General features: G+C 48.8%; 3 protein-coding genes across 3 annotated transcripts; 2 read left to right on the top strand and 1 right to left on the bottom strand.

The window, feature by feature from the left end:
- Positions 1-1,137: 1,137 nt before the first annotated feature.
- On the bottom strand, positions 1,138-20,808 carry LOC128942100 (1-phosphatidylinositol 4,5-bisphosphate phosphodiesterase gamma-1-like). Its single transcript, XM_054284384.1, has 32 exons — positions 20,008-20,808; positions 13,596-13,745; positions 13,393-13,486; positions 13,232-13,279; positions 12,415-12,499; positions 12,204-12,284; positions 12,078-12,112; positions 11,464-11,536; positions 11,268-11,369; positions 11,068-11,186; positions 10,905-10,990; positions 10,598-10,718; positions 10,339-10,507; positions 10,036-10,155; positions 9,750-9,857; positions 9,468-9,655; positions 9,077-9,277; positions 8,839-8,958; positions 8,390-8,573; positions 8,043-8,120; positions 6,791-6,894; positions 6,490-6,586; positions 5,476-5,542; positions 5,026-5,189; positions 4,814-4,910; positions 4,484-4,708; positions 3,661-3,809; positions 3,345-3,459; positions 3,066-3,227; positions 2,495-2,583; positions 2,210-2,394; positions 1,138-2,129 (listed from the first exon to the last, which is right to left on the bottom strand). Exons 1-32 carry the CDS (start codon positions 20,225-20,227, stop codon positions 2,078-2,080), a joined length of 3,888 nt encoding a protein of 1,295 aa, XP_054140359.1. The 5' UTR covers positions 20,228-20,808; the 3' UTR covers positions 1,138-2,077.
- Positions 20,809-30,212: 9,404 nt separating this feature from the next.
- Positions 30,213-158,796, top strand: ZC3H3 (zinc finger CCCH-type containing 3). The gene is made up of 13 exons (XM_054295595.1): positions 30,213-30,278; positions 32,201-33,512; positions 35,146-35,339; positions 81,026-81,176; positions 115,776-115,969; positions 126,660-126,741; positions 128,311-128,466; positions 130,153-130,222; positions 135,056-135,187; positions 147,085-147,263; positions 148,822-149,030; positions 158,283-158,357; positions 158,513-158,796. The coding sequence occupies exons 1-13, from the start codon at positions 30,233-30,235 to the stop codon at positions 158,542-158,544; spliced, it is 2,832 nt and encodes a 943-aa protein (XP_054151570.1). The 5' UTR covers positions 30,213-30,232; the 3' UTR covers positions 158,545-158,796.
- Positions 158,797-163,628: 4,832 nt separating this feature from the next.
- MAFA (MAF bZIP transcription factor A) lies at positions 163,629-164,495 on the top strand. Its single transcript, XM_054295607.1, has one exon. It carries the CDS (start codon positions 163,629-163,631, stop codon positions 164,493-164,495), a length of 867 nt encoding a protein of 288 aa, XP_054151582.1.
- Positions 164,496-285,730: the final 121,235 nt, after the last annotated feature.

Here is a 285,730-nt window from a genome sequence, read left to right on the forward strand (position 1 = left end):
AAATCCCTTGGAATTTGCATGTGTTTCCACAGTCCCATATCCCTATGGATCCTGGAGTGTGTGTCCCCATGGACCCAAATCCCTAAGGATTCCTTAATCTGTGTCCCTGAATCTGATCCCTGAATTGTAAATACACAAGTCCCTGTGTATCTGGGGTTTGTGTCCCCATAGACCCAAATCCCAATGATTTCACATGTGTTTCCATGGACCCAAATCCCAATGGATTTGCAAGCGTTTCCATGGTCCCAAAGCCCTGTGGATCCTGGAGTGTGTGCCCCCATGGACCCAAATCCCTATGGACTCACATGTATATCCATGGACCCAAATCCCTGTGGATCCCTGAATGTGTGTCCCCATGGACCCAAGGCCCTGTGTATCCAGGGTGTGTGTCCCCATGGACCCAAATCCTTGGGATTCGCATGTGTTTCCATGGTCCTAAAGTCCCATGGATCCTGTTGTGTCTGCCCCTGTGGACCCAAATTCCTATGGACTCGTGTATCATAATGGACCCAAATTCTAATGTGTCTTTCCATGGGCCCAAATCCCTGTGGATTTGTGTGTGTTTCTGTGGACCCAAAGCCCTATGGATCCCTGAATCTGCATCCCCATGGACCCCAGCCCCTCTGTATCTGGGGTGTGTGTCCCCATGGACCCAAATCCCCATGGACCCATGTGTGTTTCCATGGACCCCAAGCCCTATGGATTTGTGTGTGTCCCCATGGTGCCACGTCCCTATGGACTGATATGTGTGCTCCCATGGACCCAAATCCCTATGGATCCATGAATTCGTGTCCCCATGGACCCAAATCCCTATGGACCCATGTGTGTCCCCATGGCATGGCCCTGTGATCCTGCACAGCTGTGTGTCCTCAGAGCCCTCTCCCCATGGCCTCATGCCCCCATTGCCCTGTGTCCCTACAACCTTGTACCCATTGTCCCCGTGTCCCTCTGCCTTGTGTCCTTCCTGGGTGGCCCTGCCTGCCACAACACCCCCCAGGTGTCCCCACTGCTGCTGGGACAAGGGTGACACACTGGAGCTGGGACTACCAAGCCACCTCCCGGGGGACATCACCCACCCTGGGGACATCGAGGTGGCAGCAGAGCAGGGAGGGGACACCAAGTCACAGCAGCAGGGTATAAATATTGGCTAAATAGATTTATTTTCATACAAAGAATACACAGGGTTCCCCTGCCGGGACACCCCGACCCCAGGGGACACCCCAAGATGTCCCCAGCCACCGTCAGGCTGGCCACCACCTCAGCTGGCTTTACTGGCAGGATCTGTCCCCATTCCCAGAGTTTGGTGACAACTCTGGGTCACCTTGGGGACATCCCTGTCCCCTCTGGGGCCACATTGCTGCCTGTATTTACCAGGTGCCTGCTCAGGGCACCCTGTCACAGGCCACTCTGCCTTGTGGGACAGCCCCAGACTTGGTCCCCTGCTCCCCTGGTCCCATGCTGGGACACCTCTGGACATTTTGGGGTCCCCCTTGTGCCCTAATACTGTGGCTGGTACAGACACTCCCTCCCCCCACGCCATATGTACACGCTGGATAAAAGAAGAAAATACAGGTATTTATAGCAGGGGAGCAAAATACCCCCCTAAACCCCCCAGAAGTGTCCCCTGTGTCCCCATCCTGGTGCCTCACCACCAGCCAGTCCTGACACCTGTGCCCAGGATGGAGGTGGCTGGTCCTGCCCCATCCTGGGCCAGCTGGGCCCCTGTGCCTCAGTTTCCCCATTGGTCATGGGGCTGCCATGGGATGGTGGGACATTGAGAATGTTGGGTGAGGAAGAGCCACTGTGGCCACCTTGTGGGGACAAGGACGTGGCCATGAGCCCCAGGGAACGTGGGATGAAGCTGGAGGCACCTGGGATTGAAGCCAGAGCATCTCACCTCCCGCCTCACCCCCGTCACAGGCACAGCTACCCAAGGCCCCCTTCCATCCCCGAATTTGTCACACTGCTGTCACCCAGCCCTGGGCGTGGTGGGAGGTCCGGATGTGGCCACCCCACCTCTCTTTGTGGCAGGAGAGGAGGTGGCTGGGGGAGCTCCTCAGCTCTGAGTCCCTCCAGCTCAGCTGCGTTTGGTGACCATCTGCCGGTCCCTCTTCTTCTTCTCCATCAACCTGGTGGGGAGCAGGGTGGTGGCCTTAGGGACCTTCCCCAAGAGGGGCGTCCCAAAGCCACAGGGAGGGGACAAACTCACTTGCGGTTGCGGACTTCAGTGAGCTCCATGAGCCGCTCCTGGGCTGCCCGGAGCTCGTCCAGGCGCTGCTGGTAGCGGGAATCGCAGCCGTTGGTGCGCTCGTAGCTGGAGACCTGGCTGGAGAGCTCGCTGGCACGGTCCCGCAGCTGCTGGATGGACGAGTAGAGGTTCTCCTCATCTTCCTCCTGCTCCAAAACAAGTGTGTGAGGATGGTGTGGTGGGCAGGTCATCCCAAAAAGTTGGTTCTCCCTGTTCCAGGTTTCCCAAGCTGCCTGGGCCACCTGCCTTGGCGTTGATGATTTCGATGTGGATGAGGAGGGAGGCGAGCTCCAGGTCCTCGGTGTAGCTGTTCTTCAACGGCACCGACCGATAGCCTGGACACAACATCACAACACGAGCTCAGCACCACAGCAGGGTCCAAGCCCCTCACCATGGCCAGGACCCCAGGGAGATAAAGATGATGATTGCAGGGGTTTGAACTAGAAGAATTTTAGAGGTCCCTTTCCACCCAAACCCTGCTATGACTCCATGACTTAATGATGGAGGTCATGATGATGATGATGACAATGCAGGAGAGTTGGACTCAATGACTTTTAGTAGCCCCTTCCTACTCAAACCCTTCATGATTCCATGATCTATGGCAGAGATGATGAAGATGATGGTTGAAGGGAATTTGGACTGGACAACCTGTAAAAGCCCCTTCCAACCCAAACTTTTCTATGATTCCATGACTCAGTGATGGAGATCATGATGATGAGAATTTCAGGAAGGTCCCTTTCAACCCAAACCCTTCTGTGATTCCATGACTATGATGGAGATGATGACAATGATGATGATGATGATAGAAAGACCATACCTGTTTTGAGGCCCTTGACAGGGAAGGTGGCTTGTGCCAAGAAGTTGGGGTCACTGAACATGTCCTCCTCATACACCACAAAGCGAAGGAAGGCAAACTCCGGGTTGTTGATATCGAAGACAAACTGCTTGAAGAGCCAGACGGGGTTGAAGCCGTTATCAGCTGTGGGAGAGAGTGCAAAACCCGGCCCCATCACCCACACGTCCTCTCAAGAGGATGACAGAGGGCAGAGTCAGGGCTGTCCCTAAGAGTGGGGACATCACCTGTGTGGTCTCTCACCTACGACATCTGTCTTGTTCTTGCTGTTGTCATACTCGGAGCCGCAAACCTCCACCTCCACAAAGGGGCACACGATGCTCCTCCCGTTCTTGGGCAGGTGCCGGGCACCGAGGATCTGTGGGAGAAAGGGGAGGAAGAAGAGGGTGAGGTCTGGCCACACTGGATGAAGAAGAACTCCCAAGAGTAACAAGCTCCATGGAGCAAATACGTAGCTGGAACAAGTAAATACCACCCCTGGTTGACCCAAAAATAAGGAAGGAGTTCCCATCTTGATGGTGGCCACCTCAAGGTGGTCTTGCAGTCCTTGCACACTTGCCTGCAACTGGACTGTGATGGGCTCCACAATCTTCAGGCTGTTCTTGTCGAAGGGGTCGAAGGTCTCGTCCCTCATGATGTCCGGCTGCAGGACGTAGCCGCTGCGGCCACCGAGCATGAAGAGCGCCTGGTTCAGCTGCATCGGTTTGTCTGTGGCCGTGGGGACAGAGCAGATATGAGCATGGGGCTCAGGAACCTTCCCAAGGTCCTTGGTTAGAGGGTCCTACCCTGCAAACTCAACTAAGAGTCCCCAGCTGTGGTTGGAGGAGGGATGCAGCTGAGTTTTGCATGAATCACCCAAGGATTGCATGGATATATCATCATCAGGATGAGGACAAAGACTTGAGAGCATCCAAACCTCCCTTGTCCCCACCAGGATAAGGACAAAGGTTGGAGAGATCTTTTAAACCACCCCCTGCATCCCCATCAGGATGAGACATGGGATGGAGAGCATCCAAACCACCTCCTGTGTCTCCATCAGGATGAGGACAAAGCTTGGAAAGATCATCCAAACCACCTCCTGTGTTTCCATCAGGATGAGGACAAAGCTTGGAGAGATCATCCAAACCACCTCCTGTGCCTCCAGCAGGATGAGGACAAAGCTTGGAGAGATCATCCAAACCACCTCCTATGTTCCCATCAGGATGAGGAAAAGGCTGAAGAGCATCCAAACCACTCATGCCCCCATGAGGATGGAGACAAAGGTTGGAGAGATCACCCAAACCACCTCCAACACGACGACCCAGGGCAGAATCATTGGGAATGGGAATTTTGAGACAACCTTCGGGGGTGAGCCCAACAACAACCCCAGGAGCAGGATTTACCGGGAGTCTGGAAGTTGAGGGCCACGAGCTGGCTCCCACAGATCCACATGGGCAGTGGGTCATAGTTGGAGGAGTCCAGGCGCTGTCCCTTGGGGTAGATGCGGCTCAGCTGGCGGCGGTTGTACTGCAGGAACTTCTTGCCCTTGCTGCGGTTGGCGTATTTCTCCGCCTTGGTCTCGGGGAAGGAGGACATGTCCCGGTAACACGCCTTGTCCGTGCCAATTTCTGCAAGCACCAAGTGTCCATCAGGGAAGGATTGAGACCTGGATAGTTCTTCCCACCTGTCTCTTTCCATGCTTCATGCCTTTATCCCACCTCTCCAGGACTTACTGTCCTCATCGAACGGCACCGGCCGGCAATACACGACCAGCTCCGAGAGCTCCAGGGCGATCTTCTTCCTCCGCTCCATGATCTTCCCCTCTTGCATCTGCACCAGGAAAAACAGGAGCTGCAAGTCTCCCCCCAGACTCTTCCTTTGGAGATATGAGGAACAATCTCCAAGAGAAAGGGACCATCCAGCCCCGTCCTCTGCATCCCCTCACCCTGGCGTCGGCGTTCTGCGTGGCCTCCCGGATCTTGGCCACCCACTCGCTGAGTTCCTCCTGCGTGTCTGCGGCCACGTCCAGCGACTGGGCTGCGTGGGACATCTGCTGGGAATGGATGGTGAAGACAAATGGTTTGGAGCTCCTCCCGTCTTTGGAGATAACTATAAGGACATCAGAGGGGGGCTTTACTCGAAGACATTCCCAACGGATGGCTCTGTGGAGCAAACGAAACCTCAGCGGTCCCGCTCCCGGGCCCCCACCAGCCCCTCCTGGCACCCCACCATCCATCAGGATCTTCCTCCTGTGAGGATCCCATTTTTTTCAATGTGTGGCTTCAGCTTTCCATGCTGAAACACGCCCTTGGAATCAAGGGAAAATGTCCCCTGAATCATCTGGACATCCCAATTCCTCCAAATTCCCCCGAAATCCATAAGTAGGGACACTCACCGACGTGGCAGGATGGGACATCGATGAAGCCCTTCAGGAAGTTCCCCAGGGGGCTGTTTTCTGATGACTGCAAGAGAGGAAGGAAGAGGTAAAATGGGGTAGGCCTGTGGGTTACAGGCAGCCACCACCCAGCCCTCTGAGCCGGACAAATCTGAGGAAAAGAAGGGAAAAAACATCCAGGAGCATCACCCCAAGAGCTGGGTTGGAGTAGGACCAGGAGCATCCCCCAGATTCTGGATGCAAGTCTGGGCTGGTACAGGGCTGGGAGCATCCCCCAGATTCAGGATAAAGGTCTGGGTTGGAACAGGACCAAGAGCATGCCCCGACTCTGTGGGACCAGGAGCATCCCCCAGATTCTGGATAAGGGTCTGGGCTGATGAAAGGCTGGGAGCATCCTCCAGTTTCCAGGAAAGGATCCAAGCTGGAGTGTGGCCAACATTATTACCCAGCCTCCAGACAGAGATCAGGGCTGGAACAGGACTGGGAGCATCCTCCAGCTTCTAATAAACTGTCTACATGGGAGTGGGGCCAAGAACATCCCTCAGCCTCCAGATAAGAATCTGGACTGGAGCAGGAGCACAATCATCCCCCAGCCTCAGGGTAAGGGTCTGGGCTGGAGAGGACCAGGAACATTCCTCAGCCACTGGATAAGGATCTGGGCTTGTACAAGATTTAGAGTATCCTGCAGCTTCCAGAAATGGGTCCAAGCTGGAGTAGGGCTGGGGGCATCCCACAGCTTCTGGATAAAGATATGGGCTGGAAAAGGACATGGGGCATTTCCCAAGTCCCAGAAATAGGTCCAAGTTGGAATAGGGCCAGGAACATTCCCCAGACCCTGGATAAGGGTCTAGGCTGGAGCAAAACCATGAGCATCCCCCAGCCTGTGGATAAGGATCCAAGCTGGATCAGTATTGTGAGCATCTCCCAGACTCAGGATAAGGATCTGGATTTGGTCAAGGCTCTTGGGACCCTCCCGTGTCCTCACTCCCAGGATCCCAGAGAGGTGTCACTCACAGCCTCATCCTGCTCCTGTGCCTGGGTGCCGACGATCTCCTCCACGTAGTTGGCCGGGAACCAGAGCTGCTTCTTGCCCCCGTAGTCCCCCCGCCACCTGCAAGGGGTGAGAGGATCAAGGAGAGCGGACAGATTTTGGGGAGGGGGGGGCAGGGGTGTCCCTGCTGCATGCGGTGCCAGGGGGTGGTCGGAGAAAGGGTGGGGGGACAGAGAAGGAGGCTGAGTTAAAACCCGCTGTGGGAATACCCGGGCTGTCCCCTCCACCTCCCGCCCACGGTGACACCCAAGTGACAGCTCTCACCAGCCACCGTCCTGCTTGTCCACGTTGTGGATGATGGCCTGCTTGCAGAATGACAGCTCGTCCTCCCGTTGTGCTTTGTAGTCATACAGAGCCTTCACCGTGCACTGGGGACACCGGGAAGAGGGACACGTGTGTCACCACCCAGCGCCTGGTGACACACCCAGCCCAGCCCCTTGAGGCCCTATAGCGGAGTGTGGGGGATCCTGACCCCAAATCATGGCATCACAGAATGTTAAGGGGTTGGAATGGACCTTAAAGGTCATCACATTCCAACCCATTCCACCATGGGCAGAGACACCTTCCACCAGATGCTCCAAGCTCCATCCAGCCTGGCCTTGGGCACTTCCAGGGATGGGCCATTCACAACTTCTCTATTCCAGTATCTCACCACCCTCACAGTAAAACATCTAACCTGAATTTCCTCCATTTTGTATCCATTACTCCTTGACCTATCTGCAGTTCCTGGCAAAAAGTCCCTCTCCAGCTTCCACTGGGATGGGTTAGAGGGGACAGGAGAGCTGGAGGTGCCTGTGGTCCTGCAAGATCACCACATTCAGAGCAGATCAGGTTCCTTTTTTGGGATCCCCAGTGGTTTCTTCTGGTGCACTCAAGGGTTAATCCTCTGATATTACCACAATCTCTGGAAAAAACCCCTCTGGCTTCAGTTTTCCTCTGTGTGATATTACCTTGCTGCAAAGGGACCATTAAGGCAGCAGCAATGCTGGACCATGGGATTGTAGAATCACAGGAAAGGAACCTTAGGGCTCTAGTCCAGCCTCTTCCAGGGTCAACTCCAAAATCCGTCCAGTCACAAAAACCCCCAGGGATGGAGACTGAGTCAACTCCAAGAACAACCAAGTCTCAAAAACCTCTGAGGATGGAGACTGCACCACCTGGGAGCTGACCCTAGACCTGCTTTTTAAGGGTTTCCCGGGGAAAAGGGGTTTCCTTGCTGTTGGGGCAAACTTCTGCCAGGTCCCTGCTCCAGGCTAGGGTCTCTCCAGCCCTGTCCCCCACTACAATTTGACAATGCTGTCACTGGAGCTCAGACTGTCCCCAGGTGATGGTGATTTGGCTGGGTCCACTCCAGCATCACTTGAGGGTCAAAGAAACGGAGCACAACTCAACCATTTCTCTGGTCAGCCATGCTGGGAGGTGTGGATCTGAGGAGGGACCAACCAGGAACCCCAGCACTTGAATTGTCATATCCCACCACCCACCACCTCCCCAGGACACCAGCTGGGCCCCTTACCCTGGCCATTGGCATCTTGTTGGCCTCTACGTAGAAATGAGGAGTCCGCACCTCATACAGGGCTCCATAGTCCAGTTCCTGCAAGGAGAAATACCTGAGGGGGTCACCTGGCTGTGGGCAGGACTATGAGGGGATGAGATGAGGTGGAGTGGGATCGAATACCCCCTTGCAACTTATTGGAAAAGGGAATTATGGTGGAGTTTTAATGCTGGGTGATGACAGTGGAACGAGCTTGGCCAGTTCTGGTTGGGCTCCACCAAAATTCTGGAAGAAGGTGGAGCTGAGGATGGGGCTTGGTTTCCTATGGCACAGAACCCCCACCATCCATAATTGCTGGGAGAACTCACAGTGGTGCCCATCTTCTCTAGTGTCTCCTCGTTGATGGGGTAGCGCAGTTTCATCTTGCGGTACAGCGGGTGCTTCTCGTAGTAGCTGATGAGGTCCACGAGGCTCTCGAACTCGGCCGAGCTGCCCAGCATGAAGAGCCGCCCTTCCTGCTGGATGCGGCAGTGCTTGATCTTCCCCTCCGCCCTGGGGCCAGGAGAGACGGGAATGGGATGAGTGAGGGGTGGCCAAATCCTGGCTCCATGATGGGGATGGGCGGGAGGTGATGCTTGGGGATGCCACCAAGGTGACCACCCCGAGGATGTCACAGAGAGGGTCTCCCCTTCATGACACATGTCCCACTGTGTCACCCACAGCAAACCCTGCCACCTAGCTCGAGGTCACAACAGATAGGTTATCACAAATCCTCAGCTTGGCCAAGCCCAAGTGGCCTTGTGGTGGCCCTACTCACCGGAAGGAGATGGCGTAGGAGTTGGGCTCGCTGCGCTTCCGCACCAGGAACGCTCCATCCCGCGGGACCCGCATCAGCATGTGCTCGGCCTGGAGACGCGTCAAGCTGGCGTGGTACCACCTGCCCAGGGAGAACATGGACACTGGGGGCTGGCATCGGCATCTCCACACCCTGCTGGGGCTGGAGGAGGCTGGTGGACCCATGGGATCGAGGGGATGGGGATTGGAAGGATCCTCACTCTTTGCTCTCGTGCGCGTTGGGTTGGGGGACGGGGTCGGTGAGGCGCATCTCGAACTCGTTGCAGCGCAGCGGCACCTCCCGGTAGTGGCAGATGAGGCTGTAGAGGCTGTCGAAGACCAGGTTGTCTGTCAGGTAGAACTTGGTGGCCCCAGCCTCCTGCCTCGAGTGGATCCGGCAGTGCTGCACCCGGCTGGACCTCCTGCCATGGGGGTGAGAGAAAGCCAAGTCAATCTGGGTCTACATCTCCATCATCCCACACTTTGGGGTCTACGAGCTGCACAAAAAGGTGACATTTCCCCCAAAAAAGCCATTCCAGCCACCAAACCAGGCACTGACTGGAGGGTCACCCAGGGAAGGGTGGGATCCTGCCTCCCTGCTGGAGCTCCTACCAGAAGGAGAGGGTGTAGTCGCCCACGAAGGTCTCGCTCTCGCGCACCAGGAAGGTGCCGTCCTTGCCGCCCGTCTCGGTGCAGTACTCGTGCAGCAGCTTCTCTGCAATCTGTCGCCCGTCACGGCCACCTCCGAGCTTGCCGTGGAACCACTTCTCCGTGAAGTGCAGCTCGTTGTTGTTGAACTCCTGCAAGTTCATCCCAAAGTGGGTGTTGTCACCCTGTCACCCTCCCCACGGAGCTGTCGTCTTGCCCTGTGGGCGCGTCCTGCCCCTCACGCACCTCCTTCTGCTCCACCTCCTCTTCATCCTCGTTGAACTGGTAGCGGGATGTCTCCTCTGAGTAGTAAATCTTGTTGCTTGTCAGGACAAAATAATGAGGGCTCCAGGTCTGGGAAGGAGGAAGAGCATTGGTGGGGCAAGGAAGAGGATGACAGGGAGGGATGGAGCTTTGGGATGGGGTTTTTAATCCCCTTCTTCCCCCTCACAGTATCTCAGTGGTCTAAGAGAGCCCATCCCAAACCCCACTGTCTGACAGATCCCACTCATCCCCTGAGGGCCTCACTTACGTGGTCAATGGGGTCTTCAAGGTAGAGAATTCCATTCTTGATGGAGTTGCTGATGTCGTTCTCTGAGTAACTGGCGGTGGAGACCTCCTCGTACAGGTTCCCTTCGACCAGTTTCTTGTGCTGAGAGACACCCAGGGAGGGGAGCTCAGTGGTGGCCATGGGTCACACTGACCTCCCAAGCCTCAGGATCAACCTCCCACAGATGCCTTCTCACCATCCCTTGCTCCCCTTGACCATATCTTGGTGTAGAGCCCGACACAATCTGTGTCCCTCCTGCAAAGAGGGGTTTTGCCTGCTCCACACCTTGATTAGGATTTTCTTCTTGAGCTGGGTGGGCGAGGGCAACTCATCGGCATTGATGTCCACTGGCTTGGTGAGGAGCATGTCCCCAAAAACCTTCTTGAAGTGGCAGGCCATGTTCCTCTGCTGGACAATGCTGCAGTGGTCTTCAATGGAGAGGATGATAGGGAACCTGGAGCAAGCAGGTAGGAATGGTGGCCTCAGATGAAGTTGAGGGAGATTCTCCCAGAATTCAGAGATCATTGGGGGAGCTGGGGCTTACTCAGAGGTGACGAAGGCGTGCTCCTTGATCGTGTGCAGCACATCCAGGAATTTGATCTTGGAGGTGAGCGTGTGGCCGTGGTAGATGATGGGGAGATCATCTGGGCCGTCCCAGCAGTCCACTGAGAAGGAAAACACCTTGGTTAATTCATGTTTGCCACCAACTACATGCTAGAAACCATTTTTTGAGAATCAAAATGACAGGGAAAGATCCTCTGTCCTGGTGGCATGCGATGGGGCTGGGGAATGGTCTGTTTGATGGGACATGAGGGGTTCCAGCATCCCTGTGAAGGGCTGGAGGGACTCACACTCAATACAGCGGCAGCCCATCCGCAGGCACCGGGCGTACGCCTCCAGGGAGGACTCACTGGAGAACTGGTCTCCTGTCAGGTACCTGCAGAGGAGAGACAAGGATGATGGGATGCTCATGGATGTCCCTGAGGAACGCCCATGCGAGGGAAAATTCCTTACGTGTTGTGGGATGAGGAGATCCAGTACTGGGACAAGGGGTGGTTCATCTCCTCAGGCACCACACGCTCGTACTTAGCATCCATCACCATGTTTTCCTTGGAGAAGAGGTATGTGAGGAACTGGTGGGGGGAGAAGCAGAGAGGTCAGAGCCTGATGGTGCTGGGGAGGTCCCTGTGGGGACACTGTGTGGGGCCACCCACCTCATCCAGCTGGAAGGAGGGCTCCGACGCGTCGTTGGAGCTCTCCTTGAGGTAGGAGCACATGTAGTCCCGCACCACGCCCACGTCACTGGCCCAGGATTCCTGGGATGCAAACATGGCTGTTGTTAGGGGGGGAACTGGGCTGGAGCATCCCATGTGGGTTCCTTAGGCTGCAGAGTTCTCAGGGAAACCCCACCTTCTGGTCATGCAGCAGGAACTTCTGGAAGTCGTAGAGGGACACTTGGCACAGCTCAGGGCGGTCCACATTCCTGGGACAAGGAGCAGCCACCAGTGAGGAGCAGGAGAACGAGTTGGGATAGATCCCATGGCAGAGGCCATTAGTGCCCATCTGCAGCTTAGCCCCCCCATGACCCCCATTCCTACCAGTCCCCCATTCCAGACAACACTGGAATGTGCAGCATTGTCCAAGGATACTGGGAGAAGGGCAGGGTGAAATGTCCCTACATCCCTGGCAGCTGCCCCATCTCCCATCCCTTCCCACCCCTTCTCCCATTTCTGCTCCTATCCTTGCTTCCATCCCAGCTCCCATCATTGCTCCCATCCCTTCTGCACCCATGTTCCCATCCCTTCTGCACCCATATTCCCATCCCTTCTCCCATCCCAGCTCCCATCACTGCTCCCATCCCTTCTGCACCCATATTCCCATCCCCTCTCCCATCCCTACTCCCATCCCTTCTCCCATTCCCATCCCCATTCCCATTCTCTGCTGTGCCCCACAGCCTGGCTGTATTTCCCACTTTACAGATCCAACTCTTGGAATATTGACTGGGATGGGAGCTGGGATCTCACCGCAAGGGGAAGGAGAGCTCCAGCTGCTCAATGACCTGGAAGGCAGAGAAGGAGTCCAGGCTTAGCTGGAGGGGGACACATCCCACCACGATGGGGATATCTGGGAGGCCAAAACATGGATCTTACCGACTTCTGGGCATCAAACATCAGGTTTTTGTAGAACTGGATGAAGTGGGAGAAAGTCATCTCATTCCTGGCTTCCACTTCCTGTGGGAGACAGGGCTGGATGAGAGTGGGGCCACTCCATTGGAACCAGGGACCACCACGGTGGCCCAGCCCATGTGGGGCAGGTTGAAGAGCATTTCCCTCGTGGCTGGGATGTCCAGAGGGTCCTTACCACGAGTTTATCCCGCAGGAATCTCATGTTGGGAACACGGTAGTTGACCTGGGGCAGCATCGCCTTCAGGTCCTTCACCGTGATGCTGCCAGAGGGAAAACCAGAGTCAGGGTACTGCCAGATCCCTGGATGAGTCTCAGCTCCCAACACCAAATGTCCCACCCAAATCTTGGTGCCTGGCATAGAGATCCTACCCTCCTGGCCTGTGGATCCCTGCAGTGGCACAGGACCCAGGGAAACTGTGCATGTCTCATTCTGGAAGGTGTCCAAGGCCAGGCTGGATGGGGCTTGGAGCAACCTGGTCTAGTGGAAGGTGGAACTAGATGATTTTTAATGTCCTTTCCAACTCAAACCATTCCACGATTCCATGTTTCTGAGATTAATTACGTAATGTCTGGCACGAGTGTGAGTAGAGGGACAAGGAGAGGAAGTGCATCCAAGAACCAACTGGGCATTTTTAAGACATCATCCTGCTTGGAGGTGACGCCCATTCCCATACCCACAATAATTTAAGTCCATATGCCCTTGGTTTTGGAGTTTTACTGTCCTGGGAAGATAATTGTGGGCTGCATTAATGGCCTATCCCCTCTGGCACTGGTGAAAATGGGGCATTGGGGATGGATCCCAATGGTCCTCACAGTCACAAGGATGTGACCTGCATCCAATCTCTGATTTTTGGCGTCTTCAAGCATCCCAAAAACCCTGGTGCTCCCTTGTCCCACAAACTTCACCCCTAGCCTGGCTCAACCTCCAGATTTGGGATGCAACAGGGGGAATATGGTTCTGTCCAGCTGAACCCACTGTGCTGGTGGCTCACCTGCCTTCCCTGGCCCGGTCCATCCCATCAAACTGCTTCCGTAGCCACCTGGGAAGGAAAGGATGGACAGAGGGTGCTCAATCCCAAAGAGGCCCAAGCCCAGGGCACGTTTTCTTCCCAAAACAGGGACCAGGAAATGAGATCTGCTGGTCCTTCCTCACCTCTCGATCTGCAGTGGGGTCTGGGCTCTCTGGGTGTCAGCCACCAGCCAGTTGAGCCCCGTTATCCATAGGTTGATGTCCTCCTCGCAGAAAGCTGTTGGAGGAAGAGGAGGGTGATGAGGTTGGGATGGGGATGACGGGATGTTGGGAAGGGGGTGGGACCCCGAGGATGGACACAGGGAATGTGCAGGGACCCAACTCACCAGCCACACTGAGGGTCCGCAGCCTGAAGTCCATCCCGTAGAGGATGATGAAGCACATGGTGAAGTCCAGCTTGCGAGCGTCCTCGGGGTAGCGCTCGAAATCCCGGGAATTCTTCCCCAGGCGGATCTCCTTGATCTCCCGAATGTCGACTGCGGGGAGAGAGGAACACAAAACTGTCCCCTGCCACCACAGCCTCATGTGAGTGGTTCAGGGAAGTGGGAATTCCAGGGGGACATGAGTCCTCTGGAGAACCCTGTTGCCAGGATGGGATACCCTCAGGAGTGTGTGATGGAATTATGGAATTGTAGGTGCTGTGGCCATGTGGCTTTGAGGGTGACATGTCCCCAGTGTCCTCCAGTGATGTGCAATGGCATCATGGGTAAGGCAGGTCCATTCAGAGAACCATGATCCCAAGATGGGATGTCCCTGTGGCACTGCCCATTGGAGTGCGATGGCACCTGGGTGTAATGGCCTTGTGTTCTCTAGGGATCTGTATCCCAGGATGTCCCCAAGATGGGGTCCCTGCAGTGTTGCTACAGCTGTGTGTGAGGACCAGGATGACATAGCCACGTGTTGTCCAGGATTTGTGTCCCAGGATGTCCCCAGGACAGGGTGTCCCTACAGTGCTGCTACAGCTGAGTGCACCACCATGGATGCCATGGCCACGTGTCCTCCAGGGAATCGTGTCCCCAGGATGAGGTGACTCCATGGCACTGCCCATTGGAGTGGGATGGCACCAGGGTGCCACGGCCTTGTGTCCTCTAGGATGTCCCCAAGATGGGGTCCCAGCAGTGTTGCTACAGCTGTGTGAGAGGACCAGAATGACACAGCTGCCTGTTCTCCAGGGATCCGTGTCCCAGGATGTCCCCAAGATGGGGTCCCTGCAGTGTTGCTACAGCTGTGTGAGAGGACCAGGATGACATAGCCATGTGTCCTCCAGGGACCTGTGTCCCAGGATGTCCCCAAGATGGGGTGTCCGTGCAGTGCTGCTGCAGCTGAGCGCACCACCATGGCCATGTATCCTCCAGGGAATTGTGTCCCCAGGATGGGGTGTCTCCAGCTGCCCGCTAGAGTGGGATGGCACCAGGATGACATAGCCACGTGTTCTCCAGGGATCTGTGTCCCAGGATGTCCCCAGGATGCAGTGTCCCTGCAGTGCTGCTGCTGCTGATGCACCACCATGGATGCCATGGCCACGTGTCCTCCAGGGAATCGTGTCCCCAGGATGGGCTGTCTCCATGGCACTGCCCATCGGAGTGGGATGGCACCAGGGTGTCATGGCCTTGTGTCCTCCAGGGATCTGTGTCCCAGGATGTCCCCAGGATGGGGTGTCCCAGGATGTCCCCAGGATGGGGTCCCTGTAGCTGTGTGAGAGGACCAGGATGACATAGTCACGTGTCCTCCAGGGATCTGTGTCCCAGGATGTCCCCAGGATGAGGTCCCTGCAATGTTCCTGCAGCTGAGTGACAACACCACAGATGCCACGGAAAAGTCTCATCCAGGGATCTGTGTCCCAAGGACAGGGTGTCCCTGCAGCCCTGCCTCCATGTGCCTGGTGGCCCCCATCCCTGTGTGTCCTCCAGGAACTCGTGTCCCCAGGACGTGGCATCCCAGCAGCGCTGCCCACTCTTTTCCCAGCTTTGTGGCTGCCACGCGTCCTCCAGGCTCATCCCACCCATCCCAACCAGCAAATCTCCAGCCACCTTGTTCTCCCCAAGCCAGACCCTGCGCTGGGATAGGCTGAGCTCGTGTTTTCCTTGGAGAGCTCTTCCCAAAAGTGGCAATTTGGAGCCCTGGCAGCCGGGACCGCAGGGCGTTGCTTTCCTGCTGCTCTGCTCCCTCATTATCCCGCTAAATAAAGCTCCAACAGCGGCGGCAGGGCCGGGTTTCCGGACCACGCTCTTCCTCACTGCTACTCCACCAAGGGATATTTCCAATTTTCCCAGCGGACACATCCCACTGGGAGCAAGAATAATAACATAATATTAGGAACAACACACAAAATTGTTCTTGATCCCACAACTGTCACCCCCCAGGCAGATTTGTCCTCTGGGAACGAGCCACCGACACCGGAAAGGGCTTTGTGTGACCCAGGGCGGCCGGACCACCTCGCCAGGGGTATTGTCCTGCCGAGGAAATGGGTCATTTCCCGGAGAATTTCCAGCCCGGCTGCGTTTCCGATGTGGTGGTGGGGAAGGCTGCAGACGTGCCTTGGTGGAAACCCTCGGCCGAATCCGAAGCGGGGGGATCCAAAGGGGAGAGAAAAGCTGAATGCAGGGAGGAATAAGGGATGGGGGGAGGAATTGGGCTGATTAAGCAAGAAAAGAGGGGAAGAATAGTTTTTCTTGGCGGAAAAGCTCCAGGAAACAGTGGAGGCTTTATCCAGCCTTCTTTTGCTGGATGAGCGCAAGCCAAATTTCACGGATCAGGGTGGGATTTTAGCACAAGTGACACAGAGGAGCTCTGCACCTCAGCACGAGCTTTGTTTTGGGACAGGATCTCAAGGAAAGAAACTCAGTTGTCATTGCATGGCTCCCATGGCTCAGAGCAAACCTTCTTCCATAAGAACAGGCAGATTTTGAGGATAAAAATGGGTTTATAGGTTAAAAAGCAGCCACTCGACCCCAAACCTGCCCATCCACAGGGTGCCAAGAAGTGGTGAGGAGCCAGTGGCCACCAGGGCTTTGCTGACAAGTTGCAATGCGGCTACTCCTTGGATTTAACCCCTCCAGGACCTGGCCTTGCACCCGAACTCTGGGAGCCATTCCTAATTCCAGGAATGGTTTGTGTTGGAAGGAACATTAAAGATCATCTCATTTCAACCCCTGCCATGGGTAGGGACACCTTCCACTATCCCAGGTTGCTCCAAGCCCTGGCCTTGGACACTTCCAGGGATCCAGAAGCAGCCACAGCTCCTCTGAGCAATCTGTGCCAGGGTCTCACCACCCTCACAAGGAAGAATTTCTTCCCAATATCCCATGTATCCCTGTCCTCTGGCAGTGGGAAGCCATTCCCTGTGTCCTGTCCCTCCATCCCTTGTCCCAAGTCCCTCTCCAGCTCTCCTGGAGCCCCTTCAGGCCCTGGAAGGGGCTCTGAGGTCTCCCTGGATCTGTCTTTTCTCCAGGCTGGACATTCCCAGCTTTCCAGAGCAGAGGGGCTCCATCCCTTGCAGCATCTCCATGGCTCCCTCTGGACTCACTCCAGCATCTCCATCCTGCTCTTGGACCCCAGAGCTGGAGGCAGCTCTGCAGGTCTCAGGGGCAGAGGGCAGAATTCCCATTTTCCTGCTGCCTATGCTGTGGGATGAACATGGGGAATTTCTGGGCTGCCAGCAGCAGTTTTTCACCCACTAACACTCCTTCTCCCCCAGGGCAAACAGCCCATTCCCATGGAAAACCAGGGGAAAAGGGAGCGGCGAGGGGCTGCACAATGCACCCGAGCAGCAGCTTCCTGGAAACCACATCTGCAGCGGATTTGCCTCGATCCTGTCAGAACTCTGTCTCCAAACTCCTCCCCGCATTGTCTCCATTGTCCTGGGCGATTAAAACACTCTGGAAGTCGGTTCCAGCTGCGAAAATCCCTTTTCTTTTCTAATGCAAAGCGAGCGGCGTGGTGCAAAAAAAAAAAAAGATTTGGAATGGTGGGGAGATGATGGAGAAGCAGGTCCTGCCCGGTGCGATTTTAGGGATGCTGAGAGGCTGGGAGATTTTTTCGGGCATTAAGAGGGGAGCAAAGGGGTTGGAGGGAAAGGTTGTGCTGGGAATTCCTGCTGGCCTGGGCTGGGGTCATCCCTTCTTGCAGGATGTGGCAGCTCAGACCTCCTGGACAGGGGAAATTGGAAAACCGTGTCCTGCCGGGATCCTGCGGTGTGGTTTAAAACCTGGAATAAAATATTTTCTCCTTGTCCAACAGTGATAAATCCCAACTAGGTTTTCTCCTCCTAATTCCAATTATTTGCCATTAACAAGGCTGGAGGTGTCATCAAACCACCTCTCCAAAATCCTCTTGGATTTTTCACGCTGCCTTCACCCCCCTTTCCTTTCATTTCTTGTAAAAATCCTTTTTTTCGGGCTGTTTTCCACCAGATTCCTCGCACTGGGAAGTGGGGTCTGCTGAGGGCGACGACCTGGAAGCCCTCCAGGATGAGGTTAATCTTGGAGGCCATGCTCCAAGGCATTCCCAGGCATGGACAGGATCCCAGGCGTGGACACATGGACACGTGTCCAGAGGCTGCTTAACAAAGCGTGTAATTATCCTGGGGGTCCAGGGGAGAGGCAGGATCCGTGTCCTGGCCCTGACAGCCCCTAACAGAGACATCAGCACTTCCCACTAATCCCTCTGGCTCGAAGGGGGGGATTTAAAATGGTCTGGGCAGGCGGGAGGTCTGGGAGATCCCAATGATTCCATAAAATCAGAGAGAGTGGGAAGAGAGGGATGGAGCAGGGGGTGAGGATGCTCCAGCCCAGTACAGGATGGGGATTTCTCCCACTCCAGACTAGGAAAAGTGAATGGTGGGACGGGATGGCAGGATTGCACGTTTCCAGAAGGATTTGAATCCTTTTTTCATCCTTCTGGATGACCTTGGAGGATGCCTGCTCATTCCTATGGGGGAGATTGGGCTGTTGTTTGGGAAAAGACAGATCCTAAGGCTCCAGAGGGGAAACTGAGGCACAGCATCTGAGCAACCTGAGATCCTGACCTGGCAGTGCACAGAGCTTCCGGAAAAAACAAGGAGCTGGAAATGCATTATTTCCATGACTGGATAACAAGTTCCTCTCCATGAGGACCTAAAATACCTCTCCAAAACTGGGTGCCCTTCCTCCCATCACCTTCTGCTCCCACAGATCTGCTCCTGTATCCAGAAAATCCAGACAAGCATGGATCCTGCTCATGCCTGTGCCCAGCTCTGAGTGCCACCCTCCTTTTCCTGGCTCAAATCTGGAATTCCACCTTGGGATCAGCACCTCCAAGCAGGAGCTGAAGCTTCCTGAGGATTTTGTTGGATCTTGCAGAGAATCAGCAGTGGGTGGTGATTTTTACGGGGGGGGGGGGGTCATTGTTGATTTTGGAGGAGCCTCTCCAGGAAAAAGGTACCTCCCAAACCTCTGGAGTGGGTTTTGTCATCACCCAGGTGAGGTGATATTCCAAAACTGATTTCCTTCCCTGCACAGGGATGAGGTGATGGTGTAGCTTCATGGCACCCCAATCTTCCTTCAACTGAATTTTTTTTGCTCAATTAAAGCTTTGAGGTTATGAGCACCAAGACATGGAGCCCCAACAATTCCCACTGTTGGGAGAACATCCCAACAACCTCCTAACCACCACATGGAAGGGTGATTTTTATGGATTCTCCAGTGGGGTTTTGGCGTTAACAAAGCACCATGAGCAGGAACAGGGATGGCTATTCTTTTCCCTCCTTGCCAGGGAGGATATAAATCCATGGGGATGAAACAGAAGCAGCTTGATCCCACAGAAGAACTTCCAAGGTGGGATGGAGGAGGTGAGGGATGCTCAGCCCAGCAGCTCCTGCTTTTATGGGAATCACCCCGTGGCCAGACACCCTGACAAGGTAGGACATTCCATAGGGGTGAATATCCCACCGTGGTAGGACATTCCATAGGGGGGAACATCCCACCGTGGTAGGACATCCCCCTAGGATGGCCAGGAATTCCACAACCAGTCACCTCACCATGGCAGAACACACCATCACATCCAGGCACCCCACAAACTGTCACACCACCACTGTAGGACATCCCACCAAGAGCGAACACCCTATAACCAGTTACTACACCATGGAAGGACATCCCACCACAGCCAGGAGCCCCACAACCCGTTACCCCACCATGGAAGGACATCCCAACACAGCCAGGAATCCCACAACCAGTTACCACACCACTGCAGGACACCTCAACACAGTCAGGCACCCCACAAACAGTTGCCCCACCATGGAAGGACATCCCATCACAGCCAGGAACCCCACAGCCAGTTACCCCATCATGGCTGGGAAACACAGCATGCCCAGAAACTCCCCCAGGGCTGTAGCACACCCCAATAGACCCAGGCACCCCACAACCAATTACCCCACCACTGTAGGAGATCCCACAAAACCCAGGCACCCCAACACATCCAGGCACCCCACAATCAGTCCCCCCATCACAGTATGACATCCCAACACATCCAAGCACCCCACAACCACTCACCCCACTGTGGCAGGACACCCCAACACGCCCAGAACACCCCCAGCCAGTCACCCCAATACTGCTCAGCATCCCACCAGCACATCCCCAGCCCCCCAACACCGCTGCCACTGATACTCGCCTGTCCCCCCAATCCTCCCAGTTCCCCCCAATCCTCCCTGTCCTCCCAATCCTCCCTTGTCCTCCCAATCCTCCTTGTCCCCCCGATACTCACTGTCCCCCTCCACCTTCTCGGGCGTCCGGCTCCAGATGATCTGGCGCGTCTCCAGCTTCACCTGGAAGGTCCTTCTCTCCGGCCTCTGCGACTTCTTCTGGTAGAACAAGGTGAGGACGGTGCCCATCTCCAGGCAGCGCAGGATCCTGCCCATGTCCCCCGGCTCCATCCTGGTGTCCTCCAAGAAGCCATTGACGCTGTTGTGCCTGGCCATGGACATCTTCACTGCTCGGCCATCGCCCGGCGGAGCCGCACAGCCGGGATTGTCTCATGCAGGAGAGGACGAAACCAAAGGGCCGAAAGCTTCCCCTGGGGATTTTTCTGGGATCGCCCCGGGCGTGGGTTTTCCTCTACGGACGAGCGGAGCACGGGCAGGACGCGCAGCCGCCGGGATTGGCGACAGCGGGGAGGAAAAGGCCGGGCTGGAGGTACCGTGACCTTCGTGTCACCAAGGCTGGATCCGGCCCTGGCGCTGGCATCCAGCGGCGCTGGGAAAAGACAACGCCGGCCTTGCTCGCGGATGAGTTTTTGGATGTGGGGAGGAGGAAAAAAAATCCAGCCCCACAGAAAAAAAAAAAAAGGCAAAAAAAAAAAAAAAAAGCCAAGTCACCCCAAAAGTGATGGTGGTGAGGTGGCAAAAATCCTCCTCCTTCCTCCCTCTCTCCCCGGCCTCCGGGCCGAGCGGGGCCGGGGTTTGGGAATGGGGTGTCGGGAGGTGTTGGGGAAGGTTTGGGGAGCAGCGGGATGGCGGTGGGAAGGGATGTGGGATGCGGGGTTGGGGTGGTCGGAGGTGGGTGGGGAGGTGGGATGGGGGGGAAGGGGAGGGGGTTCCCACAGCCCGCCCGCCCGCCGCCCCTTTTTTTTTTCCCCTCTGCTGCTCCTTAATTTCGGGCTGATGAAATGGACGCCCGGAGGAAACTGCAATCACACATGGCCGGAAAGAGATCAGAAAGGAATTTAAAAAAAAAAAAAAAAAAAGATCTTGGAGAAAGGAAAATGCGAGCCGGGGGAGGAGGAGGAGGGGGGGGGTGTTTGTGTGGAAAAGATGGCTGAGGGTGACATCTAGAGGAATTCCAGATGGGAATCGCATTTGGGGGTGGGGGGGGTATCCCAGCACAGGGGGCACCCTGGGATGGGGCTGCATGGGTGGAAAAGTGGGGTTTTTTTGGGGGAAAAAAGGGGTTAAAGGAAAGCAGCTGCCGTGGGTTTAGTTCCTGGCTGTCCCTGAGCTGAGCTGGGAATGAAGCTCCAGGAGGGATCGGGATTGGAATCACTTCAGTCATGAGTTTTGTCCAGCCTCAGCTCGATGGGAAGTGCAGGGTGGTGATGGAACATATGGAGGGAGGGGGGGTGGAAGGCAGCAGGGCACAGGGATTGATGTCACAGCCCCTGTTTTGTCCCTTTGATGGATTCTGGGTGGGAAAAGAGCAGCTGGTGCTCTGGGAATTGTGCAGGGATTTGGGGGAGGCAGAGGGTGAGGGGGAACCAGGATGGGCAGGGGATTCTTTCCTGGCTCCACGCTTTGGGAATTTGGACCAGGAGGGGATTTTGCGGTGCTGGCTCTGCTGGGGAATATTTGGGATCCTAGTGATGGATGCTAAAGGAGATGCTGATCCAGTGATGGACACTCAAGAATTTGGGGATCACAGTGATGGAGGTTCAGGAATCCAGAGATCCATGTCCCAGGTTCATCCCACAGTGTGGGCAGGAGGAAAAGAGGTAATTCTGCCCCTCTGCCCTGCTCAGGTGAGATCCCACCTGTAGAACTTCCTCCAGCCCTGGGGTCCAACAGCAGAAGGATGTGGAGCTGCTGGAGCAGATCCATAGGAGGCCCTGGGGATACTCTGAGGGATGCAGCCCCTCTGCTCTGGAGCCAGGCTGGGAGAGCTGGGAATGTCCAGCCTGGAGAAAAAAAGGCTCCAGGGAGACCTCAGAGCCCCTTCCAGTGCCTGAAGAGGCTCCAGGAGAGCAGGACAGGGACTTGGGACAAGAGGTGGAGTGACAGGACACATGGAATGGCTTCCCACTGTCAGAGGTCAGGGATAGATGGGATATTGAGAAGGAATTATTCCCTTTGAGTGTGATCAGGTGCTGGAATGGAATTTCCAGAGTAGCTGTGGCTGCTCTTGGGTCCCTTGGAAGTGTCCAAGGCCAGGCTGGATTGGGCTTGGAGCAGCCTGGGATAGTGGAAGTTATCCCTGCCTGTGGCAGGAGGTTGGAACTGGATGCCCTTCAAAAATCCCTTCCAATCCAAATTTTTTTGTGATTCCATGACTCCCGTAGGGCCATGGAGCTGGTTTGCACCACCTGGAAGTGGCTCAGTGAGGACTGGGATATTTAGGATTTTACCCTCATGCAGAGAGAGTTGAGAGAGAAAGAGATCTCCATCTTTCCACTGGCTGCCTGCAAATCTCCACTTCCCCAAAGAACCTGGGGACATACAGGGTGGAAAGGAGATCGTGAAGGGATTTTATTTTCCTTCCTTTATCCATGAATTAACTTCTGTTTCCCCCCCTACTCCTCTGGAGCAGAATAAGCTTTTGTTCAGGGCAATAAGCCGCAGAGATAGTGGCTGCTTGTGTTTATGTTTTCCATTTCCAGGCAAATCCCATTTCAGATCCCCCCTGAACGCCGGGCTGGGAACTGAACATCCCAATTGGAGCGAGCTGCGGTGGATGGAGGATCAGAATAGAAGATTGTTTTTCCACATGGGGTTGAGCAGCCGGGGTTTGGCTTCTGATGTCCATCCAAAACACGTGGGTGGGGAAGGAATGCTCTGTTTTCAGTCAGCAATGGAATCACTGGTTTAATTTTAGCCTCTCCGGAGCAAAGCTTGCAGAAAGGAGTTCCCAGAGCAAAGAACCCTAAGGAGAAGAGGAGCTGGAGTCTCCATGTGGCCCCCAGGAATAGTGGTGTGCCCCCAAACCGGTGCTGCTGAGCACCCAAAATTCATGGTTCTTCTTAAAAACCTGGATGTGACTCATCTGTGCAGGTCAGGAGAAGTGTTGGGACATCGTGGAGCTGTTGGGAAGACAAGGAGAAGCCATGGATGTGCCAAGCTCCATCAAAAGGTGCCCCATCAATACACAGGGTGCTTCAGTGGGTGAAATGTCAGGAAAAAATGGTCCCACAAGGAATCAAGCAAGTTGAATTCCCTCTGTGACTTTCGGATGTGCATCAATCTGTTTTGCCGAGTGGTGCTGCCCACAGAACTCCAGAGATCCAGCTGGGAGAGGAACGAGGTAAAAAACAAAACAAAACAGAAAGGTCTCAAAAATTCACTTCCTTCTTTCTTGAACATCCTTCCCTCTCATCCAGGGCTTGCAGAGGATCATCTGATGCCACTTTCCCCTCAGCTTTTCCAGCCATGACTCAGATTGTCAGGAAGTTTGTTTCGCCTCTCTTTGGTGCTGTTGTGAAATTTCCCGAAACCAAAAGGATTTGCAAATGTTTTTTGACAGGTCCTGCAAGGTGGGAATTTTGCAATGGCAGCTGGTGGTGTAACTGCATTAATTTGGGATAAAACCAGATCCCTGGATGGCCACATGCTCCTGGAAGAGCTCTATTGGGCAATGCTGAACATCCAAACCATATTCCCAATCCAAATATTTACAATTGGCAGTGTATGGATTTTTTTTTCTCAGCCTTTCCAATCAGGGAAAAGTCCAAGGCCCAAGCACTTGGGGAGCAAAGTCCTCTCCCCTTCACAGCTGAAGTTGGATCAATACAGATGTTTTCACATGAACAAATATTTTTGGGAATCCTTCCATGGTTTCCTGGTGGATTGATTCAATCCCTTGGAATTGGCAAGGGAAAAGCCATGTTTCCATTGCCAGGATATGGTGGAGTCATATCAGAATCATGGAATGGTTTGGGTTGGAATGAGCCTTAAAATTCATCCAGTTCCACACTTTGCCATGGGCAGGGACACCTTCCACTATCCCAGGCTGCTCCAGCCTGGCCTTGGATACTTCCACGGAATGGGCAGCCACAGCTTCTCTGGAATTCCATTCCAGAACATCACCACCCTCACAGGGAGAAATTTCTTCCCAGTATCCCATCTAACCAGCAGGAAGCCATTCCCTGTGTCCTGTCCCTCCATCCCTTGCTCCAAGTACCTTTCCAGCTTTTCTGGAGCCCCTTCAGGCAATGGAAGGGGCTCTGAGATCTCCCTGGATCCTGCCCTTCTCCAGGCTGGACATTCCCAGCTGTCCCAGGCTGGTTCCGGAGCAGAGGGGCTCCATCCCTTGGAGCATCTCCGTGGCCTCCTCTGGATCTGCTCCAGCATCTCCATGTCCTTCTGCTGTTGGGGAACCCAGAGCTGGATCCTGTGAGTCCCTGTGGTTTCCTTTCCTCACTCAGTAAAGGAAACTCATTTTGCCATAGGATGTCACAGCCCTCACGATCCCATTCCCACAGAGCAGAGGATTTAGGACATTTTTGGGTTAATTGATTTGTGGCTGAGGTTTTTGATCCATGGTTGGTCCTTCTACCTCCAAAATGAGCCATCCTGGATTCAGTGGGTGAACAAAGAGGAGAAAGAAGAGGATTTGCTCTCTGTCCCCACTTGAACTACCTTGGAAAAGAATTGTCCTACTGGGAATGACAATGACAATTACTAGTGGGTATGACAATGACATAGAAGCACAGAGATCATCCCTCTGGTTTCTCCCTTTCCCAAACATGTGGATTCAGGTCTGTCTGCAGCTCCTGCCCTGACAGTGCCACTTCAGGCAAGAAACATCCCCAAAAAAACAGACAACACCACAAAAAACCAGCACCCACTCAATAAATGACAGCAGCTTTTCCTTTAGGATCCTACAGCCATTTCTTCTCCCATTCCTGACATTCTCCTCTCTGTTTTCCATCTAACCCAGGAGACATCTCCTTCCCTTGAGCTCTCCTCTGGAGTCTTGCTGTTATCAGCAAAAAAATGTGAGTTGAGAGTTTGTTTGCCCTTGGGAAGCACTTTTTTTTCCTCCATTGGAGTTAAAATAGGAAAAACATTTTGTAGAAGAGGCAAATTTCTTCAATGATAAATAATTGCTGATCTTCTCTTCGAGCTGGGGCTGTGTCCATGGATTTCTGTAGGAATGGGAGGAATGGTTTTTAGGAGTAGGGCCTGGAGTGACGGGATGAAGGGTGATGGATTTTTAAAAAATGGGAGAGGTTTAGATTGGAGATAAAGAAGAAATTGTTCACTCTGAGGATGGTGAGAGGCTGGATTGGGCCACTCAGGGAAATTGTGGATGCCCCATCTCTGGAAATGTTGAGAAGAAGAAAGGGGAGAAGAAGGAGAAGGAGAAGGAGAAGGAGAAGGAGAAGGAGAAGGAGAAGGAGAAGGAGAAGGAGAAGGAGAGGGAGAGGGAGAGGGAGAGGGAGATAAAGAAAAGGAGAAGGAGATAAAGAAAAGGAGAAAGAAGGTGGGGAGGAGGAGGAGGAGAGAAAGATGGGAAGGAGAAGTAAAAGGGAGAAGGACAGGAGGAAGAGAAGAAGGAGAGGGAGGAGGAAGAGGAAAAGGAAAAGGAAAAGGAAAAGGAAAAGGAAAAAGAAAGGGAAAAGTCCTGCAGCCAGATCACACCCCATGAGTCCATGCCATGGATGGTGCTGCCACAGCAGGGAATGGGTCACTCACCTCCAGACTCTTCCCAATCCTTCAGAAAAAGGATGCAGGGAACAACCACTGACCTTGGGACTACACAGGTTTTAAACCTCCACTCTTTTGATTTTCCACTTCCTCCTGGATTCTCTCCCATTTCTTTACACTTTAATTAAGGCATCTCCCTGAAATCTTGACACAACAATCCCAGAGACTCAAAAGTGCTGAAGACATTCCAGGAAAGCTGTGGGTGCCCCATCCCTGGAATTGTTCCAGACCAGGTTGGATGGGGCTTAGAGCAGCCTGGAATAGTGGAAGGTGTCCCTGCCCATGGAAAGGGGTGGAATTCAATGACTCTGAAAGTCCCTTCCAACCCAAACCATTCCATGACTCCATGATGTCCCACACAAGCTGTTCCTGCAAATGGATCCCTGGCAGTACTGGGTGTTTCAGCATCCAGGGATCCTCTGGCACACTTGTCCCTGGATCTGCACTGGGATGATGTTTTAGGACATTGAAAGGATTTATTTTTGGGCTGAACGAGATAATTTAATTCCTCTTCCCTGTGTTCCCTTCCCTGGGATGTTTACTCACTCAAAACCCTGCACTTGTTGGGTTTTTTTGGGTTTTTTTCCCCCTCTTTTAAAAAAAATTAAATTAGACTTCCAAAGTGTCATATAAACGTAGTGCTGTGAATTAAAAGTGCCATGAATTCTTTTTGGATATGTGCTTGTGACAGGAACGGGTTGGAAAGCCAGAAAAAAAAAAAAGAGGTTTATTTTAATATTTTAACATCCTCATCTGTCCTTTGCCCTCTGCACAAATCCTAGGGGAGATTTCTGCCAGCTGCTTGTCCCGAGGCAGGATGCTCTTCTGTATTCCCTGGAGAAGATCCAGTTCATGCTTAAAATGCTGCTTCTCCATCTCTGGATACCCCCATCCCAAAGCTCTGCCGATGGAAAACATCCAAGGATGACCCCAAGTGGTCCAAGATCCTCCAAACTTTGCATTTTCTCCTTACAAATTTTGGTGTAAATTGGTGAAACAGCTTTGAGTTTGCCTTTTTCCTGAGGTTGGATTTGTGGGAGTGGTGGATCCACGGCTTCCCTGGGTTAAAAATGAGCTTTTCCTCCACGTGTGCTGAATTAATTTCAATTCAGAGCAGCTCGTTCCGAGCTCTTTTATGCAAAGCACTCGACTCCCTGTGCCAGCACAAGGGAGGGAAGGAGCAGCTGGGAGTGGAGGAGGATTTTTTTTGGCACAAGTGCCAATTCCTGTCAGTTTAAAGCCATTATGAAACTCTGGGTGGGATTTGGGACCAATTGAAGCTGATCTGAGGCCGCCCAAAGGGAGGAGATCTGTCATTCCTGCCTGCCTGGCTCCCAGCCTGTTCCCATGTGTGCAAGGCTTGGAAAAAAGAGAGGATTTGAAGTCTTTTTTAGCAGTTTTAGGGTCAGACTCCCCCAAATTCTTTGTATTTTGAAACCTTTTCTCGCAAAATAATTTATCCCAACCAGCTGGTTCTTCCCATATTCCACTTTAAAACGCCACAAAACACCAAAAATTATTTACTAAATCTCCATTTCCAAGCAGGGAAATTGTAGGCTCATCCCAAAGATGTGATTTGATCAGAGCTGGGACAGGCAGAACTCCCTGGCTGCATTAGGAAGTGAGATATCCCAAGGGACAACATCTGTTTTAAAGGATTTGAGGCTGATAATGGGTTGCTTTTCCAAATGTTCCATCCTGGTGTCGTGTTGCTCCAGCTCCTTGGCTCAGCTTTTTGTCCCCTGGACAATATTAGGCTGGAGTTTTATCTCCTTTGCACACTTGAGGCTCTGCTGCTCTTTGTTTATGGGGTTTATTCCCTTGGGGAAGAATGAAATTATTTGGAAAACAAACTCCTTAAGAATTTTCTTCACTTCCACAGTAAATTTGAAGATTTGAGACCGGTTTTCCTGCAAAGCATTTTATAAATGACAGAAAAAGTGTGGGAAATAGGGAATCACGAGGCTGATGGGTGGAATTAACATTTCCTTGCTGGAGATTTTCCTTTGGATCACCAGCAATTCTCCCCCTCATGCCTGGGTGTGGGAGGACACTGGTGACAGGAGAGGGGTCAGGGGGTGGGGACAGGGACAGGGGCTGGGGACAACTGGACCAGGTTTACCTTGATACGGGACATCCCAGAATCCTGGAATGGTTTGTGTTGGAAGAAACCTTGAAGATCATCCCATTCCAATCCCCACCATAGGCAGGGACACCTTCCACTATCCCAGGTTGCTCCAAGCCCCATCCAGCCTGACCTTGGGCATCTCCAGGGATGGGGCAGCCACAGCTTCTCTGGGAATTCCATTCCAGCTCCTCAACACCCTCCCAGTGAATAATTTTTTCCAATATCCCATCTCACCCTGTCTTTTGTCAGTTTGAAGCCATTCCCTGTGTTCTGTCCCTCCATCCCTTGTCCCAATTTCCTCTCCAGCTCTCCTGGAGTCCCTTTAGGCACTGGAAGGAGCTCTGAGGTCTCCCTGGGGCCTTCCCTTCTCCAGGTTGAACATTCCCAGCTCTCTCAGGCTGGCTCCAAGATTTACGCATTCCAAGTAGATAATTTGTGTTTCACGCATTTTGGTAATTGCAGCCTTAGTGAAGCCTTGGGAGCTGAAAATGTGGAGAGAGAAGAAGAAACTTGGGATAAAATATCACCCAAACCCCAACCCAACTGAACATGGAACCAATGGACCAGGGAGAAGTGGGGAAATATCCAAGGCCAGGAGAAAGAAAAACTGGCTCCCCCTTTTCTGTGCAGAACTATAAATAATTCCAGTATTTTGGATCAGTTTGTGGATAATGGTCTTGCACACCGTGGAAGAATCTTTTTTTGGACAACAGTCACAGGAGAAATGCTGCAGCCATCTGATTGTGAAAAACGCCACTCACTTGTTTTTAAAATTTTAAAAGTTTAATAGTTATAAAATGGTTATAAAAATAGTAATATAATTAAAGTAATAAAAATTTGGACAATTTGGATTAGAACAATATGAGACAATAAAAACAAAGACTTACAGATGTCCAGGTATCTTTTTCTGGGCAGAAAAAGCCTGAAACAGGACACATGTTAACAGAGGATTAACCCTTAAAAGCAGTAACTTGCTGCATATTCATACACCTCATACATGACGCATAAATTCCATTCAAACAAAGGATTCTGTCTGGTCAGCGTCAACTTCTTCCTCTTAATCCTAACAGCATTTTCAAGGCTGAGCAAGGCTGGAAAAAGTTTGTTTATTCTGATAAGAGAGCAATAAATTCTTTTTCTCTGAAAGATTTCGGTACCTTGTGACTGCTATCTCACTGTGAGTCCTTTAAAAATGTATCTTACATAGCAGAGTTTCTACTTTAACATTATGTTACAACCTAAAACTATATTTAACACACTACTTAAGAAAATTAATACAGCATAAGTTTCTAACATAATGCATATAATATTCATTTTAATATTTGAGAAAAGCCAATCATAAAATATGCATTTTGCACATGATCATTGGAGATGGGGACGGTGGACCAACCAGGCAGGGATGGGGACAGGAGAAATGGGGATAACTGGGCCAGGCAGGGATGGGGACAGGAGATGGCTGGGTGAAGTTGTGGAAGGAACAGAGGCTGGGACCGAGGAGAGCCATGGTGGCCCAGGCTGAGGACAGCTGGTCCAGACTAAGACAGTGTGAAAAATGTATATTTTATTATTGGCTTTTCGTGAATATTACAATGAATATTATATGTGTTATGTTAGAAAGTTATGCTGTATTAATTTTTTTAGTAGTGTGTTAAATATAGTTTTAGGTTATAACATAATGTTAAAAAAGAAACTGTAAGATACTTTTTTTTAAGGACTCACAGCAAGATAGCAGCCACCTAAATCTTTCAGAAAAAGAGAATTTATTGCTGTCTTATCAGAAGAAATGAACTTCTTCCTGCCTTGCTCAGCCCTGAAGACACTGTTAGAATTAAGACAAAGAAGTTGATGCTGACCAGACAGAATCCTGTGTTTGAATTGAATTTATGCATAATGTATGAGGTGTATGAATATGCAACAGGCTATTGTTTTTAAAGGTTAATCCTCTGTTAATGTGTGTCCTTTTTTGGACTTATTTTGCCCAGAAAAACATACCTGGACGTCCGTAAGTCTTTGTTTTTATTGTCTCATATTGTCCTAATCCAAATTGTCCAAATTTTTATTACTCTAATTGTATTGCTATTTTTATAACCATTTTATTACTATTAAACTTTTAAAAAATAAATAAAAAAAGTAATTGGCGTTTTTCATAATAGGAACAGGGGACAGAGTCTGGTGACAGCTGGACCAGGCTGAGATGGGAAGAGGGGACAACCGAGCTTCTATCCCAGGCCGGGGACAGAGGCCGGGGTCAGCCAGGCCGGGCTGGGTTAGGCCCAATCCCAGGCCTAGGCCCGGGCCCAGTTTAGGCCGCGCTGTCCCTTCCTGGTTGCCCGGCAACGGTCGCGGGAGTCACGTGACCGCTCAGGAGCGCTCACGTGAGTCCGTTGGCGTCGGGCGGCGCCGGTTGATGACATCACAGCGCCGCGGGGCCGTCCGGGAGTGCTGCGGGAATGGAGGAACGGGAGCGGCTGTGCCGGGAGATCCGAGTGCTCCAAGGTTTGGGAATTGGGGTTATTGGGAATGGGAGAGGCTGTGCCGGGAGATCGGAGTGCTCCAAGGCTCGGGAATTGGGGAAATTGGGAGTGGGAGCGGCTGTGCCGGGAGATCGGAGTGCTCCAAGGCTCGGGAATTGGGGAAATTGGGAGTGGGAGCGGCTGTGCCGGGAGATCGGAGTGCTCCAAGGTTCGGGAATTGGGGGAATCGGGAATGGGAGAGGCTGTGCCGGGAGATCCGAGTGCTCCAGGGTGCGGGAATTGGGGAAATCGGGATATGGGAGAGGCTGTGCCGGGAGATCCGAGTGCTCCAGGGTGCGGGAATTGGGGGAATTGGGGAAATTGGGAATGGGAGAGGCTGTGCCGGGAGATCCGAGTGCTCCAGGGTGTGAAGGGATTGGGGAGACATTGGGAAATGAGAGGACATGGGGAAAAAAGGGAGGGAAGGACGAGGAAAAGAAGCCGGGGTCTGGAAACTGGGAGTGGCTGGAGCAATGTGAGAGGACCTGGAGGAGGGATAAGGGGAAATCTGGGCATCTTGGGAGGTGGTGCAGTGTTTTAAGGGAATTTTGGGAATCTGCTTTGGGACAGGGAAGGGTTGTGATGGGACCTGGGGGGTTTTTGGTGGGGGTGGGACGTTGGATTTTAGGGGAGTATGAGCGGGATGGGGATGGAGAAGATCCCAAAGTGCTGGAGAAGGAAGGAATGGGGAGAAGAGAGGACTCAGGAGTTCTGGGAGAAGAGGGAAGTGATCCAGGGAGTGCTGGGAAAAGGCGGAAAGGGAAAAGACCCAGGAAAGCTGAGTGGGCCAAGGCAGGGAGGGAGCAGAGCCCATGGAGTGCTGGGGGATTCTGGGGTCCCCACACCAGGGAATTCCCACAGTGCTGCTCTCAGCAGGATCTGGGACTCTCCTGGCTTTGGGAAGGGGCTTTTCCCTGTCCCACAGCCCTGAGCTGGGAGCACAGAGGTGGGATGTGGATCCATGTGCCCTTCCCAAGCTCTGGAAAGCACCAGAGCTTATTTTAGCACCAAATCTCTCTTTTTTTGTCCTTCAAAATGAATTTTCCTCGTTAGTGAGGCCACAACCTCCGCTCAGGATTTGGGATTTACTTCTCCAGGAGCTCCCAAGTGGGGGAATGATGAGAGGGAGGAAAACAATCCTTGCTTTTCCATGAGGAATGTGCTGACTCAGCTCTCCTGGCAGCACCGTGACCCCGGTGAAGGAAGAACTCTGCCTGAAATACCAGGCTCCAAATTCCTTTGGGAATCACTCATGGGAAAGGTTTTCTGAACACTGAGGCTGGACAAGGGCAGGAATTCCCAAATTAACAGGGATGTTGCCTTCCAGAGGGACACAGCAGCAAAGCCTTGGAGTGTCCTTGTTGCTGCTTTTGGAGGAAAGCAAGGAAGGGAACTTGGGAAGGGTCTGGAGCACCAGGAGCAGCTGAGGGAGATTGGGGGGCTCATCCTGGAGAAAAGGAGGCTCAGGAGGAACCTTCTGGCTCCCTAAAATTCCCTGACAGGAGGGTGAAGTCAGGTGGGATCAGGATCTGCCAGGATACAGGAAATGGCTTCCCATGGCCAGAGTGCAGGGATAGATGGGATTTTGGGAAGGAATTCTTCCCTGTGAGGGTGGTGAGGGGCTGGGATGCAATTCCCAGAGAAGCTATGGCTGCCCCTGGATCCCTGGAAATGTCCAAGGCCAGGTTGGATGGGGCTTGGAGCAACCTGAACCAGATGTTCTTGAAGGTCCCTTCCCACCCAAACCATTCCTGGGCGCTGTGATTCCATGACTTTTCCTTCCACCCTGGCTCATCATCCAAAACCCGAGTGGTGATGCAGTTCCAGCACAAGGAAGAGCAGCTCTGTGCTGCTCTCAGATTCCCGTGGGATCAGGGAATTAATGCTCTCTCTCCTCTGCCACAGGTCTCATAAACAGCCACAGGAACATTCACGGGAATGTCCCACGCCCGGCGCCATCGGCTCCTCCGAGGTGGAACAACCCCTGCCAGCCTGGATACACCAGGAGAGGAGCCTTTTCCACCAGGTACCCCCAGCAGGCTCCCAGGAATTTCCACCCACGCCAAGCTCACTCCTGGAGGAAAAAATACTGCCTGGACAACCGGCTGCCGGGATCGGGGTATGAGGCTGGAAGCGCTTCCAGCACTTCCCAGGGTTTTGGGAGCCTTGGGGACAGCCAGGCTCCTGAGGCACCGGAATCATCCCCGGAGAGGCACGTGGACTTCACCATGGATGGGAACATCGTTGTGGATATCCAGGTGCCACAGAGGGCTGGCCAGGAAAATGTGGGTCCTTACGGAGAGTTTTCCAGGCGGGAAGTGGCGGTGGCTCCTTCGGCGGATGGAAACATCCAGAAATCTCTTCTCCAGGAGGAAGAGAGAAGACCTTCCCTCTCCATTTCCTTCAGTTCCACCTCGAGGACTGTGTGCCTGCCTGGAAGCGGGGCTGGGAGCTCCTTTTCCACCTCTGGAAGCACCAGTGAAAGTGCCGTGGCGCTGAAGTCAGAGCCACAAAAACCTCTGGAATTTCCAGGTCAGGAGCCAGCCCAGCACTCGCTACGGATCAAGGCAGAACCACTCTCTCCAGGGCAGCCAAGTGGTGAGGAAGTCCAGGATGCTTCCCTACATCCCAAACTCTTTGGGAATGCTGAAACGCTCTCTCGACCTGCTCAGGCTGGGGTGACTCTGGTGAAGAGCAGATTTCCCGTAATTCCCAAAGCTCCTGCTCTCCAAAAAGCTGCCTCAGCACCCATCTCCAGCAAATCTCAGAAATTCAGGAAAAACAACTACACCTGGGTGGCAAACCCTGGGAAAAGCTCCCGGATTGTGAAGAGGTGGGCGAGCCCTCGAGCCGAAAATTCCAAGAAGGGCGTTGTGGGAGTGGACAAAGGTGCCAAAATCTCCCCCAAAGCGGATTTGGGAGCCAAGATAAAGAAATTGGGATTGCAGTCCAAGCTGGGGGTTTCTCCCAGTAAATATAAGTGGAAAGCCTCCAGCCTGCAGACTTTGCCTTCCACTTCCAAGTCAGCATTCCAGTGGAGATCCGAGGACCAGAAGGAAGCTCCAGCCCCAAATGTCCCTCGAACCGTCTCCGTCCCAGCGGCTCCGAGCGTGGCGTCCGTTGTTCCCGGTGGGATGAAATCCTTTGGAGAGGCTGCACTGTCCAGCTACAAAGTGAAGAGTCGGACAAAAATCATCAAGAGGAAGGGGAATGTGGGGTAAGTTGTTGCTTTGGGTTTTGTGTTTTGGATTTTGTGCGTTTCATGTCAGGTTGTGGCTGTGGGAGAAATTCCAGGGGGGGTTGTTGTGTGCTGGAGGATTTATGGAATCATGGAGTGGTTTGGGCTGGAAGATCTTAAAAATCATGGAATTCCATACCTCTGCTATGAACAGGGACACCTTCCACTAGACCAGACTGCTTCAAGCCCCCTTCAACGTGGCCTTGGACACTTCAGGGAAGGGGCAACCACAGCTTCTCTGGAAATTTCATTCCAGGGCCTCAGCACCCTCCCAGGGAAGAATCCCTTCCCAATATCCCATCTGTCCCTGCCCTCTGGCAGTGGGAAGCCATTCCCTGTGTCCTGTCCCTCCATCCCTTGTCCCAAGTCCCTCTCCAGCTCTCCTGGAGCCCCTTCAGGTCCCGGAAGGGGCTCTGAGGTCTCCCTGGATCCTTCCCTTCTCCAGGATGGACATTTCCAAGTCTCCCAGCCTGGCTCCAAAGCAGAGGAGCTCCATCCCTTGGAGCATCTCCATGGCCTCCTCTGGATTTGCTCCAGCAGTTCCATGTCCTCCTGATATTGGGTGATCCAGAGCTGGATCCTGTGAATCCCTGTGGTCACTGACCCTTCCTCACTCAGCAAAGGAAGCTGCATTTTCCTTGATTTAATTTCAAATTCTCATTGTTGTGTGTTGATTCCTGCTTCTGTTTCCCACATCCTTTCAGTGCTTCCCAGCAGGTTTCCATCCTTGTCTTGGCTGGAAAACTATCCGTGGGTGGATTGTGCTGGGAAAATCACTCTGGAGCAGCCTGGAGAAGCTGGGAATGTTTGGGATTTTTTTGCAGTTCAGGGAGACCTCCCACACCTTGGTAAATTCCAGCAGAACCAGGGAAGGGATCATCCCCCTGTTCTGGGCACTGCTGAGGCTCCTCAAATTCTGGGGGGAAAATATTGAGGATCTGGAGCATGTCCAGAGTTGGGAATGGAGCTGGGGAAGGGTCTGGAGCACCAGGAGCAGCTGAGGGAGCTGGGAGAACTCAGCTTGGAGAATAGGAGGCTCAGAGGGGACCTTCTGGCTCCCTAAATTCTCTGACAGGAGAGTAAAGTCAGGAAGGATCAGGATCTCCCAGGGAACAATGGACAGAGTGTGAGGAAACAGCCTCAAACTGCTCCAGGGGAGGTTTAGTTTGGATATTTGGAAAATTCTTTTTTGTATAGGGTGGTCAGGCATTGAGAATCCTCATCCCTGGAGAGATTTAAGATCTCTGTGGATGTGGAACTTGGGGACATGGTCAGTGGTGTCCATGGCACTGCTGGGAAATGCTTGAACTCGCTGATCTCAGAGATCTTTTCCAACCCAAACCATTCCATGATTCCATGATTCAATCCCTCACATCTGTTGAGCAGAAGGCAGTGGGTAAGTCTGGCTGTAAAACACCTCACTCTCCATCTGTTCCTTGCCAGGAACTCCTCACATTTGCCCATTTCCTTGGAATTCTCTCTTCAGAGCTTCTCCTCCCCAGAGGAGAATCCCGGTGGGATTTGACTCTTCTTGGAGCCCTGGAGAAGAGCACCAGGAGCGTTTTGGTCACTTCCCTGCTCCCTCCTAACCGTGTGACATTCCCTTTCCCAGTTCCTCCACGGATAAGAAGACCATCTCCCCCACCACAGCTCTCAAGAGCCGCTTCCACCTCCGGAGGAGGAATTCCACGAAGGGAAAACCCTCGGTGACGGCGAAGCGCTCCTCGCCCCGGGGCCTCGTGCAGATTTCCAAGCACCGCCTCTGCCGGATGCCGGCGACCAGGACACAGGCAGCCACCAAGGAAGGTAGGAGCAGGCATTCCAAGGGCTCACTGGACTCACTGGAGTGATTCCAAGGTGTTTGGATTTGGGGATGTGTTGCTGTGTCCTCCTGGAGGTGTTGTTGGTTGTGGAGCAAACACTGAGGAGAAGTTTCACTCCATATCTCTGTTGCCCTTTTGGTATTTTCACAAAAAATCTTGTTTCCTGCTTTTCCTGGGGTTTCCCTGGATTTTCAGAAAGGTTTTCCAAGATGGGAGAGGTTGGCAGAGGCAGGAATACACAAATCTCTCACCTGTATTCCAGTGTGGCGTCCAGTTTTGCATCTAATTTGCTTAAAACACCAGTAATTAGTGGAATAGTGAATCCATCACGTTTGGGAGCAGGGAATTTGCATCCATGTCCTGCTGCCTTGGAGCAGAACTCAGAGCTCAGAGCGGCACCACCACGTGTCTGGGATGTTGTTGGGCTGTTGGTGGCTCCAAGTCTGGTTCTTCTGTTCCCTAGGGATATTTTTGTGGATAAAAGGCTTCCCCCACCTGGGATTCAGTTGTTTCAGGTGAATATGAGGCACATTTTCCCTGTGGCCATGTGAAATTCCCCGTGGGAATTACTGGAGCTGGGAGAGGGGTTTGGATCAGATGTAGCTTGGATTTGTCTCCAGTTATATTTTGGGATTATTTGGTGTTCAAACAGCTCCATTGAGATGTTGAGTTTTCCTGCATGAGGGATTTTGGACAAGGGGCTGGAATGCTAGGACAAGTGGGAATATAGCTTCCCCCTGCAGAGTTAGATGGGAAATTGGAAAGGAATTCTTGGTAAGGCCCTGGAATGGAATTCCCAGAGAAGCTGTGGCTGTCCCTGGATCCCTGGAAGTGACCATGGCCAGCTGGGATGGGGCTTGGAGCAACCTGGGATAGTGGAAGGTGTTCCTGTTCATAGCAGGAGTGTGGAATTCCATGATCTTTTGAGTTCTTCCAACCCAAATCATTCCGTGATTCCATGAAAAGACCGAGACATGGAGCAGTTTGGGATTGCTACAGCATTTTAACCTCAGAGGGAGCTGAGGCAGTGATGATCCCAGGGATATCAGCTTGTTTGGAATCCCAGTTCCTTGATTGAAGGGAATGTTCCTGCACTGAAATCTTTATTTTAGCTGGATAGGAATGAGAAAATAAAGCAGGAATGTGGTTTTGCTCCAGGCTTTGGGAATTTGGCAAATAAAAAAGGTTGGAGTATGGAAGAAATAAAAAGGGAATAGGTCTGGAAGTGATCTTGGGAGAGCAGGGAGTTCATTTTCACCTCCAAAAGTGGATCCAGTTATCCAGCCTTTCCTGGCAGATGCTTCTCTGTGTGGCACCTTCTCCTTTGCAGAAAAATTCAGGAAGAGCCTGGATTTCCTTGAAATTCCCTCAGTGAATTCTGAATTTGCTCCCTTTGATTAAAATTGACGTTCTGGATTTGAATTCTTTTGTACTTCAAGATTTTTCTTGGAGAGCTTCAATCCCAGGCAGAGGATTTACAACTTCATGTGTTGGAATATTCTTAAACTCTGGGTTTGGAAAGCTGTGGAATTATTCCAGGGCTGTTCCTCTGTGTGCTCCAGGACTTCTGTGTTATTTTTTTCCCCCAAGTTTAGTAGATGAAGATTATTGGGTGGTGGATGGGGGAGGGATATTCCCAAGTTTGGAATGCTCACAGGGATTGGGACAACTCCCATGTTCCCTATAAATGTATAATTATGGATGTGGTGCCAGTGTTTTTGGTTCCACAGGAGCTGGGAATAAGTGAAGTTTTATGGATTCAATTCCTGGCTCCTAGGTTATAGAAGAGGTTTTGGGAAGGTTATTTTGGTTTCTTTTGGGGCAAAGTGTGGATATTAATCACCACAAAGGGGTGGATTTTCCAGTCTTCTCCATTTCTCCTTGGGCAGGTGTGAGGGAAGTAAATGGGGTTACTGGGATGCACTGGGAGCAGAGTGGGGTAGGAATGGAGCAGGGACATGGAGGGAAAGACAGAGGGGAGGAATGTTCCCAACTTCCTGCATGGCAGCGTGGCTGGAAAAGTTGGATCAGCCCCTTCCGTCCCCACGGATGTGGGGCCTGTGGTGACACAGCCTGGCTGGTTTCCTGTTTGTCCTGTTCCACAGGATTTGGGGATCTGTGGCACAGCTCTGTGGGTTGTACAAGGACATTGCTCCTGCTTTTCCCAAGTCCTGGTCTGTCTCCTGACTTTCCAGTTCCCTTCTTGGACCCCAATGGATCTGTTTGGTCTCATCAGTAGGGAAGCTGTTCCGGGTGTTGCTGAGTCTTAAAGTGGGATTAGTGTTTTCTAGTGCTCTGTCCCCTTCCCTCTGTTGGAATTGCTGTTATTTAGGGATCAGAGAGCCAGTGGGAAGTGGCAGATTGGTAGGAATTTTCTTGGGATTATTTGGGCTGTTCCTCAAGAGATCCACCTGCAGCTCTTATGGATTAATTCCAAAATAGTTGATTAAGTGGGATGTTTAATAACTGCTCAGATATTGGAGTGTGTCCCAAATGGAAGTTTTTCCAATGGGATGGTGGAGCAGGGAGAAAGTTCCAGGTCAGGCTGCCTCCCTCACTTCTGGGATCCTCAGGGATGTGATGGAAGAGGGATAAAAGGTGGTGATTGTTTCTCTCCTTATCCAGGAAAAAGCTGGAGGACCAACAAGGATCATCAAGGTCTCATGTGCCAGTGTTTTGGATAAAATCATGGAATGGTTTGGGTGGGAAGGGATATTGGAGATCATGGAATTCCAGTTCCCATCATGGGGCAGGGACACTTTTCACTATCCCAGGTTGTTCCAAGCTCCATCCAAGCTGGCCTTGGACACTTCCAGGGATGGGGCAGCTGCGGCTTCTCTGGGAATGTCATTCCAGCACCTTTGCAATTTCACAGGGAGAAATTCCTTCCCAAATCCCATCTATCCCTGCCCTCTGGCAGCAGGAAGCCATTCCCTCTGTCCTGGCACTTCAGGTCCTTATCCAAAGTTCCTCTCCAGCTCTCCTGGAGCCCCTTTAGGCACTGGAAGGGGCTCTGAGGTTTCCCTGGATCCTTCCCTGCTCCAGGCTGGACATTCCCAGCTCTCCCAGCCAGTCTAAATGCCAAAAGAGCTTTTTCTCCATGTCCTGTCCCATCACCTTGGGAATCCTTTATCCACTTTCTCCAGACTAAAGATGGGATATTCACAAAAGTTCAAGGATGGCATCTCTTTCTCACCAGTTTTGAGGGAAAACGCCAACTTTTAAGTGAGGTTTGACTGATCCAGGTGTGATGACAGCAGGATATTCCTGCTTTTCCCATCCTAAAAATCCCATGCCCAGGGATACAAGAATCCCACACTTTCCCAACAGCTTTTTCTTGTCTTTATCTGGGATTTCTTGCAGGATGAGGCCTATTCCCAACCTATTTTTGACGACAGACAAGTGAATCGTGGTAGTTGGGAACTTTTCCTCGACATTCCTTGGCTCATCCTGCTTGGGCTGTCATTTCTTATTCCCAGGATTTTTTCCTTGGTAAAAACTAGGAATAAGTGCTTCAAAGGAAGATTTCTTGATTTTTTTTCTAATTCATTTCAAGGTCAGACATGGGGCAAATATATGGACAAGGAGAATGGGAGTGACGACTGTGTGGTACCTGTGGGAAAATTTTGGATTTTTGCAGGAGAATCGGGGGCTTTTCCAGGAGAATTGGTGATTTTGGGAAGTGCACACAGCCCTGCAGAGGGCACTCGTGCCTCTCCCATCTCCTCAGTCCACCTTTTTCTGGTTATTGATGGCCTAATTTCGTCTTTATGTGAAAGAAAGCAGATCTGGAGTAATTTGCAGCAATAACCTGCTAATGCCGGGCCAGTATCAAAATTCCCATGTTCATTCCCGGTGGCAGATAAAACACTAATATATAATTATCCTTGCAAATTGGATTGTTTTAAATAACCAAAAGGCTACGGCCGGGGAGAAAACCATCCCATTTCCCTGGAGTTCCTATTGCGGGGTAATTGCTGCGTTCAATCAATTTCCTTGGCATTAGAAATTCCATCACAATCAACATTAAGCTTTATTCATTGTGATGGCAAAGAGCCGGATCATTTCTCCTCTTTTCCTTAACTGGCAAAATTAATCAGGGAAAAGATTTTAAACATTTACCCGTGCGAAAGAGGTCAGCTCTGCCACTATATTGCTCAGCAGATAAGGGGGCTAATAAAAAGAAAATTGAATTACTAATGATCGCCAGGAACAGAGTATATAAAACCTGGCAATCGCCCGGTGCAGGAAAAAAAGGGAATCAATTTTCTCCGGACAAGGTGCGCTCGTTTTTTATTTTGGCTCATATTATCAGCAATTTAATTGGAGAGAGCATAAACAGGAGGAAACAGTTAGGGAATAATGAGGCTGGAGGTGTAAAATCCTGCAGGATAGATGCTGGACACAATTTATTTGGCACAACAGATAATCACTTTAATTGAATCCAAAAGTGCAGCGTTCAGCAGCGCCGGCTCTGCGCCTCGCCCGGGGGGATCATGGAATATTACAAAGAGGCTCCTCCGTGTCTTTTCCACCTCTGTAATGTCCCCTTCCAGGCAGGACTGCTCCGGGATTGCTTCGGCACGGTCACAGCTGGCTGGAAGCAGGAGATGGAGAAAGCACGAGGGAGATTCTCCAGGGAATTTTCCTTATTTATGTTGTGTTTGTTCCTTAAATAATTCGGTGCTTGCCGGGTTGGGTGGCTCCGTGTGAGACCGGTCGTGTCCTGCTTGAGGTGAACTTGGAATGGTTTGGACTGGGAAGGATCTTAAAGATCAACTTATTTTGCTGTGTCCTGAGTTCAAAGCCTGGCTCCCTTTTCCTGCTGTGACTTCCAGGTCTGGCTATAAAAGGAACTTCTAAAGAGACTTTGGATTGTTTTCCTGGGAGAGGTGGGTGGTTCATTGTGGAATTTAGATCCCAAAACAATTTGGATTGGGAGGGACCTTGAAGATCATCCAATTCCACCCCCCTGCCATGGGCAGGGACACTTTCCACTATCCCAGACTGCTCCAAGCCCTGTCCAGCCTGGCCTTGGACATTTCCAGGGATCCAAGGACAGCCACAGCTTCTCTGGGAATTCTGTTCCAGTTCTTCACCATGCTCCCAGGGAAGAATTCCTTCCCAATATCCCACTAAACCTTCCCTCCTTCAGCTTAAGTAGATGTGGAATTGTTGCAATTCCCCGTCTGTGGCTGTGCAAGTCCAGGGCCAGAGCAGGAGTAATTTGGGAGCACATCCTTGTCAGATCTACTACATCCAACCTGGATTTGTGTTGCTTCCCTTGGAAATATTCCTTCCCTGCTTATCTTCCCCTTTCTCCTGCTCCAAACTGAGATAAGCCAGTGGTTGGTGTTATCAGCTTTCTGCTTTTCCTGTGTTGCCACCCCACTGCTGAAACTGCCAAACAGAAGGAATCCTGTTTGTTTTCCCATCTTCCTAAGGAGAAATTCCATAGGATTCAGAAAACCTGCTTCACTCTGCATCTGCAGAAGCTTCTCCAACTCTTTCCTGCCAGAATCACCCTCCAAAAAATTCCCAAAACCCTCATTTCTCTCCTTGTTCCAAATGATGTGACATGAGGGGGTTGGGATGGGCAAGGAGTGTTTGCTTGGAAAAACGCTGGAGGCAAAAGTGGCAGGAGCTGCTTTGCATTACTTGGGCGAGTAAAGGGGGTGTAAATGGTGAGGAGCAAGTTATGGGTGGCATCCAAATGCTCAGCTGCTGATAATTTTATTGACGCTGGGTGTTTGGATCCCTCTGGCAGCTCTGAAAATCTCAGCCCTGGATTATATACCCTCTCCTATTTTTTTCTTTTCTTGAAGGTTCCAGCAGGTTGATTCCCAGTGGGACAGCAATTGAGGGAATTTTGGAGGTTTTTTCCCTTGTTTGGTGTTTTATTGTATATTTATTTTATTTTATTTTTCTTATGAGTTGTGTGAGGCTGTGCCGCTCTTCGAGGCGACGCCTCCGATCGTGTTACAGCCGAGTTAAGCTCTTGATCCCTTCCCTCAGGGAAGCCCTTGGATCACACACAGAACTCCCCAGAGTTCATCACATCTTTTTCTTTGCTCCATCATCACTCCTGTTTTCCCGAGTTCCTTCCAGCTGATCCAAACCCTTCCAAGGTCGCCGCTCTCTGTCGTTCCTCTGTCCCACCTAGGTTTTGACCTTGCTTGGAAATCATTCCGTTGCCAGCTCTCTCTTCCCTCTGGCTTGTCCTTGGGAGCCAGGGGTGGAGCGTGGCTGGCGAGGTGGCTCCTCACTCCTTCAGGAATTGGGAAAAGTTCACATTCTTGGCTCTTTGCCGGGCCCGGTTACGTCAGTGGTCGTAAGTAGCGGTTTTGGGTTTCCGCCTTGACTTGGCATTTCCAGGTGACTCGTCCCGAGCTGCAAGAGGAGCTGCAGGCCCGGAGCCAGGATTGGGTATTCTCTTTGCAGAGCCCTCTTTTAAAAATAACAGCCTGCTGGGAGCGAGTGGATGGGCCTTGCTCAAGGAAGTGTTCCCATGTGGAAGTTGGATTTGGGATCAGGAAGATTGGCGACAGTGACAGAGGGAATATCTAGAGGGAAATGGGCATCCTGAAGGTGACAATTCCTGGGTGTCTCTTTCCCTGTGGAATTCGACCTCAGTTTGTACACTCAATTTGTTTTGGAAGCTGCATCCCTGGACGTATTCCAGGCCAGGTTGAATGGAACTTGGAGCAGTCTGGTCCAGTGGAATGTGTCCCATGGAAGGAGATGACCTTGAAGGTCCCTTCCCACGCAAACCATTCCATATTTTAATGAGAGTCACCTCTCAATCCCTATTTTAGGTAGTTTTACTTCCATATTTTTACCCCAGTCCCTATTTTAGAGCCTCTCCTGTGCACTCCAGCTCTGTTGGATTGGGAAATTCCATTGGTAGCCAGCAGCTCTTTGGGGAATAGTCTATTTATACACTAATAGGAAAAATATTTGGCTTTGGGGATGGATGAGATGCTTCCATTGGTCTGACCCTTGATATTTCCAGGTCTGTGGGGGGCTTTGTGTAAGAGTCCAAACCTTTCAGGGATGGCATGGTGTGGAAGTAAAATAGACAGGGAAAAAAAATACAGAGGGGAAAAAAAAGTAGGAAACACAGCAATAGGTCCTAAACTCCTCATTTCGCCTCCTAGAGCTTGCCTGGCCTTAAATATTTCCAGGAATGGAGCATCCACAAATTCTCTGGGCAACCAGGACCTCACCACCCTCACAGGGAAGAATTTCTACCCAATATCCCATCTGAACTTACTCCCAGTTTGAAGCAAATCCCCTTTATCCTGTCGCTCCATGCTCTTGGGAACAGATCTTTATCTTGGAAAGAGATATTTATTTGTCCATGGAATGCTTTGGCTTGGAAGTGACCTCTAGGAGTCTCCTAATCCAGCCAAAAAGGAAGCTTTTAAACCAGTTTTGGACCTGCTGCTTGGATTTGGGTGGAATTTCAGTGCTGATCCCTCTTATTCCACTGCTTATCTTTCCTTCCTAAATAAAAATAATGAAAATAAAAGTGGGTTAAGGCACTTATTAAAACCCATAACCTGAGAAGTGACAATGAGTCCCTTTTCCCTGTTTTTTTTTCCCTTTTTTTTGCTATTTTCTCCCACTTAATAAACTGTCTGACGGTATTCCCAGCACGGTCACAGTTGGAATTACTGATGCCAGCGTGGATGATCGGAGTATCCTCCACTGCTCTGTCAGGATTCCCAAAATCCCGCCCTGGCAGATGCTCAATTCCCCGTAAAACCTGCGTAGGTTTCTCTGTTCTGCTTTCTGCTTCCAGTTCTTTCCCAAATCCCAGTTTACACCCTAAGTTTTAAAATTTTCTCATGGAAATCTTCCCATTTGGTTTTCCTTGTAACGACTCGGAAGCGTCGGAGGGAAATTCCTCTCTCTGGCTGCTGAGCCGAGTTAAGCCGTTCATTCCAGGACTCGCTGGATTGCTCCGTGTGCTCTACAAAGTACTGGAAATGAGCAAAAAAAAAAAAAAACCCCTTGGAATACGGAACAGATGCCAGAGTGCACCTGGAATAAGGGGTTTGTGGACTCGGCAGCATCTCCCGAGTCCTACAAAACTCTGCTGTTCCAGCAGCTTTGCCGGAGTTTCTGCTTCAGCCTGAGGGGTGGGGAAATGCCTTGACTTCGCTTGTCAACGGGAATTTTGCTGCCATCCCTCAGGAAATCTGAGTTCAAGGAACGTTTCCTCCTCCCCCGTGCCTCTGGATAATCCCCACGCGTGCGGTTTTCGGGGGGCTGTTTCTATTTTGGATTGTTTGGAGCGGTGTCAAGTGGGGATTTCGTGTGGAGGTGTGGACGGGATCGGCTCCAAAGCTGGTCCCACGTGTTATCAGCCCTTAAGCTGCCCTCAGGGGCTCTCTGTTGGAAAAGGGCACGGGAATTCTTGGAGGTTTAGTGTGGGCTGTAAACTCCAGTGTTGGTTGCGATGGGAAACCCCATGTTGTTCCTCAGGGTGCCAGCAAATGTCCTGGGACATCTTGTCCTTGGATGGGGCAGAGAGAGCCCAGGGAAGGGTGAGTGGCTGGGATGTGGCATCAGACTTTTTCCCCATGGAATCACAGAATGGTTTGGGAAGGGTCTTGGATATCGTCCAGTTCCAATCCCCTGCCATGGGCAGGGACACCTTCCACAATCCCAGATTGCTCCAAGCCCCATTCAGCCTGGGCTTGGACACTTCCAAGGATAGGACAGCCACAGCTTCTCTGGGAATTCCATTCCAGGGCCTCAGCACTGTCCCAGTGAAGAATTCTCTCCCAATATCCCATCTCTCCCTGCCCTCTGGCGGTGGGAAGCCATTCCCTGTGTCCTGTCCCTCCATCCCTTGGCCCAAATCCCTCTCCAGCTCTCCTGGAGTCGCTTTAGGCACTGGAAGGGGCTCTGAGGTATCCCTGGATCCTTCCCTTCTCCAGGCTGGACATTTCCAGCTCTCCCAGCTGGCTGGCTGCAGCCCTTGGAGCATCTCCAGGGCCTCCTCTGGATTTGCTCCAGTATCTCCATATCCTCCTGATGTTGGATCCCGGAGCTGGATACAGAATTCCTGGTGGGATCTCACCTGTGCAGGGCAGAGGGGCTGAATTCCCCCTCTTCTGCTGCCCATGCTGTGGGATGAGCCCAGGATACAGGGGATTTCTGGGATGTAAGCACGCATGGATGGGGCACTTTCAGTTTTTCATCCACCAAAACCCCCAGTCCTTCTCCTTGGAACTGCTCCCCATCCATCATTTATCCAGCTTTGGGCAGGGAAAATGTGCTTGGATCCCGAGGCTCAGGTGGATCAGTATCAAGTGCTCCTTTTGGGGTTTAAAAAAGCAAGGAATTCTTTCCTTTTGACGAAGAGCCCAACCTGCCACCCAAATGATGTTGGTTCCTTGCTGGGTCGAGGTGTTTGCAGTGATTGGTGACCTTAATTTAGCAGTGATGACTTCCAAATGCTTTCCCTGTTATCAGGAATCAGGGAGTGGAGCCCTCCCTTATCGGGAAGCAAATCAAAAGGGAATTTGATGGGGTGAGGCGAGTCCATCAGAGATCCCTCTCTGTTTTTAAAACAAGATTTACTCTGCTCTCTCCACATTAACTGGGGCATTTTACGGTGCTCCCCTTTCCATGAGCTTCCGTGATCCATCATTTCCCGGCTCGCCTGCCGGAGTGGCTGTTAGATTTTACTACAGCAAACACTGTAAAAGGGCATTAGAGCAGTTAAATCTGGAGTCTTGCTTCCATAAGGAAAAAGAAAATGCTGAATTAGGCACCAGAAAAGGCAACCACAGCGATACTTTAATCTTGCATAAATTATCAGAAGAGTCAGAGGCGAGTGATTTTATGTATTGTTAGAGCTTTGCTAATTAATTATTCTGGAATAATTGATGTTTAGAAGCACCAAAGTTGGGTCCTTTCCTGGCTTAATGGACTTTCAATATGGCAGCTGGATTTTTATTTCTTTCTTAATTTTAACCCTCCCGTCCATGGGTTAATGAAGTTGCTTTCCTAAATATGAAGAGTCTAAATAATAATTAATCAAGGAAATGTCGCTCCACAAATTGTGGGTCTAAGTCAGTGGTGGTTTTGGGGACATTCCTGACATTAGGGGAAGCTGAATCCCCAGTGGGAATATTTGAAGGATTAAATGTCCTAAAGAAATGGATAAATGTCAATAAGCTGAAGAAGAGCAGGACTAGATGGGATATTGGGAAGGAATCCTTCGCTGGGAGGGTGGTGAGGAACTGGAATGGAATTCCCAGAGAAGCTTTGGCTGCCCCTGAATCCCTAGAATTGTCCAAGGCCACGTTAGATTTGGCTTGGAGCAACCTGGGATAGTGGAAGGTGTCCCTGCCCATAGCAGGAGGTGGAACTGGATGGACTTTAAGGTCCTTTCCAGCCCAAACCATTCCATGATTTCCTTTGACAGGAGAAGATGGCCTTCTTTGGATCTCTGGGATTGGAATTACCTTCTCATCAATTTCTTCCTCTCTTTCTGGAGAGTTTGGATTCATTGTTTCCAAAGGATTTGAGATCCCCGTAAACCCAGAGCCCCAAAATGTGGCTTAGGAATCACAGAATTCCAGCTGGCATTAACCCTCTTTGTGGCACTGGTGGGGCCATGCTGGTAACCAGTGGTTGCTTTGGGTGATCCCAGTTCAAGAAGAATACAAAGAGATGATCCCAGTGGATTTTGGGATTCCCTTGGGAATGTGACAAGGGATGGAGTGACAGGACACAGGGAATGGCTTCCCACTGCCAGAGGACAGGGAGAGATGGAATATTAAGAAGGAATTCTTGGCGGTGAGGGTGGTGAGGGGCTGGAATGGAATTCCCAGAGAAACTGTGGCTGGCCTATCCCTGGAATTGTCCAAGGCCAGGTTGGATGGGAATTTGAGCAACCTCGGATAGCGGAAGGTGTCCCTGCCCATGCCAGGGAGTTGGAATGTGATGATCTTGAAGGTCCTTTCCAACCCAAACCATTCCATGATTTCATGATCACCATCCTGCAGGAATCCTGCCCCTTCCTGCACCTCTGGACATGGAGGAATGAGTGATAAAATCCACCCAGGCAGATTGGACTTTGCAGTTTGTTTCCAGAGCTTGGGAATCATCTGCTTGGTTGGATTTTGTAGCACACCCTGTCAGGACCCAGGACATCCCTCTGTCTGTCCTCAGCAGCCAAGATCTCTGCCAGGTGTCTCAGAGACCCTGGCACAGAGCCCAAAATGCCCCTGTGGTTTTGATTATGACCCATGCAGCAAGTTACCAACCTTAGATGAAGATCTGCAAGCCACGACAAATTAAGCAGAATGATAGTGAATTTATCACAAAGTGAAAAAGTAGATTTTGGGTTTTTTAGAATGGGGTTCCAGGGGGGCAAGATGGAGGGATCTGTGCGTGTCCAGCCTTTTTCCTTCTTCTTCTTGGCCTCCATCTTCTGCTGTGATGTTGGCACTTTTAGATTTGTTTAGAGTAGAAGCTCACTGTCTAACATAGGTGATAGGTATTGGAAAGTAATTGTAAATATTGTGTACGTAGTTTTTAGTATGAAAAGATAACACCGCCCCGGGGGCAGGCAGAGTGCCTGGACAGTCTTGCTGAATGGACCTCAGCTGGACAGGAGAAAGAATTTTATATGTAAGATACAATAAACAACCTTGAGACTGAGAAATGAAGAGCCCTGACTCCTTCTTCAAGCACCAGGCTAGGAAAAGGGACTTTCCAACTTTTCTCGGGGTCACTCTGACCAGCTGGAGACCCCGACACATCCAGTTTTTTGGGATGGGGGAAGATGGGGCCTGCAAAGGACAGGTGAGGACAGGGCATGAAGTGAACAAACACTCGTTGAGCCAAAAGGGGTTTAGGAGAACAATGTTGTTTAGGACATACAATGCTGGTAAAGCGATCCCTGCTCCTGAGCAATTCCAGCCCCCGGAGCAGGGGGATGCCCAGCCCCAGCGACTCTCCCACTGTCACCACTCTCCTTGTGGGGCCGGGCAGGGCGTGGGTGACAGACATTCCATGGCCTGCACACAACGTGGGGAAAGCAGCTTTGTGGAAAAGCGTCCTAAACCTGATATCCTTGTTTATCTCTTCCCAGGCCCTGCCTGGCCCCTCGAGATAAACAGGTGCCAGTGCTTGCGATTCCCAACAGCCGGAATAATTCCAAAAGGAGGTTGTGTTTACGTGGGGAGTTATTCCTGCCTCCCTTCAGGGCTGGAGCATCCCTGTGGCAAATGGGCTGGGAGTGGACACAGCCCCAGGACCTGGAGTTGCTCCAGCCTGGCCTTGGAAGCTTCCAGGGATGGGGCAGCCACAGCTTCTCTGGGAATGCTGTGCCAAGGCCTCATTACCTCACAGGGAAGGATTTCTGCCCAGTATCCCATCTAACGCTGCCCTCTGGCAGTGGGAAGCCATTCCCTGTGTCCTGGCATTCTATCCTTTATCCAAAGTCCCTCTCCAGCTCTCTTGGAGCTCCTTTAGGCACTGGAAGGGGCTCTGAGGTCTCCACAGAGTTTTCCCTTTTCTCCCAGCCTGTCTCCATCCCCTGGATCAACTCCTTGGCTTTGTTTGCTTCCCTCACTTTTTGGACACATCCAAGACATTCCAGCCCCTTGGACTCATTAATAACTTAAACCTCAGGGTCCCATGCTTGGATTTTTTTCCCTTTATTTCCCTTTTCCGCTCTCTCCCTGCCTAGTGGGATCCCTGCTCCTTCTCCCTGCCCTGGCCCAGCTCTCGCGTGCCTTGGCTTAGCACAGGGAATCCTCAGCTCCTCTCCTGGGAGCTCCCATCATTGCTGTCATTCCCTGAGGGAACACTGTGCCCTGCTCCAGGGCTGTCTAGTGTCTCGAGTTAGAGACATTCCTGAATGGAACGTCCTTAATTCCCACACAGATGCTGCAGGAGCAGCATCAAGCCCAGCAGTAAAACGTAGTGAAGAATTCCAGAGTGAAATCGAGATGGGAAACCTCTGCTGCTGCCAGGCTGGAAATCCTCCAGCCTGGGGTTTCCCTGGGCTTTTTAATGGAAACAGGAGCTTGTTTTATGTTGTTTTATGTCATGGGCTCTGAAGTGAAGCTGGGATCAGTTCTGGAATTCTGGGATCAGTTCTGGCTCCTCTTAACAAGAAAGACAGTGAGGGTTTGGAGCATATCTAGAGAAAAGAATGGAGCTGGGGAAGGGTCTGGAGCAACCAGGAGCAGCTGGGGGGGAGGGCTCAGCCTGGAGAAAAGGAGGCTCAGGGAGGACCTTTTCACTCTCCACAGCTCCCTGAGGGTGGAATCAGGTGGAGATTGGGCTGTCCTTCCAGGGAATAAGGGACAGGACCACAGGAAGCGGCCTCAAGTTGTGCCAGGGAAGCTTTAGTTTGGATATCGGGAAAATGGTTTTCATGGGAAGGGTTGTAAAGCATTGGAAAGGGCTTCTTGAGGGAGTGGGGGAGTCACATCCCTGGAAGTGTCCAAAAAAATGTGTGGATGTGTGGATTTGGCACTTGAGGACAGGGATTGGTGGTGGACTTGGTGGTGATGCTGGGCTGAGGTTTGGGCTCGATGATCTTGGAGCTCTTTTCCAGCTTTCAGTTCCATGATTCCAGACTTTGCTCTGTGTTATTCCTCTTGCTCTCACTCTCTGCCTTGACCCTGTGCCTGACAGCAGTGATTGGGAATTTGGACATGGAATTTGATTTCTTTTTTGGAGTATCCCAGAATCACAGAATTGTGGGAACTGGGAGCGACCTTCAAGACCATCCAATCCCACCCCTTCCCATGGGCAGGGACACCTTCCACTATCCCAGATTGCTCCAAGCCAACTCTAACCTGGCCTTGGACACTTCCAGGGATCCAGGGGCAACCACAGCTTCTCTGGGAATTCCGTTCCAGCTCCTCACCACCCTCAAAGGGAAGAATTCCTTCCCAATATCCCATCTATCCCTGTCTTCTGGCAGTGGGAAGCCATTCCCTGTGTCCTGTCCCTCCATACCTCATCCAAAGTAAGTCCCTCTCCAGCTTTCTTGGAGCCCTTTGGGCACTGGAAGGAATAATTCAGATTTATTTCTGTTTGCTTTGTTGTTCGGTTTTTTTTTTTTAATTTAATTCCTTAACACGTTCCCAGATATTTCTGTTAATACATTGTAGGAAACATCAATTCCAATTTTTTTTTGTGTTTGTGGTTTTTTTTTGTTTTGTTTTGTTTTTGTTTTGTTGTGTTATTCCATCCCCACAATTCCCAGCCAGTTTTCCCTTTCAACTGAAAGGACATTTCCCTCTTTGTTGCATTTCCATTAATGGATTCTCACCATGGATCCACTTCCCATCGCGTGTCAGTCACTGCCTGTTCCGAAGGGCTCATTCCACACTAAGTGGTGTCGGAAAAGACTTTTCCCTTCCCCATTCCATCCTCTTAAAACCCAATCCTGGACGTCACAGCGGCCACTTGGGCTGTGCTGACACTTCCTTTGTCCTGTCCCCTCTTCCCAGGGATCTTAGTGCACATTCCAGGCTGCCTCATTCCCTAATGCTTTGCTTTTTCTCCTTGAAATATTCATGGGAGCAGAGTGGCCTGGGTTGCTTAATGGAGCAGCATTATCCTTGGAATTCAAAGCAGGAGTGTGCTTGTTGTCAGTATGTTTTAAAAACTTTTCCCAAATCTTGAATCCTGTCGGATTGAGGTATTTTCCCAATTTTTAAGTGGATTCTGGAGTTGGTGGTTGTGAATGTGCTGTGTTGGGAGGAGGAGAAATTCCATAAACTTCCAGTTTCTCACTAGACGAGGATGTATTATCCTGACATTCCTGAGGGGTTTTTAGTGGGTGGCTTTTCCTCCTCTAAAACCTGGATAAGAAGAGTACTCAGAAGGAATTTAGAATCACAGTGTAATGGAATAGTTTGGATTGGAAGGGACCTTAAAAATCATGGAATTCCAACCCCTGCCATGGGCAGGGACACCTTCCACTGTCCTAGGTTGCTCCAAGCCCCCATCCAGCCTGGAATTTTGGCTTGAGTCGGGATTTGCAGCTCCAGATGCTCCTGGATATCCTGTGGATTACTGAAGAGTGAAATAAAGGAATGCCAGAGATTTTTCAGGGAATTTTTTTTCCTTCCAGCTTTACTAACCAGTCAGCTCCCAGTTCATTCAGGTCACTGGTGGGATGCCTGGCTCTCCTGCTGCTTCAATATTCCATATATTTAGGAGATGGTTCCTGACACATTGCCTAGAGAGAATAATTGGATGTGGCAGCTGAGTGAAAAAGGCTGGATGGGATTTTTCCTTCCAGTGTGTGCAGATGGATGAAGTTTGGGGTGATTTGTTTTATTTTTATTTTGGAAAAAATAAAGGGAAACAAAACAAATTCCCAGAAAACCACCAACAAAACCTTTTATGTTCAAATCAACTGGGTTCCAATGGGGATTCAGCCAAGACAGTGGGAGACAGGAGGGATTTCTTTTCCCTGTTCTGGAATTTCTGGTGGCCTAGGAAGGGGTTTACCATTTGGAAATACTCACAAATTGGAATACCAGCAATCCCTGGAATCCCAGGGAATGTCCTTCAAATCCTTTTGGAGCTGATTAAAACCAAAGTTGCTGGACTTCTGTAACCTTGGGATAAATGATTTTACTGCTGTTCCTGTGGTTTTTTTGCTTGAAGTTGGGAGCAGATCTGAGAAAAAGAGATTTGGGGAAAAAACCTTTGGCAGATCCCAGTGCTGCGGGATCTGGGCAAAAATCCCACCTATTGGGCAGGAATTCTTCCCTGTGAGGATGAGGAGTCCCTGGCTCAGGTTTTGCAGAGAAGCTGTGGTTGTCCCATTTTTGGAAGCGTTCCAGGACAGGTTGGATGGGTCTTGGAGAAATCTGGGATAGTGGAAGGTGTCCCTGACCATGTCAGGGGGGTGGAACTGGATGAGCTTTAAGGTTCCTTCCAAAGCATTCCAAGATTCTGTTCCCCGTGCTCTCACTCCCTCCTGGGTGTGGCTGGTGATCCTCTAGGTCCCCATTCCTGTAGGATCAGAGTGGTATGGGGAGATCAAGCAAAAGAAAATGGAGAGAAAGTCAAAAGGGTTTGAAGATGGCAGGGGGAAGTGGGAAATGGATGAGGGACAAAGAAATCATGGAATCATCGAGGTTGGAAAAGGCCTCTAAGATCATCGAGTCCAGCCATTAACCCAGCAACAGCCCATGTTCCAAATTCGACATCCACACAGTTTTTGAACCCTTCCAGGGATTGTGATTCCACCACTGCCCTGGGGATGCCATGCCAAGGCTTGTCAACTCTTTCCACTGAGAAATTTTTCCCTGATATCCGAGCTGGACCTCCCCTCGTGTGACTTGAGGTCATTCCCTCCCATCCTTGTTCCCTGGGAGCAGATCCTAACTCCCACCTGGCTCCACCCTCCTGTCAGGGAATTGCAGAGTGAAAAGGTCGTTCCAGAGCCTCCTTTTCTCCAGGCTGAGCCCCTTTCCCAGCTCCCTCAGCTGCTCCTGGTGCTCCAGACCCTTCCCAGCTCCATTCCCTTCTCTTGGACTCACTGACCTTAGAGGGCTTTTCCAACCTTATCAGCTCCATGAGAAAGAGGGACTCAGAGTCAGTGCTGGGAAGAGCTGGATCCGTGAGAAGGATGCTGAGGATAATTTGTGACCAGGATTTTAAGAAATGAGAGGAAACCTGGAGTTGCCACCCTTTTCCCTCAGGAGCGATGGAGGGATCCAGGTGGAAAGGAAAAGCATCAAAGCCTCTTCCCCTCCAGTTTTCTCTGAGTTTGGAAAGTTTATTTCCGAAGGAGCAGCTTTTTTCCAGCCTGGAGTGGTATTAATTGGTTTTTGTTTGAAATATTTACGGGATGGGAACATCAGGGATGAGCTGCTCTCCCTCTAAGTGGCCTTGACAGGTGACATTCCCTGGCAGCTCCAAGTCCCCACGGCGCAATCGGGTGGATTTGAGAAGTGCTGACTCTCCAAATAAATCAGGTTTATGGATTGGCCTCAGTCTTGTCCTAAATCTTGTTTTCTTCTGGATTTCGTGGGAATGTTTTGTGCGGACTGGTTGTGGTTTGGGATCTTTCGAAGTTTTTATGTTCAAGTTGGTTCACCTAAAATACGGGGCTAAAATCATAGAATTTAGAGAAAGATTTTAATCTGGGAAGTTGGATCTGAGGGTTGGTGGGATCTCACTATCCCAGCACAAGGATAAGGTGTGGTTTTAGGGACTGGAATGTGTTTGGAATGTGGGGTGGCCCTGGGAACAGCTGGGAAGTACCAGAGGACCACAATGAGCCACAGCTGTGTCTGTGACAGCAAATCTGCACCTGGAAATGTGGGAATCTTCTGGAAAAGGGTGTTAAAGGAATGTGTGCTCTATCATTTATCTTTTTGGCCTTTTCCAGGCCAGGTTGGACAGGACTTGGAGCAACCTGGGATAGTGGAAGGTGTTGCTGCCCATGGCACAGGAGTTGGAATGTGATGATCTTGGGGCTGCCTTCCCACCCAAAACCATTCCATGATTCTGTGAATTTTTAATTTTTTTTCCCTGTGAAATGTTTTTGTCCCGGAATCTCCAGAGGAAGTGTCCCTTCTCCCAGAAATCTGAAAATTGAGAGGCTTAGCTGGAGGAATATCCTTGGAGCAAACTTCCCTGTGTGTCCACGGGGATATTTCTTTCCTGTGCTCTTGTGCTGCCCGTGTTGTTTCCAGCCCCTGGGAAGCTGCTGTGTGTATCCAGCACGTTCCTCTGGAATGTGGTAACCCCATTCCTTGGGAATACAATTTGAGCTATGACATAATCCCTGGAGCAAGTGAGGAGCCATTAGCAGCTTCTTCCTTACGGCAGTTGGTGGAGCGGAGCTGTGCCTTGGGATTCTGCTCATTCCTGGGTATTTTCTCAGGCTCCAAACTCCGACAGGTGGCACCCGGGAATGACTGGGCAGGGAATTCTGTTTTAAATCATTCAGCACCTCGGAATGGCTTCCCCTGTTTGTCTGAATTATAGCATTGACCCCCAGGATTCCTTAGGAATATGCCCTTAATCGGTTCCGTGCAATGGGAGAATCCCAATCCGGAGCATGGCTTTATGTGTATCCCATCTGCAATCCAAAGGATCCCATCTTGGGAAAGGGAAAATTGGGATAAATGAGAAGGAAAAGGAGCTGGAGGTGATCCCAGCTTGGATTACAGCTGGGTCACAAGTATTGGAAAACATTTATGGAGGAGATCTGGGACCATGTGGACGTGCTCCATGGATTCAGTGTGTTCCAGGGTCCATGTCCCAAGATGACACGTCCTACAATCCTTAAAATCTGTTGGCATGTGGATGTGATCTGTGGCTGAGCATCTCCTCTCTCTGCCCAGCTTTCCCTTTGAAAATGTGGGGTAAAAATTCAGTAATTAGAGATGTTAACAAGGGATCTTGGAGCACTTAATGGGAAGAGCTGCTGGTGTGGGAGTGGGAAAAAGGGACTGGAAGGAGCAACGCTGGTGTTTCCCTTTCTAACTGGGAATTCAGGAACTGTTGGATTGATGTGGCCAAAATGCTGCTTTTCCCAGCTGTTCCTGCTGCCAGCAGTCTCTTTCCTGGGATTTTCTCTGAATTTCCATGTCTGGAAGCAGATACACATTTGAATTCCATGGGAATCTGTGCTCAGTCCTTCATCATCCCATTCCTGCGGGATTTTTGGTGGCTTTTCCCACAGCTCCAGAGAAAGGGACAAGAGAGGTGGTGGTTTGGAAGTTTATCCCTGAAATTCTTGAATGTTGAGTCCTGAGAGAATGGGAATTGCATGTGGGAAGTAAAAAGCTTAAGGTGAAAGTCAGGGAAGAGAGAAAAATGAGATATCCAGCTGTGGGATGTTCCTGGTATCCTGGTCATGGAGCATCACCTGGAGCCAGCATGGAAAACAAGAGTTGGGAAGCAGCAGCATCTCCACAATTCTCCCTCCTTGCTGTCTCCAGGAGCTCCTTCCGCGGGTGAAACAAGAGGGAATGGATTAAAAACTCCATAATTAGCACAGCCAGGGCTCTGCTCCAGGCTGCAGCCGGCATTAATTAGTTATCCCAACAATTATGGCATTGTTAGGAAAAATCAACTCGTTCAGGCTCTTTGTTTTGGATTTGTTTGGCACCTCCTGGGATGGGATCCTGGACAATGACTGCGGGATGCTGAGCAGCTGCCAGTGGAGTGATCCCATTAAAATACGGAGATCTCATCTCCGATTCAATTCCGGCTCCAAAGAATATCCTGGGAAGTCGTTTTGTTGCTCCCAAGAGCATCTCCAGTTCCAGTGTCACGTTGTCACCCCTTGGAATAGGCTGAGTTATTGCTGTTGTTATTTAAGGAGAAATATTAATGGAGCATTTCCTTTTAATCCCATAACTCTTCCTTATTTTCCCTACCGTAAACCTGCCTTTCCTTCTGTTCTTCCTTGCAGCATTCCCTGCTGGATTTCAGTGCAGGAGCAGGAAATTCACCCCTCTAAAATGCACTTGATTACCTTTATTTGCTCTAAGATTCTGGGTCACTGCTCCCTTCCCTCCCTGATATTTCCTGGGGACAAATGAATCCTTATGTTGTTCAGCAGCTCTTGGGAATTGTTGGGAATGCTCCAAGTATTTTATACCTGTAATGGAAAAAAATAAGTGCTGCTTTCCTGGGTTTTTGTGGGATTTCAGGGAATTTTTATGCAGTGGAGGAGCAGAGGTTGAAGTAGTGATTCCTGTGATTCCTTGGAATGCTGCTGATTGCATTGCAGCCAAGCTTTGACATTGGGAATATTCAGCATTTGTGGGAATATGTGTGTCTGAATTTGGTCCTGTGAACAAACCTCCTGTAAATAATTGTCCTGATTTAGTAAAATTTAGGATTTATTTCCAAGTGGCGGTTTGGCAATCCAGGAAAATACAGCACTTCCTCATGCATGGGATGGGCAGAGGATGGTTTGGGAATTTTGAAGGTTATCCAGTTCCAACCTCTGCCATGGGCAGGGACACCTTCTACTACCCCAGGTTGCTCCAAGCCCCATCCAACCTGGCCTTGGACACTTCCAGGGATCCAGAGGCAGCCACAGCTTCACTGGGAATTCCATTCCAGCTCCTCACCACCCTCACAAGGAAGAATTCCTTCCCAATATCCCATCTATCCTTGTCCTCTGGCAGTGGGAAGCTGTTCCCTGTGTCCTGTCCCTCCATATCTTGTCCAAAATCTTTCTCCAGCTCTCCTGGATCCCCTTTAGGCACTGGAAGGGGCTCCAAGGTCTCCCTGGAGGCTTCCCTTTTCCAGGCTGGACATTCCCAGCTCTCCCAGCCTGGCTCCATCCCTTGGAGCATCTCCATGACCTCCTCTGGACTTGCTCCAGGATTGGGATGGAACTGGACTTGCTCCCATGGGTTGGGATGGAACTGGAATTAGAGCCAAGGTTATGGCCCCACATCCCATGGTCCTGGCAGGTCCTTGAGCTCAGTGGGCCCACAAAGGTCTGGAATGATCCACCTCCATGGCTGTGATGCTCCAGGATATTCTTGCATCCACTTTTCTATGTGACAGGAATATTTGGGTGTGAAGTGCCAGAGTGCAGGTACTGGAAAGTGTAGGAGAGGAAAGATCTTTCTCTTTCCTCTAGGATTGTTTACAGGAGTTGGAATTCCTGCTAATAAAGACTTATTTCACCCCTGTGCTATTCCATATATTATTATTTTCCAGCAGAGGAAAATTAATGTAATTTTTCTGTATTCACATAGAACAGAGCATTCCAAGAGCATCCCACAGATTTGTGAGGTGACACTTGTGGTTCTTATTCCTTTTAGTGACATTTGCACATCTCCAGAGATTGTCTCATCCCTCAGCTCCAGAATCAGCCCATGGAAAATGAACCAGGAATGTCCTGAGCTGCTCCTTTCCAGGGCCGTGCCTTGGGTTTGACTCCTGGAAGTTGGTTTCGGCAGGCTGCGGAAATATTCCCACTGAAATCCTTAATGAAAACACCTGTTCCGAGTCATCATCTTTTCCCTTTTCCATCTCTTGTGCCCATATATAACAGCGGGAGTGATGAAAATTCCCAATTAGCTGCCTGTGAGAAAACGAGGCAATGCCAGCTGTGAGCAAGCCACTTCTGCCTCCCTGGGGACAGAGTAACCTTATCCCATTCCCAACTTTCCTCCCAAATACTCCCAAGCCGGGGGGGATCACTTGTGAGGGCGAACAGGGAGATGGCACACGAGGAAAAAAGGGGGAAAATTGGGAACAAGAGGAACTCCAACCACGGGTTTGTCCCGGTGTGCCGGATCTATCCTTACCCTCCTTGGCTCGGGACAGCGCTTGGATTTGTCGAGTCCCTACGGAAACATCCAGCTTGGCATCCGAGTCCCGCCAGGAACGCCGGCCCTGGCTCGGCCCGCGCTCCGCGGCCTCGGGGAGCTCCTCGCTCCTCTCACAGGTGCCTTTCCAATTTTAAGATTTGGTTCGGATGCGTCGAATTGATGGGATTCGTCATGGAAAGCTCCGGGCAAGATGTGATTCCCGTGAATTAAAAAAGCATCCCGAGCTGGAGAGGGTGGGAGATCAGGGGCTCTTGAGGCCAACAGGGAGTAGTGTGGGATTTGATTCCTGACACCTCCCGGGGTAATTTTTAGGGATGATCTCATCCTGATTCTGTTGTTGATTTGCCACTTGGCTCCTCTAATTCCTTGTGGATTGACCCCCCTTCCCTCATCATCTGTCATTCCATGAGGGCTGGGAAGGGGTTGAGGAGGTGAATGAGAAAAAGGTGCTGTTGCTGTGCTCCCTTCTCCTTTTCCTGGGATAAAATCCCTGCTCACTGTCAGCCCTCATCTTCCAAAAATCCTGGATTGGAAAGCACCTTAAAGCTCATCCACTTTCACCCCCTGCCATGGGCAGGAACACATTCCACTATCCCAGGTGTTCCAAGCCCCATCCAACCTGGCCTGGAAAATTCCAGGAATGGGGACTCCACAACTTCTCCAGGTTCCTGTGTGTCTGCCTCAAAAAGAAGAGCTGGTGGTGGGAAAAATCCCTGGAAGTTGTGTCACCGTTTTATCCAATCCCAGAGCTCCTTTTTCCTTTCTTCACCTTGAATGCAGTGCCAGGACACAGGGAGTGGCTTCCCACTGCCAGAAGGCAGGGGTTAGATGGGAAATTGGGAAGGAATTCCTCCCTGGAGGCTGGTGAGGGGCTGGAATGGAATTCCCAGAGAAGCTGCCCCATCCCTGGAAGTATCCAAGGCCAAGTTGGATTTGGCTTGGAGCAGCCTGGGATAGTGGAAGGTGTCCCTGCCCATGGCAGGGATTGGAATGTGATGATCTTTAAGTTCCTTTCCAACCCAAACCGTTCCATAATCCTGTAATTTGGAGTCTTTTCCAAAATTCCAGTGTGACTCTGGTACCACCTTGCTCCCTGCAGTGCCAAGAATTTCCCAGGTGCCACTTCCCAAAGGTTTTATTCCAATACACACCCACAGCTGCAAATCCCCTTTCCCTTTTTTTTTCCCCTTGGACCTTTCCCAAATCTCCCAAACAAATGGGAAGCTCCCGGGTCAGAATCTGCAGCTGTCCCTGAGCTCAGGCTGGTGGTGAAACAAGTGGGGTGGGGTTTATTTCCCCTCCCCTTTTCCTGCTGGGAATGCCACAGGGCTGGATAATTCCAGGTGTCTGATTAGCCACGCTTAATTAAGAGCCAGGGATCTTGGAAGGAGCCTGGTGGAGTCAGCTGAAGGAAGCCTGGAGGGAAGGCTCAGCTTGTTCCCTGTGGGAATGTCAGCTCCAGGCTACCCAGTGCTTTGGGATTGCTATGTCCTCATCTTTCCAGTTCCACGGTTTTCTTGGAATAACCAGTTGGGAAAGGTGTCCTGAGAGCTTGGGGAAGTTGGAGGAGGACATTCCTGTGCCCCATGGGAAGCATGGTTCGGGATTTTGGGTAAATCAAGGCTGCTGCCTTGTGCAAAATCTGGGATTTTTGGCTCTTTAAATTCCACCAGGAAAACATTCCCCCTCCAACCCCCCCCTCCCTTCCAGACATTTAAAGAGGAGCAAACATCCCCCTCCTCATCTGTGGATGCTCCTCGAGCTCTGTCCCCTGTCAGGATATTCCCTTTCCATCCCTTTCCCGGCATGGATCCTTCACCTTGGCAGCTCCCTGAGGCAGGAGCAGCCTTTTCCTTGTATTTCTGTGCCTCATTGACTCCCATCTGTTCCCATTCTCCAGCATCAAGCTTATTCCTTTTGGCTTTTCCCTGTTTTTCCCCTTCCACTTTCCCATTTAATCGTAGCTGTGTTGTTGGACTCAGCATTTTCCCAGCGCTGAAATGCAGGAAGAGATTTGGGAATGGGAGATGGGTCAGTGAATAAACCCCCCCCTCCCGAGGCTTTGAGCGAGACCACATCCCAAAGGGATCCTTTTGGGATGATTTTTAGGGATAACTGGACTCAGCCCAGCTTCCCTAGAGACCTTAATTCCATGTGTGTCACTCCAGCAAAACAAGAAGGGATCTCTTCCCTGTATTCCTTGGTTTGGGATAGATCTTTTTCCCCTGGATTCCTTGATTTGGAGTTTAATTACACCGATTTCCCAGCTGGAAAAGAAAATTTGGGGGGGTAAAATTTGAAACCTGTACTGCAAAGTTTAAAATTCCTGGATGCATTTCTCCCTTTCTTTTCCAATTCTTTACAAAGCATATTCAGGCATATTCAGGTGTGGAAATCTGTGGGAAGAAATTGATTTTTCCTTCCATCTTTTTCCCGTTGGGATACGGAGAAGCAGGATCTGACACCAGGACCTGCCGTGGTACCCTCTAGGGGGCACGATGCCTCTGCTGTTTTTCTGGAGAAAGGATTTTTTTTCCCATAGGGAAAAACGAACTGAGAGTTACAAGAAGCAGCAAAATATCCGTGTGTTCAGCAGGAATTGTAGCCGGCCCGGAGCTGCTTGGAATTTCCCCAGCAGTGTTGTCCTGCCTTCATTTTTGTGGGACTTTTCAGGGTAAATTTGGGTTTAATCCCTAATTCTGCCCGTCAGTCCCAAATAAAGTGAGGCGTGTCCCAGCTCCTCTTTAGTTAAAACCTCTGGGGTCATCATGAATCCTGGATAATTTGGGATATCCTGGATAAGCTGTGAGGTGCAAGAATTGAATTTAAACACCGTGTTGGTTTTTTTAACTCCTTCATTCCCATTATTCCTGAACTATCGGGAGTGAGAGTGGAATAAGAGGCTGAGAAAATTATGCTCTGTAAAAAACCCCCTTTGGGAATAAATCCTGTTTTCCAGTGCTCCTGTAATTACCTTTTCCCACTCGGTGTGGGATTCCTGCCTTAGGGACAGAGCTGGGGTTGCTTTTTTGCTGCCTCTGGGATGTTTCTCACACGGAGCCAATTCCTGTCTCATTAATTGATTCCCAAGAATGGTGAGTTAACCGGGAATTTTTTTATTGGATCAGATTATTTTATTTCCCTGCCTTCCCAAAACTTTTGCCCTGTCCTTAGCCACAATTAATTAATTAATCACTGCTTTAATTGCTCCACAAGGGGAGGGAATGGGGTGGCATCACCTCTGGACCCTGTGGAGCAGAACAAGAGCGCAAAAGGCTCCGCCGGAAAATCAAATCCATCTTTTCCAATCGGTCCCTGCCGACCTGGATTATCTTGGATTTTCTGGCAAGGAGCTTCGTGCCAGAGTGAGCAAATTAAGGAGTGAGGGGGTCCCTGTAAAGGATAAAAATGGGATGTGCATCCCTGGCTTTTCATGGACAAAAATTCGGGATTTAAAAAAATCCGAAACCACCTTCAATTATAATTTGAGTAAATGGGAACATTCCCTTTTTATGACATAAAATTCCTGCAAAATAAAAAGCGACCTCCAAACCCTCATTTTTCAATGAAATATCCTCATGTTGGGAATTCTTTTTTCTCCTTTTTTCCTCTCTTTTATACATATCCAGGAGGATTTTGTTCGGGAGAGGGGAATGTTGAGACACAAGCTCCATGCTGGAACTCCGCTCCAGCCCGATCCTGCTGCATCTGCTTCCCTCTGCCTCATCCTTCTCCACTTTTCCTGCTGGGTCAGGATTTTTCCAGCTCGTAATCATTCCAGCAGATGGTGGGATAAAGGGATGCTGACCAGGAAATTACCTGGGAGCCGGGAGCAGCGGCACCTTTATGTCACAGAGTGCCAAAAATCCGTTTGCAGCATGGCTGGGCTTGTCCAGGGAAGGCACGGATTTATGGAAAAGAGTGGGAAAAGCTCTCCAGCTCTTTTCTGGGTATCAGGATAAAGGGTTTTTTTGGGAAAAGGTTGAATTGGTGATTTAAACCTGCTGTGGTGGTGATTTAAGGTGGGGTTTGGTGATGTCCTGCAAAGTTTCCACAGGGAGAATCAGCTACTCCTTCGACTTGAGGCTCCTGGAATTTCATGTGGGAGAATGGGATCTCCAGGAAATTCCTGGTGGAGCAGGGCAGAGCCTTTGAGATTTGTTGTCCAGTCAGGAAAACTGGGCTACCCTGTGGATTCAGGTGTTTGGTGTTTGGTGTAGGAGGGTGGGATCTCCAGGAGATTCCCATAAAAGCAGGGCAGACTCTTTGGGATGTATTGTCCTGGCAGGAAAACTGGGTTCTGCCATGTTTTCAGGCTCTTGGTGTTTGATTTAGGGAATTGTATTTCTAGGAGATTCCTGGAAAAGCAGGCAGAACCTTTGGGATGTGATATGCAGCCAGGAAAACTGAGCTGTCCCTGATTTCAGGCATTTGGTGTGGGAGAACGGGATCTGCAGGAGATTCCCAGAGGAGCAGGGCAGACCCTTTGGGATGTGTTGTCCTTCCAGGGAGCGCATTTCTCCCAGGATTTTGCCACCCAAAAAGAGGGAAGTGGGAAACCATGTAATTCCATAAGATGAATCCCTTTTTTCCTCCTGCCCTGTGCCCCTTTTTAAGGAATATCAGCGGGGCAGGTGCTGCTTTAGGAATACAAAGCTCCGCTCCCATTTTCCCAGGGAGTATCCGGTAAATCAGGCACTCCCGGCTCACTCCATCCAGTAATGAAGTGGGAATGAACTCTGGAAAAGGGAAGGGGGAGCAGGGGGGGATGAACTCCCCGGAGATTGATGGGATGTGCTGACGTAGGGGCCCAAACACGACCATCTCACTTTTCCAAGCAATCCATCTGGAGCTTCGGTGATCTGTCATCCCGGCGAGCCGGGAAATTCGTTAGGAGACTTGGAAAAGAGCTCCCACCTCTGCGGTTTTTCAGGAAAGAGTTGAGGGGGGGATGCAAAGGAGTCTTGGGAGCTTTTTCCCCGGGATTCTTGAGGGTGTTAATTTGGTGGGCACAGGAGTTTAAGTGGGCTTAAACACTTGGATAAATCAAGGAATTCCTTGATATTTGGTTTATGAAAAATTGGTTTATTCCCAATTTTTTTTTAAGCAGAGCCAGAATAGGAAGGAGATTCCTTAGGATTTAGGGCAGTCAAGGAAGTGTTAAAGCAGCTTGAGAAGGAAAAAAAGGTGATTTGGAGATTTATTTTTTGTTTGTTTTTATCCTTGTTTTTGCTGTTGATCCTTCTGTCTGCTCTAGGAAGAATCTGTTTGTCATTCTGCTTCCTGGTTTTCTTGCTTTTAAATGAGGAAAAGTGGGATGTTGAGGGCTGTGTTAAAAAATTCCTCCGAGGTATCCTAAGGGAAGACCAAAGTATTCCCCATTGTGCTCATTCCTTGCCTGGATTTGCATCAGAATTAATCCCAAATTCCATGTAATGATCCAGATTAACAACTTCTTAAATGGAGAGAGAACAATTCCTGGAATCTGAGACTTGGGATGTGACAGGGTCTAAAACCCCTTTAAAACTGAATTTGAGATTTTCCTACAGGGATTCGGAGGAGAATTAATCCCACATTTTGTGTAAAAATTTGATCCTAGGTGATCCACGTTTTAAAGGATGAATCTCTGGCAGAATGATCCCTGGAATCTGAGACCTGGGATGTGACAGAGGATAAAGCTCCTTTAAACCTCATCTTGAGGTTTTCCTGCAGGGATTTGCAGCAGAATTAACCCCAAATTCCATGTAAGAATCCAGATCAACCGCTTTTTAAATGGAGAGAGAACAATTCCTGGAATATGAGACCTGGGACGTGATAGGGTCTAAAATCCTTTTAAAACTGAATTTGAGATTTTCCTACAGGGATTTGCAGGAGAATTACACCCAGATTTTGGGTAAAAATTTGATCCAACATGATCCAAAATTTTAAGGATGAATCTCTGGCAGAATGATCCCTGGAATCTGAGACCTGGGATGTGACAGAGGATAAAGCTCCTTTGAACCTCATCTTGATGTTTTCCTGCAGGGATTTGCAGCAGAATTAACCCCAAATTCCATGTGAGGATCCAGATTAACCACTTATAAAGCATGAAATTTTGGGAAGTGGAGAGCAGTGCAGTCCCTGGATCCTGAGACCCATCCCTAGATTCTGACACTTGGAATCTGGCCAGGGCTAAAATTCTTTTAGACTTCAGCTTGAGGTTTTTCTGCGTGGATTTAGTGAAATTCCATGTAATGATCCAGATTATTAACCACTTTTTAAGGATGAATTTTGGGAACTGGAGGGCAGAGCTATCCCTGGATCAGTGGGATCAGTGCTGGGGCTGGGACTGGTTTTATGGAAAGGGCCACACAGTCCCTGGTCCAGACTTCCAGCACGCAGTTGTTCCCAATCCAGAGGCACAGCTGGCATGCCATGGCCCTGTCCCGGTATCCCAGGATGTATTAATAGCCCCACAATTTGGGAATTCACGGCTGGGCCGAAACCTGACTCCAGCCACTTTCCCACCCTGCACATGAGCACAATTATCTTGGAGACTCCAACCATTTCCAGCACCCTTTTTCCAGTGCTGGAAAAGTGCAGCTCTTTGGTTGGCATCCTGCTTTTATCCTCTCTCCTGAATTCCTGGAGAAGGGATCAGGTGTTAATTGAAGAGAGGGAAATCCTGGGAAGTCAGGACAGCACTGATGTCTCCTTTGCTTTTCCAGCAAAATGTCCTGGATGCTGCCTCAGTTTCCCCACATGATTCCCTCCTTCCTAATCTTCCCACTTGGTTGCTCCCAGGAAGCTGCATGGAGAAAGGAATTTCTCCTTCCTTCCATGAAAGGTGGTGGCTGAAGCCCTCAGGGACAAATCTCTGTGGAGATGGGTGCAAATATCAGGTGGCAAAATGCAAAATCCACGAGATAAAATCATGGAATCATTAAGGTTGGAAAAAAATTTGGAGCCCACCGAATCCAAGTGTTCCCTCAGCATTTCCAAGGCCACCAATGACCTTGTGGATGGATTTTAAAGTCTTCTAGGGATGGGGACTCCACCACTGCCCTGGGCAGCTGTGCCAGTGCCTCACCACCTTTTCCATGAAGAAATTTTCCCAATATCCAACTTAAACATCTCCTAGTGCTTCTTGAGGCTGTTTCCTCTGATCCCGTCTCTTCTTCCCTGGGAGCAGATCCTGATCCTGCCTGGCTCCACCCTCCTGTCAGGGAGCTGCAGAGTGAGAAGGTCCCTCCTGAGCCTCCTTTTCTCCAGGCTGAGCCCCCCTTTCCCAGCTCCTATTTGTATTTCAGAGATTTCCATAGAAATTATTCCTGCAAATCCACCCTCATTCTCCTTTTTTTCCCCTGCATATCCTGTAAATACCTTGAATCCCAGAATGGTTTTGGAAGGGACCCTTAAGACCACCTCATTCCAACCTTTTCCATGGACAGTGACGGCTTCCACTAGACCAGGTTTCTGGGATTCCTTTTTGTGGGAGTAGGGAATAGAATATTTATGGAATAAGCATACCCACGGTGTATTTTGGCAGTGGTGCTGTCATTCCTTTGCATTCAGTTTGCTGCAAATTCCTGATCCCTGTATCAATAATCACTTCCCAGCTTGTTATAAATTTCCATCAGATAAATATTGATATTCCACTCCAACTTTATGGATAAAGAACCTCCCTGGCTTCCATATTGTCCCAGGTTTTATGGATTGGAAAGAAATCAAAGGTGGTTTATGATTTGAAACAACCTCGAGTTGATTTGGGTTGTTTTATGTCCACTTGTGTTAATCAAGGGGGAGGTTTGGGATTTATTCCAAGAGAGATTTTGGTGACATTTCAGGTATCAGATGCTGTTATCCATGAGGGAATCCAGAGGGATTCTGGGAAGAGGCAAATTAATGGAGAAGTTTGGAGTTTTGAGCAGGACATGGATATTTTTTCCCACCCGAGAGCCAGTTTGGGAACTTTTTGGGAGCCCGCGGCGCCGCTCGGTGTTTGTGTCACCCTCGGAGCTCCTGGAGGGGCTGGAAAATCTCCGGCTGCAAATGAAGCTCTGATGGAAGGTGCTGCTCCCGGGGTGCCTCTTCCCGTGTTCCTCGGGGCGGGAAGCAGATCCCACAGGCACCTCCCATGTGATGTCTGCGCCCAGCAGGAAGGGAAGAAACTGGAGACAAAGGAGAAGAGGAGCTGTGCCATGTGCTGCTCCTCTGGCTCTCCCCAGCCTCAAATTGCTCAGGGACACGGCTCTGGCTCCGTGGATTCCTGGGAGCCACCACCCTCAAGGAAGCACTTTTCTTCCCCTAGAGCTGAGGGATGTCTGGGGACTTTTCCTGCCTCTTCTGGGACGTGCACAGGTACATCAAGAGGGGAAAAGCAGCCTGGAGAAGCCTCTTCCTGAGGTTTGTGCTGAGTTTGGAGGAAGATTTTGCTTAGCTGATTGGCTTTTGTTATCCTCGAGGATATTTAACCCCCTCTGGAAGACTCATTCCTTGGGCTGGAGCTGGTGGGAGGAGGAGTTGGGGGGACACTGGGGACAGCACGTGTTGAGCTACTGGTGAAAAACAGCTGGAATGTGCAATCCCAGAAATAAGAATCTAAAGCTGTCCCAAAGGCATGCGATGAAGGGCCTGGAGGGGAAAAACCTGGAGGAGAAGAGGGAAGAATCATTGGGATCTTGAGTTTCCTCAGGAGGGGCAGCTCCAATCTCTGCTGTCTATGACCACGACCAGGACCTGAGGGAATGGCTGGAAATGTGTCAGGGAAGGTTTATGTTGGGTGTCAGGAAAAGGTTCTTTCTCCAGAGGGTGATTGGGTGCTAGGACAGGATCCCCAGGGAATAATCATGGCCCCAAGGCCGCCAAAGCCATTGGAAAGGACTCTCTGGCACAGAGGGGGATTTTTTGGGATGTTCTGTGTGGGGCCAGGAGTTGGACTCGTTAATCCTCATGGTTCCTTTCCAACTCAGGATATCCTATGAATCCAGAGGGAGTTTTGGCTTGTGGGCAAATCCCTTTGACCCTTTAGTCTGTTCCCTGTCAGGCACAACTATCCCAGGAATATTTTAATGTGAGATTCAGTAATTTTCTGCCTTGAACATCTTAAAACCCGTGGTAAAATCACCACCTGCTCAGCTATTTTCTCCTCAAGCCCATCTTTTCTACAAGCATCTGATTCCCAACTTCTCAGCTTTTTTTCCCCTCCTGTTAATTATTATAATTACTTTTAAAACCTGGCCCCTGATTAGGCACTAGGTGGACACGGTGGCTGGGTTTTATTGCAGAACCTGCTCCTGCTCAAGGAGTTATTTTTGCTGAAGGCTTGCCTGGAATTGCTGAGTCAAGACAACACTTTGATGGGATAAACATCTTCCCTCTCCCTTCTGTTCAGACCCTGGAGCCCCATTTGCCTGAGTAAAGACATTGAGTTTCTTGGAATGCAGCTCCTGTTAAAGGAGCCCTGGAGCAAACACAGTGAGCTCTTGCTATAATTTAAGAGTTTATCCCAAATCCATGAACCATGGACCCAAATTTGGGGGCTGAAAGTTGCTTCCTTGTCTTGACCATGTCCCTCCCAAGACCTGCCGATGGATTTGAATTGCCACCGATGTTGGAGCTGGTCAGTGATTTCCTGATGGAAACACCACCTCAGAGCCACTGGTGGTCACCTGCTCCTAATGTGACTTTTCCAGAAGGGTTTGGCCAAAAGGTCAGCGCTCAACTGCTCAATGGAACCATTCCTGATGGATGCACGGAGAAGCTTCCGGGGGGGAGCACGCGGGGTTTACACAGAAACAGTCGCTCATCCGACTGAATCGTTAATGCCCGTTGCCCGCGGAGACTAATTAAGGAGAGCTGCAGCTGTTTTGGGAAGCACTTTGTGGGGATTACAGCACGGGCTGGAGGAGCTCTCGGAGTGTGAAACATTAGGAAAGGCGTTTTGTGCCGCTGCGCTCCGAGGAGTTAAGGGAAAGGGGGGGTTGTGGGGACAGAGTTTTCCAAACTGTTTTCTTGGAGATGGTTTGAGTTTGGCCAAACAACGGGATGTGAGTGGTGACAGCCTGGCTTTGGTGGGGACAGGTCAGGAACCCTGGGGGAGAAAGGTTAATGGGGTGTCCCTGCTGCCTTTCCCTAAAATCCTGCTGCCTTTTCCTGTGGGAATTGGGGCAGCTGGGGGGGTTGGTGCTTTCCTCTGTCACTTTGGTGGCTCTGAAGAGTTTATGGGAAAGACCTCGGGTTTGTGGTTGGGAGCTGGGAAAGGGTCTGGAGCACCAGGAGCAGCTGAGAGAGCTGGGGGGGCTCAGCCTGGAGAAAAGGAGGCTCAGGGAGGACGTTCTGGCTCTCTACAACGTCCTGCTCCAAGCCCCATGTCCAACCTGGACTTCAACAGCTTCTTGGGAATTCCATCCCAGCCCTTCCCCAACCTCCCAGGGAAGAATTCTTTCCCAATATCCCATCTAACCCTGCCCTCTGGCACTGGAAACCCTCTACCCCATTGTGCTAAATTTGTGTGATACAAGACTTCCTTTATTCCTCCTTTTGAATTTTCCAGTGGTTTTATTTGGTCATTTAATTTATGTATCTTCATTTATATAAGATCAAGTTTTCCTGCACATGGGACATAAATCCTCCAAGACCATGGGTTGCTTTGGGTTAATGTAAAAGAAAATACTAGGACACTTTGTAAAACCTCGGTTTTGTGGAACTCCTGAGCCATCCTGGAAATCTTTGATTCCTTGGTCATAAACCCTCCTGAAGGATTTGCTGTACTTGATTAAATCCTGAGGCCCTGAGAAACAGCCAGTGCATGGATCTTCTGGGAGCCAAGGGGAAAACTTTGGGAGGCATTGCTGCAGTTGAGGTTCAGGCTGGGAGTGTGGCTGTTCACATTCCCAGTGGCATGTGCAGAATCCCTGGAGCTCCAGGGATTACGGCTTTATAGTTCGCACGTGGGATTTGCTGTGAGCTCCTGGTTCTTTTTATAGGGAGTCTATTCTGGGGGAATTTCGGAGAGGGAATTTCTGACCTTTGGACAAGAAGCCATCAAGCTGTGAACCAGCAGGAAATCCAAAGTGATTTAGCCCGTGGTCCTTTTAAAAATCCAGCTGTTTCCTGGTTTGAGGTGTTGTTTGTTGGGTGATTGTTGTTGTCAGGGGCTGGAGCTGTGCTGAGGCAGGGTCTTGGTTCCCTTCCCTTGTGTCTTCATGGAATCTGGGAATGGTTTGGGTGGGAAGGGATCTTTCAAGACCCTCTCATTCCATCCCCTACCATGGGCATGGAGACCTTGCACTATCCCAGGGTGCTCCAAGCCCCATCCAGCCTGGCTTTGAATTTTTCCAGGAATGAGGCAGCCACAGCTGCTCTGGAAAACCTGTGCCTCACCATCCTCACAGAGAATTCCTTCCCAATATCCCATCTATCCCTGCCCTCTGCCAGTGGAAAGCCATTCCCCCTTTTCCTGGCACTCCATCCCTTGTCCCAAATCCCTTTCCAGGTCTCCTGGAGCCCCTTCAGGCACTGGAAGAGCTCCAAGGTCTCCCTGGATCCTTCCCTTCTCCAGGCTGGACTTTCCCAGCTCTCCCAGCCTGACTCCAGAGCAGAGGGGGTCGAGTCCTTGGATCATAGTGATGGAATCACTGTCCCTGGAAGTGTTGAAGAAATGTGTGGATGTGGCATCTGGGGACGTGGTTTAGTGGTGAATGTTGCAGTGCTGAGTTAACAGTTGGACTTCATGATCTTGGATGTATTTTCCAACTTCAACAATTCCATGATTCTGGGTTTATCTTCCCTCCATCATCCCTCCTGGGTTAGCGGGCATGAACCAGGCTCCCATATGGCTTGTGAGATTTATGGAATTCTGCAGGACTCATACCTGGAGGGTTTTTTTGGAGGAGGGGGTGGATTGTAGCCTTTTCTCCATCCAAAATATGTATTTGGTTTAATAACAAGCAAGAGCACCTGCCCTTTTCCCTGACACTATGGGAAAAACCCTGGAGTGCTGTCAATAAAAAGATTCCCTGATAGCTTTGGAAAGGAAATTAAAATTTATCAAATATTTCCCCCTCCCTGTCTGGAGCAGCTCATCAGATGTGGAGGCTGGAAAAGGGAGATTTGCTGATCTTTCCCTCTCCCACATTGACATCCCTAGGTGATCCCAAGGGTGTGACAAAGGGAATGCTCTGCTCACCTATCACTCAGGCTTTGGAAAATTAATTTTTTGTTGGAATAGCATCCAGGTGCCTCCAGAGGTTTGGAGTCACAGGAAAGGATTGAAGGAAAGTGATTTGGATTGAAGGAGGCCTCAAAGATCATCTCATTCCAGCCCTCTTCCATGGGCAGGGACACCTTCCATGAATCCAGGTTGCTCCAAGCCCAATGCAACGAGGCCTTGGCCAGATGCCATTTCCTTCAAGCTATGGTGTTGGAGAGGCACATACTCCAACATGAGATGGCACATGCTCCAGGATGATGCTCAGGGATGCAGGAGTAGCAACCTGAATGTAAAGCACTGGATCAGAGGGTAGAGATGGGATTATGGACCTTTTGGGTAAAAGAGCTTTTGTTTTCCACCAAAATTAGAATTTTTTTATTTGTTTTGCACCCTTCTTGGTTAGCACCCTTGGATGTAGCGAAGTTGATTGGAATCAGGTGACTTGGAGGTCTGAGCTTTCCTTATTATGATGTTGTTGACCTCGAGAGCTGAGGAGCCACCAATGCCAAAGCTTTCTTCTTTTCTCTTTCCTAAAAATGTGATGCAGGCTTATCTTTGTTCCTTTATGCTTCAAAACCACGGCTGAAAGGAATAATGGAATATCCTGAGTTGGAAGGGGACCCACACAAGTCAGCCAGTCCAGCTCCTGGCCCTGCACAGGACAGCTCATGAATTCCACCATGTGCTGAAGGACCTTGAATCAAAATTATTCCAAAGTTCTCTGGTGTGGTGCTTACTTGGGATTCTCTAAGGAGGATTTGCTCTCCAGGTAGCCAATGGGAATTTCCTTTTTGTAATCCTGTCTTCCACATCATAAATTTCAGTGGCCTAGTCCCCATGTGGATTTGATCCAAGAGAAAGTCTTGGCATTGTGTTTCCATGATTTAAGATCCCTCTCACTGCACCCCACCCTGAAGAGGATGATTTTTGAGAATCAGATCTATGAGAAAATTCCATCTCTGGTGCAGGAATGGTGGTTTGGGTCATCTGGTCTTATTTAAGCCCTAGTCGTCAATCCCTTAAGTTCTGCCCATGGAATGGGATGGTGGGTAGGGTTTGGGTGCTTCTTGGTGCCATCCAACCCCACGCTGAGCATGGAATGCTGTTGGAATCTTTCTCCTCCAGCACAGCTGAAGCCGTGGCCTTTGGGGAGGTGGGAGAGGTGGATGAGTGCCAAGCCCATCCAGCTGGATCACCCAAATGGGCAATCCAAGGAAATCAACCACATGCCCTGATGCTCATGCACAGCTTAGGCTGTGAAATTCCTTATTTATAGGAACTTAACGGATGCTGTAACGGCTTCAAGCAGATGAACGCATTTCTTTAAAGCAACAGCAGCATTCTTCCTCCTCGAGGGGGAAAGTTTTAACTGAAAGAGGGAAGATTTAGAGCGGAAATAAGGAAGGAATTCTTCCTTGGGAGGGCGGGGAGGAGCTAGAATAGAATTCCCAGAGAAGCTGTGGCTGCCCCATCCCTGGAAGTGTTCAAGGCCAGGTTGGACAGGGCTTGGAACAACCTGGAATAGTGGAAGGTGTCCCTGCCTGTGGTAAGGCTTTGGAACTGGATGATCTTCAAGGTTTCTTCCCACCCAAACCATTCCAGGATTCTCTGAAGTTCCTTTGAAGGGAAAGAGCTGGGATAGAAACAGCACTGCAAAGACCGCACACGTTTTCCTCTTCTTCCTTCCCATCCATCCCGAGCTTTGTCGAGCGACGGATAAAAAAAGGGGGGAAAAAAAACAACCAACCCACCCACAATAATCTATAGCAACTGTCAGCCAGCAAACTACTCCCATTTCATAGGGATAGGTTGGATGTCAGCGCGGGATCGATGGCTCTCGCGCCGTAATTATAAAAACTGGTGGGTTGTGTTGCTTGAGTGAGTTTGGGAAGAGTAGGGTCTCAATCTTCCCTCTAATGGGGCTTTGGCAGTCGGTGGCGCAGCGGCTTCGTCTTAGTCTGACAGTGTTGTCATTAAACACCAGGTAGCGTGGAACAACAGGGAACACGGCTCCGGAGCGGCCGGGAACACGCGGCTTTGACAGGAGTGATTTGTCATCAAGGAGCTGCCCAAACTCCTGAGCCTGGAGTACGGGCGGCTGCTTAAAGTGACTTATTGCCCCTGTCGGCGGCTGCAGTTGTGATTTGATAATCGGTAAATGTTTGTCAAAGACGAATTCCCTCCCTGATGCAGTGCAGTGCTGGAAAAGCAAATGAAAAGCAGGGGGGAAAGAACATATTGGATGGATTAAAGACTAGGGTAGGATAAGGGTGATGGAAACGACAGGTTTCCCTGTTAAACTTGGCTTCCTTCCTTCGGGGAGGTGGAGTGTTGAGGTTTGGGATACTGAGATGGGGACTCACTATCAACAAACTGGTGTTGGGGGACTGGGAGTGGTGCAACATTAACTCAATTTCAGGAAAAAATTCTTCATGGAAAGGGTTGTTAAGCATTGGAAGGGGCTGCCCAGGGAGTTGGTGAAGTCCCCATCCTTAGAGGTGTTTGAGGAATAACTGGATGTGGCACTCAGGGCTCTGGTCTGGGTGACAAGGTGAGGATCAATCACAAATTGGACTCTATGATCTTGAAGGGCTTTCCCAACCTTAATGATTATGTGATTATAAGGAGTGGTTTTTCTTCAGGTTTCAAAGGTGCTGGAGCTGTGCTTGGTCTTGAGGGACTATAGACTGATGTGGAGCAATGGTTCTCCTTTTCTTAAGCACAGGGAATCATGGAATAGTTTGAGTTGGAAGAGACCTTAAAGATCATCTCATTCCATTGTCGGGGAGCCATTGTGGTGTATCTGACTTCAGCTCCATTCTCCTCTGTCCGGGAGGTTTCAGGAGTGTTTTTTTGATAAGGAAAAGAACATCTTGGTTCTTTCTTTCCGTGGATGTGGTGCTTTTCTGGCTTTTTGGCAAATAGTTCCCTTGGCAAACCCATGTGCACCTACTCAGTGGTTACAACTTGTAGTAGAATCCCTTTGTTTCTTGTAGGGATGGATTTTGAGCCTGTCCATTGCCTGCTTTATATCAAAGTTTAGAAAGGAGAATTAAAAGGAGCTTAATGAACCTTCTGCCTGCAAAGTTTTCCTCCCATCTCCCTGAGTTTATCCAAGTTCCTCTGCTGAATGCCAGAGTCAGGTCAGGTTCTTTTTAAGTGGATGCTTAGAAATCTAAAAGCTGGCCTTCTGTTGGATAAGTGGCTTTGAGGGTGGGGAATACCTAAGAGATTCAAATTTTTCCTTGTTAAATTTAAATAAAATAAAAAAAATAATAAAGGAAGTCAATCCTAAAGCACAAATGCAAATGGAATTCCAGCCCGCCGAGCGCTCCCGTCGTTTCCCGAGGCAGAGCCACCTCTCCCCGTGCCACGGTGAGGCGTGAACATGAGATCCCTGAACCCATTTGATTATAGCCGGGGTTTTTCTGGTGTCTGAAGTGCTGGAAACGATCAAGAGCAGGAAAAGTGGAGTGATTTATTAGACTCATAAAAATTCATACTTTGTTATTCCAGTTGTCTTCCATCTGCAGCTTGTTAGAACGAGCACCCCTGGCAGCTCCCGCCGCGAGGCCGGGGGGAGGAGGGCATTTATCAGCTTTCCTCCTGCCATCCCACTCTCTCATTTAGAGGAATGGATCCAGCTCCTGGAAACACATTAATAATCATTCACCGAGGGAAGGGGGGAAGGAAAACCCACCACCCTCTTTTGTTATAATAATAAGGGTTGTGTTTGAACAAGGGCCGACGCTCCAGAGACCCATTCAGGCTCTTTAACACAGGCTGGAGCTGGGAAAACGGTGTTCAGAGCCTTCAGTGTGACCTCCTCTTGCCAATCCTGGTGGATAATGTGGGCTCTCCTTATCCTTGGAAGGCTCTTCCACTCTGGTGATGTTTGGAAGGGCCATCCTGGGGCTTTTTGGCAGTGGGGATGGGGATGTGACAGAGCTTGTGGAGTTACTGGGGTTACTGGGAGGTTGGTGGTGTGTCCTCCTGTCCCCACCAAGACCTTGTTGTTGGACCCTTCTGTCTCTGCCTCTCTCTGTATTTTGGCATTGGAGGGAATAAACCAAGATATTTGCTGGTGTTTCTTCTGTTGTGGTTGGAATATTGGTGTTGGAATTGTGGGACTGAGTGAAAGGCACGGTTCTTCCCATTATTTGCTAAGGCTTCCCAAATCACCTGGCTCTGCGGGCTGGTGGGGTTGAAGTGACCCAGACCCCTTTGGAAAATTACACGGATTTGGATAAATATAGGAAAGCTTTGGTTGGGAAATACCTCTGAGATCATCGAGTTCCAACGTTCCCCCAGCACTGCCAGGGCTACCACTGATCCACATCCCCAAATGCCACATCCACACATCCTTGAACACTTCAGCATGGTATTCCACAAGGAATGGGAAGAGTCTGGAGCACCAGGGGCAGCTGAGGGTGCTGGAGGGTTCAGCCTGGAGAAAAGGAGGCTCAGGGGGGACCTTCTGGCTCTGCACAACTCCCTGACAGGAGGGTGCAGCCAGATAGGGGTTGGGCTCAAGGGAAAGGACAAGAGGAAATGACCTCAAGTTGTGCCAGGAGACATTTAGATTGGATATTGGAGAAAAAAATTCTTCATGGAAATGTGGTCAGGTGTTGGAATAGCCTCCCTTGGCAGTAGTGGAGTTACCATCCCTAGAAGAGTTCAGAAAATATGTGGATGTGGCACCTGGGGACATGGTTTAGCAGTGGCATTGGCAGTGCTGAACAGTTTGACTCAATGGTCTTAGTGCTCTTTTCCAACCTAAATCCTTCCATAATTCCATGCTGGATGTTGTGCTATCCTGGGAACACCCAAACCCCAAAGACACCACATCCACCGAACCAGATCCACTAAGATCCATCCTGTGCAGCATCCCAGCTGCAGATTGAAGTTGGGATTGCACCAGTGGGCTGGAAAGGGAGAACAGGTCCTCAGCCTTTAGGGAGGCTGATCCTGAGTGTCTCCTGCAGCAGCATTTTTCCAGGGAGTTTCTTGTAGCTCCGTGACTTTCACGTCTGCTGCTTTTCTTTTCCCTGTCACGCTTGCTGCCAGTGTTTCCGGGCTGTTGGATTTCTCCTGGCTGTGCCATCCCCAGCTTTTCCAGATGCTCTTCTCACTCCCCTTCTTTCGTCTCAACAGCTCAGGCATCACTTTGTTCCCCCATGACATCTCCACACATTGTGGGGCTTTCCTAAACATTTGGATTTTTGAAAGGCTCTAATAAGGTCTGCCTGGAACCTTCCCTTCTCCAGGCTGGACATTCCCAGCTCTCCCAGGTGTTTCCAGAGCAGAGGCTCCAGCCCTTGGAACATCTCCATGGACTCCTCTGGACTCACTCCAGCAGCTCCACATCCACATCCATCCACTCCAGAGCTGGATGTAGAATTCCAGGTAGGGTCTCACCCAAGCGGAGCAGAGGAGCAGAATCCCTCCCTTTCCTGCTGCTGGAATTTTTCTCTTCAAGTTGGATGATGTTTTCCCACTCTGTATTTCCTAGAAACAAAAATTCTGTATTTTTCACCTAAACACAGGAATTTTGACCCAGGGAAATTTATTTGAACAGGATATGTGGATTTGCCCAGAGAGGTTGTGAGTCCTCATCCCTGGATATGTCTAAGGCCAGGTTGGACAAGGCTTGGAGCAACCTGGGATAGTGGCCGGTGTCCCTGCCCATGGCAAAGGTTTTGGAATAAGGTGGTCTTAAAGGTCCCTTCCAAACCAAACAATTCCATGAATTTAATACTTTGCCTGATAAAATGGGTGTTTCCTTACAGTTCATCTCCAAGTCCCAGTGCCTAACGCAGCCTCACTCTTAGTGGATTCTGTGAACTTCTCTTTTCCTGTGGCCCGATTGACCTAACAGAATTAGCCAAGCAGATTTGGTATTAATTTCCCAAATAGTCCCAGCTGAAAGCAGCTGCCATGCTAAGCAAATTTTCCAATGGGTTTGGGGCTCTCTAAAATGTTCCAGCTCCAAATCCCGCCCTTCTCCCGTCCTCTCAAAATGTGACAACCCGGAGCAGCTGTCGTGCTCCGGGTCCCAGGTAAAGCAGTTTGGATCAATTGGATTTATTTCCTATTAAGCAGCAGTTCGTGATCATAAAGCATCGTTTACACGCTGGCATAAAGAGCCGTTGCTCTTGAAAGAGCTCGGAACTGAATGAGTGTGAAAATTAAATTCCCCTCTTAAACCCAAGGATGGTCCTTTTGGAAGCTGATTCCAGTCGCAACATAATTAACCTCTTGCTGTGCCATTCTGTGGGAACATATTGAACCTGCTCCGGGATAATCATCCCTAATACTGGTGTCTGCTTTCACACTGAATTCCTAACAGCATTACAGTAATCCCAAAGCTTTTGTTGACTCCAGGGACTTGGCCAAGTTGGCAGCCAGGACAAAAGGTGTCAGAGCCACGTGGCTCAGGGGTGATGCCATCGAGGTGTGATGGGATGGGAAACACCAGAACCATTTGCTTTTGGCTGGAGGAGTTGTAGTGGAACTTTATTCATGTTTCTTGTGGATTTATGCCTGTTGAAGGTCATTTCCATATGCTTGGAGCAACTTGGTCTAGTGGAAGGTATCCCTGCCCATGGCAGAGGGTTGGAACTTGATGGTGTTAAAGGCCCCTTCCAACCCAAACCATTCCATGATTCTTGTTTTAGCCCAAATTCTCCCAGTCTTTTTCAGTTTTTCCCTCCACTGCTCTTCCCTTCCCATCCACAGTTTTTCTCATCCAGGGAAGCAAGTGGTGTTGGGGATAATCCCCAGGAGGTTTGGGTGTATTCCCACCTCTGCACCCAATGATGAGCTGAAGTCTGAGACTGGAGAAGAGAAGGATTCAGGGAGACCTTAGAGCCCCCTCCAGTGCCTGAAGGGCTCCAAGAGAGCCAGAGAGTGACTTTGGACAAGTGAATGGAGTGACAGGACAAGAGGGAATGGCTTCCCACAGCCAGAGGGCAGGGACAGATGTGATATTGGGAAATAATTCTTCCCTGTGAGGGTGGTGAGGGGCTGGAATGGAATTCCCAGAGAAGCTATGACTATTCCATCCCTGGAAGTATCCAAGGCCAGGTTGGATGGGGCTTGGAGCATCCTGGCTCTTGGTTGATGTGAAGGGCAGTGATTGGGATTCCCAATCCCTGTATGTGCTGTAGCAGCGGGAGTGAGGCTGATCCATCCTGGCCATCAGAGCTCCCCATGGTGCTTCTGCTGCCAAGGTTGCTCCTGGCTGCGAACTCCTCTGCTGCCCCCAAATTTGCCCTTGGACCTTCTTACTAAAATCCTGATAAGCTCCTCCACCACCTTCCCTTCATCCGTGAGGTGGGAGACGGTGTGGAAGGATCAGATCCATTAGGAAATGGTCTTGCAGGGATTTTACAAGGAATTCCTTGCCTTGACATTGGTCATCCCAAAATCCACATGATGGAAGCCAGCAGCAAATTGTTTTTAGTCAGGGATGCCTTTTCCCATGGAAAAGAGGGAAGTTTGATCCCATACCATCCCAAAGCATCAGTGGATGTGTACGATGGTCCTGCTGCAACCTGGGATGTCTGGCTGAGTATCCTCTTCCTTCTGGGATTTGAGGATAACAGTGGGTTTTGCTGAATCTTCCCTTCCTGGCCTGGAGCAAATCACATGGCAGCGGAGTCATCTTCATGTTGGGAAGGGTTTGCTTCCAGAAATTCCTTTGGCAGAGATTTTCAGTTCTTTTCGGAGCTGCTTTGGGTTCCAAGTGGGAGTTTTTTACCTCCTATCAGGAGCTGGGACATGCTGGTGGCTCCTTCACTCATGTCCTGATAGTCCTTAACCATTTTAATTTTTTCCCTCATGCCTGTTTGGAAAGAACAATTTGTTTTAGCAGAGGTTTTTTAGTCTCTGCTTTGCTTTTTTTCTGTGGGGTAGTTCTGCTTCATCCCTTTACTCTCTGCGGTTTTCCCCGGTGCTGGGGACAATCCTGGCACTGAATCCAAGGTTCAGCTTCTGCTCCCCAATTTGCATTCGTCCCTGCTCCCGTCTTGCTTCCAAGTGCTGGAAGATCAATGTACCTGTCACTCACTGCTTTCCGTCTCGCCTCCGATCAGGATTAATGGCACAGCTCGGCACTGAGCCCCGATGGAGACACACGGGAGGGGTCGTGGTGGCCAAGGATTGACAATGGGAGACCTTGTGGTGCCCAGGTCATTACTTAATTTAGTTCTTTTCTCCATTCCTGTGCCCCTACACGAAGGTTTTCTATCCCATATCCTGCTCCTAAAGCAGCAGTAATCCCTTGGATTTGGGAATCTGCCCTCCTGAAGTTCCCCTTGCTTATTTAACTTCCTTTTTCCCATCAGTATCTGAACAGGATTTACTCCACCATTATTGTGGTTTTCCTAATCCATCCTGAGCAGTATCATCTTCCTCTTGCCTCATGGATTCAGAATCACATAATCATGGAATAATCATTAAGGAAAAGAGCTCTGAGATCATCAAGTTCAAATGTTGACTCAGCACTTCCAAGGCCACCACTAAACTCTGTCCCCAAGTGCCACATCAACACGACTTTTTGGGACATCTTTCACTAGACCAGGTTGCTCCAAGCCCCATCTAATCCATGGGCAAGCACAACTTCTCTGGGCAACCTGTGCCAGGGCCTCCCCACCCTCACATGGAAGAATTCCTTCCCAATATTCCATCTAACCCTGCCCTCTGGCAGGAGGAAGCCATTCCCCCTTGTCCTGTCGCTCCAGGACCTTGTCCAAAGTAATTTTCCACCTTTCTTTTAAGCCTCTTTTAAAAGAAGGTTTCTCCAGGTGAAATATTCCAGGAGCAAACTCTTTTTGTGCCCTCCCTGCTTCAGCTTCCCCAGGGGGCCAATTCCTGGTACTTCTCTCAGGAAAATAAGAGAAGAACTAAGGACCCTTGCATCTCCAACCCCTTTCCTAAGGGATGCGTGTGTGGTGGCTCCTGGATCCTACCTGCTTGAAGCACCCTGGCAAGATAATTTGGCAACAAATTCCCCATCTCAAGGTCAGCATTGGACAAGAGGAAACAGCTTTAAGTTGTACCAGGGGAAGTTTTGTTTGGATATTTAGGAAAAATTTCTTGACTGAAGGGATGCTTGGGCTGCCCAGGGAAGTGATGGAATCATCATTCCTTGAGGGGTTTAAAAGCCCGTGTGGATGTGGCACTTGGGGACATGGTTTAGTGGTGGCCTTGGCAGCACTGGCTTGGTGACCTTAGAGGTCTTTTCCAGCCTTAACAATTCTACACTTAGAGTTTACACCAGGAATTTTTTTTTCCTTGGGAACAGGAGGCGCGAGCGGCGCCCGCGGGATTCGCGGCTCCACAGAAAGCCCCGAGCTCAGCAGCGCGCGGCCCTGGCTGATAAATGATGCTCATATCCCATTCGAATATGATGCAAGCAGTTTTTTTGTAGTTTGTCTTCCATGGCGGTAGTAAAGTTTTTAATTAGGAAAGCTAATGAGATCGATTAGTCATTAGAAGTGACCTCTGGATCGCGGCGAGGAGTGGGGATGTGTGCGCCGGGCTGATAACGGGGGACGCTGGGGTATTGTTTGTAATAAAAGCGTGAAGTGTTTGATTTGAGTGAAATGTGCCACGGGGAATACATCACGCGGAGAGGAAAAAATTACAACCCTGGGAGCCTGTAATGAAGGGAATTAAACCAACATCCTGTCTAAATAACATGATTATCTACACAAAACCCCTCAGCTAGCAAGTAATAATAGAAAACGGAGCTCTTCGGAGAGGCTCTTTGAGGAGGTGGTTAATGCTGGAGTCGCGCATCAGGCACTTTCCAAGGAGCAGCTTCGGAATGAATACACCATCCAATTACCTCTGGGAATAGAGTTTACCAGGTGCCAGCCTGTTTTGGGGAAGGAGGAGGAGGAGGGGGATGCCTGCAATAATTTGGGATCTCTCTTTCTTGTCAGGCAGGAGTTTGATGCAATTCTGGGTTGATTGGAGGCAGCTCAAGCTTGTGTGGGGGGCAAAAAGATGTTAATTATGTATTCAGCAAATTCCCAGCTTAGTTATTCTGTGAGGTTGGAGTGGAGGAGGGAAAGGGGCAACTTGTGCTGTTGCTGGTTGGGGAGGATGTAGGATTGAGGCTCTCATCCCTTCCCCAGTGGGATGGAAGTGCTTTGGGTACATGGCTGGTACTGTATCCGTGTGAGGTTGGGTGCGTCCACATGTTCTGGGTGACAGAAGTGACAAAAGGCAGATTTAGGTGGGATACAGGGGAGAAATTCTTCCCTGCAAGTGTGGTGAGGCCCTGGCAGATGTTACCCAGAGAAGCTGTGGCTGTTCCATCTCTGGATGTGTCCAAGATCAGGTTGGACAGGGGTTGGAGCAGTCTGGGATGGTGGAAGATGTCCTTGCCCATGGCAGGGGGTTGGACTGGATGGTCTTCAAGGTCCCTTCCAACCCAAACCATTCCATGAGTTTTCATTCCATGAGATTTCAGGTCAGTCCCACCATCACCATAGCTGGGATTTCATCATGTGTGTGGTGTTGGTCCCTGCAAGGGGTTAGCACCTCTGTTCTTTTGTTGTTCCTATTTTCTTGTCCTAAATGCAGTTCCCTGAAGGAAAAAACTCCGAGTTTGCTGGTACTTGGGAGCAATTTTAAATGTAATTAGAGCTACTACTTTGCAAAAGCTTTAAAAGCCCACGCAGAGGTTTGGTCACTGCGCTGAACAATTTGATCTGCTACAAAAAAATGCTGGGATAGGGAAAGAGCAGTGAGATCCCATTTGCTTTCCATGTTCTTTCCTCTCTCCTTTCTTTCCTCACCTCTAAAGTGACCTCTGAAGTGCCTCACCTCTAAAGTGGCTGCAGTTCCTCTAAGTCATTGAATCATCAGATGGTTTCTACTGGAAGAGAACTTGGAAGATCCTTTAGTTCCATGATTTATCTCGTGGGTTCAGATTGCGGAACGTTGCGAGCGTCATCTTTACCACAAAAAATTCCAGTGATTTTTCTGTCATGGCAGAGCCTGGTTTTTGCCTTTTTCCATCACCAGGGTTGTAACTTTTTTTCTGAATTTCTGAATGGAAATTTGTGTTGCCTGATCCTCCCCAAAGCCAGCACAAGTCATCAGCTTGTTGGGAATGCTCAAGAAGGAAAATATTCCCTGTATGAAACTGTAAAGATGTGAATTGGTGTTGCCACTGTTGCAGGGCAATGGGGGAGCTGTTCCCACCTTTCTAAGGAATGGTGTCAGTTCTAAAATGCATTTCCTTATTTTTCCTAGTTTACCTGGCAATCCAACTTATTCTCCCTCCTCTCACAGAGACAAACATGGGGATGGGTCGAATGTTTTCAGTGGAAATAATGCTCCCACTTTTCCCCTCCCAACCTCTCCATGATTTTAATGAGAGGATCTCCAAGAAAAACAGCCAGCTCTTTAAATCAGTTATAAAACCCAGAGACCGAGGCTCAGCATGGAGTGTCAGCTTTAATTATCTGGGCAGTTACAGCTGTATGTTATAAAAGTCGGGCAATTAGGTGCATTCCTGAAAGCTTGGGGAAAAAAAAGGCTCACGGAGGAAAACCACAGTCAAACACAGAACTGTTAATTGCATGAAACATTCTGCAGAATAACCCGGGATGTAGATCATCCTGCAACACAGAGAATCCAGGAATGGGTAGGGTTGAAAGGGAGCTTAAAGCTCATCCAGTTCCCTATCCATGGAAGGGACCTTCCATTATCCCAGGTTGCTCCAAGCCTTGTCCAACCTGGACTTCAACACTTCTGGGGATTAAAAGTATTATGAAAACGCCAAGGATTAAAGTCAAAAGTTTATTTCCAGTGTGGATGTATGTTGGGACCAAGGTGTTGTTGGTGAATCCATAATTCCTGTGGTAGTGTTTTGCTGATGGGCTGGTGAAGCCAGTCCCAAGCACATCAAGGCCTTTCTGTTACCATCAGCTGTACTGACCCATTCCTGAAACTTCACCCCTTTTTTCAGGTGCTAAAATGTTGGATATAGGACTTGAGTTGGATGTGGGACCAATGGCCATTGAACTTGATGATCTTAAAAATTCTGTGATTCTGTGAGAATGTCAGTGAGATCCCTCCTGTGCCCATCCACACCTGAATTTCAAGCCTGTTTTTCCATGTTTTGTCTCCTAGGATCCAACTTCCACTTTGTAAGGAGCCCCCCAGCCAACAAGGTGATAAAGACGCGCTACAGGATCGTGAAGAAGAACGTGGTGCCTCCAGCCTTATCATCCTTCACCAGCCCTATTCCCACCTGGAAAACCAGGCGTCCCATTACATCCAGGTAATTCTGCCATCCCTGGAATGCAGCTGGTTGGGATGTAGGAGCCACGGGAACTCCCACGTTGGCTCCGTGTTTTTCTGTCGCATCTTCACCGTTTAATTTCTCTCTTTGTGTGGCCTACTCTGAGTTTATTGACTTAAAGTGTAAAATCATATTAGGAATTGTGTTATCCTGAGCTGGTGCCAGCAGCTTATGCCTTTGGCTTCCTATGTATTCCCTCTTGGAATTAATTGTTTCCATGGAGCAGTTAAATAAGCTGAAAAGAGGATGAATAAACGTGTGGATGTTGATGATGAAGGGGAGCACGTTGAATGCTCCAGACTTCCACGAGGATGTAGGTGCTCTCCCAAATTCATTTATTCCCAATTATCTGGATGGGTGAAACATCCAGAAATATTTTGTCACTGCCTAGAGAAGGTGCCATAACCTTGAGTTGGAATATTCCTAAATCCATAGAGGTGGAGATGTTTCCATGGAGTGTCTCAGAGGCCAAGACAAGACCTGGAGCTTGTGTAAAGCAGAAAGGTTGTTAAAATAATTGATTCTTTAGAACAAGGTGTGATTAGAAGCTATGGGTTTGGTGAAAGTACAGATTTTGGCTATTTTTAGGTCAGGAATAGCTTGTCTTCCCACTGAAATGCCAGTAGTCATGGACAGTATTTTGGGCAAAGAGAGTCTGTTCTGCTCTTCTCTGGCTTTGTTCTCCCTGCTCCAGGTGGATTCCTCCAAAAGTCATTCCCTAGCAATGCCCTGAGGATTGGTGGCTTTTGTGGTCGAGCTGTGGAGGGACAAAAATAATGGTGGTTCTTTTTAAAGCCTGACTTTGCCTGATGTTTCCCTTTAAAAGTGAAGTTTGGGATTCTCAAATTGGTATCTGAAGGGAGAGTTGGTTTTGGAAGAGTTCAGGGTGATTAGGCAAAGTATGGGATAAACAGAGAGATTGGTAAGAAAGTTTGGGTGAATTATTTTGTGTATTTTCCAAGCTCTTGGTTGAGAAACTCCACATCTCTTGTACTCTCCTGGTCTCAAAGTATGAAACCATTCCATTCTTCCAGTATGGAAACTGGGATCCTTTTGGGCTCATGGTCAGCCTTACCTGCACCAATGCCTCCTTTGTCTTCACATTCTGCTTTTTCCTGTGGTATTTTCTCATCTGGGCATCATCCCTGAGATCCACAGGTTTTGTTCTGGGTTGCCACCTCCATTTGCACATCCTTGGGACCAAATTCCTGCATTTCCCTGTCCAGAAACAAACCATGGAATTTTTTGCCTGCTCCACCATCCTGCAATTTCATGGAATCAGAAGATGTTTGGGTGGGAAAGGACCATTAAGATCTTTGAGTTCCAACCCCCTGTCATGGGCAGGGACACCTTCCACTGCCCCAGGTTGCTCCAGCCTGGCCTTGGATGCTTCTAGGGATGATACAGCCACAGTTTCTCTGGTAAAACTGTGCCAGGGCCTTATCACCCTGGAATTGTCCAGAGCCAGGTTGGGTGGGGCTTGGTGCAACCGGGGATAGTGGAAAGTGTCCCTGCCCATGGCAGAAGGTTGAAACAAGATGATCTTGAAGGTCCCTCCCAGCTCAAATGATTCTGTGACTTTGACCTTTAATTAGTAGAAAACATCTCATCCTCCAGCTGTTGGACTCAGCTTCTTCTCTCACACCTTGTTACTCCAGATCTGGATGGCTGATCCATGCTGTGAATCAAGGCAGGGATGAGCTCTGGGCATGGAATTCAGAGCAGGAACATTGGGATCTGTGTGGTGGCTCTTGCTCAACCCAGTGGTGATTTTCCAAGGAACAACCTCGTGCTGCCGCGATTGGCTGAGAGCTCCCACTTGTAGGATCATTTTCTCTGTATTAATCTCCGACTTCATTAAATTGGTGTAGTTTAGATCTTACAGCTGCTTCAGACAAATCTTGATAAAATGCCATCAGCAAATTAAAACAATTATGTTTTAAAGAAGCCATAAATCTCCATCTCCCAATTACCTTCGTTGGGGGTGATTAATCATCTGGCCTGTCTGGAGGAAGCACATGGCAAATGCTTCTCCTGGAGTTTTTATGGGATTTTTTGCTTCATCGTTCCTATCTTGGATCTGTCACAAGCAAGACACCAGGATCTGCTTTTTTCCTGATTTTCTTTGCTCTTCACAAAACAAGGAGAAGCTCTGATGACTGTGGGACACCCCTTTAGTCACCTCATTTTTATTTTTCATACTGAGTAGTCAATTATTTTTAATATTTCTGTTTTTCATTGTAATAATTACAATGTTTTTACAATAATTTGATATTTTTAATACCCTTATCCCCTTAAGCCAGCAGGGGGATGTCACCTGGTGTTGCTGCCCTCCAGTGCTACTCCCAAGCTGGTTCCCAACTGGTACCAAGGAGAAATTTCTTCCATGAAGTCCAGGTTTTTGGGTATCTGGAAGTAATGTGCCAGGGTTTTATTTTGCTGGGACATCCAGGATGTCACCCCTTTTGCCAGTAAATCCTCAAATCACGAGACTAAGATGAAGAGGGATGTGGCTTTGGGAAGTGAGTGACAGGGAGAGTTGCTGGAGGTACCTGATGTCAGTCCCTTGGGAATGAATTCCATCCTCCCCTTCTTGCTGGGTTGCATAAAACTGGGCCCTGCTGCTGACTTTTCTTCGAGGCGATAGGTGGGAGTATATTTTAAATTAATTTTACTCCACTTTTTGTAATATTTTTGTTTTAAATAGATTTATAAGCAACTCGGGGCCTATTTCTCCAAATTTATGAAGATAATTTTCACTCTCTTGATAAGGTGAAATTTACACCTGCTATTTCCATATTAATTCACATTGCTAAGTGGATCTAATTTTCTTCCGTTCTTCTATCTGGTGAGTGTGGCCTTTCCTAATGCAATTTCCCCCTCACTAAATCACTGTGATCGGGAGTCATGATCGAGTTAAATTAACTTAAATTAATTTACTTAATAAGAGCTCCAGATCATTGTGAATGAGGTTAAGATTTATTGATTCTCCTTTTCACTCCTCCCCCTTATCTCCCGCGGCTTTGCTGGGAGCGCCGCTCACAAGGGCTGTGATTTGCTGGCTTTAAATTTCGGTCGCTCCTGGTGACGTTGAGGTTGATCATCTCTTAAAAATCCTGGAGGGAGATGTCCTCTCTCCTCACAGCCTCCCTCTGCTGGGAAAGGGATGAGGGATTTGCCATGGAGGAGTTGGGATGGATGAAGTGTTGCACTGAGATTTGAGAGTGATGCTTCTCCTGCTTCCAACATCTTTCCATGGTCCATGTGGACGTGGCTACCAAAAAAATGGGATGCCCATATGTTATAGAGGCAGCAGAAGAATTCTGGGGTTGATGATCAGAGAGATGGAGCACCTTTCCTACAAGGAAAGGCTGAGAGGATTGGGATTGTTCAGCCTGGAGAAGAAAAGCTTCAGGGTGACCTCAGTGCAGCCTTCCAGTGCCTGAAGGGGCTGACAGGAAAGATGGAGAGGGAATTTTTGCAAGGAATGACAGGGCAAGGGGAAATGGCTTCTCACTGAAAATAAGTAGTGTTAGATTGGATATCAGGAAGAAGTTCTTCCCTGTGAGGGTGGTGAGCCACTTGCACAGGTTTCCCTGAGAAGCTGGATCCCCAGGGTAGAGATTGCAAAGCTTTTAGAGCTCAAGGAGCATTTGGACAACACCCTCAGGCACAGGGTGGCATTTTTTCCTGCATTTGTGCAGGACCAGGAGTTGGACTAGATGATCCTTTTGTGTCCCTTCCAACACAATGGAATCCCTTCTAGGATTCTATAAACACCTTCAGAAAACTTGTCCCTCTGGAGAGCCAGAACCACTTTTAAGACATTTTTGGGAGCAGAGCCCCCTTTGAGTTGAGCTTATAGACCCCCAGTGGGGGAATGAAACACTGACCCACTTTGAAGAGTTTTGTTCTCAAATCCTGCTGCAAGTGTGGAAAACAAAAGTCACCTGTCTGCAAATAATGAGTTGTGTCTGGCACTGCTGGGGAAACTCTGATATTTCTTGCTGAAAACTTTGCGGCGCCTCTTGAGGGAGAATCCTACCCCTCCAGCACTATAAATAAGTAAAGAACAAGATAATCCAACATTTGTCAGAGAAATGCCAGCTCAGGAGAAAGGAGCTTGTCAGTGGAGGATTCACTCGTGTAGTTTAGTTTAGTTTTATTTTTTCCTTTTATTTCCTTCTCTTTTGTTCTGTTCCGTGGCCTGGAGCACGTTGAACAGATTAAGATGGAAACAGTTGTCACCATCCCTGGGGGTGTTCAAGAAATGACTGGATGTGGCACTCAGCGCTCTGGTCTGGTTGACAGGGTGGTGATTGGTCAAAGTTTGGACTTGATAGTCTTTTCCAGCCTAAATCATTCTGTTATATGGTAATTACGAGGATTTCTCCCCCAGGTTTCAAAGATCTGAAGCCTTTAGGGATTCACACTGAAAGATAAGGAGGATGATGCAGGTTTTGGAATGGGGCTCAGCCACATTGGTGGGTGCAAGGTCCACTTCTCTGGGAAAGGGGAGATACAGTTGAGCATCCAAGAGGAGGAGGAACCACCATCCCTTCCAGTCATCCTCTGCAGGAGGTTGGGATATTGTGTTCCAGGTCACTTGGACACATCAGCCTCCTTGTCCCATTCTTTCCTTTCCTTCACAGTGGGTAGTTTTGGGTTTCCAATTTCCTTTTACTCCCTTAACATCTTTTAGACACCAATTGCCAACTGATGGACCCAACTCATGATCCAGTTCAGAGAATCATGGAATGGTTTGGCTTAGAAGGGACCTTGGAAGAGCATCTGGTCCAACCCCCCTGCCATGGGCAGAGTTGCCTTCCACTAGACCAGGTTCTTCCAGTCCCTATCCAGTGTGGCCTTGAACACTTGCATGGGATAGGACCATTTCATCCATTCCCAGGGAAGCCTTCCCGATTTTCCTTTCCATTTTTCTGGCATTTCTTGAGTGCTGTAACAAGTTTCCCTATGGTAGTAATTTCACTGTCGTGAGATAATCGGATGGTACCAGGTGCCAGTCCTGGTGTGCTGTTAATGTGTAATTAACCCTTTCTCCCTAAATCCATGGGAATCTGGTGAGAATGGGAATCTTGGTTATGGAATAGAGTCCTGTGTTTCCCATCGGATGCATTCCAGTTCCTGTGCCTCATTCCCACAGAATGGTGTGGTTGACTTGCCATGGATGAAATGAATGCTAAAACTTAATATATCCCCTCTCTTTTGGGGAGGAGAATGTATCCTTGGGAATTCCAGGGAAGCTTTCTCATCCTTTCCATCTTCCTCTTGTTGTGTTGGAGACTGGAGAAATCAGGGTCTGCAACAACTCATCCACCATAATCCCACTGATGGACAGTAATGGGTTAAACCAGACTAAATCCATCACTTCTGAGCTTTTTGGTTGCACTCTGAGGGTTCCTAGGAAGTCCATCCATTCAGGAAACGGGATGGGGTCATCCAACATCTGTGACTCCTCTGGGAGCTGTTGGGAAGTGCTTGGGATACGTTGGTTGCTCGTTGTGCAACCCAGTGTTGGATTGGGGTGGTGGTGAGACCCTGGCACAAGCTGCCCAGGAAAGTTGTAACTACCCCATCCCTGGAAGTGTTCCAGGTCAGATTGGACGGGGCTTGGAGCAACCTGGGACAGTGGAAGGTGTCCCTGTCCTTGGCTGGAACTCGATGGTTTTTAATGCTTGTTCCAACCCAAACTGTTCCAGGATTCTTTGTTCACAATCCTGGATGGTCAGCAGCTGGAGCTGAGAACAGAGAATCGAGTGTGGGGCTGTAATTCACAGTGGATGGAGCAAATCTACATTTTCTGGGGTGTCATCTCAAAAGTTGCGGAGAAAACAGGGAAAACTGTTAACGTCGGCTTCCACGGCGGAAAATTGCCGAGCACTCCGACGGGAGAGGCTTTAATCGACGTTCCCATATATTGTGAGCAGACAGGGATGGGCATTTTAAAGATCTCAGCAAATGCTGTCTTTTATCCTTGATCCATTTATTTTTTCCACCAGTCTATACCTTCTAGGGCCCAAGAGGTGGGATCCCAACCTCCCAAAACCAGTTTGGAGCACATACTGTATGGATGTTCTGAGCCAGATGCTGTTTTAAGTAGTGCAAGTACTTCAGTCTCCCAGTTTTGGGGGGTTTCAAGCACAGCTTTTTATGTTGTTTATTTAATTGGGATGGTGCTCCAGTGGGATTTTACCTCCTGGTGCCGATTGCTCCGGGATCTTCCCGCATGGAGGTGAGGGAATCGTGAGCAAAGGGCAGAGGTTTTGGGGGGTTTCAAGCACAGCTTTTTATGTTGTTTATTTAATTGGGATGGTGCTCCAGTGGGATTTTACCTCTGGGTGCCGATTGCTCTGGGATATTCCCGAACAGAGGTGAGGGAATTGTGAGCAGAGGGCAGAGGTTGGGACACCGGGAGTTAATTTCCTTTTATCAAGATGATAAAATCCCCCCTCCGCCTTCCCGGCTTTTGCCGCGTTAATCTGCGAACGGAGTCGGAATGTGACGAATGGCCTTAAAGTTGCTGTCAATTTTTTTCTTCCCAAATTCATTTGACATGAAAGTGAGAAGTAAACAGAAAGCCTGTGGTTAAGCAGATAACTTGGAAAGCCTTTTCCATCACATTTAAAAACGGCCGTGTCATGGATTCTGCGAATTGGCGGCTTCTATTTTGTTTGATTTTATTTTGTCTGTGTGGTAAATTTTCTTTTAATAATCCCGACGTGGTTTGACGAGGTTTTAGGCCTCGGATTTTTTTTGAAGGGATGTTAAACCATTCTCCAAAATGACATCTCATTAAAGTGAAATTCATCTGCTGGGATTGGAGCCGTTACAGGCAGGAGGGAACAGTAACTCCCATTTGGAAATCCATATTTTTTGTTTCTATAGGAAATACTTTTAATCCCTTTAATGAGGCTGGGATGAGATGCACAACCCGGATTGTTTCGGAGCAGCCCTGACATCTGGCCCAGCATAATCCAGTTTCTGTTCCGGACTGGTTTAGAGGCTTTAAAAAACAATGGCACCTCTTCGGGGCAAAGCTGGGGATTAATCCTCCCCGTTACTGGTGCTCCCCTCCTTCCCAAGAGACAGACACTGGGGAAAAGTCACTCCTCTCTTCTGTCTTCCTTTGCTTTTTATTTATTTCTTCTTTTTTTTTTTTTTTCTACTTCTTCTTCCCCATTTTTATTTTCTTTTCTCTTTTTCCTCTCTCATTTTCTTGGTTTTTTTCTTTCTTCCTTTCTCCCTTTTCCTTTCCTTGTTTTCCTTTTCACTTTATTTGCTTTTGCTATCTTATTTCTTTTCCCTTTTTCTAGATTTTCTCCCCTTTTACTTTTCAACTTTTTTCTTTTTTCTTTTTTCATCTCCTTCCTTTTTCACCTTCTTGCCTTTTTTCTCTTTTCCTTTTCCCCCTTTCCTTTTCTCCTTTTTCCTTTTTCCCTTTTCCCTTTTTTCTTTACTACTTTTATCTCCTGCCCTCCTTTCCTTTTTTCCCTTTTCCTGTGTTTCTTTTCCTTTGCTTTATTTCTTTTTCCTTTTCCCTGTTTCCTCTTTCCTTTTTTCTTTTTTCCAATTCCATCCTTTTTTACCTTGTTCCTTTTTTTCCTTTTCCTCTTTCTTATTTTTTCTTTTTCATTATTCTTTTACCTTCTCCCTGTTTTTTAATTTCCTTTTTTCCTTTATTTCCCTCTTTTGACTTTTTCCTTTTCCTTTTTTCTCTTTTCCCATTTTATCTCCTTATTTCCTTTTATTTTTCCCTTTTCTTCTTGTTTTTCTTTTTTTTTTCTTTTTTCCCTTCTTTTTCCTCTTTCTTTTTTCCTTTTTTCCTCCCCCCTTTTTCCCTTTTCTCCTTTCTTCCTTTTTTTTTCTTTTCTCTTTCTCCTTTTCTCATTTTCCCTTTTTCTCATTTTTCCCTTTTCCTCTTTCCTTTTTTCCCATTTTCCTCTTTTCTAATTTTCATTTTTTTCTCTATTTTCCTTCTTCCCCTTTAAATATTTTTTCATATTTTCCATTGATTTATTTTTTTCCACTTTTCCTTCTTCCTCCACTTTTCATTTTTTTCCTTCTTTTTTCCCCCTTGTCCTTCTCCCAAACATTTCTCCCAGCTGGTTGCTTTCCTACCTGGATAACTCAGCAGCAAATCCAAGTTCTGCAGCTTCCAGCAGGATTCAAGGACTCCACCACTCCTATCCCTGCCCTGACCACCCCCATTCTCCCAGTCTCCCCAGTCCTGCCCAGTTCCTGAGCAACCTTATGCTGGGAGGTTGGATTTTTCCTGCTTTTCCATGAATTCCAGGCTGCCGGCGCTGGGGGGAAGCGCTCCCGTTCCCTCCTCCTGGGTCAGCCGCAGTAATCGAGCTCCACTTCGGAGGAAGTAATGAAACCAAAATAAAAGCGGGACTCAGGGGTTAATGACCAGCTCTAAATGCACATGAACATCCTTAGGAATAATGGGATTTTCCTTTTTTAATTTTGGTTAATGGAGTCGTCACGTTTCGAATGGATTCCATTAAAAAGAAAACTGCCACATCCGATCGCGGGGACAGTGAGGGGTTATTTACTCGGCAGGGTGTTGTGTGGATCTTGGATCAGCTCTTCCCTGGAGCCTGGAGTATCCTCGTTGGGAAGCCCAGCATTCTGTAAACTGAATTTTTCTTCCTGGGAAATCTTGCAGCTTCATCCTGTGCTGGAGCTGTGTTGGATTTGATGATCTGGAAAAGCTTTTCCAACTCAATCCATTGAGAGCCCCCATCATGGCACTGGTTTCCTGCTGCATAAGATGTTGGATTTGCTGCACCCATTGGCATGAGATCACAAAATCCCAGCATCATTTGGGTTGGAAAAGACCTCCAAGATCATTAAGTCCAACCTGAGACTGATCTCCACCTTGTCACCCAGACAGAGCACTGAGTGCCACATCCAGCTGTTCCTTGGACACCTTCAGGGATGGTGATTCCACCACTTCCCTGGCAGCCCATTCCAATTTTACTCTTTTTTTGTGAAAAAATTCCTTCTAAGATTCCCAAGTTGGATGGAAGTCATCTGGAAGTCATCCAGTCCATAACTTGGATAGCATAATTGGAGTGTCTTCCTTCTGCCTCATTTCCCCCCATCCCAAACCAACTTTGATGGTGCAAAATCACTGTTGGAGAGCACGGTGCCACCATTCCCAACTGGAATCAGTGGCATCCTCAGTGGGATTTTCACCTGGGTCAGGACAGAGTTTCAAAATCGGTCTCCTGAGTGAGACTTTTTCAGTTGTTGGGCTTCACAGATCAGTCTTGGAGGTTCAAATAAACCCCTGGTAGATAAAGCCATTCCCGAGGATTTTCAGCAGCTCCTTTGGTGGACTTTGGATTGTCAAGGCCAGGCGGGAGCAAAGCAAGGGATGTGGTTTGGTTGCAATGTGTTTGATTTGCAGTGTGAATTTCGGATCCTCAGCACCAGGTGTGCTCTCTAGATCTACTCTGAAGGGTCCCCACTACTTTTGGGATGCTGTGGGTCAGGGACAAGGAGATTCTGGAGTTAGCAACCAAAGGGTCCTAGGAAAAAGATGAACTGAGATGATAAATGAGATAAAAAAGGAGACTCTGCATTCAGGAAATGCTTGTTTGCAGAGGTGCAGGGGACTCATGAGTGGTTTGGGGTGAGGAACCGTGTCCCAGTTCCATCAGGGTGCTCCACAAGCATTCCCAGCCCCCAGGGCTGGACAAACCAAATGGAAGGGGATCCCATAGGGACTAAAACCAGGCTGGAGGTCATCACCTCTGTTGTGCCACAGAGCAGAGGTGGTCATAGTGGTGCCACTCCTCAATGAGCTTCTGGGCAACATCTTCCTGCCTGGCTGCTCCCACCATTGCATCCCATGGAATTTTGGGTTAATATGTTTTCCTTAGTAGTGTTTCTAATAGGCTGATGGCACCTGCAGGGGTGGCTCGAGGAGGATTTGCTCAGGAGCAGTTTTCATTAGCCAGGATTTCTTTTCCTCTGCTTTTGTGAGGCCTTTCTGTGTTTTCCGAGTCCAGCAGCTGTCAGAGAAGAGCAGAACATATTTAGCAAGGAGCTTTAGAGGGATTAAAAGTTGGGAGTTTGCAGCTGTGGATCAGCAGTTGTAGGTCAGGGAGGGATCATCTGGGGCAGGAACTCAGGTGGGAGAGGTGAAAATGTTGGCTCAGGTAACTCAAGAGGTCTTCTTCAATGCTGGGTGCCATCTCCAGGTGCTGGGACACCACATTGGAGATGCTCCTGCTCATCCTGTGGTGGAAAAAGTCAAAAATTCTCTGAGTGCTCTGGAGCTGGGCTGGGAGAGCTGAGGGTATCCAGCCTGGGGAAGAGAAGGCACCAGGGAGACTTTAGAACCCCCTCCAGTGCCTAAAAGGGCTGCAAGAGAGCTGGAGAGGGATTTTGGACAAGGGATGGAGGGACAGGACACAGGGAATGGCTTCCCACTGCCATGGGGAAGGGATAGATGGGATATTGGGAAGGAATTCTTCCCTGGGAGTGTGGTGAGGGGATGTGTTGGAATTCCCAGAGAAGCTGTGGCTGTTCCTGGATCCCTGGAAGTATCCAAGGCCAGGTTGGATGAAGTTTGGAGCAACCTGAGATAGTGGAAGGTGTCCCTGCCCATGGCACGGGGTGGAACTGGATGGTCTTGAAAGTCCCTTCCCTCCTGAACCATTCCACAATTCCATAAAAAATGTTAATTATGGCTGTAATGATATTTTTTTGTGAATTAGTGCTCAGGGTCTGGGATGGGCTCTGGACAGTTGGGGCAGATGCCCCGGGAAGGAAGCAGAGGATTGATCCTTCCTCTTCCAGTCTTGGGATTCATCTTGTTCAAAGTCCCCCAGGGACTGAGCGTGGTTCTGTTGGGATTTGGAGCCTGTCTCTAAAATCCTTTAACCCTCTTGGTGCTGTTCCCTCTGTCCCAGGGCATCCATTTATTCCTACCCAGGTACTCCAGCATAAAATCTCTCATGGGTCCATGAAGTTCCAAGTTCAGCTCTTTCTTTTCTCCATCCAAATTCCCCAAACACCAGCTGTAATTTTAAATAAGATAAATGTTGTGGGATATTATTCACCTTTTCTAACCCTGGCTTCAACAGCAATGGAGTAGCTTGGCCAGATGAAATTTCCCTGTGGATAAAGTTTTCCAAATTGGCCACATGCTGTATTTAAAACTTTGATTTAATTTTGAAATGGTTTGGACCCATTGGAAGTGTTTTTTTTAAGGCTAATTATGCCTGCTAACAGCATCCCATTCAGAATATATTTTCCGGTGCTGGATATTTACACACTCCCTGTTTTTTCACCTGACAGTGACAGCTGTGGGAGTGAGGAATGTATTTAATTCCTAAATATCTACTCTAATAAGAGATTAGTAATGGCAGAGCTGCTTTTTTTCTACCCTTTTCCCAGATGGTTTTCCCTACAAAGGGTCATAACTTCTCCAAGCTTTCAGCCTATTGAACCCCGAAGTTTTCCTGTGCCAATTCCAGTGTGAAAGTGGGGATTTAAAAGAAAAAGCGCCCAAAAAAGGAGGAAGAGGGAAGCAGAGCATGGATGAATGGCAGCTCCACAAGGCACAAATTCCCTGAATTACTTCTTATCCCGATAAAATTGGGATAAATTCCTTTAAACTTTTCTGTGAGCTGCTGCCCTGAGCCGGGTCCAACTGGTGCCAGCATCTGGGCTGAGCTCCGAGCTGTGCCCGGGCAGGTCTCAGAGCTCAGGAATGAGCAATCCGGTTTTTGGGGGCAAAAAAGGTCACTTGGCAAGTGCTGGAGCATCGTTCTCCACTGATTAATTCTGTCCAGGCTAAGTAAACATTTAGGCTTCTTTCAGGCCGAAGGATGGATCCATCTGTTTCATCCTGGTGGGAGAAATCAGGGAGTATCCTGAGCTGGAAGGACCATCAAATCCAACTCCTGGCCCTGCATGGGAACATCTCAAAAAAAAAAGTATGAAATACTCTTAAAAATCTGGAGAAAACTCCTGGACTGACAAATGAAGAGGGATCGTAAATAAGATCTCCGAGAGCTTCATTGGGCAGCAAGATCTGTTTTCCAGGAGCTGGAAAGGACTTTATGCAATGGAAGGAAGGAAAGGAAGGAAGAGATTTGTACCTCTCTCCCATGGGTCAAATTTCACCCTTGGGCTGAGTTAATGAAATTTCCTGTTGCGTTTGTGTCTGTTGTAATAAACATGGAAAAAAATCCTAAATAATTATATATTCATATCTAAAACCTACATAATGTTTGGAAGATCTACTGGAAGGTTCCCTGCCCATGACAGGGGGTTGGAATGAGATGATCTTTAAGGTCCCTTCCAGCTCAAATTATTCTGGGGTTATGTAATCAGCTCTCTCAGTCCCTGGGTGTTTATTTCCTTCTGCTGCCTTGGAAATAATTTGAATTAGCTTGTTAATACAGACTAATATCCCTCCTACCAGGTCTGGTCTCTCCCCAGCAGAGCACTGAGATTTCCTCTTTCTACACCCAAATTCTCTGTCTGACGGAGCTTCCTTTGGGATGAAACCATTGTGTTCCCTTCCAAACCTTGGTTTTATTCACATTCCCATTAGGGAATTGTGTGGATGATGCAGGACCATCCAGCCTCTCCCTGACTCTTCCAGGGCTGGATCCTGGCACCTCTGTGTGGATTTCAGCATGAGGTCGGATCCGCCACCGCCCTTGGCACCGGCAAAGCCGACCATCTGCATCCGGCAGCTTCCCTGCTCCCGGTCTGTCCGTCCATCCATCCCCAGGTGCCCGTCGGGCTCCGCAGCATCTGCAGCTCCTGCTGCCCTCTGGGCTGGCCTGGAAGGAGGATTTGCAGGAGGATACGGGGAGGTCTGAGAGGTCACAGCTGTTAAAGCTGGGAAAGTGGGAAAAAAAGAGCAGAGGGATTCCCAAAGTTGGCACGGATCCCGCGGCCACCTGTCCGTGAGCAGGAATGGTTTTCCGAGCTGAAATTATGTTTTGATTGCAGATAATTTCCTTTAATGCCCTCCCCCCAAATTAGTGGACATTTAATGATTGCTTCTGGAGTTGTTGGTAGTGAATCCAGGTCTGTGTTCCTGCCTTCCTCTGGTGTGGAGAGGAGGATGTAAACGTAGGCAATGAGGAGTGAATCTCCAGGGAAACCCCAAAGCTATTCCAGTTCAGGGTATTTTATATGGGAAAAGGTTTTATGGCTCAATAAGGAGGAGCAGGGAGTGTCGAAGGTGATGTCTCTGCTGCTTTAAATTCCTTTTTAAACCCGAAGATAAAAGGGGAAACATTATTTGTGTCACGGGAAGGAACTTTGTGGGAGTTGTGGGAGACAGAGGGAATGTTTTTCTGTCCCCTCCCTCTAACAAATTCCTGGTCTCTTCTGCATCTAAAATAATGCTATTTCAACTCAAATCAGGGTGTGGAATCATGGAATCATTGAGGCTGGGTAAGCCCTTATTGAGTTGAACCATTCCTCCAGCACTGCCAACGTCATCACTAAACCATGTCCACAAGTGCCGCATCCACACAGCTTTTAAATCCTTCCAGGAATGGTGATTCCACCCCTGTTAGGGGCAGCTGTGCCAGAGCTTGATAACTCTTTCCATGAAAAAATTCATCCTGATGTCCATCCTGAACCTCTCCTGGCACAGCTTTGAGGCCATTTCCACTTGTCGTGTCCCTTGTTCCCTGGGAACAGATCCCAAACCCCACCTGGCTGTCAGGGAGTTGTGGAGAGCCAGAAGGTTCCCCCTAAGCCTCCTTTTCTCCAGGCTGAGCCCCTTTCACAGCTCCCTCAGCACTTCCTGGTGCTCCAGACCGTTCTCCAGCTCCATTCCCAACTCTGGACATGCTCCAGCTCCTCAATGTCTGTTTTTCTGAACTCTCGGATTTTTAAGAACAAAAAGCTGATGGATAAGGAGGAAGAAAAAAGGACTTCCTTGTACAACATGTGAACATGTGGAATTAGAATTGTGGAACCATGGAATGATTGGGGTTGGAAGGGAGATTTAAGACCATCCAGTTTCACCCCCTGCCAAGGGCAGGGACACCTGCTACTCTCCCAGGTTGCTCCAAGCCTTGTCCAACCTGGCCTTGGACGCTTCCAGGGATGGCAAAGTCCACACCCTCTCCAGGCAATCTGTTTCAATCAATAGAATTGACTGGATGTGCTGCCCCTGTTTGTAACCCCTGACATTAATTCTGTGTCATCCATGGGTTTTGGATGGACAGGGAATTAGGCAGGATCAATCTTACCCTGGACCTGCTTTTTGGTCCCAGGGTGGGCAGCTCCTCTTGGATCTGCATCATTCCCACCTGTGCACAGGTGACACCAACCAACTTGCAAGCACGAGGGAGGGCAGGGGTTGCATTTGCCACATCCAGAGCTGTGGCAAAGTCCTCTGGGGGCTGGGATCCATCTGGGAGGGCATCTTGGCAAATCCTCTGTGTGAAATCCAGTAGAAAGCACTTTGTGGAGCATCCAAGAATGCTCTGCTTGCCCAGCTTTGGGAGCCTTTTTGCCTGAGTTGGTGAAACTCTCGCCTCCTATTTTTCCCCTCTTTTTTTTTTTCCCGTCGGCGCTGCTGAAGTGAGGCTTCCTCAGGCAGGTTTTTTACAATTTGGATTTGATGAGAACAGTCGGTTACAACTCCCCGAGTGCCGTAAAAGTTGATGCGATGGTCGCTCCGCGCCTGTGCTCATTTTTATAATTTTTTATTTTATGAAACAGGACAGGGAGCTTAGTGACTTATTACTATTCATTTCGTTTCAATGCAGTAAATATTGATTCAGTTGGGGCTTTTCAATTTAAACCACTTGCCGATTATATAAAATATTACCAGCCTCTGGAATTATGCTTACGGATCCCTTCGGCTGCTCATTAGCGAAGGAGTGCAATTTTTAGATCCCTTTGCTTTCATCATCCAAATAAATGGGCTGAGCTCCCTCTTCCCAGGGAAGGTGCTGTAGACTCAGCTCGCAGGGGCTTGACAGCCTCGATGGAGCTCTTAATTTGGAGCCGCTTTCAAAGGATTTTGTACGTGGGGATTTTTTTTCATTTTGAGACATTGAGGTCTCTTCCTCTGATTTTTCAGAGTCGGAATGACAGCTGGGATAAATGGAGCAGGTTCATCCTGCTCAAAGCAGCTTCTCCTACCTGTGGGTCGTTGGATGTTGCTTGAGCTCCAAGGATCTGTTTGCATGAGTTGAAAGAAGCAGGAGCAGAGGTCTGGGAAGAGGGAAATGGGTGTAATTCCAATGGTGGAAAGGTGTCGTTAGCTGTGGTCACTTGGGGTCATCTGTGCCGGACATTCCCATGGCAAAACTTCCCACAAAACCAGCTTGGACAACTCACAGAGTGTGGCTTCATTTGTGAGGAGGTGTTGGAGCCCATCCGTGTAGGGATGGGGTTAAATAAGCTTTGGGGAAATGGGGGAAATGCAGTTGGTGCCACCAGAGATCATGGTGGTTGGACTGTGGGCTTGGGATCTTGCCCATCCACAGATGAGCCCATTTCAGGAGTTTTCCCTTCCCATTGTTGGACCTTTCCATCCTCACTATCTCCTGTCATCCACACTGAGCCCTTTGGAATGTGAGCTCCTTGCCATGCTCCTCCTGGCATATCCTCATGGAAGAACATGAGGGCAGGATCATGAAAATCAGGACAAGCTCCTTCTCCAACATGTTTGTCCTGAGGACATGGAGAGCAGGAGATGGACAGATCCAGGATATTCTGATGGGATTTAAAAGAAATAAATAATACCTAAGGGATCATCCCCATGGTTGAGAATTGTCACTTTTGGGGGTTAATTACTGGGGAAGGAACCACCCTCAAGTAGTTTCAGGTACCATCAAGATGAAAAGAGAGAGAAGTTTGGATTGACCTCAACTTCTTGACCACTTTTAAACCCAACCAAGAACACGCAATGCTCAGGTAGAGACTCAGAAATTGTCAAGTTTAGCAAGAGCTGTATTAATTGGATCAATGTTAAAATGTGATTTAAAGCACATTGTCAGTGGAGCAGGGGATTTGGCTGAGGACCTGGTTCCAAGGGTGAGTTATGATGCTGGATCTTGGGGCCAAGATGTTCTTCACGTTATTCTTTGTGCAGCACTTAACCCGTGGTGGATTTCCCCAAAAATAACTAATGATGTGAGCAGAAAGAACCTGGATGAGGCTTCAAACTGGAAAAGGAAGAGCTAAAAACTGCACTGTTGTGGAGCCAACTTACATAATTAAACACTGGTTTAAATACCGCTTTTAGGCCAGGTTTAAGAGTGGTAGTAAACCAACTTGGCAATAATCAATAGTTTTTAGTCTGCCTGCATAATTCAAACTCATCGGCCCCTTTCTCCCCCAGTAGTTCAGAGCTAATCTCACCAATTTGTTGCGGTAGGATGTCGTGGTGAAGGTGACCTGGAATCCCTTTGTGTGAGTGGATTTTTGTCAGCTAAATTCAATGAATTTATCCTTTTTAATGCAAAAACCTTCGTGTAATGTATTCATCAGGTTGCTGGCTCACCTATTGCTGGAGATGAATGTGTATTATTTTAATGCTAAGATTAATAAGGACTTTCTGAAGTCCTGCTTGAAGTATTCTCTGTTGGTGTTTGAGGACTTAATTGGAGTGTGAGGCTGGGATAATTGTGTGGCATTGCAGCTCATGGAAAGCACTGGAGTTTTGGAGCAGGGCTTCCATGGGAGACAGGCACAAATTGGGTAACGGCTTCCCCAGATCCCCTTGAAGTCCCTGTATACACTTCAGCCACTTTGGGATTTTTAATTACTTTGAAAAATCGTGGAATAATCAGATTATCTGGGTTGGAAAGGAATTTATAAGATCATCTTGTTCTAAGCTCCTGCCATGGGCAGGGATTCCCTTCCACTATCCCAGGTTGCTTCCAGCCTCATCCAACCTGGCCTTGAACACTTCCAGGGATGGGGCAGCCACAGCTTCTCTGGGCTACCTATGCCAGGACCTCCCCACCCTCACAACAAATTTATTCTCACAACAAAATTATTCAATAAATTGAGAATTTATTCCCAATATCCCATCTATCCCTGCCCTCTGATAGTGGGAAGCCATTTTCTGTGTCCTGATCCTCCATCCCTGTCCCTCTTCAGTTTTCCTGGAGCCCCTTCAGGCACTGGAAGGGGCTCTGAAGTCTCCCTGGATCCTTCTTTTCTCCAGACTGGACATTCCTAGCTCTCCCAGCCTGGCTGTAGAGCAGAGGGGCTCCAGCCCTTGCTACATTTCTGCAGCCTTCTCTGGAGTCTCTCCAGGAGTTCCACATCCTTCTGATGTTGGGCTCCAGAGCTGGAGGCGGCTCTGCAGGTGGGGCCTCACTTGAGTGGGACCAAGGGGCAGAATTCTTCCCTCACCTGTTCTCCAAACTGTGGGATGAGCCCAGGACGTGGGGGAATTTCCATGTTCCAGCACACATGGCCAAATATTGGGGTTTGTAGTATCATCCCATTCCCATAGCTGCATTCTGGTGGTTTGTGTTGTTTCATATCCCAGGGAACCACTTTGAGATTCCCAAGGCAAAGCAGAAAGCTGGAGATTTTCCTGCATTGCCAAGCCAGGTGGGTCACTCCCATTGTGCCACCTAGGAGAATTTCTTCCCAATATTCCCTCTAACCCTGGCAGTGGGAAGCCATTCCCTCTGTCCTGGCACTCCATCCCTTGTTCAAAGTCCCTCTCCAGCTCTCTTGGAGTCCCTTTAAGCACTGGAAGGGCTCTCAGCTCTTCCTGGAGCCTTCTCTTCTTCAGGGACAAGTTCCTTTTATTGCGATGGAGACACAGAGTAGTTTGTCCTCGTTGATTGAGTATTTATGATGGGAGCTCTGGATGGTGTTTCCCTCAGATTGCATTTCTGCAGCTGGCAGCTGCTCCTGTCCTCCCCAAAGGTCCCTTTTCACCTGTCAGGACACACTGCAGCCTTTTACTTGTTTATTCTTGTCCTTTGATTTAATCCCTGCCCATTGGGGTGGCTGTAACGCCGTGATCTTCAGAATTTTCATTCTGCCCTGTATGTATAGGTTGGATTTCTCCTACTCTTTTTTTTTATTATTATTTTTTAAATCCTGCTCAATATTCAAGGACCATAAAAACGTTCCCCACTTATCATGAGCTGTTATCTCAACGACTCCTCACCATTATTAATAATCACTCTCAGTGTCGTGTATTGCTCTTCCTTATGGCTCCCGAGGCAAATCACGGATGCAGGGAAGGATTTTTAATGGTTGAGTCACAGGCTGGGGAGGAGCAGAGCACTTTTGCCTCTTTCTGGAAGCAGGACAATAGGTTTGGAGTAATTTCTGTGGTTCCTGGTGGCCACCTGCTGAAGGGGAACCTCCTGAATTTAGTCATGCTGTGTCCTCCTGCAGACGGTGACATCCATGGAGATGCTCCATGGGCATTTTGGTGCCTACCTGGCATAGGGATGTGCAAATGTGAGCTGATACCCTGATGCATCTGAGGTTATGGAGCCTAGCCAGTCCCACCAAGATGCTGGGTAACCCCAGAACCTCTCAAGCTTTGGTGTGAGATCTTCTCCCTTAAGGTATTTGAAAACCATACAAGAGTTTGGATGGGAAGGGACTTTCAAGATCATTGAGTTCCACTCCCTGCCATAGGCAAGGACACTTCCCATTATCCCAGGTTGCTCCATGCCCTGTCCAACCTGGCCTTGGACACTTCCAGGGATGGGGCAGCCACAGCTTCTCTGGGAATCCTATTTCAGGGTCTCCCCACCCTCCCTGGGAACAATTCCTTCCCAATATCCCATCTAATCCTTCCCTCTGCCAGTTTAAAGCCATCATCTAGACCTGATGGTAGGCAGCTGGTTCTGGAGGGCCCTGCTTGAGCAGGGCTTTGGGCCAGACTTCCAGGGATTCCTTCCAGCCTCATATTCTGTGATCTCCAGAAAACCTCTGGGCATTGCTGTTGTTGATCATGGCACATCCTGTCTTTGGACACTGGGACATGCAGAGGAATTTGAGATTTGTCCAGAGAAGGTTTGGCTGTCCCATCCCTGGAAAGTGTCCAGGGTCAGGTTGGATGAGGCTGAAAGCAACCTGGTCTAGTAGAAGGTATCCCTGCCCATGGCAGAGGGGTTGGAATGAGATGATCTTAAAGGTTTCTTCCAACCCAAATCATTCCTGGACTTTATGATTTCACATCAAAAATTAACCCTGGGCAGGTGGTTGGACTCTCCTACAAACCTGGAGACAACTTGATCTTGCATGAACTCTGGGATACCTGGAGTTGCTGGTGGATCAAAGAGCTCCCATTCCCACTTTCAGTCTCCCAGATAGATATTTCCAAACCCACTCTTGAATTCCCAATCCAAACCAGGCAGCTCCTCCTACTGCCTGGTTTTCATTGCTGGGTGATGGCCTGAAAGCAATGACCCCCCAAATCTTGACTGAAAAGCACCATCCCACTGGGAAAGGCGACTTCCTTCTTTCCTTCTCCAAGTCAGTGGTGGATTTTATTTTTCCCTGTTGTTTTGGGGGTTGTTTTTGTTTTCTGTTTTCCCAGCTCGGCACGGTTCAGCGCTTCGGCCTTGCGAACTTGAACGCCCGGATTAATTTGTGGTTAGATCTCTGTTAAGATTGCATCCACTTCCCCAGTCAGCACTTAATTGGCAGTCGCTTGATTTAACAGCGTGGGAGCCGGCTCCGGAAAAATGGCTTGGATAAATCACTGCCTGACACCAGAAAATAGATATAATCTCAACATTAACTACATTAATAGTAGCAGGAGCCGAATTAAGAAAGCCATAAAGTAGAGGCAGGAGAGTATAAATTACGGCCATCTCACTGTCTTCTTCTCCAGGCTCTGCTTTCCGTCCTCTCCCTGCCGGTGGGATGGGATCAGTGCTGGTGTTGGGTCCAGTTGGGTGGCATTCAGCTCTGTTGGGGACAGGGAGAAGAGCAATTCCCACAATTCACACCATTCCCAGCTCATGGGATGGCACCAGAGTGGGTCTAATCAGTTTTAGTGGCTTAGTTGATTACAGGGATCAAGAATGTTGAAGTCTGGATTTGATTTCTTTGCTCCGGAGTCCTGACTTGGGGTCTTTTATGGTCCTTTGGTCACAGGGATTTCTGGGATGATTATTTGGGGTTGGATAAGGGGAGAAAAGACATTTCCTAATGATGTGGAAGGAAATCTGTGCAGGGCATGTGGTGAGGTGGCCAGCTCCCAGCTCCTGGAGAACCCTCAGCAGATTCCCCGCTTGTGGGTGTCCATGCTGTTCTTCCCAGGGGAAACTTTGCCTTTATTTCCCATCTGTGAAAAACAGGGAAATCAACTCAGGATAAAGGCTGTGAGGGAGTGTTTTTCCCAATGCTCTGGATAGTGGTGAACTTCACAACTTCTCCTGTTCTTCAGGAGTGGCAGGAAAAGTGTTCCTCCCGTTTTTGTGTGCCATGGGATGCCAAAAACCTTCCCAGCTCTTCCAGCTGTTTCTTTATCCATTTGGGCTGATGATGACTGTTTATAAATTCAGAATCTGGTTGGTTGTTCTTTTTTTCCCCTTCAGTCAGGTGTTAGATCCAACTTTGGTTCAGAAGGTGACAGTTTAGGATTTTCTGTGGACATATTGGAGTGGAGATGCTCCACATGGAGATATTTGGGAATCCTGAGATGGGGGTGGAGGCTGAGCAGCTCCATGAGGACCAAACCCTCAGTGGGAACTGAGGTGCTGATGGTACCTGCCTGCTGGTGAGAGGGGTCCCAGAGCAGGTAATGATGCCCTTGGGCATCATAAAAATCCTTTTCCATCCACCTCTCCATGGAAGAATGGAAAGAAGGGAATGATGATGCCAAGGAAGTCTCCTTGGAAGCTGCATCCCACCATCTGGAGAGTTGGGTCAGTACTACAAGCTAGAGGAAAGTTTTGGGTTAATTTAGGAAGTTTTCCCCATTTTTTGGTTGGTCTGGAGATTTTTGTGGTATTTTTGGGAGTTTGGGGATTGCTCTGGGTCTGGTGTCAGCAGAGGGAGACAGCTCTGTCTGAGTCTGGTGTGGGAAAGGCTAATTTGAATTTAATGAGAGAGCAGGAATTAATTTGCTTGGTCTTTGGGCACATGTTGAACAGAATATGCCAAATTTTGATGGAGCCATCAAAATCCAATAAAACCCAAACCTTACCCAAATTTTCCCCCACAATCCCTGATTAAAAGCATCTCTGGCCTGTTTGGAAGTGCTAATGCTGCCAGGGCTTTTATTTTGTTTGTTTTTTAATTATTATTTTATTTCTTGATAAATTAATTTTCTTACTGATAAATTATTTTATTTGTTTATATTTATTTTATAAACGTAGCTTGTTATCTATCTCAACAAAGCATTCACATTATAAAATCATGAAATAGTTGGGGTTGTGAGGGGAATATCATCCCATTCCAAACCCCAGCCATGGGCAAGGATAACTTCCACTATCCCAGGCTGCTCCAAGCCCCATCCCATCCACCCCAAACATTTCCAGGGATGGGGCAGCCACAGCTCCTCTGGGCATCCTGTGTCAGGGTCTCACCACCCTCATAGGGAAGGATTTCTTCCCAATATCCCATCTAACCCAATCCTCTAGCAGTGGGAAGCCATTCCCTGTGTCCTGGCATTCCATTATTTGTCCCAAGTCCCTCTCCAGCTCTCCTGGAGCCCCTTCAGGCACTGGAAGGGGCTCTGAGCTCTCCCTGGAGCCTTCCCTTCTCCAGGCTGGACATTCCCAGCTCTCCCAGCCTGGCTCCAGGGCAGAAGGGCTCCAGCCCTTGGAGCATCACCGTGGCCTCCTCTGGACTTGCTCCAGCAGGTCCACATCCTCCTGATGTTAGCCTCAGTGCTGGATGAAGAATTCCAGGTGGGATCTCACCTGAGCAGGGCAGAGGGGCAGAATTCCCTTTTTTTCTCAGGTTTATCCTGACCTTTTCAACTTTATTTCCATCTTTTTGGATCAGGTACACCCCCCCCTTCACCACGTCCCGTTTTCTCCCCTGGAAATGGATTTTTAAAAGCGTCATCTTCCAGCGAATTTTCCTCTCCATCTTGTTGTTTATTAGGCTCTTAAAGGCAAAGCTTGTAATGCATCCATTGATCCAAATTCCAATTGAAGAGATGTGAGCACATAAAATGGTCCCGACCCTTTAATAATGGAGCGATATCCTTTGGAATGTAGGCGATGCAATTAGGACAAGGAACCAACCCCCTGCCCCTTGATGGGGGCCTTTGAATCATTTTTATCCTTTGAATATATTGTTCCATATATTCAGAGTCAGAGCTGAGTTCCTTTAAGTGTCTTCCTGGTGAGTATCTGATGGACTGACGCTCTCAGAAGTGTTGGACTTTTTGTTTTATTCCTCTTTCTCTTGGAGGCAGATCCAAATTTTTATAGATCTGTGTTTATTAATTATGCATGTCCACATTTATAAAATATATATAGCATGTATTTTATATGTGGATAGAAATTGGATGGATGGGCTGAGTCCAGCGGTGTGAAGGTCAACAAAGCCAAGTGTTGGATCCAGCACTTGGATCACAACAATTTCATGGAATGCTCCAGTCATGGATAAAGGGCTGGAGAGATGGAAATGGACTTGGAGGTGCTGGTGGCAGTGTCTAAACATGAGTCCAGGTGGGCAAGGAGGCCACTGGCACCTGGATTGTAGCAGCCATGTTGTGTCCACAGAGCCAGGGCAGTGTCTATCCCCCTGTTCTGGTAGTGCTAGGACATCTCCAGTCCTGGCAGGAATTTTGGGTCCCTCACAGACATGGAAGGGCTGGAATGTGTTCAGGGAAAGGAATGGAGCTGGGAAGAATCTGGGGCACCAGGAGTGGCTGAGGGAGCTGGGAGGGCTCAGCCTGGAGAAAAGGAGGCTCAGGAGGGACCTTCTGGCTCTCCACAACTCCCTGAGAGGGAGTGCATCCAGCTGGGAGGGGAATCTGCTCCCAGGGAACAACGGACAGGCCAGAGGAAATGGCCTCAAACTACACCAGGAGAGGTTCAGGATGGACATCAAGAGGAATTTCTTCATGGAAAGGGTTGGAATGTGCTGCCCAGGGAGGTGGTGGAGTCCTCATCCCTGGAGGTGTTCAAGGAATGCCTGGAAGTGGCACTCAGTGCTCTGGTTGGGGTAACAAGTTTGGGATCAGTCACAGGTTAGACTTCATGATCTTGGAATTCATGATCTTCATGGTCTTTTTCAACCCAAATGATTCCATGATTCCATATATGTTATGTATACACTTATTCACGTGTAGACAGCGTTGATATTAAATATTTACTGGATCATGGAATTACAGGGATGCTGAAAATTCATGCCAAGGAATCAGAGCTGACAACGCTGCTCCAGTTGTTTTGTGGGTCAGCTTATAAATGGTAAGGAGACCACCAGACAGATATACAGCCACCTGCGTAAAATTCGGAGAAATAAGTTTGGGAGTCACCATCTGAATTTCTTATTTACTCCTTAAGTTTAATATAATGTCAGGTAAACCAATTCTTTAAGGGAAAAAAGTCATTTATACACTGTTTTCTCTGCCTTTGTAGCTAAATTTAATTTAAAATGTAATTAATTAAATTTAAATTTAGTTTTTAACTAAATTTAAATTTAGTTTTTAGTTTTCAAAATACATCACCTGTGAATGTGTATCCATCTCCAGTCCAAGCTGTGGGCATGGGGTTTTCCAGAGGCAGGCAGTAGCTGGTGTTTTCTCAGTGGATTATTCCCTTTAGCACAGCGCCACTGAACTTCTTAACCTCTTCCATGCTGAGTTCCTGCTTTTCCATGGAATCCTGCTCCTTGTCCAAGATATTTGCTTTAATTAAAATGCATCAGCTGTTCTGGCTCTTCATAGTATTATTGCTGTTTCCTGCGTGAGGAAAAGAGCATTTAAAGGGAAAATGTCTTTGGAAAAAGCAATTATCCCAGGTATTTTTGGAAAGCAGGCAGGAGGGAAAGCCTCCAGTGGGATTTGGCTCCGTGTCTGAGTGATTATTGTGATAAATATTCAGAGCTGGAACCGTTTGGGTCGGGATACGGACGCAGCATTGGAATGATACTCGGCAATTAGCCTTCCTGGGATATTCCAGTGCTTGGAGCACATCCAGGGCTCTGAAATGGGATTTACAGGGATGAGCAGAGGGAGGAATATCACTTCTGTGCCAGGACAGGAGAAGGTCTAGGAGCTGCTCTCGCTTTCCCTCTGGTTTTAGCCCATCACTGAGGGTGGTAGGACACTGCCTGGGAGGGAATGAGGATTAATCCACGCGAACACACATCCTGGGGCTTCCCAAGCAGAACCACTGAATCCGGCAACACCTGCGTGGAGCGCCACGAGCTCCATTTCAGCTAATCAGAGTTAAACCCTAATGAACTTTGTCCAATCGCCTGAGCTAATGGGGGTAAAAGGAATCTAATTAACGGGACAATAGTTCCCGGTCTTCCCGGTGTAATCACTGATCCGCTGCCAGCATTAGAGCAGCGGGATGGAAAGCCAAGTATTAGGGACCGTCAGCATTTCCATTCTCAGGCTCAGCCTAAGCGGTTTAACGGGACCTTGGCAGGGGGGTTTGGGCTGAGACTTGACCTACCTTGAAAACAGCTTTATGTTGGGAAATTGTCTTCTCCAGAGGGGACTTTTGTCTCATCTGCAGGGAGGTGTTTTTCATAGCGCAAACTTTGCTGGAGAAGTTGGAATTGTTTCCAAGGATCCTCCCGTGGCTTGCTGTGGGTGGGATCAGGCCCAGGGCTGGAGGGAAACCAAGGACGTGGTTTGGAGTTGGGCTGTCAGCGAGTGGGGAGGACAAGAGGAAATGACCTGAAGTTGTGCCAAGGGAGATTTAGATTGGATATCAGGGAGAATTTCTTCATGGAAAGGGCTGTCAAGCACTGGAACAGGGCAGTGGTGGAGGAAGGAAGGCAGGATTGGATGGGATACTGGGGAAAAGTTAATTCCTGTGAGTTTGGTGAGGCCCTGGCACAGGCTTAAAGAATTGTTTGGGTTGGAAGGGATCTTGAAGGTCCCAACCCCCTGCCATGATCAGGGACACCTTCCACTATCCCAGGTTGCTCCAAACCCCATCCAAACTGGCCTTGGACACTCCAGGGATGGGGCAGCCACAGCTTCTCTGGACAACCTGTGCCAGGGCCTCCCCACCCTCAAAGCCAAGAATTCCAACCCAATATCCCATCTTTCCTTGCCCTCTGGCAGTGGGAAACCATTTCCGGTCACTCCATCCCCCATCCCTTGTCTAAAGTCCCTCTCCAGCTCTCCTGGAGCCCCTTTAGGCACTGGAAGAGGCTCTGAGGTCTCCCTGGGTCCTTCTTTCCTCCAGGCTGGACATTCCCAGCTCTCCCAAGACAGTTCCATCCCTGCCCTCCTTACCTGGCCACATCAGTCCTTCAGCACAGCTGGTCACAAGGCAAATTCTTTCCCTGTTTTTTGTGCTTGGCACAAAGAGCTGCGTTTGTATCCAAGCTCTCCATCTCCTGCAGGAATTAATTGGGTTGCAGACAATAGTAGGGATTTAGGAAACAGGGGCCAGGAAAAGATCCCTCCTCTCCCACTGCTCTGAGCTCCTCGAGGTGTTACTGGATCTTGTGTGTTTTTTGGAAGGTTTTGGCAGGATTTCAGGGCTTTCTCTGGCCTGAAGTGGGATCATGAACCCTGCAGGAGCTGTCAAGTGCCATCTGGAGCTTTGGCTTTTCGTGAACGCAGTGGAGAGATGAAAGGGGATGGCAACACGGGGCTGAATGACTTTCAGAGGGAAATGGCAACAAAGCCAGTGGGAGGGAATAATGACACTTGAGGAAAGAGATGGCATCCCCAGGGACTGTTACAGTCTGGGCCAGTACAAACCTTGGAGAGGCCATGGCTAAGGTCCTGCAAGTGGATGAGACAATCCCAAGGCTGGATGGGGAATGGATTGAGAGCAGCCCTGAGAAGGATTTGGGGGTGTTGGTGGATCAAAAACTGCATGTGCCTCATCCACATGTGCAGGAACCCTAAAATTCCCTGTGTCCTGGGCTCATCCCACAGCATGGGCAGCAGGAGAGGAGGAATTGCAGCCCCTCAGCCCTGCTCAAGTGAGATCCCACCTGCAGAGCTGCCTCCAGCTCTGGGGGTCCAACAGCAAAGGGATGTGGAGCTGCTGGAGGAAATCCAGAGGAGGCCCTGGAGATGCTCCAAGGGCTGGAGCGCCTCTGCTCTGGAGCCAGGCTGGGAGAGGGAAGGATTCAGGGAGACCTCAGAGCCCCTTCCAGTGCCTGAAGGGGCTCCAGGAGAGCTGGAGAGGGACTTGGGACAAAGGATGGAGTGCCAGGACACAGGGAATGGCTTCCCACTGCCAGAGGGCAGGGATGGGTGGGATACTGGGAGGGAGAAATTCTTTCTTGTGAGAGTGAGGAGGAGCTGGAATGGAATTCCCAAAGAAATTGTGGCTGTCCTATCCTTGGAAGTGTCCAAGGCCAGGTTGGATGGGGCTTGAAGCTACTTGGACAAGTGGAAGGTGTCCCTGTCCATGGCAGGGGGTGGAACTGGATGCTCTTCCCACCCAAACCATCCCATGATTCTGTGGAATATTCCCCCTCGGTTTAGCCCAAAGTTGCCTGTAAATTTTGCAGCCCTTTGAGAAGCCACTGCAAGGAGATCAGGCAGGATATTTTGTTCATACCTGGATCTTTCCAGGTGGAATTATTTGAAAAGTTATCCAGTCTATGTAAGGATTGGCAAGAGGCATCCTGCTATGGGATGTGGAAACCATGCAAATCTCCTCCACACCACTTCATTGCAGGTGTAATGCCATGTTTCTGATTTTTTGGGTTTTTTTTTTGTGGAGGAATCTCTGTTCTCATTGGTTGATAACCATTAAATTTATTTGCAACTATTTTCCTTTCCAGGTCAGGGGGATTTATTGGGAAGGTATGTCTTTATTTAGGTAATTAGGGGCTTAATAGGTGCTCATTGAAATTCATAATTTTTCCCAGGTTTTGAAAATGCTAAATGAGATCTGGGCTGGATTATTGTTTTTTTTTCCTTGAGATTAACATTAAGCTGCATTTGAATGGAAATTCAGATTCAATTGAACCAAATTAAAATAGGTTTTTTTTTTTAAGTGTTTGTTTCATAATTAGAAGTAAGTATTGAAAGGAGGGAATTGTTTATGGGTAAATTAATGCGTTTTTGCCCATCACTGTGTGTTTAAAACTAATGGATCCTCTGTATTTATGGATGTATGTGGGGAAAAGACATATCCCTTTCTATTTTTAATTTCCAATCACTTTTCCAACCTCAAATATCATCAACAGTGGACTGAATGATTTGAATTATCCCAATCAGGTTCTTCAAATAAATTAAATCTTAATGTAGAAAGTATTTATTTGAGGTTTGACCTTTATTATTTTAAGGAGAAAGCATCAATGCTGATAAAAATCCCATAAATCAAACATTTTAGTGGAATTACTTGCTTTTAGCTGTAGATTTGGGGTCTTCAGAGATCTGATGAGTGAGGATAAAGATGGAGAATCTTCCAAGGGGCATCTTGGAGCATTCCTGGTGTGTTTGAGGAACACTTCTAGCCCTAAATCCTGTGTTGTTTGCTAAGGAATGATGAATGACTGAGGAAAATGGGATTTTTGGGATTTTTTTTTTCTTCCTGAATGAGGATTTTCCATTGTCACCTCCCAGGCTTGTGGCAGATGAGCTCCCTCCTTCCTCACCTCTCTCCTTGTTGCTTCCCGTAACCATTGCCCCCGCGATGATCCGCTCTTTCCTCGGGATTCAAATGCCAGCATGCAAATGTGATTTCTGACTATGTAAGGATTACTTTCAAAAAATATATATGTATAAGCTAAGCCCAAAGAAGAAATCCAGTAGTAAAAGAAAACCATTCTTTAAGAGCCACTTGTATCGCCGCCAGTGCCGGGAAATCCTCTCCGTTTCAGCCGGCTGGAAACGCCGCTGGGATGTTCCTGCTCTGCTCGTGGGGTTGTGTTTAACTTAGAGACATCAAATACTCTAAAAATGTTACATTTCAAGTATAGGGAAGTTTTTGGGGGGGTTTGGGTGGGGTTTTTGGATCACGTGGTCTTCTGTTCATGAGGGAATGGGGGTGTTAAATCTGAGCAGGCTGGAGCGACTTATCCTTGTTTTTAACCTTTGTTTTCCGTGTTGGCTTGGAAATCTCCCAGGTTTTTTCCTTTTTATTTAGTTTAATATATGGAATTAAAATGTTAAATATAGATTATCTGAAGAGGGAATGTATTTTCCCAGCTGGCTCCTGGCTGAAGTTTTGGTGGTTTTACTCCATTCTGAGCAGGTTTGGAGCTCCATTCTGAGAAGGGAATGGAGCTGGGGATGGGTCTGGAGCACCAGGAACTGCTGAGGGAGCTGGGAAAGGGGCTCAGCCTGGAGAAAAGGAGGCTCGGGGGGACCTTCTGGCTCTCCACAACTCCCTGACCAGGATGGTGGATGCAGGTGGGGTTCAGGATGTGTTCCCAGGGAACAAGAGATAAGAAAAGAGGAAACAGCCTCAGGTTATGCCAGGAGAGGTTTAGTTTGGATATTGGAAAGCTTTTTTCATGGAAAGGTTGGGCAGGCTGCCCAAGGCAGTGGTGGAATCCCCATCCCTGTAGGAATTTAACGTCTGTCTGGATGTGACACTTTGGAATGTGGTGTAGCAATGGCCTTGGCTGTGTTGGGGGAATGGTTGGGCTAGATGATCTTGGAGAACTTTTCCCACCGAAATGCCTCTGGAATTCTCTGAAGGACACAGCAGGGTGATGTTTGATCCTAGGAAATCAGACTTGGTCAACACAAGCACCTACTAAGCAGCAACATTAAATGTTCTAAGTGAGGCAAAGTTTCTGCTGCTTCGAGAGATGCACTGGAAAAGCCTGAACCTCATCCTACAGAATCATGGAATGTTTTGGGTTGGAAGTGACCTAAGAGATCATTTTGTCCAAACTCCTACCATGGACAGGGACACCTTCCACTAGCCCAGGTTGCTCCAAGCCCCATCCGACCTGGCATTAAGAGTTTTATCACTCTAGCACCTCCCTTTGTAACATTTTTAGCATCAGGCTCTGATTTCCCCATAGTTGACGTTGAACCTGCGCCAGCTACGCTGCCGTTTTTAAACATTTTTATGTCGTTCCTCCACCCCCTCTTCATTAAAAATTTTTCTTCCGCTGTCCACCCTGGGGGTGGGGGAAAGACAACCCTCAACCTTGTGTAGTCAAGGTTATGGCGATAAATTCCGGAGCATTGTCACTTCTATTCGGAGTAAATTGGCCGGCCGCTCTTGGGCTGAAGGGGAGATAATTTGCTGTAGTATTTCAAATGGATTAGAAATGGATTTGAAGGGAAAGTTCATGCCTCCCATTACAAAGGCTAGAAAGAAGACTATCTTAAGGCACTGTTCACACTCTAGCCTTCATTATCCACGCTTAATACCTTTCCTATTTTCCAGCGTTAATGAAATTTCCTGCCGGAGCGGGGCCTTGTGGACGGACGGGAGGACTCTTTAGATCTGCGGGATGCGCGGCAGAAAGGGAATTACAAGGCCCTCGTGTTGAGGGGCCCAGTGTATTCTTCAGGTCCTTGGCCCAGCTATTATCTCGTTAATTTTATCCTCTTTTGTCAATACAGTTCATTTCCAAAGGCCGTCCTTTCCATTAGGGTAACAATTCCACGGAGAGCTGGGATCCCGCCGCCGATGAAAAGCGATGGGCGTTCGGCTCCGTGCCCTCGCCGGTGGCTTTTCCCTGCCACCTCCAGCTTGGATGTCACTAAGAGGGAGGGGGGACGCACACACTGGTGGCTGTGTTGGGGCCACACAAGCATTTGGGAGCATCACCTTGGATTCAGAGGGAAATAAAGGGTTCCTGCAAGTGAAGTTTGGGAAGTTGAGTTTCCTCCCCGCTCTTCTTTGTGGACGCAGTTTTTCCCTATAAAACATAATTTCCCTTAAATTTTAAAACACTTAAGGCTCCTATAATATAATAAATATCATGCCGATATTCTAATAAGTATTACTTTATAGATATAAAAGGATGAGGGGACATCACTGCTTGGAGATTTGTACCACCCAGAAGTTGGAAATGGAGGTAGCCGAGCCTCCAGTGAGCTCAAACTGAGCTCCTGGTTGGGACTCCCTATCCCTGGAAATGTTCAAGGCCAGATTGAATGGGGCTTGGAGTGACCTGTTCTACTGGAAGGTGACCCCGGAGGGGAATTGGAACTTGGTGATTTTGAAGATGCCTTTCAACCCAGATCATTCTGTGATGATTCCATGGCTTCAGTCTGGTGACCCTTGGGGCTTTGGCAGCCTGAGCAGATGTTCTGCAGAAGCTTAGCTTGGAGACCACCCAGAGGTCACTTGTCTCCTCAAAAATACAACAAGTTTAAATTAGAAGAGGTTCAGCCCCACTCCCTTTGGGGAATGAGATGAGTTTTGATGTTGTTTGTCAAAATCCTTGAAAAAATCATAGATTCAAGGAATGGATTGGAAGGAACATTAAAAATCATTCTCTTCCAACTTCCTGCCTCAGTGGGGATGTTCTGATACCGTGTCTGTGTTTGGAGGTTCCCTCAGTTTGGAGCTTGGCCATCCCTAAGGAATTCTAAGGAAGAGAGAGGTGTGTGACCACTTTGGTAATCTGAGAGCAGGAAGGCAGGAAAATAAATATCCTGAGCATTTGAGGGATTCAACCAACTGGGTGTTAAACTGGTGCTTAAACCAGTGAGTCAGGCTTAGGTAGTGTGAGCAGCCCCTGTGGCTGTGCAGGGTTTGGGGTGGGTTGGGTTTTATTGACATTACAGCCAAAAAATATTTAATTTAATGTATTACCTCATTTATGTGTGTCTGTGTGATAATATAATGTATTAAGACATACATGTAAATTTATATTCAATAGATATTGAATGTATCTCTATAGATATAGAATCATTTTATATATATGAATATATAGATATATAATATATATAGATAATATATAGATATAATTATAATATATAGATATATAGATATATCTATATCTATAATATATAGATAATATATAGATATAATTATATAGATACAATATATATTTAAATACATATAATATCTATTTAAATATGTTTATCCTTTATGTATATACGTCTGCATGTAGTTTATATATATCTATAGTGTATCTATATGTCTATAGATCTATAGATCTGTATATCTGTATATCCATGCCCTGATTGCTTCCACAGCTGTGGCACATCCCAGCCTTTCCCTACAAACCAGAGTGGGGAATGTTGGATGAACCCCTGACTTCTTCCCTCCCCTCTACTAGAGTTAAGGAAAATAAGAAATGTATAATATATAGAAAACAATATCTATATATTTTATGTATTGCCTATGTATTAGTGAATATATGTAATTCAATATATATGCTATATATTCAATAATATATGAATAATATAAAGTGCTAAGAATAAAAATTGTATCTGGCCTCACATAAATTATCTCTAAGAATTAATAAATATATATATTGAACATATCTAGATGTTATTGAACAAATATAATTCAATATATGCATTCAGTGCATATATTCAATAGTATCTAGAGATAATTGATGGATATAGAAGGCCCAGAGAATACAGATGATAATATATAGATTTATGTATGAAAGTAACAATATTTGTTATTCTATATAATATATAGATCTTGTATTTCCATACATACACTCAGGGTATATATATTCAATTATATGTGTATCTATATGGAAATAGATGTGTGTGGATAAATCTATATATTACTCAGAGATAACATATAGGGAATATATATGGAATTACAGAAGTCCTTAAAGGGACTGATTCAGTGCGGAAAAAGGAGCCCCAAATCCACTGGCACTACAGCCCCTGTGAATGGAGGAGTGGAGCATCCTGGGGTCCGTCCAGGAATGTGTCTCTGGGAGGAAGAGGAGATGGATGGAGCTGGGATGGGTCTCGTCACACCCATGGTGGTGTTCTGCAATACCTTCATTAGGATTCTGGAATGGGTTGGGTTGGAAGGTTCAAGATTGTCCAGTTCCATGGAAGCCATGGGCAGGGACACCTTCCAGTATCCCAGGTTGCTCCTAGCCCTATCCAACTTGGCCTTGGACACTTCCAGGGGTGGGACAGCTGTACCTTCTCCGGGAACTCCATCCCAGCACCTCACCACCCTCCCTGGGAAGAATTCCTTCCCAGTGTCTTACCTAATTCTGCCTTCTGGCAGAGGGAACCCATTCCCTCTATTCTGTCACTCCATCCCTTTTCCACAGTCTCTCTCCAGCCCTCCTGGAATCCCTTTAAGCATGGCAAGGTCTCCCTGGATCCTTCCCTTCACCAGGTTGAATACCCCTCGCTCTCCCAGCCTGGCTCCAGAGCAGAGGGGCTCCAGCCCTCAGAGCATCTCCATGGCCTCCTCTGGATCTGCTCCAACAGATCCACATCCTTCTACTGCTGGGACCCCAGAGCTGGACACAGAACTCCAGATGGGATCTCAGAAAAGCAGAGTAGAGGGTGAGAATCATCTCTGTCACCCTCCCGGCTGTTTGATATTTGATATCATTTTTATTGCCCCTGATATGGCCACAAGACTTTTCTTCATGTCCTCCAGCCACTGCTGGATGCATCCTTGGCCTTGCTGGAGTTTTCTGGAATGTGCTGGGTGATCCATGAGTGACCCAAGTGTCCCTCATGCCATCACCCCCTTCACCCAACAACGCCACTGCCGTGACTCCTTTGCAAGTCACTAAGACTTGATGCTCCTCTCCGGAGCAATTCCTTGAGGAGAAAACCCTGGGGGAGCTAAAACGAGGAATTTATCCAATTCCCATCCCCTTCCCACAAAAACCAAGCAGCAAATTTTCCGAGCTCGGTAGCCAGTGGCAACAGCCCTCCGGAATGAATAGGCTGTCACGCTCAGCATTAGGAAATGTAACTATTCCATTTTCCAGCTCTCTTTTTCTTTGGAGCACATGTTCATTTAAAGGAAATGCTCATCGGGGTTTGCATTCCGCTGATAGGATAGCAGGATCTTAATTTACGGATATTCTCCGGTAATGCGCGGTTTATATACGTTCTGCTAATAGCATTATGAGCATAGTTTGGGCTAATACAAAATTAGAGCTCTAATTTGCATAAACAAATTACTGTTTGGATTAGCGCTAAATGAGGAAGGCGACTGATATTGGAGGAGATTTGATTTGGCTGCAGTGGCTCTGTTTGGATAATGGGGGATGGATAGGAATGAGATGGGAGGCTGCGTTGTGGGTCGGGACGGAGGTGGGGTGGTGCAGGAGGTATCAGGTCATGGAGCAAACAAGATTTTGGGTGACAGAGGAGCCTCTCTGGGACATGTGGCAAGATGGAGGTTGACCTCTTTTCCCTGTCAACCAGCAACAGGATGAGAGGAAATGGCCTGAAGCTGTGCCAGGAGAGGTTCAGGCTGGACATCAGAAGGAATTGTTTCATTGTTAAATATTGGGATGAGCTGTCCAGTGAGGTGGGATGGAGTCCCTATCCCTGGAGGTGCTCAAGGAATGCCTGGACGTGTCACTCAGTGCTCTGGTCTAATTGACAAAGTGGTGATCGGTCACAGGTTGGACTTCATAGCCTTGGAGGTCTTTTCAGACCTGAAAGATTTTGGGATTCTGTGATATTTATCCCTTAGGTGTCACTTCAGAACTTACTGGGTCCTTCAGAATAATGGATTGGGATTCCCAGTCTGTCTCCATCCCACTGCCTCAATACGGGATTTGTGAATTTAGGGAGAGTTGGGGAGGTGGGAACAGGTCCCCAGCCCTGCCCACTGGACCCTGCTGAGGTCCAGCATCAGCTCCAGGTGACTGGTGACGGATGGAAATGCTCTTGGATGATTGGTCCTATGCAGGGATTGAGGAAAGTCCTTCCAAGAGACAGATTTGGGGGCAGAATAAAAATATTAAAGTTGTGGTATCTAATTAATAACAGTAATAATGATAGCAAAGATACAGACTCATGGAATGTTTAGGTTGGAAAGGACCATAAAGACCATCTAGTTCCAAACCCCTGTCATGGACAGGGATGCCACCCACTGGATCAGATTGTTCAGTGTCCCATTCCACCTGGCTTTGATGTACTTCCAGGGATGTCAAAGCTTGTAGAGCTCCATAAAACTTGACTAAGCTCAGTGAAGGTCCCACCTTGCTGATTCTCTCATGGGATTGCATCCACATTTCCTTGATTCTGCTGGGGCTGGAGATGCAAGCAAAGGTGGGAGAAGTTGGGGGAAGAGTCCCTGAAGGTCGTGTTTTTGGTGTCAGTCATGAGGAATCAGAGCTTTTCCTCTGTGAATAGCAAGAACATCCCTGCTTCTTCCATACATCTCTTCCCTTCTAGTGGGAGCTGTCCTGCCCTTGGAAATGGGGTGGAAATGAGATGATCTTGAAGGTCCCTTTGAACCCAAACCATTCCATGAGTCTCCCATCCCATGGTTTGCTCATGAAACAACACCTCTGTGACATTATCCCAAATTTGGGCTGACCTTAACTTTATTTTTCCTGCAGATCCCCATTGTTAAACCAGACCCGACCCTTACTCCAAGGTGGCAAATCCCAGCTCGTCCAACAGCGCTGGAGGAGCAAAGGCTTCCGCTGCATCGGCGGCGTCATGTACCGGGTGTCAGCCAACAAACTCTCCAAAACCTCCAGCAGCCCTGTCCGGGCCAGGGACCTGGGCACCAGAACTCCCATCAGAGCAGGTGAGCAGGAATTTGTCCCAGTTCATGTCCAAAATCCATTGAGTTCAGTTTTTATTCCCAGCCTGTGTGTTGCAATTCATCCTCCACCTTATAGAATTCCAGATGTGAAAGTGGTGGACATCCCATGGTGCCAAGTGCTGTTCTTGCTTTATAGTAGTTTCAAATGTTGGGGAAATTAAAAGATTGGGAAAATTGAGGTTTTCTTAAGTCAAGCTTAATTCAAGCTTGTGGAGACGCGCCATTAAACTTGGTTTAAAGGGCAAAATCTTGAATAACTTTAAACGGCACCATGAGATTAAATGTGCTTGAGATGCTCAGCAAATTACATTCAATATTGACCTAAAAATTTGGGAAGATCATTCTGCAGATAACCGTGGAATGATGCCCCCCATTGTGATGAATTCCAGTTTTACATCATGGCTTTGATTAAATTTGTGCTTCAGCTTCTCCTGTGTTTAACATCTCAAGTGTGACTCTTAAAAAAGAGCAGATTTTAACTGTGCTTAAGGTATTTTTAAAATTTCTTCTTGGTCTCAAATATTTTTGCACCCTAACTGTTTATTAAGAATTTTTGGAAATAGTTAAACTGGGGAAGGTGGATCAGAGTTTGGAGACTCAGAAAAAGTGTCCATAAAACAGCTCAGGGGTTTGTAGAAAAGAAATCGGATTTTTTCCAAGAGCTTTGCTACTGGTGCTGGGATTTTCCAGTCTCTGGATCAGGATATTCCAAAACTAGCTCAAGGGTGGTTCTGCCTTCAGCACCATTTCTGGGCATTGAAGATGTCAACAAAGGCAGAAAATATCCTGCAGGAATGGAAGAAAAGGGGTGAAACCCAGGACATGGACAGGGATGTTGTTGGATGGATTTCAGGACAGACTTGGAACACTAGGAAGAGTCCTGGGGAGTAGTGATGGCTGGAAGGACTGCAAAAGTGGATGATCTGAAGATACTAAGCAAAGAAAGGATATCTCTCCATGGCCAGGTGGAGCAGCCAAAAACTAAGGGGCTTAAACTGGTGGGAGAGCTTTCCAAGGGCAAGGATGATGAAATGCTGGACTCATTTGGCTCTAAAATCTCCATTATTTTAAAGATTTTTTTTAAAGAACAGGCTTAATGAACTTCTTTTTGGGGAGGACATGGGTGGAAAAGGCCCTACCTCCCAGCAAGAAGGTGAATTTTTTTATTTATCCGAGTGCAAGGAAGTCTCTAAATTTGTCTGGAAATAGACAAATGAGCAAAGTCTCATTTAGGCAACTCAGCAAAGGCTGATAGATTCAGCCTGTCCTTGAATATCCATCACTGGATTGGGACCAAGCAGAGAAACACCAACTTAGAGGCAAATTTCTGGAGGAGAGATGGATCCAAAGGTATCGTGGGAGGATTTCTGCAGATTCAGGCCTTGGAATTGCTTGTGGGGGGTACCTGAGGGGATTTGGGGTGACAGGGCATGGAAGAGATGTGATGCCCCCATTTTTCCTTTCTCACTGAAACCGTGTCTTCTAGTGAGGTCTCATTCAGAAAATTGGGTTTAATTAGTCCCACTTAGGGAGGGAAGATTCCTTCCAGGGTTATTCCCTATAAAATACATTCCCATCTAATTATTATTTTGAAGATGTTCCTTATTTTGCTGTTGCCCCTTTCCCCTTCACATATCACGTTGGCTTAGTAACCACAAAACCTGAGGAGCTGCTGTGAATCAGTATTTTCATGTCATCTTTCATCTCTCCCCACAATTCATCCTCCTTCCCAAGGATGGATTCCACAGATTCCTCTTGCCTTAGGATAACTGGGCCTGGCAGGGCGGAAGATTTGTGTGTTCTCATCGGCTGCGAACGTTTGCTCAACGCTCTGTGTTTTCAACACTTGACAAAGTTTATTTAAAAGATGGAAAAAAACGGCTTTTCCTTTCCCTTTCAGTGCCAGGCACCGTGTGTTTGGAATAGGGGAGAAATGGGAAATGCTCCTGACAGTTTAATAGCTTGGAGTTTACTTCCAGTGGGTTATAATTCTGCTCTTTCCCTGGATTTATAGGGTTGGGGTTTTTTATCTCTACTGTACAAAATCTGATGCCGGGCACTGGGGCTGATCCATCCACACCATCGTAGCATTCCCAAGTGATTTATTGATGTATGCTGGTGGTGAGTTAAGATATGATCTTGGGGATGCACTTCCTGCATCCTTGTGCTGTATTGGGATCAATCTTGAGGCTACCCGGAGCAATGGGAGGAACAGTTTTCCATGGCTCTTCTGGAATTGGCTTTGTTGGTGCTGGAGAGGTGAGGAGGGCACATGGCTTGGGGTGTCATGTCAAGGAAAGTGTCACTACAGTCCCAGGAAGAATTTTTGGAGGTGGTTTGAACATTAAAAAACTCCCTGGATCAATCACAGCATCACCACGGCCTGTGCAGCTGCTGAGAACTTTGCTCTCATCCCACACATGGCTCTGCTCCCAAAGGATTTCTGCGCCTTCCACACTTGTCTCTAGAAAACGGCAAATAAAATACAGAGATAAAAATACTTTTTTTTTTTTGTCTTTCCAGCTGGTTAGGGATCTTGCATGTGGCATAATTAATTGCTCAGGCAAGGATGGAGAAGAAAACTCAGAGCTTAAACTCTCTCTGCTCATCCCTGTGCAAGACGAAGATGTGGAATCACGCATGGAAAGGCTCTTTCCCTTTGGGATAACTGATATTTCAGCACCCATGTATTTTTTCACTTTGCAGAAGTCTTGGAAAATCAGCAGTGGGATGTTGTGGACAGCATTGGCTACTTGGCAATTAATTAAACAACCAGAATAATTGGGTTTCTCCTCTCACAAGGAACTTTTCCTTCATTTCTTTCTCCAGCTGCTCAGGCATTTTCCAGACTCTTGAGGAATTTCCATGAAATCAGGGGGAGAAGCAAAAGGTCCCAGGCGATGTAGAGTTTCACAAAGAAATACAGAAGGGGAAATACAAGATTGAAAGCAGCAGAAAGCAAATTACGGGTTGACATTGTCCGGAAACCAGCCCTGACCCCAATCTCTGCACGAGCCGCCGCTGCTGCCGAGAGGGGAATTGCACTCCGTGAGCTGGGGCTGGCTCCAGCAGGGTTTTCCAGGTGTCCAAGCTATTTTTCCATGGGCAAATCATCACCTGCATGATTTCTTCATGCTGAGGTTTTAGCTCTTGGTTGGAGAAAGGCTGGTGGCTTTGGGGACTCCAGAGGTGACAGCTGGCCTCTTGAACAATGTGATTTTATTTATTGGAATTTTCAAATTGTCTCCATGACCGTAGATTCCAGAGCCTTGGAGATACCCAGGATTTCTGGGCTCCCAAAGGTGGAGGCTTAAGAGGAGTTTTAAGTCCTCTCGAGCTGAGGCATCTCCCACACATTGTGATGGTGGCTCTGATCCCAGAGAAGAAAATTATTAATTAAAACATGGTTGAGTTCAGCCTTCAAGAACTGGGAGGGATTTTCCCTGCATCTGGATGCACTTCCTGCCTCCATCCTGGTGTGTAACATCCCCTCCTGCCTCAGTTTCCTCTCTCTGCTGCGAAGGTGATCAGCTGGGGAGATGGAAGGTCATGGAATCATGGAATAGTTTGGGTTGGAAAGGAGCTTAAAGACAATCTCATTCCAACCCCCTGCCATGGGCAGGGGCACCTTCCACTATCCAGGGTTGATCCAAGCCCCACACAACCTGGCCTTGGACACTTCCAGGGATGAGACAACCACAGCTTCTCTGGGCAACCTGTGCCAGGGCCTCATCACCCTCACAGGGAAGGATTTCTTCCCAATATCCCATCTAATTCTGCCCTCTGGCAGTGGGAAACCATTCACTATGTCTTGTCACTCCATCCCTTGTCCCAAGTCCCTCTCCAGCTCTACTGGAGCTCCTTCAGGCACTGAAAGGGGCTCTGAGGTCTCCCTGGAACCTTCTCCAGGCTGGACATTCCCAGCTCTCCCAGCCTGGCTCCATCCCTTGGAGCATCTCTGGACTCCCTCCTCCACTGCATCAGGCTGGGGACAGGTGATGGATGCTCCTGAAAACAATTTGGGCTGCAGTGGGAGAGCTCCACACTCCGCAGAGCTGAAAGAAAGTGCTCTCTGGCCTCCCTGTTTACCAACTCATTTTGCAAGTGCTGAATGTCATGGAAACACGGTTCCAACTTTTTCAAGGATGATGAAATGCTCAGCGCTGCTGTTGGCCCAGCACTTGTGAGAATGCTCCTTCCTCTGAGCCACTTCTTTTTACAGAAGGAAAGGAGGGATTCAGGACTGGAATGTTTCCACCACCCATAATCTGTCTCTGTTTTTAATTTTAATGGGAATTAGCGAGGATTTGCTCTGGTGTGCTGGGCTTTGTCTTTTCCCCATGTCCATGGAAACATCCCAAGCTTCTTGTTTGTCCATCATGACCCTGACTTCTGTCTTCAACACACCTTGAGTGTGTTGGGATCATACTTACTGGAGGAGTAAGGAAGACTTTGGTGGAGGAGAGACCAGCCCAATGCACTGAAGTATGAGAGCAGGGAAATTTGGAATGTTGCTATCCTCAGGTTTCCACTGGTTTTGGTGTTGCTGATGGCAGGATCCCTTTGTGCTCTCTCCCTTTGGGATGAATTCCTTGGGTTTGGGATTGCTCAGTCTCTTGCCTCTTTTTGATCTCAATTCTTTGACTTCTCCAGGATCAAGTCCCTTGTTTTGGGATTGCTTTATCCCTCGGACACTTCAATCTCAATCTCTTGGTTTTGGGGTTGCTCTGTCCCTTACCCATCCTGAATTAAATCCCTTGTTGTCTTTGGAAGTCATTCCCTTGGCTTTGGGATTGCTCAGTCCCTTATCTCTTCTGACCTCAATTCCCTGGCTCCCTCAATCTCAGTGCTTTTTCTTTGGGATTATGGGATCCCTTGGTCCCTTTTGATCTCAATCCAATTGCCCCTTTTTTACCCAATCCTTTGCCTTTGGGATTCCTCAGTTCTTTCCTCTTTTCAGATTAGTTCTTTCTCTCTGGTGTTGCTCAATCCCTTGGCCCCTTTTGAGTTCAGTTTCGTGGCTCTTTCAATCTCAAGTTTTTTTCTTTGGGATTGGGGAATCCTTTCAATCTCATGCAATCTCAATCCCATGGTTTTGGGATTCTTCAATCCCTTACCTGTTTTGAGCTCAATTCCTTTGCACCTTCATTCTCAAAGCTTTCCTTGTCTTTGGGATTAGAGAGATCCCTTGGCCCCTTCAATCTCAAGCCCTTGTTTGTTGAATTGTTCTACATCTTTGAGCTCAGTCCCTCAATTTCTTTAAACTCAATCCCTTGTTTTTGGGATTCCTCAATCCCTTGCCCTTTTTCACATCAGCTCCATGGCCCCCTCAGTCTCAGTGCCTTGTCTTTGGGATTGTGGGGTCTCTTGGCCCCTTTGATCTCAATCCCTTAATTTTGGGATTGTTCAGTCCCTCAGCCCCTTTGAGCTCAATCCCTTGGCTCCTTTTGAGCTCTGTCCCTTGGTTTGGGGATTGTTCAATCCCTTTGACCTCTTCACTCTCAATCCCTTGATTTGCTATTGTTCAGTCCTTTTATCCCTCTGGAGCTCAATCCTTTGGCCCCTTTTGAGCTCTGTCCCTTGGATTTGGGATTGTTCAATCCCTTTGACCTCTTCACTCTCAATCCCTTGGTTTTGGGAGCGTTCAATTCTTTTATCCCTCTGGAGCTCAATCCTTTGGCCCCTTCAATCTCATGCCTTGGCTTTGGGATTGCTCAATCCCTTTCACTTTATGAACTCAATTCCTCAACTCTGAAATTGCAGGGATCAGATCCTGCTCCTGGCCCATATCTGCCCATACAACATGACTCAGGGGCATTCATGGGATGCAGGGACAGTCAGGCAGGAAAACAGGAAAATCTCTGCTTGTTTAGAGGCAGCTCATCCCTTCTTTTTCCGTTGTCTTCTCTGGAATGAGGACTTGAGCTGTCCAGTGAGGGAAATAAATGACCCCCAGCAGCTGCGAGTGCTGATCCTCGAAATCCGCGGAACCCACTTAAATGAATAATAATTAAAGAAATAAATTTCCCCAAGTGCAGCCTCAAAACTTTCGGTTCAGCAATAAAGCCAAGGAGAGACTCGGAAAATGAATCGCTCGGCTCTTTCCGAAGAGAGGCTGCAGTGGGAGAGGTGGAAACTATTAAAGGAGCCAGTGTGGTTTAAGGAAGCCTTTTCCAGGTCGTGTGGCAACAGGCTGAGGAGAGGTTGTGTGGTGATGCTGACACCTGAGGGATAAAAGGATTGAGTGATCCCAGAATCATGGAATTGAGGAGGAAGGAGCCAAGGAATTGAGGAATCCCAAAACTAAGGGATTGAGCTTGAAAGAGACCAAGGATATAAGGAACTGAGTAATCCCAAAGACAAGGCACTGAGATTCAAGGGGCTATAGAATTGACCTCAAAAGGGATAAGAGACTGAGGAATCCCAAACCCAAGGAATTGAACTCAGCGAGCCAGAGAACTGAATTCAAAAGGGACAAGGGACTGAACAATTCCAAAACCATGGGATTGGTGAGCAAAAAATGGGATCACTCTGTTGTGCTCATCCCCCATTTGGAGCACTGGCCAGCAGAGCTGACCACCTGCCTGTCATTGCTTGTGCAGACCCCTGGTTGATTCCTTCTGTGTGTAAGATTTTTCCATAAATTATTCTTGCCTTGGGATGGTGGAAGTAGATGGGAAGCAATGGGCTTGATACTCAACACTCATCATTCTAACAATGTTCCCACCCTCTTGCCCATGCCTTGGCCCTACCACACCCCAACTCTGAATTTCTTCCTTTTTTTCTGCCTATTTCAGTTTTCTACCGATTTTTTCCCTCCGTGAGGAAGATTTCCACAAATTATCCTTGATTTGGGATTGTGGAAGATAGGAAGCAATGGGCTCAGTACTCAATACTCATCATTCTAACAGTGTTCTCGCTTTCCTGCCCATCATCCCTTTGTCCCAGCTCACCCTAATTCTGGATTTCTGCCTTTTCTGGATTTCTCTTTTTTTTTCCCAGTTTTTTACAGCTTTTCCACCATTTAAAAAAAGTAAATTATTGGATAAGATGCTCCAACAGACCTTTCCATGAGATGAGGTCCTGATCCTTGAGCTGTGCCTCGGAGCAATAAAGTCCTTACTAAATAATTAAACAGGTGATAATTAACTGTGATATTTGCAGCCAATTTTTAACTCAAAGGACTATTTGGAATATTGTTTTCGGGGTGTGTTTGCTGCATCCCGAGCCTCTGGGTGACGGGGAGCTGAGCAGGAGTGTTGGATTGGATGGGAGCTTCCTGATATCCATGTGGGAATGCTGGAAAGCACTGAGTGTTGTTTCTGAGTGCAGTTCCTGGGCTGCCACGGGAAATCTCTAAATCTCTGCCAGCCTTTCCCTGGAGGAGAAGGACCTTGAGTCTCGAGCTGTGTTTTTGGGTTATGGAAAAAAACCACCCAGGATGCTGGAGATGGACCTGGATCCACTTGAGCTGAGTTTTAGGATTAAGGATATGAAAAGATCCTAATTAATTTATAGTTGGTGCAGGGGTGCAGCATCCAACCCGCTTGTTTTAAACATTTTTTTTCTTTGACAAGGATAAATTGTGCCTTTTTCCACTTTTCCATCAAAAGCTGGAATTCCAAGTGTCGAGCCAAACGCTGCAGAAAACACCGTGGGACTGCTTGGCTGTGGATTCCTTCCTAGGAGCAGGGAAAAAAAAAAAAAAAAAAAAGAAAGAGTTAGGCCGTAGCCCCCGCTATTAATCATAGCTGTAATCATGCATTTAATGAACATGACAGCTCCCGCTCCCTCCGGAGAGACGCGCGGAGTCTCCCGGCTGGATTGGGAACAACAATCACTTCTCACCGCGAGCCACCGGAGCCGCCAGCGTCGGGCTGGGATGATGCATTAAGAGAAACAGCCCTGTTTGCACGGGCTGCGGGTTTCCTTACGGATGATGCTCCTGCAAGCGACTGAATCATCAGGAAAGGGGGTGAGAAATCCACCTGTCCCTTGCACAGGGTGGAAAATATCCCGGCTGACGCCGCTGTGCTGGGTGTAATCACTTCAAAAGCCCTCAGTGTGCAGTTCTTGATGCTCTCTGTGGCAGGTTTTCTTACTTTCCTGCTTTTTTCCCCCTTTTGTTGTTCCCACTGCCCTGCAGCATATACATGGGAGGAATTTACCATGGCACCACTTTAGATTTCCACAGTGAGGGATTTTGGCAATGCCAAGGATGTGGGAGTCACTTTCCTGATCTGACAGCACCGCTGTGTCCCGATGTTCTCCCTGGCTCGGAAGTGATTGAGGAGAAAAACGGGACAGATCTGATACTGGGATGTGCCCAGTGTTTTGTCTGGACCAAATGAGACTCCCAAAGTTGAGCCCTGGGGGCATCGTTTCAGCTTTTTGTTTAATTTAGGCCAGACTGCAGCAAATTTTGGCTCCTGGTGTTGGATTTTAACCCTTATCCCTTTTTCCAGTGTCTTTTGATGTCCCAATTTCACCCCAATTTCAATAGTACACCCTCCATTGCCAGGAATATTTATTTATTAGTGCATTTATTAATGCAAATCTCTTGTCATAACCAGTTGGGAATTCCAAGTTGACAACCACCCTAAAAATCCAAATTTAGGCTCCCTTGGACCTCCTGAAAAGTCGGGAACATGCAACCCCCTCTCCTGCACACCCTTCTTGTCACTTGAATGTACACAAAGCTTTTATTTTTATTTAAACTTTTTTTCCACGATGCAGCAGCTTCAAAAAATACCCTCATGACAGAGCCTGAGTTTTCTCCGAAAATCCCAATGGATGGGGAAATGTTTAATTATGGAGCTTTCTTGTAATTGGCTTGGCTTCTCCTGGAGAAATATTTGGGTGATTTTCTAATAGTTTGGGGAGGATTTTCACAGGGGATGAATAATTAGGGAGTGGGAAAATGTGAATGGGGGTTTTCTTTACTTTGCCTGGAAGGATGCTTTGCCAGGATGGATCTCACATGGATATTGTCATGGATGGGACCAGCTCTTGGGTAGTTAAACTCCCTTTGGGATGCAAGTTAATCCCTGGAATGGGAGATGCACATCATGTTATTGCATGGCTTCTTGCTGGCAAATGAAAACTGGGAGAAAAAAGCCAAAAAAAATAATTTCATTGATATATTTTTGCTACATAAAAATTCCAACCCACTGGCAGGAGGCTGTTGACCCCTTTTTTTATCCTCTATCTCCTTAGTGATTCCTCCTTTCTGGCCATGATGACCTTTAATGGCCCTTCCAGCCATAACCATTCCATGATTCTGTGATTCCAAACTTGTTCATCCCTGTGTATCTGCTTTTATGCCCAAATATTAAATATTTAGAGGGACTGTGTGCTGCCCTCTGGAGCTGATTCCTGGTGAAGGAATATTCCTAGCTTTAAGGAATATTATACAGAATTCCAGAGGGCTGAGGATGCTCCAGCCCTATCCTAATGGATTTTACTTTGAGGCTTTCTCCCCACATTGTTTGGGAAGTCAACCTTGCCCTTAATGGAGACTCTTCTGTAGCGTCTTCGGAGCATCCCAAAGTTGGTAAATGTTTATTCTAGCACAAAAAAAGATGCTCCCACAGCTTGAGATGAGAAGAATTTAAAAAAAAAAACAGGGAAAAAAACTATCTCAGTGGTGGCTGAAATGCCCCGTTGATGGAATTTGATGTGCAGAGGGAACAGATGGGGCTTCGCCGACGCCGGCAGCCGAGTGACAGCTCGCGGTGCCGCGCAATCAAATTCCACTCGCTCAACTTCCCAACACGCCCGGGCTGGCAGGTGAGTGACTGAGCTGCTCTCATCCCACCTGGAAAACTGAAATCCAGCCTTTCTTTCCTGTCCATTCCTCCCTGCACCAGCCAAGGATGATTTAATTCCGTGCGTGCATGGATGGGAGTGGGCGCTGGGCTTCCCTGTCCAGCTGCGGGGAGTGGCCAAGCCAAGCGTGGAAATTTGTTGGATTGGTGGTGGAAGCATGGGATTTGCTTGGAGAAGTGTTCTGGCACGTTTGGGTGCTGAGGGGAAAAATTCCTGCTGTGTTTGGGGCTGGCAAGGAGCACTTTTGCTGGGGCTGCTCCAGAGGTGGGAAGTCCTTGAAGGGCATCTTTGTCCATTGGTTCCCTGGGAGCTCCGTGCTTTGGGTTAAATGAGATCATGGAATCATGGAATGGTTTGGGTTGGAAGGGAGCTTAAAGATCATCCAGTCCAACCCTCTGCAAGGGCCAGGGACTCCTTCCACTGTTCCAGGTTGCTCCAAGCCCTGTCCAGGATGGTCTTGAACACTTCCAGGGATGGGGAATCCATGGTTTCTCTGGGCAGTTTGTGCCAGGGCCTCCCCACTCTCACAGGGAAGAATTTCTTCCCCATATCCCATCTCTCCCTGTCCTCTGGCAGTGGGAAGCCATTCCCTCTGTTTTGCCATGCCAGGTTCCTGTCCATAGTTCCTCTCCAGCTTTCCTGGAGCCCCCTTAGGCAATGGAGGGGCCTCCAGGTTCTCCCTGGAACCTTTTCTTTTCCAGGCCAAACAACCTCAGATCTCCCAGCTTTTCCTCACAGCAGAAGGTCTCCATCCCTCCAATAATTTTGTCGACCTGAGTGCTGTGTGAATTCCTGCAAAATTTATTGACTCCAAGCAATGATCCATGTTTTTCTCTCTCTCCAGCACTGAGATTGCACTCCACACCCAGTCCTGGGCTCTTTCCACCCAGCCTGAGCAGATCTTCAACGTGCCGATACATTGCCAGGTCTGTACTCCTCATGGGAAGCAGGAATGACGTGCTCCATCTTTGGAATTATGCTCAGGAGGGAATCAGGAGCTTCAGGAGCAGCTGTTGAACTGGAAGATGATTTGGTGAAGCTCTGGCTTCTGCTTTTCTGCAGCTTCTACTTAGAGGTGGTTTTAAGCTCAGCCAGAGCCTCCCCACCCTCCCAGGGAAGAATTTCCTCCCAATATCCCATTTATCCCTGCTCTCTGGCAGTGGGAAACCATTCCTTCTTTTCCTGTCTCTCCATCCCTTGTCCCAAGTCCCTCTCCAGCTCTCCTGGAGCCCCTTTAGGCACTGGAAGGGGCTCTGAGGTCTGTCTGGACAGCCAGGCTGGACATTCCCAGCTCTCCCAGCCTGGCTCCAGAGCAGAGGGGCTCCAGCCACTGGAACATCTCCAGGGCCTCCTCTGGATCTGCTCCAGCAGCTCCACATCCCTCTGCTGTTAGACCCCAGGGCTGAGGCAGCTCTACAGGTGGGATCTCACCTGAGCAGGGCTGAGGGGGCTGCAATTCCCCTCTCCGGCTGCTCTTCCTGTGAGCCTGGGACATTCTGGGCTCCTATGGCTGGATCATGTGGAGTTTCTCATCCACCAACTCCCTCAAGTCCTCCTGAGGACTGCTTTCAATCCATTCTCCACCAAATTTGTGCTTGGAGTTACCCACTACACATCCAGGACCTTACACTTGGCCTTGCACCTCCTTTTAATCCAGGAGCTGCAGACAACCAGCAATTACAGAGGTAAAAATGTGCATTTCCTCTGAAAATAATTTCCTTGAACCTGTGTTTTTCATGGATAATGCACTGTGTCCTTATCAAACCAGATCTGACTGTGCCCTACCACTGAATTATCTCCTTGGAGAGATCTGATGTGTCCCTCATGGTTTGTGTTCACCCTGATCTCAACACTTCCCCTCTCCCACCTGGTCCCACACATCCCAAGAGCTGCTGGGTAATTCCCTCTCCAGCTGGAAGCTCATGGAAAACGTGCTAAGCAACTTCTGAGCTCCTTGAGCAACTTCTAGTGGGACCAGAAAATTAAAAAGGAGCTTTTCTGCTCTTTGGTGGTACTTTTTGTTCTTGTGGCCATAGGTGCTCGTTCTTTAAGGTTCTTGAGCAGGTGCCCACTTGAAGGCCATGAATAGCATCAGGCCCAGCTGGTGGGACATGTGCTGAAGAGTCCTCCAGGTCATTCAGCCTTGGCATCCTGTGCTGCACAAGGAGAGGATGTTTCCTTCCTCACCATATTCCCCAAAAATGTGGGAAACCCTCTCCACACTCATAAAATCTGAGTAGAGAATCAGAGTTATGGGGGTGAGAAGGGATCTCACTGATGATTGTGGTGTAACCTTGCAGATTTTTAATGATTTGGGGTAAAATCAGCCAAAAATTGAAAATATTTATGTGCTTATGAGCATGAACTCCCTAAATATTTCACTCTGCAAAGATGGGCTCCTCTGTGGTTTCAGATGCTGTTGAGGTGTCTTCTCCATGTGGTTGTGGTGTTGGAGCTGGAGGTTTTCCCTGACCTTGTCCCTCTTTCTCCTTCAGCCGTGCTGTGCAGAGGAGCTTGGCCATCATCCGTCAAGCCAAGCAGAAGAAGAAAAAGAAGGAATATTGTATGTACTACAACCGCTTCGGGAAGTGCAATCGGGGCGACAGCTGTCCCTACATCCACGATCCAGAGAAAGTGGCCGTCTGCACCAGGTAGGGATGGACACGGAATTGTGGTGAGCTGGGACGTTGGATGGCTTTGGTGCTTCCTTGTGGGGTATTCCTAAGGGAGCAAACTGGTAACAGAGGTGTAGGACAACAGGAATGGGAGTTCTGGGTCAGGTGTAGGTTCTGCACTGTTGGGTTGGAAGGAGGAGGACAAGAAAAGGCCAGAGAATCATGGAATTGTTTTGGTTGGAAGGGGCATCAAAGATCATTGAATTCCAAACCCCTGACATGGGCAGGGACACCTTCCACTGTCCCAGGTTGCTCCAAGCCCTGTCCAGCCTGGCTGGAACACTTCCAGGGATGGGGCAGCCACAGTTTCTCTGGGAATTCCATTTCAGGGCCTCACCAGCCCCACAGGCAAAAGTATCTCTTCCTAATATCCTATCTATCCCTCTGGCAGTGGGAAGCCATTCTCTTTGTCCTGTCACTCCATCCCTTGTCCCAAAAATCCCTCTTTGGCTCTCTTGGAGCCTGTTTAGGCACTGGAAGGGGCTCTGAGGTCCCTTTGGAGCCTTTTTTTCTGGGCTGGGTGACTTGAGCCCCTGCCCTGGCCACACTCCAGGTTATTCCTTCAGGAGCATTCCTCAGATCCATTTGGATCAGTCCAGCAGGTTTGAATCCCTCAGCCTGTGACGTCGTGCAGCTCCGAGAGTCGGTGATTTATTCCAGGAGAACTGATGTGTGTTGGCAGTTCATTAGACCTGCCCAAGAGTTGATTAAACTCCATTATGAGTCATTTAAAAACTGCAGAAGAGCCAACTCCACTGATGAACTCCTGGAGTAATTTTTCCATAAAATTGCCGCTGTGCTGGAATCACTTGGAAGTTGCTCAAAGCTCGATGGGAGACGATAGAGGAGGGGAAGGTGATTTATTGGTTTTTTAACTGATTTTACTTCTTCTCACTCATTCTCCCATAACTCCTTGCCTACTTCAGGAATTGTGCTCCTTGAAGTCTTTTGGGTCTCCAACCTGTCTCATTTCCATCGATCATTGGAGGACAACACTGATTTCTCCCACTTTTGTGTGTCCTCATCCTTGTTCCTTTATCTCTAATCCCATTCTTTAGCTTTCCCTGATAATAATTTTGTTAATCTGGTCTCACAGTGGTCAATCCTAGGAAAACTCTTGACATCCTCATGTGCTTTGGGATCTTGGTTCCTGTTCTGGGCCTGTCTTTGCTCCTCCTGGTCATTGGCCACTCCCACCTGGAGCTACATCCAGGATCTCTTGGAAGGGGATCATAGAACCCTGGAATGGTTTGGATTGGAAAGGACCTTCAAGATCATCCAATCCACCCCTCTGCCATAGGCAGGGACACTTTCCACTGTCCAAGCTCCAAACCTAGTCCAACCTAGCCTTGAAAACTTCCAGGGATGGGGAATCCACAGCTTTTCTTGGCAACTTGGAATAATCAGGGGTCTAGGAAGGACCTTTCTCCTTCTGGGAGCATCAGGTCTGAATTTTGGGGTACAAGCCTTGCTTTACCTACTAATGAGCAGCCAAATGTGATGAAAGAATAAAATCTATCAGGAATCATCAGCTGCTCTTCCAGCAAGGGGGATCTGTACTAATTTAGGGTGTGAAATGGGTTTATGGATGAGCTTGGCAGCAATTGTGTGGTTTTTGTGACCCACCTCGTGTCCAGCCTGCTCCATCTGCTTTATCTCCAGGTTTCTCCGTGGCACGTGCAAGAAGACTGATGGGACCTGTCCATTTTCCCACAAGGTGTCCAAGGACAAGGTCTGTGTGACTTCCCAACGGGAATGGGGCTCCCTGTGCAATGGGGTGGTTGTAGGAAGGTTCTTCCTCACTCAGTGCTTCCAACTGAGTTTGGAGTTTCTTTGCTGAGCTGTTCGGGCTCCTGAATCGTGACAGAGCCATGGAAGGGTTTGGGATGGATGGGACCTTCAGGATCATCTCATTCCTACCCCTCTGCCATAGGCAGGGACTCCTTCCACTATCCCAGGTTGCTCCAAGCCCCGTCCAACCTGGCCTTGAATTTTTCCAGGGATGGGGATTCCACAGCTTCTCTGGGAAACCTGTACCAGGGCCTCCCTATCCTATGTCTAGAAAAGACCTATGAGGTCCTAGAGATCTAAAAAAGACCTCCAAGATCATCAAGTCCATTTAGATACATCTAATCCTTCCCTGCTTCCATAAGATCACATTTCCCTGGAAATCCCTCTGTGCTGGGGTCAGAGGATGTTTTAACAAACATAGATTGGAGGTATAAATTAATAAAAATCAATTCTAAAATGCCAATCAGCAAAATCAGGTTGAAACCATGGCAAAACAACTCTGGAGTTCATTTTCATTTCTTGATTAAAACCTTCATCAAGAAGGTTTTCCACCTTCTTGATGTATCTGAAGTTCTGTGGTTTTATTACATAAGGTGGAAAAATAATCCAGAGTTTTTATTTTGGATTTAGCACCTCAGCCTGTGTTTAGTGGCTGGGATCTCCACTTGGATGTAGCTTTGGAGACTCCAGCATGGAAGCTGAGGTGGCTGAGGCACGTTCCTCGTCCATGGGGAGCTCGTAAGTTATCCGGGAAGTCACTCCTGATGAGACACGGAGCACCAGATGTTTTTTACATGGATTTATCTTCAGAGTCACTTAATCATGAGTACATAAAACAGGGATGGGGACAGCTGCATTCCCTGGCTTGTGGCGTGTCAGAGCAGGAATGGGGATGAGGATTGATAGATGGAAAAAATTTATTTTTTTTTCTATCCTGTAACAGCATCAGACTTCAGAAATAAAGAAGCCAAGAATGAAGGAAGCTTTGCAGGTGGATTAGCTGTTGGTTTATCCAAAAATATTGTAATTAGTGAGGCCACCTATTTCTTGTCATCCAAGTGAACAAAGTGCAACCCTCAGCTTGCACCTCTGAAGTGAAGGATTGAAATTCATCCACAGAACCATGAGCTCCAAATTAAATGGAGTTTCAGGAGGTGGTGAAGTCTTTTTTGATCCCAAGACAGAAAACCTAGACGAAACTTGGGAATTGGACACACTCAAGGTGCTGTTGCAGTTGGTGGTTTATCCACCAAAGAATGTGATGGTTGGATGTGGATGAATTTGTGGTCTCTCTACCCAGGAATATTCCTCAACAGGTTTAAACTCCTGGTGGAAATGTGGCCTCAGTTTCCCCTCCAGAAACACTTGGTCCCTCAAAGAGGATGTCCAGATTTGACTTCTGGGCTCTGTTTTGGGTGAACAAATTGAGAATGATGGAAAACTCAACCTTTAGCAGCACCTCTCCAGTTTGAGAAAATAACAGTGATATTGTGGTAATAAAACTGAATTAAAAAGGAGTGACCATGTCAAGGAGCTGTTTGCCAATAGCATTTTGGGGACAGAATCCCTGGGATGGGATCCCATGGGATGCAGTGACCTCAGCCCATCTCACCTTTATCTTGAGGTAATGAAGAATCACCTAAACTCAAGATGAATCATTAATTAATAAACCAAAATCATAGTTGGCAGTAGCAGAAAAGCCGATTTTTCTGAAAAGCTTTTGGAGCACATTTTTCCTGCCATGCTCCGTTGGGAAGAGGAATTATTTTTCACAGGATTAACCAACCTGAGGGTGGTTCAAAGGTCTCCCTGTTGGCCACCTTGTCATCAGCAAGGGCTGGAAGAGAAGCAACCTCCTCCATGGAGTTCAAACTTGTTCCAGGGTGATTTATTGCCATGGGAATGCTGCTTCCTAAAGCGGGAGGCAACTTCACTTTCCAAGTCCTGGAGCTCCCCATTAACCTGAGTGGTTCTTGGCAAAGGTGGCTTTTCCCTCATTTATCAGGGCTGGGAAAAGCAGGTGGAGGCACTCAGCAGAGGAAGGAAGCAGTTTTCCTCCTGCTTGTGGAGTTTTTGGAGTAAATCCCACCTTTTCCTCAGGTGAAGGATTGTGCCTCATTGGTTTTTGGCTGTTTGAGTTGAGGTTTTAATGCAATCCATGTTTTTTTTTTCTCATGGGATGATGTGGTGGTTTGGGGATTCCTGATTTTGTTGGTCCCGTTGATTTCACTGTGTGGTTATTGGAGAGGGACATCCCAAAACCTCCTGGTCAGAGAAAGTTCAGGTTGTTGTGTGTCTCACTTTGGTGGGATATCACTGGGATGGGGTATCCAGTTCAGGAGGTGAAGGATCAAAGGCTGTCCGGATTTGGCTCTTGGTTTCAGGACAAAACTGTTTCTCAGCCTTCATGCACTCCCTTGCCTCAGTGTCCCCACTAAAAAATGGGGATAATCACTATTTTCTGTGGGAAAAATCACTGTTTTCTGTGGAAAACTGCATGGATTCAACTGTCACAGCAGCAGGGAGCTTTTCCCCATCCTAGAGCAGCAAACCCCTTATTCCAAGCAGGGAATGGTCCCCAGGATGGAGGATGGCTCCAGATTGTCCCTGAGCTTTGCAGATCCAAACTCCAGTGGTTTCCATCACCCTCTGGTGATGGAAGAAAGAGCCTGGGGAAGAGGGAAAGCTCTTCTTTTTCTGCCATGGGCAGGAACACCTTTCACTATCCCAGGTTGCTCTAGTTCCTGTCCATCCTGGCTTTGGGCACTTCCAGGGATGAGGCAGCCACAGCTTCTCTGGGTATTCTGTGCCAGGGCCTCACAGTTTAAAGAATTTTGCTCCACAGGAGACTCAGGCAGAGCCTTGGTGAGAAGCACCTGCTGAAGTGACACACAGGGAATTTTTCCACAGTGGATCATAGCCACTGGCACATCCCAACAATAGGGAGAAACCAGGAAATCTGAAGGAAGCGAAGGTTGCGAGAAGCCGGGACTTGAGAAGCCGCCCGCTGCTGTTGCAACAGCTTTTCCCCTTGAGGAACTCGGAAAGAATCAGCATTTTTCTCCCTAATAGAGCTTCAAAACTCAGTTGTGAGCAATTTGGAGGCTCACGTGGAGTTTCGGGTTCATTTAGCTGCTGCCTCCAGAGCTTGTAGAGAGTCAAAGCTGTCGAAGGCGGCCGCAGCGCCCCAGTGCCTTGAATTAATGTTATTGTTATTTGTGTGGACGTGCTGGGGTGCAAACAAGGTTAATTGAAATGAGAGCGCTGCTTCCTCTTGATAATGGCTCGGGCTTGACAGCGAGGAGGAGTTTATTTTTGTCAGAGAGCTGCCTTTATTATCCCTTTTTATTAGAGCTAATTTGGGCTCTATATCAAAAACTACATTAAGGGAATCGTTTACGGTCACACCACCAGCACTGCCAAAGATCGCCCCAGAGCCCTGTCCTTTATGTTAATGTCTGCAGTTAAAAGACAATTAAAAATAAACTCTCCTCTTTTAAAGCACCCTTTGTTTTCTTTCCTCTCGGCCTCCAGTGAGGCAATTTAGTTCAACCCTTAATGTGCCCTTCAGGGATAAGGGATTTTTCCGGATAGCCCCGGCCGTGGTTATTGCAGGATTGTAAATATTACTTGGGGATGCTTGAACTGGTGGGACCACGATGCTGCTGGTGAATGGGGTGATCAATACCACGCCAAGCAGTGAGGAAATTCGGGATGTAGGAGCAGGAGGAGCCGGACCTTTGGGAAGTGCACATTCCAGGTGGCAGCTGCCTGGTCGGGGCGGGAAGCGGGAAGCTGCCGGCGGTTGCCGGTGAGTTAAGGATGCTGAAATATGGCAGCAGGCTGGTAATTTGTTTTTAATGATAACAGCTGGCAGAAGGTGAAGTTTGTGCTTTGAGGACGATGAGGAGAATCCTTGCTCCGTCGGTTTTCCCCGTCGGCTGTCGCGTTGCAGAAAGTCGGGAATGCGGGCGCGCGGAATCAGGAATCTGCTCCGTGTATCCCACTGCTCTCCTTCTCCAATGCTCAGGGCAGGAGCTGCTCTCCTCCTCATTTCACTCCCTCCTGGAGCATCCCTGCGTGCCCCAGTGTGCAGGGACAAGCATCACAGCCCTGGGAAATTCCAGGAAAATGCCTTGGAATGATGCAGCCCCCCCCCAAAATCCTTGCGGAGGTGCTTTTTTCCCCCCTTTTTAGGAACCACCTTTTGTAGCCTTTATCAAACCCCCTTCCAGCCAGCTCTGTATCCATGGAAGAACCAAATGGGAAACACTCCCAGGATGCTATTTTGGCCTTTGTGATGGCCAAAATTTCCTCTGGGATGTTGGGATTCCCTCTGAGAATTCCTTGTGAGATGTTGCAGCCGGGCTGGGTGTGTTCCTTGTGCTGCTGTTCCCATCTCCATCACTGCATCATTCCTTGCAAAAGGTGTTCCCAGAATTCATGACATTTCCCCATCCCTTCCCTACACTGTCCAGAGGGAATTTTCTTCCTGGTGGGAGTTTCCAGCTTTTCACCCTCTCTCCAGCATCCTGAAGGATGCTGAGGGAAGCGCCTTCGCTCCCTGCGTATCCAAACACCGGGAACACGTAATAACAGGGAGCTGCCTTGCAGGAGACCAATGGAAGAGCTAAAAACACCTCTGGGATCGGTGGCTGGCAAAAGATTTCTATTTATTTTATGCTTGTCACGCTTTTATTTCAGGTCTGGGGGTTGCAGTGGTTCCGAGTCACGGGTTTAGGGAATTGCTGACGGATTTCTCCTCCTCTTGCAGATGCCGGTGTGTTCCTACTACCTGAAGGGGATCTGCAGCAACAGCAATTGCCCCTATAGCCACGTCTACGTGTCCAGGAAGGCAGAAGTCTGCCAGGATTTCCTCAAAGGATATTGTCCCATGGGAGAAAAGGTAAAGAGGGATTTTTCCCACCTGTTGGGGGCCAAAGCCAAAGCCATGAGCAGCGTCCTGCACCAGCTACGGCACCACAGGGAAGAGCTGGAAGCTGCTCAGCGCCTGCACGTGGTGAAGAACAGTCCTGTGCTTTTCCAAAGGGTTTTGGCAAAGTGGTTTGTTTGGGAGAAAAGGGAAAGAAGTCAAAGGCTTCAGGTCATCAACATGCTGGTGTTTCCCTGGTAAGAGCCTACATGGCATGTTCATCTGAACTGGAAGCACCTGCCCTGAAAACCCCTCACTGAAACAGGTGAAAAATGCAGGAAAATATTTAGGATTCCAAGTTTTACCTAGAAAATCCGTAGGCATTAATACTTATTTTCCACTCTGGCTCCATAACAGGTTTAAACTTGAGCCTTAAATCCTGTGGCTTAGTTTTAAGAGCACGACCAGCCTTGCTCAGCATCCAGCTGTGCCTGGGGCATTCATGGAGCCACCTCCAGGTCCTGGGGATGGTTTGGATCTGTGCAGTGAAGTCCTACATGGACTTCATGTGCTCCTTGGGGAGAGTTGCAACCTCATCCATGATCTTTGGTACCCAATATAACATGGAAATTGTGGGAGCAGCTTTCCTTGAGCAGGGCTTGGAGCCAGCTGTTCCAAAGGAATTTGGAACACACAGGATCTCACCTTTCTGTGTCGTGGCTAAGGGAGAGGGTCGGCCATGCTCGTGTTCCCTTGGGAATCCAAGTGACTGTCCTGACTCCTCTTTGCTGTTTTCTAAATGGGTTATGGGTTATGGTATGGGATTTCTGCTCATACTTGAACAACTGTGGCAAGCAGGAAAGGGGGGAATTCAGCCCCTCTGCCCCAGTCAGGTGAGACCCCAACTGCAGGGCTGCCTCCATCTCAGGATCCAGCAGAAGAAGGAAGATGTGGAGCTGCTGGAGTGAGTCCAAATGAGGCCACATAGATGCTCCAAGGGCTGGAGCCCCTCTGCTCTGGAGCCAGGCTGGAAGAGCTGGAAATGTCCAGCCTGGAAAATGGAAGGCTCAGAGGAGACCTTAGAACCATTTCTAAGGGGCTAAAGGGGCTCCAGGAGAGCTGGAGAGGGACTTTGGACAAGGAGCTGGAGTGCCAGGACACAGGGAATGGCTTCCCACTGCTGGAGGACAGGGTTAAATGGGATATTGGGAAGAAATTCTTCCCTGTGAGAGTGGTGAGGCCCTGGCACAGGCTGTCCAGAGGAGTTGTGGGTGCCTCAGAGGGCTCTTCTCCTCCTTTTCTCCATCATGGTAACACTTGTTTGCAGAGGTACAACCCATCAGGAGAAGCTGTAGGTGCGCAGATCCCACCAGTGTGGCCACCAGCCTGTCCCAGAATCCCAACACAACACTGGATGAAATCCTAGGATCATTTAGGCTGGAAAAGACCTCTAAGATCATTGAGCCCAGCTTTGAACCCAGCACTGTCAAGTCCCACTAAACCCCATCTGGCCTTTTCCCCATCCTTTCCCAAGGAGAAACCACCAAAGAGCAAAAACCAGGAAAAAAAAGCCAGAAGTGAGAGTTTTAAGGAAAGCAGGACATCAGCAGCAGCAGAGGGAAGCTCTAATAAATTAGTCTGGGCCTAATTACTTTTTGTGGCAGCGCGTGGAGGGGGACTTGATGCAGGATAAACATTCCCTCAGAAGCAAAACACAGGCATCCTGCCACCTCCCTCCAGCGCAGCGCCAACCACGCAGGCAGGGTCCCGACAATTATTTTTAAAATATTCCAATTTAAATGAAAATATAAAAGAGATATTTAGAATATTTATTCTATTAGGAAAAGTGCTTACGGCGTCACTTTTGGAGTGTCGGGAAAGCATTCTCCTCCAGATGATGGATAGCAGCCTGTAATTATATATGGGGAGAAATTGCTGAGCGGGCCATATTTAACTGGGGAGGAGAAATTCCAGCTTGGGCCATTAAGGGTTAATTTTATTCTCTAAATAATATAAAAAGTGCTGAGTCCGTGCCTTTGCTCCAAGTAGAAAGTCCTCAAATGGACCCCGGAGAGTTTATAATATTCTACTGAATCAAGGAAAAATGTTAACCTTGCTTCATAAAACGATGGCTTGTTAAAGATGCGCAGTCCCTTTTCTTGTGAATTATTTAGGATGGGAGTAAATCTTCCCTCGTTCTGCCTTTCCCTGTCCGAGCAATGTTGGCTTGAAGCACAAAGAGCACGGAATGTGAAGGTGTGTGACTCCAGTGGAGCATCCTAGGTGGTTAAACTCCAACTAAGATGGCCCATAATTAGGAATGGAGGTTGTTTTGTGATGATTTTTGGCATGCTGGGCTCTTCTTCCAGTTGCTTTTTCCTTTTTGTGCCCTCCCAGACAAACACAATTCCTGATTTTTAGCAGACCTCCATCAATAATGTCCATTATTATCCATAATTTATGACGTGTCACTGGCAGTGTTGTCTCTTAAGGACTTCTTAGGATGTGTTGCAGGATTCTCAGGATAAGTTGATCCACCTTTGACCCATTCCATGGACTGTAATTCCAGCTGCTCTTCATACAAATGACACCAGGACTGACCCGCTCTGGCTTCACCAGCAATTTAGAATTAAGTGAGAAAGCTTTAATTTTGCATTCCCAAGTCCTTTTTTCAGGAAGGTGGACTATAGAGGGTCTAAATCCACCCTTGGGGAAGGGGACAACTCCTGTACAAGACCATGATCACATCCTCCTTAAAGGGAATGTTACCCCCAACATTAATTAATTAATCTAAAGTCGAACCTGATGATTTTGGACAGCTTTTCTAACCTAAGTGATTCCAGGATTCTCTTTCCAGAAGGGAGCTGGTGGCAGAGCTAGGACCTTGGTTTCCAGCATTCCTACAGGTTTCTTAATCATGGGCTGGGAAGTTCCTCCACCATTTGTGCTTCCTAAAGGTATCATCCTTAAACACAACATCATATATGTCCCTTAAGGCCATGGAGTGATTCCCACCTTGGAGATCTCTGTCCCAATTTTCCTGGAGCTCCCTGCCCTTCCCTGGCACCCTGACCTGGTCATGCTGGGAGGTCCCTCTGGGCTTGGCCACCTGCACTGGAGGAAGCCCCAAGAGGGAAGTGGGAAGAGAGGGAGAAATGGGGCCTCTTGCAGGTTCTTCCCAGGGTTTTTTGGAGATGTTTTTGTGAGCTGCTCTACAGTCAGAGCTCCTCTGTGGTTCCACGTCCCTCCTCCCTTATGGGGCCTTGTGCCGGGGCTTGGAGGAGGAATTCTCTAGGAGAGGATGGGATGGGGCTGGTGGGTGTGAGGGATGAGGCAGCACCAGTGAGTGAAGTGTCTGTGGTGATGTGACCCCAGAGCAAGGGACAAGCAAGAGGAGATAGTGGATGGAGATGCTGTGCATGGCCCATCCCTGGAAGTGTCCAAGGCCAGGTTGGACGGGGCTTGGAGCAACCAGGGATAGTGGAAAGTGCCCCTGCCTATGCCAGGGGCTTGGAGCAGGATGGGCTTTAAGGACCTTTCCAATGCAAACCAAATTTGATGTCAAACCATGGGCTGGGATCTCTGTGAGGCTGAGCCTGGAGCTGGGAGTTCATCCATAGATGGTCCTGAGGAGCACCTTCCTTGGAATTTGCTTTCCAGGCACAAAAGATGAAGGAGGAAAGATTTAGATGGGATATTGGGAAGATTCCCTTCCTCTGGCAGAGTTTGTCCAGGGAAGCTGTGGCTGCCCCATCCCTGAAAGTGTCCAAGGCCAGGTTGGACAGGGCTTGGGGCCACCTGGAATACTGGAAGGTGTCCCTGCCCCACAGCAGGGGTTTGAAATGAAATCATTAAGGTCCCTTCCAACTCAAACCACTCAATGATTCCATTGCTGCATCTGGAAGATTGTTTTGTATTAAATAATCTCCTCCCCTCCATGCCCGTTAGTGCCAGAGCCACATTAAATCCCTCTCCCTGGATTGTTTCCATCGCCTGCCTTGGAGCCTGTGGGTAAGTTGTTCCCTCATGGGAGCTGTTAAACAGTGAGACACAGTGAGATTAAACAACGAAGCTTCCCTGGAAAGGCTCGGGGAGATGGGCTGGAATAAATCATGGATAAGAGGAGAATCTGTTCCCATCCCTCTGGAATCCCAACTGGCACATCCAGCCCTTGTGATGGTGAGGCTTGACATGGGGACCTGCCATGGCATGTGCTGGGACTGCTCATCCCAGCTCATCTTATTCCTGAAATCCATCTTTTTATTGGACCAACAGCTTTCACCAAAGCTCTAATTTCTGCCTTATCTGTGTAAAAAATATGGGACAGGGGCAGCACTGCCTGAGGAAGTGCTGCTTCCTTGGGAAGAATAATTTTCCTCCCCCAGGTGGAGCTTGGTGTTTTTTGCAGTGGCAGCTGCTTGATTTTGCTGTAGAAAATCCAAGTGTGGGGATTTTTTCTCAGCTGAAGCCTCATTCTTGTGTGGTTTTTTGTGTGTTTGGTTGGTTATTTTTTCCTTTTCTGGTGGAAGTTCAACAATTTCCCACCAGAAACGTAATGTTTTGTGTGTCTGATACATTCAGTTTAACACATTTCTTTAGAGAAAGCCACATGAGCTGTGTTACAACAGTAAATATTAAATGTCTGTGGCGTTTTCTCTAAATTATCCAGTGATGGAGAGCAGCAGCCCGGGATCCTTGTTTTCCTTAATCTTTTATTATGGAAAGGTGAAGTTCAACACTGTTCATGCTTTCTGATCTCAGCTGACTTTTTCAACCAGCATTTTTCTTTCCTCACAGCCATTAGATCTTGGTGTTTCTGGATCTTTTTTTCTCCTCCTTTGATCCCAGGTTGACTCCCAACCAACTTGGCTTTTCCTTGAGGAACTCTTGAACAAAAGGTTGTCCAACCCTGGCACAGGCTGACTTGGCAAGTTGTGGAATACTCATTCCTGGAGGGATTTAACAGCCCTGTGGAAGTGGCACTTGTGGACATAGTGGTGGCCTTAGCAGTGCTGAGGGAATGAGATTTTCCCACCCAAATGATTCCCTGATTCTGTAATAATTTGGAAATAGCTGATGGAGAGCTTTGCCTTTGATAGCTCTTTTATAGTCCACTGCAGCTGTATGAAAATCAATGACAAAAGCAACTTAATTTTGTTTATCCTTAATTTTGGCTCTGGCTGACAGATGTTTTCTGGGAGCTTGATTTGGGGTTTTTTTCCCCCATAATGTGTAGCAGAAATCTTCAGTCACCAAACTGATGAGCAAGTGGAATTTTTATTTTAAATAAAGTATATGTAGGATTGGTAATGAGGCTGTTTTTAAGGTCATCAGTAGTGTCCAGGATGGATTTTAGCTGGCTGAAATTTCTCCAGGTTCATCCCATTGATTTGTTTGGAATGTTGAATCCTTGTCCACATCCTCTGGGCAACGAATGCTGCTGATAATAAATGATAAATCCCAGTTGTGGCAATGGGATCTTCCCATTGGAAGCACTTTGTAGCCTTCAGAAGACGTTTAAAACTGATCAGGATTCTTCCATGGCCAATCCTATCTTCATATCTCTATGGAAATCTTGTGGATTTCCAGTTGTATCTCTTGGTTTGTAATGGGATAATGAGGGTTCTTATTGCTCCTTTAATTTAACTGTAGCATCTCCAATGGAATTCTGATCTTTACATTAAAGATGGGGCTTATCAGGATGCACTGGAACTGTTTAATAGCCTGGGATTGTTGATAACAGCACCAAGATAAATCCCAGGCTGAGATTTCCTCTTTCTTACACTTTAATATCTTTGTAGAAGGAGGTGGGGCACGAAATGTGAAAATTGGGAAGTTTGGGAGAAGAGCAGCCACAGAATCACAGCTCTCAAGTGGGAGTGTAGTGATGAGGCAGAGACTTCCTGATTTCAACCTGAACTTCTGTAGAGCTGAACACAAAACCTGGCAGATTGGAGTTTTGCTTCTTGTCTGGAATCTCCCTTTGATCTGATCTGTTCTCTGTCAGAAAATCCCCACATCCTGTGAGCAGTGGGTGATTCCCAGGATCACAGAATGGCTCAGGTTGGAAGGGACCACAGTGGGGCATCTGACCCACGCTCCCTGTTCCAGCAGGGACATCCCAGAGCGCATGGATTGTGTCCAGAGGGTTCTGGGATATCTCCAGTGAGGGAGACTCCACACCCTCTCTGATCTCAGGGTCAATCTCTGATTTTCAGGCCTTGGTCACTGCACAGGGAGGAAGTTCTGCCTCATGTCCAGGTGGAATTTCCTGGGATCAGTTCCTGCCTTTTCCTCTTGTGCCATTGCTGGGACACCCAGAGCAGAGCCTGGTCCATGCTCTGAGCCCTCCCTGCAGACAGGGACAGACAGGCATGAGGTCCCCTCTCAGCTGTGTCTCCTCTCAAGGCTGAACAGCCCCAGCTCTCTCAGCCTTTCCTTGGCGGAGATGCTCCAGCTCCTTCATCATCCTCGTTGTCCTCCTCTGGATCTGCTCCAGGAGTTCCATGTCTCCAGCACTGGACAGAGCACTCCAGATGTGCCACATCTGTGCTGAGGAGAGGGGCAGCATCACCTTCCTCAACTTGCTCTTCCTAAAGCACCCCAGGATCCCATTGGTGGTGCCCTGAGCCACCTGGAACCAGGCATGTGGTGGAGCCCCATGATTCCTGATGGAAATTACACCGTTGGGAATACCCAGTGGGTATCTGCCTCACTCCACACCCAGCAGTGAAGATTTGGGGTTGGGAATTACCATTGATTGATAGACCGTGTGAAAGTGGCTCTGTGGAGGCTTTAGTGTGGGATGGATGGGATTGTGGAGGTCCCTGATGGAAATGAGATTCCTCAAAGCAGTGCAGGGGATGGTTGAATTCCACAGGCATTGCCACTAAAGGGTGAATGGCGGGTTCAGAATTCACCTTCTGGATGTGCAAAAAGTCAATGACTCAATTTCCGGTGGAAGCCAGTGACAGGTGATGTCCCTCAAGGGTCTGTACTGGGACCAATGCTAATTAATTCTAATTAATGACATAATGGGTCTGGCTGCCCCCTTGGCAAGTTTTCAGATGGCACCAAGTGGGTGTTGCCGTTGTTCCACAGAATCTTGGGACTGCAGACTGCTTTGGGTTGGAAGACACATTAAAGACCATCCAATTCCTACCCCCTGCCATGAGCAGGGATTCCCTCCCAGCTGCTTTGCTGACTCTTAAATATGATTTTCCCAATGATTTTCAAAACACCATCCTGGTCTTGCTCCAGCTCCAGAGGTATTTTAGCTCAAATGTTGTTTTATCTCCTGGACATTCCAAAGAAGAGGGTTTATGGATTTGCAGTGGATCCTGGAGAGCTTTTAGATCCCAAATTCCTCTGATCATTTGGAGATGACCATCAGGAGTCATCCCTTCACTACAGGCATTTTGCTGGGCAAACTGTTTTGAGGGCAGAAACTTGTTTTGGAGCAAATTCCTTCGGATAACCACATCGGTTAAATTTCTCCGTCATTATTCCAGTCTGGATGATGTTTGGATGTATTGTCCTCCAGGTTTTAATGACAGGGAGCCGGGATTTTTTTTTTAAAGGCTGTTTCCATCTGCACCCAATTATAAAAAAGCAATCGGAAAAAAGCCATTTACTGGCTGTCACTTCGGAGCGGCGTCAAAACAGCTCCAGCACCTCCAGCCATCACTTCCCAAGAACCACTTAGAAGGACATTAAAACAGCCTGACATCCATCCAGTCCATTAATCCCACTGCTTGGCCATGGGCATACCTGGAATAGCTTCGGCAAGAGCTGCATGGATGCTCAAGAGGGCTTTAAAAAGTGGGAAACACTGGAGTTGAGGCTGTTGAGTTTTGGGGATTTCAATGCTCCCTTTCCCCTGAAGGTCTGGTTGGTGGGATTTGTGTCTGTCATGATGGATAGAGGGATGGACATAGATCCCAAGGAGATGGGAAGAGTGCTTCAGCACTTTGCCATCTCAGAATCACTGAATATTCTGGGTTGGAAGGGACCCACAAGGATCATCGAAGTCCAGCCCTTGTCACCTGCTGTCCCACAGCACTGGGAAAGGAACAGGGGGTGAGGTTAAGCCTGGAGATACTTGAGAAGTTCAACCTGGCCAAACTGCTGCCCAGGAGCCAGGAATGTGAGGCTGGGTGGGATCTCTCCTCCCCACCCCATACGGTCAGTGGGTTGGTTGTTGGTTGGCCCAGTGACCCAGCTTCACCTTCCTCCCACCCTCCATCCCCTCCTGCCAAGGTTATTCATGGAAAATGTTCATTAACATCATTCCCAATACTGGGCCAGGACTTTCCACCAGTTGTTGCCTCCTCCTTTGCCAGCTTCATGCTAAAGAAGGCTTGGCCCTGCAAACCTCCTCATCCCTGTCTCACTCCTGGAGCACGTTGGGCCCCGTTGGACCATTTAAGGCCTTGTGGATCCTTGACAGCACCTGGAATTTCACCCAAAGCTGCCCTGGCAGCCAAGGAGGAGTCCTGGATATGAGATCTGCCAGCTGGGCACCATCCCAACCCTGGGCACCGTTGCTGGACAGGCTGTGGGGGGAACCCCACAGCCGGGAGACTGGGATTGGGACATGCCCATGGGGATGTTGGCGAGGAGCCGGAGTGGGGTGAGATTCCTCCCTGCGGCTTTTTAGGGATTCTCTGGGGTTTTCTCATCTCTCTGGTGGAAGGGACCAGAGGTTTTTTTCCCTTTTTATGGCCCAACCTGTGGTCTGGCGGGGGTCCCGGGGGGGTTATAATTAGCCACCCCAACAGGTGTCAGGGATCAGATGACCCCCAGCACCACCCCACAGCCCCGCTCGGCTTCACCCCAGCTGACGCGTGGCCGGCAGCAAAATTCCCTGTGGAAACCCAGCCCCGGCATGTCGGATCTGGCAGGAGCAGGAGAGCTACTGTAAATAAACAGAAGGGGCTTTTCCAGCCTCCAGAGGCAATTCCAGCCTCACCATCCCAGCTGTGGGACAGCGAGGATGGATGGGGCGTTGCGGAGGAAGGACTGGAGCGCTGGGAACGGTGTGGAAAAGCCATTAGAAACCCGAGCTGGGGACGCGGCCCCGGGATTAGTCGCACCCGGTTTGTTTTCTTTATTAAGTATCTTTTTACCATGGAGCCAATAAACATGGGCTGCTCCAAGGATTCACTTGGAGGCTGGGGCTGGGTGGAGCACTGAGGAGGTGGCACATCCTGATCCCAGTGCCCAGTTGGGATCATGGCACTGTCCCACCCCGTAATTGGTGCCCTGCTGGGAAGGAACAGTCTTGGCCTTTTCCCAAAATAGCATAATTCCTCGATGTAGCAGCGATGCATCCATGTGGCTTTTTGAAGTCGGGGCTCTTTTTTTCCCTGCTCTTCTCCTTTCCAAGTCGATTTTGTGCTGGAAACCCCTTTACAGAAGAGGATTTGACATCCTTTTCAGGGATCGTGCAGGGCAGAGACAGAATTTGGACTTGATGATCCTGGGAGTCCCTTTCAACTCAGGATATTCTGTGATTCCAGGAACTGTGGATGGTCAGACCAGGACCTGGCACCAAGGCCCATCCCCACAGTCTTGTGCTCCACTGGGATTGTCCCTTCCAGGGGCCTTGGAAGGTCTGCCCATGCATTCATCCCAGTCTTCAATCCCTAATGGGCTCTTCCTTTATTTTTTTCTGTTCCCTAATTTTGTCCCATTTATTTTAAAAGAAGTTATCAGGTTGAGGGATTTGCTTCTCTGCTTGCTAATATTTTGGGAGAAATTCCTGTGTTTGAATTCCTGTCTGGTTGCCACCTTTTCCAAGCATTTCTTTTTGGTCCAGGATGTATCCAGTCTGCAGGTAAAATGAGAAAATGAAGAAAATGTCCTATGGAGCCAGGCTGGGAGAGCTGGGAATATCCAGCCTAGAGACAAGAAGGTTCCAGAAAGACCTTAGAGTCTCTCCCAGTGTCTAAAGGGGTTCCAAGAGAGCTGGAGAGGGACTTGGGACAAAGGATGGAGTACCAGGAAAAAGAGGAATGGTTTCCCACTGCCAGAAGGCAGGGTTAGATGAGATATTGGGAAGAAATTCTTCCCTGTGAGGCTGAGAAGGCTCTGGCACAGGTTGCACAGAGAAGCTGTGGTTGCCTTATCCCTGGAAGTACCCAAGGCCAGGCTGGATGGGGCTTGGAGCAACCTGGGATAGTGGAAAGTGTCCATGCCCATGGCAGGGGATTGAAACAGGATGATTTCTAAGCATTCCATGATTCAATGTTCCTAAAAAACACAGGATTTGGGAGTAATGGCAAAGCCCTGTTCAGACCTGACTCTACTTCCAGGTTTCCCCGTTGGTTGTAGAATTACTTCCCATTCCAGCTGCTTGAAATAAAAGGTGCAAAATCATAGGAATGGGAGTTTTAAATGGGGTTTTTTTTTATGGAAAAGCAGCACTATCACTGAGCTGTCCCCCCCATTGAGCCCATATCCGTGTGCCCATGTGGATCCCAGCCCTCCTGCTGCTCAGCACCATCCCCAACCTCCAGCACATGAGCTCCTTGCTCCGCCGCTGACTTCAGCGCTCAGCCCTGGGCAGTGGAGCTGCCAAATCCTTCTGCTTTTCCAGGAGAGAGCTCGGCAGGGATCCTGCTTAATCCCAAAGGTCAGCACGGGGAGATGCTCCTGCGTCCCCAAATTAAAGTTGCATTAAAAGGGCAGGAACTGACCTCCATCCCCCATTGTTGGCAGGATGGATTTTTATAAACAGGGCAGAATGGTGGTGCTGAAACCCTCCCTGTGTTTATTTCCCCATGGATTTTTCTTGTTTTCCCCAAAATTTGAGTGTCTGTAGCATGGAGGAATGGGATGCTTGGGCACCCAAGTGTGGAAGGACTCACATTTCTACTGGAGAAGGTCAACAAAGGAATGAATGCTGGAGTTGGGAATTTTTGGTTGTGCCACGTGTGTTGGGTTGTCTCTCCATGGATGTCACAATGTGATGCAAAAGCCAGATGGTTGGGATGGAGCATCCTGGGTGGGAATGGGTCCATATGGGACTAAGAGGGGTCCAAGACTTGCTCCCACCTTTCATCCCTTGGGATATGCTGGGATGAGCTCTCTGGATTGCTGGGAACAGAGATTAGAGAGAGGCTGTCCTTTTTCCTTCCTCCCAACTTCATTCCCAGGAACCCAGCTAGAAATCTCAGCTGAAGGCATCTCCTCTTCCCTGCCTGCCTCTCTTCCTGCCTTTCCCACTGCCAAAAAGTGCCATTTCCCAGCAGAAAACCTTGTGGGGAAGCTCTGGGACACCGATGACACCTTGTCCCCACCAGAACCACTGGTGGCTGCTGGGAGCTGTCAAAATCCAGAGTTGGGAGTGCAGGAGCCATTTTAGGGATGAACATCTCAATGCTGTTGTTTTAACAGCCCCATTCCATGGGCACACTGAGCTTCCTGGGATGGGAAAGCATCAACCAAGCCTTGGGAAGAGCATATTGAGCTCCAGCCCTCTTCCATCTTCCTCAGAAGGCTGGTCTGGGCAGCAATCCCAAAATAACTCCTAAAAGGATTTTGTTCTGGCTGTTCCCTGCACTTTCCCAAGTTCCAAGCATGTCTGGGACAACAAAACCCTGTGTCGTCTCCAAAACCAGCTTCTCCAGCCCAAATAATCTCCTTGGGACTTCTCCAGGGATAAATCACTGCTTTGGTGGTTTGAATCCATAAAATCAAGCACTTGGAAAACCGTGAGCAGATGTGGAATGTACCAGACTAGAATATTATTTTTAGTAGTATTTTTTCTTGGAGTATTGTTTTGATGTGGAGAAGGAAACACCAACCCATCCCTCTCTCCCTTTAGCAAGGTGTGGGTGCCACCTGAAGGAGCTCAGTTGTGGATTCCTGTGCTCCCACAGTGTTTTCCCTGCCTTTTCCAACTCTGCTTCCTCTTTCCTTGGCAGTGCAAGAAGAAGCACACGCTGGTTTGTCCCGACTTTGCCAAGAAGGGGGTCTGCCCCAAGGGTGCCCGGTGCAAACTCCTGCACCCCCAGAAGAGACGTCGTCCACAGCAGGTTGGAGGTGATGGAGACCACAACAACCCCCCTTCCAAGTGGAGACGGATCCAGGAGGCATCAGGCAGGTAGGAAGGAGCTCATTTTGCTTCATTTAACAGTTTTCTTCCCAACCTGCTCCAGATTTTTCCTCTTCCAGGCGTGTTATGTCTGTATCCTGGGTTATTTTAAGATGTGTTGGTGTGGGTCGCTGGGGTGTTTCCTGAAGGAGCCACGTCTGGGATGGGCAGTGTCCATGCTTGAGGAAGAGGTGATGGAGAGAAAAGAGTGGATTCACCCTTAGGAATGTGCCATCCAGGGCTTTAGCACCTCCAGGAACCTTAGAGGCTTTTGTAGATCTTCCTCTTGGAGATGGAGGAGTCCTCATGGAGATTCCACTGCTGAAAGTGGGTCCAGGTTATCCATAGTTATGTGGGAAACAGGAAAACATCATCCCTCTTCCTTACATCCATGTTGGAGAGCAGAGCTGAGCCCTCTCCATGGCATGGAGGGACTGGAGAATCAGAAATGAGGATGGACATGGAGATAAGAGGCTTTGGAAAAGTTTGATGCTGGACTGAGCCCTTGGTTAATCCTTGGAAGCTCTCTGAGCTCTCCCTGTTGTTATTGGGTGCCAGGATGGAGCCACAGGCTGATGATGGATGTGTCCATCCTCATCCTCACAGGATTTTCCTGAGCTTGGCACACCCTCTGCCCTCACTCTCAAGTCCTGCATGCAGGACAACAACATCCCAATGGAATTTAAACTAAAGTAAAATGGAAATTTGGCTTTAAAAAGCCAAAATCTTCAAGTCCTGCTCAGTGAGAGGAGGAAGGATTGACTTGGGTGCATGGCTTCTCCATGGCTTTTGCAGCAGGAGGTGGGAGTGAAGGTGAGATGGAAAGGGAGGGACCTGGGAGCTTTGCCAGGCTGGTCCATGCTTCTGGAATCCTCCATGGTCTGGGCCTGGGCCTCATCCTGGCCCTGCCTTGTAAGGTAGCAGAGGGGGACGAGCAGCTCCGCGGGTTCTCCGAACTTATCCCTGGTGACAGAAGAGCCTTGGAATGACACCCAGCTCACGTTCCCGGTGTGAACGAGGTGTAAAATAGCTCCTTGCTCTTTTTAGGGAAGGAGGAATGAGTGCAGGCCTGCCTGGTTGGGAGGCTCCTGGCGTCCTCCGCTGGGAAGGGAGCACGCCCCAGCTTGGAAGCTGCTCCAGAGGGTTTTTTTTTTCCTTTATTGGCACCGTCATGGGAGATGTCAAAGGAGCTGGAGTGTCAAGTTAGCTTGGAAGAGAGTGGCAGGGCTGGGAATGAGCCAAGCCCAGCAGGACACCTCCAAGCCATCCCAGCTCCCCACGCCTTCCATCTCCCCTTCCCTCTGCTCGATCACAAACAGGAGCCCAGCACCTGAACAAGAATCTGAGGAGCTGGGAGCCTTGCAGGGAAGTGCAGGACAGGGAATCCAGATGGGGAGGGAGAAAGTCCAGCTGAATCTGTGCTGGCTCCAGGGAAATCAGGGATACAGCATGGCCTTGGATGGATACCTGGGAGCTCCAAGCCTCTTCCATTGCATATGATGCCCTGACCAGTGTTGCCAAGTGGGATTGTTTTACTTTTCCTTACTATTTTTTCCCATTCCTGCAGGAATGATCCAGCTCAGCTCCAGGATGACGGGGAAATTCCTGGACCCTCCAGTGCAGACCAAGAGGTGAAGTTTTGGAAAGAGGAGGAGCCCAAGCCAAGCAGCTGCCTGCAGAAGCTGCCATCCTTCATCTCCCTCCGTTCCCCGGAATCTCCCGGTTCCCTGGGCTGCAAAGAGGAGAGGGATGAGGACGAGCCAGAGGATGAACCAGGTAGGAATCACATCCTCCACTTGGAGCTGCTCTGGTTTTCCAAGAAAAAAAATTATTCTCTGCTGTTCTGCGAGATTTTTTATGGGTTTATCCATGTTATTTGTGAGTCACCAAACCAGTTAAGACCGGGAGTCCAAACTGGGATGGCAGTTATCATTCCCATCTGGGCACAAATCCTTGTGTACGTTCCCAAAATTGTGTGTCAGGACTTGGTCCCCTTATTTTATCAACTCCTTCCTTATCATGTAAATTATCCAATGATGAACCCGGTCTCATTTCCATGATAGAATCACATCATTGCCCTATAGAGAAGGTGTTTAGTGGGATGCAAGGATGCTCTGCCTCTGGGGGACCTCTGGACCATCCATCACACCTGTTTCCCAGCAGGAAATAGCTTGGAAGCTTTACAATAAAAACATTCCAATGGGAGGTGGGATGGAGTGTTTGCAGGTTGGAAATTTGAAGGAAGAACTGTTCGTCTGGGATTATCTACTTTGGAAGTCAGTAAAATTTTTGGGATACACGGTTTCGGATGAGCAGAGCTTTTTAGGAATTCTGCCACGTGAGAGCAAGCAGCTTCTGCTTCTCCAGTGTTCTCCTTGGTTCCTCCTCTCCTCTTTCAGCTCTTCCATGGGAAAATCCCTAAAGGGATGGGATTTTGGGGTGCTCCAGGGATGTACCCCCAGAGAGAGGGGATGGTGAGGTCGGAATTGTGCCTGATTCTTCCCAGCTCTGAGTGGGAGGGTTTTGGTTGAATGATGCTCCACATTTCCCTTTTCCTCTCCCATCCTTCTCCAGAGGGATGCGCACCCTCATCTCCAGAACACCATCCAGGAATGGGCTCAAAAATCACAATTTTTTATGGGAGTAAAGATGAAATTCCTGTTGTCAGCTGTGCTGGCACAAGATTTGGCTCAGGGTGAGCCTTTCCCATCTTTGATCCCTGCTTTCCATGCAGCCGGAGCAGGATCCCACTGGGATAAGGGATGAATTCCGTTGCAAAAGCCAGGCTGAAGCATTTACGGGATCATTCATAAGGATCTGCGAGGCTGTGCCTGGCTCAGCCGCTTCAAGCCAGGGAGGGCTGAGATGCCTTAATGCTGTCAGAAAGAGAATTCCCAGGATTAGCAACATATTCCTGAAGTCACAGACGAGCGCGGGTGCTGTTGAACCACAGTGTGGTGGACACAGCGAGGGGACCACTCCAGCTGGGAATGTTCCTCTGCACAACACGGGGTGAAACACTCAGCTTCCCTTTCCAGGGATTTCTTCTCCCCTTCTTCCTTTTCCTTGGCCCTGGTTCAACTCCCTTTTGATCTTGGGAAGTGTTCCCAAAGCAGCGACTTAACCGGGATTTTTGTCTCCATTATGAAGTTGGAACAATTAATTAATGGACAAGAAGACTGTTGAAATGCCTTGGAGTACACTTGGCAGCTGGGAGTAACTCAGGAGCAAGGACATCCTTTTCCTCTTAATTCTAGTGGGAATTAAGAGGAAAGGTGAGGAAGGATGATTTCCAGGCGTTTTGGGTGGGAGGATGATGAGGAGGAGGAGCTGGTTCATTTGGGAATGTCATCAGGAAGGCTGGGTGAAGCTGGCAGCTATGAGGTCAGGGCACTCATCCCTCTGTGCTCCTTTGCCCAGGGAGGCTCATGGAATTGGGAAAGCAGGTGCTGGAGGATCCATAAGAAAGGAAAACCAAAGGAATTGCAGATGGTTGTAAAATCAGCTGATGATGAAGCAATTTCCCTGCCAAAGTGATGACATGCCAAGTCTGGACATGGGAATGTTGATCCATGGGTTTTCCCATCCTTGGGTCTCATCTTAATCCCAGTACCCGGGAACCCCCAAATCCAATGGGATAAGAGGAGCCCCGGCCACCATCCCTAGAGGACTTGGGATTGATGCTTCTAAAGGACCAAATGCTTTGAGGTGGCCACATCACTTGGACTGGACTCCATGACCCTTGTGGATCCCTTCCAATATTCCTGTACTCCTTCATAATGTTTGGTGGTCCTGAGGTTGAGTTTGGAGCTCAGGAGGTGGTCAGGATGAGTCCTTGTGTAGCTCTTTTCCTCTAGGAAATAGCTGGAGTATGTGGTGGGATTTGGGGGTGGGATCTGGAGAGCTATGCCAGCGATAATGTTGGATTTGTGCTTGTGAAGCCTGAAGTTGACACACAAATTATTGGGATGGTAAATAATGAGGAGGACAGGTTGTCATTAAGGAATGAGATGAATTCCTTGGTTAAACAGTCACAATTGGAGAAAATGCCCTTTTAATCCTGGGAAATGCAAGAGGAACGAGGAAAAACACGGGAGGGGCAGGGAGGGAGTTTGGAGATGACCTTTAAGGACCAGCGTGGGCAACAGCATGAGCTTGCATGGTCTCAGTGGGGGTCTGGGTTCAGGATATAGGGAAAGGGGACTGGAAAGGAGAGATGTGCTCTGCATCTATGGAGCAGAGCCACTGTCATGTTTCCAACCCTCCAGAGAAGCCTGGAAATTGAGGTTGGAAGAGTGATTTGTTGACAAGGTGGTGATCGGATAAAGGCTGATCTTGGAGGTTTTTTCCAGCCTAAATGATTCTGGGATTCTGTAATTTGAGGGCGCTGGTGGTTTCCAAGCATCTTCCAAAAAGCCAATCCATGCAGCATGGGGCCAGCCAACTGCTCCCAGCCAAGCCTCCCAAATGGGAAGAGTGGGTTTGGTGGCATCCCATCCTTTACCTTGTGTTATCCCACCAGGAGCATGGAGCCAGAGGGAGAACAGGCTTCCCTGCTCCTCCAACTCCTTTTTCCAGGTAATGGGCTTTTCCATATTTCACCTTCCAGTTAAATCGCCTGTGCTGGAGCCTAACTGGCCTCCCTGCGCTAATTGCACCAATGCAAACCATTCCAATCGAGTGCTAATTTAATTAGAAAGCACCCATTTTAGTTAATTTGTTCGAGAAGATCACTGCAAACTCCTGGAGAGAACAGATGTTCCCCTCTCCCCCGATGAACATTCCGGGCTTTGTAAATGGCTCCGCTCAGCCTTGTTTAGGAGAGAAAAGAGGATTTTATAGCCGCAAACGACCCTTTCTGTAAACATTTTACAGCTCTCTGCACGTTTGAGTGACGATAAACCCCGAGCAGCTCGGCGGGCTGCAAATTTGGGACCATACGGCCGTCATTTTATTGTCATATTTCACGGTCGTAACGTTAATGGAAGATGCTCGCTCCAGTCTTTTTTAACGGCTCCGCTGAGCACGCTCAACCGCCTCGGCTTCCGAGGAATTCGGGGAGGTGCGGCAGCGGCTTCTGGGTTTGTTTACGGCTTCTAGTTCTGGAGGGATAAGTTTGGGAATTTTGTGGATTTTCGCCTCTTTTCTCGCCGTGGTTGAGATGACCCCAACACGGAACTGCCGCTGTCGTCGCTGCCTTGGTGGCGGGGCTTGATCCAACCATTCCCAGCTCCAGGAATCTGAGAATTAGAGAATATCTCAGTTTAGAAGGGACTGTCAAGTCCAACTCCTCATCCTGCACAGGACAGCCTCAATTTAATTTAGGAGAATTCCAGTGCTGCTGCGCTCCATGTGGATATGGCCAGTCCCCCTTGGATCCCATTGAATCTTTATCATCTTCAGCATCTCCTGCAGGGCTTTTTATGCCAGCAGATCTTTGCTCCAGAACTTTTTTTGGTAGCCAGGTGAGGCAGCCAAACCTTTGATCAGTGGCAGAAGATGCCCTGGAGCTTTCCCTGAAGCATCTGCATGGTTGGGGATGGAGGGTTTGGACACGAGGGGATTGTCCTGGGATAACAGGAGCTGGCATCACTTTGACCCCAGCAGGACTTGGTGCGGTTGGTTCCTCTTGGGAGGAAGCAGTGGGGATAAAATAAAGGGAATTGATTTCTCTTTGTGGTCGCAAACATCTCCAGGGTGGTGAGGCCTTGACACAGGTTTTACAGAGAAGTTGTGGATGCCTCATCCCTGGAAGTGTTCAAGACCAGTTTGGATGAGGCTTGGAGCAACCCAGAGTAGTGGAAGATGTCCCTGCCCATGGGAATTGGTCCTTAAGGTCCCTTCCAATACAAACCATTTCAGGATTCCATGGAAAAAATGGGCAAAAAATCAATATGGAAGAAAAATATTTCAGTCCTGGAAAAGGAGTGAGACTTGGTAGGTTCTAAATTGGACACTTTGCAATGAGGAAATTAAATCACAGTGAAGTTTCTGACTTTGGGAGCTACTCAGGGACACCAGGACATGAGGAGATCCAAACCCAGCCTCCAGCAACACCTGAGTCATCTGTGGCACCCCAAAGGCTGAAGGTATCCCAAGCCCAAAGGTGTCTGGTGGATGTAGGGGATGGAGATGGAAGGATCGCAGAATCATTAAGGTTGGAAAAGACCTCTAAGGTCATCAAGTCCAACTTGTGACCAATCCTCACCTTGTCACCAGACCAGAGCCCTGAGTGCCACATCCATTAATTCCTTGGACAATTCCAGGGGTGGGGACACCAAACCTCCCTGGACAGCCACTTCCAATACCTGACAGCCCTTTCCATGAAGAAATTTGATGGATCCGTGTTGTCCTGCTTGAGGGCTGGGTGCATTTAGACTCAGTTTTTAGGGTCTCATCCACCTGTGGCAGAAAGTTGGGGTGGAAGAGCAGCAGGATGAGTTTCTAGTGCAGGTTGTCACCACATGGATTTAGTGCAGGATGGAGCCAAGGAGATCCAACTCTCCCCATATTCTTTTTCCGAATGAAAAACCGTTTGTGGAAAATTTTGGGATGCAGCCCTTGCTGCTGGACTTTACACCCCATCTTTAGTTGCCAAGTTTTATTTAATAAATAAAATTTAAAAATATTATAAATAAATAAATAAATAAGGCATATCCCAGCTCAGGTTTCTCCAGGAGACTTTGGCAGTGAAAGGAAAAGACCCTTCCAAGGCACATTCAGCCTCTGGACTCTCCTAAGTTGTCCTGGAAAGGGTTAAGGGATATTTTTCTTCTGGGAATAAGTAGGGAAAGTGTGTTTGCAGGGAATTTCTCCTCATGGCATTAAACCTTGAGCATCCATCAGGGGAATTCTGGGGATGCATCTCGGTGCTCTAAACACTCCTGGAGGAAGATGCAGGACAGGATGGAACCCTTTGGTGGCATCAGGAGAATGACAGAGACCAAAGGTTGTTGAGGAAAGGAAACCAACAAAATTCCAGTTCTTCTCCTGCTGGATGGTGAAGTTTGGAAAGCTGCAAGGGAGTTGTTTTTCCCTGTATCTCGCTGCTTTGGGGTTTGGGAATCTTCACCCCTGATGTGGGGCATCTCCAGCTGCCTTCAACCTCCCCACCTTGCAGAGAAACCCAATTTTTAATCTTTCATGGATCAGGAATGATGAGCAGGGAGAGGATTTGGGCCCCAGTCCCAGACCCACCTCCTTTCACCCTTCATCCGAGAGGATTCCCCACATTGAAATCCCTTTCAGTCCCTCTCGGATCAGCATCTGGATGAAACAAATTTGGTTTTAACTTCCCTGTTGGATGCAGCTGGAGCCTCTCAGCTCCGGCTGGGGGAAAACCAGGTTTTATTGAAAAATCTAATGGTGCCACCTGAAGTGTGATTTACTGCACTGTCCACTCCTCAGACTTGATAATATATTTCTATTAGATTTCCTCCTTTCCCCTCTTTTTTTCCCGGAGAAGAGTGGCAAGTTTCTCCGTCTGCCTGACACCTTCTTAGGCTTAGGCAAAATAAATGTTGATTTCCATCAGGAGGAAGAGCGCTGGAAGTCCTAATTCTCCGACGAGCCTGACAAGCTCAGCGAAAACCGCCTGGGTTTCGGTGGAAAACTTGTGATCCAGGCCTCGGTTCCTCTCCTTCAGAAGCTGTTCAATCTCTGGAATGAAAAAGGGGTTGCTTTCGCTAACTAGAAATTATATACCTGGTTCCTTGGAAGATGGATTGCGCCGCTCCCGGAATGCCGGGAAAGGCGGCGCGGGGGGAGAGAGTGAAGGAGCTGGAGATGCGACCCAAGATTGATCACGCCATTTGCAGGATCTCCCAAGCACAAAACTGGAAAAATATCTTTTCCTTTGCCAGGGTTGGGTGGAGTGACACCCCCGTTTGGTCCAGGTTTTCCCTCCCGGGGGTTTTTTTGGGATGTGGTGTTAACTCCTGGGCTGTGCCATCCTTCCTCCATCTCCTTCCATCCAATGGGAAAAACGGAACCAGTTTAGCCCTCTCATGACCTATTTTGGGTTTATTTTCTCATTCCTGCCTTGATTTTTCTGAGGAATCTGTTGGAAATCAAGCATGGATGCTCTGGAAGTATCTTGGCCCTGTGGGCTCTGTACCAAAGTCAGGAAGTTAATTGTGGTTGATTTAAAAATCACCTTTTTTCTTTTTCTCGCAAAGAAATAAATCCATGTTTCTGCTTCTGTAATCACACCAGCTTTGAGCTGCCTCATGGATATCAGCTAAGGAAGTGTTAGAGTTTAAGGCCTGGCAAAGCCAAGGCCCCCATAAATATACCTTTTACCTGATATCTGCTGTGAGATGTGGCCAGGAAATAAGCAAAGCAGGCTCCAACTTAAACATAAAGAGAAGTTTATTAACTAAACTACACACACAATTACTAAACTACACACACAATTACTAACCTACACACACACAGGGAAAAAAACAAGGAGAATGAGAACTACACAGAAACACTTCCTTATCCTCCTCCCACCAAATTCCCAAACACATTTACATTTCCCAAAAAATTATCCACACTCGGTCTGGCACCACCCTTTGGAAAAAAAAATCAAATCTTCAGCTCATAAGGGATAGACGGAGTCCTTCCTTGTGCCACGGACTTCTTGTCACAATCAGCAATCCGCCCGGTATCTTGCTACCTCGTGACATCTCCTTTCCATGCCGAGGTGCTCTCACCACCTGGCATGGGATGGGGCAGGGGCCTGCCTTCAGGGCCTTTTAAGAATGCCTCGTCTCGTTCCAAGCAGAGTACAGTCACAATCCTGGGACCTCTGTCCCCCCCATGTCTTCTATACCCCCTGGGGCCGAGGGGTCTCAAAACCAAACTCTCTTGACGCCGAGCCTCCGCTTCCCCCTGCAATACAGCCTCTGCCTCACCAGGAAACAGTCCATGGAAATACAACAAAAAAGAGTCCAGCAAAAACTGCCACTCCATCTTCCTCCATTCCTTCAACATCTCTCTTCTCCCTTTGCCAGACCCTCCTTACTGGCCTAATTTTCTTCCTTCATCTTCCACTCCTATCCCTTTCCCAGGAAAGGCAATGTTCTGCGAAGCCTTCATTCCCCGAAGGGTTAAAGCTCTCCCAGGCGGCCGGACTGCCCGCTGCCCCCCCCTTTCTCCTCCCAGCCGTGCTGCCTGCCGGCACATGATATCAAGTTTCAAGATATACAGTTCGAGCACGGGCTGCATTCTCTGGGGGGGGAATAAACAGGTCGCTCAAGGGTCTGCCACCCTTCCTCCGAACCCGGGCCTACCGTAGATGGCCCACGTGGCTCTCCCCTCCCCCAGCCCAGCCAGAAACTGGGCCGGGGGAGAGACTTCTTCACGCCGGAAATCCCAAGAGGGCTCCGAAGGCCAAGAGCCCTGCTTTTAACCCCTTGAGTTCGTAGTCTCAAGAGGCGGATCCAAATGTCCCACTGGTCAAACTAAGTGCCCATCTTAAATTCCAATTACCCATTGGTAATCACAGCAAAACAAAATATCCCAGATGTCCCATTTCCGGTCAAACCACGACAGGAAGTTTTCCCTGGCTCATCCAAAGGGAATTCAGCCCTTCCCACCATTCCTATTGATAACTCATACCATGGGGCAGGAATGTGGAGTTGCTGATTTTGACCCCTTGAGGTGACAGCCAGCAGCTCCGGACCCTCATTCCAGCAACCAGGCTGGGATTTGCAGATCCCAGGCTGGAAAAACCACATGTCTGGATGCCAAAGGGAAAAATTGGGAGGGTGGGGACACAAGGGTGTTTTGCTCCATGTCACCATTCCCAAATCCCAGCCGGATTCGGCTGCGTTGCCGGTGAGGAATATCCAGATCCGCCGTGTCTGCCGTGCATCCCGCTGATGTATGGGAGTTATATTAAGGGTGGAAAGGTGCTAAATGAGCCCTCTTTATTTTCCATAAATTAACTCCAGAGCGATGAATCACTGCCAGCGCGGCTTCGACTCCCAGCAAGTTTGTTTATCCAAGTTGGAAAGCGAAGGAAAACTCTTCGAGACTCCTCATTCTTGGGTTCTCACCTGCCCTGCCTCCCCTGCCCCCAAAAACTTCCTCCTTTGGGCTCTCAAGGCTGCTCGAAGGTGTCCTTGGTCCTACATCCAGGTTGGGTTCATCTTTTGGGAAGTGCCATGCAGAATTTTTGCAGGAGCACGGGCAGCAGAACATCTGGAGGGGGTTTGGGCTGGATTCCCTCCATCTTCTCCATTACCTTCTCCACCTCCATTAATCCCAAGTGAAGGGGAACTTTTTCCACTAAACCTGTGGGTCCTTTTTTTCCTAGGAAACCTCCACTTTTTTCCATCCTCATTCATCTTGGTGGCCAAGTGGCCACCACTTTCCTTCCCACCCATCACTCTGGTACTTGGAGCCCCATAAACACCTCTCCAAAGCCTTTGGAGAGGGAAAATAGGAGAACCTCCATAAAGGTACTCACAACGTTGTGGTTGAAATGGAGAAGGATTTCTTTCTGTCCACCTTGATCCATGGGACAATGCTGGGTTTGTCCTACAAGGAGGTCACCTCCCAGAGGCACTTCATGGTGTTTTGGCTCTACATGAGCATCCAGAACCCTCTTTGGAGGAACCACTGTGTTCTAGCAAGCTGAAGCCATCACCTGGAGCATCCTGAATGGATGCTGGGAATGCTTGGTGGGATGGCTGCTGGTGCTCAGCAACTTCCAGCTCCATCCCAGCACCAAAGCAGGTCCTGATGTTCATCAGTGGGAAGGCTTGGATCCTTTTTAATTCTCTTTTTCACCCATAACTTGTGAATTTTGCAGCAGATTTGCTGCTCCATAGTGGGAAGTGACCTCTGAGTGCCGCTTGTAGGGAGCTGAGAATGTTTAGGGATTTGGGGAATGAGCCACTTCCATCCTTGACATGGCCAAGCAGGAGGTGAAGCAGAAGAGGAACTTAGGACACTCCTACACCTGCATTCCAAGGGATTCCCAAGGTGACCTGAGCCAACCTCAGTGACTTTCTCCTCTTTTCTTCCTTTCCTTCCCAGGCAACACCAAAAGGAGGAGAATGTTCCCCAGGGCATTCCTGCAGGATTCCGAGAACTCCCTTGTGGGTGGCAGAGGTGAGTCCAGTGGGTGCTGTCAGGGCACAGAACCACCCACATTCCCGATTTCCGAGTGTTTTAACCCCCTCCCATGACCAGGCAAGGAGAAGCCTGGGAATATCCAGCTGTGTTCTCCCCTTTCCCGCCATCACCATTCCCTTCCCTCCCTCCAGGAAAACGGCTGCAGATCAAGCCCCGGCTGTGAGTTCCATCCCAACCCTGTGGCAGCCGACCAGCTCAGGAACTGGAGAGCCAGGGAACAAACCTGGCACCTACCTCAGGATGCCATGTCCAGACGTGGCATCCCCCTCCTCCTCCTCCTCCTCCTGCTTTTCCGGGATGTCACTGGGACACGGAGCCGTGCGGCAGCGTGGGAATGCGCCGCTCGTTCCTGCGGGGGACCAGCTTTGTTTGGAATCTTTGAATTGACCAATAAATGACCTTTTCAGATGGTTTATTGAAGGAAAGTCCTGCCACCTCCTTGGATGCTTGTGGGGCTGGGAAGAGCTTCCCATCCTCATCCATCCTCCGGTGCTGTCCCAGCCACACGGTGATGGTGGGACCTGAGGTGGTTTAATGCCATCAGGTGACATTCCCACAGCCAGATCAGGACATATTAGGGACAAGTCACTGTGCTGGGATGTAATGGGTGTAAAGCCCCCACAGCCCTGATCCCACCATTCCAAGAGCCCATCCCACTCCATCCCCTTGCTTTTGGGAGGAGATTTCCTGGAGCTGAGAGCATCTCTCATGGAAATGTGTTGGGAGTGGTTTTGAGATCACAATCTGTGTTTTGGGATCTCCCTGAATGCACCTGACGCCCTCCTCTCCCTATCCCAGCAGGGGTTTGGCCTCCCTCCATTGGGAAAGCCAAGCAGCTCTCCAGGGTTTGGGGGTTTTTGGGGACTCTCCAAATTCAAGCAGGAACAGAGTGCAGGAACACTGGAACAATGAGGTTTTGCATCCATAGGTACAATTCCCAAGGGATTTTGGGGTGGCAGGTGCTCTTCCCCCACACAGATGTGATTTGTGGGATCTGCTCATCCACAGCCCCTCAGGCAAAATCCTGTGGGGAAAAGGAATCAGAGGGAATTGGGAAGGACTGCGGCTCCGTGGGGATGCAGGATCCAGATGTGATCAGAGGTAGTGTAGGAAATGCCAATGGGCGGTAGCTTCACCCCCCAAACAGGTCCTCAAAGTGGGGTTCCCTTCACCAGGTGACCCCATGGAGGGGTTTTGTCACCATCCCAAATCCACAACATCCCCCAGGCACTGGAGGACCAGCAGATCCTCACCCTGGGATGTCACTTGTGCCCCAGGGTGTGTCCAACGAGTTGATTTTTAATAAAAGCGTCGTGGTTTTTGTTGATATGAAAATGTCTTTTGTTAACTCCTGTGTTTTGATATGTAAATAAAAGAATTCCCTCCCCTGGGATGGAAAAGCCTCCATGTGGCTTTCCTCTTTTTTCAGCATGAACATCCCATCAAATATCCATCTGAATCCAGTGGAGGAGTCACTCTGATCCCTAAATCCTTGGGTTTTTTTAATTATTAAAACTTTTCACCCAGAAACAATGATTCTTCATGTGGCAGTATACTAAAAAAACTCAAATAAATTCGCTAAAAACCACCCTGGAGGAGACGGTGCTGTTGTGAATCCTCAGGGATGTCCAGCGGTGGGCAGGAGCTTTGGTTTTCGCTGGATCCCTAACGAGGATAATCCTCGTGCTGCACTAATTAAAGGAGGCAATGAGCAGCGGTGGCTCCGCCGCCCACCGGCACCGCTGCTCCCTTCCCGGCGAGGATTGGAATTTCCAGCCGGCTGTCGTTAAAGCTCTGCTTGGGGGTGATTAATTTCCAAGCAGGGATAAACGCGGCCCCTGGAGAGGTGTCACTGAACTCCGGTGGGTTCCCCCTCTGTCTCCAGCATCCTCAGTTCCTTGGCAATGGGTTCCAATGGGATTTATCCCTCCTCGCTGCGAAGCCAGGGGTGCGCTCTTGGGCTCGGGGACCCGCCAAGGACATTCCCTGGGGGGTGCCACGACTGGGAGGTTGGCACAGGGTGGAGTTTCTGGAGGGCTCCATAAAACATTTCCCGGAAAATCCTTCCCGCGGCGGCTGCTGCTGGCAGCGCTCTTGGTCCCCTGCCGGGGAAGCAGGTGCCGGGTGAACGTCACCCGCCAGGATCAGTTTTCTGCCTGTCATCGGGGTGGCTGTTCCCTGCCCTCCTCCTTCTCCACCTTCTCCTCCTCAGCTTCATCCTCATCATCCTCCTCCCAATGTGATTTCCCTCCTCCGCCCCGAAATTCCTGACCCGGCAGCAACACTGGGTTGTGGGGCAGGTGGTGGTGGAGAATCACCAAGATGGTCCCACCCTCTCTCCATGGGGTGCATCGTGGTGGACACCACCCTCCCATGGGGTGAGGTCGCTGTCCCCAAGCCAACACCACCCCAAGTGGGAGCTGTGTGCCATCCAGGGAAACTGAGGCAGCCCCAGGTGGGCACCCAGCCCTGCTCCGAGGAGTGATGGGGCACACGAGCTCTAAAAGAGAAAGGTGACGCCATCCTGCCACCATCCCGAGGCCACCAACCTGGTTATGTCACTTGACCGCCTGTGAGTAAACTTAGCTGACGGGTCCGGCGTGGCGGGGAGGGTTGGGGACGTGCCATGGGCATTTCCTAAAAATACCCCGGGGGTGTCGCTGGGGAGCCACGGCCCCATTGGAGCCCGGCCCGGTCCTAATCCCTTGGTGGCTCCTGTCCCAGCTTGGGTGGCAGCTGCTGGTGGGGGCCAGGTGCCCCCAGGGTGGAGCAGCTCTGGGGAGGAACTGGGTGCCAGGGGAAAGGAGGTGGCACCCCATCTTTTCCCAGTGCAGGATCCCGGTATCCTGCTACACAGGTGGGATGGTGATGGATTTTGGGTGACACAATGACGCAAAAAGGGTTAAAACCACCCCACTAAAAAAAGGGTTTTTGTTGTCCACTTCTTTGCCCTCTCCCTCAAGTCATCCCCAAGTTTGGGGACTCCAAAGTGGGATATCTGTGTCCAATATGGGATAACATGCAGGATCACCAGGGAATGGGGGTCATGTTTAGGGCTTTGGCTGCATCCATGACCCTTCCCAAGGGGAACAAATGCCCCCCCTGCCCTGACCCAATTAGCAGCAGAAAGATGGACCCTCATCAGAGGCCAGATCCAGCATAAGAAGTAATGTGGATTTTAATTGCTGGAGTTGCAGTGGGATAAACTTTTTCATCCTCAAAAAATACCTTTTTTGTATTAATTTGACCCTATATCCAAAGGGTCAGTTAGCAGCCATGGAGAGCGGTGTCCCCTGTCCCCAGATCCCCAAAAAGGATTGGCTGGATGAGGGGAATGTCACCCCCCACATCCCAAGGAGCTGCCTGTGGGACGCAGTAGGGTGGGATGCAGCCGGGTTGGGATGCAGTGGGACCCAGGATGCATCCTGTGGGTGACAGAGACAATCCTGGATCCCCATGGGATGAGTGGATGGGTGTTGCCAGCCTCTGTGGGATGAACCTGCTCATCCCTTGGGATTAGGTGGGACCACTCCATGGCGACTGCCCCGTGCCTCAGTTTCCCTGTCCCGTTCCTCCCAGGCTGCAGCAGCCCTGAGGTTGCAGATGGAGCAGCACGGCCACATCCCAACCAGGGCCTCATCCAGGGGTGGCATGAGCACCCCAAAAACCCCTTGATCTGCTGCCTGTGTGTACCAGTGACACCTTTTCCAGGTGCTGGGATGGCAATCCTGCTCCTCCGTCTTGTGACACTCCCGTTCATGTGTCAGGTGTGGATGTCACCTGTGTTGGGTGCGACACCACCTCCGAAACCAGAGGCAGCACTGGAGTACAAAGGCACACGTGGCTGCAGCCTGACCACCAACAGCTTATGAAAAATCCCGAAAAATCCCCAAAATTATATTTATTTGACTTTCTGCAAGGATGGAAATGCTCCGGGAAGGATCCTGGGCTGTTCCTGAGGTGGGGAAGGGGCTGCCTTCCGATGCTGTGGTCCCTCAGAGAGGTGGCACCGAACCCAATTTAGGCTCAGTAACTCCTTTTCAGATATTTCCCTTTTTTCGGGAGTAGGAAATCAGGATTTCGAGGATGTTTCTCCCCACTCCACACTCAGTTCGGGGCAGAGGGTGAGAGATGAAGCCCCACATTGGGATGCGGAGGCCGAGAGGGTCCAGGGGGTACCCGGAGCCTTCCCCTCCTCCGGAGATTGACAGCTGCCCCGGGGGCGTTGCCATGGGGATATGAAAATCCAAGCGGGCTCTCGGGGTGCTGATAGGCTGGAAGCGCTTAGCCTCGCCCCAGTAGGCGTGGCCGTGCCTCGTTTTCCCCGTATAAAAGGCGGCGAGTTCCATTCAGCTCCCGGCGGCGGCGGCGCCGGTCGCGGGCAGGGGCGGGCAGGGGAGCGGCCCCCGCCCCCAGGGCGCCGTGTCCCCGCGGGAGGAGGAGGCAGGAGAAGGCTCGGAGCGCGGGGAGGTGGGGCCGGGGCAGGTGCCAGGGGAGGCAGGAAGGGGCGGGCAGGGCGCTGCCCGCTCCTCGCCATTGGGAACCGGCCGCAGGCAGCGGCGGAGCCCGCCCGGCCCGAGCGCAGAGCCGTGGCGCTCGGAGGACGGCCCCGGAGCGCAGCAGCGGAGCCGAGCCCCGACGGAGAGAGGTGGCTGCCCCGCAGCCCTCAGCGGAGCCCCGGCTGGGGGTGCCGGAGCCCGGCTGAGCCTCGCAGCAGAACCCCGGTGGAGGGTCCCGGAGCGCGGCTGAGCCCCGCAGCAGAGCCTCATCTCGGACACCGCTGAACCTCCCGCAAAGTCCCATCGGAGCGTCCCGGAGCCCGTCTGAGCCCCGCAGCGGATCCCGGTCGGAGCGTCCCGGAGCCCCGCTGAACGCCACCGCAGAGCTCTGTCAGAAGGTCCCGTAGCCCGGCTGAATCGCACCGCAAAATCCCACCGCAAGTCCCGTCGGGAGTTCCCGGAGCCCAGCTGAGCCCCCCAGCGGAGCCCCGCCGGAGGGTCCCGGTGGCCGGCAGCAGATCCCCGTCCGAAGGTCCCGGAGCCCCGCTGAACCCCACGGCAAAGCCCCATCGGAGAGTCCCGGAGCCCCGCTGAACCCCACGGCAAAGCCCCATCGGAAGGTGCCGGAGCCCGGTCTGGGCAGCCGCTTGCGCCGGAGCCCGCTCGGAGGAGGCTCCCGGAGCCCGCGGGACCCTCGGTGAGCGGCGGTGCCCGGGGTCTTTCCCCCCCGGTCCCTCCATGGACTGAGATGGCCTCGGAGCTGGCCATGAGCGCGGAGCTGCCCACGAGCCCCCTCGCCATCGAGTACGTGAACGATTTCGACCTGATGAAGTTCGAGGTGAAGAAGGAGCCGGCGGAGGCGGAGCGGCTGTGCCACCGCCTGCCCGCCGGGTCCCTGTCGTCCACCCCGCTCAGCACGCCCTGCTCCTCCGTGCCTTCCTCACCCAGCTTCTGCGCTCCCAGCCCCGGTGGGCAGCCGGCCCCCGGCCCGCCGGCTACCACCGCCGCTTCCCTGGGCTCCAAACAGCAGCTGGAGGAGCTGTACTGGATGTCGGGTTACCAGCATCACCTCAACCCCGAAGCTCTCAACCTGACGCCGGAGGACGCGGTGGAGGCGCTGATCGGTGCCCCTCACCATCATCATCATCACCACCAAGGGTACGAGCCCTTCCGACCTCAGCCCTTCGGGGGCGAGGAGCTGCCGCCGGCCGCGCATCACCATCCCGGCCATCACCATCATCATCATCACCACCTACGCCTGGAGGACCGGTTCTCCGACGATCAGCTGGTGAGTATGTCCGTGCGGGAGCTGAACCGGCAGCTGCGGGGCTTCAGCAAGGAGGAGGTGATCCGCCTCAAGCAGAAGAGGAGGACCTTGAAGAACCGGGGCTACGCTCAATCCTGCCGCTACAAGCGGGTCCAGCAGCGGCACATCTTGGAGAACGAGAAATGCCAACTGCAGAGCCAGGTGGAGCAGCTCAAGCAGGAGGTGACCCGCCTGGCCAAGGAAAGGGATCTGTACAAAGAAAAATACGAGAAGTTGGCCGGCCGGGGCTTCCCGCGGGAGCCCTCCCCATCCGCCGCCCCGAAAGCCACCGCTGACTTCTTCATGTGAGCCGGGCTGGTGGGATGGGGTGGGATCCCCTTTTTTTGTTTGTTTTTTTTTTTTTTTCCTCATGCGGGGAGAGAGCAAACCCGCCGCTTATATTTAAAAAGAAAAAAAAATTAATATTATCAAGTCCCCACCGAAATTTTGGGGAGGTGAAGTTGAACTCCCTCCCTCCCACCACGCACCCACCCATCGGGACTCGGGGTGGGGGGTCCCGGGGTGGGGGAGTGGGGGGCAGCCCTGCATGCGGGACGTGTACGGCCACCCGCCCCCCTGCCCGGGAGCATCAGCGCCATCCAGGTGGCTTCTCCCCACCTTTTCCTGCGGGTTTCCCCCTCCATTGGGATTTTTATTCTTCGAGGGATCCCCCACGGATCGGCCGGGGGGGTCCCCGGCAGCGCTGCGCCCTGCCCGGCCCCTCCGCCCACCCCCCATTCCCGGCCGGCAAACCTGAGCCACGTTTAACTTATTCACCCTTGTAAATATGTAGAAAGTTAGTTCGTTTTTTGCCTTTTTTTGTTTTTCTTTCTTTTATTTTTTTTTCCTTGAGCCTATATTTTGCTTGGTGATTTACGAGAAAAAGAAAACGAACAAAAAAAAGAAAAACCAACAAAAAAAACCCTAAAATCCTTTAGAAAAGAGAAAAAAAAAATTACACGAGTCTTAAAAAGTTTGTATGTAATAGCATGCAAATAATATCCGAGTTAATTTAACGATGTTGGGAAGAAGCCGAATGCACTATATACAGGAATCGATTGGGTGAAATAATACTGTTTTATAGAGATTTAAAATTATCTATGCTCTTAAAAATAGTGGGGAGGGGCGGGAGGGGAAGAGGTAACAATTTTAGGGTGACCTGAAAGGCAATATAGTAATATATGGACTGCAAACGGTTGGCTGCTATCTCACTATGCACCAGATTTATTTATTAACCCTCGGGAAACGCAAAATCTTATTTTAACCTCGATGTTTGGAGAAAAAGGAAAAAAAAAAAACAGACGGCAAGAAAATGCACATTATTTGTTGTGGAAACAAGAGGAAAAAAAAAGGATTAAGAATTCGTGCAATCGTTGGAGCGAAAGCGGGACCGATCCTGCGCGGAGGAGCGGGGCGGGTTTGTTTGTTTGTTTGTTTTTTTAAACGAGTTGCTTATTTAAAAAAGGAGAAAAAAAATTAAAAAAAAACCAAATTTTGGGGGGGGGAAAACAAAAGGGTCCTGCGGACAAACCGAGCTTGGGAGCCTGGTGCATTTTAGGGACTGATCGTGCGAAGCGTTTTTAACGACCTGTTGTTTCGATTTGTGACGGTTTTAATGATGTTGCATCAAGATAAAAACTTATATTCAACTAGAGCCTGGGTCGGGTTTTCTCTCAACTTTTGGGGGGAGTCCACGCATCATCGGGGTTTTGTTTGGGGGTTGTTTATGATCCCTTTGATTCCCGGTGCTGATGCAAAACCTTCCCCGAGCTCCCGCTGAGATAAGTCCGGTGTTGAGCGTCGCCTCTGCCTCATTGAACTCTGGCTTTTCACTTTTCCTGCCTTTTGTTTTGTTTTGTTTTTGTTTTGTTGTTTTTTTTCAGCCGGGTTCTGGGTGTTTTTGGTTTTCTTTCCCGGCTGGAGGGTCCTGGAGACCTTCATCCCTGCAGCTGCTGGGAAGTCACCGGATCCAGTTAGGTTCCAGCTTGTCCGACACCGTCCCGATGAGCCGCTGGCTTGATTTTCAACGGTAATAAATTATTTTTCTTTCCTCTTTTGGCTTCTCCCGCTTGAATTTTTAATTAAAATAGGACCAAGCCCACACTTTCCCTAATCCAAGCTTTTGGGCTGGTATTTTACTGAGTTTTTGGGACTGTTTTTAAGGTTATTTCTCCCTTTGCCGCAAACCCCAAGTACAGCTGCAGCTTTTCCCAGACTCAGCGGGACAAGTTCCAACACAACCCTTGATACAACACATATTTTGGGCTTTTTGTATGATTTTTTAATATTTTGGTGTATTTTCTGTCCTATATTTTTGCCCAGGCTCAGCTGTGGCAAGTCCCCAAGCTGTGGCATGTTCCCTCCTGCCGCTTCCATAAATCTCCGCTGTGCTCGTGTAACCCCCTGTCTTTTCCTTGGATTTGTGGGGTGCCTGCAACTCCACAACCTTCTGGTCTTGCCTTTTCTGCACCCCCAAACCTCACTCCTCTTTTTCTTCATCTTTTTCTGGCTTTTTGGTATCTCACTGTGTGACCAGAGGATTTTTGAGCAGCCTGAGCTCGGCTCAATATTGGACTTGGATTTTGGGATGGGAGCTGGGATGCAAAGAGGGACATTTGTCCCAGGGCTGGACAAAAAGGGGGGTTTGAAAGGTGGGGGGATTCACCCCTTATTCCTGTATTTATTTAGATCCAGGGAAACTTTGCAAACCTGGCTCTAAATAAAATTAACCTATGCAGCTGCTTGTGGTACATCGCGTCCTCAAATTTTTTGGAGGTGAATCACAGCTTCCTGGTGGGTAATTCCCTAATTTTCCTCCCAATATCCCTTTCTCTTGGCATATATTTTTGGGGGGAGAGCACATCCAGCTGTCTGGTCATGATCAAATAAGAATTTGGGGAAGAAAAGGTATTTGGGGCTGGTACCTTCCCCAAACCAGATTGGGGGATCTCGGTCCCCGCCGTCTCCATCCTCACTCCTGGATCTTTCTCTCCTGGATCTCCATTCCCTGTTGGCACATCCTGGGGGTCCCTGCCCCTTTTCCCAGCTGGGCTGGGGCTCGTTGGGGAACCAGAGCTGACTTTGGGGTCTGTGTGGAGTTTTGTGGGAGCATTGTCCCATGGGGTGTCACCCCAGGACACAGCATGGTGCCCGTGGGGTGACCGCGATCGTCTCCTGCTCCGGAATCCTTTCGCCGCTTCCATGGCACAGCGAAGGCAGCGATTTAAGATTCCAAATTTTCCCCTTCGCCCTCTCCTTTTGGTTTTATTCTGGGGTGCAACAACCTGGAAAACATCCCAGATTATTTTGGCAATCCAGGTATTATCCCTTCCTCTTTATCCCAAAAGAATCCCCAATTCCCTGCGCCACTTTGATTTTTTTTTTCCCCAAACCCTCCTTGAAATCCCCTAATAGCTGGAGCAGGACACAGGGTGTTTCTGCCATCCATTAATATTGGTTGTCCATTGGGGGACCCCATCCCACAATTTTTTTGGGAGATTTTGGGGTGGAATTGCACCCCTCTGCCCCATCATCCTGACTTTCTCCGTGCTCCTGAAGCTCCCGGCTTTCTGGGATTTAGCTTTGCTGAATAAGTAATAAAACCCAAAGTAGTTTAAGCCTAAATTTGACTGATTTATGACTCGTCTCCTTTTTGGGACTGAGCCCCCCCTGCACTCTCGGCTTTGGGGGGTGTCTGGGTGGTCCCTGCTTGGGTTTGCAGCTTTTTTTGGGATGGCTGCAATATCTGCAGGATCATGTGTGTGCATTCCAAGCGTGTTGGCGCATGTTTTGGGATGGGGATGTGGCGGGATGGGGTCGTGTGTCACCCGTGTGCCGCAGGACTGCGACATCCGCAGGTGCCACCACGTCTGCTGCAGGAGGACGCGTGGTGCTTGGGGTCACTCTGACCTGGTTTCAAAGCTTTCCCCTCGTTTTTCCTGATCCCTGAGCGGGGCTGGAGCCTCCTTCTCCATCTTCCTGCTGCTTTTTGGGGGATGCAGCAGGACCTCAGGACACCACGCTGTCCCTCCTGTGAGGATCTGCAGTCCCTCCGCTCATCCTGGGCATCTCCTGCGTCCTCAGCTCCATCCTCTGCCTTTTCCAGGGGTGGAAACAGCAGCCCAATCCAAAAGGATGCTCCAAGGGCTGCCTGGCACTTGGGATGGGGACATGGGGACAAGCCCTGGGGGTCCTCTTCATGTTCCCCTCCTGCAGAGCTCCTTAACCCCATTTCCAAGCTTTACTTGCTCGCACAGTGGGCATCGCTGAGTTGGGAAATGGCTGGAATTCCTCCTGATTCCCAGCCTGTTGGTTTTCCACAGGGCAGAGGGGTGATTCTGGGGGGTGCTCACCCCCAAACACAGTGGTACCCTGGAGCACCTTATCCATGAATGCTGGGGATTTGGCACAGCCCCTGGCAAAGTCCCCTTGAAGCGGTGCAGGGTGCTCCGTGCCACCTCCAAGCAGGAATTACCGGGATCGCTGGAATCGGGTGGAAAACCACGAGAAGACGATCAATGTGACATTTCCAAAGTGTCCCTCGCTCCTTCCTCCTCAGTTATTGATGCTCCCACACCACAGGTTTGTCCCAAAACTGCTCTGGTGTTCACACAAATCCCGACATCTCCACAAATCCCGACATCTCCGTAAGGTGAGAACTCCAGTCCTGGAATTCAGTCCTGGGATGGAAGCAGGTTGGGCTGCTGGGCACGGAGGAATCTGGGGTAATGTTCTCTTAAAAAGCAGGAATTAATTCAAATCTCAGCCAAATTAATCCTGGAAAAAAAAAAATCTTGGATTTAGCTCCGAGCTCAGGGCTGAGCCACTGTGAGCAGAGCCTGGGCTCGGTTTGGAGCTGGAAATTTTTTGGCTCCAGTAGATCTTTATATTCTGGCTCGGCCAGAGTTTGATTTTAGCACATTCCCTCCTTTCCGTGCTCTGTGTCTGCCTGCCTCCTCAATATTCCTGCACCCCTGGGACACAAACACCACCCTGCCCATGTTATATAAAAATATATTTATATTAAATAAAGTTATCTCCATTTATCACCTTGGTAGAACAGAGCTCTGCTATGGGACCATGGCTTTGGCACTGCACAGCTCATCTTGGGGGCTGGAATTTTTTCCAGCTCTCTCCCTTCCCCCAGCCAGCACATCCCAGTTACACTGATGTCATCCCTAAACTCTGCAGGAAGTGAGGTCCTTCCCAAAATCCAGGACATGGAAAACCCCCCGTGCATGACACGTACAGCACCACAGCTGGGATTTTATCCCAATTTCCTTGGGTTTGGGTGGGTTTGCTCCACCCAGGGGTGCTGCTGCTGCTGCTGTGGGAATTGGGATGCAGGTGGTTGGATCCAGAATAATGGGTGTGGGATGCAGGAGGAGGGAATATGGGACGCAGGAGGTGGGATGCACAGATACAGGACAGCAGGTGTGGGATGAAGGGGATACAGGGATACAGGACATTGGATGTGGGAGGGAGGCAGTGGGATTCAGGATGTGGGATGCAGGAGGTGGGATGGAAGAAGTAGGACGCAGGATTTAGCATGTGGGATGCCAGATGTGAGGATACAGGACATTGGGTGTGGGATGCAGGTATTGGGATGAGGGATATGGGATGCAGGAGGCAGGGATACAGGATTTATCATTGGGTGTGAGATGCAGATGGTGGGATATAGGGTACAGGATGCAAGGATGGAGAATTTTGGATGTGGGATGCAGGATAAAGGACGTGAAAAATAGGATATGAGAATTGGGATGCAGGAAATGGGGTGTAGGAGTTGGGATATGGAATGTGGGATATGGGATGCTCCCTGCAGCAGGCTCTGTGCTGGTTGTCACTGCCCCTTGATCCAGGAGGAAAGGGAAACTCTGGATTGTGAGGATCAAGAAGGAGCCTGGCACTGCCCACCCTTTTCTGACTGGATAAACTCCATCAAGGACGCAACACCAGCAAATCCCAGGAATTCCGGCTCATACCCATCACTGCCTGTGTGTGTGCAGGTGGTGGGATGAAGCAGGTGGGATATGGGATGCAAGCTGTGGGATGCAGGACGCACATCCACGTGTGTGCAGGGAGAACAGCTCGCTGCCAAGTGGGAAACGTTCCAGGGCAGCGTCAGTCCTCAGATCCAGACGTGAACAGATCCTGCCAGCCAATGCCCTTTGCTATCTCAGCTGTCTGGGAAGTGCAGCTTTCCTTGGAGTCGCCATTCCCAGTGCCTGGGAATGCCCCTGTTCCCCTCTCCATCCCCACAACTCCCTATCCCTCCTTGCCAAGCTGCCAATTAAATCATCAGCTCAGTGTTTAATTACCCACACCATAAACCCCAAAGGTTCCCCGGGTTTTCACCCCCCTCCAATCCTTCCTTTCCATGGATGAGAGCAGAGGGGAAGCAGAGGGAGCATCTTCCCACCCCCACCAGGTTATTTATTCATGGAAAAGGCCGGGGCTGGAGCGCAGCTCCGGCACAGCCCTGGCAGCTGGCGGCTCCCTGGGAGCTGTAATTTGCACAAGCAAAAATAAACTAATTGTTATTTTCCATTTACATAAAGGGAAGGGAAGAGAGGTTGGAAGAGAGGGGGAAGGAGGCCGGGAATGTGAAGGGAATGTGCTGCCAACTCCTTCTGGCAGGGCTGTGCCAAAGTACCGGCTCATTCCCTGCTCCCGTGGGGCTCATCCCGCCTGTCTGGTTGCTGGAGGAGTTGAAATTTATGGGAATGATGGCACTGGACCATCATCTTCCTCACCACAGAGTCAGGGCCCACTTCCAGGGGTGTGAAGCCCATCCCAATGAAGGTGCAACACAACAGGAGAGAGAGGACAACCTCTCTCATCAGCTGGGTGGGAGGAAAAACCTGCTGGTGTGAGGACAGATTTGAGGGATGGATGGATGGATGGATGGATGGATGGATGGATGGATGGATGGATGAATGGATGGAGATTTATTTGGAATTTTCACTTTGGCCATGGTGTGTGGATCCAAAAGAAGGACCTGGGCATAGAATCATGGAGTGTTTTGGGTCAGGAGGGAATTTAAAGAGCATCCAGTTCCACTCCCTGCCACGGGCAGGGACATCTTCCACTATTCCAGGTTGCTCCAAGCCCCCTGTCCAACCTGGCCTTGGACACTTCCAGGGATGGGGACAGCCACAGCTTTTCTGGGCAACCGGTGCCAGGGTGTCCCCACCCTCCCAGAGAAGAATTTCTTCCCCATCTAACCCTGTCTTCTGACAGTGGGAAGCTTCAGATCTTTGAGACTTTAACCCTTTTCCCAAGGGTTGACCATTGCTGAAGGGCACCTGGTGGGGATGTGTTTGTGGATTTGGGCTTGGGATGGAGGTGGGATAGAGGATAAACAGCAGAAGGGGATGGGAATGTTCCTCTCTCATCAACGCTGTGCAACCCAAGGATTCTTTGGACCAGGGAGGAAGATGAAGGAAAGGTTTCTCAGAGAGGCTGTGGATTCCCCATCCATGGAAGTGTCCAAAGCCAGATTAGATGAGATTGGAGTAACCTGATCTAGTGGAAGGCATCCCTGCCCGTGGCAATGTGGTTGGAATGAGAGGATCTTTAAGGTCCATCCCAACCCAAGCCATTCCAACAATTTTATGAGGAACACATCCACGACCTCATGCATTGGATGGAGTGGAGACTGGAGATGCTGTCGCCAGCAGTGTCAGCACAGGAGAGACCCCTTCCATGTTGCCACATCTTGGGAACCTTTGTCATAACACTTGGAACGAGATGTCGCGGGCGTTTAATTCCGATTTACGCCGACAGGTCCTGTCCGTTAATTAAATATCCATTGATTGTTCGGAGAACACTTCCTTGGGTTTATCGCGTTTCTCCGAGACAAATCAAATTGCCACGTCATTAACTTCTAGCTCTCCAATCCATACATAATTACTGCCTTATTAATACCTCCGAGTTACGAGGAAGTTTGAGGCAATTAATATTTGTGGGATAGTTTGTATCAAGTTAATTCCGTCAGGGTTATGTTAATAATGCGGACATCTAATAAGCTGGATAATTAACGTCTTTCTCGTTAGCATCTTCTCAGGTGCCAGTTAAATGTCAGGACAGGCTTTGTGGCTGGGCTGTGTTTAATTAAACTCGTTATTACAGAGGGATTCATGGCTGTTACATGTGAACAGAGTCAGGTAGGACCAGCACGTGATTCCTGCCCTGCCTGGGCTTTGGATGCAAAATGAGTTTGGGGATGGGTTGGAAATGGGATTTAGGGGTTGTTCCAAGGCTGGACACAGGAGAGTTTTTTGCTTGGCAGGAAGTTCAGGATATGGTCCTGGTCAGTGTTGGTCTTGCTTGACTCAGAGCAGGGTTTGGATTTAAGGGATGTTCTTCCAAGAAAGTGGCAAAAACCATGGACTCCTTGATGTGGACATGATTAGTGGAGTGGGAAAAATGCTGGGAGCATCTGTGACCACATTCCCCAGCAAGCCCAAAAATTGTCCAAAACCTATCCCCATATGAAAATTCAGGCAAATTTTAGGCTCAACTTCAGCCCAAATTTGAAGCTTTGGGTTGGGTTTCTTCCTGAGCCAGCAGGAGTTTTTCCAGTGCATCCCAGCCCTGGGATCATCTCACTCCATGCTGCTTCCCTGGGGTTTTCCTGCTCCCTCATCCCTGGAGCCGGTGCCATGGAGTTCTTGGCCATAAGAACTTCCCTGGGAGACCTGACTGAGCCTGCATCTCCCTGCCCACAACCTTCCCTCCCCTGCTGCTCATGAATAAAAGATGGACCCCGTCTACCTGGCCTGTTTGTCCTCGTGAAAAATTCATCGGCTGCTGATTAACTTTTAAGGAAGGGCCGTGTTGCTCAGGTGGGTCGATGTTCTCCAGCTGCCCAGAGGGGTGGGAAGCTGTGGAGTTGGGATTTGCCCCCTCTGCTTGCTCTGGAAAAGGAATGGGGGAGAGTTTTGCTCCTTCCCTGCTCCTGGTTTGGATCCTGGCAAGAAATCCTGGAATAATGGGAAGAGAAGGACCCAGGCTGGGCTCAACTTGTATTTGGGAAGGTGATGATCCACAGCAGCTCCAGAGCACTTCAGAAATTGTGGAATTCGGGAAAGGAGACACAAGCCATGACCACAGAGAGGAAAAATGCCCCAGGTGACCTGAGCAAAGTCTTCCATCCCTGGAGAGTGTGGTGAAGGCTGACGTTCTGCCTCAACAGAGGGGCAACATTTCCACTTGAAAAAGGAGGGAATTAACCAAAATTAAAACACTTTTCCTTTCTGATTATCCATAATCCCTAAAATAAAGGCTCCGCTGCTTCTTTCTCCCCTCCCCTCCTCTTGTCTCTCTCCAAGGGCACAGAGGAGACGCTCAGAAACTCATTTTTAATTGCATTTAGGAGCTCATTTAATGTTATCCCTAAAATCGTTCCTGCTGGAGATGGCTCCTCATGTTCCCTCTTCTGGGACAGGCTGGGGAAGGATCCTCCACCACTCCATGTGTGGGGGCTGTGCTCATGCTGGCACCACAAAGTTGCTTCCTGGTCAGAGATTCCTGCTCCATAAATATTTCAGGAAGCAGCGTGGGGGTCCCAGGGGTCTCCTGGGATGGGTCGTTAGTGCAGGATGAGGAAGCATCGGGCAGAGAGCAGAGGAGGAGCGGAAAAAAACTGCAATGAAAACCAAGCAAAAGCTGCCAAAGCCACAAGGTCAGGGATGAAATATTCATGGAGCCATCCGTGCTGGAAGACAGGTGTGGAGGTCCTGGGGAGGCTACGGAAACCCCGCTCTGGCTTCCTTCTCTCTCGTCATCAATGCTCAGCCAGCAGAGTTTGGGGCAGTGGTTAAAGATGCATGAGCCCAGTTGTGCAACAGCTGGACACATCTGGCACCTCATCCCCCTGGTGCTCCTCTCCTGTGCTCTGTAAAAGGTGGGTGGGGAGACTGGGAGGGGACATTTGGTGGCCACAGTGTGGGCTGGGCCCTTCAGGAATCACAAGGAGAAATGGGATTTGGGATGGAGGTGGTTGGATGGGAGGGATGGGCAGTGGGATGGAGGTGGTTGGATGGGAAGGATGGGTTTTGGGGGGGAGGAGGTTGGATGGGAGGGATGGGCTTTGGGATGGAGGTCGTTGGATGGGAGGGATGGGTTTTGGGGTGGAGGGGTTGGATGGAAGGGATGGGATTTGGGATGGAGGTGGTTGGATGGGCAGAATGGGATGGAGGTGGTAGGATGGGAGAGATGGACAGTGGGATGGAGGTGGTTGGATGGGATGGGATGGGATGGGATGGGATGGGATGGATGGATGGATGGATGGATGGATGGATGGATGGAGGGATGGAGGGATGGAAGTGGTTGTGGTGTAGGACTAGGCAATGGAATTTAGGAGTTTGAGTTGGAGGGATGAGCAATGGGAAGCAAGTGGGCTATGGGAGGAATGGGTAATGGGATGGAGGTTGCTGGGTGGGAAGGATGGAGCCTCAGATGGAGGTTTTTCCCCACATTTCCCTTTTTGGGAAAGTTGTTTGTCCTGTTTGGCCCCTCCATGTCCTGTCAGAGCATCCCACAGGCTCTGCACCAGACAGCCTTCCCAAATCCCATCTCCAGCTGGGAATTCTGCCCCATGCCCATGGATCATCACCTTCCTTCCAGGTCACCACATCTCCTGCCAGCCCCTGACCACCCTAGAGATGAAATTCCTGAGACAGGTGTTGAACCACTTCTTCCTAGAAATAACACCCCATTTTCTTGCACAAATTATTTCCTTTTGCCTCCGTGGAAGCTCATTGGAATTCCTGAATGCTACAGCACGGATCGATGACGTGCCAGGCCAGCACACGGCAGTCGATTCCTGTTTTCCAGGAGACTTTTCCTCCCTGTCTAATCAGAGAAGGCAACGTCTTTCTCCCTGATTTTTGCTCTGGTATTGGTCCCCCACTGATTAATTTCCAATGGGTCACCTCAGCAAGGAAGGAGGCTCTCTGGTTTAATTAGGAATGGGTAATATGAGTGTGGATTATCCAGCAGCTGTCCAGTGTTATTGTGGATGACTGCCAGGAGTTTCAGCCTCTCCTAGAATAAAATTCAAAAAGAAAATACTTGGAATAAAAGAAAATACTTGGAATAAAAGCCTTTGTGCTTATCAGGTTAGTGTCCAGCTCAGGAGCTGATTAAGCGGCTTCATTGCCACCTACCTGAGCCCACAGGCAGCTTATCCCAGGCCTTTCCACAGGGAACTGAGGTCGGGATGCTGTTCCCAAAATGGTGAGTGCCACCAAATTGTAGAAGATGGAACAACTCTTTGCCTTATGGGAATTTATGGGATGGGAGGGCAGCACCCTTGCATTGCCCATGTTTTGTAGTCCCTCAGGATCATTGTGACACTCGGATCCGTGCGCACACACTCGCTCCCATCAGTTTTCCCAGCTCCAGGTCTCCTTGCTGGGAGCTGCCGAGTCAGCAGGCCGCACATCTGCAGTGTGGGATCCATCAGAGGATGATATTAATCAGGATTTTTCCTCTTGGACTTTGGCAGCTTCCCGGTGCTCGCAGCTGTGCCCACGCCCTGGGAAATCAGCTCCGGTGACTCCCGTGCTGCCTGCTGGGAATGTTCCTCATCTCCCAGGAGCTTTTGGGGCTGTGGGGACAGATGTGTCCCTTCCCATGGATCAGCAGGGAAAACGGGAGGAGTTGTTAATACCCTAATCCTGGCCGTGCTGTCCTGGCACCCTTTTCCATGCAGTTTCATCCCTTTCCCTTCTCCTTGGTGCTCTTGGAGCACCTTTGGATGTTGTTTCCAACAAGGAGAACATCCTGGACCAAGCAGCGTCATCCTTGTCCCAAACCCACCCCACGGTGCTCAGAGGGGGAATAAGGTGTTATGGAATATGGGAAACCCTTAGGATGGGGACCTCCCTTCCAAGCGTGGGATCCCATGTGCCACTCCCGACTTCCACATTCCTCATCAGGAAGCTGGATGAGGCCTGTCAAGTGGATAATTAGGATAATTAATTACCCTAAGGCAGTGTTTAGCCTCAGTGGGAACAGTGGGAAGGCTGGAGGAGAATCTTCTCCCACTAAGAACTTCTAATCCCATTCTTGGAGAATAAATTGTCCCAGTGCCTCAGTTTCCCTGCTAACAGGGATGTGTGGGGTGGATTGGTGACATGGCCCATCCTGGAGGTCATATTACGTTTTCCAAGGAATTTTTGAGGCAGGGACTGACATGTACCTGTTCTTTCATCCCTATTTTCCATCACCTGGATCTCCAACCTCCTTTCCCTGACATGCTAACAGTGGCTGTGGTTAGGGGCAGATTGGAAAATGGGATCTGGGGAGGGATTTTTCACAACCCTTTTTGTTTTTGTGCTGTGCTCCCTTCCCTATGGACACGGGTTCTCCACAGGGGTTGGAAGCAGGAAAGATGCAAGGAAGGGGGGAAATTCTCTTTCTTGTGATCCCTTTGTGTCTCGGTGTAATCACCTCTGATTTATTCTCTTTGATTTTTTTTTTGGTCCTTTTTGTTGTTATTTTTCATTTTTGATCTGTGTCAGCATTTTCCCCCCAGTGTCTCCCTTCCCCTGGGATTCACCAGAAACCTGAGACTGGGAATTATTCAGGATGCAAAGGGCTGTTAGTGGGTCACTGGTCTCCTTCTGTGGCATCTTCCAACTTCCAAGCCCTTAACCCTTCCCAAGCCACGGAAGGAATCCTCCACACATCCCCCTTTCCCTCATGGAAAAATCCCCATCAATACTGAAATCCTACGGGCAGAAGGGGCAGAAGGGATGGGTTTGGGTGAATTTGGGCTGAAAAAAAAATGACTTTGTGGCCATTGGAATGCTGGATGCTCTGCTGGGAGATGTCATGGGGAATTATCACACCTTTGGGAATTTGGAATATCAGTTGTGGGTGGAATGGGGTTGGGATGGGGATGGGACACTGGAAGATGCTTGAATAGGTTTGCAGACAGCACAGCCCTATGGGCAAAGCCAGAGCAACAGGAAATTCTGGCACTTTGGGAAGAGTTTTAAGCACTTAAAAAATGGGATAAAGGGGAAATTGGTGCTGCCAGCAGCAAATCCTCCTGGGATTTTTGGGAACAGACTCGAGGGCACCAACAGAGTGGGAAATTTTGGAGCAGGATTTGGGGCAGAAGTCTTTCCAGGGATGGAGATCTGAGGATCTGGGCATCAGGGAGGTGTTGAGGGGTTGGAGCATGTCCAGAGAAGGAGCTGGGGAGGGTCTGGAGCACCAGGAGTGGCTGAGGGAGTTGGAGCTGGGGAAAAGGAGGCTCAGGAGGGACCTTCTCCCTCTCTGCAATTCCTGGAAAGGAGGATGGAGCCAGGTGGGGATCGGGCTCTGTTCCCAGGGAACAGGGGACAGAACAAGAAATGGCCTCAGGTGGTGTCAGGGCAGGTCTAGGTTGGATATCAGGGAAAATTTCTTCATGGAAAGCATTTTCCAGCCTTGGCACAGCTGCCCAGGGCAGTGGTGTCACCATCCCTGGAGGGATTTAGCATCCATGTGGATGTGGCACTTGGGGCATGGTCAGTGGTGGCCTTGACAGAGCTGGACTTGATCTTGGAGCTGGACTTGATCTAAATCATTCCATGATTCCATGCTGGATGGACGACAGTGAGCTGTTGGCCACCACGTGTCCCCACCAAGCTGCTCTTGTCCCTCAATCCTCATAACTCCTCCAGCACACGGAGAAAAGCCAAATCCCTACAGTTTTGTCTCTCTCGCTTCCCAAAACGAGAAGGAATAAATACATGAGGATATGGAAATGCAGGAAAAAAACCCATCACTTTCAAAGGCAGACTGGATGTTTTTCCAGCATTTGGGAAGTGTGTGTTTCTCTCCCAACTTGTTTGGCACTCAAGGCTATCGGGAGCACTCAATCTCAACCTTTTTGATCTGCTCCCAAAAAATTCATCAGAGGATGCAGAAAAGTGGATCAGCTCTTAAGCACTGCATCAAGAAAGTTGCAGTTTAAACAGATTTTATATTATTTTTTTTTTCATCACCAGAGTTTCTAGGAAATTTAAAAAAAAAATCCATGGAAGTGAAGAACAAGGCAGATCTCCTGATAAGCAAATAAAATTATATGAGATAAACCCCCAAGACCTCTTTAGCCACCACAAATGAAATATCAATTTTTAGGCTTCCCTAGCCTGGATTGTGAGGAAAACAGAGGGACTGGAATATTTGCTGGTGGTTTTAAAAGCAACCACTTTTTATACTGAAGGCTTCTCTGCACCTCGTGGTGACACAAGTGGTGTGTGGCTAAAAAGCCACAGGGGTTGCGGCTCTAATGGAGCTAAATTCGCTTGGAAAAAAAAGAATGAAAATAAAAATAGCCATGAAAATATTAAAAAAAAAGAAAAAAAAAAGAAAAAAAAAAGAAAAAAAAAAAAAAAAAAAGAAAAGCAAGCCTGGCCAGAGTCCATAAAGCAAAGAGCTGAGCAAATTGGGGCAATTGTCAAGGGAGGTCAAAGCTGTCACCTGTCAAGGTTGGCAGTTTCCTCTAGAAAGGACTTGATGTGAATCCTCCCCCCAGAACATGGGCAGTGTCCAGGGGCAGCTCTGCTCTCCTGATGTGCATCTTTTCTGTGGGATGAGTTTTGCCTACGCAGCCAGGGCCAATTTCACATCACAGTGAGCATCCAGCAGCTCCTCTCCTGCTCCTTCTCCTGATTTTGCTTGGATCCAGTTTGGGTGATCTTCGGGAATGAGGAATATGGGATACAGGATCAGCAGCTGGCTCTGCTCCAATGTGCCAGAGAGAGGCAGGGATTAAAACCATCTCCACCCCAAAAAGGAGCCATGTAGCTCCTAAGGGCACCTAAAACTTCCAAAAAAAGGAATTTTTGAAGAGACCATGGAGATGCTCCAAGGGATGGAGCTCCTCTGCTCTGGAGCCAGGCTGGGAAAACTGGAAATGTCCGGCCTGGAGAAGGATCCAGGGAGATCTCAGAGCCCCTTCCAGTGCCTAAAAGAGCTCCAAGAAAGCTGGAGATGAGGCTTGGAGTGGAAGGAAAAGAGAGAATGGCTTCCCACTGCCAGAGGGCAGGGTTGGATGGGATATTGGGAAGGAACAGCCCCTCCTGACAACCTCAGCAGAGAGGTGGAGGGAGGAGGAGGAATGAAACAATTCCCTAACTGCTGGAGATGTTTCTTCCACGTGAACACTGCCCTGGCTCCAGAGATTTGTCTGGCATGTCATTCTCCTTAGCACTGGAATGACCTCAGCTCCTTCTTGGCCGGCGCTCCGAACCCACTGCTGGCCTGCGAGAAAATAATAAAGAATTAATTAAGACCCAGCTCTCATCAGTGTTAATGCTTCAGAGCCCCTTTATCCACCCTTCCAGGGCGTTCCAGGTGCTTTTGCCTTATGAAATAATCAGGATGGAGATGCAGCCAGAGCAGTGGCCTCAGCCCTGAGCACTGATCACAAAAAGGGTCTGAAAAAAATGGATTTCAAAGATTTCAATACTCAATTTTCCTCATCACCCTGCTCTTCTCCCTTCCCAGACAACATTTCCTCTTCCCCAAGGAATTCTGGTGTTTCCCTGCTGTTTAAATTCCTACAGCACAAATCTTCTCCAGCACAGACCTCAAGGGTGTGACAGCTCCAGTGACATCCTCTAGGAGACATTCCCAAGCTCTGATGGCCCTGCAAATCTCCTTCAGAAAACCACAACATTCCCATGGCACCTCTATCCACAGAACCCCCACCACAGGGAAATCTCATCCCAACAGATCCCACCCATCACTGGGAGAAGCACCAAACCTTTGGACCATCAGGACAACTCTGGATTCATGGCTGACCCACCACAGCTGAGCCCTCGGAGCATCTTTGTGGCTATCTGCTTCCATGAGGTCACTGGACATGCCCTGAAGGACTGGTTTGAGGGAATGTGAATTCCTGGTGGATAAAATCTCCTACAAGATGTAGGAAACTGTTGGCTGTGGATTCAAGGGGTGACAGTGTGAGTAACCACCAGGAACATGGGAAAGGGGTTTTTTACTCCTTGGTGGTCATTGTCCAAGGTTTCCAGCTCTTCTCAGAAGAGGCCATGCTGCTCCAAAGTGTTTTCTAACTGAAAAATCCCTCTTTTTTTTTTTTCCTATTGGGAATTTTAAGGGTTCTGCTCCATGATGAGGCTTCCCACAGGGCTGGAGGGGATGTGGTCTGGGGAACATGGGTTTCTTTCCATCAAGGATAGCAAGATAACTCTTGGATTAAAGAGTTGTCTGGATTGAAATGCCCATGTCTTTACCCTGGACTGAGAGGGAATGAAAAGGTCAGGAATTCAAAACTGTGGGGCAAAGCCTTAAGATCTAGTGCAACCAGAGCTAGTTTCTCATCCCAGCAGAGCAAAAAAGGCTCCAGGACCTTATTCCCACCAGGGACTCCAAGAATGAGGATGGAATCAGGCTGCATCCTCGGAAACAGCTGTGTCCGCAAAATCTTTGGGAATATTCAGTGCAGCAACTGCTGGTGGCAAGAGGCAGCACAAAGAAACTCCATGGGGCATCACAGAACAAGCTGAGCTCGGGGAGATTTCTTAATCCCTCTCCTTACTCAAAGGCTGGATTTTGCCATCCCCATCACTCCGGAGAAAGGAGCCCCGAGTGCTGCTGGCTTGGGATGGGACTTGGAGCCAGAGCCTGGTCTCAGAACACGAGCTCAGCTTCGAGGAGGAGAAACAGAGCTGGGAAATGCTAAAAGAGCCATTAAATCATCTGCTCCATCCCCAGCAGGGCCGGCGGGATCGTCCCCCCGAGCTGGCTGGCATGGAAATGCTGCTGTTGTGGGGTTTTCATGGAGATCCTCTGGGAACAGCTCCCTGCCAAGTGTTGGAAACTCTTTGAAATCTCTACCTTTTGCTTCTCGTTAGTGCAGCCTAATCATCCCCCTTTCCCCAGGGGATTTCTGCCCTCCAGGCACACGAGACCTTTTTTCCATCTGCCTTCCCAGCTGTCTGCCTGCCCAGGTCCCTGCAGGTCGGTGCTTACCTGGAGGGGATTTTTTTCCAAGCCTTTGGGTGCTGGCAGCCCCCAGGGCAGGACAAGAGGCAGGAACAGCAGTTGAATGATCGGGCAGGATGCAAACAAAGGGAAATGGTGCCCAAGGAGGATTGTCCTGGCTCAGGAATTCCCCTGGAACACATCAGGCAGTTTCATGTCTCGATGCCTGTGAGGATCCATCCTCCAGAGGCCCGGCGCTGCCTTTTCCAAGCTGTGCAGGAGCTGGAAGCGAGGATTGTCTCATTCCCTGTGGGACAGCAGAGGTGTTCATGTATTTGGTTCCCAACAGGCAGCTCCTGCCCCTAAAGGGATCAGGATGTGTCAAAGTGGAAGGCTGGGAATGGGACTGGATGGTTCAACCCCAGAGCTGGGGGAAATTTGGGATAAGAAGTTTTGTGGCTCCTCTGGACAAGCAGGAATGATGGATTGTCTGTAAGAGAGGAGGGAAAGGAGCTGTGAGGCATCAGGCGAGATGTGATGGGTCTGCAGTGGGTTTGCCAGAGGGTTTGGAAAGCTGTGCAGAGCTGGAGGAACAGGGAAAGGGATGTTGGTGCAACACCTCTGGTTATGGGCTCACCATGACTGGAAATAATCCAGTGGCCACCCCATTTTGGGAGAAAATTTTTTTCTAATCAAACCCAGAGCTGGCAGAGCTGGCAGGGGTCTCTCCTCTGAGGAAAAAGCTGCTCCCATCACACCTCCTTCCACTTGGGAAATGACCCACACTCCTGGGAGCATTGCTTTGCTCAGGCATAGGAACCATCCCCTGGTCCAGCAGCTCCTGTGCTGAACAAAACCAGGAGTGAAAACTCCAGTTATGGAGTCTGGCAATAAAAACACGATCCAGAAATAACCAAGGTGGATTTAGACTGTGAACGTGTGCTGTGAATGCAATTTAAATTGTAAAATGTTTAGGAAGCTGCCTGCTGGTGACAAGGACCTGCCCTGCCCTGCCTGCAGTGCTTCATGGAGCAAAAGCCAGGTGCTGTCACTCCAGCTGTGACAAGGACAGCAAAAACTGACCAAAACACTCATGAAAAAAGCGGAATGGTATCTCTGAGGGGTCCAGAGGCTGTTTATGTCCCGGAAAATGTGAATCCAACATGGGGAAACAGGGAGATGCAGAAAACAACCGGCTGTGTCCCAAATCCCTGGAGCCACTTCCTCCTGCTGGTTTGGATCCTGCTCCGTCACCTGCTGGCACCACATTTATCCCTTCCCATATCCCACAGCAGGAGAGTTGGAACTGGATTCTCTTTCAGGTCCCTTCCAACCCAATCCACTCTACAATTCTGGGATCACTCCACAGCCCCACAAGGGGTGAGGTGAGGCCAGGACGCCGCGGTTGCAGTCCCAGAGGACTCCCCATGGCTCCCAATCCCTTTATCTCGGGATCAAGAAGCTCTGGGGTCGCATCTGCCAGCCTTGTGCTGGCGGCATCACGCTGCTGCTGAAGCAGCAGGATGGGGCAGCTCGTGGGAGCGACAGCACCCATCTTCCACCCCGAAAAAACCATCCTGGGATCAAACACTGGGATGATCATCATCCCGGGGTGATGTTCCTCCCTGTCCCGTGGGGTGAGGTCCCCACGGCTTCCAGCATTTCCCAGCCTTGCAGCCCCCCGGGTTAACCCGGCAGCATCCTCCTCCCTTCCCTCCCTTCCATCCCTTCCCTCCCTTCTCTCCCCGTCTCGGCTCTCGCCCCCGCCAGCATCCACCAGCCTCTTTCAGGTACCTCGGAGCTTTTAATTGAAAGCAGCCGCCTCTGCTCACAAAACACGCCGAGACCCGGGAGCCAACTCTGAAGCCTGACTCAGGATGGGGACCCTGCCGGCGCGACGCGGGGCGACAGATAATTAAAGTGACAATCGCGGGGGATGCAGCGATGCCTCCCCCGAGGATGCCGCGGCAGCACCGGGAGAGTCGTGCCGGGCCGGTGGCTCCGTTTTTGGCCACCTTCAGCCCGGCTACGTGGCCACCTCCACCTCCCGAGCCGGGTTTGAAGTCCCCCGGGTGCCGTCGGTGCGGGACAAACACACAGGGCTTGATCGCTGGAGGCTCGGGGTGTTTAAACGTGCGGGAGCGTGAAGACAGATGGGCTAAAATTTCTGAATGCTCATGAAAGATTCAGGGGCGTCACTTGTTAAATTTAATTGGGAGAAACCCGACTCGGCGCCTGACTGCACGGTTTGGTGGCTTTTGCTTAAGAAGTCAAGTGACAAGCTTGTCGTCTGTGTTTTTCCCCTTCTTTCCTTCCCTTTTCTTCCTCCCACCCTGCTTTTCCCAGCTCCTGCCACCGTGAATAATTTGGGGAGGATTATCTCCTGTCTCCTGTTGGGGCGAGCATCACTCCAGGGCGGAGAGAGGTGGGATTTTGGTGATGCTGTCAGCTTGGGATGCAGGAGGTGGAAGCTCAGGTGCTGCTGAGTTTTGATCCAAATCCAGGAAGGGAAGAAGGGGCTTCAATAAATGTCATTTGCCAGTGAAAATTTGGGATTCAATCCCTCTGCCATGGGGCTGGGACATTTTCTTCCCCACATGAACACCTGGGAGGTGACAAAACCCCTCTCCTAGGCAGGATCTCCTCTGGAGCTGAGTTTTACAGAGGCTGGAGGAAAGTTGTGTGCCAACAGGGGTGACAATGAAATTTAATGGCTTCTTCTCCTGGGGGATTTTCAAAGTGATGGGTGTTTTCAGTGGCTGATTCTTCTTTTTAAAAAAAGGAGGTTCCAGGAGGGAATCATCCCGCCAAAAGCCGATTTCTATGCTCGTCGTGGCTGCCTCTGCTTCCAAAGGGAAAAGCAGTCCCTGCTGGAGGGTCAATTCATCTCCTGTGAACTTTGATGTCTGCAGGAAAGCAGATGAATCACACTTGAAAATTCCTGCTTCTCCCAGATGGCTCCCAGAGAAGCTGCAGTGGCTCCCCAAGGTGTTCTCCCGCTCCACAGATATCCTCGGAGAGGTGATGTGGACCCTCCCCACTCAGCTGTGTGGCATGCCGGTTGTCACCCCTGTTGGCACACAACTTTCCTCCAGCCTCTGTAAAACTCAGCTCCAGAGGAGATCCTGCCTAGGAGAGGGGTTTTGTCACCTCCTCCTCTCCCACCAGGTGTTCATGTGGGGAAGAAAAATGTCCCAGCCCCATGGCAGAGGGATTGAATCCCAAATTTTTGCTGGCAAGTGACATTTATTGAATCCCCTACTTCCCTTCCTGGATTTGGATCAAAATCCAGCAGCACCTGAGCTCCCACCTCCTGCATCCCAAGCTGACAGCATCACCAAAATCCCACCTCTCTCCTCCCTGGCTGGGTGGGAATGGGAGCTCCTGGATAAATTGTGGGAGCAGTTTGGACCCTGTCAAGTGGCCTGGTTGTCGCTTTAAATGCACCAATGATGTGGAATGCGACCCTTTTTAACGGGGTTTTTCTAGTGGGATCTTTGAGCCTAAAGGGGAATTATTCCTGGTGTTTTATGCATTGAAAAGTATAAAATACACTCATCTTTCCATGTGACTGTCCATCCATCCATTCATCCATCCATCCATCCATCCATCCATCCATCCATCCATCCATCCATCTATCCGTCCACAGAATCATGGAATGTTTTGGGTTGGAAAAGACCTTCAAGATCATCCAGTTCCAACTCCCTGACATGGGCAGGGACATCTTCCACTATCCCCGGTTGTTCCAAACCCTATCCAATGTGGCCTTGGACACTTCCAGGGATGGGGACAGCCACAGCTTCTCTGAGAATTCCATTCCAGAGCCTCTCCACCCTCACTGGGAAGAATTCCTTCCCAATATCCCATCTCTCCCTGCCCTCTGGCATTGTGAAGTCATTTCTCCTTGTCCTGGATTTCAAGCTCATGAAATGTGTTTGTGGAATGAGTTTCCTCTTTAATGAGTCTCAGTCTGCAACTCCAGGGCCAAAAAAGTGGCTTTGGATGAACATCTGGATGTGCTGGAGTGTCCCTGTGTAGAGAGGCTTGGACATGAGCCTGGAGTTTGGACACAAAATTGGATTTTTTCTCGGCTTTAGGTACTAAATTCTCACATTCTTTACTGTGAGAGATCAGACTTGGTACCAAAATCTTCACCCCAGGTTTGTAGGACACCTCAAGTCACCCAAAATTTCACCTGAATGATGCTGATTTGGGTTTAGTGAAACCCCACAGAGTGATGGACATTCCACTAAGCTGCTCTGAGTCTAAGCTGGGTGAGGGGAGGTTTAGGCTTGGAATCAGGAAAATTTCTTTGCCCAGACAGTGGTTGGACACTGGAATAGGCTCCTCAGGGGAGTGATCACAATCCTAAGCCTGATGGAGTTCAAGGAGTGTTTGGACAATGCCCCCAGGCGCAGTGTGGGGTTTTTGGGATGTCCTGGAGGCCAGGAATTTTCTGGGCGATCACTGTGATTCACTTCCAGCTCAGGATGTTCCATGATTCCATGAAATAATTTATTTTTGTCATTTTCCTTCACCATGAGCTTTCCCTTGAACCCATTCCTGGCTCCTCAGGACCATCCCATGAACAGCAGCATCCTCAAAAGCTGAAGGAACAGAAATGAAAGCGCTGCCTCCTTCTTGTCACCGTTAATTACCTCCTTTGTTAATGACTTGCATTTCCAGCATCCACTGCTGAAGATTTGCATTTGGATTTTGGAGATGTGGTTCTACTCTGAGAGAAGTTTTATCAAACCCAGATGTCAGCACAGAGCCAGATTCCCACAGCTCCAGGATGACTCAGGTGCAGTTTCACAAGGATCCGAGTTCTGGCTTTGAATTTCTCAGGATGAGGATGCACATTTTAACAAAATAAAAGGGCGGAATTTGTTCATCGCAGCTACCCCAGTGAGGAACGGGGAGTTTGTAATTAAAAAATTTTCTCTTTTTGTGCTCATCCTGCCACAGCTCTCCTCTCTCCATGGGACCTCCAGGGGAGCCTCTCCGAAATCCTTGGAATGGCTCCTCAGAGGGGAATTCCCAACACATCCTTGTCCAAAAATAGGGAGGGGATTCTGGCCCTCTGCTCCTCTCTGGTGAGATCCCACCTGGAATGCAGCCTCAGCTCTGGATTCCCCAGCACAGGAAGGGCATGGAGCTGTTGGAGCGAGTCCGGAGGAGACACCAAGGTGATCAGAGGGATGTGAGGGAAAACTGGGAGAGTTGGATTTGTTCAGCCTGCAGAAGAGAAGCTTTGGGGTGACTTAATTTTGCCCTCCAGGACCTAAAGGAGGTGACAAAAAAGATGGAAAGAAGTTTTTTACAAGGGATGGAGTGACAGCACAAGGGGGAATGGCTTCCAATGGCTTCCAGTGCCAGATATTGAGATATTGGGAAGAAATTCTTCCCTGGGAGGTGCTGAAGCCCTGGTATGGAATTCCCAGAGAAGCTGTGGCTGTCCCCATCCCTAGAAGTGTCCATGGCCACATTGGACAGGGTTTGGAACAACCTGGGATAGTGAAAGGTGTCCCTGCCCATGGCAGGGGGCTGGACTGGATGATCTTTAAGGTCCTTTCCGACCCAAACCATTCCATGATTTCATAAAAAATAAAGGTTCAGTGCAGTCCAGAGCACATCAGGCAGCACCTGCCTTTGGAGTCAATCCCAGCAGCATCCAGGGATGCTCCTGGATTTGAGTTCTGTTGGCAAAAGGGAAGAATTTCTGTGCAAAATCCCAAACAAAAAAGCAACTTTGTCTTTTGAACACTGCCAGGGATTGTCTCTGTACCTGTCCTTTGTTTTCTTTTTTTAATTCCTTGTCCCCCAGAACGAGGAAAAACAACCTTCCTTCTTCTCTCCATCAGCAGAGGAGGGGCAAAGGGAGGAAAATAATTATAAAAGGAAGAAAAATGCTCCCCGTAATTTTTTGTGTTGACAGTGCAATCTCCAAAAAATCTCCTGCTTTGCTTTGATGCAGAATAAAAGAATTTTGAGTGACACAGAGACTTTTCTGTTGTTCTGCTCTCCATTTTTCATCTCAAAAATGCAGCCGTGAAGAGCTTTTTATTCCTGAGTCTCCACCAGGATTTATGGATCAGGTTCATCCGGTCAGAAGTCAGGGAAACATGGAATTATTCAGGTTGGAAAAGAGTGATTCCAACCATTCCCCCAGCACTGCCAAAGCCACCACTGACTGTGTCCCCTAGAGCCACATCCACATGGATTTTGAATTCCTTCAGAGATGGGGAGACTCCACCACCTCCCTGGGCAGCCCATTCCAATGGTTGTCAACCCCTTCCATGAGGAAATTCGTCCTGAAATTGATTTAGGAGCTGCTTCCAACACAGCTGGTGCTTTTCAGGGATGTTTTACCTCTTGTCTTCCAGGGCCAACTGCATCCTTTAATTCCAAAGATAGTGGAATCAGGATGTTGGAATGGGCTGGAGCTCATAGGGGGATGTTCCAGGGATCTCTCCAGGTCAGAGGAATCCCAGTCTCCTGCCTGCGCTGCTCTGCTTCATGGAATCATGGAATCATGCTCCAACTCCCTCATTCCAAGCCCCTGCCATGGACAGGGACACCTTCCACTACCCCAGGTTGTTCCAAGCCCTTTCCAATGTGGCCGTGGACAATTCCAGGGATGGGGAGTTTCCTACCAAGCTGCAATTCTCAGTGTTGGAGAGGCAGGAGTCCTGCTCCAGGATGTGCCTGTTTTGGGTTAATGTCCAGCTGAAATTGGTGTCCAGTGACAGGCAAGGGTTCTGCTCCTCTGCCCCGTTCAGGTGAGACCTCACCTGCAGAGCTGCCTCCAGCCCTGGGGTCCAACATCAGAGTGGCTGGAGCAGATCCAGAGGAATCCATGGAGATTTTTCAAATGCTGGAGCCCCTCTGCTCTGGAGCCAGGCTGGGAGAACTGGAAGTGCTCACCTGGAGAAGGGAAGGATCCAAGGAGAACTTGGAGATCCTTCCAGGTCCTAAAGGGGCTCCAGGAGAGCTGGAGAGGGACTGGGGACACGGAGTGACACAAGGGGGAATGGCTTCCCCTTGCCAGAGGGCAGGGTTAGATGGGATATTGGGAAGGAATTTTTCCCTGTGAGGGTTCTTAGGGGTTGGAATAGAATTCCCAGAGAAGCTGTGGCTGCCCCATCCCTGGAATGTCCAAGGCCAGGTTGGATGGGGCTTGGAGTGACCTGATCTAGTGAAAGGTGTCCCGGCCCATGGCAGGGGGTTGGAGTGAATGGTCTTGAAGATCCTTTCCAAACCATTCCATGATTCTGTGACCCTCAAAGATGGGACTTAAACCCTTTTCCTGGGAGCACTCATTGAGCAGGATCTGTGGAAGGCTGGGAAAACCTGGCAGGGAGCACGGTCTGAGCCAGCCCAGGGCCCAGTTTTAGGTTACTGCTGCTTAGGGGCAGAAATAGCTCCTATTAAGTTGCATTTCGAGATTTGGAGCCAGAAGATTGAGGTCACATCCACAGAGCGGGACCTGGTGTTTTGTGTCCTCTGCAATTCTAAGATCTCTCCCCAAGAGCCATCCTGGGAATGGCATCCCCCTCCTCCTGCTCTACTGGGACACAGCCTCTTCCAAGGGGGATTTTGCTGCCTGACGTTTAACCTGGCAGGAAAATGTGGAAGTGGGAAATGGAAAATTTATCTCCTGCCTCAGTTTCTCTACTGCAAGGGAAGAGCAAGGGAAGATTTTCCCCATCCCATAAGGGCTGGGACATCCCACCAGGAGCTGGTGGCAATCTCACTAAACACCAGTTTAGTGAGATCTTTCAAATCACCCTGTTCTGCATGGAAGGAGAATTCCCCTCCATGGAGAGGGGCCAGGCATCCCTGGAAAGGGACAAGTTTAAAGGTCAGGGATATGGGTTGGACCCAGACCAAAATCTTTTCCCCTCAACCACCTGCTCTTGCTAGAAGTTGTCTCTCTGCCTCCCTGGTTCTCATCCAGCCTCACCCCAGAGCCCAATTCCATGGGTATTTTGGGATATCTGAAACATCAGGCCAGGATCCTCCAGCTGGTTTTTACATGGATGAATCCCACTGCAAACACCCCTCTGGAACTGCTTATCCCACCTCCCCAGACATAAGAAATGATGGCAAAAATTTCCAGGGTTTAAAGGGTTCAGGAAAGTCTGATGGCCTCAGACTGTGAGATTCATCTCCACATGGAATTGATTTCAGGCAGGGATGGGAAGATCCTTGCCAGTGGACAATGTGGCAAAAGGGAAATCCTTAAAATCATGAAATGGTTTGGGTTGGAAAGGACTTTGAAGACCATCTTATTCCAACCCCCTGCCATGGGGGATACCTCCCTATCCCAGGTTGCTCCAAGCCCTGTCCAACCTGGCCTTGGGACAGGGCAGCCACAGCTTCTCTGGAAATTCTCTGCCAGGGCTTCAGCACCCTCACAGCCAGGGATTCCTTCTCAATATCGCATCCAGCCCTGCCTTCTGGCAGTGGGAAGCCATTCCCTGTGTCCTGTCCCTCCATCCCTTGTCCAAAGTCCCTCTCCAGCTCTCTTGAAACCCTTTTAGGCACTGAAAGGGGCTCTGAGGTCTCCCTGGAGCCTTCCCTTCTCCAGGCTGGACATTCCCAGCTCTCCCAGCCTGGCTCCAGAGCAGAGGGGCTCCAGCCCTTGGAGCATCTCCATGGCCTCCTCTGGAATTTCTCCAGCAACTCCACATCCTCCTGATACTGGACGCTTCTTGCTCATCCTCTGCTTTTTGGGCTGAGGAACCATTTCCACGCAATCACAACAACGCTTTCCTCATCCAGACATACCCTGGGATCACTTTTCCTATTTCTCACTGCTCCTGAAGGGATTCTGATTTTTGGGACTTGCACTGCTCTCATTGTTCTGCTCACTTTTCTTCTCTTTGTTTCCCCTCCCGACACATGAAGAGAATTTAGGGTGTCCTGGGAATAGTATCCGTGCATCTCCGCTGCCGTGATGGCAGAAAGACAGATAATCCCTCTCCTAATCATCCTGAGGTGAATTCATGTCATCCACGGAGCTCTGTGTGCCCGTTCCTTGGTTTTCCAAACCACTTTTACAGGGAAGGGGATATCCAGTGCTCCAGGGAGCTCTGGGGAGCTTTGGGGACTTCCAGGCATCAATATCACCCCTGAGCTTCCTGAAGTCTTCCCTCTTCACCTCTTGCCATCCTCCTGTCCTTACAGCTGTGTCAGAGGGCTCCGGAGGAGGCCATTCCTGTGGAAGCAGCCACTTGAATTTCCCCCCTTTCCCTCAAAGTGATTTTTCTCCCACTTCCGCGCAGCGTGCGGAGGGAATTTTCGCACCCGTAAACACTTTGCGCCGCTGGCTCCCGGCTAATTGAGTCTGACAGTTCGTGTAGTCAGCAGCTGAATGGTGTCACTGGGAATTAGGCTGCCGGGATAGACTGCCAGGAGCAAATTACTTTGTCACTTCTCAGCTGACTCGAAAATATGGGGCTTTTTTTTTTTTTGCCTTTTTTTTTTTTAATTCTTCTTTTTGTTTTTTGATTTTGTTCCCCAGGTTTCGGTTTAGTTTTGGAGGTTTTGTGTGAGAGTGTTTGAAGCTCCCCCCTAAACCCCAGCCTGGTTTGTTTAAGGAGTATTTTCTTGTTGGTAACAAACTTCTCTCCTCCTTTACTCCCCCCGGAAATGTTTATGGAGCAGGTTCTGAAAATGATTTTTAAAGGGGATCCGGGGGATTGAAGGGAAGTGACTCAGAGAGCAGGAAAGGGATTAAACAGATCCCTCCTCCTCTCTGTGTTATCCATCCAATGCCATGGATCTGCGTTCAAAAACACATAATCATGGGGACTATATGCGGTGCTTTTTATTAAGAGCTCTGGGAATCAGGGTATATTCAACCCAAATCTGATTCCGACCATACATCCGAAATGATCATGTTTTATACTCTATCGTTACATAACTTTCATGTTAATTATTAAACTTATATTGTTCTATTGTATACATAAATTTAGCCCCTCTCTGAATTTCCAACATAGTTTCTCACTATTCTTCTTATGGTTATATAATAATTACATTTAATTACTAAACAATCATCACACCTAACAATTATATAATTTATCATACTGCTTACGCAGGTGCAGTTGATCTGGGAAAGCACAAAGCCTAACATTTTACATTCTATCTTTAACTTTTTCCAGGGTTCCACTATCAGATCCATCACTCATCTATCCACCTCCACCAGGCAGCTTCCATTTGTTTGTTCATCTCCCTGATGTGTTCCTTTTGCTGTGCAGTATTCCAGGATTGTGTCCATTTGCTAACTGGTTATCCATCATCTGGCTGTGGGGTGTCTCTGGTCCATCCTTATTATCTGAGGATAATTTATTTGCTGAGTTTATCCCTTTACCCTTTCCCAAATTCCTCCCACAATGCCATGATCCCATGTTGGGACAGTTGTCAAGCTCTTCAATCATCCCCTTTTGAGGTCCTGTTGGAAAATTGTTTGTTGGAAAGTTGTTGGATGTGAAAAGCTGTTGTTTGGATATTCTGCATCTGCTGGTGGCAATGCAGTTCCAGCCTCTCTGAAAAAATGGGATGAGTGGGATTTTAACCAGTGAAAAGCAGGTAATTCCTGAGGTGATGGAACCAAGACCTGTTTCAATGCCACATTGATGCCAGCCCGGGCTCTCCCAAACTCTGTCACCTGTCACAATCATGACCAATAGGTTGTTTCCCTGAAAATATTCCTCTGCTTCCATGAGAAACCTTGGAATGCCACCCAGACCAGCTCAAGGCCAGGGGAGAAAGTCATGGAACAACTTCCCAGCTCCACGTGACTGGAAGTGAAGAAGAGCCCTGGACCAGGTTCATCCAGCTGGAACACTTTTCTGGGGAAGATCCAGAGTTTTGGTTCTATTAAATTAAACCTGCACTGGAAGGGCTTTTCATCCAGGTGGGAGTGAGGGAGGGGTTGGTTCACCTGATTTTTGGGGATTTTTTGGTAATGTTTTCATAAAAGACATTTCCACTCCCTTATGTTTCTGCATCCTTATCCCAACACTGCTCATGCATTGCTCCAGGGACAATTTGCATTTTTCCAAGTGTGATCCCACTCCCTAAAAATTGTGACTTCACATTGACAGTGACAAAACCACACTTTTTAAATGATTATCACCAGTGCAACATCTCCCCCCAGTCTCCATTCCTGTAATCCTGGGGCTGAGGGTACTCTGAATGTTCCTGTCTTATATCCTCCAATACTTTGGACATGTGAGTCACTGTTGTAAATTTTATAGGAATCTTTTATTAAATTCTTGTACTTAAGCTGTCAATTAAATTTAAATGCTGTTAAACCTTTAGGCTTAAACTGCTGGTCAAGCCCAGGACTCAGTTTAACAACAAGGTTTGGTCTGAAGCTTGTGCCTCAATGGGATGGTTTTCCTTATTCCTTTTTATCCTTACCCTTTTCCTTGCACTCCCCAACACCTCTCTTTGCTCTTCCAGGGGGTGATTTCCTATTCCTCAGTTCCTCCAAAGCCTGAAGAACTTGGATACCAATATTCCCTACCAGAGAGGAACCCAGTGGCCAGAACCTTGAAGCCAGGTCCTGCTGCAAGACCAGGAAAACTGGGATAATCCCACCTGGAAGAGACTTTGCACAGCCAGGTTTATCCTGGGCACATGGCAGAGATGCTGGAGGAGGTAAATCCTCCATGGAAACATCAACTCTGGCTCTGCCTCCCAACAATAAATCCAAGTTTAATCCTCAAATTGCCTGGGCCTCCCTCCTGCCAGGCTCTGGCTCCTACACAAATTGTCCATCAACCCTAAGTAGGATTTCTGGGCCACACAAAAAAAGAGGTCCCACAGCTGCCATGGAGGGACACAAATAAATGCAGGGATGGTGGGATGGGGCTGCTGGGCTCCCTCTGGATGTTTTTGGCCAGGTCCTTTCTCATGGATGCTTGGGAAGAGGTCATTACCCACACGGCCTGTTGGGATGGATCCTCTTGATCCCATTTAGCTGAATCTTGGAGCTCCCACCCTTGTTTTGGGGAAAAAACCCACAATTTCTACCCCCTTCCAGCGGATTGTGGACTCCTGGCTGGCTAGCTGTGTGTTCCAAGGTCTGGAACACCTAAAATCCTGGAATGGTTTGGGTCGGAAAGGACTTCCAGGATCATCCAACCTTCTACCATGGGCAGGGACATCTCCCAAGATCCCAGGTTGCTCCAAGCTCCATCCAACTTGGCCTTGAGCTGGTCTGGATTTGTCTCCCAGACCAGACAGTTTTGTTGGACTCTCAAAAGGAGCTGACTGCCCTCCAGGATGCTCCAAGCCTTCTCACTGGTCCTTCAGGTGCAAAGAATCTTTTCTAGATTGCTGGGAGAAGGGAAAAACCTGGAAGATCATCCCATCCAAAGCAGGAATTTTGTCTTTGCCCACTGCCCGCCCAGACAGGAAGATCATGGTGATCTGATCCTTGGGAATTTGAGAAGGTGGATAGGGATTCTGCTCCTCTGTTCTCCTCTGGGAGGATCCCATGGAAGATTGCATCCAGCTCTGGTGTCCCAGCACAGGAAGGACATGGAGCTGTGGGATTGAGTCCAGAGGAGGCAGCAAGATGATCAGAAGGATGGAGAACCTCTGGAAAAGCTGGGAGAGTTGGGAATGTTCAGCCTGGAAAATACAAGTTTCGGGGTGACTTAATTGTGGCCTTTCAGGACCTGAAGGAGGTGATAAAAAAGATGGAGAGGAATTGTTTCCAAGGATTTGGAGTGATGGGATGAAGAGAAATGGCTTCTCACTGACAGGGAGTAGGGTTGGATGGGATACTGGGGAGAAAGGAAGTTTGACAGATGGAAGGATGAGCCTGATGGCTCCAAAATGGAGAAGACATCCCTGAAAAGCAGCATCCTGAGGGATTTGTGGGTGCTCACATTGTTTATACAACTGCAGTAGACAAATCCAACCTAACCATGAATTTTGGTCTCTAATTCCTCTTGGAAAGGGTGGAATGACATGAGGAGAATGAAAAATATTTCACAAATCTGGCAAAGTTTGGGTGTCCTCAACTGCTTCTAAAGAGCAGAACCTTTCATCTTTCCAAGATTCCTTCTTTTTTTGGTGGCCACATTTTCCTTTCCAACGCTCAGGGATGGAGGCACCGCTGGCTCCAGGGAATGCTGACGTGAGGGGTGGGTGCTCAGAGCTTCCTGGGACCCATTGAAGGGATGGTTTGGAGATTGCATGATCTTGGGAGGGGAAGAACAACTCCAGCCTGTCAAGAGGAGGGCTGTGTTTTTTGGGAAGGAGCCAAAGGAAAACTGATCAACGGAGCACGGGAGAGAAAATGAGACACCCAGAATAGCTCCGGGTCTGGTTCTGTGCCTTGCAGCGAAAGCCTGAACATCCACAGGATCTTCCCTCCTTCCTGGCTGCTTCGCCATCCCCAGGGGCCCTCCTGATGTGCCAAGGTCATGGGACCCTGTGACGAGGCCGTGGTCCTTGGCAGATGTAGAGCCCTGGAGAACAATCCCTGAGGAAGAACTGAGCTCAGGCCAAGTTTTTTTAAATGGGATTTTTCTTATCAGGAGGATTAATCTTCATAAATTTGTGTGGAGGGCAGGGTGGAATCTGCATCTGGGGTTTAAGTGTGCCCATCCTCGTGGTGTTCTGCCCCACAGAGCACCTGATTTTCCCTCTGCAGGGCAGCGACCTCTCCACATGGAATTTTTTCACCCCTTTTTGCTCCACTTCCCCCACTTCTCCCAAAATCCTTGTAGTGCCCTGCACCGGTGCACATTGCAGGGAGTTTTGGGGCTCCATGTCTGGCAAACTCAGATTTTGCAACAGATTTTGTTCCTTCCACTCAAAATAATTCCCTGTGCACCAAATGAATCGGGGAGGGATGGGAGGAACAGGAACTTCGTGGGACAGAGCCAAAATCAACTCTGGATGAAAAGTCCTGCCCGGAAAGAAACAGGAAGTTTTGAGGAATGATTAGCAGAGAAAATGAAGAAAAAATTACCCCCAGGGCAGGAATGAGAAGCACCCCGGGGCTGGCTGGGCTCCTTGGCTTTGTTTATTCCTGGGACTCTCCTGGCTGGGGCCTCCAGGCGATGAGTTCCTCACTTCACAGTTTTGGGAGTACATGTCATGGTTGAGGTTCATTAATCTCCCCCTGCCAGCGTCCTTGATGAGTGATTTTAATTTTGCTGCCTCTCGGGTTACCCTGAGCCGTGAGGAGGTTTAAAAACATCCCCGGGTTGGGGCGTTTTGACTTTCCCATTTAGGATCGAGGTGCAGCCTCTCTGAGGGTGGATCCTACCCCTTCACTCTGCAGCTGTGATGGCAACACGGGGAGGTCTCAGATCCCTGAGAATGAATTTTTGCACAGGAGCAACCTTGGAGGAGGCTTAAAGGTCACATCTGATGGAATTCTGCCCCGTTTGCCACCGCTGATGGCTCTGAACACCCTGTTCAGAGTAAGGAAAGGGCTCTGACACACGAGAAGCAGCAGCATCGTCTAAAAACACAGCCTTCCTCTTGACAGGCTGACGAAGCAGCCCTGTCCCAGAAACCTTCATCCTTGTCCTGCATCCCATTGAATTCCAAGCAGACACGAATCCCTGTAAGGCCACAGCCACAAAAAAAAATTCCAGGAGCCGTCTCTCTCTTCCCTCTGCTCAAGCACGCTCGTTTTCCTGGGAAAATCCCTCTCTTTGAGTTTCTTCAGCCTCGCAGCCTTTAGGGGTCACTCCTAGCAAGATTTCCATCATTTCCCTGCAGCCTCACAAGGTGGAAATGTCCTGGAAGAGCCAGCGATGGCATCAGGACTCCTGGCGTCCCAGTGTGTCTTGTGCTGAGTATTCCCAGTTTCCTGTCGCTTTACCTGGGCATGATCCTTCCCTTCTCCTCTCCTGAGGAAGGAGGAAGATGGAAGCTGCATCTTCCCTGGCTCCATAATGTGAAAGATGAACAACCCAGGGCATTTAATGCTGGTGTAATTTTGGGATGAGAAACCTGGCAGTGCCGCTCTAAGCACATCCCAAATTCCATTTCCATGCTTTCCAGCTTGAGATGGGCTCAGTAAAGAGGGGATGAACTGGCTGGGAATGGGAATAACAGCAGGGATCATGAACCTTTCCCAACATGAGGGCAGGGATTTTTCTGCTTTGTCCCCTCTGTGGCTGCCATTTGCTACAGCCAGAGTGACGATTCCAGCAGCGGGAGACAACGTTCCTGGGCAGTGGAATTTGATCACCTGCTCTTTTCCACTGGGCCCAGGCCAGAACATTCTATCTATCTCCAGGAATTTGGGATGAGGGTTCTGCTCTTATCCGGTTGAAGATATCCCTGATCATGCAGGGGGACCAAGTTGTTCCATCTGACATGGCCTTGGATACTTCCAGAGGTGCAGCAGCCACAGCTTCTCTGGGAATTCTATTTTCAGAACCTCACCACACTCACAGGGAAGAATTTCTTCCCAATATCTCATCTATCCCTGCCCCCTGGCAGTGGGAAGCCATTCCCCCTTATGCTGTGACTCCAGGCCCTTGTCTGAAGTCCTTCTCCAGCTCATCTGGAGCCTCTTTAGGCACTTTGGGGTCTTTTCCTCTCCAGGTGAGTATTCCCAGTCCTCCCAGCCTGTCTCCAGAGCATTCTCTATTCCTGCACATCCTCCCCCTCAAATCAGAAAGAAAGAAAGAAAAAAACCAAGAAGTTTTGAGGAATGATTAATGGAGAAAATGATGATTAGCAGGAAAACCCCCCATCACCCTCAGAGAGTGCTTATCACCCTTGGAATAGCAGTTCCCATCCTGGGATGGCAACATTCCCACTGGCACAGCACTCAAAACAGCCAGAGATCTCCCTCCAGCTCCCAAACTTCTGGCTCCAGTGGTGTCAAACGGATTGTCAGGCACAGAGGGATGGCAGAAGAGGATGCAAAGGCAGCATTTGCCTTGGGATCCCTACTGACAGGATTTCCTGGACAGCCCAAAAACCCAGATAAAGGGAATTGTTCAATAATGAGAAATTGACAATTGAACTCTACCAAGTGTCAGAGCCAGACACTTCCAGCAGCAGCCAGAGGCTGGCTCAGGATCCCTTCTTGCTCCCAGAGGAGAAGTGGCTGAGGAACAGGGAAAGGTCAGGAAAACTGGTGCTGGTAACAGTTTGCCAAGGATAATTTGGGCTGCCCCAGGCCCTGAAAGTGAGACAGTGGCTCCTGGCAGAGCTCCAGGTTTGGCACAACAGCACTGGAGTGCAAAGACTCTGGCAGGAGGGATATCCAAGGGCTGTCCATGCATCCTTGATGTGGGATATGGGATGGTGTAGCCATGCATGTGTGGGAATGGTGAGATGGAACATCCAACAGCCTGGAAAAGGGTCAGGCAGCATTTAAAACCCCTCTGCCACATCCCTGGAAGTGTCCAAGGCCAGGTTGGATGGAGTTTGGAGCAAGCTGGTCTAGTGGAAGTTATCCCTGCCCATAGGAGGAGGGAACTCCATGATTTTGAAGGTCCCTTTCAACCCAAATCATTCCATAATGATTATATGGAAAGCAGGGAGATGAAGGGACATGGTGAGGTTTGATTTGCTCTCAGTGTTGCAGCGACCCTCAGTGCCACTCAACCATCCCCTCCATGTGAGCAATTGTCCTGATGCCATAGCCCTCTGCTGCTGAACGGCCCAACCAGGTGGAATTCCTGATCCCAGCCCTACCTGTCCCTCCTTAGCTCCGTGCTGGGCCCTCTGGCTGTGCTCCTTTGGAGCCTGATAGATTCTGTCCCCCTGGCTGAGCAGGGATCCGCGGCTGGAGCCTCGCGCTCCCCTGGGCCAGGTCCCGGCGGTGTAAGCGGATCCCTGCAGCTCAGGGCTTGTTATGTTTCCCAGCACAGTCTGTGCCGGTTAATTTGGACCTCCAGGAATTTGGAGATGCTCCTTCCAGCAGGGAGGCCCCTGGGTAAGACATGGCATCTTCTCTCCATGACGTAAACCCTTCCTGGGCCAAATAGCTCCATGCCCCAGCACGGATCACGGAATCACTTAAGCTGGAAAACTCCTTTAAGACCATCACGTTTCCTGCTGTAAAACTGCACCTTGAAACCTTCACCCTTCTCCACCCTGGGGATGTAAAGTTTCATTATGGAGGTGCAGGAAATGGTGGGAATAATGCGAGTGCCTTGTGGTTGGGGTTATCCTTTGGGATAACTCCGTGCTTTGATGGATCTCCCTCTGCAGGACCACGGGTAACTCTGGGGGAAGCCCGTGGGTGGGGGCTGAGGTCCCGGCAGGAGGTGGGGATGCATCAGGTGTCAGCCTTGGGTGCCAGCCAAGGTGTCTTCTAACAGCACCCCGGGGACCTGGCGCTGCCCTGGGGGCGAGGGAGCCAAGCAGTCCCAGGGCGAGGTGCCCTCGGGAGGGGAGGAGCAGCTGGGGGACAGGCAGGGGACACTTGAGAACCAGCTCCCTGCATCCCAGGGGGCCCTGGCCGAGATGCAGCTGCCAAGCAGGTCAGGAAGGATGGACACCTCCCGATGGCTTGGATCAATGTGCAGGGGTCTGGAGGATGGTTTGGAGCAGATTTCCCCCTGAGGTCAGGCACGTATTAGATTTGGAGGCTGGGTTTCCCTGCAAAATCCCACAAATTTACACACAAATCCTATTTGGAATCTTATCCTGTTCTTTGCAATTCCCTGAAAATAAGGCCCAAATATTCCTCCTTCTGCTGTTTTGTTCTCCCACCGTCCCTGACTTGCCTGTGTTCAACAGGGTCCACCTGAAGTGCTGATGTTTCTCTGTCAAGGCCTTTCTTGACGCTCCAAAGTTTTTTATCCTCATCCCATTTCCTGTTTTTCTCCCTGTGTGTATTCCTGAAATGGTCCCTCCTGCATGACATAAATCCAAAGTTTCTGTAGAATCATACTAATGGAATCGTTTGGTTTGGAAGGGACCTCTAAAGTTCATGTAACTCCAAACCCCAAACCCTCTTGGCTTCAATTAAATTGTTCAAGAAATCATGGAATGATTTTGGTTGGAAGGGACCTTAAAAATCATTTTGTTCCATCCCTCTGGCATGTCCCCTTGCAGGGACACCTTCCACTATCCCAGGTTGCTCCAAGCCCTGTCCAGCCTGACCTTGGACACTTTCAGGGATCCAGGGGCAGCCACAGCTTCTCTGGGCACCCTGTGCCCATGCTTCACCACCCTCACATGGAGGATTTTTTCCTGATGTCCAATCTAAACTTACTTTCTGTCAGTATGAAACCATTCTCTCTTTTTCTGTCATTACAGGCCCTTGTAAATTGTTCCTTTCTGTCTTTTTGTAGATCCCTTCAGGTACTGGAAAACTGCAATTAGGTCACCCCAAAATCTTCTAATTTTCTTGTTTTATGATCATCCAGACCCTCCCATTCAAGATTTCATCAGGGTTAAACCAAGCACCAAATGAATCACTCCTGGCTCCTTCTGCAGGAGCATCCCCATCATCCCATCCTCAGACTGGAATTCTGTGGAGGCTGTTAATTATAGCTGCAATTCCCTCTGGAATAATGACTTTTCCCTGTCCCCTCACCGCTGCTTTGTGTTCCCACATCACCCTCCCGCCCAGCAGCATCTCTCTCCAGCAGGAAGTTTAAAATCCAGGTCTCCTGAAGGAAGTGGAATCGCAAGGGTCATTTTCGCCTCTGCAGATGCTAAATCGTGCTCTGCTGACTGCTGGAAAACCTTTCCCTCCCCCTCCCAATCCATGCAGAAGTTTTGCAACAGCAGCAAATCCCTTGATAACCCGCCTGTGCTGGAAGCAAAGCCCTCCCCAACTCAGCGCACCAAGAAGTGCAGAACATCAGCTTCCCTCATATCCCTCTGTTTCCCTCTTTTTCTCGGGAGCTCCAGGCAAGGGACAGACTTCTGAGCCCGGCTCTTTCTTCAGGTCCTAATTCGGGGCCCTTTGCAAAAGGATTAGTTTCTGTTTGAAGGGGTTTTTTTCTGCTCTGGGGTAGTATCCAGGCAGGAGAAGCCAGCTAAGGGAGAGAGGAGCCTCACAGAGTCCATTTCTGCTCCCTTTTCCCTGTCAAACTGGAGGCCTGGGATGGATCAGTGGGACCAGGATGTTGGACCCAAGATGTTCTTTTTACTCTTCTCTGAGGGTTGATTTGGGGCTGGTGAGAAGAAAAGTGGGGACTCAACATTTCTCTACCTCACCCACTTCCAGCTGACTTCCAGGCCCCTCTACACCCTCTCACCCTTCATTTTTCCCTGGATAGAACTAATTCATCCCTGCTGTTGCTTTTCTATTCCCAGCCCCTATCAACAGTTCCCTGACCCTGGTGCCAAGTGCATGGTCCAGCCCATTTTGGTGCTGCCAAACTGCCTTGCATCCCAAATCCCAGTGGCTCCATCCATGTGGCCTCTTGGGACAGCTCCAAAATCCCTTTTGGGAACAGCCCCATCCAGCAGTGGTGCCAGAGATTTTATCCATAGTCCCAGCTGCCTAAGCATCTTCCATGCTTTGCAAGCCAGGCTTCTCACTTTTTCCAGCAGAGAGAGATCTCAATGTTCTTGGGCACAGCACATGGTTGAATGTTGGATCTCCGTGGATCTCCATCCACAAGATTAAATCCAGTCGTGAATCCATAAATTGATCCATGAATCTGTAAGCTGATCCATGGCTTGTTTTCCCTCATTGTTTGCTCCTGGTGGAAACTCCTGGCTCGAAGCCTTACATCCAGAGCTTGGGCTAGTTTAGGATAAAGGATTGCAATTCCAAGGATAGGCCTGTGGCATAAATTGGCTGTGAGAAAATCCACTTCCATATATTCCAGAGACATCTTCATCTGGGCTCTCATGTTCAGTGCATGGACCGTTCTTATCTAAAGGAAAGTCCTGCAGAAGGGTTTGATGGAGACTGGGATCATCATCCCAGTCTGAGCTTGAAGAAGCAGGAGAGAGAGACACAATTCCATGGATTCCACAATGGAGTGTTGTTTGTGCTTTCCTGCTGTTTTGTCCCGGCTCCTCTGTGCTTCCACATTGTCCCAAAAATTTCAAGCATTCCCAATCCCAAGGAGTCCTCTGGCCTTGCCACTTATGAATTCCTGGTTGGACTCAGTGATCCTAGAGGTCTTTTCCAGCCAAAAGGATTCTGTGATTTCCATGATGATTCCTGTTTCTTCTCCCACATTGTTCCCAGGTTTTTAGAGCTGGTGGGAAGCAATTGTTACAATCCCAAAGCTTCTCCAGGGTCACCACCAGCCATGTCTCCATCCTCCCGCATTCAAACTCTGAATCCATAGCACAAAATCATGGAATCTACTGAACTGGGAGAGTCTCACAAGGATCACTGAGTCCGACTCCTGGCCTTGCACAGGACAACCCCAACCATCCCACCATCCAACTCCATTACAATCTAAATTGCTGGAAGTTTCTGAACTGACTAGAAGATTCTACCTTTGGCCAAAACTGCTTTAAACCCTCAGCTCTAAATCCCTGTGGCCCCACAACAATTGAGTGGCTCCATCATCAGGTGAATGTTTTCCCATTTCCATCCTGCCCAAAGGGAAGAAACCTCCGGCTTTTATCTTTGAACAAACCTTCCAACACCCTGTGGAATTTCCTCTCCTCCCTCCACAGCTTGCGCCTGGCTCTTGCTGCTCTCCAGCTGAGCTGAGTGCAGCCTTGGGTCAAGTGTAATCATTTTTATAGAGCTGGGGATCAATAACTGCTGGAGAGAAATGCTGTGTGTCAGAGTCCCCTCGGATCCTGGAAAACCTAAGGAACACTACATGGAAGAACACTTACTGTATTACTGCTGCAGGGGGATGGAACTCCGTGCCAGAGGCTTGGCAGGGCTTTGGAAGTTTTGGAGAGATTCATGCCCAGCTTCTCTGGGAATAGGGAGAACATCCCTGCCCTGCACAGCCCTTCCTTCTCCCCATCTTTCCCAAGGAACCTCCCTATTTTACAAACACCAGCTGCAAGAACACCTGTGAATCAGTGCCTTTTCCCAAGCTGATGGATGAAGGAAAGCATGGAAACACATACATTTAACACCATTCTGCCCCAAAACTGGGAAATTATTTTAATGGTTTATGTTTTTTATTTCCTGTTTCTGTGGTCTCCTGGAAAACCTGGAATTTCCAGGGATAAACACCTAGATCCAATCCCTGCAAAACCCTTTGGGACAAAGCGTTGGATAAACATCAACAGAAAAACTCTGGGAATAATCTAAGCTGGCGAAAAATTCTCCTGGGATGGAACCGAGCTTAATTTGGGTAATTGGTGGCTTGAAGAGAAGGAAGTGGGGATGAAAGGGAAGTGCCATCAGGGGACGATTGTCCCTTTCCTCTCACATGACACTTCCTTGGTGCACCATGGGTGATCTGGGGGGTGTTAAGGATGTGTGGGATTTGTCCAAGCGTTTCCAGAGCCTTGCCACCTGTGTCTGTTACCTCCCTCTCCTTTTCCCATCTCTGTCCCCTCTGTAGTTATTCCAGTGGAGTTGGGGTCAGGAAATAACTGAGGGAGATTTCCAAGAGATTCCTGCTCTGCATGGAGAGGAAGAGCTCGTATCCCTTTCCCCACCACATTCATGGACATGATCTCCAGACTATCCTGAGGATGAATCCAGCTTTAGCCCTCCATGGCCTAGTCCAGCCTAATCTGGGAAATGAAAATTGATGCTTGGCTTGGTGAGATGCAGCATCATCACCTCAGGGTAGGAATCCAAGGAATGAGCAATTAGTCATGGATGGGACTGTCACCCATCCCTGGGTGTCTTTCTCTCTCTTCCTGGTTTTCCATGGTGGTGGTTTGGTGTCCCCGCAGTGGGAGTGGAGGAACTGGAGAAGCAGAAATCATTTCCAGGTATGTTGAGTCTCTCTGGGTTAGAATTATGGTTTGCACAAGAGGAGTTTTATAGGACCATCCTTTGAAAAGGGAAATTCTTCTCCCATTCTAAGAGAGATCAGTTCCTGAGATTTGTCTGCTCCTATTCTGTTGCTCCACATAGCAGAATGGGGATAGAATCCTAAAATAAGGGAATAATTTGTGTTGCAAAGGAACTTAAAAGACCATCTGCAAGAAGCAAGGAGACCTTCAACCAGATCAGGTCGCTCAGAGCCCCATCCAACCTGATTCTGAATTTTTCCATGGGTGGAGCACCCACCCCCCTGGAATTGTTCTCGTGTTTTTCCACCCTTTCCAAGCAGGAAAGCTTTAGGGAACCTTAATGTTTCAGATCTGTCTGAGAACTGAAATGCACTGACAGGAGTCGGGGTGGGGTTGGGAAGCCATTGATCCCGTCTCCATCCATTTCTGAAGAGTTTTTCCATTCACCCATCCATACATCCATCAAACCATCTCCAATCCATCCTCTCGGTGCTGCACAGGAAGTTTTGACAGGCGGAGACGGGAATGTGCCAGGTCATCACTTCTGTTACTGTTGCAAATGAATTTTATGGATGGTTATTTACATCTGACTTTATGACCCACCACTTTCTACTGAGGAAAGACATTTTAATCCATAGGAAAGATCTCTAGGGCCATGGTTTTATCAGACAGAAGAAATCTGATCAGAGCACATCTTCAAGCCTGGAGTTCCACTGGTCCTGTTTCCTTCCAACAACACCATGCAGTGATTTTGGAGGAATTTCTGTGCAGATTCCTTGTGCCAGAGGTTTAACTCCATTAACATGCTTGAATCACAACTGGGAATGTGCCCCCACTCCCTCTTTGCCCCCTTTTAGGACACCTGAACCTTGTACCTGCTCTGACCGAGGCTGGTATCAGCCATGGATTCATGGCCACGGGATATTTTGCCCAAGGGATATTTTGCCCATGGGATATTTTCCCAACAAAATCCTCCTCCCCACTTCACCCTCTCCTGCTGGATTGGTAGGTTGAGATGGGATCTGCTCCTCCACCTGTCTTCCTAATCCCTCCTTCCCACCTGGATGGGACTTTCTGAGTCTGAATCCATCTCCAAAGCACAGGTTGGGTTTCTCCTGCTTGTTCCTCATTTGGTCCTGATTCCCTCATCCCTAGTGCCAATGAACTCCGTATTCCATCTCATCCTTACCTGAGAGACTTTGGTTCTTCCATGATGAACAAAATAGATTAAACTTTATCACCTTCCCTTCTCCTCCTCCTGGCTGGAGCTCAGCTAATGGTCATCCAAGTCCTGGCCTCAATCCTGATGGATTCTGGTTGTCCAGAGGAGAACCAGGCTGTGTCCAGGATCCAAACCAGGCTCTGCAGTGGGAGATGTTGTCCCAGGACATCCTGCCCACACAGCTGTCCCCTCACCTGACGACCCCAAACCACAGTGGCACTGAGCAGCTCACACCATCCAGCTATGCTGCTTCAGCATCTCCTCAGCCATGGTGAGGCACATCTGGGTGCTGTGTCCAGTTCTGGGCTCCTCAGGACAGGAGGGACATGGAGCTCCTGGAGCAGGTCCAGAGGAGGACAACGAAGATGATGAAGGGACTGGAGCATCCCTGACAAGGAAAGGCTGAGAGAGCTGCGGCTGTTCAGCCTTGAGAGGAGACACAGCTGAGAGGGGACCTCATCCCTGTCTGTCCCTGTCTGCAGGGAGGGCTCAGAGCATGGACCAGGCTCTGCTCTGGGTGTCCCAGCAATGGCACAAGAGGAACAGGCAGGGACTGATCCCAGGAAATTCCACCTGGACATGAGGCAGAACTTCTTCCCTTGGCAGTGACCAAGTCCTGAACAGAGACAAGAGAGGGTAGGAGTCTCCCTCATTTGAGACATTCCAGAGCCCTCTGGACACAGTCCTTGTGCTGGGTGCTCTGGGATGACCCTGCTGGAGAAGGGAGGTGAGACCAGATGATTCCACTGTGGTGCCTTCCAACCTGACCCATTCCATAATTCTGTGGCTGGACATCACTCCAACATCTGGAGTGATGAGTGAGCCAGCAGTGACCATGGCCACACCACGGGCAGCTTTGGAGCTGGTGGGGGAGATCCTGACCAGGCTGGGACAGGACTATCCAAACCCACAACCTGCTCTGCAGGCATTGGAAGCAGCAGGAAGCTGGGCACGGCCTCTCCCCCTCGCAGCCTGCAGTTAAATATTGACAAGGGAGGGCTGTTTTTAAGGGATGACTGATTTTATGAGCAATCATCAAGGAACGCGGGGATGCCACGAGCTCATCCAATATCCTGTCTCTGAGAGCATCCCCTCCCAGCTGCCTGGGAGGAAGGAGTCAGCCCCTGTAATGGACACTTATCCAATAATTTGCCAAAGGGGGCAGTTTCTCGCTAACCTCAAGTGGTTTCTGTTTGGCGTGTGGCCTGAAACACAACCCTGACATCCCTCATAAATATTTATCCCAGCTGCCGGAGCAGTGGAGGAGATGTTTGACCACATCCAGCCTTTGTGGGAGTTTTCTAAGCACTTGTTTCAGAGTGCCCCCCCTGTGCTCAGGGCAAAGGGCAGCTCCTGAGTCAGCTCCAATCTCCTGCCAAGGAAGCCTCCCGGGAGGAAATGAACCTGGAAATGTGTTGGGGTGCAGTAGATCCTCTGGATTTGAATATTAATCAGGATCAGGGCATGGAATATTCACTCATCGTCCCTAATTGTCAGCATAGGGTTTGACACCTTTTCTACCTGGCTGCTCCAGACCCTGGTGGCTTGAGGACACAGGAGCTCTTAGAGGCCGGGGTGATCTCTCCACCATGCCCCCAAATGTCACCCTCCAGGGCTCCACCTGTGTGTCGCCAGGGATCAGGATGGGGATTGCTCACCAGGACTGGGAGGCCAGGGAGCAGGGATGAGGCTGGGGCTCCAAAGACCCTGTTTTTCCTGTGTTAGGGGTTCTTTTGGCAAGGTGTGGGAACACCCTGAGCTCCATGGCAATGCTCAGTCCTGCCCCAGACCCTGCTGTGTTTTGTAACATCCAGGCTGAAAGACCTGGGACAATCCTTGCATTCCCATCTGCTGACACTTTTTGGGAATATTGCTTTGGTTTCTGCTCCCTGTTTTCCTCCCTGGGATGCTCTGAACCCCCCCTCAAGGGACACATATTAGGGAGCCACAGCAGAGCCCCAGGGGGACCCTGCATATATGCCAGCCTTGCCCATGTCCAGAACTGGAGCCTCTCCCCTCCTGATTTTGGACACATCCAGGCTCATTTGAGGTGTGGGGGCGCAAGGGTTAAGCCCTTGTCCTTTAGGAGCAATGAATTTATCTCATCACTCACTCCGGGTCCTCCACCCCCGGAGCAGCATCCAAGGAAAGCCTCCCTCCCCCAGTTCCTGGGGGCAGCCAAGCCTGAAGCCCCTCTCGCTTCCCACCAGCGGGAACAATGTTATTCTGCACCGAGGCAATTACCGCCACCTAATTAAAACCGAGGCGCGTGCCATCCCTCAATGACACGGCGGGTGGAGGTGGCAGGGTGCAGGGAAGGCGGGGAGCAGGGAAAGCGGATACTCTGCCTTATTCCCCCCTTTTTTTTCCAGACCTCCCTCGCTACTCCCCTGTGGGACTTTGCTCCCCAGGAAGCTCAGGAAGGTGGGGAGGAGGGAGGGGGAATGGGAGGAGGGACAGAAAAGAAATGGATGCTCGGGGGGGCTTTGTCCCATCCTCTCCTCCCACCCCTCCCCTCCAACCTTTTACACTGCCACTCAGCTCCAGAGGCTCTTGATTGACTTTAAATGTAATTAAATCGCAGGCACGCCGAGGATAATTCAGGGAGGTTTCATTGCCCGTCGGAGAGAGCGAGGCAGCGGAGACAGAGGGGTGTTAATAATGCACTTTTTATTGCCGGGCAGTTGGAAGAGGTTCAGGGAATTTGTGGAGAGGGAGGAGCCTTGGACCGGGCAGGGGAATTTGGATGGGGGTGGGCGAGTCTGGGATTTTTGGATTCGATCCCAAAAGTCTTCAGAGGGATGGGGGAATGCCCCGTGGCCAGTCAGTTGGGGCATCCCTGCCACATTATCCCATGGGAAGGCTACACGTTTGGATCAATCCCCAAGGGATGCGAAGGTTCTCCCAGGCAATTAGTGCCAGGAAAAGAGGAAACAGCTCTGCCAGGGGAGCTTCAGGTTGGACATCAGGAAGAAATTCTGATTGGGTTGTCAGGCATTGGATTGCGCTGCCCAGGGTGGTGGTGGTGGAGTCACCATCCCTGGATGCGTTCAAGGAATGACTGGATGTGGCAGGGGATCGGTCACAGGTTGGACTGGAAGATCTTGGAGGTGTTTTCCAAGATTCTGTGAGAATTCTCTGAGAAAAGAGTGAATTCCTCTTGCACAGTCAGGAATGCCCAACTCAGGATGAGAACTCCTGTTTTGTTCACAGTATCTTGTGGATCCTTGCTGTGTCCCACCACATGGGGGGACAACTCTGCTTCAGATCCTCTGGGAAAACCCAGATTTTCTGAACTCTAAATTGGGTGATTTTTCCCAAACTGGTCTTTCAGCTGATGATGATTTTTCCCACTTGTCTATTTTATTTCTATCTCTTTTTCTTTATTCCCCCAGAAATCACTTCTGCTGCTTCCTCTGGAAGATAAACTGAGCAAATACATCCCTTGCGAAGAAGTCCTTTCATTAATTTAACTGGGTTTCAGGCTGCCCCAAATCCAGGTCTGACAGCTCCATGCTTGGCTCAATCCAGAGAATATCTGGAGAACTCCTGCATGGCATGGCAGGGGTTCACTTGGTGTGAACATGGTGGCACATCCAAAATTCTGGCTGGAGAAACAAGAAGAGCAATCTGGATTTCATCAATATGGAAAAATTCCCAACAGAAGTGAAGTAGGTTGAAGGTGACTTCGAGGTTCATAAATGTTGGAGGCTTTGCTGTCACTGCCTTGTTTGGGAATGATGTTGGTTGCAAAGAAGGGTCCAATGGTGCTGTGGCACCCTCCTGTCTCTAACTGGTTTTACACAATCCTAGGTGAGTCTTACTAAGCTATGCTTAAGTCTGGGTCTGGTGGGACCTGAGGAATGTGTTGTTGGTCCACACTGGTAGACTCTGACAATTGCATGAGACAGAACTTCCTCTTCCACTTAATTTTTGTCATTTGTCACATCAGGCCACTCTGCCTCAGTTTGAGATTCAGAGGTGAAAACATGGGATGGGGATGAGTATGTCCTTGGAAAGAGGGCATGGCTGAAAGGTTTGGGGGTAGAGGAGGTCGGGCTTTCATCAAGGAGGCATCTCAAGTAGCATTTCTTGTGGTGGAAGCTGTTTCAGGGGCTGTTTCCAGAAGAAGGAACATTTCACAGTTTGTTGAATGAGAAGCAGAAGTTGCCTGAAAGGGGGATCTCTGACCCCCTGCAGAATTAGAGTTGTCCTTCAGAGGGAGCCCACAGGGTCTTGAGACCCAACCAGTCCATCTCCTATCACCTGCTGGTTGATCCTCTTCCTAAATTCCCAAGTTTGGAAGCCTGGCTGGGCCAATGTGGCACCTTGCATGGTGCTTTGCTGTTTGCTACAGTAAAATCTCCTCTCCACTGGTGTCTTAATTTGGGAGAAGATGCTTTGATCAACCCAGAGCAATCAGCTGAACTCCCTCAAGAGTCATTACCCCTTGATGCTCTTGGTATTTTGTTCCTCTGGCCACCATGGGACCACCCACAGCTCATGGAGCAGAAGATGCAAGCTGCAGCTCCCATCTTCTTCCAGGTCCCAGAGAGCTGGTCAAAGGGTCCAGGAAATGGAATTCCAGGTGTGGAATGGGTCCCCATGCCTGGTTAGGCCGGGCAGAGCCCGCTGGAGCATCTGATGGGGCGGGGAGGGGGTGGGGAGCGGATTAAAATTCTCGTTTCTTCACGCTGGGTGAGAACGCTACAGTGGATTAGGCCGGGAGCTGCTCCTGGCTGCGGTGCTGTGCTGAATTAGCAACATGTTTGAATGAGATAAAAGGGGCAGCTTTACCCCAGCGCCCTCGTTCCACTAATCCCACTACAGCTGTGAAATGAAGAAAAGCAGATCGGCTTTACTCCCTTCCCTGACTATTTCCTACCCTTGAGACCGAGGCAGCTCCGCACACATTTACCAAACCTGACCCCACAGGCAGATTCCTGCTCCGGCTGGGTGCTCTCTTTGCTGTGCCGGGCCCTATCCCAGGACTTTTGGGATGGGAGACTCTTGGAAAATGGGGTTGGTAGGGGTTGGACTTTTGGAGAGTGGGGTTGGTTGCCCTGGGAGGGGTTTGACCACCTCGTCAAGCTTTACAAGATTCCGCGTTGCTGTGGTGTGTTGCCACGGATGTGCTGGAGGAGGGAAAACTCATCCCTGTTCCAGCAGGTCACCTCAGCAGCATGGAACAGGTGGGGTTTTCTCCTGCTTTTCCCTGGGAATCTCTCAGGCAACTAAATGGAGGATGCTCTTTGGTCCTGCAGCTGGGACTGCGCCCACCCAACCTCCAGGTCACTGATGACACTTTACCCTGTGGTAGCACCTCTTGCTTGTTCATGGATGTCCCAGTCTGGGACAGGTCACAGCTCCAGGGGCATGGACAACATCTCCTGGTGCTGGAGGTGATCCCACCAGTGCAACTTCATCTTTCAAGTGGGTCCCAGTGTGGTTCCAACACCTTATTCACACAAGGATGTTGCAGTGTTGGGATAACTTGGCACCACGAGTCCCCTCTCCTCCTCATGCAAAGTGAAGTTTATTAAGGGAGATGAGAGAAGGAGACTGTAAATAGCCAGGTAAAGATCTGGGAGATCTTTAAAAATAATCTTAACAATGTTTTAAAAAGGATCTTGGAGGTCTTTTCCAGCCTCAATGACTTGGAGGTGATAGAACTTGGAGGAAAGGGTTGCAACCAATGTTTGGGTCTGTTGACTTACTCCTGAAATGGGTTATTTCTTTCTTATCAGTGAGCCAGGAGTCACAACAGCTGGATATCACTTCCCTGGAGCTGGGGAGCTCAGATTTGTCCTTGTCCCAGTCACTTAAAGGCTGGAATTCATCCCTTCTGTTCTGGGAGCTGTCACACAGGTGTAGCCATTGGAATGGTGCTTTTATGCTCCTGCACAGCCAGGAGTTTAAATCTGTGCCATCCACAAAACTGAGGGAATAAATTGTCCACTTGGATGGAGTTTTCTGCCTTAGGAAGAGTGGAAAAATTCCCGCAGCTCCACTGTGTGGATCAGCTTGTTGTGCAGCCATGGGAAAGAGGAATCTCCGCTGCACACACCCCGTTTATCCCATCAAAACACTTTTTTACCCACATCTCCATAACATGGGTAGGAAAACAAACCTGCTGTAGGATTGGATCCATCTGTTTGAACAGGAATCAGAGAGATTTGGAAGATGGATGAAGCTTGGTGTGGTTTTCCTCAAAAAATCTGTTTGTGTGGATGCAGAACTAGTTCAGCTGGAAATTTTTCTTCCAAGGAAAGGTTCAAGAGAGTGCACAAGGAATCTCATGGAGCTTCATCCTTACTCCTGCCAAATGAGAGACTTGACCTTTCTTGAATTATTCCTCTTATGCAATAATTTCAAAATACAAAGCTTTTTATGTTCCATGTTTTCACCTCTGGAAGAGCCCTTTCCCTTAATGGCTTTGTGTCTCTTGATCACTGTTTAGAAGGTCAACCACAACAACTGGAGCTCCATCCCCATCTCTGCTTAAATCTTGGCATTTCCCAACAAGATAATTGTGCAGAGAGAATTAATTCAGGTGGTCTGAACATCCAGGACTTATTTTTCTCCTTCTGTGGAGGACACTTGAGTTTCTTAACCTTCAAACCAGCAAATCTGATGTGTGAAATGAAAGTTGAACTTCTCAACCTCCAAAACCTCAATTCCCACCTGAGAAGTGGGAGTTGAGCTTTCTAACCTCCAAAACAGCAATTCTCACCTGTGAAGGTGGAGGTTGAGCATCCCAGAATCCAAGAGTGCACAAACCAATCACCTTTTCTGACCCAGAGGTGTAATTAGTTGATGTTTTCCTTAAGTTGTGGCCTAATTTCAGCATGATGAGCACCAAAATGTTTCTATGATGAGGAACTCTGATCCCACCTTCTCCAGGCATGGCTGATCCCCAGATGGAGCCATTGAAAAGCCTCCTCACAGCAAAGTGAGGATGATAAGGGTGATAAGGGTGATATGGCCCCTATCTGGGTTTGCATTTTGGGTTGGATTCATAGAATCATGGAATCACTGAGCCTGGAAAAGCTCTGCAAGATCATAAAATCCAATCTTTGACTGAATACCACCACATCAAACGGATTTCAACTCCCTTAAAATTATTTTGGTGCTGAGTTTAAAGCTGAAGGTGACACTGGAATCCTTGGGTTGAAAGGATGGTGCTGTGAGGGTGTCCTGAGCAGAGACCTTGCACAATGATCCCAGCTCCTCATCCACTGCCTGGATAATCAGACATCAGACGGAAGGCAGGGATCTGAATTTCCACTTCCATCCCAAAAGATGGAGCCTGCTTGTGTGTGATCACCCGCAGTTCCCCTCTGCATCCCACATTCCTGGGAGAGGTGGAATCCTTCACATCCTCCATTTCAAAGACGTCTCTATTAACAGGACAATGGGAGAATAAGCACTTTCCTTTATTCATTTCCCCGCTGTCTGATAAAATCATATTGATGATAATTTTCCTTTAATGGACCATTTGCAGTAATTATGATGCAGAGGGTGAGTAATTGGAGCTGACGCCCGATGCCTCCTATGGAACTCGGCAAACTTAATTCACTCCATTGTCTGGGAGAAAGGGAGAGAGAGGAGGGAGACAGGGGGGAGAGGCCAATCCCACAGGCCCCTCTCCCCTCCGAAATGGTCAGCAGAGCAAATTATTGCTTCTTCTGCCTCTGTAGGATTTGCTCCAGTGAATCAATTTGTGCCTTTCCCTTTTCTTCCCTTTCCCACCAGTTCCCAAATTGGCATTCTCTGTCCTGATGCCTCCATGCTCCCAGTTTTCAAGCTCCAGAATAATTTCTTCTGTGTTGTCTGTTATGTGCTTTCCCCCATCACTTACCAGCAGATTCTTCTCTTGGATGTGTCCTGGAATAACAGAATTATTTAAGGTCAAAAAACCCTCCAGGATCACTGAGTCCAACCATTCCTCAGCACAGCCAAGGCCACCACTTAACCATGTCCCCAAGTGCCACATCCACATGGCTTTTAAATCCCTGCAGAGATGGTGTCCAGCCTGTGCCAGGGCTGGAGAGCCTTTCGGTGAGGAATTTTTCCCTAATATCCAACCTAAACCTGCAATGGCACAGCTTGAGGCCATTTCCTCTTGTCCTGTCCCTAGATCCTTGGGAGCAGATCCCAACCTCCCCCTGGCTCCACCCTCTTTTCAGGGAATTGCAGAGAGTCAGAAGGTCCTTCCTGAGCCTCTTTTTCTCTATGCTTTTTCTCCCAGGTCCCACAGCTGCTCCTCATCAGATTTGTGCTCCAGACCTTTGTATTCCTTTAAAAAAATCAAATATCCTTGGGATAGGCCTATATGCAGACTCCCTGCAGCATTATACCATCCTGAATGTCATTCCCTCTGTGTCCTTCTCTGCAGGCAAGAGGAATGAGCCTCTGGAAGGCACCTTGGTGGAAAAACACATTTTCCTGCTGAGGTCCAGTCCTGGATTCCATGGGAAAGCACTGGCTGCGGCCAGAACAAGGAGCTGTGCTCCAGGGAAAAATAAAGTGTGGAAAGATCTGATTATCTGTGAGTAGAAAGCATCCTTGTCTGGGAGAAGGGAATTGGGAAACATTCCATCCTGGGTTTGAGGATGTTGGTCTCTTTGGAAGTGTCCGGGTTTAACCTGTCAAGGTCACACAGACACTTCCTCAATCCCCCTCAATTCATTTGGATAGGGAGAGATTTAGGAATAGAAAAGTAAATTTGGGTAATTGAGATAAAACCTGTTTAATAGGTCAGAAAAGGAAGGGGAAATAATGACAATAATCATAGAATTTCAGAATGGTTTGTGTTGGAAGGGACCTTAAAACAAATCCAGTTCCAACCCTCCATGGACAGGGACACCTTGATCCCCTGAAGGTGGAGATGGGACGAAGTTGTGGAGGGATGAACCTGAATGCTCTTGGTAGTGATGCAACCAGCTAGCCCAAATCCATGGGATCATCCAATGGGAGGTGGGGCTACAGGGAGAGCAGGGAAATTTGGACAGGGAGAGAATCTGTGTATCACCATAAACCAGAACAGATACAAAAACAGTTCATCAGTATTCTTGGAACTGAACTGGGATGGAAATGAACATTTCTTTATGCATTCTGGCAGATTGACTCCTTGGAAAAAAATGATGGAGGCCAATTGAGCAATTGGGTCCCAACAATTGGTTGCAATATTTTGTTTCAGTCAGGAGTGCGCTCCAAGTTGGCTCCAAGTTTGGTCTTTTTTTTTTCTAATTCAAGATGAATTTCAAGAGTTGTTCTCAGCTGCAAAATGAAAATGTCTCTTTTAATGCATTTCCTTCTATTTTTAATTTCTTGGAATCAGGAAGGCATTTTAAGCACCGAAAATTCAATGGAATTCAAATGTGGCTGAGAAATGCTTCAATACTGTTAAAACTCCTTTTTTTTTTTTTCGTTCTAAGAGATTTTTCAAGAGAAAACTTCTCCCCAAGCTCTGCTCTCTGGGAAATTTGGAGTGATAAATTTTGTAGTTACGAAAGACCAATGGATGTCTTTGTGGAGAAATCTGGGAGAAGAGCAGCCCTCCTCCCATCTCCTGATTTCTGCCTCAATCTCACTGAGGAATTGCCTTTGAGTTCTGCGTTTTCTCCCAGGTTTCATTTCTGGAAATTAGCTGCTAAGAGGAATGAAACTCTTGGATTTTCTCCTGTGTGTGGATCCAACTCTCTGCCCATCCATCTCTCTCCATTTCACAGAGCTAAAGCAGCTGTTTTGTCCAGCTTTTCTTATCCATGGGAAATAAATAATGGGGAAATGAAATGTGGTGCTCTTGGAGACAGGGGTTGAGTTTTGCCTCTGTTTTTTGGGGGGACAAATCTTGGAACAAGGTGTTCTGGGACTTCTGGGACCGTTCTGGAGTGTGGTCTTCATGGTTCAGAGATTTCCTGGAAAACTGGGCATGGATTAGACCCGACAAGTGTCCTCTCCACCTGGGACAAACATCTGCCAAGCATGAATGGCTCAAGGTGGCCAGACTCAACTCTTCATCCCTGGAAGTGATCCCGGAAAGGTTGGATGGGGTTTGGAGCAACCTGGGATAGTGGAAAATGTTCAAGGTGAGGTTGCTCCATACCCCATCCAACTTGGCAGTGAACACTTCCAGGGATGGACAGCCCCCAGTGCATCCACTCCTCATGGGAGAGGCAGCAGCTGATGTTTGCTTTGGAAACACATCTGGCTTTCCCATCCCATGCATGGGATATGACCAGTCCCTCCCAAATCCCAGTGCTTGTTCTGTGGGAACCAGCAATATTTCCAAGGATTAATAGGAAAGCTGCTCATTAGTCCAGGAATTTAATAGGAATTTAGCCCGGTGTTAGATGCCAATTATTTTCATCTTTGCCCCTGGTGATGTTGATGGGGAAAAGTGGATCTGGACCCTGTGAATGGCTGAAATTCCATTCAAAACTGGGCATGTGTTTTGTTGGAATAGGATTTCTTTTGGATTAATGGCTATTCCTCCTCTTCTCCATTACTCTTTATAACTGGAAGATTCTCCTTCAGGGAAGGCTGAAGGATACAGCCTTTTCCAAGGCTGCTTTGTTGTTTCTGACAGGACTAAAGCCAGCCCTGCCTTTAGTCCAGAATAATTTTGAAAAAAAAATTTATGGATGCCCTTTATTTTCCCAAATGGGACCAAGCCATTCACAACAAAAGGGATCATCACCTTCTCCCGCGGGATGGTGGCATCAGTTCTAAAACCCTGTGGTAGTTGGCAGTGGATATCAGTAATTATGGGAAAATAAATTATAGGGATGGCACAATTATCCCAGAGCCAAAGGCAATAAACCCAGACACGCAGAGTTAATGTGAAAGTTTAAAGAAATCCAATATTTTAAGGTGGTATTTCCCAGGATCCAAAGAGCCCTTGGCCAGCCCCTCTGGAGTTCCAATCACATTTCAAATAATTGGAAATTGGGATACAATCTATGTTTGCTTTTGCAAGATGAATAGGAATATTCTCCCTCTCTACTTTTTTCACCTGGAAAAGCCTTTTAAAAATAACTAAGTTCATTTTCTTCTCTGATTTTTAGGTTCCTGATGAGGGAACCTAAATGTTTCTATTTTTTAGTTACAAATAATGGCAAAAAAAAATCTCAAAAAGCTTTAAAAATTCATCAAATCAAATAGGATATATTTAAATTTTTCATCATTTGGGAGAAAGTATGAATTTGGGGAAAATTGCAGCAGGTTTTTTGGGAATCTCTCATTGGAAAAATCTGATTTGTTGTCCTGTGGAAATCTTCCACCTTGCACATCCGAGGCCAAGACATCTGGATGGCAAACACTTCCTGGGAAGGAAGTGGGAATTGGTGGGAAAGGATTAGGAGTGGCTGGGAACAGGCTGGAATGTTGTGAGATACTTGGATATGGTTTGGGATAAATCCCTAGTGGTGAATAGACAGATCTGGGTCCTGAGAGAAATCCATGTCTGTTGGCTAAATCCCGGAGCAGGATGATCCCTTCCAATCTGCAAGGAAAGTGGAATTTTGGGGTGTCTTCTTCAGCCTGGAAGGCGCATCTGGGCCTCATCTGATTAAAATGAAAACTTTATTCTATGAAGTTTTGAGATAGATTGAGGAGATCCAAAAATGTAGGATCCTTCCATCTTTTTGGCCGCCATAGCCAGGACAAACTGGGAAAACAAACCTGTGCTGGAAACGGCAGATTTCCCAGTGGATTCCTTATTTTCCTTTCCACATTGAGGAACTGCTTTTTTCCGTGTTTCTGTTTGTTTAGTTGTCCATTTGGGTGTTTTGTTTGGGGGATAGTTTTTATTTGTTCTTTTGGGTTTTTTGTTGTACTGTTTGGGTTGGTTTTGGGTTTTTGTACATGCATGTTATCCCTGGATGTGATGACTATGGAATGTCACCCAGTTTAGGTTCCAGCTCTCCCAGCTTTGACCATTTAATTGATTTCTTTCCACAGATGAGTGGAAAAATCAGGAAACTGACTCTGGACTAATCCTGGGGTAGCAAATGCATCCTGTGAATTCAAAGGAAGGAACCTTATTCCATTCATTTCTTGATTCTGAGGAAAATCATCATAGAATCATGAACTAATTTAGGATGGAAAAGCCCTCTAAGATCATTGAGTCCAACCATTCCTCAGCCAAGGCCACCACTAAACCATGTCTCCAAGTGTCACATCCACGTGTATGTTAAATTCCTCTAAGAATGGTGACTCCACCTCTACTCTGAGCTGGGCCCCTCTTTCCATGAAGAATTTTTTCCTAATATCCAGCCTAAAGCTCCCCTGGTGCAACTTGAGCCATTTCCTTTCATCCTGTCCCTTGTTCCCTGGGAGCAGAGCCTGATCCCACCTGGCTCCACACTCCTGTCAGGGAGTTGTGGAGAGCCAGGAGGTTCCCCCTGAGCCTCCTTTTGTCCAGGCTGAGCCTCTTTCCCATCTCCCTCAGCCCCTCCTGCTACTCCAGCCTCTTTCCCAGCTCCAGTCCCTTCTCTGGACATGCTCCAGCATGTTTCTCCAGTGGGAATATTGTGGGAAATGCATCAAAGGCTTTCCTAAAATCCAGGGAGATTCCACAGCTTTTTCCTCATCCATCAAATGTCACCTTGTCAGAGAGGAATCATCACGTGTGACCCTTTTTGGGATGCTGCTTTTTGGGACAGATTTTTTTTTTTTTTTGGGAAAAAGGAGTTGCCTTCCCAAGGGATGCTTGGACATGGCAAACCCTTTTTCCAGTCTGTGTTTTTCTTTTGGAAAGGGCAGGATCCTGATTGAGAGAAAACCCAAACCCTCCATGTCACACCTTGTTTGGGACCCTCTCATCTCAAAGCTTGGCTGCTTCTCTCTTCCCAAAATCTTCCCATTCCTGCTGTTAATGAGGATGGAGCGACTCATTTGGGATCCTGGATGTCTTTATAACCCGAGCCCATGGCTCGGAGCTGCTTCTCCTGATGATTTTAATCTCCTCATCCATCTTTTCTGGTCAATAAACTCCCTCTCGAATCAAATTGTTACTGAACATATCCCGACGCTGATGTCCATCGGACTCTGGGCTCCAGCGGATAATGGAGTTTGTCATAATTAAGTGTCCTTCTTAATTAATTGAGTGGTCAGGATGCTAATTAGCCAGGTTTATTGAGACTGGAGGAGTATGAAGGGCAATACCGCAGCTCATCAAAAGCACTGGGACTGGGAATAAAGTGCAGCTCCCTTCCCTCTCCAGACAAATCCGTGACTCCGGAGATTTATGGATTGGGAGATGGGGATGAGCAGGGTTGTGCTGGGCTTTGTTTCAGTGTGGCCAAGGTTTCCCAGCCTTTGATCCCGTTTTCCACACGTTCCTGGAGCTCGTCCATCACTACAGCCCTGACTCAGGTGTCTCCTCATTCGTTATCCCATGCTCATTCTGGCATTCCTTGCTCAGACAAAGCAGGACTTCCAATAGAAATTTGGGACACCTGATGGCTCATAGTTACATAGGAAATTCCCTGAGTGGGAGTTCCTTGATTTTTCCTGCCCTATCTGGTTTCTATCCTCTAATTCCCAATTCTCAAATCCTCTTTTATTTTTTTTGCAAAGTGTTAACCTGACCTTAATTCTTGAACTTCCTGGTCTATCCCCATGATTCATTAAAAAAAAAAAAAAAGATTTGTCTCTTTATATCCAAAACCAGGACAGGGATTTTCATAAGGAATCAAGAAAAAGTTGGGATCATGCAGCTGAAGGAGGATCTTCATCTGGGATCTGGAATGAAGTCGAGGCTCTATCACTGGGTGTCTGGATTATTTTAGGGAATAATCCTTAAGGAATTTGACTATTCTATCCCAGTTCCTGAACCAACCGAAGCCCAAGAAATCCATCAGGATCTCTCAAGTTGGTTGAGAGTGGTAGGATTGGGAAGAGAGGGAGTGCACTTAGGAAATGAAAGAATATTAAATAACGTTTTGAAATTCTCTTTTTTGCTGCTTGAGGATTGGAGCATTCCCAGGGGGATTGGAGTGAGAATTCCCCTTGGAGACACCCAAGGAGAACCAGGACAAGCTCAGCACCTGTGTAGGGAGTGAGGAGCTTTTATTTGAACTTTTCTTTTCTTTGAGAATGTCTTTTCTTTGGGAAAGACTTTTCTTTTCTTTGGGAAACTAGAGAAGTGGGATCTGTGAAGGCTAAAAAAAAAGTGTTGGAAGTGCACCTGGAAATCTGGGAGTAATCCTGGAGTTGAGGACTCAAGAATTCCTCAGGGTTACAGCCTCCCACATGATAGAGGTGGACTTTGGCATTCTTCATGGAGATTTTTTTACAGAATTCCCTACATTTCTGGGCTCAAGGAACAAAGAGTCAAAAGCCTCTCATGCCTTATCCGATCTTGCATCCTTTGTATGCTTAAAAACATGGAATTTGCCCCATCAAAACATTGTTTTACATCCCATTTTTACTCCAAGTGATGAGACTTTGGCCTTATTTTGTCTGGAATAATTCTGTGCCCAGAAAAGATTCATCCATCCTGCCCTGATTTTGGGGGCAGCATCCATAAAATCTGTAATTCCCGCTGTCCAGTATTTATTTTGGTGGCTTTGGCATTGGAGTTTGGCTGTTCCGTGGGAAGAGCAGGCAGGGATGGAACATCTGGAAGGAAGCTTCCCATGCCTGGATTATTTTGAGAAATTCCTGATGGAGATGGCAGTGCAAGGCCAGGACTTCCAAGGAATAAGAACAGAAGGAGGATGCGGAGCTGCTGGAAAAGGTCCAGAGGAAGCCATGGAGTTGCTCCAAGGGCCCTGGAGCCCCTCTGCTCTGGAGCCAGGCTGGGAGAGCTGGGAATGTCCAGACTGGAGAAAGGAAGGCTCCAGGGAGACCTCAGAGCCCCTTCCAGGCCTGAAGGGGCTCCAGGAGAGCTGGAGAGGGATTTGGGATAAGGGATGGAGGGACAGGACACTGGGAATGGCTTCCCACTGCCAGAGGGCAGGGATAGATGGGATACTGGGAAGGAATTCTTTCCTGGGAGGGTGGTGAGGGGCTGGGATGGAATTACCAGAGAAGCTGTGGCTGTTCCTGGATGCCTGGAAGTGCCCAAGGCCGGGCTGGATGGGACTTGGATCAACCTGGGATAGTGGAAGGTGTCCCTGCCCATGGAACCGGATTATCCAGAATGTCCATCCCATTCCAAACCATCCAATCATTCCATGATTATCCCTAACTCACAGAACATTCCTTGAAAAAAGGAATAATCAAATTCCTCATAGTAAAAATCCTCACTTTTTAGTAGAATAACAGGAATTTGGCTCCATGTCTATGACAACTGAAGGGATCAAAGTGATCCAATGATCCATAATCCTCTCGCTGACTGGAGCTGGAATGATCTGTCCAGACAAGGATTGCTCTGCACTTCCCCTGTTCCATATATTCTCTCACAAAATATCAAACCCAAAAATTTTTTGGTACTAGACATAAGATATTTGTATTCTCCATGTTTTAAAATTTAGGGGAAAATTAGTTGTGTAAATTAGTATTTAAGAGATTTTCCTGGTATTTTTCCTTCTTCCTAATGTGATAGGCAAAATGAGGATTAAATCCTGGTCTTAAACATATTAATGATATTTATATTTATTTATAAATATTTATAGGATTTTTTTAAAATATCTGTTTTGGTCTAATAATGCCAAAATTTGGCCAGACGATCCTGATTTAAGGATTTGCCTTAGAATTCACCTGGATCTGTCCTGTTCCACTTTTTCCTTGTGGAAAACCAATCTTAAACAGATAAAAAATATCATTGAATAACTACATTAAATAAAAAACCAAAAAATAAATATAATTTGCATTAATTGAACAGAGCTTGCAGAACATATTCCAGCGGGAGATTTCCATTAGGAAAAGGCAGCTTGATAGAAATTAGGGAAATTCCAGCTTTTGTCAGGACACATCCCTGTATTTTTATGGCTTTTTGGTGACTCAGGAAGGTTCCTTTTGATTTTATGATTTCCAGGACGTTTTAATGGACAGAAACATCAAAGCAGAGACGGCTTGAGGGGTATTTTTAGAAATGTGCCTTCCATAAAAATTCCATATATTTCTATATATACACACTTAAAAATACAATTACAAATACATTTCTATTTTTCCACATCCTTTTTATAAAAATAAATGTAAATATCTTGATGTGGGATGAAGCAGGAGAGGGAATTTGAAAGTGTGACCCAGCCTAATTCCAAAGTATCCCTTTCTTGATGTATTTTCAGTCCCAGATTTAGTAAACCAGCTTATTCCTGGTCAAATTCCTGAGGTGGTACATTTTGGGATTTTCTTTTCTTTGCTCTGCAGTTCAGCTCCCGACAAATGGGTTATACCTGGATATGGGAGGCTGTTGGAAGTGAATTCTGGGAGTGTTTTAAAGGGGAATTATCCCATTCCTGAAATCCATTACTTTGTTTTATTTGGCCAAAATCAAATTCCAGTTTTATTGGAATATTATTGTGTATTTGGGAATGAAAATTCCTCCTTCCTCCTCTTCCCAAATTCATGATTTTTTGGATAAGAAATAAAACTGATCCTGCAGTGGATTCCTGATATCTCTCAGTTCCCAGGTGGTGGGATGAGATCCTGGTGCCAAACCCCTGATCCATTCTGAGGGATAATTTCCCCACTTGATGGATGCTTTTTTCCCTGGAAAAACAGCTGAAGATGACACCTCTCCCCACTTCAGCGGTGGCTGGGTTTAAAAATAAATCCCAGAGGATCCCAGGATGGAGAGAGGGTGAAAATAAGTCCTCAAGAGATGGATTGAGGAAGGAATTTCCAGCTCCTCACATTTCCCTGGTGAGGTGAGAGCTGCCTCATGGGGGGCATATTTTTGGGAATATAGCTGGCATTCTGGGGAGGAATGTCCCTAAGCCCCCTCCAGCACCCCAATGGGGTCCCATCCTGTCCCTCCATAGGGAGAGGGACATTTTTCCAGTGGCATTTCCTCACTGCTGCCACCCCCAGCCAAAAGATGTCAAAGGGCTCTGCAGGACCTCCCACCTCCCTCGGATCCATCTTCCCTGGAATCGCTGCCTTACAACCAAACAGGATTTGTTCCACTCCAATTTGTCAAGATTGGACAAAGCCTCAAAGTTGGTGGAGGTGTTTATTAAAGGTTTTCCAGGGGTTGGAGCAGGGGAGGCAATTTTCTTCCTGGGCTCTGAGCACAGCTCCCATCCCTGTTCCGTAGAGTGGGAGGGATGATGGGGTTTCTCTTTCTTTTCTGCCAGTAAAAATTAGATCAAATCCCTTTTCTCCAACCCAAAATTGCCACCCAAGAGGGATCAATATTTTTATATTATTATGATCCTCTTTTTCCAGCTGCAGGAAAAGGGGAAAGTTGATGGAGTGGGGACGCGGGGATGCGTCAGGGAGGGATGAGCCACATGTGCCACCCGGGGATGGTGCAAACATCCCAAAGCTTTTAATTTCAGGGAAGAGGGGGATGCCTGCAAGGACCCCCTCAGGAGGCAGATTTGGGAATCAGACAGGGTAATTCTGGGAAGGTGGTGGGAATGAGATCATGGCTCTGGAGGGATGCCAGCCCCCTCGGGATTGGGATTGGGCATTTTGTGCCAGCTGAACCACTCTGCTCCACTGTAACACTTTTAAGGGAATTCTGCTCCTTAGAGCTCCCCTCCTTCTTAATTTTTTCCCCCAAAAATTAATTTCCAGAGTTTTCTCACCCTGGGAAGAGTGGGAAGCAGGGGAAGGTTACTCCTGAAAAGAGGGAAGGTGACTGGCATTACCTCCTCCTCATCCAGGTGAATGTTCCTGGGGCTGACTCATTTTGGATAATCTGGAATAACTCCAGGGAAGTCACCGGGGATGGCAGAGGAGCAAATCCAGCAGGAAGTGAAACAGAAATTAACCCTTGGCACATGCCCGCGGATTTATCTGAAGGCAAAGGATTTTATTACACTGGCTTAAGTGGGCTTTGGATGGAGCCTCTGGAAAAAGCAGGGAAAGGTTGCTAGAATCCTTCTTGAGCTAATTAATCAAATATATAATAAATAAATCACCTGCAGTCACAGCCAGGTGCCTGGAAGGGAGGCAGCACAGCTTTAAGCAGAATTTCAGGCTTTGTATCTTCAGGATTATTGTTATTTAATTATATTGGAACTGCCTTTGGAAACTGGTGGGCAGCAGGTATCAGGTGAGAGCTCCCTGCTTTATTCTGAGGCAAAATTTGATCTCTCTGTTCCAATGATGAATTTTCCCTGATGAAATTAAACTTATTTCAGATTAAGAGGGGAGGAAAAAAAGTGTTTTCTATTTTGAGCTGCAAGAGAAGAGAAGAAATAACTCCCTACTGAGATTAATTCTTATCATTTTAAGATATGATGACAGATAAAAAAGAACTTCAGAGCTGATATGAAATGAGATTCTGAGCTTTGCAGGGGAAAAAGGGCAAATATTTTGGGGAAATTTTCATGGAAATACCTTCCTGTATTTTTGTTGACAAAACATGGATTTGAAAGGCTTTGATTGCCCCACTCACATCTGACAATTGTACAACTCCCGGGGTTAATTTTTAGGGATTGTCAAGGAGAACTGAAAACCAAACGCATCAACAGGACAAGAGGGAGAAAGATGAGTTTAACTTCCCCTTTTATTTTGTTTATTAATGTGGAACGTTTCCCTTGTTTGGATTCTGGCTGGAGATTGCAATTCCTTTTTTTCTGAGCGCTGAACTCCTGCTGACTTCCAGGCTGAACCTCTTTTCCAGCCTCATTTCAGCACCCTTGGATGCAGGAGAATGAGGATTAGAGCACCAGAACTGTGAAGATTTTGCTTTTTTGGGTCATTGGAAGCTCTGCTTTTCCTGCTGGTGTGGCCTCCATCCCTGAGCATTCTCATGGGGGTGATTTATGGAATGTTACAGGTCCAGACCCTCTTCCCAGGCAAAATTCTTAAACACTTGGTAAAATTAAATTGCATCCAGGACAGGATTCCCTCCCTGGCAAGGCAAAGTCAACCCCATTTCCTGATTTTTCACATTTTAATTTCACTTCCCTGGTGCTGCTGGGTTTCCTGCTAAAGGAGGAGAGCTTGTCCCATGATTATGGAATCAGTGAGGGCTTGGGAGAATGGACGTGACACATGGAGCACCTGGAAAAGTCACCTAATCCCCTTGTGACAATGGAAAAGGGAGTTGGGGCTGAACTTCCAGCAGCTCTGCCTGATTGGAGTTTCCCAGGTGCCTGAATTTGTCTCTTACCTGTGAGGGCAAGAATCTTTCTTTCTTTACAACAAATGCAATTAACAGTTCGGATTAATTACCTGCACCAAAGGTGTGACCTTGTTCATGACACATGATCTCAAGGCTCACATAAAATTACAGGTGGTGCCTGAAATTTTATCTCCATCAGAATGAAGACCTGGTATCCCATTAAGTCTCCTCTCCCTTGCTCCAGGTCAGGCTCCAGAGGGGGATGAGGGTGGGATGTTTGAGGGTGGAATCACAACTAATGGGGAGGTTTGACACCCCCAGGTGAAAATTTGGCTGGATACAGTCTGGGAGAGCTGGGGGTGTCCAGTGTGGAGAAGGGAAGGATCCAGGGAGAGCTCAGAGCCCCTTCCAGTGCCTAAAGGGGCTCCAGGAGAGCTGGAGAGGGACTTGGGACAAGGGATGGAGTGACAGGACACAGGGAATGGCTTTAAACTTCCAGAGGGCAGGGCTGGATGGGATACTGGTAAGAAATTCCTGGGAGGGTGGTGAGGCACTGGCACAGGTTTCCCAGAGAAGCTGTGGCTGCCCCATCCCTGGAAGTGTTCCAGGCCAGGCTGGATGGGGCTTGGAGCAACCTGGGATAGTGGAAGATGTCCCTGCCCATGGCAGGGGTTGGAACTGGATGATCTTTGAGATCCCAAACCATTCCAGGATTCCTTGATTCTGTTTTGGCCCAGGAGGAGACAGGAGCACGATGTACAAGCTAGTAGCCTTTCCATTCCCATTCCTAGAAGGCAATTCCCAGAGCAATAACCAGTAAGGAGAATGTTGGACAAGCCTCCTGTGAGGCTGGGTCTCTTTTTCCACTTCTACTCTTCTCCTTGGAGTTCACAGAGAGTTTTGGGATGAAGGCGGAGGTGATGGAACCAGAACCTGGGAATGACTGAGGCTGAGACACAATCCCAGGGAAGATCCCACAAACTCTGCCTGTCTTTCCTGCCTCCTCCTGTTCTTTACCATTGCTGTTTTCCCCCTCTGCTTTCCTTGAGCTCCTGGCAGCATTCCTGGCTGCCTTTCCCTGCTGGTGCCCAGCCCTGGCTGCATGAGGTCAGGGACAACAAGAAGGAAAACAGGAGGAAACCAGGCCAATTTGTCCCGCTCATCCCTGTCTCCCTATCTGTCATCCCCAGTCCAGATCCGCTTGCCCTCCTTAAACAAGATCTCAACTGACCGTAAGGCTTCTGTCACTCCACCAAAATCAAACCCCTTCCCTCATCAAATCCCTAATCAGCCGGAACGGCTCCGTTATCCGTGCGAAATTGACTCCTCTCCGCTCCTTCTGCTGACCGCTACCCTTCAATGAGCCGGCCCCGGCTCTGACTCCGAGGGCAACATCTCGTCTAATTATATTTCCCCTGCCTTTTCCAAATCCTCTCAGGCACCCGTACGAGCCCAGGTATCGAGGAGAGTGGGAGGATTAATGGAGGAGCCAGGCGTGGATTGCAGAGGGAAAATTTGCAGCTGCGCTCTCCTGGCTGGTTTGGGAAGGGTGATTTTGAGGCAGGAACGGGAGAGCTCCTGCTCCAAGGTGGAGGTGGTGGCATGGTAAGACCTTGATGGTGAATGTGGCAGATGTGTTCACCCCTTCCCAGGAAAAATTCATTCCCTTCTGGCCACCCCAGTTTTGAGCTCTGGTGGCACCACACATTCTCCATGATCTAATTTTCCAAGAGAAAAGAAATATCCCTGTGTCCACAACCAGCCTTGAAATTGGCTTTGTGTTAATTGCCTTCAGATTCCCAAAAAATATTCAGAATGGGGGGCACGGGTTAAAACTGGGATATAAAAAAGGAACAACCACGATCAGTGGTTTAGGAATGCCACAGGGATCTGCTTTCCCTGGAGAAGGATCCTTTGGCCAAGAGACACCAGGAATTCTGAGATCGTGGGAAAACCTGTGAGGATGGGCAGGTGTACAAATGTGGGATGATATTCCAATCTGTATGGATACCCTCGAATCAGGGCAAGAAGCTCTGTGGAAGTGCTGGGAATGTGAGGGGGCAACATTCAGCTAATCCATCAGGAAAAACCCATCCCTGAATGAGTCAGGATGCAGGGAATGATGGCATTTATTCCATTCCCCCCAGTCCACAGGATTTTCCCTGCCATGCCACGTTCCTGCCAGGAACATCTCAGTGTCAGATCTCGGGGCTGCATTTTTCAGCCAGGAGATGGGAATGGATTAGTGAGGGAGGGGATTTGATTCTGTGGAAATAAACTTGCTCTTTGGAAATGGAATTAGTGTGGGATGTTTAATCAAAGGAAAAGATGGATTGGCAGTGGGGTAATGCCAAGCCCTGGCCACAATAACCACAATTTATGGCTTGTGTTGCCGCAAAGTCAATTTGGGTTTAATTTCTCTGCTTTGCTCCAGCTCTGTTTTCTGGCAGCTCTGTCTGATGGAAGGTGGGTGATGGGAAATGCCTCTATTTTGGAATTTAGAAGCGGGAGGTTGCTCTTGCCTGGGATATTCAGGATTTTAATCCTTTTCCTGCTGCCTTTGGGGTGACCTTTCAGAGGTGAAAGTCTTTCCTGGCTCCAGGGGAATTTTCTGGGATCAGGGAGTTGCTCCTTCAGGTGATTTAAGATCACAGCATGGCCTAGCAGAACTCATAGTTGAAGCCTTTATTCCCTCTGTTCAGCCCTTCTGGAGAAGAGGAATGGAGAAGGAATGGAGGCAAAAGGATGTGTCACCATAGATATGAACCTAATGGGAATTGCGCATTGAGCTCTGATGGGAATTCTAATCCCTGCCTTGGGATTAGACACCACCCAAGCCTGTTTTTATTGGTCCTCCCAGTTCCAAGAGGGGCATGTGCTGGGGATGGGCAGCCACTGTAATCCAGAGAAAGCATTCCTGGGTCCAATCCTTGAGCTCAACCCAGCTTTCCTCTCCAAAATCCTCGGATAAGTGAGGTTGGAAAAGAGCAAGAGGCCTCTGGGCAACCTGTTTCAACTTGTGACCACCTTCCTCATCCAATCACTTTTCCTTGTGTCAAGCTGGATTCTCTTCCATGTCAACTTGGATTTTCTCCCTTGAGGATGGTGACAATGGAACTCGGCCTTGGAATGAGTCAGTGGGGCTGGAGCCCATCCCAGTTTCTGCTGTGGGGACCAGCTGGTCATGGATATCAACCCCAGCTCTGGCATCTTTCCCTGGATAACTCCAGAAGTTGCGGCCTCTTGATCAGCCACAGAATTAAATTTGGTCCCACACCTTTGGGACTTTGCTGCAGCTCACTTGCAGAATTCCAAGGGAAGAGGATTCCTTCATTCCTTTCTCTTCTGGCTTTTCCTGCCCTGGTGCCCAGCTCCCTGCAGGGGACAGGAATTGTTTTCATGCCTTTAGGAGCTTTTCCATTAGTGCAGATTTGAAAAATAACAGGAAAATGAAGAAACCACTTCCTTTAATTCCATGGAACAAACCCAGTGAGTTCCAATCCATAAAATTTTATAGACAACAATAAACCAAAAATGTTGGCCTCTCTACTGAGTTGTTTAAGAGGTTGTTGTGGCATTTTCCTGCCTTGTCATTCCCGTGCTCTGCAGTGGGAATATAAATCACCTGGAACAAGGGTAAGACTAGAGCTCAAACACATCCCAGGTAGGAGGAAAAGGGAGAAGAAACAGGATAATCCATGGGCTGAACAGGTCATGGCTCTGGATACATTTCTTTGGAAGTGAATAAAGTATATTTAAAAATATTGAACCAGTGTGGTTGGTCTCTGTCATTCCCCTGAGGGAGTTTATTACTGATGCTGATCCTACAGGCATTGCTTACCTCAGTTGATCAAGGATTTATGGGAGCAGGAAGGAAGGTTCTACACAGTGGGAGATCAAGTGTGACATTTGCCTTCAAAAACTAAAATTTCCTGGCAAAAAATAATTTCATTAAAAAGAAAACCAACAAAACCCCACCCATAAAAACAACAACAACCAAAAAAAAACAAAACAAAAAAACCCTCTAAAAACTATTCTTGACCAGGCCTGCTTGTAATTCCCTAACATTTTTTAACTTTTAAGCTGACATTTCTGACTCTGGTTTTATCCCAACAAAAATACTCCAGAACCACTTAAAAAATAAAGATATTTTCAACACAGTAGCAAAACTCTATGTTTTTTCCCCATTTCTCAAATTCACATTAAAAAATGGGATTCTTTTCCTCCGAGGAGCTGCAGAGTAATACTGGATAATGGAAGCTGTTGTTCCAGGACATCAAAACATGGCATGGGATGAGCCTTTCAGGGGAAGACTTAAATCAATAAGCTTTGAGCCTGGCAAAATAGGACATTCATTGGAGACGTTTACAGTCAGCACAGGTTTTTTAATTTTTTTCCCTTTTCCAATGTTTTGCATGTGAGGGGGGATCCTTTCATCTGGATTATTCCCTCATTAAAACCAAGGGCTGTCAGATTTGCTGCCAGGATCAGGGCTCAGCTTCTTAAAATGCTCCTGTGGGAAGCTGTTCCTTTGTGAGGGTTTTAAGTAGGGCTGAGCTGAGATTCCCAACATTAGGGGGACAATCCCCATTTTTAAAGTGGATTTGAAGGTTTTTTAGGAAGTTTTACCTCCCAATCTGCCCAAGAGAAATTGAACCAGAGCCTCCATCCCTGGAAGTGTTCAAGGAAAGCCTGGATATGGCATTTAAAGCTCTGGTTGGTGATGGCCAAAGTCGGACTTGATGATCTTGGAGCTGTTTTCCAGCCCTAATGATTCTGGGATTCTTGGATCATCCTCATAGCTTCATGCTGGGAAAGCAGAAGAAAGCCCAACTTTATCTCCACCCTTGGATTTGAAAAAGAACAGCAAAACCACCCTGGAGATGTTGCTGCTCAAAGGATCATTCCCATGAATGCACCTGGAAATTCTTCCACTGCCTGAATCTCATTATTTCCCAAACTTTTTAGTGGATGAGGAAAAGACTCCGGATGTGTTTGCCTAGACTTTAGTAAAGCCTTTGATGCTGTTTCCCACATAATTCTGCTGGAAAAACTGGCTATTCTTGGTTTGCATAGATGCACTGTATCCTGGAAAAAAACTGGCTGTGCCCAAGGAGTGGAAGAGAATGGAGTTAAATCCATTTGGGACTGGCTGGTGTTCCAGAGGGTGGAGTACTGGGAACAATCTTGTTTAAAATCTTCATTAATGATCTGGATAAGGGGATTGAGGGAACACTCAAGGTAGGAGATGACACCAAGGTGGATCATTGATCTGCAGAAGGATCAGGACAGGCTGGATCCATGGGCTGAGTCCCAATCCAATGAGGTTCAACAAGGCCAAGTGATGGGTCCTGCACTGGGTAACAACAATCCTGTGAAATGCTCTGGACTTGGGGAACAGTGGGTGGAAAGGTCCCCATTGGAAAATTAGGAGTTGGAAAACTGGGCAGGATCTGGAGAACCAGGAGCAGCTGATGGAACTGGAGCTGGAGGAAAGGGGGGACCTTCTGGCTCTCCACATCTCCCTGACAGGAGGGTGAAGCCAGGTGAGAATCAGGCTCAGAGAATGTGGGACAGGATGAGAGGAAATGACCTCAAGCTGTGCCAGGGGAGGTTTAGGTTGGATATTAGGAGAAAAATTCTCTGTGGAAAGGTGGTCTACCCTGGCAAAGGCTGCCCAGGGCAGTGGTGGAGTCACCAACCCTGAAGGGATTTGGATGTGAGAATTGGGCAGCTGGCTTAATGGTGGCTTTGGCAGTGCTGGGTTAATGATCTTAAATGTCTTTTCCAACCTACATAATTCCATGAATTTTTTTGGGACCACCAGTGAAACGGTCTGGATAAGACCCCTTGAGAGGTTATGAGGAGAAAGTGCTTCATTGATGGATCTATGGTGGAAACCTGGGGTGCTGCTCCCACATCCCACCCTCTCATCCATACCCCTCATGCCTGACAGTTGCTGGACATTTATTCCCAGAGATAATTCCTAAATCCCAAATCCCCTAAGAACAGAGAGTAGATCCCAGAAATCCCAAACCACTCAACCCTGCTTCCATTGCCCATTTTCTGTATTTGCTCCTTTTCTCAGGATCTGCAAAGGGACCCCCCAGATTTTTCTTGCCTCTGGGACCACTATGTTAGGGGAAAAAACCAGGAATGTTGTCCCCCCATCCCCATATCTGCAGTAATTCCTTGAGCTAAACTTTTTCCGACTAATTTGAGCAATTGGCAGATTTGGTGTCTAATGAGCTATGGAGGGCACGGGCAGTTAAACATTCCCAAAGTGCCTGGAGAAACCCATCCCATCATCACAACAATGGGGAGATTAAGGCTCCAATTAAAAGGAGACAGGGCAGTGACCAACCGTGATCACCCTGGGCTCCTGAAGAGCTGATTTAGGGAATGATTGAAGCAGGAATGGGGTGGGAGCAAGATGGGAGCTGAAGGAATCCTGTAATTAGTGGTGGGGTGTTGTTGTGTATCTGTCCCTGTTTTGTGAATGATTTTCAAACTGGACAAATGAGAGGCGGAAAAAAATCCTGGAAAGCGTTTGCTTTGGTGACATCAGATTCCTGTGGAAGGGATAAGCTGTGTCTGGCATCATCTGCAATTCCAGGAGCTCACCTCTTTTCTGAAAATCCACTTTTCTCCTTCCTCCAACATCAACAACAGTTTCCCCTCTGTCTCCCATCCCTTCTGCCCTCCCCTTCCCTTTCTTCCCAGACAGGTCCTGTGCACTGCCAGTCAGGAAAATGCAGTGCCCTGCATTGTGAGAAAGCCTTGAACTGCTTTTTTCTAAGGGTAAGGCAGTGAGAGAGAAACTCCTGACTGAGACTTGCCTGGAAAAACCCAATTTATCTCATGGGAAGGTGGGAAGAGGAAACTGCCTGTGTTTGTCAAGATGTTGGAATGAAGAGTGGCACTGGGAAGCTCCGGGAGAAATGAATAATTCTGTTTTCAGACACGGGGGAAGTAATGGATGGGAGAAACCAGACACAGGAATATTTCCTTCTCCAGTGGTTGCAGTCCAGGCTCTACAATCTGGGAAGAAGCAGGTCTGGACAGGGATTGGAGCTGCCCAGGAAACCTGGGAAGCTGCATCTCCTGTGCCTGTGCTGTTGGATTGTGACAAACTGACGGTTCCCTGATGTTCACCCAAACCTTTGCAGCCTCCCCTGATGTTCCTGTTACTCCATACAGAATCCTGCAATGGTTTGGGTGGGAAGGGACCTTAAGGATCATTTCATTCCACCCCCTGCTATGGGCAGGGACTCCTTCCACTATCCCAGGTTGCTCCAAGCCCTGTCCAGCCTGGACTTGGACACTTCCAGGGATCCAGGGACAGTCATAGCTTCTCTGGGAAACCTGTGCCAGGCCCTCATCACCCTCCCAGGGTGGAATTCCTTCCAGGTATCCCATCCAGCCCTGCTCTCTGGCAGTGGGAGGGCATTCCCTGTCCTTCCATCCCTTGTCCAAAGTCTCTCTCCAACTCTTCTGGAGCCACTTGAGGCACTGGAAGGGCTCTAAGGTCTCCCTGGAGCCTCCTCTTCTCCAGGTGGGACAACTCAGCTCTCCCAGCCCATCTCCACAGAAGAGATTCTCCAACCCTGTGGACAAATTAGTGGCCTTCTCTGGAATTGCTCCAACAGGAACATATGTATATGCCTCAGGTTCTTTCTGCTGTTCCATGAGACCAGAAGAAAAGGAAAAGTCCAGACAATACCTGCTTGGAGAAGAATAGACAGGAAGAGAGATAGAGATATTTCTTGGATGTAACAATTTAAAGGGAAGTTCCTAAGGGAGGCAAGAAAGGTGGGAAAGGCTCAAAAGACAAATCATTCTTGATAAAAATGTTGATCAGTAGAAATCTCTCCACATCTCCACAACCATGATGATCTGAGTCCAGAGTTTTGGAGCAGAAACCTGCCTGGAAAACAGGGATCAACTGAAATGTCAGCAGCCATGTAGTTTTCCAGGGATTTAGTTCACAGTTAATCTCATGCAACTTCGGAAGCCTCGCAATTCACTTACCCAGCATTGTGGGTATTTAACATTGAGGTATCACCTGCTCAGGGAAAATCCTGAAGCAATTCCTAAGATGGGATTGCATTCCCTTGCCAGGTAGCCTGACTGGCCCATTTGCCGTGTGAATGGGGAAGTGACTCTGGGTATTTCTCTCCCAAAAATCAGGAATTCCTCTCCTGGCTGAGTTCCTGACCTTGAATGTCTCCAGGGATAGGGCATCGTCCATCCTCCGAATCCCTCATTTTACAGGCTCTTGTAAAAGGAATTTACTACCAAAATTTAAAACCAAAGTTCCAAGCGCTTGTGATCCTGCAGGAGAGGAATGTGAAGCATCTTCAGGGACAGAAATGGAGACCATGGAAGTTTTCCCATGGGATGCCAAGGGACAGAGAGTTTTTCCACAGAGTCCTGACGTTCTGGTGGAGAATTGTCCCATCCTGGTTTTGGGAGGGATCTGGGGTTTCCCACCCTGTCAGACTCTGAGGGCTGGGATTTCATTCCTCACCATCATCACTGGAAGGGAAGCAGGGCATTTCCCGTCACCAGGAATAACAGCCATTTCTTATCCTCCAGGGATTCCATGCCCAGTAAGTACTGGAAACCTGAGGCCTCCATCGAGGTGGCTGAGTAGCTGTCTGGAAATGCAACTTTTTTGGAAATTCCAGCCCTCACCACAAGACAGAAGGAAGAGAAAACCAACCCGGGGCTACCAGAGACCCAATTGAAGACCTTGGTGTAAGATCTCCACATCTGAGCCTGTCCCTTTCCCTGAATTCACTCCAACCATAAAGACCTTAGCTGTCCACCTCTGGAATCAAAGATCCTTAGCAGCTGAATCCATGAGTGATGGAAAGCAGCAGCCTGACTGTCCTGAGCCTCCCATCCCTGCCCATAAATCAGGGAAGAGGGGTGGATAAATCAATCCCAGAAATCGACAGGCTGGCACTGGAATGTATTGTTGGTTAATCAGTCAATAGTTATTGACCGGGATCATGTTCCCAGGGTGATAATCCTACCCTCAGGAGGGAGCCCACACCCCCATGGAAATGTTGGCTGTGGAAGCTTTCAGCAGACTGAGAGGAAATTTGGGAAGAGAGGTTGGAAAAAGAGGTACAGTGGGGAGAAGACCTGTGGGAATGTCACAGAAAAGGAATGATGGTGGAAGGGGAGGAGAGGAGACAAGGATGTGACTGTTTGTATTTGGGACATAAAGACAAGGAGAAGAGTCCACACAAACTCTACACACCCTTTCCCAAAGCCAACGATGAATCCAGGAGCCCCAGTTCTCCCAGTCCCCTCCAGGCAGATCAAAAGGACAGGCCTCAAAAGCTGGGATTTAAGGGTTGTATCCCTTCAGGAGGTCCACACTAGAACTGATCCCATGCCCTTAAATCTATCATGGCAAACTCCCCAGTCCCTGCCAAAATTCCTCAAAAAAGCCAGCTCTGTACAAACTGGTTGAAATCTTGCTGGGGAAGGAACTCTAAGGACTAAATCTCTTCTCATTGTCCATGGTCCTGAAAGTCCTCTTGACAGGCATGAGGACATCTCTTTCCAAGTGGAAATGGCCTCTGGGACTGGGGGCATTTCCAGGGCTAACAGGGTCATTTCAATCCCAAAGAAAATTGGTGGCATTGTCAGGTTAGAAGTTGCTACCCTATTTCCATCCTGGTTGGGGATGGAAGAGAATCCAGTTTTAAATGAATGTCCTGCTCTGGTATCCAGAGAACCCCAAAATCATTATGGTTAGGAAGGATGTCCAAGATAATTGAGTCCAACCAACTCATCACTCAGCTCAGAGCATGGAGTGCCATGTCCAGCCTTTTCCTGGATATCTTGCATCCCTGGGCAACCTCTTCCAATGCCTGACCACCCTTTCCATGAAAAAATTCTTCCTGATGTCCAATCTAAACCTCCGCTGGCACAACTTGAGGCCATGTCCTCCTGTCCTGTCGCTGTTTGGCCCCCACCTGGCTCCGTCCTCCTGTCAGGGAGTTGTGGAGAGCAATAAGGTCCCCCCTGAGCCTTCTTTCCTCCCAATAAAGAGCAGCAGTGATGGATAAAGTCGCTGAAGTAACGCAGAATAATTTCTTCCCTCCCTTCGCTCTCTTTGAAATGAAAAAAAAGGGAAAAAACAGAAAAAAAAGGGGAAAAAAAAGGGAGAGGGATGAGAGCCTGTCAAGTTGTTGGATGTGACACCCCCAGCCCATGTTCACCTTGGCAGATGGCAGGGGATCATTGCCTAGCGCTGCATGCTTGACATCCCGCGGAAACAGCAAGGATGAGGTGATGGATCCGGAGCCGTCGGCAGCTGCTGCGGTACCTGCCCGGGGAGAAGGAGGCGCAGATTCCTTTCACACCTCCCCATGCACAAACACGTTTTTGGGAAGCAACCCATGGCACATCTGCTTGTCCCCACCACTCCCTGTTTCTCTCCCCCGGCGTCTCGTGGTGCTGGCTGGCGGGTTGGGGGGTGTTGCTCGTCTTGTCACCAGCTCGTGTGACAGGTGAGGAAACGCGGAGTTGTGGAGGTGCCAAGGAGGTGCCCCGGGGCTTTCCTGCTTCAGCAAGGGGGGACTGGGGGAGGTGGGTGGGAAAACAGAGCAATACAGCAACATCTGTTCCCGTCTCCACTTTGCAAAGAACGGGAAGATGAGCAGGGAGGAGACAGTGGGAGATGCGAGTTTTTCTGCCCAGCAAACCAGGGAAGTTTGCCCTATCCAAGTTTCCAAGGGTTAAGGTTCACCCAAGCCTGATATAACCTCTCCACGTCCTCTAAATATCTGGAGTAAGGAATGACCCAAGGGCCTCTTTGCTCAGGGAGTTTGGGCATTCAGGTGCTGTGATTGGATGTGCAAGAGCTGAGATTCCAGGCGAGCCCTCTGGATGTGTGTCCTGCCCTTCCTCAGAGCTGGGATTCTGTGGGCAAAGTCTCCTGCTGGACATTCTGGTGGTGAGACTTCTGCTAATTCCTTGTTTAATTTGCGGTTGTGAAGGGTGGATTGCTGGGAATGATGGAATACACATGTGCAAGGAAGCCCATTTTTCTGGGAGGAAAATGACAAAATCCTGAATCCATGGGCAGCTCTCTCCATCACACAAAACTGGAAGGATTTTCCTCACGTCACATGTTGCTGCAAGAAAATCTCAGGGATAAATCCTGCTACTGGATTATGGGGAACGTATCTGACATCACCATGTTCTCTCCTGATCACTGCATCTATGAAATTTCCAACTTTAGGGACACAGTACTCCTGAGATATCAACTGCCTCAGATCAAGGATTATGGAAAAGCTTGAATCCAGGACATCCATGAAAATTCCCTGTCTCCAAACCACATCAGTACCAAGCTGGAGACCTTTAACTTTATTCCTCACCTGGGAATAAGCGCACAGGGATCTAGGGATTGTTTCTCCAACTTGTTGCTCAACTTTACATCTTTGTGGGTTAAAACAATACCTGGAAGTGAATCAAGGGGTGACTAAAAACTTGCAGGGTGGAAAGGAGGAAAAGGAAACAAGAAATGATCCTGGAAGTGTTCAAGGCCACATTGCAAGGGACTTGGAGCAACTTGGTCTAGTGGAAGATTCCCTGCCCATGGTAGGGGGGTGGAATATGATGATCTTTAAGTTCCCTTCCTACCCAAATTATTCCATGATTCCATGAAACATTGGTGATCATGGTCTTCAAACAGCTGGAAAATCAAAGTAGGTCTTCAAATGTAAATTTTTTTTCCTCTGGAATTATCCAGTTCAGGGGCTGGATCTGGCTAGTTAAGGATGATTCCTGTTGACATCTGAGGTATCCAAGATTATGCAAATCATCAGGAGATTTCCCAAGGATCCACTGAAGACCTGAGTCCTTTGGGATTTGCAAGTCAACAAAGACAACTTGAAATACCTCCAAAGACACCTGTTCAGACAAACGGGTTAAGTTGCTGGAAATAAAAGGCGTGAAAGTCCAGCAGACCCAATGGGAATGGTCAGAATATCTTCTCTTGTCACTCTGGAGTAGATCAGAACAGCAGCAGAACTTTGGTAGATTTGAATAAATCCACTGTGGTCAAACCTGTTCCCAGTCCAGAATGACAGGATGGAAACTGGTCCCCCAGGATCCTGTCCCTACCTCTGTGCCATGGGTCTATCCTGGCTCATTTTGAGATGGGAACAAGGCACAGGATTTCATGGCTGATATTCCAGCCCCTCTCAATAGCCCAGCAGGTGAGGAAGAGGATAAGAAAGGGATTTGAATAGTGCATTGAGTTTCTTCTTTGTCTCTGTGTGGCATTAGGAAAATTCCCTTTTGACATCAGGAAAATTCCCTTTTAGGCTCATGATCCAAATATTTCAGAGCCCCTTTGCTGCATCCTGCCTTAGAACTGTTGGCAATTATGAGAGCCTTTGGTTTAGCAAAAATCACTGGGACAAAAAGGCCTCCCGAAGCACTCCTGAAATCCTGCTCCCTGGGAGAACATCGTGGACAGGGCAGAAGGGTACAGATTGTGTTGAAATGTGTTCCACAGCTGGTGGGCTGCATGTTCTGCCCCTCCAACTGTGGCTCTGGCTGCCACCACTGGTTGTCCTGGTGCTCGGTGGCACTGCTGGCCAGGATCTGCTGGGAGGTCACCGTGAGAAGGAGCTGAGGTCACCGAGCCGTGCTCAGCTCCTGGAGCAGCTGTCGGTGTTATTTGGTTTGGCAGCCTCTTCTTCTCCCAGCCGGAAAAACTGAAATCTAACCCCTCAATGCACGCTTTGTTTTGGAATTAGCTGCTGGAAGTGGTGGTTCCTGGGGGCGGTGTGGGATATAAGCTGCTGTCCATCAGGATGATGGGGCTGGGTGACAGCTTGTCTCTCCCGCTGGCACAAGTTGGGAAGGGCTGTTGTTTCCAAGGGTTTTGCCACGTGGGAGAGGAAGGATGGTCCTAGATGTGGTCTCCAGAGGTTTGGAGGAGATGGAGGATGATGCAGGCTCTGTGCAATGGCCCTGGTTTTCCTTTGGGATTGTTTATTCCATAGGCTTTTTCCAGGGATGAATTGGGGTTGGGCAGAACTGGCACAACAGGATCTGACCATCTCCAGTCCATGATCTTGTGAACCTGGATGAGGCTTGGAGCAACCTGTCTAGTGCAAGGTGTCCTTGTCCATGGCAGGGATTGGAAGGAGATGATCTTTAAGGTGCCTTCTGACCCAAACCATTCCGTGATTCTATATATAAAAAAATACACCTTTGTTGTGTAAATAATTGTAAATTATGTTTGTCTGGAGCGGAGCTCTCCAGAATCCAGACCATGACAGGGTCATGGATAACAGATAATCCCATGGGAGATCTTTGAAATAATCCATCCCAATACTCCACGTGGGTCAGTTTCACTGGAGCCTTTACACACAAGATTTTTTCCAAGTGCCAGTGGCATGGGATGAGTCCTGTTTTCCCAAGTGCCTCCCAAAATTCCATGGAAAATGAGCACACCTAAAATCCTTGTGTAGTAACCATGTCTCACGCCTAGATAACACTTCCAGGATCCCCTGAAATCCAAATAATTTCTCTTACTCTGGAGATGGAGCATCCAGGGATTCATGTCACTGTTTGAATGTGAGTCACTGAGAAAATGGAGTATGGAACAGCAAGCAGCAGCATTCCCAAATATTCCCGTGGTTTTGACACTTTTTTTGTGGAATGGAGAGCTGTGAGAGATTTAAGAGTCCACTCATCTGTTCCTTCTCTTGTCCACCAATATTTGGAGGATCCACGACTTTATTCTGTCTTTTTCTTAATTTTCCAGAGGTTTAATAGAATCCTGGGAATTCTATTGGGAGGGAGGGAGGGATCTATTGGGAGGTTCTATTCTATTGGGAGGTTGGGAGGGATCTTCAAGACTGTCTGGTTCCAGCCCTCTGCCATAAGCCAGGATTCACCCACTATCCCAGGCTGTTCAGAGCCCTATCAAGCCTGGCCTTGGACACTTCCAGGGATGGAATAACCACAACTGCTCTGGAAAACCTTTGCCAGGGCCTCACCACCCTCACAGGGAAGAATTTATTCCCAGCATCCAATCTAAATCTCCTCTCTGTCAGTTTAAAGCCATTCCCCATTATCCTATCACTCCATTCCTCATCCCAAGTCCCTCTCCAGCCTCTCCTGGAGCCCCTTTAGGCACTGGAAGGGGCTCTAATTTCTCCCTGGAGCCTTCCCTTCTCCAGGCTGGACATTCTCAGGTCTGCCAGCCTGAGTCTAGCCCTGTTTCATTTAAAGGGCTTTAATTTATCCCCCAGCCTGGCAATTTATTTAAATTTCTCTTTTCCCTTACCCACTATGGTCAGAAGCAGAGTTATAAAGTTGAGATAGGATCTACCTGGGACTTGTCAAACACTTGTTCAGGCAGCAATGGGAAACTCCAAGTACATTTGTTGAATTAAAAGGAATATGAGTCCCAGGAGAGCTTTTCCTAGTAAATTTTGCAGTTCACTAAACAATCGATTTCCTCTGCACACCTTCCCTGGATTCCACGGAGCAGGAGCTTGATTCTCCTGTGTTATGCCTTGATTCTCCAGCCTACTGGATCCTTTTCCCTGTGCACCAGCCGTTGCTGATGGTCGGATATCCGGGCAGGGATATGGATGGCCTCAGGATCTGCTATCCCTGTACCTCTTCCCACAATCCTTATTTCTTGGTCATGCTTAGTTAGAGCCTCCCACCATGTGAGTTTGGACAGCTGCTCCCTGCATGGCTCAGCCCTTCACCCCAGCAGCCCAAGGAATTCCTGGGAAAATGCAGCAATCAAGAATTCCTCATTATTTTTTTTTAATATCAGTTTCAAGTAACTTTTGCTTCCAATGTGATATTCCCAGGGAATATTCCTTCATAGTCAGCAGTCAAGGGATTTTTATTACCTGCCAGTGAGTGAAATTCTTGTCCCTTCAAGGAAAATGTCCCTCAGGGGTGGTGAGGCCCTGGAGGAGGTTTCCCAGAGAATTTGTGGATGCCCCATCCCTGGAAGTGTCCAAAACCAGGCTGGACAGGGCTTGGAGCAACCTGGGATAGTGGAAGGTGTCCCTGCCCATGGCAGGGGGTGGAACAAGATCATTTTTACGGCCCCTTCCAGCCCAAACCATTCCATGATTCTCTGGTACTTGATAGTCAGTTGAGATAAAGAGATTCCTGCAGGAAGTTTAGGATGTATCCTTTGGCTGGGATGAAACATTCCCTAGAACTGCTTCTATCATTGGAGTGTGTATGGAGAGGGATTCAGCTGGATTCATCCACTCAACCAAGAAATCCCCACCTGGATCTTTTCCACGCTGCCTGGTTTCAACCAAGATCTAATTCCTTCACCTTGGAAGTAAGGGCCGTATGTGTTGTTACATCATTCCCATACAAAGACTATTCCAGGGATATTGAAATGCTCCTGTGATGCTGCCAAAAAGCCATGGACATGCTGTCCTTAGTGTGTCCTCAGTGGTTGGACTGGACAATGTCCTTCCTTGGAAAGAACCTTGGCTTTCCTGCTGGATTTTGCTTCTGCTCACTTCAGCTCACCTCTTCATCACCTTTCATGTTCTCACCCTGATCATCCACAAATTCCACCAGTGACCTCATTCCTTTTTCCTGCCTCTCCAGGTCCTGAGTGACACCATTGGGATGTTGCAGATGTCATTGACATCAGCTGATCCCTTCATCCCTTTGCTCCCTTCCTATTCCAGGCTGCCAAGGGATGCTCCTCTGGCTCTTCCCTGAGTCCTGCATCATTCTGGAGTTCCTCATGTGGTGCAGGGAATGCATCTTGGAGTCTTTGCCAAAATAATTGAAGATTAGGGATAATCCAGCTCAATGGTGCCACCAGTCTTTGAGCAGCCAGAACTACCTCAGGGTGAATTTTTCTCCTCTTGCTCTTCCAGAAAAACCCCGTTTTCTGTAAGCCGAGAATAGCTTCCAAACATCTGGAGCTTCTCAGCTGTTCCACTGATTTCCTAAGGAGGCTTTTTCCCAATTCACATCCCAAGATGTATAATCCCCTCTTCTCCAAACAAAGTGGGAGGGATGGGAGGAATGCTGAGCTGGGAGTGGCTGGTTTTGGGACATCAGGATAAATCTTGATCATAGCCTGGGTGGGATCGGTACAGCTGGGAGCTGATCCAGGTCATGGAATATTTTAGGATAGAAGAGAGTGCTGGTATTTTCATTTCAACCCCTTGCATGGCCAACCTCAAAGTTAGACCAGGCTCAGCTCCTTGGGCTCTTTTTGAGCCTTTCCCAGGGTCTGCCCACCCTCATGTTGGGAATTTTTCCTTGGTGCCCCCTGTGATTGTCCCCACTTGTCCTTTTGCTTTGGTACTTGGAGAAGAACCTGACTTCATCCTCTCCGTGAACATCTCCTGTGAAAAAGGTGGGCAAAAAGGATGTTCCTTTACTTTCCTCTTTTCAGCTGGGCTCAGTCACTTCATACACTTCATTCCCCAACCCATCTTGGTGTAGCCCCAAAACCCATCTTGGTGTCACCTCAAAACCCATTTTGGTGTCACCCCAAAACCCATCTTGGTGTCCCCTGCCAGATTTGCTGTATTTTGTCACTGGCGCCCTAAAACTGAGCTCACTACTCCAGATTTGTCCTCCCAAGTGTCACATCCAGGGGACAAATCCCTCCCCTTCCCTTGCAAATAAAACCTGGGATGCAGTTGCTGACAGGGGTGGAGCTGATGGAGGCAATTGATCCCAGCCGGATCCTTTTTGTGCTCTCCGAGGGAAATCCACAGCCTGGGGCATCACCTTGTTAACATCTGGAATGAAGAGCCATGGAAAAGGGTGGGGAATGGAGCATTTTACTGTGGGGAATGCCCTCAGGGATTTTTGGGATCATGGTGAAGGTGGTTGCCATATCCATCATGTTATTTATGGACAGGAAAGGAGCTGCATTCCTGAGTTTTGTTCAGCTGGTGCTTGTGAAGAACTCAGTCATTGGGTGATGCTCTGTCAGCCTCTTCTTCGAGACCAGAGGAGGAGGGAATGTTAAGATCACTTTTCCTGACTTGAGGAAAATTCCTTTTGGGATGTAATGGAAAAATTCAAAGGTAAAACATAAGTTTTACCTTTTCTGTTTGTGTTTGGCATTTTTGTTTTGGGGGTTTTGTTCATTTGTTTGTAGGTCAGTTTTTTTGTTTGTTTTGGGTTTTGTTTTTTTTTTTTTCCCCCTAATTATTATATTTTTAATTGAGAGTATGAACAGTTCCTATGTCCTGGCAAATGGATAATCTCAGGATAATCACCTCTATCATAAGAACTGGATCCAGAAGGTGTCAAGCTGGAGCTGCAAGGATGGAGACAAGAGGGGCATTTAGACACTCTGAACTGTTTATTTATTTTAATCCAATTGTGGGACTCTCTTCCTGCCTCCTCCACTCCCTGGGCCAGTGTCACTCGTTGTGACAAACATATCCAGGGATACTGAAATGGAAAAGGAGTCAAGGATGTGGCTCCTGCTGAGGGACATGAACAAACTCTGGGCTTGCAGGTTAAAAACTGTCACCTGCTGGTGGCTGCTGGCTGGATATGGGCACCTTTCCCTCCTTTAGAGCAGGACATGGATAAATCCAGGACCTTGGACAGTCCAGCACTGTGCTCCGTGCTGGAGGAACTCCTCAAGGTGTGTTAGATCCCATTTTGTGTCTCCTACCTGCTGGAATCTCTGCACTGCACAAGGTGAAGACTTGAATGTCATTGTCACTGAGCTTTTAAACTGAGGGAGAGGGACAAGAGCTTTTCCCCATGAAAATCCCACTGATTTTTACCTATGCACCTTCCAGCCCATCTCCTGTCCCCGAATTTCCTTGGTCATCCCTGCTGGTGGAGAAAGGGAATCACTTTCACATCAAAACCTCCTCAGCTCAGCCCTGTTATCCCACCTCACCCCCAAGAAGCTGCTCTAGCTCCCGTGGCCTTTTCCTTTTAATCTTCCTGCCTTCTTCCCATCTTGGAGCTGTTGCCAATTAAGAGCAAGCCATTTGATCATGCCATAATCCCAATGCCAGCAGGCAGAGCTGTTGGAGCATGGGAAGGGAGGGAAAAAAAAGGGAGAGAGAGTTGGGAATAATAATAAAAATAATAATAATATAGAGGAGGGGAAGAGAATAAAAAGCAGCCTCTTCTTCCAGCTCTCTTCTCACAAGGTAAAGAATCAAAAAGTCATTTGATGCATAATTGATTGCTTTGGAGTGACTCACAAATTGCTCAGGAGCCTTGATTCTCGGGATAATCAGCACATGGAAAACACAGGGACGTTTTGACCGCGGGGTTGTGGAGAGGGGGGGTCTGGGGAGGAGGGAAAAATAAACACCAAAAGAGCACGGCAGCACCAGAGCGAGTCCCAAATATTTTAATGAGCGCCAAGAACAAGGGATTTCAGAAGCTCGAGCTCAGGACAAAACAATAAATTAGCAAACAAAAAACGGGAACAAAACAAAAAGGGGCTTTTTAGTGTTTTTTTTTTTTTTTTTCTTTTATTCCCCCTGATAGAAAAGCACAAAAGTGCTGAGCTGGCAGGGCTGGGGCTGCAAGTTGCTCTATCCCTCCCTGTTTCTCTGGAATGTGTGGATGGGAAGGGAAGGGATGTAGCCTTGAACCTTTGGGTGTGGGTTCCCTCACCCTGCCTGCCCCATCCTGGGTCATCCCAACTCCCAAAATACTCCAAGAGAATCTATGGCTCATAGTAAATTTCACTGTGACTGGAAAACAGAGATGTTGGAGCACTTGGATTTCATAATCCTGGTGATTTACTTCCAGAAAAAGAAGGGAAGAGAAAGGCTGGACTTCCATTGATCTCCTAACTCAGTCCTTTTCCAAGAGGGAATTTTACTGACCTGGATTTCCTGGACCTTTTGGGAGCTGGGAAATGACAACAGCAGCACCACAATCCAAATGGGATTAAAAAGTCTCCAAAGGACTATCTGGCTCTAAGAGCCTTGCACAACCAAAATGTGGGATTTTGGAAGCTGCTCCTTCTTCCAGCATCATCTGTTCCCTGTTGTCTGCTTCCTATGGATGTTGTGATTGCTTTTCCTTGGGTCTGACCACACTTTTCTTCTCCAGCCTTTCCCAATTTTCTGCTGCAAGGGATGGATCCCTGGGGATGTTGTTGCTGTGTAGTTCAGGCCCAGTTGTTGTCATCCCAAAATATCCAGCAGAGCACCTTCCCAGGGTTCCTGGATGGAGGGTTTTGTGCAAGTAACTAATCCCAAAACCTCAGTTTACTTTTCCTTCCCTGTCCTGATCCCAGCCTTTGGAAGCAGACACATCCCAGCTCTGTTTTCCCCAAAATTAACTCATGGAATGCCTGAATGCACCAAGGAGTTTGGAATTCTTTAGGGAGAAAAGCTGTTTCACAGTGTGAATGGAGAGTGCTGGAATCCCTGCAGGAACTGGTGGGATGAATCCATCTCCAACACATGGATAAATGACTTTTCCTGCTTCCTTACAGTCTGTCATGTTGGGAAGCAACTGCTGGATGTCATTAGCCCAGCTGGAGATTTGATTTCAGCTTCTGCTCAGAGCTCAGAATGTGCTGGAAGCATTGAGAAGTGGATTTTCCATGGATTTTGGGGCTTGCTTGGTTCCCTTCCCTTCCCTTCCCTTCCCTTCCCTTCCCTTCCCTTCCCTTCCCTTCCCTTCCCTTCCCTTCCCTTCCCTTCCCTTCCCTTCCCTTTGTTTTCCATCTCCTTCCTACTCCACCTCTTCTCTCCAGGGATTGGGAATCCCCCCTGCATCCCATGGACAGCCCAGTGACACAGGAGGGACAAAAGGGACCTTGGAGGTGGCCAGGGGCTGACAGAAGTTGCCCAGGGAAGTTGTGGATGCCCCATCTCTGGCAGTGTCCAAGGCCAGGTTAGATGGAGCTTGGAGCAACCTGGGATGGTGGAAGGTGTTCCAGGAAGAGGGTTTGGAATGAGATGAGCTTTAAGGTACTTTCCAACCCAAACCGTTCTGGGATCCCACGATCTTTCTAGCCCCAAATCTTGTCTTATTCCCCTCTGAACCCTCAACTGGCTTTGAAGCCAAGCCTTGGAAGCACCCATAGTAATGCCAGATGAACACCAGTCATGAGAAACAACTTTGCTGTTGGTCATCCCAAAAAAATCCCCTCCTGGCAGCAGGGATGAGGAAAGGTGATGGGATTGTGACCCTGCAGCACCCTTAGACAACCTGGGACACCCAGGGACAAACGCCACCCTCAGAGCTGGTGGCAGAACCGCCCTTTCCTGTTCCAACCATAAAACCACGGTGCCTCCCTACAGATGGGTGACGCCTGTTGGGAAGGGGGCTGACGCATCCTTGGCATTCCCACATAAATCCATCCATCCTGGCTGGGATAAACTGATTTAACTCAGTGCTTAGCACACCAATTTCACATCAGCCCTAGAAGGTTTTGCCCAAGGCACCATCCCAAAATCCTGCACCTCTCCACCACACGGAGCTTCCTGAACCGCTGCTGGATTCCGGCGGCAAGAGCTCGTTAATATTCCGACAGCTCCGATGTCACTCTCTAAACGAAGGCTGCTCTTAAAGAGAGGTTTTTATTTAATTGGGCCTCGACTCCGCTGCGTGTGGCCTTGTCAGGAACCTCAGTGGCACTCCTCAGAAAAAAAAAAAAAAAAAAGAAAAATTGGGAAAAGCAAAGGAGGGAGGGGAGGACGGGAAAAAGGGAAGGGTGGAAGGGAGCGACCCGAGCCCCACTTTGAAAGGGAGGGGATGAGAAGGGACCTGTCAATGGGATCAAGCCGGAGGTGGCCGTGAAAAGCCTGGCAGCTCCCGCTCCGTGAGGATGGGGAGGGGAAGCGGTGGGAATCCACGGGGCGATCCGTGAGGAGATGAAGGAGGAATGACAGCCCCTGAGGCTGGCAGGGTTTGAAAGGAGAACACACAGGAGCCAAAACCTGCGGAGAGACACTTGCAACTTTTCACTTATTCCCTTTGACAAGACAATGGAGTTTTCTTTCTGCCTCCCCCCCAGCTCCCCCCTTCCTTGTTTTTTAAAGTGGGTCCCATAGGGAGAAGCAGAGAGTTCTCAAAGGATGAAACAACTGGAGTGATGCGGAGGGGAGGAGGGAAATGGGGAAGAAAGGAGGGAGCAGCAGAGCTCATTTCCACATGGGACTCTGCTTTAGCCAGGAGGAGGAGGAGGAAGGATTGAGCCGAGAGGGGCATTTCCTTCCCCTCGGACTCCCAAGATTCCCACTCAAAAGAGAGGCTCAGAGACTGGGGAGGGGGACACCAGGGTAGGATGCAGCTAGAGACCTGATTCCATAGTAATGGGAAGATTCCCTGATTACCTGGGAGCTGGGAGCAGGGAAGGTGGCAGGTGGAGGAAGGGGAGCAGAGCAGACCGACCGAGTCCTTCTCTAAGCTCCTTCTGTGCCCATTGGTACCAGGAAAAGGAGGTTAGACTTTTGTGCTTTACACAATTCCCATGGAAAATGGGGATCAGGGCACTTGGCAATGCCGCGTCCTTGCTCCCAGTCTTCATGCCATGAAACTGGGAAGACTGGGAAAATGCCAGTAAGGACTGTCGGGCTGTGTCTCCTCTGTCCAAACCCTGCAGGGACATGAGGTGTGGCCAGCCCAGGGTGTACCCCAGCTCCAAGGCTGCTTCAGGATTTAATTACATACTGGAGAAATACTCTGTCCCTCCCTCCATCTTGCTCTTGAATTTTCCAGGTGAGATTCCCCACAGGAAGAACTTTAAGTGGACCTAATAAACAAAATAATGTTGGAGGAGAGTTTTTTCCCTGAATGTTTCTGCCTTAACCTCATCTCTGTCTGTCAGAGATGGTGGGAGGAAAGGATGGGATAGACCCAGGCCAAAAATAGGATCAAGATGCTGCAGTCTTGGGTAATTCCAGGAAAAAAAAATCTGGAAGTTCTTCACTGTCCCTTTGGCTTTCCCAGAAGGGAAATAGGAGGGACCCAGAGCTTGGCAAAAGATCCCGGGAAGGACAAGGAGATGTTTTCCAAGCAGTCAATTCCAACCTTGTCTTGTGCTCAGGTTTTCTCCAAGGAGAAGAGACCCCTCAGCCTCTCTGGGATCCTGCTCATAGGGAAAATTTTCCTCTTATCAGTCATGACTTCCCATATTCCAGATTCTCCCTGTTGTCCTCCTGCTGTGACATTTCATGATGAGCCTGCCTTTTTCTCCTCTACTCTCTCCCTCCAAGGATTAGATGAGTGGCACAAAAAGTTTGGGAAGCATTAACCAAACGATTCAGAATGGCCACATGGCCACATTCCTGAATCCTGAGATCTCACCATTTACCCCTCTGCATAAGCATCCAGCAGAATCCACCATCAACCTTCCCATCATTTCCAAGCACTGGATGAAGGAGATCAACACCATAACCTCCATTTTAGAGGGATTGGGAATGAAGACATGGAAAAATGAGTCATTGGAAGAGGAGAAACCAGGGTGGGACTTCCTCACCTCCTTCAGGGACCTGCTGTGTCCCCACCACCCCTTTGTGGTCGTTGGGGTTTATCATGGAATGGTTTGGGTTGAAAGAAACCTTAAGGATCCTCCAGTTCAAGCTCCCTGCCATGGACAAAGACACCTTCCACTATCCCAGGTTGCTCCAAGCCCTGTCCAACCCAGCCTTGGACAGTTCCAGAGATGGAGCAGCCACAGCTTCTCTGGGCACCCTGTGCCAGGGTCTCCCCACCTCACAGGGAAGAATTCCTTCTGTAAATTGAACCTAAGTTTCTCCTCTTTCAGTTTGAAGTTATTCACCCCTGTCCTGTCAATCCAGGCTCCTGAAAATTATCTCTTCCCATCTTTTTTGGCATTTTCAGGTACTGGAAAGCCACAATTACATCAATCCAAGCCTTCTTTTCTCCGGATGAACAATCCAAATTCTCTCAGTCTTTTCCCACAGCACAGCTGCTCCATCCCTCTGATCCCGTTGGTGCCTCCTCTGGACTCACTCCAGCATCTCCATGTCCTTCCTGTGCTGGGGAACCCGGAGCTGGATGCAGCTCTGCAGGTGGGGTCTTACCTGAGCAGGGCAGAGGGGCAGAATCCCCTCTTTTAATTTTGGACTGAAATCCATGTCCTCTTCCTTGGGGAGTAAAAGTGTTTGGAAAACCAGGGGCTTCATCAGGTGTTGCTAATGAACAGTGGCATCCAGGAAGGGAATGGCCAAGGTGGTCTCTGGAATTTTCTGCTCCATGTCTCTTTGAGGAATGAGAGAATGTGGGGTCAAATATGGGATCCATCACAACATTCCCATGGTGGGACATCTTCCAGAGCTTCTTGCTTGTCCTGGTCTGTCCAGACCCTCCCAAAAGAGATCCAGTTGCTAATTCCAGGACCTGCTCCCTGGGTCCTTCATGGATCCTTTGCTGGTGGCATCTGAATGTCACCTGGCCCAAGGCCTGTGAGCCCTGAATCCTGTGTCCAGGAGATGGGACTGGAAAAGCTCCTTCACTTTTCCATTGGGAGCAGTATGAGAAGTGGGACAGTCAATGGCAGGTAGGGAAGATTTGTCTGAACAAGATTCCCTTTAAGACCCCAGATTTCCTTTTCTGGGCTTGTTAGGAAGACAGGGGTGCCTGTCTCAGGTGAAGATGCTTTAGGAGCAACTTTCCCATGGTGGGTGTGAAATGAATTCCATGAAAAAATAGGATTTTTAGTGCTTCTGTTTCTTTGGTGGCTCTGGGAAGGACACATCCTCTGCCCTAAAGTGCCCCTGAGGGCTGCTTTTGCATCACCCTGAGATCTGACCTATTTTTGACTCCTTTTTTATATCTCAGAGCGGAGATTGAACACCTGGAACCTGATGCAGGTGCTGACCCTACAACTGGGAGCTGCCGACAGGTGTGGAGAGGGGAATAGAGGGAAGAATACTCCCCTAGAACAGGTGACATTCCAGCCATTGCCACTGCCCCACCTGCAGCTGGGAGGATGCCCTGGAGAACATCTCAGCCATTCCAGCACCAGGGACCATCAGCTGGGTCCAACTTTGTGTGTTGATGTCCTTGGGACACATCTGAGTGGCAAAGGTGGATGTGCAATCCCTTGGGAAAACCATAACAGGGAGCACTTTCAGTCTGGCTGGAGGATGGGGGTCTCAAACAGTCCCACGTCCCAAATTCTCCAAATTCTCCTCACCCAGGACCATGAGGATCACCCTTTATCCCAACCCTCACCTTTATTTTCTCTCCCCGCTTTCAGCCTCCCTCCCTCTCTCTCTTTGTCTTTCCTTTCTCTCCACCCCTCCTGGTTTTGCCACTCCTATTTCTCCCTCTTTTCTCCCTTTTTTCCCTGCCCCTCTCGGGCAGGCTCGGAATTCACATGGAATCTCATCCCCAGCTCACACATTCCCGACGCTTTGTACCAGCTTTGGCCTCCACATTTCCATAGGCAGCGGCTTAATGGGTGCTTAGCGAAGAACTTTTTGTGTTATTTTTCCCTGTGTGAATTACCTGGCCCGCAGCGTCACCGCGGAAGATTGGAAATGCTGGAAATGCTGGAAATGCTCCTGCCATGGACCTTTACACGGCACATTTTAGGATCCCCGCTGTGTTTTCTTTCCAAGAAGAAGAAAGACCTGTCAGCATTAAGCAAATCAGCCGCACGTCTCGCCGCCTTGAGCTGTGTCACACATGAATATCTGAGGGCTTCTTTTTTCCCCCCCTCCGCCTTCTCTTTCCCTTCTCCCCTCTCCTTTCCCCTTCCCCATCCTCTTGGTTTTTAACGAAAGAAAAGTTTAACGCTCTCACAAAGGAGGGAGAGGGAGAAATATCCATAAAACTCCAATTTAAACCCCTTTAACCCGTTCCTTTGCTTTTCCTTTCAACCTGAGAGCAAACCCTTTTTTCTTCCTAATAGGAAGAAGGTTTGAATTTCTTGAGCAGCTGGAGGGGGAGAGGGAGGAGGAGGAGGAGAAGGAGAAATGTGGAGGGGAAGGAAGAGTTTTTCCCTCTGCATGAGGGTTTCAGGGAATGGAAAATTGGGGATGAAGCAGGACAGGATTTTTCTTTCACTGTCTTGTCTTGCCCACTCAAGCTGCAAATTAAGAGTCCAGATGCCCCTAAACAAGGGAAATGTGGATAAATAAAACACCAAATTATTAAAAATCACAGATATTTTAAATCCTCTTATCTTGGGAATAAATTTAGGGCCAAAATTAGGACCTTCCATAGAAAAAGATGATTCAGAAACTGCTAAGACTCAGGAGTGACACCAGACACCCAAAAAGTCCCCTGACCATGACACCTCATTGAAATTGATGCAGTTGAGTTATGGGGTCAGTAGAACTGCAAAATTTGTCCTCAAAAGGATTCAGGAGTTGGTTTTCCCATCCTGCCCCAATCCTGGGCATCTGTGTCTGCACAGGCTTGGAGCAGTGATGATCCCACAAGGTGGGAAAAGGCAGCAAAGCACAGGGATTTGTTCCATGAGTGGAATTCCTGATGGAGATTTCTTTTAGCCCTTCCACCGGACCTTACCCCCTCAATCTCCCGGCTAGTAAGGAATCTAAAAGTGAAAACTCATTCTAGCCAGGAAAGGTCTGGTAATATCCAAATATCCACGTGGAAATTCAAACACACATTTCCTTGTCTGGGCCTTCACTGGACAGAGCCGGTGTGGATGAGCATCTCCAAATCCTTGTCTTTTGGGGTCAGAGAAGCAGGAATGGGTTCAGCTCCTTTTCACCTCATAAAGCTTTTCCTGATCAAAAAAAAATGCTGGGAATGAGTTAGGGAGGATGTGGAAGAGGACAGAAGGAATCAAATGTGTCTCCTCATTGAATCTGAATAAAAATCAGGGAAATCAGGGAAAATCAACCCCATTGCAAATTTCATGGCACCTTGGACCTAGGTTAGGCATCCAATCAGGCATGAAAAAGAGGAGAATCCATGTGAATCAACACCAGGGAATTTTCATTTCCAAACCCTGGGGTTGCCCATCTCAGCCATTTAATTTCCTTGCCCATTAATGCTTAATTGATCCACGGCTCTGATTGACTGCATGGGAGACACACCATGCAGAAAGTTGGAAAAAAAAGCAGGATCCAAGGAAATCTGGGAGTTTCCTGGATATGTTGAGGGGAGCTCATGTGTGGGGATGGCAGGATAATTCATGGGACTTGGATTTCCATCCACTGCTAAAACAAAAGCTCTGTGCTTTCCTCTCCCTGGTCCCTGTGGTGATCCCCAAGCCAGACCTGCCTCTTATCCTGCATCACCTTGAATTCCTCATTCCCTCTTTGGCTCCTGAGTTTCCTTCAACCCCACAAAGCTTGGATTGCTTGGTCTCAGTTTCCTGGACAGATTCTTCCTAGGATTCTCCCAAAGTACTGATCAAGAAAGCCAGTGCCACCTGTCCTGTATCAGCCACAGGGTGACAACAGAACCAGGGCAGGGATTGTCCCCACTGTGCTGGCACTGATGAGGCCACACCTCAAATCCTGGGATCAGTATTGGGCTTCTCAGGATGATAAAGCCATTGAGGAGCTGGGGTGTGCCCTGGGAATGCAACAGAGCTGGGAAAGGGTTGGAGAACCAGGAGTGGCTGAGGGAGCTGGGGGAGCTCAGCCTGGAGAAAAAGAGGCTCAGGGGGGACCTTCTGGCTCTGCATAACTCCCTAATAGGAGAGTGGAGCCAGGCAGAGCTCTGCTCCCAGGGAATGTGGGACAGGACAATTTCCATTTAGTTTTGGAAATGGCCTAAAGTTGTGCCAGGGGAAGTTTAGTTAGGATATCAGGAAAAAAGTTCTTCATGGAAAGCGTGGTCCAGCCCTGGCACATCTTCCCAGGGCAGTGATGGAGCTCCTGGCTGGATTTAACACCTGTGCAGATGTGGCACTTGGGGACATGGTTTAGTGGTGGCCTTGGCAGTGCTGGGTGATCAGTTGGATCTTCGGGATGTTTTCTAATGGAAATGATTCAATGGTCCCATGACTATTGAGAATGGCCCCTTGTCCCACGATTTATGCAGAGCTATTCTTAGGAACATTTGGGAATCAGCTCATTGGGCTGCTCTGTGCCTTCCCAGCGACTGCACTGATGATTGCACAGCGATTGCATCCCAAATCCTGAAGCCATTCCCTGCCACTGCCTGAATCCTGACACAGCCCTGTGTTAGGGTTCACTTCCTTCCCTCAGGAAGTTTGGCGAAATTATTTTCCAGTGGGAGAGCATGAAACCTTCCCAAAGCCTCGCATGGAGCCGAGTGAATGAGTTGCACATCCCGTCGCAATTCCCTGCCCGGCTGGGGCTGCCTCATGCAATCCCAGCTTCCCACTGTGCCCTTCCCGACTCCTGGGGACTTCCTGCCTCTTGGTTCTGGCTCATCCACGCTCCACTTCATTCCGGCTGCCTCCAGCTCTCAGCACATCCATCTGCCCCCGCTGACTTCATCCCTCCAGTGCCTGGGACACGCGCCAGGGCACGGGAATTGCGCATCCCACCTTCCCCAGGGTGCACTTCTTGGAATTGCTGAGCTGAGCAGAACCACGTGGAGCTCTCAACCTTTTCCCCTCACCCCCAAATTTAGGGGAAATGAGGGGAAACGCTGGGAGAGCCGTGCTGCCGTGGAGTTATTCCAGAGCTCGTGCTGCCTCCCTGCATCCCAGGGTGATGAGAGATGGGATTTGTGCTGTGCTGTGGAGGTGGTGGAATGATTTAGGGATGTGAGGCTGCCTTTGGATGCAACAGGTCCCGACGGATGCTGCGATGCCTGGAGCAGAACAGAATCCTCTAAATCCACAGACGAGCTCATTAATTATTAATTGCATTGCACACTTATCAGCTCAATCCCAGGGCTTCAGCACAGCTCCAGAGTGAGAATGGCATCCTTGAGGAAGGAGCAGAGGGCTCTGCATAGAATTAGGATGGGACAACTCGTTGGAAGCCCTGGATTGTCACCCCAGGCACAGAAACATTGTCCTGTGTGGTTCACATCCAGTCCAAGAGGATTCTCTGTGGATTCTCCATGCCTGGAAGTGTTCCAGGCCGGGTTAGATAAGGCTTGGAGCAACCTGGGATATGGCAAGGTGTTGGAATGGGGTGATCTTTAGGGTCTCTTCCAACACAAACCATTCCATGATTCCATGATTTTCTACTGTCTCTCACTCACATTTGTCTTCTGGTGGGGGGAAACCAAGCATTGAAACAGCCAAATCCCAGTGGAGACTAATGTTTGGAAAAGCAGTTGCCATTTGACTCAATTTTCCTTGGGAATATGGGTGGCAAGAAAATTGTATTTGGGGCTAACAGCCACTCGAGGTATTTCTCCATTAAACATTCCCAATTCCTGGTCCCAAGGCCAATGGGCAAGAAATTGATATTTTGCACTTTTATCCTGTAAAACAGGGACAACTTGGAACTTCCCAATTTGGATGGAGCTGGAATCTCTTTTATGGAAGGTACAACTGGATTTCCATGGTGCGAAGCACCATAGATTCCCAACATCTTAATGGAGAGGAAACACATCCCAAACCTCACAAAAATGTGTGGGGAATGAAACAAATCTGGATGCTCTGGAGAGCATCTCCCACGTGGAGTGGAGAGGAAAGGTGGGAGCAGGGAGGGAGGGAGGGAGGATGCTGGGGGTGAGCTCTGCGCTTCCCGGGAAGGGCTTTAATGCATCAGAAAGTGGAAAGTTTCCCATCTGATTCTTGTCACGGGCAGCAGGACTAATCAGAGAGATGCCATTTCTGGGGGGAAGGAAAAACCCCAGGAATGGACAAACCACTTTGCTCAGAGGGGGCTGCTGCCCTTAAGAGGCTTTTATTGCCGAGGCTCCGTGGCTTGGCAGAGGTGCTGTCATTAGAGTGACACTAAAAGTATCCAAGGATTAGCGGTGACGGACGGACTGACCTGTCCCTGTCAAGCTTGGAGCAGCTGAGGGGGGGAGGAAGGGGGAGAAAAGAGGAGGGAGAAGTGGCTTTTCCTCTGAAATGGGGTGATTTCCATGAAAACCAGGCAGTGCTGGTACCCAGCTCAGGTCCTTTCCAATTATCACCTCCAATCAGCCCATAAATCCCAAAAGATTTGGAATCTGCCCTTGCTGAGAATGCAGAAATTGGGTGTTCTCCCTGCCTTCGGCAGGGCTGGATGAAGGACAAGCTCCCAGCTTTGAAGATGCTGCCAATCCACCCTTTCTGCCAGGGTTTTTCAAGGAGAATTGAGGAAAGCCATGGCCTGGCAGTGACATTGATGTTCCTGGGTCCCACCAGCAAACAATTCTCTTCCTGATCTATTATCCCTGCCCATGGCAGGGGGCTTGGAATTAGATGATCCTTAAGACCCCTCCCAATCCAAACCATTCCATGATTCGTTGTCAATGCAGCTCTGATTTTAGGAGTTGTTGCTCTTGTTTATCTCTGGGCAGAGCTGAAATTGCCTCCTTCAGTGACAGAGTTATCTTTGAGGAGAGCAATCACTTTGGATAAAATCCTGTTTCCTCCCCCCACCATTTCATGGAAATCTCATCCCATGAGCTTGAAATAGGAGTACCCCTCATCCCACAAGACTTTGTGACCCTCCCCATGGGGAGAACCCATCCCAGATGACCACATAGTGGGAAAACATGGAAAATACAGGTTTTTAACATTTCTTGTGGCTGTGGTTAAATTTCTCCCGTGTTTCTGCACTCCCTGCCAGGAAATCTTACCAGAATCTCCCCCCAGATTTTGGATTTTGACCTTGGCCAGGGCTGACCTGGGAAGATGCCAAGTTTCCTGCTAGAGTCCTTTCCCTAATCCCAGCATATCTCACATCCCTGCTCCCCGTTTTACCTCTCCTCCCTGCTCCTTCACAACAGAGTATTTGCCAGCCACAGCTCCATTATTCTGCTCCCGAGGCTGAAATTTTCCTTTTAATTCTTCTCCTTGTGGAAAATGGATCTAATTTCTTTTCCCTTCCACCTCCCCTCCTCCTCCTAAGCCCCTTCCTGGCTGCTTGCAAAGAGAGGTTTTAGACACCAATTTCAAGGTGGATTCAGCCCTGGGAAATTGGGGAATTGAACATCAAGAAGTTGTTTGAGGCTGTGGAGTGGTCTGGGCTCCCTCCTGAGCTGGAGGAGTCCAACAAAACCCTTGGAAGTGCAAGTCCAGCTAATCAAGCTTTTGGAGAGGTAGGAGGACTCCTGGGGATGGAGGGGGGGGTGTTTCTTCAAACACGGATCTTTGGGAAAGGCAGGGAGACTCAGGGGAATGGAAAAATGGGGGATGAGGGAAAAGGATTTGGGAAGTGCTGTTTCTGCTATTTGAGTTCTGGTCAAGGCACCCTTGAATCCCAGTTTTCCCACCTGTTTAGTGATGGTGAGCTCCTATCTATGGACTGGTGGGAATCTGCTCTGGATGGCCTGGAGGAACAATACATTTTCCTTAAGGATTGGCTGGCAAAGCCAGGAAATGGCAAAGCCAAGGGATGTCAATGAGATCTGACCAACTCTCTCTCCAGAGAAATTGTGGATGCCCCATCCCTGCACCTGTGGATGTCCCACTGGATGTGCCAGTGTTGCATCTAAAACCTGGATTATATCAGGCACAGCTGAGTGGAAACACATCCAGATACTTAAAATTAAATAATGGAATAGATTTGGTTGGAAAGAATATTAAAGCCCATCCAATCCATGGGCAGGGGCACCTTCTACAAGCCCAGGTTGCTCCAAGCCCTGTCCAACCTGGCCTGGGATATTTCCAGGGATGGGAGCATCCACAGCTTCTCTGGGAAACCTGGTCCAGTGTTTCTCCACCTTTGTTGTAAAAAAACCCTTTTCCTTCTTTCTAGTTTAGGGATCATATCCATGTATTTAGTGGCTGTGGGAGCTCTACTTGGCTCTGTGAAGTTCATAAAAATCCAGGGAATGGCGTGTTTTGGGAACAGCCACTTTTCCTTCTGCATAATCCGAGCCCATCTAAACTGCCCAATGGCATCGATTAAAAGCTCAGCAAAAGAACAACTTTTTTCCCAAGTCTGGGAATTTAACTCAGTGCAATGATAGAAATCCTGGATTTTGTGTAATAGAGTTGTGGAAGGGGGAAAACCCCTTTTGCCAGGGGAGCAAAAAGCTATGAAGGAGTTCCAGGTTGGGAATGCTGAATTTGTCCCACTGTTGCTGAAGGATTTGCACCAGACAGCAAATCCAGTGGAAAAATGATCTGGGAGTATCCAAAAATGCTTTGCTGTTCCAATACCCTTATATTCCAACTTTTCTTAAACTATTCCATGCACCTGAATAGTGGGATAAACAGCTCGGGACAGCAGGGTAAATCAATGTTTTTTCCATATTCTACCTGCATGAGAAGCAGAATCTGGACCCTCAGAAAAAAACCTGATATTTAAATGGTATTTAAGAAAGACTAAAACATTCCCAAAATCTCGAAAAGCTGCACAATCTGGGGCTATGGGAAGACCGTAATTCCTCCAGGAACAAGCAGGTTTCCTGGCTCTGAGCTAAATGGGAATCATGTTTGTGTCAGGGATTCCTGCTGTGATCATGAATAACCAAAATCCCAACTTCCCAGTTTACCTGAAAAGCTCCAAAGACCTTTCCTTAGCTCCATGTTCCCTGGAAGCATTCAGAGCTTGCCCAAACAGCATTTTCCTGACGCTCCATGAAAAATATTTGCTCAGCTCTTCTGGAAATCACAAGCTCCCGGGAAGTTCAAGGCAAGGGATTCACCTTGCCCTGGGCTGCTGGAAATTGCTTTGCTCCACAGCTCGTGCTGCAAAAGAGGGAGATCAGCGGGGTGGGAGTCCAGTAAAGGTCGTGGAGGATGTGGAATGACAGTGGAATTTGGGACACGGGTTGTCTGAGCGCAGCATCTTTCCCAGTAGTTTGATGGAGGGGGGATTTAAGGGATTGAGAGGAGGGAAGGGAGGATGGAGAAATGGAGATGGAAAGCTCTGGAAATGGTCCCATATTGTGCCAGCAGTGGTGGGCAGAGGTCAGGGGGTACCACTGATCCTCTTATGGTGGAATCATGGAATGATTTGGGTTGGATGATAATTATCTTGATAATTATCTCATTCCAACCCCCTGCCATGGGCAGGGACACCTTCCCTTTCCCAGGTTGCTCCAAGCCTCATGCAACCTGGCCTGAGGGATGGGGCAGCCAAAGCTTCTCTGGGAATTCCATTCTAGGGCCTTGCTACCCTCCTAGGGAATAATTCCTTACCAATATCCCATCTATCCCTGCTCTCTGACAGTGGGAAGCCATTCCCTGTGTCCTGTCTCTCTAGCCTTTGTCCCAAGTCCCTCTCCAGCTCATCTGGAGTCCCTTCAGGCCCTGGAAGAGGCTCTAAGTTCTCCTGGGAGCCTCTCCTCCAGGTGAACATTGCCAGCTTTCCCAGCCTGGCTCCAGAACAGAGGGGCTCCATCCCTTGGAGCATCTCCATGGCTTCCTCTGGATCTGCTCCAGCATCTCCACATCCTTCTGCTGTTGGACCCCGGAGCTGCTTCCAATAAATCTTTCCTGCAAGTGACACCAGGACAATCCAGGATGCCCTTTCCTACAGCAAGGACAAAGGGCATTGCTTCAAATTTAAGGATAGGAGGCCTAGATGGAATTTTGAGATGTTCTTCCCTGCGAGGGTGGTGAGGCAGTGGAATGGAATTCCCAGGGAAGCTGTGATTGTCCCATCCCTGGAAGTGTCCAAGGCCAGGTTGGGTGGTGCTTGGAGTAACCTGGGGTAGTGGAAGTTTTCCTTTCCCACAGCAAGGAGTGGAATGAGATGATCTTGAAAGTCCTTCCCACCCAAAAAATTCCACGATTCCATGATAAGTAACCATTGCAGAGCTTCCCCAAAACAACTGGTGACTCCAGTTTAGGAATTTGCTGGATTTGTGAGGAAAGAGAAAAGGAATTCAAGCAAATCCAGCTAACAAACATGAGGAAGGGACAAGGAAATTCTCCTTGGCCCCTTCCCCAGATCCACCACAATTTTCTGATTTTCAGGATGCTCCCCATCCTCGTGATTCCCTCTGGACCATGATGGATGAGTTTGAACTTCCGTCTGCCTTCCTGGAATTGCTTTGCCATTGGAAGCCGTGTCCAGGGGGGCTCCCAGGGGGTCGATGAGGATGGGGAGGAAGGGGTTGATGGCCAGAGGGTTTTTCCTGGTGTGAGGTTGTTGTGGATGGAAGTTAATGGAGCCGGGAGATCCAGCTGCTGCCGGGGAAGCATCCAGGGATTCTTTTCGCTCCTGCACTGCCGGCAGGAACATCCTGGAGCCTCAGCAGCACATAAGTAACTACGATGGGTGATTCCTTAATAATTAAAGATATGCAGTGCTTGGATTGCCTCCCGGAGCCAGAGCAGACCGGGGAGAGCAGGGAGGAAAACTTCCCGTCTTACAGGAAATCTTCCCGTGCCGAAGCTCCCCGCGCCTGCCGGGGGATTTGGTTGGAATCAATTCCCTCTGCCTGCAGCCGCAGGAAGCTGCCATTGGGATCCTGCCATGGATTAACTAAGCGACCTTGGAGTGCTGCTTCCCTCCTTGCCGTGCCTTGTTTTCCCCTCCCAGATTTGGGATGCTGTCTGGGGTGTCTCATGGGAGAGGTTGGAACCTCCAGAGCTTGGAGCTGAGAAGTCTCAGGAGGAGGTGGAGGTGTTTAATGGGTGATCCCAGAGCTCTCTGAGACAGCAAATCTGCATTTTTCATGGAGTTCTGGAATGGTTTGGTTTGGAAGGGACCTTAACGATCACCTTCTTCCAACATCCTGCCATGGGCATGCTTCTCACTATCCCAGGTTTCTCCAAGCCCCATCCAACCTGTCCTTGGAGGTGCTCTGCTGTTCCCACTTCCATTGCTTGCCCTTAAACCACTTGGAATTCATGGAATTCTGGAATGGTTTGGTTTGGAAGGGACCTTAAAGATCACCTCCTTCCAACCTCCTGCCATGGGCAGGGATACTTCCCACTATCCCAGATAACTCCAAGCCCCATCCAACCTGCCCTTAGAGGTGCTCTGCTGTTCCCACCTCCGTTGTTTGTCCTTAAACCACTTGGAACTTGAGCCAGCATAGGAAAAAACGATATTCCCACCCTGGAAAAGAGCATCCAGGCGGGACAGCTGGGTCTCACACCCTGCTCCCTGTGGCCAGGACAACTCGGACACACTGTCACAGGGATGCTGAGGAGCCCTCTGGCCATTCCCTGACAGCTCCACTTCATTCCCAGCGCTGATTCCAGGCGACACACGAGCGGATTGATGAACTCCCGCTCTCCCGCTTTTCCGAGCCTCGGAGAGAAATGGCAGAGCCCGAGGGGACGAGGCTAAAATCCTCAGTTAACATTAAAGTGAAGGATCTGCCGGTGCTTCTGCCGGGGGCACAGGGGAGCGGATGCGCTTTTCTCTGCAGCCCAGACGCGTGTCGGCTCGGCGGGAGGGGGGTTTGCCTTTTCCCGGGATGGAAAAGGCGCAGGGAGGGCGGGATGGGGATGCTGACTCAGCAGCCGCCGCTCCATTGCCTGGAAAGACGCGGAACGGCGTTTGGAGCATCGCGTTTTGCGCTCTGGGGCTGTGCCGAGCTTCCTTTGCATCCCCTCCCCACACCCCAAGCGCTGATCCCCATCCAGGCTGAGCGATGTGACAGGAATTTGTGCCCGGGCCTGGCTTTTATCATGCAGATTGTGCATAAATCATGATAATTGACCCTGGAGTCGGGGATGGCTTCAAGGTCAGCTTGGATCAGGTTTGGAGTGTCCTGGTCCAGTGGGAGATGTCCCTGCACATGGCAAGTGGGGTTGGAATGACATAAAATCCCCTCCACCCCAAACAGTTCTAGGGTTTAATGATATCAAAGTGGTGTCAAATTGGTAGAAGAGGAGAACTCCACCTTAAATCCCGCTTTAAATCCCTCATCCCTATATTTAAGTTGCCATTCCCTCTGCGTAACAACTCTGAGTTGGATTTTAACTTCCCAGGGTGAAAAATCCTCATTTATTCCTGCAATGAGGATGGAGGGAGAGATCAGGGAGCTGAGGGACTGCTTACAGCAGGATGAGCCAGCTGTGACCCAGCATTCCCATTCCTCTGAATCCCCTTTGCCTCCCTCTGGAGCTCTCAAATTGTTTTATCCCTGCCTGGGCTTGTGCCTGGAGCTAGCACGATTTTGCCCACATTTCCCGGCTTGCACAAGGTTTTCTCGCTGGGATTAACCCCTTGGAGAGGCAGGCACCGCCTGGAACCATAGCCCAGAGCTGATCACCTGAATCCCTGCAAAGTTCAGACTGTGGGGACTCAAAGGATGCAGCAATGGGGCTCTGGGTTTGCCAGCAGCTTTCCCAGGGCTGAGCCAAAGCCTCCTCCTCCTCTTCCTGAATTTTATGCTTAACTGAGGAGTCAAAGAAATTCAAATTTACACAGCACTTGATTTGAGGAGAAACGTGTCATTTTCTTTCTGCTTGGGGTGAAAAATTGCTCGGGCTTGGACACTGAAAAATTAGGGAATGTGTCCTTAAACATTCCTGTTCCTTACCTGTAGGACCCAGGGATGAGGATTTCTGGGGGGTTCTGGTGGATCAGGAGGCAGGGAAAGGCTCTGGATGCCCCCTCTGCATGCAGGGTAATTATGGATTACACAGCCAGGGATGCTGCGATATTTCCAGGGATTTCTGATGTTGCTTTCTAGGAAGGAAGTCTTCCCTGTGAGGGGCTGAATGAGGTTATCCAGAGAATCTGTCCCATCCCTGGAAGTGTTCAAGGCTGGGTTGGATGGGCCTTGGAACAACCTGGAATAGTGGAAATTGTCCCTGCCATGGCCAGGAATGAAATGAGGTGGACTTTGAGATCTCTTCAACTCAAAGCTCTCTGTGGCTATGAAATTCGGGAGATGCCACTTGGAATTCCCTCCTTTCTGTGCCTCAGTTTCCCCAGCAGCAGGAGCTGTTCCTCCTTTTCCACCCACGAAGGAGACTGGAATTTCTCGGGCTTTGCTTCTCTGGCCAGGGCTGGATTTTCCGAGCTCAGCACTTCTGCAGAGCCAATCCTTGGAGCTGGTGAAGTGCTGTGGGAGAGAGGATGTGCTGGATACCCGAGCCGGGTGGGAGCAGACAGCTTTTCCGTGGATGGGCTGATCCTGCAGGGGGGAGCAGATCAATACGGAGAGAGCTGGAATAAGCCGAGCTTTGGAGTGAAGCCTGAGCTCTCAGGGCTCCCGGTAAAGGCCGTTATCTCCAGACATTCCCGGCTGTCTGGATCCTCTCACAATACAGAGACATTCCAACCAGGATATGAGTCAGCTCACAGGGATCTCTTCCTGATCCTGCCCAAAACGGATTTGTGCTGTTGGCTGACACTGCCTGGTGTGGGGGACACCTCTTTTGGGGACCAGGACCAGCCAGGGAGTCCATCCCTACCCACCCTTCCTGATTTCGCCTGCATCCCATCCAGACACTGGCATCCCTGTGCTCATCCCAAAGTTATGAGGAAAACAGCCAGGGAAAAGGCACATGGATTTATTCCTTGGTTTCTGGGCTCTAAGGGTGACCCAAACAATTTTTCTGGTCCAAAGAGCTCCTGGCTTTATCTGTGAAATCCATAGAAGATTTCTCAGATAAAGGAGGAGAAGGAACTGGGAAGACCCTCCAGACCAACTGGTTTTTGCCCAATAAAATCCAAGGAAAGCTGGAAAAGGTTTGTGTTCCCCAGTTATGCCCCATCCTGGTCTCCTGGCCACATTCCCATGCTTCTCAGTGGCTCCAGTTTGGGTATCAGCCCTAGCCCTGTCTAACCAATCCAAGCTGGGATTGGGAGAAGAGAACAGCTGGATTTTGGGCCTTTATCCATGTCCTGTCTCCTGACCAGGAGAAATGCAAGGCAGTATGGACCAGCAGAGAATTCCCAGGGTTTTCTCCCTGTTGCCAACAATTTGTACCCTTGAACCAGCATTTTTTCATCTCTATTATGGTAGTAGATGGATTTTTCCCTTATAATGTGCCTGTTATCCTTGCAAAAAACATTTCTGAGCAAGGAATTCCCTGGGTGTGGAATGTAACAGCCAAAAAGGGAGGGAAAGCTTTGCTGAGACCTGCAAAAATCAGTCCAGTTGTGAAAAGGAAAGAGCGGTGAAACCCGAGCTGTTTATCCCAACAATCATTGGGAGTGATCCACACAGGCTCTTCCCAAATTAGGAGCTCTCAAGTCTTCCCCTAAATGTTGGTGTTTTGGATCTTCCACAACATTTGGCAATAAATAAAATCCAGGCCGGGGGATTTTTTTTTGGCGCACCATTCCAGCCATTTCCCTGCTCCTCCTTCCTCCCCCCCTTCCCATCTCATTTCCTCGGGAGCCAAAGGAATCTGTCTGCCTGATGGATGGCTCCTGACAAGCTGAGAAGCCAAAGATCACATGTCAATAGGGCCATAATTAGGAGAATTGAGCCCTGTCAGGGCCTCCCGGAAATTTATCTGGAATCAATGGCCAATAGGGTGGAAGGAATGAAGATGTGGGAGTGTTTGCTTTGGAGCTGCCATGGATTTTTACACCCTGTCTGCACAGGGATCCTGCTGGCCGGGCCTTTCCTGCTGCCTGAAAGAAGGGAGGATTATGGAATTAGCCATGGAGATCTGCCCTGGCACCCGCTGACCCTTCTGGGGATGTGGCTTCACCCCTGGAGCAGGCACAGCGAGAGGGAAAAGTGGGATAGAGAGTGGAATTCAATGTTTTGCTCTTCCTTCCAGTGGGAAAGAGCGTGGCAATCCCAGGCATGGGCCTGGAATTGTGGAGGGAATTTCAGGAAATGTGCCCAAATCCCCCATGTCCCCAAATTCCCTCAATGTTCCTGAATCCCCCCAAACAGCCTCCATGTCCCCAAACCTCCCCTATGTTTTCAAATTCTCCCAATGTCTCTGAATTCTCTCCCCATCCTCAAATTCCCCCAAATCTCCCCACAGCACCCAAATCCTGGCCCCATGCCCACATTTCCCTTTATGTCCCCAAATCCCCTCAATGTCCCCAAATCCCCAAGTTCTCAAAGCTCTCCCACATCCCAAAATTCCATCCCAAATCGCCATGTCCCCAGATCCCCCCAATGCCCCCAAATCCCCCCAATGCCCCCATTTTCCCACATCGCCAAATTCCCACTCCATGTCCCACACTTGGGACCCCACATGGGGATCTTGGATCCACCCCGGGATGCAGGATGGGAGAGGCAGCGGCTGAGGGGACAAGGACATCCTCACCTCCCATCGCCAGCTGAGACAGGGCTGGGGTCTCATTTCTCACAAATTAAACCTGGATTAAATCTCCAAGTGAAGCTCAGACTGTCACAGTTTTCCAGGGATCCCAAAAAGGGATTTAGGAATTGACTTCCTCTGGAGGTTGCTAAGGTCTGGGCCACTGCAGGGATTTTTTCTTACTGCTTTTCCCACACCTATGGCATTTTTTGGATGTCCCTGAATCCCAAATTTCCTGTGATGTCCTTGGCATTGGTGAAGGATTGGGGAGTTTGCACTTCTGTGGGCTGGGGCTGAACTCTTTCTGCAATTCCAGGGTTTACAGGCAAAGAAAAGCTTGGAATGCCCTGGGAAACCCTTTGGCATCTGCTTTTAATGCTTTGTTGGTGCAGGGGTCAATGGCCTGGCCCCAAAACTGTTGAACCATGAAAAGAGCTGAGGTTAAAGCCAGAAATCCTTTGGAAATGCTTTTGGATACCAGGCAGGATGGAGCTGGAATCACACAAGCCAGAGAGAAGCAGCAGGCAGGGGGTGATCCCTCCCTGCCTGGGGAATGACACTGGGATTGGGGTACTGGAGCACCACACTGTGGTGTTTCTACCCCAGGGTTGGAATAAACTGAAGAAAACTTTTGGAATTCCAGCCTTGTGCATTGCTGCAGGGGTCGACCCCACTTCCTATCCATGGATTTCACCCCCAGGGATGCAGCAGGCATTCCACCCTCCCTGGACTGAGCTCACACATCCCACAAACTCTGCTGCTGCTCACCCGGGCTGCAAAATCAAAGCTTGGAAAAACTCCCAGGGATTAGGGCTTCAAATCAGTGAAATCATCGATTCCCTGCTGGGAATTAGGGATCAGAAAGGCTCTCCCTGCCTGTTTTTGTCATGGCAGCATCCTCATGACCCCTCCATCGTCAAAATCCCAACTTTTCATCCCCTCACAGTGTGTCCACCAGTCCCCACAGCCCTCACTGAGATTCATTTCACTTCTGAAAACCCCATAGGATTGTAGGAAAAGAATCAAGGAAAGGGGAAGGATCCAGAGCCTTCCAAAGGCTGTGGATACCACAGAGCTCCTAATTTATTGCTTCTGTAATTGGGGTTAATTACTGGTGACCAAATTTATCTTCTCGCCTCTCATTAATCCCAAACACAAAAGAACCCTGTTTGCAATCAATTGCTGTTTAATTACAGCACAATAGCTGCCTCCTGAGATCGAAATCCCCGCTGGCTCCAGGTCTTGGGGAGGATGGGAGTGGAAAAGTGGAAGATGAGGATGCCAGCTGGGAATGGCATTGTGTATTCCAGAGACTGGTGAAATCCAGGGAGAGGAGTGGGAAGTCTCCTTGTCCTGGTTGAAGAATCAGGGAGTGGCTTTCAGCTGGGGAGAAATGAGAGGGAATGACCTCAGGTTACACTTGGGCAGATTTAATTTGGATATTTGGGAAAAAAATATCATGGAAAAGGTTGTCAAGCCCTGGAAAAGGCTGCTTGGATAAGAGGTGGAGTTCCCATCCTGTGTGGAATTTCAAAGCCACAGACAAGTGGGATTCAGGGATATGGGTTAGTGCTGGAATTGGCAGTGCTGGATTAATTTGAATCGATGATCTTCAAGGTCTTTTCCAACCCAAAGGATTCCACGATTCTGAGATTTGGATGGAAAACATGTTCCATGTGAAAGCTTTCAGGGAATATTTGATCCACTCTCAACCTGAGAACAATGGGAATAGAAATTCCTTCCTCAAGGAGAACAAGGAAAAAAGGTCCCAGCACTTCCCAGGGCTTTGTTGTTTGGACTGAAGGTGTTTGAGGTGACCAGCAGATTCCCCAAAGGACATGGAAAGTGAGGAAGAAGGGGAAAAAATGAGAATTGTGGGAAAACTCTTATTTCTGCAGAGAACTCTGGTTTCCTATCCTGATTCCCCATTCCTGGGGACAGAACACACCAGTCCCAGGACCTGAACTCTCCAAGTTGTTTTTTTTTCTTTTCCAGGAGAAACATTTCCTTGGCACTGGTGCCTGTCCTACCCCCTCATTTATCCCAATAAATGTTCTGGATTAAATAAACTCCCCTCCCAGCCCATCCCTCCCTCCCCATTCCTTAGGAGCCATCAATCTCCAGGATTATTGAGTCCAGTTTGGGAGTTAGTGGGGTGTTGAAAACGCTCCAGTCTTCCCTTTATCACTTTCAGATCAGTCCATCGGATGGGAATCCATCAGGGAAAATTATGGGAGAGGCTGTGCTGATCTATGGCTCCCTGTTCCCGGATCAATCCAGCTCTTCCCTTTCCAGCGTGAGGATCCGGGGCTGGCCACACATGACTCCCTTCTCTTAAAACACCACATTCATCAACACTTCCCATTCCTGCAAGGGTTTTGTCCTGGAGATGGGATAAAATACCCACTGAGTCAAACAAGGTGGAGGCTGAATTCCTCTTGGGACCTCAACTCCTGACTGGAGCCACTTTTTGACATTTATTGCATTTAAGATTTGAGTGGATTTACGGATTATGAGCAGCCAAAATCTGGACTGTGCTGGAAGTTCATCATATCCCAAAATTTTAGCTGCTCTCAGGATGGTGCTGAGGTGGTGCATCCACCCTGGGGCCAGGAGTCAGGACCAGGAGCTGGCTTTGGAGCTGTTTTTCCACCTGGGCATTCCCAATCACCTCTTTCCCATGCCCTGTGCGGATCCAGAGGGAAGAGCACCACCTACTGAGTCTCCCTCACTTCTTCCTTCCTTATTTATTTATTTATTTAGTTTTTCAATCTATTTTATTCCTATTTGTGTTCCTTGCTTCTCCCTGAGAAAGGCAGGAGCACGTTTAATTCCAAAGAACCCTCCTGATCTCTCCGGACATTTCTGCTTGCTCTGATTTTCCTGTGTTAATGAGACTTCCTTGGGATCTTTCTGCTTCCTGCCTTTGGGAATTAACAGCACCTCCAGCCTGATGCCTCCTCAGATTTGGGTTTTCTCTTGGAACAAGTGTGAGAAACAAAATAAGTTTGGTAAATTTTGCCTCAAAATTGGAATTTAAGCTAAATATTGAAGAATTTGCTAAAGCAGAAACACATGCCGGAATATATTTCTCTGGATGGATTTTTCCATATATGGGTGTCCATTTGTAGTAGGAACATGCCCCTGGATGTGTTTTGGCCAAAGATTTGGGGAATTAGCTGGAGACTTTCACATCTGGGTTCAGTTCCCACCCTGGCACAACCCCTTAATATTTATTAAACACTGAAAAATTCCTTGAAAACAGATTGGGAGAAACACAGAGAAATCCATTCTGGTGTTCACTGGACATTTTTAATTGGGAGATAATCCAACTTTTTAAGGATAAGACCTCAGCCATGTTATCCCACAGCCCTTCATTTGCACCCAATGCCAAATTAGACTCATTAAATGTCCTCTTGTTGTTTCTTTCTGCTTGGTTTATTTGTTTGAGTCATGAAAGTGTTTGTGTTTCTCCCAAGGGAATTGGCACAGTGATATTTTGTAAGGATTTCCAAACCCCTGAGTCCCCTCAACTGCTTCCAAAGGTCTAAACACTGTGTATATCCCAGGAAGAACTTGGTGGGAAGTGGGAATGAGGAAATCCTTGTCAGTCCTCAACATTACCTATTTTCTGCTTCATGTCTCATGTAAAGCTCAGGGATCTTTCCACTGGGTGGAAAAAACCCAAATGTGGCATCCCTATGGATTAAATACAGTTCTGTGAGGAATGAGTGGGAAAACCAGGAGATTGTTTATCCCAAAGAATGAAGGGAGATGGAATAACAGCCCACAATTATGTAAAAACCTGCTGCAGGAAGGGGAGAGACACATTTCCCTGTGCATAGGACAAGGAATAAGGAGCTTAGAAACCAGCAAAGGAGATTTAGAGCTGTGGGATAGAGGAGGGCTGGGATTAATTGCTGGGAGGAGGGGAAGGGTGGGATCTCCAGGGATGGAGTCTGGAGGACAAATGTGTCAAGAAGGGCTTAAAGAGAGTGGATTCATCCACGGGACAGGAGGCAGGGAAGATAAACATCCACCTGGATGTTTTTCCAGTGTTTCAGGTGGCTCACAAGGCAACATGAGTGGATTCTGGGATTTCCAGAGTGGGATGGGAGGTTTGGCAGCTTGAGAATTTCTCCTCCTGCTCCTTCCTTGGAAGAGCCATGTGGTGCCACACGGAGCTGCCTCTCCAAAGATTTCCCTGCCATCCCTTTTCCCACTTCCACAGATCCCAAGGTGACCTGGGATGTGCGTTCATTGAATCCTGGAATGGTTATTGCTGGAAGGGACTTGGAAGATCATCCAATTCCGACACCCTGCCATGGCCAGGGACAACTTCCACTATCCCAGGTTGCTCCAAGTGTCATCTAATCAAGGCCTTGGGCACTTCCAGGGATGGGGCATCCACAGCTTTCTGGGCATTGCATCTCGGACTCCTTCCCAATCTTTCCACCTTGGAAATGTTTTTTTTTGGTGGGAATCACCCAGCCAAGCCGAGGTGATCCCATCACCCCACGGAAATAAATCCGCTGATGGAGCAGAAGTCGGAAATAACCCAGCAAAAACTTGAGACAGCTCTTGCTTCCAGTAATTCCCAGGGAAGGGTGTCAGCCATGATTTCTAGGAGCCACACGCAGCAGAAAGCAGGGAATTGCTGGCAGCGCTAATGAAGTTACGGCCATCCGGTGATTGGGTTAGGAGATCCTCCGGGAGCGGCCTGCGAGGTGATGGACGGAAAGCAGAACGGGAATTAAATTGCATTTCATTTCAATTTGGCCATAAATTTGATGATTTCATCAGATAGGGAATAAAGGGGGGAAGGGAGGAAGGGGAGGAGAGGAGAGGGAGGGATCTGCAGGCAGGGAGTGAGCAGGACACGAGGAATTGCATCGTCCCAGTTTGTACCATTGTAGGTCATTCATCAGAAGTGCCAAAGGTTTTGTGGATAGGACACTCTGGCAATAAAGGTTGGGAATACAGGTTATCGAACTGTCCTGGGATTTATGGGAGAGGATGCATGGGGTGAAGGGAGGAGATGGACCCACCATGGGATGCTCCACTTGGCAGCAGTGGTTTGTGTCACCTGAGTCCTCTGCTGAAATGTGAACGTGTTACCAGGGGTGGAGACACTCAGATTGCAAGTGATGCAAGAGCCAATGAGAATTCCCAGTTTTGGATGCATCCAGAGGGACCTGGACAATCTTGAGAAGCAAAATCATGAGGTTTAACAGAACCAAGTGCTGGTGCTGCAACTGAGGGAGAGAGAGTCAATCCCAGGGTCAATCCAGCTGGGGATGAGCAGATGGAGCAGCCCTAGGGAGAAGGGCTTGGAAGTACTGGTGGGTGAGAGGCAGGACATGACCCAGCAATGTGTGCTCCAGTCCCAGAAATCCAAATACAAATGTATTCTGGGCTGATTCCACAAGGTTGGCAGCAGGAGAGTGGGGAATTCCACCCTTCTGCCCTGCTTGGGTGATATCCCACCTGGAATGTTGCATCCAGCTCTGAGGTCCCAGCCCAGGAAGGATATGGAGCTGTTGGAGCAAGTCCAGAGGAGGCACCAAGATGATCAGAGGGACCAGCTCTGCTGTAAGAAAAGACTGAGAGAATTGGGATTGTTCAGCCTAGAAAAGAGAAGGCTTGGAGGGACCTAATTGTGGCCTTCCAGGACCAGAAGGAGCTGAAAAAAAGATGGAGAAGGATTTTTTACAAGGGATGGAGTGACAGGAAAAGAGAGAATGGCTTCAAACTGATAGACAGTAGGGCTAGATGGGATATTGGGAATAAATTCTTCCCTGATTTAGGTGGTGAGAATCATGGAATCACGAAATGATTTGGGTGGGAAGGGACCTTAAAGATGATCTCATTCCAACCCTTCCACTATCCCAGGTTGCTCCAAGCCCTGTCCAACCTGGCCTTAAACACTTCCAAGGATGGGGCAGCCACAGCTTCTGTGGCCAGCCTGTGCCAGGGCCTCACCACGCTCCCAGGGAAGAATTCCTTCCCAGAGAGAATCAAAGATCTCCAGGTTGGAATCTAGTACTGGAGACCTTCCAGAAATGGTCATGATTCATTCCAGTTTGGTGACACTGCAGTTCCAGGCCCTGACAAAGACACCTGGGAATGAGAAACATCCTCAGGACAATATTGCCCTGGAATGTTGCATGGGATCACTGGGAAGCACTCAAGGGACAGGCTGTACTACATTTCCTTAGCACACTGATATCTCCATATCTCCAATCTTTCTGGCCTCACAATATTCCAGCTGGGTGTGTCAAGGCTTCCATCCCAAACTGGTGACATCCTTGGATGTCTCAGCAAGTTTCAGCTTTATTTTGCTGTACCTTGCTGTCCAGAGGTTTTCATCCTTACTGGATGAAGGATTTGGTCAGGGATAGAACTGGAAGACCTTTTGGTGGGATACCTGGGTATCTCATAATTTGTGGGTTATCTGGATATCCCGTAATTTGTGGTGAAGTGATGGAATGGTGCACAACCCTAATTTCCATGACTAAGAACTTGCCATTCCTTGAAATAGGATGGATGGACCCAAAAATGGGGCTGGTTGTGAAGTGACTCTGTGTCCAGCTCCAGTTCAGGATTTCCCCAGTTCAGACATGGGAAGCTGAACAATTTCTGATGGAGACTTTCTCCATGGATCCTTCTCCTTGTGAAAATGAGTCTGAGACCCCTCTGAGAACTTCAAACATGGAATGCAGCTTCACAGCCCTCTGGGACTTCTCTGGATGACCACACAGATGGAATCTGCAGGAACATCTACTCCTGTGAAGGCTGGATGGTGAAAACATCAGCAACACCAGCCAGGGCTGGGGTAAAGAAATTCCAGTGGGATGCTGTAAGTCCTTCCAGGGGTGGCTGAAGGAGCTGGGAAGCCTCAGCCTGGAGAAAAGGAGGCTCAGGGGGAACCTTCTCACTCTCCACAATTTCCCAAAAAGAGGATGCAGCCAGGTGGGGACTGGACTCTGCTCCCAGGGAGCAAGGGACAGGGCAAGAGCAAACGACCTCAAGCTGTGCCAGGGGAGGGTCAGGTTGGACATCAGGAGGAATTTCTTCATGGAAAGGGTTGCTAAGCATTGGAAGGGGATTCCCAGGGAGGTGGTGGAGTCCCCATCCCCAAGGGACACCTGGATGTGGCACTCAGTGCTCTGGACTGGTGGAGAAATTGGAATCAGTCACAGGTTGTACTCAATAATCCTGGAGGTGTTTTCCAACCTCAGAGTTTCCGGGATTTGGTGGTTCTTTGTTGATGCTGAAATTGTCTATGACAGTCCCAGCCCCTGGATCTATATAATTAAAGCTACAAAGCTGTGTTCTGAACGAGGCCTCTTGGATCTCTGGTGGCATCAGTGATCCCATGGGATGCACCACCACGTTCCCACATTCCTGCTGCACCTGGCTGCCACAGGGATGGGATATGGATGAGCTGTGCTGAGCCTGGGAGCTGCTTTGTGCTGGTCCAGCAATGCCAAATGTGACAGGAGCTTGGCCTGCCCTTGAGGCCAAAGCTTTTAAACTCGCCGTGAGAGAGAGGCCAAAGATATTCCCCATCAATCTTAGCCCCGGAGCTCCAGCTGCGGCAGGAATGGGAAGGAATTGGATTCCAGCAGTTTGGCAGTTTTGTGAGCATAATTATTACACGTCATTGCCAGGAATTCCCGCGTAGATTTTGACCCATATTTGGGATATTCCTATGGAGTGCGCAGATGGGAGTCTGTTTCAAAAGGAATCTTTAGTGGAACTTCCACATGTTCAAAGTGAGGGATTACAAGTGTTCCCAAAATAATGACTGGGAGGTACAAGGGGAAAAAAATGCCGGAATCTATTTCACATGCACAATAATTTACTTTTAGATGTGCAGTAAAGATTTTATATGCACAATAATTTACTTTTACATGTGCAATGATGTTTTTACACATGGAATCATTCATTTTTATGGATAAAAGCCGACCAATTAAAAACCTGGGTGTTAAACATCCCTCCCACCAATCCTGAAGGATTACTTTTGGAGTAAAACTTCACTCAGGCCTAACATCAACACTTTTGTGGAGGATTATTGTTGCTTTTCCAGCTGGTTCCATGTGCTGCACCTTATTTTTTCCAGCTCATCCTCACGGGAAGTAGGAGCTCCGTGGGCCATTGGATAGGAATGTGAGCGCCACATCACTTGGATTGTCACCTGGTTTTCCCCATGATCTATTCTGATCAGCTCCCTGAATCTATGGGAGGCGTATCAGCCCCAGCAGGAAGAGATGAGAAAACATTTATGGGATCATGGAATGATGGAGTGGTTTGAATTGGAAGGGATTTCCAAGGTCATCCAATCCATGGGCAGGGACACATTCCACTATCCCAGGTGACTCCAAGCCCTGCCCAACATGGCCTTGAACAATTCCAAGGATGGGGCAGCCACAGCTTCTCTGGGACTTCCATTCCAGTGCCTCACCACCTTCACATGGAAAAATTTCTTCCCAATATTCCATCTTTCAGTCTGAAGCCGTAGTGGTGGGATTTCCATCAGTGGAGCTGAGCAATTGCAAGAACGATTTAAAGACTCCAAAGGGTCCATACAGCTCAGAGGTAAAGAGATAAGGCCATGAGAAATTCCAGCTGTTGAAAGATCAATGGAAAAACTTTGTTCAGAGACTTCAGATCTGCCTCCATCTTTTTTTTTTTTTCCATGAATCTTCACTGAGCCAAATCAGATGAGGTTGGAGCTTCCATTTCTCAGGTGAATCTTTTGATCAGACAGTGTAAGTTTGGGGATCGGTGTTCCCTCAGTTTTTCCTGCATATTTAACTCCATATTTAAACAGGATACACTTCGGAGCCCTCTATCCAGGATGGATTATTAATCTCCAGGAAGCTGAATAGAAAGGGAAATATCTCCTTGTTGTCCCTGAGGCTTCACCTCCATGGAAAGCCCTCTGCTGCAGTGAATGAGCAAATTCACTGTCCATAGCTAATTCCAGGATGATCCAAAGGAATAAAGGGACTGAGTAAATTAGGAAATGCTTCCCAATATTCTGGAATCTGGTGGATTAAATGGCCCAGCTCAGGCCAGAGGGTCACCTCCAAGCAGGGCTGTCCTGGTCACACTGAGTCTTTGCCAGTGGCGACTCAGTTACTTTGAGTGGGAATCTCAAATTACTGCAAACCTGGCAGATTCCAGGGAAGAAGAGGTGGAAGGGACGGGAAATAAAAATAATAGTTGCCAGTCTAGGAGAAAAAGAGGTTCACAGAACCTTTAGTTTGGACAATCTGGGAGAAGAGGGAAGGAAAAGAGGAAAAAAGGAAGGTAGATGGTCAAGTGAAATCAAATGAAATGAAATGGCACAAATTGAAACACTTTCCCTTGGAGAAATCCCAGTCCTGAAAAATAAACTGGTTTTGAGTTCATAAATGTTCAGTGGTAGCCTGATTCTGCAGGAAGTGGAAAAATTTCTTTTCATCCAAAATTAATATTTCTTTCAAGGAAAAAATAAAAGCTTCCGTGGAAGCTTTTTTTGGAGGATCCAGTTCCACCAGCTTTGGTTGCTGCAGTGCTCAAGACTCTGGTTATGGGATATTTTGAACAAGGAAATGGGGAAAAATTGGTGAAAATGTCGAGCCATTGGGAAATCTTATAGAAAAATGATGTGGAATGGTTATGGATCAATGTCCCAATAGAGAGGGTGGGAATTCTGCTGATTGGTGGTGTCTGCACTTGACAACACTTCCCAAACAAAAAGGCAGAGAAGCAACCTAAAGATTTACCTGCAAACCATCCTAAAAATCATCTTGTTCCCACTATCCCAGGTTGTTCCAAGCCCCATTGTGGAGCATTTCCAAGGACGGGGCAGCCACAACTTCTCTGGGAATTCCATTCCAGGGCCTCACCACCCTCAGAGTAAGCTCAGAACAGCTCCTTGGTTATTTTTCAAGGTTCATGGAAAACTAAAATCTCCTGAAGGACAATTCAGCTGGTTAAAAAAAAAAAAAAAAAGAGTTAATGGTAAAATGAGAGGGGATGGTCAAAAAACAACCAAAGTGCCCCCAAAAGGATAATTTCCCCCCGCACCAAGAGTGACACTGGTTTGAAAAACTGGCTTAGAGGCAAAGGGACAGTGACAAGGGACACATCAAATGGGAAAAAAAAAAGAATAAAGGACATTGGATTTGCACAAAAATGGAGAAAATCAGTGAGATGAGCAAAAAGCCAGGAGAGGCTCTGGCCAGTAGAGCTGAGGCCAGCAAAGAGTTGAAATACTTTGGGAACAGAAGGAGCTATAATAACCCCAGTATTGATTCCTCCTTGGAAGGGAAATGTGCAAAGCAGGCATTTTCCAGGGATATTTGTTTTGTATTTGGAGGGAAAAGCAGATTTGTTCCTGATTAAAGGGAAGGGATGGTTTACAGGCCGGCATTTAGTGGGGAACATTCCAAATAGCCCCTCTCAAAAAACACTCAACGTGCTAAAAACAGGGATTAACTCTATCCAAGTGTTTTCTAGGATGTGGCCAAGAAGAATCAGAGTTGGTTTTCAAGATCCCAAGGCAGGGAAATCCAAGGGACAAGAGGAAATCTGATGTCGTGTCGGTCTGTTAAGGAATGGGAATGACTTGGTTAATTATTGCCTGCCATTGATTCCAGGCAAAATGAGGGAATACCTCACTAGGACTCGATTAATAAGGAATTACAGGAACATGATGCTAATCAGCAGGGGGTTATGGGAAATCGGTCTTGTCAAATTAAGTAGCTTTTATAAACGCAATTAGAAGAGGGAGGATAATTAACGAACTTGCAGAGGATTGGGATTGAGTTGCTGGGGGAGATGTTGAAATTCAGAAGTTTTGGTTCAAGAAGTGGCATTTGGGAAGTGGGAGGAACAGTGGGAGTTGTATCCATTCCTGGAACTTCAACTCTTTAGCCACAACATTCACACAGCACAACGATATCCAACTAATATCCATGCTGGCTGTGAGATCCAAAACTTTGGAAAAGTTAATGGTTTTTGACACTCAAGTCCATACATTGATAAAGAAATAAACTCCAAGGTGGCTCCTCAGAATGAAGGCAGAAGATGGCTGTGTCTTGTCACCAAAAGGGACAACTGGGACACGTTTTGATATTGTAGATTTGCACCTAAATAAATTTATGATAAATTGGCTTTGTGTTGTCCTCCTCTCCCTGTTGTCCCATCAAGTCCAGAGGAGGTCATTCAGTTGATCAAATGACTGCAGCTCCTCTGCTCTTCTGGGAGAGCTGGGAATGTCAAGCCTGGAGACAGGAAGGCTCCAGGACCTTCCTGTGCTTAAAGGGCCTCCAAGAGGGCAAGAGAGCATCTTTGGGCAAGGGATGGAGAGTGGGACAAGGGGGAATGGCTTCCCACTGCCAAATGGAAGAGTTAGATGGGATTTTGGGAAGGAATTCTTCCCTGTGGGAGTGGTGAGGCCCTGGCACAGGTTTCCCAGAGAAGCTGTGACTGCCCCATTCCTGGAAATATTCAAGTCCAGGTAGCATGTGGCTTGGAGCAACCTGGGATAGTGGAAGGTGTCCCTGCCCTTGGCAGGGAGGTGGAACCAGATGATTTTTAAGGTCCTTCCAATCTAAACCATTCCATGATTCCATGATTCTATAAGTCAGCTGTTGGAGTCTACTTTGGGGGTGGTGTTTGGCAATGTCCTCCCCAACAATCCCAAATGGAAAAGCCTCCTTTCCCCAGGCTTCAGGATGAACATGTTCCATGAATTTTAACCTCTGAATTTTGACTGTGGGGAGAAGTGGCTGCAGACTGTGCTTCCTTCTTGGAATCATGGAACAGTTTGGGTTGGAAAGGACTTTATGATATCAAATTCCCACCCCTTGCCATAGGCAGGGACACCAGAATTCCTCTAGAGTTGGATGTGGCTGTTGGACCACATCCTAAGGGATGATCCTGATGAGGAAATCTGGAATGCCAGGCCATGTCCCTGATTTCTGATCGACCTGCTCCATCCCCTCTCCCACTCCCATGCATCTTCCCCTCCTGCACTCCATAAAATGCGTCCTCTCAATTGAGATGCTCTGGTTTATTTGGGCTGTGAAATCTACTTAAACCTTTTTAATTTGTCTTGTTTGGATATGGGCATCATTTGAATCGTGTTTTATGGGCACCCAGATCATTTTCCTTCCTGTAAATCGTCCCTTTAGTTACTGAGGCTTCTGGGAAGTTGTAAATCCTCCCTCCCATCTTTTCCATGGAGTTTACGTTGTTTTACAGCTTCATTAATAGGTTCTCTCCCGGCGAGGTTGATGAAAGTTATTGACCTAATCATAACCTATTAATTATGACAGTAAATCCCACTCTTGGAAATGTTTTACTGAGCAAATGTTACTTGGAAAATCTGCGGGTTAAACTGCAGATCCAAGAACTTTAAATCTCCCGTTCACTGCCCCAGTCATGGAGCCTTGAGAGAAGCTTGTGGAGTCCTGCTGGCTTGGGAAAGCTCTTGTTTAGGGAGAACTCAGTTTTCCTAAATATTGGCTCTAAGTGTTTGAATTTAACATGGAAACTCAGGTTCATCCAGTTCTTCTGGCTCTTAGAATCATGGAATCACTTAGTTAGGAAAAGCCCTCAAGTCCAACTGTTCCCTGGCACTGCCAAAGCCACCACTAAAGCATGTCCCCAAGTGCCACATCCACATGGCTTTTGAATTCCTCCAGGAATGGTGACTCAACCACCACCCTGATAATCTTTTCATTGAAGGGATTATTCCTGATATCCCACCTAAACCTCCCCAGGTGCAAGTTGAGGCCATTTCCTCTTTTCCTTTTGTTTTTTATTTCTGGAAGGCACAATTCATTAGGAATGTACTGACTTCTATCTGAGGCCCATCATAGGTAGGGTAATATTCCAAGTATCTGCCCAGAGAATCTGTGGACTCCTCATCAATGGAAGTGTTCAAGGCCAGGTTGGATGAGGCTTGGAGCAATTTGGGATGGTGGAAGGTGTCCCTGCCCATGGCAAAGGGATGGAATGAGTTAATCTTTGAGGTCCTTTCTACACAAACCATTCTGATTCAATGCTTTTCCACTATCAGGTTTTTCATTGGAAGAATCCAGCTCCAAAAAAACCCCAACATTCCTAAAGCTGCATCAGGATCCCCTAAAAGCAGGCAAAAGATGTTTCTCTTCCCTAAATCTCTCCCTTCCAGAGGCAGATCCATCGCTCCTGTTGGAAGTGCTCCTTTAGGATAGCACAGCTCCCTGTAGCTCAGCTGCTGAGCGAGCAGCTCCCTTCTGCATGCTCAAATCCCTCGGGAAAACCACTTTGCTTATGAGGCAGAGAGAGAAAGGTCTCCTGGGAATCCAAGTGCTTCCATCAGCCTTTCGGAGTAGCCATCCGTGGTAGGAACTGCGAGAGGTCCCAGCTGGGCTCCAGGGTCTGGATTAAATAAGCATTAAAAGTTCGGATATGCACAGGGAATTTATTGGAGAGACACACATGGGTATCCATTTATCCAGAAACTTCCACAGGATCCCACCTCTGTGTCCACATATTCTGAGTTCATGACCTGAACATGAAGTTGAAGACAATAAAAATGCTGAAAGAGCTTTTTCCTGCCAGATACCCCAAATTCATGGATGAGCATCCCACTGTGCAAGTGGGGAAGCTGCAAGGAAGTGGCTCAAAGGGAAGGACGAGATGGGAGTAAGGGATGGATATTGCTCCAAATATCATGGCAAGGTCACAGCAGCACTGAGGGTTTGGAAGGAATATTGGGAAGAAATTTTTTCCTGTGAGAGTGGCAAGGCCCTGGAATGGATTTCCCAGAGAAGCTGTGGCTGCCCCATCCCTGGAAGTGTTCAAGGCCAGGTTGGAAGGGGCTTGGAGCAACTTGGGACAGTGGAAGGTGTCCCTGCACATGGCAGGGGATGTGATTGGATGGTCTTCAAGTTCCCTTCCAACCAAAACCATTCCATTATTTTATGATTCCATGAAGATCAAGAATCAGGAGATAAGAAAGTGAAGATGAGGAAGGAATGCAGAGGAATGTAGTGAGGTGGAAGCAGGAAGCTCCTTTCCAAGGCTGTTTAAAATGAAGCTGAAATGGCTGCTTGAAATGAAACACAGAAAGATGGAGATGATTGCAATAATTTTGTTGGGATTTTTGGTTTATTTTAAACACTTTTCATCCTCCCAGAGGATTCCAATGATTCTAATATCCTTTTGGAATGGCAAACATGCATGGACATAACAGTTAAATTGCTCTTGTTTCTTGTTGTGTCCCCATTTCTGTTCCTGCCATTCCTTATTTAAAAATAAGCTCCTTTTCTACCACTTCCACAATTTTACCTCTTAATTCCCACTGAAACTTCCAAGAAAGCTTTCTTTTGGCCATTGCCTGGTATGGATGCTGAGCTATTTGATTTTTGCTGGAATTGCCCATTTTTTCACACGCTCTGTACCAACCTCCCAACACGTTCCTGGGAATTTCAGGTCTGTTTCCATGATATCAGTTTGAATAACTCCACTCACACACTTCTGGAATTTGGGAGCCCTGTTGGGATTTACATGCAAAGCACAAAGCACTTGGATCAACCTGGAGAACCCTCCTCACTTCCAGCTGCATTTTCCATGTCTCCAACAGAGAATAAGACCTTGTCAGGTGCTAAGAGATATTTTGGATAAAAAAGTTTGTGGGATATGAAGGCCTCATATATTTTGGAAATGCTCCATGTCCTTCAGAGCTTCTGTGGAGATGTGAAACAAGGTGAGGAATATTGGATGCTCCATGGGTGGAATCCCAAGGGATAAAAATGGAAAAAATATCAGCCAAGAGTAGCCTGAAGAGTTGAAACAATGTGGATTTCTCTCTCCTGACTCCCAGTTATCCAAATGGCTCATTTTTCCTTGAAAATTTTGTTTATGGAAAAAATGGCTTATTGGCTTGCCACAGTCCTGGCTCCCAGCAGGAAAATCCTGGATATGGATGTTGAAATGGAAAATAACTTTCCTGATGTGCTTGGATAATTCCCAAGGCTCTGTTTCACTGCTGTAATGGCAGAGATGAGGAGTTTTATTCTTCATCAGGGATCCTAAATTTGGAATAGAGGATCAACCATTGACCTGCAGGAACAGCTCAGCAGGAAAGTCAGAATTCCTCATTGTCCCTCTTCCCTGGTTCAATTCCAAAGCAAGGATGGGATTCCTGCTGGTCTGCAGGAGTGGGGAAAAGAGAAGCATTTGAAGATTGGACACCTCCAAGCAGGAAAAATTAGAATTTTGGGGGAAAGTTACTTCTTTCTGTAATCAGAAATTATTTCCAAACCCAACCTCCAACTCCCTCCCAATATTAATTATTCTTTCATTGGTTAAAAATGAAATAAATTTAAATTAATAATTTATATGAATAATAATAGTAGCTCATATCCTCAAATAGACAAATTGCTGGCAAGGTGTTTTAGGAGATGCTGCAATTCCATTCTGGAATCCTCATCTCTTTTCCCTCTGGATAGCAAGGGATGTAAATGCAGTTCCTGCCTCTGGAATTCTCAAATCAATGGGATTTTGAGAACCAAAGAGCAGGATTTTGCCCTAGGGTACCACAAGTGCCACTAAATATTCCAGAATTGTTATTTTAAGGGATGGAGAGAGGGAAAAGGAAACCCAGTGGGAAGGATAAGTCTTCAGGAGAAGGATTCAGGCCAGAGGAATGCATGGATGAAAAGAGAAGGAAGAAAGGGAAAAGATGGCAGTGGGAGAACAGGTTCAGGGTGAGGAAATTGGGCAAAAAGAATCTGCTGAATTCTGCTGTGTTTTCTGCCCCTGGGCTCAAACCCACACAGCTTATTGCATGTAATTCATAAAAAAAAATAGCTGGATGGCCCTGGGATGAAAGAAATTCCTGGTATATCCCTAATTAACCGTATCTTCAGCACCTCTGACAGCTCCTCCTGATCCAGCAGGATTGATCCATCAAACTCCATCCATGCCTAGCAACTATGGTGGGTGTCAAGGAGGGAGCAAGTCACCCGTGTTTTTCCATCCAGCATCCAAGGGGGGGCTGAGGATGTGGCTGGAGGTCACGGCTGATGCTGGTGCTGATGCCACAGAGCTCTGAATTCCCGTCCTGGTGCCGCCGTTCCTCCCCGTGAGGCTCATTCCCTTCCGGAAGCGGGACTGGCCGGCTCAGCCGAGCGCCAGAGCTGTCGAGAGATGAAATCAGAGCTGGCCCAGCTTGGGTTGCAGGGATGGCTTTCTGTTCCCATTAATAATTCAGGGATCCCCTGAGGGCGGGAAGATGACATCATATCCCACCCTTTTCCCATTGCCACCCTGCCTTTCCCTTCCCTCTTTCCCATCATTCCTCTGCATCCAAAGAGTTGGGGACTCCTTGGCGCCATGTTGTGTTACCACCAAAGACTATGTCTCCTAGAAATAAAATTCCCAATTTGCCAGGGGTTTGGTCTGTTTCAGCCACCCAGGGGAGGAGAATAAACCCTGGGAATAATTTTCTGCCTCCAGCCTTTTCTTGGGGAGTTTAGTCATTCCAGGTTGGCTTTACTGAGTTGGTGAGAGCAGCTTAGTGTCGTCTCTTTTTGAGGATTGTAGGGAAAAAATAGAGAAAAGTCCTAGAAAAAATCTGAGTAGGAGAAAAGGCCTGAGTTTCACAGACAATTGGCAAAGAAGGATCCTGCAGTGTGAAATAATGCTGGAATTTTTTCCTGCTGGCTCATCGTGGGAATACAGGTTGTGGCTGCGATTGTGGAAGTGGAGATTGTCACTGTGCAGGTGACACCTGTCACCATTGAAGGAATCCTTTCCTTCAGGTCCTCCTTTTCTTCAGTCCTGGAGCTCAGCCACCTGTGCAAACAAACCTGAGGCTTTTTTTGTGAGCATCCCCACATGGCCCCTCCTCCACAATTGAAATTCATCACCTTTGGTGTCCAAAGCCACCCTTGTGGTGGTATTGGGAGTATTGGAGGGACATGGGTTGGAAAATATCTTGGAAGGATCCAGAGAAACCAATAGATCATGGAATCATAGAATGGGTTAAGTTGGAATGGACTTTAAGAGTTGCCAATTCCAACTCTCTCCATGAATAGGGGACCTTCCACTAGACCAGGAGCCCCCTTTAGCCTGGTCTTGGACACCTCTTTAGATGTCTAAATATTTTCTGGATACTTTGCCAGGATTGTGTGAGAAACACAACAAGGAGGGAACAACAGCTTTCCTGGGAGGAGGCCAAAAATCCTCCTGTGTGTGACTTGTGCAACTCTTCATACACTTTTTGGGACACTCAGATATCCCGAGTTTACTCCTTATTTCCCTTTGTTCCTTTTTCCTTTTTTTTTTTTTTCCCCCTCTCTGCAAAGTGCATTTTTCATGTGGAATCATTCCTGGGGAGCTTTGGGATCAACCTGGGTCAGTTCAGTCCCACCGTAACCACCTGGCAGAAATTTCAACCTAAGGCATTTTGTCACTTACTTAGAAATTCCCAGCAACTGGATTTGCCGCAGGAGATGGACCTGAAGGATGGATTTGACGCAGCTCTACCATGAGCATGGGGTGTGTTCATCCCCACGTGCCCAAATCACCCATGGTTGAAAGGTGGTGGGGACTTCAGTTGCTGCAATGTCTCCATTTGTATCTTAAAAATATGGATGAGGAATTTATCTGGATTTGCAAAAGAGTTTGGAACTTCCAATTAACATCTTCATCCCTTCCTTCCCCAAATTCCTTTCTTTGAAGCTTTATTAAGGGGAAAAGGGATTTTCTGGACCTCTGCCATGAAGTATCTCTACCCCTCTTTCAGCAGAGCCCAGAGGAATTCCCTGCAGACTCCAAATCAGCTGAACATCCCTAATCTCCTCTTATCCCATGTTATTCCTCTCCTGAGTGTCTCCTGGTTTGGAATCAGGCCCTGCATAGTTCATTTTCCCCTGTTTAATTTCTCGACCTCCTCCTTTTCCTCAAGGATTCTGAGTGTTAACACAAAGAGACTGGCTGAGCTGTCTGATTTATCCATCTCCTCACCTTGACTTTATTTCCTGGTCGCAATTCCAAGTGCTAATGTTACATTCCTGGTTTAAGTGTCTGATTTATCCACCCTCACCTCCCCCATTACTTCATGGTACGGGTTTGAAATGTTAATTTTAATAATAAAAGTTTTACACCCCCGGTGCTTTCCGTGCTAACACGGGGACATTATTTCCTAGGACGAGGGTTTTAAAAGCTAATGTCCTAATGCTGCTTTAATTGTGGGATTTATTCCTGCTAAGGCAGCTCCTGGAAGTGTGTGGGGGTAGGAGGAAATCTGTGGCCGGTGGCAATGTCTCTCCTGGTGTTTGGTGGGAAGAGCAGATTCGTGAATCCAAGTTAAAGAAGGAAAAGAACTGATTTTCCTAAGAAGATATCCAAGGTGATGATGCTTTTAATACAAGAATGATCTTTTGGGGGAAAACAGAATCATGGGATTATAGGATCATTTAGGTTGGAAAAGCCCTCTAAAATCACTGAGCCCAACTGTTCAGCCAGACCTGCCATGGCCACCACTAAGCCATGTCCACAAGGGCCACATTTATGCCTTTTAAATCCCTCCAGGGATGTTGACTCCAATACTGCTCTGGGCAGCTGTTTCAAGGCTGGACAACTCTTTCCATGAAGAAATTTTCCCAGTATCCAATGTAAAACTCCTCTGGTGAAATTTGAGGCTGTCTCCTCTTGTCCCATCCCTTGTTCCTCAGGAGCAGAGCCCAAACTCAGCTGAGCCTCCCTCAGCCCCTCCTGACTCTCCAGACCCTTCCCAGACTCTGTTCCCTTCCCTGAACACATCCCAACCCCTCAATGTCATTCTTGTTGTGAGGAGCCAAAACTGATCCCAGAATTTGAGGTGTCACTGAAACCCTGGTGGTGCAGATCCAACTTCTCCTGGGTCTCTTTAGATCTCTTCCAACCTCTTCCAGGGGAATACACCTCCAAGAACCTGGCAAAGCTCCAAACTGGAGTGGGGATGTGGTTTAGGCTGGAGATATGGAAAACACTTGGGAACTGGGTGGTCTTTCCCAAATCTGCCACTGTTAGGTTTATGGGATGGAGGGAGGCTCTGGTCTCCATGAACAGCACCATGGCAAAGGTGTGACCAGCACAGTCAGGCAGTGCTGAAAAGTTCTGGTTTCCCTGTGGTGTAGGTGGGACGAGTGGAACCAAAATTCCTGGATGTTCTGTATCCCCTGAACATCAAGAAAGGAAATTTGAGGCCAAGGAGAAACTCCACATCCTGTTGAGCTGTTGAGTTGTGCATCAATATCCATCTTTCTGGACTGACAGTCCTGCTGCAGAATGAGATAAAGGTTAGGGTTAGGCTAGATGGGATTTTAGGGAAACGTTTTTCATCCAGAGGGTGGTTGGGCACTGGAACAAACTCCCCAAGGAAATGGTCACAACTCCAAGCCGGCAGAACTCAAAAAGCCTTTGGCTCTCAGGCACAGGTTGGGATTTTTTGGGTGCCTTGTGCAGGGCCAGGAGCTGGACTTAGATTCGTCCAGCTCAGGACATTCCATGAAATACGTGGTTCAAGGCACAGCTGGGGCATGGAGTAGCTGGGCTGGGGATTGGGATCAGCACTGGAGGTGTTGGTTGGTGACAGCAAGACTCGTTCACCTTTAGTGGCTTGACCCAACGATCTTCTCCGGAACTGCTGCCGAGGATGATTGGATTGCTCTGACAGGAACTGGGAAGTTGCTGATGCAGGGAACAAAGGTCCTAAAGCTGCAGTGGCAGCAAAACGCCATCCTGATGTGTCACAGGGACAGCCCCGGCGGCAAGGAGAGCTCCTGCCTCCCCATTGTCACCCAATGGTCAGGCTGAGGACGACCTTCCTGCGCCTCCAAACCAAGCCTGGATTTTAATTCCATCAAGGAGAATGCAGACTTAGTCTGGCCTGGAAGGAGGGATGAACTTGTACACCTATGGGGTTTTTGGGAATTCAGCTTGACCTGACACCCTCAGTCATGAGAGAAAGTGTGGTGTCCACTGTTCCACTCTTTTCCTGCTCATCAGATTCTGGGGACAACACTGAACCACCTGGAGGTGACCTGAGTGTGTCACCTGCTTCCAAGACCTTACCTGGCCTCATTATTTTGCTGCTGTGGGGACAGAAAGTGCATGAGGCCACAGAGGGGGGGTCACAGGAGTGCAGGTGTCTGAGCACCTGCAGATGTGACACCACAAAAAAGAGATTGTGCCAATTTCTCAGGTGGCACAGGTGGATCCTGGGCCTGAGCACCCACTAGGGCACCAAGAAATTAATTAATGAAAATTAATCCTGAGCTCTTTGCCTTCTGGTGACCTCTGTGTGTTTGCTGTCAGCTTTCTTATGGATCCGATTTCCCGTTTTCTTTGCTTTCCCTTGGATTAAGAAATTCTCCCATTACAGAAGTCACTTAATGTGAAGGGAAAGAAAGTGAAAATTCAATTGAATAAACAGTGAGGGCACATTTTTTTTGCTATCTGTAAAAAAAGGAAGAGCCCAAGCAGCAGAAATTAATGTTCAATTGAATAAATACCAATAACACTCCTTCTTTTTGGCTCCTCCAGCTTATGGTGCAAAGATAGTGAAAATTCAATTGGATTTTAATAACAACGTGCCCCATTCCCAAAAATACAACCAAAAGGTGAGAAAGGGACCCTGACTTAAAATCAATGATAGAAAAGATAGGCGACATCATCAAAATTATATTAGCCTTAATAGTCAATCAATTAATGAAATCTCCCAGTTATTTAAAAAAATAAAAAGACTGTGGAGGGTTGTTTTTTTTTTTTTTGCTTTTCTGATGAAGTTTTCTGGCGGGATCTGAAAGCTTTTTGTCCCACCTTCCCTGCCCACCATTAGGGGCCATTTATCGAAGTGACAGTTCCTTTATCTGGGAAGGAGGGGGGGGAAAGGGAGAGTGCTGAGGCCACTGGGAATGAAATGTTGCCGAGATATGAATTTTGATAGGTCGTCAATACCCTCTGTCCCTTCCAATTAAAAAAGAGCAGCAGCCACCGAGGGCAGATGGGCAACATTTCAGAGCCCATAAAATCAAACGGGGGGATAGAGGAGAGTCTAGCTGGACTTCAACCTCCTCACCCTCTTTCTCTTCTGGAATGGGGTAGTTTGTCTTAACACTTTGCCTGCTGGATTACTCTTCTTCTGGCTCAATGTTCTTCACCGCTGAAAACTCATTGGATGGAGGTTTTGGGTGTAGGTGGACCTGTCCCCGAGGTCTCTATGTGATACCAGCATTTCCATGGGGGGACAATCAGTGTGGTTGGCATCTGCCCATGTCTGAATCCAAAGCTCTTTGCCAGGAGATGCTTTGGAATCGTGGGATTGTTCAGGGTGGAAAAGCCCTCCAAGGTCATAGGGTACAGCCCTTCCCCAGCACTGCCAAGGCCACCACCAAACATTGTCGCCAAGTGTCACACGCACACAGCATTCAAATATCTGCAGGGGTGGTGACTCCAGTACTGTTCCTGTGCTCAACCACCTTTCCTGTGAAGGAATTTTTCCAGAATCCAACCTAAACTTCCTGCAGTGAAACTTGAGGCTGTTTCCTCTCCTCCTGTCCCTTGTTCCCTGGGAGCAGAGCCTGACTCCCACTTGGCTCCACCATCCTGTCAGGGAGTTGTGGAGGGCCAGGAGGACCCCCTGAGCCTCCTTTTCTCCAGGCTGAGCCCCCTCAGTTCCTTCAGCTGCTCCTGGTGTTCCAGACCCTTCCCTAGCTCTGTTCCCTTTCCTGGACACGCTCCAGCTCCTCAATATCTCATTGTGAGGGACCCACAAATGACCCCAGGACTGGAGGGGCCCCAGCAGTGCCAGCACAGAGGGACAATCACTGCTCTGGTCCTGCTTGGCCACTTTTCAAGCTGGTGGGGTCATCCAGCAATGGGTCAAACAAACGTCCCAGAGGTTGCGTGACCGTGCTGATGCCACCTTGTCCCTCCCAGCCCTCTGGATCCGGCCTCTCCTTGGGCTGCTCCTCACCTCCTCCTCTCCCAGGAGAAACCCAATCTGGCCTCCTCAGTGTCACCTGAAAGCGGGGATCTGCTTTCAGCCCCATCCCCGTTCCCGACAGCGGTGCGGACTAAGTGGCTCTGTCGCCCCGCGGAAAAACCTCAGCAGGATTCCTGGCTCCAAGGGAGCTGCACCCGGAGCAGCACCTGGATAACCACGGAGGAGGGTTAACTCTTTGGTATCCTCTCTGCCAGGTTCCCAGAGGAAAAGTCCGTCAGGGAGATGTGGTAAAATCAGTTGGAAGAATGATGAAAAGTGGTAGGGAAATCCCCACGGATCAGAACGTTCCAGATGTAGAAGGGCAAAGGAGAGGGAAGGGCACCTCAGAAACAAAGATGGAGGCCCAAGAGGATTTCATGGAGTGAGAACAACAAGGAAATTCAAATTAATTTTAGCAGAAGACACTCAAGGTAAGGAGGTGAAGGGATTGTCTCTCATTTGGTTCCAGAGCACAATGACTGTCTCCAGCTGTTCCAAGAAAGATCCTGTGAAGTTGTGAAATTCCTCTTTCATGGATTCCTGAGGATTTCTTCTTTTCTTGGAGCAGAACAAGCATTGCATGCCTTCATTCAAGGACTCCAATTAGCCCAGTGTTGCAAGTGTGGGTTGACCAGGGAATCCAAAGCAGGATTTGAACCCATTTTGCAGGTGAGACAGGGGCCTCAACCAGGATTCACTTCAAAATGGGATGCAAATGGAATGGGTGAATCTTTGTGAGGTCACAAACCAGCTCACCTGGACGTCTGCAAGGGACTAAAGTGTCTCTGCCACTCCTTCCATGCCATGCCCAGGGACACTGACACACAGGCCTATCAGCCTTTGGAATCCGAATTCCTGATCCCAAGGAACAAAACAAGAGGTCTCTGTACAGGTCTGGATTCCAGGAGATCATCAAATACAATAATGGAGTGGAATCATTCAAGTTGGGAAAGACCTCCAAGATCTTTGAGTCCAACCTGTGACCAATCCCCACCTTATCACCAGCCCAGAGCACTGAGTGCCACATCCAGTCATTCCTTGGACACCTTCATGGATGGGGACTCCAACACCTTCCTGGGCCCATTCCAATCCTTGACCACTCTTTCCATGAAGAAATTCATCCTGATGTCCATCCTGAACCTCTCTTGGCACAACTTGAGGCTGTTCCCTCTCATCCTGTCCCTTGTTCTCTGGGAGAAGAGCCTGACCTCCCCCTGGCTGTGCCCTCTTGTCAGGAAGTTGTGCAGAGCCAGAAGGTTCTCCCTGAGCCTCCTTTTCTCCAGATTGAGCTCCTCCACATCCCTCAGCCACTCCTGGTGCTCCAGACCCTTTCCCAGCTCTGTTCCCTTCTCTGGACAAGCTCCAGCCCCTCATCATGAGGAGTCCAAAACAGGTCCCAGGATTTGTGGTCCCTCAGTACTGACAGCACTGGGGGATGATCCCTTCCCTGGTCCCCCTGCCCATGCTATTTTTGGTACAAAAATGACATTAAATGGACATGATTATCTCAAGAAGTTTAATTCAGACATATGGAATTCAATCTCCATATCTACCCAATCCTGGGAAAGAGCGAAAAGCTGTCACTCACATCTTGTCAGTGACAATCTGGACAAGCTGTCAAGATTCATTGAAGACTCTTCACTGTCACTTCCCCTGCTCTGAGGATTTGAGGTGGCTTCTCATCTTGGTGGTCCAAACTCCTCCAAGACCCCCTTCAGTATCCAAATGAATGTTTCTGGTGTTCCCAAAATATGGTGGGTGTGGCTGGAAATTCCAGGGAGGGCACATTTTGGGTGGGTGGATCTGGAGCAAACTGGGTTTGATGGGAAGTCTCATTATGGTTCCAGTTTGAGTGAGATGGTGGCTTCTGGGATGGTGACAGCAGGAATGGACATCTAGGAGTGCTCATCTTATGTGTCCCAGTGATCTGAAGCGTCCCAAAAATTCCCATCCTATTTGTCTGCTAAAATGGCCTTTCTGAGGGATGTGCTGGTTTCCAACAGCTGGATTTTCAGCTGGATAACAGTGAATCCGTGGTGCAGAGCACAGCTGGAACCTGTGCCAGGGTTCACCCTAAAAGAGGGAA

This window comes from Melozone crissalis, unplaced genomic scaffold, assembly GCF_028551555.1.
Source record: "Melozone crissalis strain CALT ecotype California unplaced genomic scaffold, PUWL_Pcris_2 ptg000002l_1, whole genome shotgun sequence".
Lineage (NCBI taxonomy): Eukaryota > Metazoa > Chordata > Aves > Passeriformes > Passerellidae > Melozone > Melozone crissalis.

Excerpts from the sequence above, each read along its gene's own strand:
- LOC128942100 (XM_054284384.1), bottom strand. The coding sequence starts at position 20,227 with ATGTCCATGGCCAGGCACAACAGCGTCAATGGCTTCTTGGAGGACACC. Across the intron at positions 4,911-5,025 it reads CGCAGAACGCCGACGCCAGG|ATGCAAGAGGGGAAGATCAT; the intron begins GTGAGGGGATGC and ends TTCCTGGTGCAG. Across the intron at positions 3,810-4,483 it reads CCTCAACTTCCAGACTCCCG|ACAAACCGATGCAGCTGAAC; the intron begins GTAAATCCTGCT and ends CCACGGCCACAG.
- ZC3H3 (XM_054295595.1), top strand. The coding sequence starts at position 30,233 with ATGGAGGAACGGGAGCGGCTGTGCCGGGAGATCCGAGTGCTCCAAG. Across the intron at positions 33,513-35,145 it reads AAGAGGAAGGGGAATGTGGG|TTCCTCCACGGATAAGAAGA; the intron begins GTAAGTTGTTGC and ends TCCCTTTCCCAG. Across the intron at positions 115,970-126,659 it reads CAGAACTCCCATCAGAGCAG|CACTGAGATTGCACTCCACA; the intron begins GTGAGCAGGAAT and ends CTCTCTCTCCAG.
- MAFA (XM_054295607.1), top strand. The coding sequence starts at position 163,629 with ATGGCCTCGGAGCTGGCCATGAGCGCGGAGCTGCCCACGAGCCCCCTC.